We start from the raw sequence: 288358 nt of genomic DNA on the forward strand, positions 1-288358 counted from the left end.
AATTTGGTGCCCCCCCATCACAGCCACTAACACTGTAATGTAGCAATTCTCATGCAGATAGGCTATAGAAGATAGATGAAGGCAGCAGTTGGTGATCTGACATGGAGCTCTCCACTAGTGTATGGTGGCTTCTCAGGTGCTGGGAAGGGGTGCCATGTATTGAGTGGCTGTCACGGTACACTCCGGGTACATAGTTCTAAGTGGGGTGAATATGTTGTGGACAATGGTGGAGATGCCCCTTCAGTGCTAGAGCCCGGCCGCAGGCGCCTCCATTGTCTCCCATAGTTCTGCCCCTGTCCTCTAGGTGTGTGAACCTGTGTGCGCGCGCTGGTCTTCCTTCTCCTTGCTAGCTTAACTGGTCTGCCTTAGGCTGGGGGCGGGGTTTAAGGAAGGAGCTGGGGCTGCTGGGAGAAAAAAAAAGAAAAAAGTTAACTGTGTGCCCGGACTCCTACTCCAGCCTATTCTCACAATCTGTCTCTCTTATGGCAGAAATTCCCAAACGCAGTCCTCAAGGCTCCCCAACAGTTCAGGTTTTAGAGATATCCGTGGTTAAGCACAGGTGACTTAATTAGTACCTCAGTCAATTTGATTTAACCACCTGTGCTCAACCATGGATATTTCTAAAACCTGAACTGTTGGGATCGCGTTTGGGAACTTCTGCCCCAGAGCCATAACTAGGCAGTTTGGTGCCCTGTGCCAGAAAAAGCATTGGCGCTCCCCTATATTTTAAACACGAAAAGAGTGCTGAGAAGGCATGTACCAAAAATTAAAGAAGCGTAGCCTCATGTGGAAGGGACATGGCCACACAAAAGTACCAATTTACATTACACTGCACAGTAGTACCCCATATACACATTACACCACACAGTAAAGACCCTTATACACATTAGTAGTGCTCTAAGGGTTCTTGTTAATTTAATTCATAATCTGAGATTATTAATCCCCATCTCAATTCCCTGCCCAACCCCTCATATGCATGCACTGTGCATAAGCATTAGAACAATACCACTGAAAAGGAGTCACTGATTGCCAGGGATCAAGCATTTTCCCCAATGACATTGTCACATACGTGGTTGCTGTGGTGGTAAATTGGGACTTGCAGGTGTTGGCTGCCGCAGCTTCCATAGCTGTCACTGTCTGTGATGGACCTGCTGCAGATAGTATTCACTGATGATCACCGCACCACCACCCACCTATCATACTGAACGCACAGCTCCTCATCCTAGGAATTGTGGGAGCGGAGGAGAGACGTCATGACGTCTCTCCAGTCACAAGAGACTGCTGCGCAGATTGACCAGGTCGGGAGGAGGCAGAGACTAGGGTGCATGAGTGGCATGCCCCTTCATTGGAAGAGCCGGATGCCGCACCACTAATGTAGCAGTGGGCTCCCGGCAGTTAGAAATTGTGGTGAGTGGCCAGTTCCGCCCTCAGGGCTATTGCATTCTGTGCAGCGGCACCGGACGCACCACCCCAGTTATGGCCCTGCTCTTCCCTATGGATTTCAAAGAAAAGGCTTTAGCCAGGTAAGAACATAAATCTCCTATTCTTTCAAATCCACCAGAGGGCCACATATTGCTGCTGTTATGGCAGCTCTTTATAATCAGGAGATTCAGCTATGGTTGAGCTAATTTCCCCTTCATGCTAGGGACCTGAAAGTGACGTGAGTGAGGGTGGATGTGCAGTTCCATTCTCATTAAGGCCAGCTAAAGAAAGTTGTCGCCTCGCAGGCTCGCTCGCATATTATCTTACATTCCAGTTTTTGTATCATATCAACTATTATGATTTTTGTTATAACTGTGTACAGGAATGTCTCTCACCTAGTGTAGCATCGCTTATACAGCTCTAATGCACAGACTACCTACCGTATAAGACAAAGGAACACTGTTTATGTATTTATACAAAAGTACGGATTTCTAAAGAATAACAGGTTTCATTACAGCAGAATATAGTATAAAGCTGTGTATGGTTCATCATGTATAGCTAGTAAAATGCATTCTACATTTCCTATCCTAGGAGCATTTATGCAAACTGGCTTCTTCCAAAGAAATGGAGTACCTTTATGGTGGCTTCCATCCAGAATTCTAATCCCTGCAGGCAGTAACATGGCGTATTCAGTCATTGCTCAGCCCCCTCAGCACCTCTGTGGTAAGGTCAGGAAAGAAAGACAACCTTGTAATTATTCTCCCTTTTCTGCCTTGCTCCTGCCTTAAGGAGTGTGATGAGAGTTTAGAAAACCAGTGTTTAAATAGTGTGTTCCTGAGGCTGGATTTTGGTTTAGCAACATTTTAACTTCAACTCATACCAGCTTGAGACTAAACTATAACCCTTATACTCTTAACTGTCACATATGCGGAGTGAGCACGACAGCCATGTGAACTAGAGTCCAGGCTGGTGCAATGTGAGTTCCAACAGAGGTAGAGGGTATTAAAACCTAGCACACAATCAGAGCAGGATACTACCTCTCCTGTACATGAGTTAAGTGATGTGAATGTGTGTGCTTGCTTGGAGGGTCATCCAAGAGTTTTTAGACTGCAGCTGTAGCCAGAGCTGGCCGTAGCCCATTTGGTGCCCTAGGCAAAATTTTGACTGATGCCCCCTAACAACTTGCCATACCGAGCTGAACAGCCAGTCAGGAAAAAAAAACGGTGGCCCTCCTCAGTAGGTGCTGTTGAGGTTTTAAGACCCATCTGTCTTTTCATCAGGACATGTCATGATGAAAAAACCAATGGGTCTTGAAACAGCAACATAACCTATGTGATTATCACTTTGTTACAACTACTGAGGAGTGCCGCCTGTTTTTTTCCTGAGGGGCTGTTCAGCTCGGTATAGGAATTTGTTTATTATGGTAGGAGGGCACCCTTGAGATTACCAGTAAATGTATCCAGAGTGTCGGGCTGAATGTATGTATGTGTGTGTGTATACAGTGAGGTGCATAAATATTGGGACATTGACAGAATTTTCATATTTTGGCCTCTATTCACCACCACAATGGCTTTGAAATAAAACAAACAAGATGTGCTTTAACTGCAGACTTTCAGATTTAATTTGAGGGTCATTACATCCAAATCAGGTGAATGGTGTAGGAATTACAACGGTTTCTATATGTGCCTCCCACTCTTTAAGGGGCCAAAAGTAATGGGACAAACTAAACAATCCTAAATCTATCTTTCACTTTTTAATACTTTGTTGTAAATCCTTTGCAGGCAATTACAGCCTGAAGTCTGGAACGCATAGACATCACCAGACGCTGGGTTTCATCCCTGGTGATGCTCTGCCAGGCCTCTACTGCAAATGTCTTCAGTCCCTGCTTGTTCTTGGGGCATTTTCCCTTCAGTTTTGTCTTCATCAAGTGAAATGCATGCTCAATCGGACTCAGGTCAGGGGATTGACTTGGCCATTGCATAACATTCCACTTTTTAGCCTTAAAAAACTCTTTGGTTGCTTTTGCAGTATGCTTCGGGTCATTGTCCATCTGCACTGTGAAGCATCCTCCCGCGCCAGCCCACTCTGCATGATGGGAGAGACATCATGCCCGGCTCCGGCAGTGGGCGCAGCAGCCGATGAGAGTCTGTCTGACTCTCATCGGCTGCTAAAACAAATACAGCTGCCGATGGCTGTGTAGTGCGGACTGCACTTATGTGCGGTCCACACTACCGCCGTGCGCCTCGTGCTATGGAGGCGGAACCTGCTCCGCAAAGGCCCATGGGAGGAATGGACGCAGTTGGGCATGTGCAGCATGCCCTCCCGTGGCCATCTTGTTTCCTCCTGTAGCCAGAATGAGCTTCTGGACAGAAGCTCATTCTGACCTGGGCGGCTCAACTGGCCACTGCGCTGCCCGATCGGAGCTGAGCTCTGATCGCCGCGGCAGCAGCAGGGCAGGGGCATGCAGCGCCGGTGGTGGGGAACCTTGGCAGAGCCCTGGAATGCCCCTAGGCATTTGCTTATTATTCCTATGCCCGGCTGTGGCTGTAGCCATGAGTTGAGTGAAGCAGTATCAGATTGTAACAGTGCAAAGAAGAGCATTACAATTCCATTACTCAAGAGTGTAAGGTCTTTTACCAATCAAATCTACGGTAGGGATGGCAGTCGACGGATCTCCATTCATGGTAAGACATCATCGACGGTCATAAGTGGGGATCACGTTGACTGAGGGGGCGGAGCTAAGCCTCATTCTTCCATCACCAGGGGAGAAAAATTAAGAGAAAACAAACACATGGTTATTGAAGGCCATTCCTAATCTACAGCCTATATAGAGCAGTAAATAAAAGGTCTACCTTCTGTTTCATCAAAAGATGGTGCCCATTCAGTTAACACTGGTAGACCTGCACTTTACACGTACAAAGACAACTATCACTCGCAGGCCCGAGATGAGAGACTGAGCTACTACCAGGTAGCTTTCAATGTTACGCTGCTGTGGAAAAACAATTTTGACTTGCCAGTTTTGCATTGTACATTGAGGGTGGAGAATCCCTTAGTCCAGCAGGCAAAGCTGTAAAAACTTGTTTGTAGTCACTGCAGCAGTATAGTCTCTGGGCCTGAGTCACTATGGAACGCAACTGCGAATTAGCGATTACGCACGCAGTTTATCTGATATAGTATACTCGCAATGCCGCCTCAGCACTACACAAGGACACCCACCTTACACACCTCTGTAATGTTTAGCAAGACTGCGAAAACATCAATATAATAGAGTACCATCGCAGCCTTACACACAATTGCACAAGCCCTGACCTTACTCAGAAATTCCTAACTTCCACGCACACTATCATGCCTCAGGCTACGTTGGGCATCGCAGTGGATAATTTATGTACGCCCCTGCAACAGCGTTCAAACTCACTGGCACTCCTGCGTTTGGCCAACCACCCCCCCATCACCACCCACAAACGGCACTTCCTGTCAATCACTCTGTGATGGGTCTGCGTAGCCACTGCGATGAAAGTCCCGATCGCAATGGTTAGTTCGCGCATGCACACTGCAATGCGTGCACAGTACGCAACAATCAGCTGATTGTGTGCGTATTAGCAACTGCGTTCCTTGCTGAATCAGGCCCTCTGTCCAATCTTCTCTACGGTGATTAAAGAACCGGACCAGCGCTCCAGAGCAGGACACCGGAATCTGCGGAAAGGTAAGTATAGCTAACTATGGGTGCAGGGCATGCGGTGTGGGTCCCGTGTGCACTGCACCCATTATAAATACGCCCCTGTATGATCGGTTCGGTTGTACTAGCTATGTTCGGATCTGAAAACGGCAGGTTATTGGCATTCCGGATCCCACATGTTTTGGATAGTCAATAAGATAAATCCGAAGTTGCGCTAATTTGGCAAAAAGAACAGTAGAACAGAACCACTCATCTCTTCATTAAATTTGTATTACTAATTAATATACATTTATAGTAATGAATGAGTTAGACGTTTAAAAAAAAAAAAAGACAGTTATGGTAAAACTTACCCTTATTGACCTTTTCTCTTCAAAGTCCATAGGGTCCACAGGGGAGACAATGGGGTGTAGGTGGGACTTGGAGGACCGGACACCAACAGCAAAGCTTTTCAATCCCAGGAAGCTCTGGTCCTTCCCCCTATTCCTCACCCACAGCCTGAGGGCAACTCAGTTTTGTTAACAAGCCCAAGGCAGGAGCAGGATAGGAGAGAATGAACACTGATACACTGAAGAATCACACAGAAGGAAACAAGAGAAGAAACCCATAGAAGCCAGGTGCATCAGGACGGGTGCCCTGTGGACTTCGAAAAAAGAGCGTTAACAAGGGTTAGTTTTACCATAACGCTCCTTTTCTTCAAGGTTCAAAGGGCTCCACAGGGGAGACAATGGGGATGTCCCAAAGCAGTTGTTCAAGGGTGGGGACACTCCTGAGCTGAGACAAGAACCCAGCACCCGAAGGAAGCATTCTGAGAGGCAAATGTATCAAAGACATAAAACCTAACAAAGGTGTGGACATTAGATCACGTGGCCGCCTTGCATAGCTGTTCAGCAAAGGCGCCACGCCGGGCTGCCCATGAGAGACCTACAGAGCGAGTAGAATAAGCAGATACTATAGCCAGCACAGGAAGGCCCGCCTGTGAGATAGTCATGCGAAGCCATCTGGCCAGAGTCAGTTAGCTGGCCATCCCTTCTTATGGAATCCATATAAAATGAAGGAGGAGTCAGATTGCCTGATGGCACTAGTATGGTCCACATCCAAAGAAACCTCACCTACTAAGAGGTCTGGTGATTGAAAGACAGGGACCACAATTTCCTCATTAAGGTGGAAACGAGAAGCCACCTTGGGAAAGAAGCCCGGGCGTGTTCTAAGAACATCCCTGTCCTGATGAAAGATTAAAAAGGGAGAGCAACATGAAAGCGCCCCTAAAGCCGATACCCTACGGGCAGATGTTATAGCCAGAAGAAACAGAGGGCCTGATTCAGACCCGGAGGCAGCTTGCAGGTCTGATGGGCGTGTTTTGTTTTGTTATCCAGCCCGCTCGCAAAGCTGTGGGTGACCACCCACAGCTTGTGCGAGTGGCCTGGAGTCCATCGCGATTATCGAGACCATCGGGCTTGCGACGAGACCCTGTGGTAGGGTCTCAGCTCCCGCAAGCACGAGTGGACTTCCTGCCCTAATAGAGCAGGAAGTCCACTACTGACATCACTAGTGATGTAACTAGGGCTGCCCACAAACGCCAGGCGTTCCTAAGGGAACGACTGCATTTGAGCAGCCACCCCCCCCCCCCCTCCCCGCCTACAAAATGGGGCGAGCTGTCACTCACCATCGACAGCCGCCCCGTCTTGTAGCGAGACCCATAGCGACTGAGCTGCTGTCGCTGGACGGGTCTGCCAGAGGCGGCTCATGCGCAGTGGGGGACCATCGACCCGCTTGCGAGTGGGTCTGAATCAGGCCCAGAGTCATTGCAGTGAGCCACTTGACATTCACTGATTCCAAGGGTTCGAAAGGAGGTTCCTGAAGTGCGCGAAGAACCACTGTCAAATCCCACGGAGCCACAGGAGGGACAAAGGGAGACTGAATAAGTAGAACACCTTGTGTGAACGTCCGGTAGAGGAGCAATTCTGCGCTGGAACCAGATGGACAGAGCGGAGTCGTGCACTTTCTGAGATGCCAGACAGAGTCCAAGATCCAATCCAGCCTGAAAAAAAGCAAGTATTCTAGAAACCTTAAAAACTTGAGGGTCATAGTTGTACGAGCACACCACTGGAAAAAGTATGCCATATCCGGTGATAAATTCTGTCCGAGGCCGGTTTACGTGCTCTGAGCATGGTCTGGACCACAGAGCTAGAAAATCCCTTGGCTTGGCCCTTAGGAGGGATGTCTCGAGCCAATCCATTAAAGACAGACGGGCCAGGTCTGGATGTAGACAGTGACACTGAGACAACAGGTCTGATCGAAGAGGAGCGTCTATGGAGAGACTTTAAAGATCGGAGTACCAATGGCGTCTGGGCCAAGCCAAAGCTACCAACAGGACTGTGCCCCTTTCCTGTTTGAACTTCCGTGGAAGAAGGGATATTGGAGGGAAAAGGTACGCCAAATGGAAGGTTCACTTCACAGATAATACGTCCACAAACACTGCGTCGGGGTCCCTTGTCCTGGCTCCATACAATGTGTCTTGAGACCCCATTTGTCCACCAGGAGTTGAAAGAATTTTAGATGTAGAGACTACTCTCCTGCATGGACGTCGTGTCGGCTGAGGAAATCCACTTCCCAATTGAGAATTCCTGGGATGAATACTGCTGAGATCGCGTTCAGTCCATGCTGTCCGACTTCGAGTGGCTCCTTGGTGACTGAGGTAGGCCACTGCCGTGGCGTTGTCAAACTGTACTTGTACTGGCCTACCCTGAAGAATATCCTGAGCCAGAGTGAGAGCTCTGTAGATGGCTCGGAGTTCCAGGACATTGGTAAGACCGCCTTGGCTGGAGACCAGCGGCCTTGGAATGAGTGCTGGCTGGTCACTGCGCCCCACCCACGGAGGCTTGCATCCATGGTGAGGAATTCCCAATCCGGGATCCAAAAGAGGCGTCCCTTTTCTAAGTGGGACGTCTGTAGCCACCATGCTAGGGCCAGGAGAACCTCCGCGGAGAGTCCCATTGTCTGGGATCTGAGCAGATGGGGCAGCCCATTCCACTTGGAGAAAATTAGGTGTTGTAGGGGCCTGGAGTGAAACTGAGCGAACTCCACCATGTCAAAGGTGAACACCATGGATCCCAGGGTCTGCATTGCAGAGTGAATTGACACTCTGTGTAATAGTCTGCGCACCTGGAGTTGTAATATCGAGATTTTGTCTGCTGTTAGAAAGATTCTCTGAAAACTGAGAGTCCAGGAGGGCTCCCAGATGTACCATTCTTTGAGGTGTCAAGGAAGACTTTTTCCAGTTGATCACCCAACCATGCATTTGTAGAAAGGCAATGGTTACTTGTAGATGGCGGGAAGAATTTCTGGGGAGCTGGCCAACAGCAAGAGATCATCTAACTATGGGAGCAGTCTGATCCCTAGACGATGAAGATATGCCGCCATAACTGCCCTGATCTTGGTAAAGACCTGAGGTGCCATTGAAAGGCCAAAAGGCAGAGCCTGAACTTGGTAATGTTGCTGTAGTATAACAAACCAGAGATATTGTTGATGAGAAGGTGCCATAGGTACATGTAGGTAAGCGTCCTGAATGTCCAGAGACACCATAAAGTCCCCAGGCTCCATAGCCAGGATAATAGAGCGGAGGGCTTCCATACAAAACCTGGGCACCTTGATAAACCTGTTCAGAGACTTCAGGTTGAGGATAGGCCGTTGAGACCTTTTGGGCATCTGAACTAAGAAAAGGGTAGAATAATAGCCCTTCCCTCACTGTGAGGAAGGGGCCAGAATTAAAACTCCTGAGAGCAGTAAGGACTGAATGGCCTTCTGGAGCAGCAAGGCCTTGCTTGGGTCCGATGGAGGTCCTATGCAATAGAACTACTGGGGGGGTCGTCTCAGGAAGGAGAGGGCATAAGCGTGGGAGACCACTTCTCTTACCCAGGCATCTGATGTGGTCTGAAGCCAGACCTGGGCGAATTGAATTCGGCCTCCCACACTGGGAGCCCCCAGGGAGGCCTGCCCCGTCAGGCTGAAGGCTTGTCCTCAGATTTCATAGGTGGATGTCTAGTAGCCCAGGTCCATTTGGTCCTAGGCTTGGAGACCTTAGTTGATGCCTTAGAAAGCACTGACCTTTAGCTTTTCCTTGAGGACAAAAGGATAACATCTGAGGCTTCGCATTATAACAGAGGGCAGGAATGCCATCTTGGAAGCTGTCAAAGTAGTCAAAATTTTGTCTAATTCTGGGCCAAACAGGATATTCCCAGAATAAGGCAGAGACTCTGCCTTTTTAGAGTCCGAATCTGCCTTCCATGAGCAGAGCCAAACAATACGGCGGGTTACTACAGTAAGTAGCAGATGCCTTGGAAGCTAGGAGAGCATTTTCAGAGCTGCTTCACCCAAATTGGAGGCTGCATCTCTAATGTGAGATATGTAGGACAGCTGTTCCCTCAACGCATCAGAGAGAAATTTATCTTCTGGGGCCTCTGCCCAACTCTCAATGGCTTTTGCCACCCAGGCCATAGCCCTGGCAGGACGAGTAATCGCTCCTGTAAGAGAGTATATAGATTTTAGACAAGCTTCCATCCTTCTATCCATAGTCTCCTTCAAGGAGGTTGCAGTATGTATAGGTAAGGTTGCATTCTTGACCAGACGTGTCACGTGGGAATCCACTGCTGGGAGAACTTCCCATTTAGTGCAATCCGTAGCAGGCAGAAGGTAAAAGGAACTTAAATGTTTAGATGGATGAAATTTTTATTGGGCATATTCTATGCCTCACTCATGTGATCAGATAGCTGATCAGAGTGAGGAACTGGTAAAACTACCTTTTGTCACTTAAATACTGGCTCCTTTGCCTTAGGAGCGGGTTCTGTCTCTTCTATTTGCAGAATAGATTTTGCAGCTCTCACAAGTGCAGGTATATTCAATTTAGAGGAGGGCTCCTCCTCTTCCGCTGGGGAGTCAGAGTGAGATAGGGCTGCGGCTTCTGCCTCCCCAGATGATAATTCAGAATCTGATAGCTGGGTGGACTGGGAAGATAACATAGCACGCTTAGTAGGTTTACTAGGTAAGGGTCTCTCCTTTTGCAGCATTTGTTGGAAGGCTGTAGAGGTATACGCCAGATTCTCCCCTGAGGTAGAAAGTACGTCTACCCATGGGGGAGGCAAAGGAGTTGCAGGGAGTACCTGCTGTGGCCATCCCATAGGGGGGAGCTACCACAGGGACCGTTAGGTGCTGGCAAAAATTGTGGACCACCCATGAAAAAGTAGCCCAGGGTGGGTCCTGACGAGAGGACACCGGGCTTGATTGGGCCGGGGTAGTATAACAAGATGCACAAAGACCACCATGAATGAGGTCCTCTGAAGCTAAGCCTGCTGAGCAGGACTTACAAGACACCAGCGTGGGAGCAGCAGGTTGCTTGTTATTCTTGCCCCTGCCAGACATACAGTAGCTGCAAGAATAATGTAACACAATCTGACAGTGTAGTGCGCAACCCAGACGTATGTGTAATATGGCACAGTGTAGTGAGCAACAGCGATAGATATCCATCTATCTATGTGATAGCCCTCACAAATAAAGGAAGATATGAGATACAATGAACCCCCTATACCTTAGTATGCCAGGTTATAGTAGAATAAAGGGAACGGTATAAGCTGACAGTAATAGGGAAAAAAAAGAAAAACATACAGCAGCGCTAGCACAAGTCACATACAAATGCAGAATATACAATATAACTGCAGTGGGCACTAAAATCAACTACACAGTGGCTGGTAGGATATAGCACTGTATAAACCTGGCCCTTGGGAGAGGTATACAAGGAGAATGGACCCAGCGTTCCCGGATACGTGAATGCCGACAATGGCTGCCGTGAGTCTTAGAGGGGCGGAGGGTGAGGGAGGAGCAGCAAGATCGGAGTGGAATGGCACCCTGAGCTGTGGGAGGGGCTGCAGGGAGAGCGCCTTCTCCCCTATGCTGACATTAATCACCGCATCCCCTGGCTTTAATTGTGCCCTGCGCCAGTGCTAGTAATGCCCTGGTGGTCTAGTGGAGTCCCAGACGAACCGGTGTCCACATCAGCGCCACCGGTCTGCCTCCTGAGACAGGAGGCAAGACTGCGCAAAGACGCGGGGATCCTTCTTACCTGTCCCCTTTAGTCCCGGCTGGGGTCCGGGGAGCCTTGCTAGCTAGAGCCCCCCTTAATACCCCGCCGGGAGTACCTGACCGAGGGCTGGTGTCACGGTGCCAAAGGACTGTCTCGCGCTGCTGCTCAGTAGTAAAGTAAATAATAAAAATAAGCTTGGGCTGCTTAATAGCAGCCCCACTGTTATAACGGTGATCCAGTTCCTGCAGGACACCAACAAACTGGGTTGCCCTTAGGTTGTGGGTGGGGTATAGGGGGAAAGACCAGAGCATCCTGGGATTGAAAAGCTTTGCTTTTGGTGTTCGGTCCTCCAAGTCCCACCTGAACCCCACTGTCTCCCCTGTGGAGCCCTAGTGACCCTGAAGAAGAAAGTGGAGTTTGAGTCGAAGGTTTAGTGTACAGACTCCACAGCCCTGTCTTAAGCCATTACTAGTAAAGCTATAAGAACTCAGCTAAGCAGGATTACATTTAGGAATAGCAGTCCTGCCACGTTCTGGAGATTATACATATCTCTGTTAAGTGTTTTTGAACAACTGTAGGAAGGATTTCAAAACCACTCCCTGATTAAATACTGTGATATATTGGACCCAAGTATTGTCTACAATTTTCGTCACTGCTTTAATTTTTTTTTTCTATTGATGCGATACAATCGCCAGTGGGATCAATGATCTTAAAAAACGGAAGCACTTTATAAACATCTGCATTATTTCCAAATTGAGCAGCATATAAACAAGGGGGATAAAATAATATTTGTGAATGGTGGTTTTCAGCATAGGGCTTATTCAGACACATTTTGACATTAGAAACCATGATATAACGTTCTTTGGTACGCACATTACGGTAGTGTCACTATATTGGATGATGAGTAATTATGGCAGTGGTTAAGGAATGTTAAGTATTATTATACTAGAGTACTGAAACTAGATTTTCACTTGTCAATCCGTTGGGTCAATCCAATTAGCTGTGAAGGGTGCAAGTTGCCATTGCCTCTGCGTTAATACGCTGGCAACAACACCTCATCTCGCACCCTTTGCAGCCCGCTCTCAGCCTGAATTTGCTCAATTTAGGTTGCAACTTTTGAGCGAGTCTCGGCTGTCATAAAGTGAGGCTGTTCACGCGATGACTCGCACCCGTAAGTACATCACGGCTAATTGGATTGACCCCTGTATGTACACACTTCTTTCTTCCCACCAGGATTCTAGTGCTTATAGCCATTTTCATATTCAATGATCTTAATCTTTGGTTGCCTCAAGTTTGGCGCTTAACCCCCATAGATTCAGAGAGGGGCTCTTTAGTTTCTCAAAACAATTCTCAGCTCTTCTCTTTTGCTCCCACTCCTTTTATAGTCAAGGTGTTTGCGAGTGTGGTACATATGTTACATGATTGTAAATATTGGTGAGAACATACTTCATAAACTTACAAGGAAATGGAGAAACTATTTTTCTTTTACAAAATAAAACCATACCATTTATAATGAAAATAGAAGATACAACAAGCAATGGGATAACATAAAAATATATATAACAAGGACATAACACACATTGTTCCTATATATATATCTTTATCTAAGTATATACACATATACATACACAGAACATTAATTGGAAACACACAGTTTACCCTCTGTGTTGCTGGAGGTCAGTATCATTAGATCAGTGTGCACCATTTCACAGCTGACACATTGCTAGAAACAATCGGATTCTCATCTTATTTTTGGCTCTGCTAATGTATGGGTTAATCCTAAAAACATACAGTATTTCTCAGCGTAGTGTGTGTATATACAGATGTGTTCTTATACATCTAGCCTCAATACGCCATTCAGCGCAACTTCCCTGGCGTGAGGTTCCCGTGCTACTCTGTTAGCGTTGGGTGTCTTTTTCCCTAAAATGCATCTTAAGGCCCCCATACATCTGCGACGGTTTGCCGCAATGTTGCGATCCTGCAACCCAACATGGTGTATTTCCCTGATCTTGCGACGGATCACGGAACATCGATGCCAGTCGGTCGCATTTCATCTTAAGCACACATTTTCGGAAAAAATAGATACCCAATGCTAACAGAATCTTAATGGAGCTGTCACGACGATGGGGGCTTTTTAGTGCGACTACAGCAAAGATGTATAAGGACACGTGTGTGTGTGTGTGTACATATACATATCTATACACACACAACTAGGTTGGCATTGTAGAACAGTTAACAGTAGTTGCATCACCTGAAACCATGTTTAGGTATCTTGTGCCTCCCCCTTTTTGTACATAGCATTTGCAGAACAATTCAAATTATGCATTACTATTCACATTACGCATTTAACATTTATCTCAAGTGTGTTTTGCACTACATACAAAACCATTTTATAATTAGGAAATATAATAAAAAAAAAGTACAAGTACAAGTTGTCCAAAACATTAGTAAAAATGAGACATTTCCTACTATGATGACTTTGATGTGGTCGTGTAGAAGTAAGGCAGTCTTGCACACAATATACAGTTTTTGTTTTCAGGAAAAAAAAAAAGCAAAAAGGTATCTTGACACCTGTTTGATCACAGCACATTCCTCCTGCATGAGATTTTGATAAAGTATTTGCAAATGTAAAACAAGTGCTGAGTTTACCTCGCAGCTCCTGAAGACACAAGGTAAAATCACCTCAGTAGTTTAATGCGTGGGGTTAACCTCGCTGGTTGAATCTCCTGGCGCGGGTTATTAGCCGCGAGGTAAAACCTACGACTAATTGGATTCCCTCCTATGTCTACAATTACATGACATTTCCCTTATAACAGTAAAGCTGGGTACACACTATACGATCTATTGAGCAATCTTGGTACATTCAACCAATCTGCGCGATCATCCGTCATTTACACACGTCGTTCATCGAATTGTCTCTTCTGATGTGTAGTGTGTACGCACAACAGCACAGAGTACAGGAGAAACGATTAATTGGATACAATGCCCCGACATGACATATATTGTGTCATTGTTCAGAAGATTGCATAGTGTGTACGTTCGATATTGTGTGTTCTGTGATTAGTGACATTGAAACGACCGTCAAGTGTGTACCCAGCCAATCAATGTACAAATAGGAAACATTACTGGCAAGTGATAATGAGCATTTCTGTATCGGTAGTATCCACTGATAGTATGCATAACGTATATATGAATCATAGAAATCTAACAGAACAAATATTCTGGTAAATTCCTTCACACTCAAAATCGAGATGGCTAATTACAAAAAATGTGACTGCAACAGACAAGAAATAGCAATCATCATTTGTATACAAGGATTTTTTTTCTTCCTTTATTCAGAATTCCCTTACAAAGGATAAATAGGATTTATTTTGGCAGCAATATAATCAAATACATGTATTGTCATATGTACAGAATAAAGAAAACTGGGGACATGACATTTGTCATGTAGGTCAATGATAGAATGGCTCTGCCATCCCAACTAAAACCACAATAATGCTTTAAAAATTGGTAAATAACATCCTTCAATTTGGAAGTGCTTTCAAAATAGATATGTTTTTTTACCTAGTTTATAATTCCTTTACCCCAAATTATAGTGACTGAAGCCATACAGCATAGTACATACAGTAGCTGCCAATAAGGAAGAAAATGGTAACAAAGGAGGAAAACAAACACTTTTTTTTGTGTGTTTAGGAATGACCACACCAAATCCCTTGAGGCGGCTCCAGAAAACACAAAATTACAATTGTGATATTTTCCCAGGGATTATGCATTTTCTACTTTACTGGCCTATGGTGTATTAACAATCAGCCGTGCTAGAGGCTTTGCCTATGTACCGTACAGACAAATATGTGGAAGACCAGTAGACTTGAGAACACCATACAGTGCTGCAAGAAAGGCAAAGAGGGAAACATTAGAATGTATACAACAGGGGTCTTCTTTCAGAATAAGAGGATTTTGGTGTTTGTTTGGTTAGATACAGACAGTATGACACAGGCCAATCTTTTTGCTTTGCTCATGAGGGCGCCGATACAGAGATGAATGTACACCCATTAGCAAACATGTGTGTGACGGGGCACTGTTATGTAGGCACAGTTCAGTGAGGACATGCTCACGCAAATGAAGGCTATGCAGACTTGTGTGTAAGCAAAATATACCTTTTTGTACTATTGTACCTAGTATAAGACAGGTGCTGTTACTGACCGATATATAGCAAACCAAGTGCACATGCTACAGAGGGAGGTGCATACAACTCTGCATATGGGTGAATACAAAATGTATGCCTACTTCACTTCCAACTCTTCATCATATCCCATATGTACCTTGTGATATCTCCACATAACACAAGAGGGAGAGGGGGGGGGGGCTGATGCAGACTGAGTATAACACCAGCAATTTTTTTTGATTGGTTATTTGCAAAATGGTCCGCTGACCTGATTGGTGCTTTTTCTGTCACTCGCAGGGCCGGATTTGGGTGTCTCTGCACCCAGCGCCATCCCATGCTCTCCCTCCGCTCCCCCTGAGCATAAAATAATAAAGGCAGCAGGTGGGTGGGGGGCGGGGATTTTCTACAGCTGGTTGCTGGCGCCCCAATGCGGGCCTGCCCTGGTCGCTTGGGCACATATTATGCTTTCGTGAGCGTTGTGTTTAATAAAATTTATGTTTAGCCTAATCAAGGTTCAGAGTTGTTTCTGCTGTATTTGAGAGGTCTTTGTAGCTTAAATTATGCCTAATAGTGAATGGATTTGTTGTGAATAAAATAAAATGCTTACAACCCAGAGGTAACAAAGTCATGCTACTGTTGCCGATCAGAAAGCACCTTCAGCACTGCATATGGATGTTTTGCATGTGACCGTTTAAATCATAAAATATTAATTTTGTGGCCAATCTGCATCAGACCCAAGATTTGCTTCTCTAAAACATAAAAAACACCATGTTAGAATTGTTGCCCTATATACCTTCTTCCGCTACATAAAATGCAATATGAATAACCAGGTCAAAATCGATCAATAAGGAAAAGAGGGCCTTATTCAGAGTTGTACGGTATTGCAAGGCCGTAGGAAAGCGGCTGTGCGATACCGTACAACTAATATGCTTATGCTGCAAAAGGAGTCTGGTTAAACAGATGCCTCCTGACCGCATTGCAGATCCGAGTGCTGAGCATCACATTTTCTGCAAGACCATCGGGAATCTAAGTTACCCTGACTCAGATTGACCCTTGTAGCTCCGTAGCCAAGAACAGGATGCGCAGACCCCGTCCTCAGCACTCCCAGTTTTCCGAAACACAGGCCGCATCCTGTGCCCACTCCCTTCCCCAGTCTGTGCCATTCCTGTGCATGTGCCGATCTTCTAACATCAGAGTAGTACACACACCATCAAGTTTACATACAACTCTGAATCAGGCCCAGAATACGAAAAAAATAATCACCACCACTAAAAAGCTTAACACTACTGGTACATGTCTGGAGACACAAGGGTGGTGCGTATTTTGAATGAAACAGTAAATCATCAACTGGTCTTCTCTCTAGGCCAGATGTACAACTGCAATGTGATTGGCGAGTCTGGCAAATACTCACAATAAAAAACAATTCACACTCCAGCTAGTGCTGGGGGGGGGTGATACTTTACTTTAAACAAAGCTGACAAGTGAGTTGTCAGGTTAGCCCTGAACTAAGTGTTTTACGGTTCTGTTTGGTCTATGTACTTAGTAGTGCTCTTGGCTGACATTCTATTTTAATATTGGCTTGTATTAGAAATCATTTTTAGCCATAAAGGTGCACAAGGACAAACAAACAATGCAATTCTCACCTATTATGTAACATGTTCATGGCACATATATTTGCAAAGGATGAGAGTACAATATTTGTTACAGCCAGCCTATGTAATGAGCAGTTTCTGACAGTATCTGCAATTACATAGAGAAGACTTACAATAGTCGGGTTTGTGCCCTCATACCATCCTTTTACAAAACCTCGAAATATATGTATAGTTTTACTCCAGCTGAATGTGGATTTTATATGCTTCTAATGCAAATCACTGATCAAAGAGAAATAACAAATGATACAGCTGTATTTAGAAGAAAAAACAAATCCAAGTAAAAACAAGATGTCTATTTATAATGAGAAGAAACAATAAAAAGCATCTGCAACACAAAATCCAACCACTCTACCACATGATACAGCACAGCGAAGGGGCTGATTCAGAGATGTACGTAAACCTGATGTTTTTGGATTTGCGCACACGCAGAAACCGCACTGTGCATGTGCAGATCTGTGGCTGTGATGTTGCTTGCAGTAAATGCCGCAGCATGATTGCCTTTCGCCTCCCCCAAATGCCAGTGGGATGTCAGTGTTGCAGAAAATGGGGGAGTCGGCCCCGTTTTCTGGGTTGAAAGCAACTTCACTGGCCGCAGTAGCGTAAATTCAGGGTTACTCAGATGTCCAATGTTCACATAGTTGATCCGATGTTGTGTCTTCAATCACAGAAGCCTGCAGTGGGCGACTTTTTACACAAGGCGGCTCCTGCAGAATTAGCATATTTTAGCGCGGCGCATGTGCTTAAGTGTCCATCTCTGAACCGGGCCCTAGGACAGCATATGGTGTAAGGGTGGCATTCTTAAAAATAATAATGCACTTTTTTCATTTTGTTAAAATGCATAGTTTAATAACCATTGAACACTATTTACACCAAAATGTAAAACAAAAATTGTGCTTCCAAAGCCAACTGCCCAAATATCTAAAAACAAAAATGAGGAGCCCCCCCCCCCCCCCCCGCCCAAATAAAACACTATACACTACAAAATAAGATATGTAAATCAGGTCACATCATTTCTTCAGCAAAAATAAATATGCCAAGAATGTTGTATTTTAATACTATATTAGACTTCCGTAAAAAAAAAATTCAGTTGTAAATAATATTTTATTAGACATTGTTTTTAAGAATGCCCCCTGTATGTGTTGCATAACACATTATAAGTTACTCTATTTATGGCCTGTGTGTGTCACAGTATCCAAGGTAAAGGAAGTATATGACAAACACTACACAGAAAGCTGAAGTAACATGGAATAACTACATGGGTCAGAGGTGAAGAACATCCTGCAGATAGCAAAGTCAGCACAAATCCCTGCACTCCTTAGGGCCATGTAATGAGAAAGGGACTTCCCAGCATCTGGTCTCTTACTTCAGGGCAAACAGGAAATGTAGCTTTTATATCTGACTGAGTGACACATCGTCAGAAATCAATATGGTCTTGTGTATAAGCTGCTCTATAGTTTCTTCATTGTGCTGCATTTACCTGTCATTCCCCTTTATAATGTACACTGGATGTTTCTATTCCACACCGTAACATGAGACAGAGAAGTTAAGATACTGCAGGTGCACTAGGGTGAGAGTAGTGCAAGATGTATTACTCTGGGAGAAGGTAATGGCTGACTGCGGAATACCTGGTAAGGTTATTACGGATCTTGCTTAGAATGGACTGAAATCTTACCTGATGAGCACACAGCCTACCAAACAGAGGTCATTATTCATGAAATTAGGTTCTTTTACATACTGAACTAAAATGCTGTCCTTTTTCTTTATCAAAGGTGCTTGAAAAGGATAATTAGGTAAAGTGCATGGACACAACAAGACTGTCACCCGTCTGTACCAGAATATGTACAGTGTTCCTGCCACACCCTGGACCTGCTTGCGGTTTAAAGGACTGCTGGGAAGAGTTCACATCTGCAAGCAGGTAGAAGCATGTAAGAGCATCTGCAACAAAATTTCGAGGATTATTGCTAAAAATTATACGTAGCTTTGAAGAAATTGCAGACAGGAAGTCGCCAGTGTCTATGCTCATTTTCCAGCTGTCCTGTACATCTTTCCGCTGCAGAGAGATAGGTATGATGACAGAAGATTATGGAAGAAGCTGTATAAGCATGAGGCAGTATTCCTTTCAAAGTATTTACTTGGGACTGGTCTTACACATGTCCCCAGTGCTAGATTTCCAAGTTGTCATCTTAGTCAGACTAATCAGGCTGCTGCATCTTCCACTAGTCTTTTCCTGTAAGTACTCTCTTTATTGGCATAAGGTTCCCCAAACAAATTAGAGGTGTCTACGCCTGCAGTAAGGTCCATGGCAGAGAGAGGACTGCCTCACACCAAATGTAGTTTGGAGATGTAGTTGTGTCATGCTGGCCCGTTTAATGTGGTTTCAGTATTTAAGGCAAGCTCCCCATGACTGTAAAACAAAACAATGTTACACAAAAAATAAACTATAGCTGAAAGCACATACTTAGTGATAAACTCGTAAATAGTAATACATAAAACTTGCAGTACATTTATTTGGGAAAGAAATATAAGCACATTATAGAGAGCAACTTGCTGCATATGAGCACAGCATGGAGCTTATATGAGTGCACACTAGAGACCAACTCGCTACAAGAACACTGCAAGATAGATGACTGCACCTATACACAGCAAAACACCAAATATCCCACAATGAAGGCCAGCACTACAGGTGGTGCGGGGCGCTGCTACTGGGCCCATCACTCTGAGGCCCCTGTTTTGCTCTCAAACAAGTAGAAGAGGCCTCTTCTAATCAGAGCACTTAGTGAAACATTGTTTTACGCCCTTTCCAACATTTTGCTATGGACCCAGTGATGCCCACAATAAGAGTAGTAAAACATACAATATAGTGGTCTGCTGCATATTATAAAAGAGGACAGTGCCAAATAACAATAGTGTGTGAAACAGGCAAAACACAGTGGCCCGATGCAGAGTTTGTCTCCAATTCATAACAAATCGCAATTTGCATTCATAAAAAGAAAGCAGCAATGTAAACAGCAGCAACTATACTAAGGTGCATGATGGTAGGCAACAGTGGCATGTGTGCTTGGTTGTCCCATGTGTGCCTATGTCTAACTATTTATTTTACTTGCAACCAACACATTCATTATTAAAATGCAGCAAAACTGCAAAAACCTAGCTAAAAAAAAAATAAGAAACTGCCAGAATCGACAGCGCATGCGTGGGTCTCCGGGAAAATGGTGCCTGCGCCTACTTTCCTGGGGACATCTTTTCTGCGCATACGCAGATCACTGGGAAAATGGCTGCCGCCATTTTCCTAGTGAAAGTTTGCTGCTCTGCACCGCCGGTCCAGTGCTGTGGAGCAACACTTCGGGAATCAGCGGAGAGCTAAGTATAATTACCTATGGGTGCAGGGTGTGCGGTGTGGGCCCCCCTGGACCCAGGGGCCCATGTGCACCGCACACCTTGCACCCATTATAAAGATGCATATGCTGGCACAGCACCAGAGTCTACTCACTTGTGCCGCCAGCTAGAGAGGAGGGGGCCCGAATGGAGACTGCATACGGGCTACCTCCTCTCATAATATGCCCCTAAGACAGTGGTATTCTTCACTAGGAATCTTCAGTAAAGAATGCGATTTACACAAATTAACTTGTCTCTTAGATTGTAAGCCAATGCATATGTTAAGTACATTAAATAAATAATACAATATTGATCAGAGGCATAATATTCTAGCACCAGTTCACACAGCAACATTTTTTGGGTGGGGATAGCGATGCCACTTCATTCTCCTTACTTTGTCCTTCTGAAGGTGCCGGCACATGTGCAATGAAGCCTCATGTAGGCTTTCAGTTCATGGAAGCATCAAAGTGCACGTGTCAATATGCTTAGAACAGAGCAAGGGCATAGGGATCAGATGGGCAGCATTGCCGGGGCCTCCTCAAACATCCTGCGTCCCCCACTCAATCTGGGTGATACAGCCATGGTACCCCTGGTAATTCACACTACTGGGGCCATTTACCTATGGATCCTATACTCACTTTTTATCTCTACAAGAGCCTTGTGTGCTTGTGGTACATGTTGTAACTGAACTCTGGTCTTGTGATGCATCTTCAGTACTGATGTTGCAGGAATGGTTTTCCTTTGTACATTTGTTATCAGCAATGTTCAACTGATCAATTACTAGACCATCAGGATTACTGTGGAAGGAGAATTCACAGATATTAAACTCTTGTGTTGCTTCTATTTAACTATTCCACCTAAATACACATATCTAAATGCATACCAAAACAATTTTGTGTACATATAATAATTATTATATACAAACTTTATTTCTGTGCAAAATACAAATTCCTGCATGTGTGCTTGATAAGTGTAACATCTCATATCCATGCAATAGTAAATATAGTTAATAATACACAAAGGAAAACAGATTTAAAAAAAGTAGACCGAGTCGGAAGGGACTCCTGTGCATTACATATATAGGCCCAGATTCCATCTGTACTTGATTTCCCCACAATGATTATTAAAAGTGGGCACAAAAAGTGTAGGCTACACAAATTAGGATACTAGAGATTAATTTAAAAAAAAAAGGAGATTTATGTTCCTACCTGGTTAAATCCTTTTCTTCGAAATCCATAGGGGACACAGGCTATAGGCTGGAGTAGGAGTCCGGGCACAAACTAGTTAAGCTTTTCCTCCCAGCAGCCCAGGCTTCTCCTCCCCTATACCCCGCCCCCAGCAGGCCAGTTAAGCGACTGCTTCTAAAGATATTGTGAAACTATTTTCTTTTACATGTACCGAATACTATTTACCCTACATTTTCACCTGCAAATATTGGTAAACAAGTGCTCTACATACATATATAGTTATGAAGAGGTATTGACGTAATACCATTTATCATGGAAAATCCATACACAGAGTATTTTATACTTGTATTTATTGTAGTTTATGTTTGTGTGTTTTTTGTGTTTGGTTTCTATTTACCCATGACATATTTTAAAGATAATAAAGGTTATGTATTAACGATTGAAGCATGCCCCTCCCCCCCAAAGACAAAAAAAAGAGAATTTTCCTTCTTTTTTTTCTTGGATCGATTGGATCTACTATGTAATTACTCATAAGGGAGCACACCTCCACTTTCAGAAATTTTATACCCACAGGTAGGGTTGGTACTACAGTGTTACAGTAGATAACAAATTTGTGAACAGATTATTATTATTTCTGTATATACCATATACCTAGTGCTTGAGATACCCTCTTTTTTCCCTTTCCCTAATATTTGAGGCCAGTTAAGTTAGCAAGCCCAGGACTGGAGCGAGCAGAAGGAAGACACACACACACACACACATGATAAATGGGGAACTGGAAAAACCCTGCCAGCCAGGTGAATCAGGGTGGACGCACTGTGTCCCCTATTGATTTAGAAGAAAGCGATTTAACCAAGTAAGAGCATGAATCTCCTTCTCTTCTAAATCCCATAGGGGACACAGGCTATACAATGGGACATCCCAAAGCTATTTCCCTAAGGGAGGGGACGATCCAGAGCTGCAATGAGAACCAACCCTTCGCCCAAAAGCCCCATATGCTGTACCGAAGGTGTCAAAGGACTAGAACCTGAGGAAAATATGGGTGGAGGACCACATGGCTGCCCTACAAAGCTGCTCAAGAAATACCCACCTATCTGGTGGAATGAGCCGTCACAACAGATGGGACTGGAAGGTCCGCCGCAGCATAAGCATGACGGATAGTCAAATAGAGCCATCTGGCCAAAAGTCTGTTTTGTAGCTGGCCAGCCCTGTTTGTCAAAGTCGTAGAGTACAAAAAGGGAATCAGTCTTACGGAGATCCCAGGTCCTGTCCACAGATCCGGAGTGCCTCAACGTCCAAAGAGTTCTCCTGCGGTGAACAATCAGGTGCATGAAAAGCAGGGACCATGAAAAGCAGGGACCATGATTTCCTGGTTGTTTTGAAACTGAGAAACTACCTTAGTAAGGTAACTAAGCAAGTTCGAAGAACGGCCTGGTCCGAGTTAAAGACCAGAAATTGGGAACAGCAGCCAATGGTCAGTCTTCCACATAAGCCAACGAATGTCCACAGAGTCCAAAGGCTCAAATGGTGACTACTGAAGAGCCTGAAGCACCAAAGACAAGTTCCAAGGAACCATTGGAGGAACAAATGGAGGCTGTACATGGAGAACACCTTGAAGGAAAGTCTGTATGTCAGGCATCAAAGCAATCTGTCTCTGGAAGAGGACAGAAAGGGCTGAAACATGCACTTTAAAAGAAAAGAGGCGGAGGCCCAAATCCAGTCTGTAGAAAGGAGAGGAACCGAGAGAGACAAAACACTCTTGAGTTAAAATTCCTATCAGAACATCAAGTCGGCCAAACGCGGTGATAAATTCTTAAAGGGCTTACGGGCATTCAGCATAGTACAAATGACTGACCTGGGTAACCCCTTAGCTCTCAAGATTGATTTCTCAAGAGCCACCCCATCACAGGCTAGATCTGGATGGAAGTAAAGGCCCTGAGATAGAAGAGACGGCCGTGGAATCAGCAAGATCAGGGGGAAGACGTATATGAGATTTAACCACCACTGGACAGACAAGGCATCCACCAGAAAGGCTTTTAGATTGTGCTGAGACGCCATCAAGTCGATGTCTGGCCCTATTACAGAGCCAGGAGCTGAAAGATGTCTGGGTGAAGTTCCCATTCGCTGGCGTGAACATCCTGGCGGCTGAGAAAGTCCGTTTCCCAATTCTGGACAACGGGAATGAAAACTGGAAGAGGACACTTTGCCCAGCTGAAAATGCGACTCACCTCCTTCATGGAGCCTCGACTGAGTGCCACCCTGATGGTTGATGTAGGAGACGGCTGTCGCGTTGTCAGAATGTACCTTGACAGGATGATGCTGAAGAAGCTGCAGAGCTAGGCAAAGAGCCCTGAAGACCGCATAAAGCTCCAGAACGTTGATCGGCAGCTGTCTCTCCTGACCCGTCCCTCGACCCTGAAAGGTCTGTTGACAGGTCACCGCACCCAAGTAGACTTGTGTCAGTGGTGAGGAAGACCCATTCCTGAATCCAAAAGGGGCGTAACTACCATGCGTGCAGGGGGTGCGGTTGCTATAGGGCCCACAGCACCCTAATCCAAGTACAAACTCTGGAACCACCACAAGAGGGAGAACCGAACTTCTCCAGATAGCATGATCGCCCGAGTCTTCAGCTGCTGATGAGACCTGTTCCACTGGGACAGAACTTCTATTTGATGAGGCCGGGAGTAAAACTGAGAATATTACACCATGTTGAAGGTGGCGACCACAGTGCCCAAGATCTGCATGGAAGAGTGTATTGACACCCGGCGATGACGCAAGAACTTGCAAATCCTGGCCTGTAGGTCCCAACGCTTCTCTGCTGGAGGAAGACCCGCTGCACATTGGAATCCAACAAGGCCCCCAGATGGCACATCTTCCGTGCCGGAGTCAAGGAGGATTTATTCCAATTGATAAACCATCCATGAGACTGGAGTATATCGATCATGAGACGGATGTGTTCCTTGAGGTCCTCCGGTGATCGGGCGAGAATCAGTAGGTCATCCAGCTAATGAAGAATCCTGATATCCCTGCACCGCAGTTGAGCCACCATGACTGCCATGATCTTGGTGAAGACATGTGGAGCCGTGGAAAGCCCAAATGGCAATGCCCAAAATTGGAAATGGTCCTCCCGGACTGCAAACCGGAGGAAGCGCTGGTGACTGAGCCAGATAGGAACATGCAAATAGGCATCCTGGATTGTCATGGAGGCCATGAAATCCCAAGGCTCCAGGGCGAGAATGATGGACCGCAAAGTTTCCATGCGAAATTTGGGGATCTGCAAGAACTTGTTGAGGGTTTTCAGGTTGAGAAATGGTCGGAATGAACCGTTCGGCTTCTGAACAAAGAAAAGGTTGGCATAGAACTCCTGGCTTCTCTGAGACCGGGGAACTAGAACAAGAACTGTGGAGGCCAGTAGGGAACAGATGGACTCCAGCAGAGCTTCTGTTTTCCCTGGATTCGCCGGAAAGCCTCTGGAAAAAAACTTGTTTGGAGGATGATCCAGAAAGTTTAGTGCGTAGGCCATGGGGACAACCCCCTTACCCAGGCATCCAACAAGGTTTCCAACCAGGGCTTGGAGAAAGAAGAACATTTGTCTCCCACACTGGGATCCCCCCTGGTAGAGGCTTGCCCCATCAAGTGGCCAGTATACTAGGGCTTTTTAGTACAAGGCTTGGAATCCTTGGATGAATAACCCTGGAACCTTGTGAATGGCTGCCCTTGGCTTTTCCCTGCAGATGAAAGGAGCAAATTAGACGCTCCTGACATAGGGGCTGACTCAGCAAGGATTAAGGCCATCTTGGATGCTGCCAACGTGACCACGATCTTATCCAAATCTGGCCCAAAGAGGGTGACCCCTGAAAAAGGGAGAGCTTCAAGGGCTTTCTTGGAGTCCGAGTCAGTGCAACAGGAATGAAGCCAAAGGATTCATATAGCCAAAACAGAGGACGCCAAAATCTTGGATGTAAGGACACCCATGTCAATCGCTGCCTCGTCAAGATAAGAGGCTGCTTCTCTGATGTGTTCCACAAGAGACAGCAGCTCGCTCCTATGGGTAGCCAAGCTGAGGTAATTTTCAAGAACATCTGCCCAACCTCCAATGGCCTTAGCTACCCAAGCTGACGCAAGGGCTGGACGCACTATGGCACCTGTGTGCTAAAAAATACCCTTCAAGGAAGATTTAAGCTTCCTATTAGTTGGATCCTTAAGAGATGCCATGTAGGGAATAGGAAGGGTAGTGTTCTTTACAAAACGGCAATATGAGCATCCACCAAGGGAGGAGACTCCTATTTAGCCCGATACTCAGCAGGCAGGGGATAAAAAGAGGCAATGTGCTTAGAAACGTGGAAGCTCCTATTAGAGTGAGCCCATGCCTCCGTTAGAAAGGTCCTCCAGCTGCACAGAAGCAGGGTAAACTGCAGAAGCCTTCTTATAACACCTAAACACCAGAGCACTAGTCTTAGGGGCCTGCTCTGAATTCTGGATGTGGAGGACCTCCTTAACCACCTTAATCAGGGCCGCTACATCTACCTGAGGTAGAGAGTCCTCCGGAAGAAAAGAGGTTTCGACATCGGACGTGTTAGACATATCGTCCTCGTGGACTGAGGAAACCTCAGAGAGTCTGAATCATAAGCTCATAAGGGAGTAGAACTATCACGGCTGGAGGGTCAGCACCTAGATGTGCGGTCCCTATCCAACATTCATTAGAAAGACTCTGACACTTGCGCTAAGCCCTGTACTGACTGCGAGAAGGACAGCACCCAAGGCGGTTCTATGGCAGATGGCTGTATAGGGCCCAGAGAAGGCATAACTGGGGGCAGCTGGGCCCCTGCAGGGACACTCGCAAGAGGAGCGAGCCCAGGGGCTGGAAGTTTATTAACCAACTGCAGCATTACCTGTGTGAAGGAAGTAGCCCAAACAGGTTCCTGGCTGGAAGTTGCAGTTGCCGGATCCTCTTGCTGTGCAGCTTGCAAAACAACGGACACAGAGATTATCCAGGTCCTGAGGAAAAAGGACAGTGGTACAAGTCTTGCAGGCATGCAATGCCAGAGCATCCACCTTTGTGGGTGCTTTGTACTTGGAAGACATGTTATAGAATTCCAAGACCGTCCTCACACACCAAATGTTAAGAATCAAGAGTGCAACTAAGAGGTAGTGCAATTAATGTTTTCTTGACCGCACCACAATAAGCTTGCAGAAGGGTGTTACTAAACCCCACAATATAGAAACACTCTAAGCTATCTGAATAGAAAAATACAGACAAAATAGAATGATAAACGCTCTAAAAAAAAAGAAAGGTAGAGCAGAAACAGAGGACAGGAGAAAGGGAGAAAACCTAAGTACTCCTAAACAATAAACGTGCACACAGAAACACTCACAGCAAGGAAAAAATGTGCAATAATTGATCAATAGTCCAGATCCTAGTAGGTAGGAAGGAGCTTAAGTATAACCTGACTGAAAAGGAGAAGATATACAGGGAGACAGGAGCCCTTTGCTGCTCTCCGGAGACCAGCTGAAGCAAGCACAGGCTAAAATGGCCGTTCAGCGTCTCAGTGTGGGAAGGTAGAAAAGAGGAGAATCCATATGGCAGGCTTCTGCGGTGAGGGAGCACACCAAGGGAGTAGGGGAGAGGCTAATGGGGAGAGCCTACCTCCCCCTGCTGAACAAAATCCCGCAGAGCAATGGCACTTACATAGAAACGCCCCATTGCCTGCTGCCCTGGTGGTCTAATGGAGGCGTCAGGTGGCCTCGCTGCTGTCAGCACCGCTGGCGGAACCCCAAACCAGCGGTGACAGCTGCTGCAATGCAGATGGCTCTCTGCAAGCAGGGAGCCGCTTCTACCTGCTCCCTCCGGCGTTTGGCTGCGACTGCGGGTCCCAGGTGTGAGCGGGAGACCGGCCAAAGACACTGATCCATTCGACAGTGCTGCGGCCGCCGAATCAGGGGGCCGGTGGAGCAGCAGTGCGGGCGTGCTATAGGACATAGCGCCGCCCACTCAAAGTAAATAAAATTAAGGTACAAACTCAGACGCCTAAAAGCACACCTAAAAATGGTGCAGCTTCTGCAGGGCACCAAACTGGCCTGTCTAGGGGGGGTATAGGGGAGGAGAAGCCTGGGCTGCTGAGAGGAAAAATATTAACTAGTTGGTGCCCGGACTTCTAATCCAGCCTATACCCAATGGATAGCCTGTGTCCCCTATGGTATGTAGAAGAAAATACAACGTAATCTGCAAGATAACTAATGTCTAGGAAAGTAATGTAAACTTTAACTTTATGAAATTAACTCTACAAATGCTTCTACAAGTCTTTATGGAAAGAAGTAGCGCACATATGAGGCATGCCAAATGCAAAGATTTAGTGATAATGAAAATGCATGACACTGATCAATCTATTTTTACTAAGCCCTCAGTTGAAATCATTCAGGTTCTCTATGGCAGTAAAACAGATAATGTGGGTGTATTTATATTATATATAATTTAGCTGCTGCTCCTGATAAAAACATGGCCTCCATGCAAAGCAGTGCATAGCGTGGGGCATGCAATGCAAGCAGTCTAGCACCCTGAAAACATCCATAACACTTCAGACACCTGCCAGGAGGAGGGAGAATCTCAGGGGCTAGACTCTTCAAATGTGAATAAGGTACAATAAGTTGCATATATAGAATCCCAATATTCTCTTGTAAAAAGACAGCTGTCCACTGCTTAATAGTTTGTACATACAGACTGGTGCCAGTCTAGCAGCCAATAATCACAATATTTAAATATATAGACCGCATGAGTAGAAATAGTTTCACATTACAGCCAATAGATTATAGTAGCTTTTAAAAATTAATTTCAGAATGAAATTTTAAAACTTCTCCAATTTCCAAAGTTGGTAACATTAATTTGTATCCATCCCCATATAAAATTTATAATGCTAGGTACACACTAGACCATTTCTTGGACGATATGCCGAACTGGAACAACATATCGTCTGGATCGTCTTGTGTGCATGCACTATTGCGCACTCCTGCGCGCCAACAACAGGTCAGAGTGACTCAGCTGCCGAAGCCAGGAAGGTGGATGGTGCAGGTGAACGATATATCTGGCGGTTGTTCACCAGATAATGCAGGGTGCACCGACCGCTCGATATATCGCGTCGTCATATCATCGGGCGTCGCTTTGGCGGGGTCACCTAGTGTGTACCCAAACTTTATCTTACTCTATTTTCAGCATTTAACTAAGTCTTCTAATTGTTATTAGATGAACCCACATCTCCACTACATCTCTGACTACAATGCTCTACTTTTCTAGTCACTATTATAGGAAACACAAAACAAAGATAAAACTAATGTTAAATAGCTCATGGTGACATTTCACAAACACATAGGGGGAATTTAATAAGCCGTGTTAACCCGTCTACAGGGGTTAAAGTGGCTACACGCAACATAACGAAAAGTTTGGGATAATCACTATTTTAAGTTAATAATGACAGGACTTGGTGCAGATCCTCCTCACACCCCTAAGATTGATTAGGCACTTGAAAGTTTTTAATTAGCTTAATTTGGCCAATAATTACATGTCATGTTTGGGTGATAGTCTGCAAAATGCAGAATGATGTGTTAATTGATGTGGGCAGCTTCTGCTGATTAAAATGATATGCTGCATATAATTTTAATCAGTAGAAGCTGCTTATGCATCCTATTCGCATCACTTTGCTAATAAGATGCATTTGAAGGTAAACCCTCACACCATAGCATAGAGAACTAGAAGAGCTGTATAACGCATAAGGAAGCAAGATGTATGTGGACACATCTGTACTTCGCTTTTGGCCTCTAGTATAATGCTAAACTGTTATCCAATGTTAGTTTGCACTTTTTTGTGGTACAGGCTGATTTTCCCATTTTTCTCCACATCATAGAAAAGTACCGCTTTCCCACGTTTTACAATTGGTTTGAGCTCTAGGGGGGTATTCAATTAGGCAGCGAAAAGTCGGAATTATAAGATAATTTATCGCCTATTTCAATCATCCCCGTATTCAATTTCATAGACTTTTCGCAGGTTCGAAAAGTCTTTGAAAAAAAACGGGGATAAGTTTTCACCATGTTTTACATGGCGAAAAAAAGTGCAGAATTGGGGTTTAGGGGTGCAGGCTTAAAAAAATAGCTTGCACCCCTGGGAATATCATTTAAAAATAAACGGTGTCAAAAAAAGTAAAAAAAAAAAAAAATAGGGACCCCCCAAAAAAATTAATAAAAAATTTGGGGTGAAAAAAAAAGTGGAATCAGTGTTTAAAAATAGGGAAATGGGTTCAGGGGTGTTCTGCAAATATGCGGCAGGTGTTTTCTAGAATAGACTATTAGCGGCATGTGCATTTTTGCAGAATTTTTTAAAAATTACTTTAGGGACTTAAAAATATGCTAGTACCCATTTCCATGTACCCCAAATTTGATGGGACCACTTAAAAAAACTAAAAAAATAACCTAAATGCTCTTCGACATCACTTCTGTAATGTCGGGAAAAAACACCTGCCGCGGCTATTTAAAAACCTGACTTTCTTTTGCAGGCAAAAACGGGGGTACCCATAGTGATCCCCCATGTCTAGACATCTTTAGGGGGGTCCTACAATTATTTCCCAAAAATTCCCGTTTTTTTTTTCGTAGATCTCAATTTGCCGGGTCCAGTTTTCGATGATTTTAAATTGAATACAGGGATAAAGCGGACACACGCCCAATACTTTATCCCAGGAAAAGCTCCGATGTGGAGCGAAAAGTCTGGCATGGACTTTTCGCTCCCAAATTGAATATGGGTCCTGGACGGGAACACGCATAGCTGCACTAAGTTAAATTACCACTCTGTAGGCTCGATAACAAAAATGTTACCGCTGCTTATTGAATTCCCCACATAGACTGGGACCTTCAGCAGTTCATGGCCAAGCATATGCTTCAAACAAATCCCTACCAAAAGCAGGGTTTGTGGTTTACTGAGGGAAGGCACAGTACAGTCTCTTTAATAACAATTTTTCTTATGATGGAAAAATAATTGTTATTGAAGTAAACTGCAGGTGTCAGAGCTGCATGATATGATGCCTGAGATAAAGGAGGCACTTTTAGAAATAAATAGTGAATTAGTTCATAATATCCCTCAGAAGAGAACTGCATTTATGATGTGGGGTGTTCAGGAAATTTTCATGTTCTGCTCTCTGACTTAGAAATAGAACGGCGAGCGAGCAGAAATGAGAAGAAAAAGGGAGAGACATATAAAAAAACAAAAAAATTATAACCTACACTGCTTTCCCAACATAAATTAACAAGATAGTCTACAAAAACTGGGATAAACGCATCCCATCTCAGCCTAGGATAGCAACCTAGCCATCTCTGCCATAGCTACAACCTCGTATTTCCACGGTGATGACTGATGTACTCCACAGGTGTTGCATACACCAATTTTACATGAGCAACCCATGCTATGCATAGTCCAATAAATAAATGAAGGGCATATACATAATTGCTTCCTTATCTAACTCACTGCAAGGAGAGCCAAATCCATAGACTAAGGACTGGAGAATCCTGCCCCAAACAGATAGGTGTAGGTAAATACCAGGTGCCACCTGTAGATAAGCAAAGACCTGCTCTCAAGTAGGTGCCATGTGAGCTAATTCAGGAACCCACACATAAACAAAGCCAAAAGAAGAGGATGATCAAGGCATGAAGAGAGCAGCTCAGCTGACAAAGGAATAAAACTAAAAAGGTCCATGGCATGAGATATGGTTCACAAAATGCCTAGAAATTGGAAAGTAGGGATGGAAAATATTCCTGTACTATAGTTATAATACATAATGGAAAGGAGAGATAGCTATTTGTTACCCAGTCTCCAGCCAAGAGAAGAGAGAACAACCTATAGGAAAATGGTTTGAGACAAAAAAAAGGAGGGAATAGAGTGAAAGTAGAAGGAGCAGAAGGGAGCATGTAGAGTACAAGAAGAGTGTGTACAGCAAAAGGACAAAAAGTAAGGGGTGTAACAGCGAAAAAATAAACAAGGTGTAGGAGTGGTAGAGAGAAAGAACAACCAGGAGTAAGGGCGGTAGAGCAAAAAGACTATGAGGTGTAGGGATGGTGGAGCAAAAGATCGATGAGGTGTAGGGGTGGTAGAGCAAACTGATGACGAGGTGTAGGGGTGGTAGAGCAAAAGGACAACGAGGTGCAGGGGTGGTAGAGCAAAAGGACGATGAGGTGTAGGGATGGTAGAGCAAAAGGACGACGACGAGGTGTAGGGGTGGTAGAGCAAAAGGACAACGAGGTGTAGGGGTGGTAGAGCAAAAGGACGACGAGGTGTAGGGATGGTAGAGCAAAAGGACGACGACGAGGTGTAGGGGTGGTAGAGCAAAAGGACGACGACGAGGTGTAGGGGTGGTAGAGCAAAAGGACGACGACGAGGTGTAGGGGTGGTAGAGCAAAAGGACGACGACGAGGTGTAGGGGTGGTAGAGCAAAAGGACGACGACGAGGTGTAGGGGTGGTAGAGGGAAAGGACAATGAGCTGTAGGGCCGTAGAGCATAAAAACAACGAGATGTAGGGGAGGTAGAGTCTAAAGACAACGAGAGGTAGTGGCAGATGAGTGAAAAAAACTATCAGTAAGGATGGTAGAGCATAAAAAAAGTAATGAGGTATAGAAGTGTCGCTAAAAAAATAAAAGGAGGGCAGGAGAAGTAGAGCGAAATTATGATAATGAAGATAACTACAGAGCAAGTGAATGATGTGATAGTTGGGCAAAGAAAAAAAAACTGATGAGTAGTGGACAGATAACAGGGTGGGGGAGCAATGCGAGAAAACAGAGAGGGGATGAAAATGGGGGGGACAGAGCAAGATGACAACAGGGGGGAATGGCGCAGAGTGAGAACAATGTGAGGGGCAGAGGGAGTAGAACAATGAGGGTGGAACAGAGTGAACGAAAGGTCGGTTAGAGGGGTAAAATAATGAAGGGTGGAGTATATTTTTGTTATCACCCTGACCTAGTCAAGAGAAAACTGAATCATCACACTTAATGCACTGTAGACGATACAAAAGGCATCCATGGGATGGTCTGATTTTATATTTGGGGAGCTACTCCTTTAAAATGGTATAGAAATTTTGAAACAAATAAGTAGATAAATTACTTTTGTATTTCAGGTTCCTTCAGCCTTCAAGCTGAACCATCTGGTCTTATGTAGAAGCATGAAATGATGACATAATTACTCCATTCCCATCCTTCCCCACTAGTCACCTAATAGTCCAGAGTTGCCTAAACTCTTCCATTACAGTCCAGGTGTTAAGGATATCCAGATGTCTCTTCCATTACAGTCCAGATGGTTAAATCAAATTGGGTGAAGTATTAATTAAGTCACCTGTGTTCAAGCATGGATATCCTTAAAACCTGGACTGTAATGTCAAAGTTTTGGAAACTCTATTAGTACACCTTCCCTAGAATAATGTGTCCAGTCTTACATCTCCACCACACAGTCATAAACCACCAAAGGAAAAAGCACTAGAGGGTCATTGGTTGCTGCCATGTCTACAGTATTCCTCCCATCAATGCAGTAGAGATATTAAGCCAGCCAGAATAATGCAGTTGTGTTTTTCTGCACACTTTGTTAATGGCAATGTAGCAAATGTTTTGCCACTGCCAGACATCACAATTGAGACATTCATTGCACTTATAGTTATAACAAATGCACCATAGAAAACCCGGATAAATGAAAATAATATATGCACAGTTTTCAAAAGTTTTATATTAGGCATACTATAGTATGATACCCATGAATGAAGATGTGAACAACATAATAGAAATTTTCTCTGCATAATAATTATGCATTATAATAATGTTTTAAAACTTCTGCATATAAGAGTAATGAGTTGATGTATGAGATGAATAATAATTCAGTTGCAGAGGATTATTCATGCACTCTGATGAGAGTTGGAAACAGAATGAGACTCTCCCTGCTCCTTTAGGCATTTGGAGTACTTGAATCCTTTCCTGACATGCTGTACATACCCTGCAGGTGTAAAGATTCTGAGCAGTACCCACAGCAGGAGAGAGGACATGGGAAAAGAGACAGGGAATGACACACGAGAAAATATAGTCAAGAGAACATTAAAACAAATAGAAAGGTATGAATATGGAAAGTCCAAGTGTTTGTACAGAATATAATGAATAATATGTATGAAGAATATGTTTACTACAAAAAAAGTAAAGATAAAAAAATCTAATTTTACATTAATAAAACTGTTATAAATCACTTAAATACTATAGTAAGAATTAGTTGTTAGTAAAGTGCAAATAATCCATAATAAATTATCACCTTGTTTATTCTAGTGCAAATTAGAGGAGTAAAGCAAATATTTGATTGGTTGCTATGGGTTACTGCTCATTGACCACTATTATTTGAATTCCAGTATCTTTATAAACACATTGCAGCATTAAGTTAATCTGTATTTTCTGATTAGTTGCTGTTAAAAAGTGCCTTTGAAATATGGAATACCATCTTTATTATCGACATGTCTGCGAGAAGGCAAATAATCAAGCCTTCAGAGGCTGGACGCAACCAACTTCCAGCTGATTTTTGCTATTCAAACACCTGGTGACCTGGATTTAGTCATTCAAAATAAAAATCATGTTCTCATCTTTTAATGCAGGCCAATTACTTTATAAATATTACGATTTCTCCATTTACCTACTAAACGTGGCCTTCTCATTCTTGGTGTCCATGGTGAGTCTTATAGTCTCATGTCCAGCTCCAGTGCTTATGGTTTCAGTGATAATATTTGCTTTTTCCTCCTCCTCACTGTCTGAGCCACCAGAAGAGCTGCTATCTGAACCAATGACTGGGGCCTTCCTGGCTACGCATGCATTCCACACACATGGGGACGTGGCACTGACTGAGTGGAGACAAAACAACCTTAATATAAGAAAAAAGGTCAACTCACTCTCTTTCAGATTAACATCAAATTTGACAAGATGGGTGTGGAATTTAAGTTAAGCTTTAACCTGATAATAAAACACAATGGACCTAATTTTTGAAGCTCATTGGAATTGCAGTGCAAAAAGGAGAGTTATGGTAAAACTTAACCTTGTTAACTCTTTCTTCGAAGTCCAGTTGGGTCCACAGGGAGACACAATGGGGTGTACGTGGTACTTGGAGGACCAGACACCAACAGAAAAACTTTTTTCTATCCCAGGATGCTCCGGTCCTTCCCCCTATACCCCGCCCACAGCCTGAAGGCAACTCAGTTTTGTTAACAAGCCCAAGGAAGACTGCTACACTGAAGAATCTCACTCTCACACAGAGAAGGAAACAAGTGACCAAGAGAAGAAACCCATAAAAGCCAGGTGCGATGGGCGGGTGCCCTGTGAACCCTATGGACTTCGAAGAAAGAGAGTTAACAAGGGTATGTTTTACCATAATTCTCCTTTTCTTCTTCAGGGTCTATAGGGCTCCACAGGGAGACAATGGGAATATCCCAAAGCAGGTGTTCAAGGGTGGGGACGCTCCTGAGCTGAAAGGAGAGCCTGGCACCTGAAGGAAGCATCCTGAGAGGCAAATGTATCAAAGGCATAGAACCTAAGAAAGGTGTGGACAAAAGACCAAGAGGCCGCCTTGCATAGTTGTTCAGCAGACGCGCCACGGCGGGCCGCCCACGAGGGACCCACAGAGCGAATAGAATGAGCAGATACTGTAGCCGGCACAGGAAGGCTAGTCTGCATGTAAGCCTGTGAGATAGTCATGCGAGGCCAGAGTCTGTTTGTTAGCTGGCCAACCTTTCTTGTGAAATTATATAGGACAAAGAGGGAGCCCCGATTTCCTGATGGAACTAGTACGATCCACATAGATCTTCAGAGCACGGACCACATCCAAAGAGGACTCACCTGCCGATTGAAAGGCTGGAACTACAATTTCCTCATTAAGGTGGGAACGAGAGACCACCTTGGGGAGATAACCAGAGCGCGTTCAAAGAACAGCCCTGTCTGGATGAAATATTTGAGATGTGGAGCGACAGGAAAGCGCCCCTAATTCCGATACTCTACGGGCAGATGCTATTACCAGAAGAAACAGTTTTTGCTGTGAGCCACTTGACATCGACTGAATCCAGGGGTTAGAATGGAGGTTCTTGAAGTGCGTGGTGAACCACTGACAAATCCCATGGAGCCACAGGAGGGACAAAGGGAGGTTGTATTTACAGAACACCGTGCAGGAAGGTGTGAACATCCGGTAGAGGAGCAATCCTGCACTGTAACCAGATGGACAGAGCAGAGATGTGCACTTTCAGAGAGGCTAGGCGGAGTCCGAGATCCAATCCAGCTTGAAGAAAGGCAAGGAGTCTAAAAATCTGAGGGTCATAGTTTCTAGTAGCACACCACTGGAAATATGTATGCCACACACAGTGATAAATCCTGGCAGAGGCCGGTTTACTCGCTCTGAGCATGGTCTGGACCACAGAGCTAGAAAACCCTTTAGACCTTAGGAGGGTTGTCTCAGGAGCCAAGCCGTTATAGACAGACGGGCCAGGTCCGGATGTAGACAAGGACCCTGAGACAACAGGTCTGGTCGTAGAGGGAGTTGGAGAGGAACGTCTATGGAGAGACTTTGAAGATCGGAGTACCTTTTGTGTCTGGGCCAAGCCGGAGCTACCAACAGGACCATGTCCCCCTCTCGCATGAACTTCCGAAGAACCAGAGGCTAAAGGGAGACTGGAGGAAAGAGGTACGCCAAATGGTAGGTCCTCCTCACAGAAAATGCGTCCACGAAGGCTGCAACGGGGTCCCTCGTCCTGACCCTGTACACTGGAAGCTTATGGTTGTGTCGTGAGGCCATCAGGTTCACGTCCGGTAGACCCCATTTGTCTACCAGGAGCTGTAAGACTTCTGGATTGAGAGACCACTCTCCTGCATGCACATCGTTACGGCTGAGGAAATCCGCCTCCCAATTGAGAATCCTCAGAATGAACACTGCGAAGATAGCTGGGAGATGTCATTCGGCCCATGTGAGAATGCGAGATGCTTCTGCCATTGCTGACCGATTTAGAGTGCCTCCTTGGTGATTGAAGTAGGCCACTACTGAGGCGTTGTTGGACTCTACTTGTACTGACCTGCCCTAAAGAATATCCTGAGCCAGAATAAGGGCTTTTGTAAATGGCTCAGAGTTCCAGGACGTTGATTGGTAAGATTGCCTCGGCTGGAGACCAGTGTCCTTGGAAGGAGTGCTGGCCAGTCACTGCGCCCCACCCACAGAGGCTTGCGTCTGTGGTGAGGAGTGCCCAGTCTGGGATCCAAAAGGGGGGACCCTTGTTTAGATGGGATGTCTGTAGCCACCAGGATAGGGACAGGCGAACCCCTGGAGCGAGGCCCATTATCTGGGATCTGAGCAGATGGGACAGCCCATTCCACCTGGAGAGGATCAGGTGTTGTAGGGGCCTGGAGTGAAACTGAGCGAACTCCACCATGTCAAAGGTGGACACCATGGATCCCAAGGTCTGCATTGCAGAGTGAATTGACACTCGGCACTGTAATACAGAGATTTTGTCTGCTGTCTGAGCCTGAGAGTTCAGAAAGGCTACCAGATGTAACATTCTTTGAGAAGGGTCAGGGAAGACTTTTTCCAGTTGATCAGCTAACCGTGCGTTTGTAGAAAGGCAATGGTTACTTGTAGATGGCGGTGAAGAATTTCTGGAGAGCTTGCCAAGAGCAAGAGATCGTCCAAGTATGAGAGCAGTCTGATCCCCTGACGATGAAGATAGGCTGCCATAACTGCCATGATCTTGGTAAAGACCCGAGGAGCTGTAGAAAGCCCGAAAGGCAGTATTTGAAATTGACAAGGTTGCTGTAGGACAGCAAACCGGAGATATTGCTGATGAGAAGGCGCTATAGGTACATGTAGGTAAGCGTTCTGAATGTCCAGAGACACCATAAAGTCCCCATGCTCCATAGTCAGGACAATAGAGAGTAGGGTTTCCATACAAAACCTGGGCACCCTGATAAACTTGTTCAGAGACTTTAGGTTGAGGATAAGCCGATGAGACCCGTTGGGCTTCTGAACCAAAAAAAGGGTAGAATAGCCCTTCCCTCACTGTGATGAGGGGACCGGAATTATTGCCTCCGAGACCAGTAAGGACTGAAAGGCCTTCTGGGGGAGCAGGGCTTTGCTTGAGTCTGATGGAGGTCCTGTGCAAAAGAACTGTTGGGGGGGTCTGGCGTCTGAGGTGGTCTGACGCCAGAATTTGGCAAACTGATGAAGTCGGCATCCCACCCTGTGAGCCTCCAGGGAGATGCCCGTCCCATCAGCCTGAAGGCTTGTCCTCAGATTTGGCAAGTGGACGTCTAGTAGCCCAGGTCTGTTTGGTCCTAGGCTTGGAGGCCTTAGTGGATGCCGACTGCCATGGAAAGCACTGACCTTTAGCTTTTCCTTGGGGATGAAAGGACCGGAAGGATGATATCCGAGGATTCGCAGTAGCTGCAGAGAGCAAGAACGCCGTCTTGGAAGCTGCCAAGGTAGTCACAATCTGGGCCAAACAGGAACTCCCCAAAATGAGGCAGAGACTCCAAAGCCTTTTTAGAGTCCGAATTTGCCTTCCGTGAGCGAAGCCAAACAATACGGCGGGCTACCACAGAAGTAGCAGATGCATTGGAAGCTAGGAGACCAGTATCCAAAGCCGCCTCTCCTAAATAGGAGGCTGCATCTCTAATGTGAGATATGTAGGACAACTGTTCCCTTGAAGCATCAGAGGGAAATGTATCTTCTAGGGCCTCTGCCCAACTCTTAATGGCTTTTGCCACCCAGGCCGTAGCCCTGGCAGGACGAGTAATAGCTCCTGTAAGAGAGTATATAGACTTCAGATAAGCTTCAATCCTTCTATCCCCAGGGTGCGAGAAGAAATCCTTTGCCCGCCCAAACAGAGCATTGTATTGAATAGCTGCGGAGCTCTCTCCCGCAGCTATTCTACATCGCACTGACTTGAATTCCCCCCTTAGAATCTGATAGCTGGGTGGACTGGGAAGATAACACAGAACGCTTAGTAGGTTTACTAGGTAAGGGTCTCTCCCTTTGCAGCATTTGTTGAAAGGCTGTAGAGGTAGCCGCCAGACTCTGCACTGAGGTAGAAAGTACGTCTACCCATGGGAGAGGCAAAGGATTAGCAGGGAGTACCTGCTGTGGCCATCCCATAGGAGGAGCTACCACAGGGACCGCTAGGTGGTCCACAATTTTTGCCAACACCTGTGAAAAAGAAGCCATGGGGGGTCCTGAGGTGATGCAGGAGCTGATGGTCCAGGTGCCGTATAACAAGATGCACATAGACCATCTTGAATGAGATCCTCTGAAGCTAAGCCTGCTAAACAGGACTTACAAGACACCAGAGTGGGAGCAGCAGGCTGCTTGTTATTCTTGCCTTTGCTAGACATAGCTGCAAGAATAATGCGGCACACAATCTGGCACAGTGCAGTCAGCAACCCAGATATATGTACAATATGACACAGTGTAGTACGCAACACAGATATACAGTATGTGATAGCCCTCACAAATATAGGTAGATGTGAGGTACAATGAACCCCCTATACCTCAGTATTTTAGGGTTATAATGAAAGAAAAGGAAAGGTATAAGCTGACAGTTGAGAAAAATAAACAGAATGCAGCGCTAGCACAAGTCACATACAATGCAAAGTATACAATATAACTGCAGTGGGCACTAAATTCAACTACACAGACTGCAGTGGCTGGTATGAAATAGCGCTGCATAACCTGACTGCTTTGAGAGGTATACAAGGAGAACGGGCCCGTCGTTCCCAGGGACCTGAGGCTGTTGCAGAAAATGGCTGCCGTGAGTCTCTGAGGGAGGAACAGCTCAGGGGCAGAGAGACCGCAGTGGAATAGCGTCCTGAGCTCGGGGAGGGGCCGCAGGGAGAGGGCCTTCTCCCCTATGCTGACATCAACCACTGGGCCCCTGGTCTTAGCTGTCCCCTGCGCCAGTATAGGTTATACCCTGGTGGTCTAGTGGAGTCCAGGACGAACCGGTGTCCACATCAGCCCCTCCGGTCTGTCTCCTGAGACTGGAGGTAAAACTGCGCATAGACGCGGGCCCCCGCCTTACCTGTCCCCTTGAGTCCCAGCTGCAGTCTGGGGTCCGAGGAACCCTGCTAGTTAGGTCCATCACTGCGGAGGGGTGATGGAGCAGCAGTGCAGACATTCAGAGGACTGTCTAGCGCTGTTTGCTCTATATGAAAAATTAAAATAAAAATAAATCATAAAAATAAAGCTTGGGCTGCTTAACAGCAACCCCACTGTTCTAACGGTGATCCAGCTCCTGCCGGACACCAACGAAACTGAGTTGCCTAAGGCTGTGTGGGGGATATAGGGGGAAGGACTGGAGCATCCTGGGATAGAAAAAAGCTTTGCTGTTGGTGTCCGGTCCTCCAAGTACCACCTACACCCCATTGTCTCCCTGTGGAGCCCTATGGACCCTGAAGACGAAATCACCTTTTTTTTTTTGCACTAGTGCGTATACATGATCTATCCAGAAAAAGAGGTGTACTGTGACAAAATGTGTAAAAAGCATAACAAAAGTACAACCTCATACCGTCATAGAACCAGCCATTTACAGTGTTTCTCCTTAAATACTGTTGTTCATGTCTTTATTATATAGGGTACTTTATGTGTTATGTCTTACATTGTGCAAAGTACACTTACAAATGCATTTGTCTACTGAAATGCAACTGGATTAGGGCTAGACCAATTTTCCTCCAGCTGTTAGCTAGTGCACACAAACAGCAATCCATATATTACACCCTCTCCATACTTTTATTTCATTTTACTAATCTCACTCAGCAAAATGAAATCTTAATTTTAAAAACTAGGCACAAAGGAATTCAGTACTTGTCAGGGAACATGCTCGCTCCTCCCACTTTTGGGCCAGTGGAGCGTATGCTACTCCGTAAGTGCCATCATAGTGCTCAAATGGAAACAAAATCCTCACTATACTTCCTATCAACTCAATAGAATATACTGCACAAGTTGCACAAAACAATTTGCTAAGCTACATACTAGAAAACACCAAATCCGAAAGTTTCATGAGGGACAATGTGGTAAAGCACTGTGGTTTATAAAAGAAAAAAACTTCCAAATATATCTATCCATCCATGGAAATTAGCTTATAAAGGGGGAATTCAATTAGCTGCGGTAATTTACCATGTGCTACTTGATCCCCTGGAGCTACTCAATTAGCCCGGAAAGCAGCCCGCAGACTGCACTTAACAGAATTTTTTTTCCGGGTCTAATCGACCCGAAAATAAATCCCATATAAGTAGCATGTTAACAGGTGAAGAGACCCTGTTAACGCATAGCTCAGTAAACTTAACACGGATTCTATATGTTAACGCTCAATTTCACGTATTTAACAGGCGTTAAAAAGGGTCTCGGGTGAAAAAGGGTCTCGGGTGAAAAAGGGACTGGAATTGAATAGTCCTAATCATTTAAGCCTGAGGCTACCACCCTCTTTCGCCATCGTTAAATTAACAGGGCTAATTGAATTCAGACCAAAGTATCTACTTGTCAACACCAGCAATCTCAATCTTGCTGATGAACACTCAGATAATATATTTTTGTGCGTCTAGGAGCAAGTTTAGGTCATACTCACAGAATTTATCTTGGCTCTGCTTGGTATGTCCTTCAGAGTCACTGCTCTCAGTATCCACAGGGGAACTACAGCGGGGACCAGATTCAGAACTGTGGATAGACCATGCAGTATATATATGACACCAAGAGCTTATCAGCTGAGGTTTTTCTCATGACAAAACAAGCCAAGACTAAACTGTCAGAGTGCTTGCACTAATATATAATCATTTTAATTAAACATATGTCTGAATATACTTATCTGCATCTCATTTAGGGCCTGATTCAGAGCTTGAGCGCTCGCGAGCGGGTCGATGGTGTGCTCTGCGCCTACGCAGCGGCCGCACTGCGCGTGCGCAAGCCCCGGAGCGAGAGAGAAATTCTCTCGCTCCGTGGCTCACTACAAAAGTAGGCGTGGCGGGGGGTGGCTTCACAAACGGAGGCGTTCCCAAGCGAATGCCTGCCGTTTGTGGGCAGAAACAGGAACATCTGGAAACAGGTGAGTGTGTATGTATGTGTATGTATGTATGTATGTATGCATTAAAGCTTTATTATCACAGTGTGTTGTGTATTATTTTAACCATTTCTTTACAGGTGAACTACAGGTACCAGTGGGTCCTTAATGCCCCGCATACTGGTACTTGTGGTTCTCCAAGTATCAGCATGCGGGGGAGGCTTGCTGGGGACCTGTAGTTCCACTGTAAAGACAATGATGATAAATCCATTTTTTACACTACACCAAACACTATCAACTCGCCACCCACCACCCAGGGGTGGCGGGAATTGCCCCGGGCTATCAGCCTAGGCCCATCTCGATTCTTAGTAAATTTACCCCTAGGTATTAACATACAAAGAGGTAACAAGGCCTTGTTGCTATTACACTTGAGAAAACTGGCCAATGTTGGGATTGCACTAATTACATAATAGTTATGGTAAGAACCATAAACCCATTTGTTTCGTAATTCTTGGTGGTTTGTTACGATTAAGCATTTATCACAGTATGCTATAAAAAGCCTCATCTCACCACAACACAAATCTACCTTAAATTCAATTGTGCATAAACAGCAGTTACAACAAGGTTATTATTGGTTTAATAGACATACAGCAAGATTATAAAATTCAGTTTCAAATATAACCTTGGTTATTAAATGTTTATTATCCATGGTGCAATGTGGCAGCACACTAACAAACTCCTAGACTACTTACCAACAGAATGGTTGAAAGTCAGTAAATTTTGCCCATCCCTTTTCTTCAGGCGTGGAAGTCTCAGGAACAGGTACATCCCACACACTGGAACCAACATCTATAGCCGCACAAGGGGCGGGAGGCTTGGAGTTCACAGGCTCAAACACCGCCGTCCAGCCAGTCTCTAACACCACAAATGGAAGAGATAAAGAGTTACAGAATGTAGACAAAAAAATTTTTTTTTAAATGTGCAATTGTTTTCATTTTGTAATTCTTGTTTATTACATAATCCATGTGAAAAAATTTTTTTAAATGTGCAATTGTTTTCATTTTGTAATTCTTGTTTATTACATAATCCATGTGAAAATCCATTAATGCATGCATTTATACATGATTAAACAAGAATATATTAATATATTTATTTTTTATTCTCAACCCCTACCTTCTACAGTTGCATCATCTCTCTGCGTGGGAGAGACGTTACTGATGGGACTGAGTCTGAGAGTCGGAGGCATCTGTATATTACCACTTTCCTCCTCCTCATCAGATGCAGGGCTACCTTCTGGCTCCCCGTTCTCCAAGTCACTGCGGGAGGAATCCTCTGAAGACTGTGATACTCCAAACCTGCAACTTAGTATATGAAACAATGCGGATAAATAGGGACAAAGGTTCCTGTTTAGTACTTCATGCAAGTGCAAGCCTAGTACATTTAGAGTGTGTTGATTTTTTTTTTTCTCGTAATTCTTGCTCACTTTGCAACCAACTCTGCAACAAATCCAACCCCCCACCCCTTTCAACTGCATCGTTTCCCTTTTCTAGAATGACAAAACTAAGGATCAGCCTTTACACCCAGATACTTTTTTATAGTTTTGTACAGGATCTGGTTATTCCTTAATACATACCCAAACAGATTTTACACAGTGCACACAGTTAATTCTTTTGGCAACACATTGAAATGTCCTTTATTTTACACTCATTAGATGATGATGATATAAAAAGGAGTTATCAGTTAAACCCTTTCTTGTGTCGTTTATTTGGGGCAGACAAAATGAGGGTATAAGCCAGGAGGTTGGACACCAAGCCAGAAATTACTAACCCTCCTCCTGCAGGCCATACCCCCAGGCATAAACAAAAAAAAGCTTACAAGGCAGCACACTATAAATATCAGCCAAACCACAATAAGTGAGTGGGCAACCTCCTAACCACATCAGAAAGTATCCAGCAGACACAATTATACAAGATGACAAAAAAACAGTTATTACCTAGCATGACGTCAATTTAATTCCTCCGACTTCTTCACCAACACGTTCTCACTCTTTTCATACAAACAATGAGGCTAATGCAGAGTTGAACACACGTGTGTACTTCGCATTGCACATCTGATGCAAAGTCATGCGCATTTCAGTCAAATCTCCACTTATAACTGATGCGACATGACTGAGCTGTAATGGGGCATTCTCACATAGGCCAAGTTCAGAAACGGCGTTCTGACGTAATTACAAGCAGGATTGTGAGTATGCATAAATATAGATGTTTTCAGACGGATCTTTTGCATCAAAGATAGGATTGGCGGGAGCGGGGGAGATGCAGGGGTTAAAGTAGGCAGAAACGGGGTGGAACTGAGTTCTGTCACCTCTAATGGTAGGTGGAACTAGTTCCACCTCCACCAAGTCCCTGCACAGAAGTCCTACAGAGAGCCACTCACTGTCTGCCTAAGGAGGCTCAATTTCTTCAGAGGTCCCTTATTTCAGAGAAAACAGCATATAGGTAAGAAAAGAATAAAGCGAAGGCAATACATCCAAGTGACAGACTAGTTTGTGGGGACCCCATAAAAAAAACTCAGAGGCACGGCAGAAAACTAACACTTATGATATAGTGCCTAGGCAGTCCCCAGCTATTCACTTTACCGTTTCCTATAAAAGTGTGTGTAAAGAACAGTTTTCACAGTTGTTTTGGCCTTGGGGGCTGGGGAGTAGGCGGCGGGAGGGATGAGTTCCACCACCTCTCCAGGACCACTTTAAGCCCTGGGGAGATGCACCTATGTGCACAACTCAGCCCACTGTAAATATGTGCCATTTAGTTCTGTGCACACAGTACAGGAGCAATTACAGCCACATAGACAACCATCGTAAGGGTTCATAAAAAATAAGAATCCGAATGTTTGGGACCATAAAGAGAAAAGAGCCACTACAATAATGTAAGAGAGTAGGGTGAAACAAGGGAGCTCAATGCACAAAAGTGGAAGCAAGGAAGAGGCTAATAACTACCGACCAGAGAGCCTTACATCAGTAGTAGGGAAAATAATGGAAACACTATTGAAAGAAAGAGTTGTGGAACATCTCAAATCCAGCATCTTACAGGATCCCAAACAGCATGGGCTTACTGGGGGGAGATCATGCCAAACAAATCTTACTGACTTTTGTGACTGGGTAAATAAAGTAATAGATCAAGAAGGGGTGGGGGCATTGATGTAGCTTAGCTAGACTTTATTAAGGCTTTTGATACAGTCCCACATCAGACTGTTAAACTCGAATAATAAAAACTTGGCTGCAGGATAGGAAACAGAGTTGTAGTAAATGGAGAGCAGTCTCAGGAAGGAATTGTGACAAATGGTGTACCCCATACTTGCCTACTTTTGAAAAAGCATTTCAGGGAGATTGTGCAAGCAGCACCTATGAGCGCGGCGGTCAAGTGGGCGTGTCCTGCTACATCTGAAGGGCGTGCCATAAAAATCACTTCTATTCATATGTAAATGAGCCCCAAAGCAGTTAGTAATAGTAGTCAATGTTTACTGTTTGAATAAATGTGCTCAGAGGGGCAAGCTGTATTTTTAGAGCTCCCTTATTTTGATATATCCAGTCAGTCACAGGCATTAACTGCACTCTGAAAGGGCACTCACTGACAGCCATCCATTTATTGGCTGTCAGTGAGTTCTCTTTCAAAGTGCAGTTAACGCCTGTGACACTCAGCACCAAGCCCCCATCATGTACTGTATATATATGGCACAGTTCTGTTTGACTTACATTTTAGAGAGACCACCGTGGGGGGGGGGGGGGGGGGGGAGAAAAGGCCATCACACCACTCTCTGATGCCCGACACCTGCGTTGCTGTCCGAAACAGTGCAGAGCTGCTTATCAGTACAGCGCTGCTGTTACCAGGCTCCGCCCCTCCCAATGCTGCCGTGCACAAGCACACTCTGTGTGCACAGTGCGCCCTGCTGACTAGCGCCGGCCACCGTTACCCACATCCCCGCGGTGGCCGTCATGAGGTCCCTTCCGCAGGCCCCACCCCCGACATTGACTAATCGCGCATGCGCAGTCCCATTGCTTCTGAAAAACGGGAGTTTAAGTAAAGTTTGCGGGGGAGCGGGAGGCTTCATTGAAAACCGGGAGCCTCCCGCTAAAATCGGGAGGGTAGGCATCTCTGGTGTACCCACAAGGTTCTGTACTTGGACCAGTGCTTTTTAACCTCTTTGTTGGTGACATTGCAAATGGTATTAAAGGGAAAGTATGCTGTTTTGCAGATGACACAAAGGTATGCAACAGGGTTAAACGCAACAGGAGGGGTAAGACATGAAGGATCTAGGTAGACTAGAGAAATGGTCAAGAACGTGGCAACTACAGTTTAATGATAAAATAGAAAATCATGCACTTGGGTCTCAAACATCCAAAGGCTAAATATAGTATCAAGGGTACTAATATGGAAACTACAGAGGAGGAAAGTGATCTAGGAGTCACGATTTCATGTAACTTAAAGCCATGTAAGCAATTAATATTATTATTACCAGTTATTTATATAGCGCACACATATTCCGCAGCGCTTTACAGAGAATAGTTGGATAGTTGTCCATTCACATCAGTCCCTGCCCCAGTGGAGCTTACAATCTATGTTCCCTATCACATGCGCACACACATAACTAAACAATGAGAAAGGCAAGTCAGATGCTTGGTTGCATAGGGTGAGGAATTAGTAGCAGAAAGAAAGAAGTAATAATGCCACGGTACAGGTCATTGGCGTGATCTAGAATACTGTGATCAGTTCTGGAGGCCATATCTCCAGAAGGATATATATACATTAGAGACTGTACAAAGAAGGACAAATAAAATGGTGCATGGCCTACATAATAAACCCTACCAGGAACGACTAAAAGATCTTAATATGTATAGTTCGGAGCAGAGAAGGGAAAGGGGGGACATGATAGATACTTTCAAATATATCATGGATTTTAACAAGGTACAGGAGGGAAACATTCTTCGAAGTAAGAGAAGTACTAGAACACAAGGGGAAATGCACTAAGACTCAAGGGACATAATTTTTCTAAGTTTTTTTTTAACCTACTTCAAGGAAAGGGTGGTGGATAAGTGAAAGTGGCCTCCCATCAGAGGTAGTAAAGGCTAAGACAGTAGACCAATTTAACCATTCTTGGGATAGGCATAAGAATATCCTTGCAAAGAATGAATGATCATCTAGGGTTAAGGTTACCAAAAGGGTAAAAAAAAACAGGGCAGACTGATTCAGGTGGAATGAAGACATCACCTAAGAAGAAATCAGAAACCCATAAAGAAGACAACCTGATTGAACAGTTCAAAAATCCCATCCTGCAGCACACCAGGGACTAGATTCAAGTTTTAGCATGGTGCAGAAAATGTGCCAAATATTCTCCCCCCTATAGAAACAATCTAATATGGGTAATTGAGGCACTTTGTTTACAGGAACCAAAATGCTCAAGCAGTTATGTACTATTGTTTGCTGGGACTTATAGCGCTACACACTTAATTTAATTATTTTTCTGACTTTTACACATTGCTCCAACCACCAACTAGGCATTTGGGTAGAGTCTCAGAGCTAGGCTGGTATCTCTTAGAGATCAGGTGGGGTCCTTTGAACAACTGCATGTCTTTTGCCAAGGCATTAGGATAGTGGCATTTCCCTATTAGGCTATGACCAGGCCAGCCTGGTACTGGTTAGGCTCTTGAGGTGGAAAACCTAAACTCTTTGTCCCAAACATTAGTGATAACCAGCTAAGCACTGTTAGAGGGTAAGAAAAGCTATGTTTTATTTATTTATTTTAACTAAAAAAATCTGTATTTTTATGAATTCTTGAGTAACATTTTAGGAGCAAAGACACCAGCATCTAAATTGCAAATAATTAAATGGTGTATAGCATAAAGCTCTCACACAGTGATAAATTCTTAGCTCAAAATTATGTCTCTGGACTCCATGAACACTATAAAAGGCGCTTTAAGCATAGAACAGTCTGATAACATCAAATATAGACTGAAAACAATGAATGCTGCTGAAACCAGTTCATAAAATAGGGCCTGATTCAGAGGTGGAAGCAGCCTCGATGTTGCGCACAAATGGGCGATGGTTTAAGCCTTTGCATGAGTCCGATTCGCACCGCGCATGTGCCCATTGTCTGCGCACAGAGATGCAGCACAGGATCGGACGCACAGCCTGAGAATTTTAGTTGCCATTCCTGGGAGATTACAGATAGGTGGCAAAGCCAACGCGGGTGTGTCGCTGCAGGGCCGTGGCTAGGGAAGTGCGGCCGGTGCCATCACACAGGCCACCACAGGTCAGGGGGTGCTGTTTGGGCCTGTCAAGTTCTGTTTATTATCATTCTTGCTTGTAGCTTAGTCTTATTTCATCCCAAGCATCTCCTATCTCTTCCCTGGCCCTTCCCCATGAAGCCATCGCTCTTTTTTGGGTGCATTATATGTCCCTTTGAAAAATGAGGGAGGCGCCAATGCTCTTTCTGGCACAGGGCACCAAAAAGTCTAGTTACGGCTCTGTGTTGCTGTAAATGGTTGTGTTCAAAGACGCACAGCTGCTCATACAGGAGGCCATACTCGGATGGAGAAACTTCACTTGCCCTTGGGCAGGTGCAAGTTTCGATGGTGTGAATAAAGCAGTTTTTAAATATGCAGTGACAAAAATTCGCTGTCCTAAGATGCTGCAAGTTGGTGCCTCAGTGGTTTAAAAATCAGATGCAGGATTAGCATAAAGATGCAGACACAATTGCAGCAAAAGACAAAGCCATGACGCGTCTGCGACCACCTCAGAATCAGACCCTTAGGGAAGAATATAGCAGTGTATTGTGAAAACCACCACCATTCTGAATACAAGTCACTGCAAATCGCCATTCCAGGTTTTTTATTCTCATTATAAACAAATACAAACAGCGGATGACACATTAACCTGTAGTTACCCTTCAAACTGCTCTAGGTGCAGAAACCATAAATGAAAATCATTTTTCCCGTATGATACAAGATATTCTGCAGTAAATGAAAACACTGAGCACCTGTGATTTGATTAACAACAGGAATTTTATGCAGTGTAAACACTATACATTTGTACAAGTTTAAAACAGTGGTGACATTGTGTAAATTTAAAACATTAACTATAACAAAAGAGGACTACCTGATTCTGCCATTTTCTTCTCAGAGAGTGGAGGGGCAATATGCAATGTGTAAACACAATTGTATATGATTATAAACCTCCATTTCTCCTGAAAGTGATACAATAGGGGACATGTTATAAGCAGGCTGGTCATATATTCCCCTGCTTATAATGCACAGATTATCCTAATGAACACTTAAGTGATGTCAACAAAATGTATTATTGATACATATATTAATATCACTAGTGTATTTTAAGGGCTAAAAATACCATTGGTCAATGAGAAGCACAAGCTCTGTAGAGACATTTAGTTAATATCAGCACAGCTTGGATCACCACAGCACTTTGAGCCGTAGTGTGTACCCCATACAGAGGGTGTTGGGGGAACGAATAGAGCAATGCAGAAGGGCAGGAGTCATTTTATAACACACTATCAGTGTCTATTATTAGGCTGATCTACAATCAGACATGTGCAAAGATATCAAAGAAACAATATTTCTTGAAAATCATCAAAGAAAAGGAAGTGAAGACAAATCAGAGCCTGTGCCCTCAGCCTCCTGTAACCGCTTGTATAGCTGACCCAGCCTGGCAATGGAAGGGCTTATTACCCCAGGTTAACATTTTGTCTAATCAGTTTTTTTTTCAATTTATCTTTTTTCACAATATTTTGTTCCCTCAACAAGAAGGGGGGGCTTGAATAGTCATAGCAGATTTAAATATGTTTACTACCAACTAGACCCAATATACACTGACTCTATTAGTAACTACAATAGCAATTACTACTAGATCCATGTAAAGTGTAACTAATAGCAATGACATGCTTAGTGTAACTTGTTCACCTTTGTTATGCAGGCTACTTGTGCCTGGTAACTTGGAGGAAATACAAAGTGATTACATATGGTTTTCAATGCACTCTGTAAAAGCAGCGCAGGGCCAAGTACTAAAAAACAAAGTGTCCTGGCCCATTGCTGTACTCAATAGCTGCCACTCACAGAAACAGTAGGGCATAAGGGATTTGAGCAGGAGTGTGGTTACCCCATCTCCATCCTGACATTTTAAAATGTCAATCTGCAGTAGGATACCACCAGAGGTGACAAATGTGACCCAGTTAGCAGTACTGATTTCCATCGAAAAACAATAACAATGTATTGCAGCACAATTAGCAAAACTGCTTTATGGCAATAGAAGGACGTAGGGGGTGATTCAGTAGTGGATTGAATCGCAAAGCTGCACGCAAGCAGCTTTGTAATTCCGTCCTTGGAAATATGCAAATGCAGCAAGAGGTATCTGACACCCCCCTGCTGCACATGCGATCCCAGCACTGCAACAGGTCGCAGGCTGGGATAATCAGTGGACAGCACTGGCCAGCTGAGTAAGCCTTAGTGTACGCATGCTGGCCGGCCTGGAGGCCAGGAAACTGCGTCCGTGGATACAGACCTTGGCCTTGCCACTCCCGGAAAACAGGGGCGGCACCCCCATTTCCGTCCCCGTAACGCCCCAAAAATGCCTCTGCCTGTCAATCAAGCAGAGGAATAGCTGGAGCTGCATGCATTCATGCAGGACCCATTCTGCACATGCGCAGAACGGGTCTTGTGCACACGCAGATTTCCAATAATCAGGAATCTACTGAATCCGGCCCATAGTTTAGAACCTGAAATTTTGTTTCAGAAGAAGAAAACAGCAGAGAAGTTTGTAGTTACATATGGAGAAAGTGGAGACAGTAGTATAGGTGGGCAGATTATGAGAAAATGAGAAAGGACATGTAGGCTTCTACTTACCGAGTTCTAGACTTAACCTGTGTGCCATAACCAATCTCCTTTTCCTCCCAAATATCCTCCTCTTCATCATCAAACTGTTGAATACGCTCATTATAGCAAGCTTCAAATAAGGCAGCATTAGGCTGAAATATGAAATAAGTAGCAGAGTGTATAATTATATGAAATATACTATGGATAATAAACAAATGGAAAAATATATATTTGGACTGTGTACAATTCTATATAATAAACTTGTACAATTATGAGCATGTACACGTGTCCTCACTGTGGCTTCAGTCGCGCCAAAAAGACCCTGTCGGTGCACCAGATTCCAGGCCACTCGGCTGCGCCAACTATCTTTCTTGCCTAAAATGTTTTATTTATACGAATAAGATGCACAACTGGAAGCGACAAAACTACTCTGCTAGATTACACTGATTATTTTGATAAGCAACATTTGTATATCTGTGTGATCGAGTCTGCATCCGTATACGAAGGGCCATATTCAATTTGGAGTGAAAAGTCCGTTTCGGCGATACTCTTTCGCCGATGACGTTATTTTCACCTATTTCATTTATCCCCGTATTCAATTTCAGCGTCTATTTGGCGGCGCGATAACACAATGCAATGTAATAGGCAAAAAAGTTTTGCCTATGGATACCCGGCGGAAAAAAGTGCACAATCAGGGTTTTGGGGTGCAAAATTGCGGCAACCCCCCTAGACACATTTTACACCCCCCCCCTGGTGATAATTGCGTCAAAAAATGCAAAAAACCCCACAAAAGATACCCAAAAAAATGCACTTTGAAAAAATGGGCGGAAAAATAAAAAGTTGGGTTACAAATTAAAAAAACTAGCAAAATAGCCTCTGGGGGGGGTGTCTGGAAGTATGGGGGAGGTTTTTTTTTTATTGCAGGTGCTCGCTGAAGGTGTGTTTTTTTGGTGCTCTTTCAAGCTTTATTTTAGTGATTTAGAACTATGCTTGCACCCATTTTCATGTACCACAAATTTGATGGGACTACTTAATTTGCCTCAAAAAAGTTGCAAAATGCTCTTCTTCACCACTTGCTCAAAGACGCAAAATAGCGTCTATTGAGACCATTTAAAAAGTTTTTTTCTTTTGAATTTAATACGCAATTTATTACATCTGGGTGCACTTATGTGGAACTCAAATTCGCTGTTGCTTGCATGTCCTACCTATATACTTGATGACTAGTAGGAGTGGCAGAATAGGGTAGCCACATTATTTCTGAGAGAAACTAAACTCACGTCAGGTGATATTTGCGTATCTGAAGTTTTTTTAACAAAATTTTGCTGTGTATACCCCAAGCATAATTATTTTTTTTTTTCAATCAATTTTTATTGATTTTTAACAAGAAAAAAACACAAATACAGTAGTAAAATACAAATAAAAACACAATACTTACAGTTATAATAGTTGCAAATAAGTAACAGAAAATAAGTAACATACAAATAAAATAAAACAAGGGGAGAAAATAAATATAAAACCGAAATGAAAAGGAGAAGGTACCACAGTTCACAAGAATATACAATACATATAAATTGTATCACATTCAAAATGCCTAACTCAGAGTAGAGTCTAATAATCAAAATATTTTCATACAGAAGGCGTATCCCTAAGCACAAGGTCTACACCTTCACCAACAGTTACAAATTCCTGCCATTTAAACCATAACCTCAATGGCGAAAAAGCAGACTTGGAGTATGCGACATCCACAGTTTCCATTAAAAATGCAAATTGTACCTTATGCATAATTTTATGAATAGAAGGAAGAGTATATGATTTCCATAATTGTCCTATTGCTGTCTTGGTTGCTATAAGAACATGACCCACTAAATAACAGTCAGTTTTGGGCATACCTAAAGGGTAAACGTGTAGTAGCGCCAAAGAGGGGGATGGCTGGATATTCACTTTCAATACCTTGGAAATCAAATCAAATAAATCTTTCCAGAAAGCCTGGATATGAGAGCAACTCCAAAAAATATTAAATATGTCTCCAACACTCATATTGCATCTCCAACAGTATTTTGATTGCGTTGGCCATATTACGTGTAATTTGGCTGGAGTGAAATATAGCCTATGGAGTATTTTATACTGTAATTCTAAATGATTATAACATTTGGACAATTTGTGGGCAGTAGTGAAAATAGATTCCCATTGCTGGGGAGTATAGGCCTCCTGAAGATCAGACTCCCATTGCTCTTGGGACTTAGATTTAACTGGAGGGCTAGCCTTGAGGCACATGGAGTACCAAAAACCAATAGTACCTTTAGAATTACCTCTTTTTAATTTAGCCAAGATATCAGCCGAAGGTAATTCCAAGGAACCACATACTTTTATTATATTAATCACCCAATGCTGAATTCGAAGATAGGAGAAAAGCTCTCCAGGAGGCAACTGAAATTGGGATTGAATTTGAGAAAACAGGATTAGAGAGGAAGAACTCGAAATATCAGCGATGGTTTCAATCCCACATGAACGCCAAATCGCCACCGATAGATCTGGGATTAAGCGTGCTATAGCGGCTAAAGATAAGGTTTTAGCCGGTAGTTTGATACATTTAGATTGAAGTATCATGTCGTCCCACCTTTTAAGAGAGTCGATTATGGCTCTAGGGGTATTACTCGATACAGGGCGCATTTGTTTGGGTGTCCAAATTAAATCCACTAAAGGATACTCTTTCAATAATGCCCTTTCTAAGTCAACCCAAGGTTTAGTGTTAGGGGGAAGAAACCAGTCACTAATTTGTGAAACTAGACACGCTGACTGATATAACTCTAAGTCTGGGATTTGTAACCCCCCCTGGATTTTAGGTTTAGTCAAACGCTGGTAAGCTAGCCGTGGTGTTTTACCTTTCCATATATAAGACACAATTAATTTACGAGCCTTAATTAGGAAATGTTTCGGAACCGAAAAGGGAATGGTGCGAAATAAATACATTAACTTTGGCAAAATCATCATTTTAAATGCCGCAAGACGACCCAGCCAGGAAACCTCAAACCCTAACCAATTATGTAATAGTTCGGCTATATGTTTTATCGTTGGATCAAAATTTAGTCATCTAGTCTGTTCGGTATGTTAATACCAAGATAAAGAAGATAATCCGCTTTCCAATTATACATGTATTTGGCTTGTAGACATGACAAAACAAGATCAGATATGTTAAAAGGTAGGGCCTCAGTCTTGGTAGTGTTAAGTTTGTATAGGGAAGCTGCACTAAATGTGTCTAGTATTCCATGAAGGGTTGGTAATGAAGCAACAGGGTTAGTTACAAACAAAAGAATATCGTCTGCGAACAAACATAATTTATGTGAAGTTGAACCAACTGTCACTCCAGGAAATAAAGGGGAATTTCTAATTGCTGAAGCTAATGGTTCAATGGCTAAAACGTACATAAGTGGGGATAGAGGACACCCCTGTCTTGTACCGTTCCTAATGTTAAATGGGGATGAAAGAAAGCCATTACTGAACACTCTATCTGTGGGATTACTGTAAAGTGCCTTGATAGACTTCAAAATAGCACCCTGAAAACCAAAATGACTTAGTGATTCGTAGAGAAACAGTCAATGAAGGCGATCAAACACCTTCTCGGCATCTAGGGAAAGGAGAATGAACTCCTTACTTCGCCTCAACATCAGCTCTGCTAAATCAAAGACCCTGCGAGTGTTAGCTGATGCTTGTCTGCCGCTGATGAAGCCCACCTGGTCCGGATTAATCAAAAGGGGAATAAAAGGGGCCAACCGATTAGCTACCATCTTGGCATAAATTTTGATGTCTGAATTGAGTAGGGCTATTGGGCGAAAATTCGGACAGGAGGAAGAAGGTTTACCTGGTTTAGGTAAGGTGATCATTTGAGCTTCCAACATCTCTGTTGGAAAGTTGCCCTGACCGGAAACAAAATTAAATAAAGAAGTAAGTATGGGGGAGATCGAATTTGCAAAATGTTTATAGAATGAATTGGTAAACCCATCCGGACCAGGGGACCTCCCCCTAGGCAATGCTTTGACTACACTCAAAGTTTCTTGTTCGGTCCAAGGGGCGTTTAAAACTGCCAAAGCATCCTCTCCTAACTGAGGAAAAGTAACGTCTCGTAGAAAAGCAGAAATAGAAGCGCCAGACGGTTGTGTTATAGTACTGTCAGTATGGAGGTTATACAGTCCTGCGTAATACTCAGCAAAGGCGTTTGCAATCTCAACAGGGTTAATTAGTTTCTTATTATTAGGTGTAATTAAATATTCAATCCTATTTCTGGCCTGACGTTTGCGCAATTTACGAGCTAGGAACTTGCCTGCCTTATTCCCTGAATTGTAGAACTTTTGCTGAAGTTTAATTAGAGATGATTTCATACGAGCCAAAAACAATTTCTGAAGTTGATTTCGGATAGACACTAGTTCTCTCTTAAGAATACGGGAAGGACGTGCCCTATTTAGAGACTCAACCTGAGCTAAACGTAATTCCAATTCAGATTGATTGAGTAAATATTGTCTCTTAAGTCGAGAACTTGTTTGAATGGCTACTCCTCTAAGGACAGCTTTGAGAGCGCACCAGTGTGTTGTGCGAGAAGTGTCTTGTGGGTCGTTAGTTTCCAAATAAGATTCCAGGTCATCTGCTAACGGTTTAACACCTTCCGGAGAAGATAATAAGTGATCTGGTCTAGGGGGAATACTTGTAATATGACCATCCCAAGTCCACGTTACCGCAGCATGGTCCGACCAAACTATGGGTTTGATACTGGATTGGTGAGTATGTTGGAGTGAATGTTTGTCTAAAAGAATCAGATCAATACGTGAATAAGTATTATGTACATGTGAGAAAAACATATAGTCTTTCACATTGGGCGAATGAACCCGCCACATGTCATATAAATCAAATTCCGCCAAGAGCTTCAGCAGCAGAGCTGATGTATCGGTAATGCCACTGCTAATTCCGGAAACATTAGCTGATGATTTATCTATCCGACCATCAGGGACTAAATTAAAATCACCCATTTTAATCGTATGACCACGTCTAATCTGGTGGATTTCCTCAAACACTCGTCTAAGAAACGGGATTTGAAGCGTATTAGGGGCGTAGAGAGAGACTAGTGTAACCTCTCTACCATCTAGCTGACCTACTAATATCAAATACCAGCCGTTCTTATCTTCTACCTTTTTAGATAAAGTGAAAGACACTGAATTATGGAACAGCACAGCTACGCCATTCCTTTTGAGAGGACCGTTGGCATAATATGCAACATTATATCTCGCGTCTCTCAAAATCGGTGGCGCCAAAAATGAAAAATGAGTCTCTTGTAATGCTACAACTTTAGCTCTATGTCTATGGAAGGTGGACAAAGCAAGCCTGCGTTTGTTAGGGGAGTTTAAACAGTGAACATTTAAAGAAAAAAATTGAACCATAATCTATAATCCATAAATAAGAGACGTTGGTTTGACATAAATACCCAAGGTTCTAGCGAATACAGAATAATATGAACTATGGTACCAAAAATACAAATTAAACCAGAAAAAATAAAAAAAAGACACATATAGCATTATAAATAATAAAAAGGGGAACACATAGGGGAAACTGAGATAACCCAAAAAATTAGGGTTAAAATGTTTGCCGTATAGGAAAAAAAACGGCAAAACCAAGAACATGGAGGAACGTGGCCTGAGACAAAAGCCACCCATGCAGTATATTGGTAACAAAGTATAAAGAAAGTGGACAAAATTGATATGGAAGTATAGCAAAAATGATATACTCAACAAAGCAAGGTGCGTAAGAGCTATTCAAGTCTCACTAGAAGTCTGAAACGCACTATAGCTAATTCCAAGAACGAACTAACAAACTCATCCACTTTGTGAACAATATAAACGTGGAGTCGCTAAACACACAAAACAACAAAAATAGCAGTGATAACATGAGAATTTTCGGAATCTGAATTACACAGGATAGCAATCAATATGCTCTAAACGTGTTTATTTAACTACAGATGTACTAGAAAGGAGGCTCAAATTAAGACTTTTTGCAATAGTAATAAGGAGGAAAACTCTTAAGGATTCCCTCCCCTAGTTTCTTAATGGTAAATAAGGCCCTTAACCTGACAAAAATACAAGTAAACAGATTATTGCTATCTAATTTGGTGCAATCAGCCAAAAAAATAAAAAAAAACAAGGAAAAATATACATAAGAAATGACTATCTCATGTAAAATATAAATCTAATATCTCTGGTCCTATCGAGGAAACAGGACTGACAAGAATATAACATAATTAACACAGTAGCTGTATGTATGTAGTATTCTCACGTAGCTTTAGACCAGTCTTAAGATACTTGACCGCTGGGACCAGAAGCTCGAGTAGACACTGGGATGTCCCATTCTGCCAGAAGCTTAATTCCAGCTTCCACAGTAGAGATTACGTATGAGGAAGCTTCGTAGCTGACCAGGAGCTTTATGGGGAACCCCCATCGATAAGTGATGTCATTATCTCTTAGAGCTGTAGTAATGGGCTGGAAAGAGCGCCTTTTGGACAGAGTAGCAGCAGACAGATCAGAAAAGATTTGAAGACCCCCTAGGGTGTCCGTGTCTTCAGCTTGACGTGCAGTGTCTCGCGGGTAATTTCCAGATCCTGATCTCGGTTTGGGAAGACGATGTACCCGATCAATTAACAAGTCTTGTTGAGTAGCAGTAGGCACCAATTTAAGAAACAACTTTGAAACGTAATCTGGTAACTCTGCGTTAGATACAGAATCTGGGATACCGCGGATCTTCAGATTGTTCAGCGGTCTTCCATATCCGCCATTTTATCTCTCATAGGTGAAACCTCCGATTGGAGTTCTGCATGGGCTGAGAGGAGTTCGTTATGAGATGAGACCAATTCCTGCATCTTCATCTCTAGATGGTCTGTGCGATCGCCTAGCCCCAGAATATCAGCTCGGATAGATTGTATAGAAGTATCCACACCCTTTAACAAATCAGACCGAAACGCCACAAAAACCTGAAACATTGCCTGTGTTGTTAGCGGTGCATTAACATCCAGGTCTAGTCCCAGGTCAGCTGGTGAAATCGAATCCCGTGAAGTGGACATAGATGACGCTCCAGATGTTGGGGAAGGCATCTGTCCGACTTTAGATATAGGGGCAGTAGGAAATCGGATTGGTGCTGGAAGTTTTTGTTGTCTTGTTTTCTTTGACGGCATAGTCGGATAAATGAGTAGAAACCCCAATTTGAAATGGACCAGAGGAGTGTTTTGGGGGAAGCGACTCAGAAAATTACTGCATGGGTAGGTAAAGCATTACCCGGAAAGGAACAACATTCTTTAGTTAGGTATCTTCACATCGTCTACACAATTGACTCTGGTAAGTATCTATCAGAATATTGTCCACTTGCAGGGATGGTATAATACACAGGTACTGGGCTCCATCTTCTGCCGAACGACCCCTATAGAGGAGGTGACCAAGCAAGTGAGGAGAGTCCCCTATGTAACTACCAGACTCCAGAAAAACAAGATGGCTGGGTTGTTGTTACAACCACTATCCGGGGCGAGCAATGGGCATGTCAGGATAGGAGACACAGGGGTACTCACCAATCCAGCCGCCCAGGCTCCATAGATGGGATTTTACGACCAGGAAAGCCGCTCTGGACGTCTGGATGACTCCGGCCGTCTAGGAAAGACCGCGGCTTCAGGTGGGCGGGTAGGCCGCGACACCGGGAGTGTTGCTAGAAGGGTGCTATTTGCAGGGGATCTGGCCAAGAGCACGCAGGTGGGAGGAGCAGTCACCGGGGACCCAGACAGGGGTGGCAGACCCCGGTATAGATGAAAGATCCCAGGGGGTTACAGGGGCTCCGGGGAAGCACGTCTGCTTGGATGAGCAGGTCACATCCCTCAGCCACCAACCTTTTAATGGAGCCTCCAGTGCTGGGTATCCGCAGGGTCCAGGATCTCCAGGTAATGGGGGTTTGGGCGAGGTGTGGAGGCTGCAGGTGGCGTGGCTGTGTCCGGCTGTGGCGATCGGCGGTGATCGCGGCCGCCTCGGCCTGGGTGCCAAAATCAAGGCCGGTGCTTCCGGATGTGTGGTAGGCCGCAACGGCCCCGGAGTACAGACAAGGGGTCAGCGGTATCGCAGGCAGACATCGGGTGTGAGTGACCCCCTAAAAGGCAGCAGGGGTCCGTAGAAACAGGCCGTGTTTTGTGGGTGTTTGAGGAGCTATGGAAAAACACGTCCACTGAGCTACATACTTTTTGGACTCATTCATTTTAACTAAATGATATGGTGGCGTGAAGACAATATGGCGGCTGAATGAAACCATTGCTAATTGTTTTCTATATAAATATGCTTTTAATGACTATTTCTAATATGTGCACTCATTTCACTAAATAATGCAACCATAGCAAGAGTTGCAAGGCTATAAGGAAGTATACCCAGCTGCATGTTATGTCTAGGCTTAAAATACCAGGTTGTGGTAGGCTAGTTATTGGAATCACGGGGAAATGTTAAGTATGTATAAAGGTTAAATGTCCGTTTTGATGTCTGGGTCATATACTCGTGATTAGGGCTAGGTGACTATAATAATGAGATAATGATATTCGATTTCTTCCAATTAGGGGATGAAATAATTATGTGATTGGCTTTAGATCTTAGGGGAGTGAAATAATGACTAATGTTTGAAACATTTGATTGGTCATTTTTGGTATATCATTTCTGTATAATCAATGTATGGGCAGCTTGTAATGATGTATTGCCAGCTCTGTACGTGCGTACATAAAAATAAAATCTTCAAGGAGACTTCATCGTATATTTCATCATTTCTATATCACTAATACATTAATAAAGGTTATATTTTAGCTGAATCATACAAATCAATAAGAGTGCCTCATTAAAAAAAAGAGTCTGCTTTCTCTCCTTTTTGTACGAATCTCGTGTATTCTGACTCAGGGGGAGCACCACCAACATTTGTGATTTAAACCAGGTTTTCTGTATATGGAATACATTGAGTTGGTTTTTGTGTAACAAATATTTATGTGCCAATTATAGGCTCATCTGTGTAGACCAATATATTTTTTTTTTAGTGCGGATTCAATTCCTTGTTGTTGTTGTTTGACCATTTAAAAACCCCAAATACCTTCAGCCGGGCTATTCGGCAGTACCCATAGTGATCCCCCATGTCAAAGCATCTTTTGGGGGGTTAAAAAGCATTGGAACTTGGGGCCTGATTCAGAGCTGAACGCTCTGACCAGAGCGCTCGCTCTGAATCAGGGCCCTCCTCCCTGAAAATGGAGCGGCCTCCCGGCCGCTCGCATAGCTGTGGGTAACCACCCACAGCATATGCGAGCGGCCAAAAAGATGGTCTTGCGACGGAGACCCTGCGGTAGGGTCTCCCTGCCGCAAGCCCTGGAGTGATTTTGGCTCTATCAATCAACATCGACAGCACGCCCCCTTTGGTGCAAGACCCAGAGCGATGGTGAGCCCGTCGCTCGCCGGGTCTCGCGCATGCGCACGATGGAGCTCCCTCCGTCGTGCGCATGCGCAGTGGGGAACATCGACCCGCTTGCGAGCGTACTGACGCTCGCGAGCGGGTCTGAAAGACCCCCTTGATCAGGAAAGACCCGATTATAGGGAATGATGTTCCCGATATCCCAATATGCATTTATAGGAAAGCCCCATATTTAAGATCAGAATTAGTCAAAAGTTTATGCCCAACATCCCCCAAAACATCCATAAATAAATCTAAAGGTTTTTATAGATGTGGATGCTGCAAAGGGTGTAAAAACATTAACAATACTTTCGGTCTTAAAGTAACAGAAGTGAATATGAATCAAAAGAAATGCATTCTAAAAGAATTTATCACGTGTCACACGTCTAACATTATTTATGCAGTTGAATGTTATTGTGGAATGTTTTATATTGGGAGGATCAGTATACCTTTAAAAGGTCAGAATTATGGAACATTTGTGCAACATAAAGAAAGGTTTAGAAACCCATGCTCTAGCACTGCACTTTAAAGAGAAATATCTTTGTGATCCAAGGTTTATAAAAAACTTTTATGGGTTGAGGAAAGTTACAGGGGACAGTAGGACAAAAGATACATCTGCTATTTTATATTAGATGAAAATTATTTTTAACTATGAAACCTTACAACCCAAAGGTTTAAACAAAGATTTAGAAATTAAATGGTTTTTATAATGTCATTTGCGATTTTTAATTATTTTATCCTTTTAATTTTTTTTTTATAATTCGTTTCGAACTTGTATATTTTAGTGATATTTATTTATGTGTATTTAAGTTTTCAGATATAAGCTACACAAAAATGGCTCCCGGTATTCTATAAGGGAATAAAGACTCCATTAAAACGGCTGCCGCTAGATGTATTGGAAGCTCATCACGTCTGTGGAGCTTCCTAAGTGTATCGAAACTTTCGCCCGGCAACAAAAATCTATTACATAGAGGAAGGGAAAAGACGACACAGTGAGTGAGGTCACTTCCGGCTGAAAATAAACAGAGCTTCCTCACGAGTGTTTCTGGATGTTAAGTTCTGACCGGAAACGGAACAAAGTGTCAGAGTATAGCGGGGAAGGTTTTTCTAGAGGAACAGCGGACATTCTTCCTACTAAAACTTTTGGAGGGAAATATGTGCGGCACTTTCTAAAAGAAGGAGTGGAAATTAATACTATTTAGAACAATGAATTGTAGGATTAGGATTATTTGTTAGCTGGTCTTTGTCTGGTATTATGTATTACTATGTTATTACTGGTTTGAGGTATAAATATGTGGGATAGGAGGCACTTCTCCATACCTTGAATAAGACACAGAAGGTGTCGAAACGCGTTGGTGGAGAAGTGTTTTTGGTGAAAAGGAGTGTGGACGGACTCAATCTACTCGGCTGGACCAAAGGACTGTTCCGGGGATGCCTGGCTTTCTGCGATTCATGCCTTTATGTCTAACGTTTGATAGTAGACTGATACATCTGGTAGGAGTCAATCTTCACCCTTATTTTAATTTGATGTTATTTGTACAACTTGAATAAAATCAGTATTACACTATTGGAAGTTTTCTTCCCCATTTTTTGTACATCTTGGGGAAGTTTCTTTTATTTCAGTACTGGATGAAGATTTTGTAGCATTGGATCTGAAGTGGGTTCAACCCTCTCCTGGTTTATGCGCTGTCTACCTAATAGTAAACACAACTTGGGGTAGGAGTCCAATTATTACCTGTGGAGACTACTGGGAACTTTTTGTGACAGTACTACACTATTTTTCTACTGTATTTTTTTCTTCCTATGTATTGGAGAGACAACTGACGAAGATTGAATATACTGTGGTTTAACATAAGACACTTCTCTCTGGATACATGAAAGGGAAGTCTATATAATTAGCGCTCCGTTTTCCTATTAGTGTTTCCTTTTTGTTTCTTTCTGAATTTCAAAGCGAGGGTGACATTTTGTTCACATACTGGTGTTTGGAGCAGCTGTTCTTTTGCGCACTGTGTTTTCTGTCTTTACTATTCCATTGTACCATCTTTTGGGGGGTGTCAGGCTGATTTCCCCATTTCCCTCAAAAACGACAGGACTTTTGGCGTGTTCGAGTTTCGCCGCATCCCGTTTTCGCCAATTTGGAATTGAATACGGGGATACGCGGGAACGCACGCAATACTTTTTTGTGCAGAAAAGCGGCGAAGAGTCCGGCAACGGACTTTTCGCTCCAAATTGAATACGGCCCGAAGTGCTACTATACAGCAGCTGCAGCTTTTTCTCACGCCAAGTTCCGTTGTGCTTCCTCTGCGACTTTTTACGTTTTTAAACTAATTCCTGTGCGCTTAAAGTTGCAGCCCAGCATCTCTGAGTGTTGTTTCCCTGCGTCTGCGATGCAAATAATAAAACAGTACGCTACACTCAGTCGCGCCGGGCGTCTTGCGCCATATGGCGTATGGACACCCAGTGAATGAGGACACATCTGTTAGGTTCTTTATCATTTAAATTTGTTTTCTGTTAAATTCTATCTTGTTCATTAGTTCACCTTTTTATTGCTGGTTCCTCACAGATGAGTAATCTGCACATAATAATGTTAAAATGTGCAGAATTAAACTAAACAGCAGGTTCTATAGTAATCTGTTGTGAAATAAAATTGTAATTAACATCAATTAAAAGAAAAGGGAAAAAAATACTGAACTGATTGCAAGTACACTGCACATATCAATAGATATAATTGGATACATTGGAAAGATATAATGTATGGATTGCATTGGAACTTACATTTTCATCTTCTGCTTCTATATTAAAATTTATCTCTGTGATGCGGTCAAAAGGAGCACTAAAATATAGAGACTCAAGGTTACACATTTTAAAAGGTCAGTTACTGCAGATATATTATATATATATATATATATATATATATATATATATATATATATATATATATATATATATATAGTACCACAGCTGATCCGGCACTCCCATTTAGGAATATAAATATACCTGCTCAAGGTGCCTTCCTTACAGGGAACAATGCCCCCGATCTATATGGCACATAGAGGCGGCACTCAGTGACTTGCAAATGAAGTATGCAGAAGTGAAAAGTTTAATCCATCAATGTTTCGGGACCTCCCGTCCCTTCCTCAGGATGTACAGTACAGAGTCTGTACATCCTGAGGAAGGGACGGGAGGTCCCGAAACGTTGATGGATTAAACTTTTCACTTCTGCATACTTCATTTGCAAGTCTCTGAGTGCCGCCTCTATGTGCCATATATTATATATATATATATATATATATATATATATATATAACACACAATCACTAGCTAAACTAGTGCTCAACTATTCCTTCAGCACTTAAATTTAAACTAAGGAAGGGGTTGGAGAAAAACTACAATCACAGAGTTAAAATGTAAGAGAATGAAAATGGTGATTTAGAAAAATAGATGGGTATTTTGTATGTATTCAGGCAAGTACAGGTGAAAAATAATTATCAGTACGGAATAAATACAGTGAGAACATTGAGCAGAAGTCTAATACATACTGTGATTTGGTTGTGTGATGTAATTAGATAAATGAGTAATTTACTTCACAACAACCGAAACACAACCATGGGCCCCTGCATTTCCAGATTGATTGAGGACAAAAACTTATAGCATTAGTAAACCATGTTTCCACCATAACCAATCAAATACTATACAAGCAGACTGGTTTTTGAGCAAGAATTATAAGCACACACAGTGTAATGGTTTGTCAATGTGGTCTAAATCACCAAACTGATCACCCAAAATTGCACAGTGCGTGGCTTAATACAACATAATCACTGAACACAAAACACAGTAATCACTTGCAATAAATTGCACACACAGGTTAATGGTTGGTTCGAAAAGATGATAACACTAGATGGAAAGGTGAATTACTTGATGTTGTCTTCCTGCTCAGCAAATTCTTCATCATTAAATCCAAACTGATCAACAAAATTAGAGGTCATCTGCTGTACCTGGTAGTCAGAAAAGGCCTGAAATTCACACACAAAAAAGAGTTAAATAAACAGCTCTATTATACTAAATAAAAACGCTTATAATAAGCAATCAGCATTACAATTTTCCATTATAAACTGCTTAATTCATGTATATACATTACAGATGAAGTGGAAAATGGAAAACAGATAATTTATAAAAATGATGATACCAAACAATCATATACTGATCTCTCTAATATGCACTGATACTCACATCATGCGCAAAGGAGTCACTTCCATAATGACCACATATTACATCAGCAAATTCAATGTAGTGACCTAAAAAGCTCACCTGCTGCACTGATAATTCATTGGGAAACGCACCATCGTTATCTTCATCTTCACTGGAGGAACGCAGGTGATGGGTGTTTACCTATAGAATGCGAGAGGATACACTGAGCATTGTGATGTGTAAAGTAAAAAGCACTAAGACCCAATGTGTAAGCAAAGCACAGAAGAGAAGCTGTATACATATAAAATCAGACAAACAGATTCTGAGAATTAGACATTTAAATAAACACACAAGGTGTATAGCAAGTCATACATTTAAATAAACACACAAGGTGGATAGCAAGCTAATACTCTTGAAGGTATGATACACTTGAAGGTATGAATATGATGCAATAAATTGGACCAGTAAAAGCAGCAGAAACAAAATAAGCGTCACATACACTATGTGGTGAGAGATATAGTAACCTTACCAAATCCACAGTGTTCCTGCGGTTAGTTTCTGTTAAGGTTTCCTCAACAAAAGTCTCCCACCTTCCTCTGCAGTCCTCGGGCAGCTCTACAGAGAGAGCACACATACTTTATTAGTAAGGAAAAAAACACTTAGGGGACTATAATCATTCCTTTGCATCAAATATGTTCAGCTGACATGTATAAACTCATTTTCAAAATACTACTCACGTAGCCCTTTGTTCGATTGTCACTACAATAGAAGTTGGCAGGCAGCACTGTTTAGGTTTGTGCACGCAAAAGTCTAAATTTACTAAGCGAAAGCTTTTGCAAGCTGTTGATTCTTGGCAGGTTTTACACTGAAATTTAAAATGACAATAATATTAAATGTAAAACCAGGTGTGATTTGCAGTTAATATTATTGCCGTTTTAAAATTCAGGGTGAAAACCACCGAGAACCGGCTGGTTGCAAAACCCACTGCTTAGTAAATCTCGTAAATGATGTGTTTAGCGAATTTATGTGCGGTAGCTCAAGGGATACTTTCTAATGATATACTAAGGGATAAAGTAGGTTTCCTATCAAACTGAACAAATGAACATTGAAAAAAAAAAAAAAAAAACATTTAATTTTTGTGTAATAAATCCTGGCATACTGCACATGGTATGCGCTCATGATGCCGGCGGTCGCTATGCCGACCGCCGGCATCTCCACTACAGAATCCCGGCGAGGGTTAATTAACCTACGCCGAGCACGGACAGCCACGGGGAGGGGGGGGGGGGGCTGGGGGGGTAGAGGGGTTAGGCACCCCCTGGGGGACTAAGGTTTAGATGGCGGGGAAAGGGGGGGTTAAGTTTAGGCACTTAGAGGGGGGGATTAGGGTTAGGCACAGGGGGGGGGGGAGGTTAGGGTTAGGCACCCTAAAGGAGGGTTAGGGGGTAGATTAGGTTAGATAATACTTACCTTTCCCACAATCAGCATTTCCTTCCACGTCGGGCTGGCGCTGGCGGGATTTGTAACACTGAAGCAGATGTATCACAGTACAAAAATTGGCCAAATGCATTACCTTTAATAAAGTCACTGATCTGTACTTGCATTGGACCCTTCTCCACATTCTGTACAACTGCATTGGCAATGCGTGTTAAGTGACCCATGTTTCCTCTCCTCATTCCTCCTTCAGCCCTGCAAGCAGAGTTATGAATCAAGGAAAGTCCCTCCACTCTCAACACAGACAGTTAAACATAGGTACCCAAGGTAAAACACAGAGAACATACAGTATATGAAACTTAATACAAAGGTAAAAGAGTGTTGTTAATAATTAACAACTACTCAGACAGCCCCTTTAATTTCTATATTGAATTAGCAAAATGCTGTGAGTTACTGTGCTGTTTCCAAATGTAGTATAGGAAACAAATGCAGTAAGTATGTACGGTAATGATTACACCATAAACATGCAAATACAAAGTGATAATGACATAATATTGCACTGTGTAACAGGTATGTAAAGGTCATAAGGGGCCAATGCAATTATAACATGTAAAAGGTTGGAAGGCATCTCAATAGTAATAACAGCTATCAATATTACAATGGAACCGTGATTTATATACATGATACACAATTTTACTACTCACTGAATCTTATCATTTGTTTCCCAAGCATCCAAAATTCTTTGCACCAAGCAGCACTCCTGGAAGAGCTGGAACAAAAATCTCATTAGTTATAGCATTTGAAATTTATTTATTTTATTTTTTTGCAGAGAACTTGGATTTAACAGACCAAGGTCCCCAATATCTCTAAAACATCACTCCTGTTACCTCAACCTCCTTCCAAACATACTGAGAGAGTGCTGATGGCCCTCCTTAGTAAACATCCAGGTCATGCGGATGAGAGGTTTATGGGGAAGAGACAGCAACATATGCTCAGTCTGCTTGAATCAGGCAAAGCAGCAAGAGTCACTCAGGACCCAGTAGATCTGACATATTTTGCAATTACAGCAACTCTCTCTTTTCTTTGTATATTAATTCCCATAGACATACCACAGCTCAATCAACATTATTTTTTAATCTTCTACCCACCATTCTTAATATTTAACCACACACTTCCACATTATATAGAACACCATAACTGTATTGGCTGTATAATCATCAGAACAACTTTTGCGCGCTATATATATATATATATATATATATATATATATATATATATATATTACACACACACACAGTACAAGTATATATATATATATATATAATATATACACACACAGTATATATATATATATATATATATATATATATATATATATATACACATACATACACACACACTATGTATACACAAGCAATACGTAGAGTATAGATGTATATGAACACACACACACATATATATATATATATATACACACACACTGTACCTATACACATACATACGAGGGTGGTTCACTGTACAGGATAACGAGACCTCTCAATGCATAAAATTATTCAACTCGTCAGACATATACATATAATCAATAGTATGACCTTGGGCCTTGGTACAGATTATTTTTCCACATAGCCTACATACTTGTCTAAGCATCTGTTCCCACGGTACACCAAAGCATCTATCCTGCCATAGAAGAAATCAGTGTTAAGTCCCTGAAGCCAGAACATGACAGCTTGCTGAACTTCACTTTCGTTCCCAATGTGAACACTTTTCCTGTGCCCCAGTTACTCATGAACTATGTTGTGCACAGTACCCACTGAGATGTTCAGTTCGTCAGCAATATCACTAAGTCGAACGCGTCTGTCCTCCTGGATCAGACCTTCAATGCAACACAAATTGTCATCTGTGGTGGACGTGCTGGGCCGGCCGGATCACTGCTCATCTTGAACATCTGCCGGTGCACCAAACCTGTTTCCGTGACACGACGTTATCACCGTACACCTCGACAAGATGCCAATGTATTTCAGCTGCTGATGTGCCGTTTAGACACAGAAATCTGATTACACTATGCACCTCAATGTGTGACCATGTTTCCGCCAGACCCGCCTTCTTTTAGAAGTGATATTGGGACAGTAGGACTGATATGAGGCGCAGTCTAATGGCAGTGAGGGGAATCTGTGGTCTAGCTGCTCTGGTCTGACGGGAAATTAGAATGAAATAGAGAATATTACACGCGAGAGGTCTTGTTACCTTACTTATTAAACCACCCTAGTATATCATATAATAACACAAATAACACATAAAGATACATATTAAAGACACATACTCATAAGCTATCTATATTGTGAACACCTATACCATATCATTGTGAGGTACCCAAGTCTAAAAATTAGAATAAAGAAAGTACATTCATTGAGGTCTCTATTACAAGGTAATATGGTAACAATTGTATGCATACATATGATTATGAACATGTCAAGTGTATGTACTCATAAATAAGCACACACATTAAAATATAATTTTTTACATATATTATATATATGAAAAGACCAACAGTGGCGTCTTGTTGTTGGACTAGGATGTAATCTAGTTCTAAGAATAGGACTTTAACTTTAGTAATAATGTATTTTCCTATATTACAATATAAGTAGTAGAGTGTATATAAATAGTAACAACATAATAACTTTTAAGAAAACAGTAACAAGTGTCAAGAAAAATAAACAATGAATCGCATAAAATCAGTTGTGAAGTTAGGAAAATACGATGTAAAGGTGCGTACACACGGACCGATATATCGTTACGATCTGGAGTTGATTCTAGGTGTGACATTTGCATTTGGAATCAGTTGCTGTCAACTCTCAATATGAGATCCAAAGAGCTGTCACTATCAGTGAAGCAAGCCATCATTAGGCTGAAAAATGAAAACAAACCCATCAGAGTGATTGCAAAAACATTAGGTGTGGCCAAATCAACTGTTTGGAACATTCTTAAAAAGAAAGAACGCACCGGAGAGCTCAGCAACACCAAAAGACCCGGAAGACCACGGAAAACAACTGTGGTGGATGACAAAAGAATTATTTCCCTGGTGAAGAAAAACCCCTTCACAACAGTTGGCCAAATCAAGAACACTCTCCAGGAGGTAGATCATGTATATGTGTCAAAGTCAACAATCAAGAGAAGACTTCACAAGAGTGAATATAGAGGGTTCACCACAAGATGCAAACCATTGGTGATCCACAAAAACAGGAAGACCAGATTAGAGTTTGCCAAACAACATCTAAAAAAGCCATTACAGTTCTGGAACAAAATCCTATTGACAGATGAGACAAAGATCAACTTGTACCAGAGTGATGGGAAGAGAAGAGATGGAAAGGAACTGCTCATGATCCAAAACATACCACCTCATCAGTGAAGCATGGTGGTGGTAGTGTCATGGTGTGGGCATGTATGGCTGCCAATGGAACTGGTTTCCTTGTATTTATTGATGATGTGACTGCTGACAAAAGCAGCAGAATGAATTCTGAAGTGTTTTGGGCAATATTATATGCTCATATTCAGTCAAATGCTTCAGAACTCATTGGACAGCGCTTCACAGTGCAGATGGACAATGACCCGAAGCATACTGCAAAAGCAACCAAAGAGTTTTTTAAGGCTAAAAGGTGGAATGTTATGCAATGGCCAAGTCAATCCCCTGACCTGAATCCGATTGAGCATGCATTTCACTTGATGAAGACAAAACTGAAGGGAAAATGCCCCAAGAACAAGCAGGAACTGAAGACATTTGCAGTAGAGGCCTGGCACAGCATCACCAGGGATGAAACCTAGTGTCTGGTGATGTCTATCCGTTCCAGACTTCAGGCTGTAATTGCCTGCAAAGGATTTTCAACAAAATATTAAAAAGTGAAAGTTAGATTTAGGATTGTTTAGTTTGTCCCATTACTTTTGGTCCCTTAAAAAGTGGGAGGCACATATAGAAACCGTTATAATTCCTACACGGTTCACCTGATTTGGATGTAATTACCCTCAAATTAAATCTGAAAGTCTGCAGTTAAATCACATCTTGTTTGCTTCATTTCAAAGCCATTGTGGTGGTGAATAGAGGACAAAATATGAAAAATCTGTCAATGTCCCAATATTTATGGACCTGACTGTATATATATGACTGGCAATGTAGGCGAAACTCAATATGGCTTAAGACAATGTTTTGCATCAGGATCAGGTTTTAGGTGCATGATTACAATTGTCCTTGTTAAGGTTGAAAACTATATAAAATAAAGAGACTGCCATATTTTAGAAATGAAACAACATTCAGACTTACATGTGTGATCATGAGATCCTCTTGCTCAGGTATACAAGCCTCTGAATTTTCTGTATTTTCATTAAGTGTCTCCTCCTTTGTTTTCTCTTCCATAGTTAATATGTGCTTTCCATCTTGTAAAGAGTGGGAGAGAATTGCTGCTATGCACAACTCAACCTGGATGTGCAGAAAGTTGTTCCAAGTATACCTAAAAAATAAGTCCTGCAGAAGCAGAAAAACAGAATTCATGTACCTACCCCTGAATGCTGTTCTTATGTGATGACAAGGGAGACAGAGAACGTTAGGTATGGGCCATGGCAACAGAAGGAATAACAGTAGATAAATAAATATAAAAAATCATAAGGTTGCGAGATCACCTAAGCCCTAACAGAGGGCAAGCGAGAACAAAAAAATCTAATAACATGTAGCATCAGCAGAATCAGGTTGTGGGAAGGGTCCCCATGTGATACATAATTTAATTTAACACATTTACCACTGAGGCTCTCCCACCCCTGTGCTAAGCCTATTTTGGCACTTTTTGGGCTGGTCATGTATTTTGTCACTAATTTGTTTATGTAGTACACATACAAGTTATATCGTGTGTGTTTTTTTTTTTTTTTCAGAAAACTTTGAATTTTCATAAAAGAGAGTGCTTATACCTTCTGACACAACAAAGATAATCTACCCTAAATGGCCAGTTAATAAATGCAAATGTATGTCAATTTTCTCTGAGCACCAGCAAGAAATACTTAGTGGTTCTTGCTTTGTACTCAATCCACCTTCCCAAAACAACAACGAGCCAGATCTACACTTATCACTGGGCTTAAAGGTTTACTGTAGTGTATGGTGCTATTATCTGATAATCTCATGTGATCACCAAACATTAATTACATCATTTGAAAGAAGGGGGCTGCCCTCTTTCAAATGAGAACATAAAATAAGTTATTGTCTTCTCATTATATGTGACAATACCAGATAATAATACCCTACACTGCAGAAAGCATTAAGTCGTCAAAGGATGGGGCTTCCATCTGGCTACAATAAGCTCAGGGGGTACCCTCATGGATTAGCATCAGCGCAAAAGAAACAGATTTACCATCAGATCTTGCAATATTGCCACCATCTTCAATCAAAGTAATAGAAAAAATTCAAATGAACAATTGTTTAAAATAAATTAACAATACACAAAAAAAGTAAATGAATCTACAGATGGATCCCCTCTTTTTACCATCCTGTTCTGCACCCAGGGTTTGTTGGAAAAAAGGTCCTACGTGGAGCTGTGCCCTGTGGATGGGTATCTACATATTTAAATGCCTAGTGTTCAAACTCATAAGGACAAGACTTCTATACTATGTTGCCTGTTTACTTCATGCAAAGCAAATAATCCCAAAATGATTCTATGCATATTTAGCAGAAAAACATTTGGGTCCTTTTTCAGACATGCTTACAAGTAAGAGATCCACGGTACGAAGTCTGCAGAGCTCCTGGTTAATACTGGGAGTATTGGCTTGCAGCAAGGCAGCGATGAGGCGTGTAGTGTGGAGACGGGCATTTCCTAATGGCTCTTCCAGAACTCCAATAGTGGTCAGAATTGATTCTTTCTGTATAAAAGAGACATCATGGACATCATTGGCAAGAGTAGTTTCCCAAGATGCAATTTGAGCTTTCAAAGCTATTGGGTTCCCCCCTATGTGTTAACACTTCCAGGCATTGCCTATTCTACCCAGTGTAATCCTATGTACAGCGCCTGAAATGGTTGCCTTACTTGGAACCTTCATGGATAGGATGAATAATGCCTGGAACTGATTACCCAAAATGGCTGCTGCGCCTTTGTGTTATGTGCATGGTTTCTATATTTTTTGAAAATGTAAACCTGTATTATGTTCATGCTATCTAGAAAGTGCCCTGAGTCCTCTTGAAAACACTATATAAATAAAATTATTTTTAGTTTTAAAGCTATAAACTGTATACAGCATTAAACAAAAAGAAAACTGTAAACCCTATATATCCAACAACTATTAACTGTGGATATTAAGCACAAATGTAAATCATTTTAAAATCTGTAATTTTATTTCTAAATCATAATAAGATAGCACTGTCACAAATCAGATCAACTACAGTATGTGCCAGAAAGCCTTGCAGGACCAACATCACAATATCAAATTATAGGACAATCTTAAATGACTGATGACATCTCTATAGCACATTTTGGTCAGGCTGCAAGTACATGTCTTATTGCTGCCAAACAGTAACCATATTATATAAACAAGCAATTTAATATGCACGTCTAATGAAAAATAAAGCATCTTATGTAGTTGTAAAGACTATATTTACTTTAAAACAATAATAGCAAGTAACCACATATTAAATGTATAATTTTGCACCTTTCCAAACCGTGCTGTAAACAGTTGTGGTGAGGACATCCGGTAATGACTGCTAATAGAGCTGGGACTGTAAATTAGCCAGTAAGGCAACATAAGGGGTCACATCCAATAGATACCGCAGAATGCGGCCTTGAAATCATGACAATCAGGTTAACCAGAAAGGCAATGTATTCAGCAAGAGCAAATGCTGAAATACTTAGTAATAGTTAGTGCATAATGATCTTTAGATGTGGTAGTTAATAATTACTAGTAATAGTTATAGGAAAGGGGGCGGAGTGCTCACAAATTATTATAGTGTGTAAAGCTAAGGTGTAGAAGTCTATTGCACAAATTACGGCACTAGTAAGATTTACCTTAGGAGGATGCTGGAGCAGGTGGTGAAAATCCTTCAGCCATGATTCTATGCCCTGAAGAATACTGCTGCTTACAGTAGGACCTGGCCTCTCATATCCCTGAGGAAGTGAATCCAGAAGAGGATCCACACTGTAGATAAGACAGACATTGAGACAGTGCTTTGGAAAACGAGTAAAACACTGAGATCGTGGCACAAAGCAGAGAATATACAAAATAAAAAAGGAGAAAGGAGTAATTTCGGAAGTAACATCTATTAAGGGAAAGAGAGAAGAGGCTGCATAGTTTCAGTTTCACTCAGGCTACCTCAAAGGGCGGGATAGAATATGAGTTGCTAAAGCTAGAGGTGCACAAGTTTTTTATTTTGTTATCAGACCTGAGAAACAATGTAATTTATTTAGGAATACTTCTGAATGCAGTTTGCTTGGGCTTGAAATCAGAATACTTGGAGGTCTGGTTGGTTTTGACAGCATTCACCATAGAACATCGTAGTCATGCAAAATATTAATACTTCATTACGGTACTAATTGGTGAACTGCTCATACCTTGGTCTTCTGGTCTCCAGTAATGTCAGCAAAATCTGAGTCCCACTCACAACACAGCTCTCAGTCTGCTCTCCATCGAACATGTTGTGCAAAAGTTGCTCTACACACTGTTGTCTGCAGGTATAAAATACACCATATTTCTGTAGAAGAAGTTTACCTACAAGGGCCCTCTCCTGAGTGCAGGTGATTGTACTGTCTGAACATACGTAATGTAAATATATCTCCTAGCATCACAATGTAAGTAAATCTGCTTCAACAACAGATGAACTGTAGTCTATTAACTTCAGAATATACAAAGCTTTCTGCTATAGGGCAACAAAATATAACCACTTCGTATATATTCGCACATATTAGAGTGGAATACACAATCATGTAGAGTAAAAACATACAATTACGTAGTGTAATAATACCAGGTGGAGTTCGGTTCAAAATATTATTTCTAAACTTGAAAATAAGTTTTGCTTTATTACAAGTATTGTGAGAATATATTTGCAACAGACATATTTAAAAAATTGGAAGCATTGTAACAAGTGTGAATGAAAGAGAGCAACTTAATGTCAATTCAATAGAATATCCCATCACTGCATTCAACTGGCATGCTTAATGCTGGGTACACACTAGACCAGTGGTTTTTAACTGTTGTGCCACGGCACACTAGTTTGCCGTGAGCGGTCATCAAGTGTGCCGCCAGATAAGTCTGCCAGTGCGCAGCCACTGCCAGTTTAACTTAGACCCCGGGCAGCGCTGGGCTCTTCCAGTTAGCTCAGAGACACTGCCCGGTCCCAGGGCCGTAGAAAGCCCTGCTGGGCCCAGGTGCACAGTGGGCGTGACCTAATCGCGGGAGACGTGGCCATGCCCCCTTGAGAAAATAGCCAAAAAACACTTTTGCAGCGCTGGGGAGGGGGGCGCTATTAGCCCCTCAGCCCGGCGCAAAGCCAGGGAGGCGCGACCAGTGTGATCGCTCCCCCCCACATGCATAGGAGACTGCTCATGGCTGCTGCTCAGCAGCCAGGAGCAGTCTCCCAATGCAGCTCAGCACACGCTGTGTGCTGGGCTGCTGTGAGGGAGAGAGAAGGGAGGGGGGGGCGGCGCCGGGCCACTCAGGTAGCCCGGGTATATAGTACCCGCTCGCCCCCTCTCAGCGCCCCTGCCTGGTCCGTGACCTATAAGACGTGGCGGTGGTGTAACAATTATAGGTCACGCTGTGTCGCCATCCTGCCCGCTCGCACTTACTTTTCTGCACTCTGCAGTAAGTGATTGAGTGTGACTGAGGCTATACACCACTGGCTGCTGGGTGCCGGTGGTATCCGTGGCTGAGGGACAGGGACGACTGGGAGCTCCTATCTCTGCTACCGTCAGGTCAGGTAAGTTTTGTGGGGAACTGGGGAAATAATTTAGTTTTATTAATTTTTTTCTGTGAGGGCCAATGCCTGATTTTTTTTCTGGGGGCCAATGTCTTTTTTTTTCCTGTGGCGGGCAATGTCAGATTTATTTTTCCTTTGGGGGCCTGTGTGTGTGTGTGTGTGTTTTTGCCACGGGGGACAGTGTGTGTATGTTCTTTTTCCAGTAGGGGACTTGGCAATTTTAAAATCGTGTTCGGTGTGCCGCGACTTGAAGCAGGTTGAAAATCACTGCACTAGACGATATGTACCTGGACGATATGGCGGTCGACATATCATATCCACGGTACACATCACAATGATGTAATGAAGGACGAAACAAACCCTTGTTCCGTTCATTGCCTTGCACGGTGCCGCATGATGATATCATCCGGTTGGCCGTGCAGCACGGAAGTGAGATGCCCACTGACAGCTTCTCAGATCCGGTGCCTGTATCTGAAGAAGTAGCATCGGATCAACATCGGGGACATGAAGCGGACAATCAAACATCTGATCAACCCTAAGGTTGTTCAGAATATCCATCACAACTAAACAGCTGAGGCCAGTGCATTTGCATTGAAAGACGCAGTTGCTGGCTTTGGCACTCCCCAAAAATGGCACTGAATTGCCCCCGTTTTCTTGAACACTCCCCCTCCCTACCTCCAAATGGTTACAGTGTGTCAATCACACTGCGAATAAGAGCAAGGTAACCCTTCCTTACAAGAAGAAAAAAGTTTATAAGTATAGGTATGAAGTGCCTAACACTCACGATTCAAGAGTTACCAACAAAGGATCAATCTCCAGTATCTCCTGCATCTGACTACACTGATCCCTGCTTAGCCGGATGAGATCACATAAAGTCTGGGATGCGTTAGAGTGTCTCTGAAAAATACAAGGAACAAAGAAAAAAAGTGAACTTGCCAAAACATAAAAATAACTGCAGCACTGTGCAGACAGCCAGACACCCTCATTCATGGCCAAGCAACCAGTTAGGCTACAGCTGGCTCTAAACTACAACTCTTGTAATGTTCAGGATGGACCAGTGACTGCATGAGGATTGTACTATGCTTTTGGCAACACAGCTTAGGTCTCATTCATCAGCATATAACAGTAAACTGAGCACAATAAAATAGAACTTATGACATGCAATTGCTTTAATGGAGAAAAAAAAATAAAACATGAGATGCTTAGTAACACGTACCTGCATATGCAAAAATGACAAAACCATTCTTGGGTTAATAATAAATTTGGCAAAGTCCAGGTGGACTAAACAATTTGATATAGTGGTTTGATAGGTTAATCTCTAAAGAAGATTTCTGCAGAAACACCAGCTCATTGATTTTCTGTCAGTATGAAGGGAGATACTGTATGAAGAGGCCACTTGTTTCACTAGCAGGATAACCAAAATCTAATTTCCTCATTACTATAGGCCAATATATATTTCTGGCTTTGACAGTGTGCTCTTTCACTTATTTAAGCTTGCAAATTAATACATATGCAGATAAATAAAGGAAATAAGGCTGGGCTTTATAGACAACATGAAATCACAGGCCTACATGGTGATCAGTGCCAAGAACAGTTTTGGTAAATTTCAGGCAAAACTCTGAGTGATCAAGGAATAATGTGTATAGACACAGGAGATGTTTGTGCCCAGATGGCAGCTCTGCTGTCCCAGCATTCTATACTGTTACACCAATAGACATGATGGCAGCTCACAGACAGGATACTTACATCCTCATCCTGACTGCAGTGGATGAGATCTATCAATCTTTGAATGAGCCTCTCTTCATTCAGCCACTGAAATAACAGACAGAAAAGTCTAACACTGTAGTACTATGATACATGACTGGTCCATACAAGTGCTTTATCTTCCACTAGAGAGGGTTGGACACAATGTAAAAAAACTGCAAGGGAGGCAGTGAGGCATACATATACCATGCTACATGAACACCAATGACCTATGCAGCATGTATGATAATAACACAAGACAATTGTGTCTAAATTATAGAGCTCTATTCATACTACTTGCCTGGCAGGTTGCATTCTTTATGGAGCTCAAAGACAGAAAGAATGTGCCACAATACTGCAACAATATTTTACACATTTAACATTTGTTATTACATTAAGTTAAATTGAAAGCTCAAAAACAGTGCTTCATTTATATGTGCAGACAGCTTTAATGTGTTCTTGTGCTATTCCCACAGGAATAGGGAGGAAATTCCAGAATGAAACGTGCAGACATAAAAGAGAACGCAAAAAAGTAACCATTTCTGAAACAAAAACATTACAAATAGATAATATTTTTTTTTTAAAATGATACATTATGACTTGGACATCCTGTGGATATCTGGGGCATCAAACTCCTGACAAGACACTAGGACAGCACCATCCGTGTAGTAATAGGGAAGTTCGTTTACTAGATATGGATATAATTTGATAAACTAAGTATACCAAAATACAATAAGGGACAGCTTCTAGTAGTGAGTATAGCTAATCCTAACCCTCCCCATAGTGCCTAACCCTAACCTCCCCTTCCATAGCCTAACTCAAACCCTCCCCTAGTGCCTTATCCTAATGATGTAAAGCATACAGGCATTGGACTCTGGTGCAGTGGAAATCTGTTCTCTTAAGCTATGAGTCACGTTTCACCATCTGGTAGTGTGAAGGATGAATGTGGGTTTGGTGATGCCAGGAGAACACTTTCTGACCAAAAGCCTACTGCCAACTGTAAAGGAGGAATAATAGTCTGGAGCTGTTTTTTAAGTTTTGCCCGTGGCTCTTTAGCTCCAGTGAAAGGAAACTTTAATGCTACAGCATACCTTGATATTAGAAAACTGTGTGCTTCCAACTATGTGGTAAGTTTTGAGGGCGTTCTTTCCTGTTTCAGCATAACCATGCTGCGTAGAAGGGGAGGGCCATCAAAAATGGTTTGCCCATCATGACTGGACTAACCTCAACCCCATAGAACATCTTTGGAAGAATTGTAATGCCGAATGTGAGCCAGAGATTACCATCGCCCCAACATTAGTTCCTGATCTCCTGTCCCAATACTCCCTTAACACTGTCTGGGAAAAATGAATTATCTGTGCTACCCAACATAACTTTATGTCTTGGTCAGTAGCTGGATAAAACATGCATTTGATAGTGCTCACGTTTAGCACTTCTTGTCTCAGCGGAGCTGGCTCTACACAACTGATGAGACGAAGCAGTAAGTCCATCATAGCCGAAGTACCAATGTGTTTCAGCACCAGCATTAGGAACTTTTCCTTCTTCCTCAGAAACCCAATGACCTACAACAAGCAAAGGTAATTGATAACATAGAAATTACATTCCGTGGCTAAAGGAATCAATATAGTACATACGATAGATAAGGTTATACTAAAAGCCCAGATTGTGAGGTACATTGAGCCGGTATATTTATTATATGTTATGTATAAAATTGTAATGTATATTTAAAAGATCAATGTTTTTATGGAAAGCAAAATATCTTATAAATAGGGCCAATTGTATCTATAGGCTTGGGGATCTCAAGTGAAACACCCAAAATACATCTTCAGTTGAGCATTGCTCTATTTAATTGAATGAATATACAGATGTGTACTTACACATCTTTACTGCAGTCGCGCTATAAAGCACCTCTCGGATCGCCAGGTCCTGTGAGACACTGCTGGCGCCGGACGTCTTTTTTGCCGAAAATGTGTCAAAGTTGCGAAGCGACTAGGAAGCACCAGCAGACTGTGCCGACACTTGTATATTTGTGTGCGACTGAGTCCCTGAATCTGTATATGAAGTGCTACGATGTAGCGGCAGCGACTCTTTTAATACCAAGTTCAGTTGCGGTTCATATACAAACTTAGGTGAACACAGAAATACAAGAGTTGCATATCAAATTAATGAGCAGAGTCTTCTGGTGCGTCCTAGTAGCATCGCATGGTGACTTAGAAGCATTTTCAGCAAAACCACCCCCCAACACTAACAGAATAGCACGGGACCTGACGGCTCACTCACGACTGACAAGTCACACTGCATGGCGTATTGAGGCTAGATGTATGAGAACACATCTGTAGAACAGTGCATGTTAATGGGTAAAACACACAGCATACTGCACTGGGCATATGCTCTAGGGAATATCTATACACGGAACACAAATATAAAAACTCGATCATGAAGTACGTGATCACAGAATAGAAAGAACCATGTCGTCATTCTGAACGTCGACATAAATGACTTTATACACTGATCTGAACTGTTTTAATACAGATCTGATAATTTATTAGACTTATTATGCAAGCCATTTACAGATTTCTAAATTCATTTACAAGCATTTATATGCCTAAAATACATAGAAGTATTAATGTATGTTTTATTTGCGAACACAAATGTATCCTATATCTAATTTGCTCTAATAGCTACCAGGGTCTTAGTTATTTTTGTTTATAAAAATAAGAATCACTGTTAATAAACAGTAAACATACTGTGGTATAATGCTGGCCATGCACGCTACAATTATCGGGGCGATCCGCCTGATATCGGCGGATCACCCCGATAATTGTAGCGTGTGTGCGGGCCACCGAGGGTTAAATATTGCTCGGTCGGGCATGCAGGATTGTCCAGCATGCCCGTCCGATGCGATATTTACCCGGTAACTGTCGGCCGCATTGGGCAGTGTATGCCCAGCGCGGCCGACAGACAGACATTTCCTGTGTTCCTTCCTTCGGAAGGAGCAGGGAAATGTCTCCTCCCCGGGGGCGGAGCGCGGATGTCGAGCTATACACTGTGAGATTTCTCTCACAGTGTATGCCGGCGACATCTGTGGCTGGCAGCCGGCCAGATAAAATGTCTGTCGGTCTGACAGACATTTTATCTGGCTGTGTATGCCCAGCATTAGAATCGTAAAAATGGAGCTAGGATAAAAGCGGATTGAATGAATAGTTTAATACAGAGGTGCGTTTGTCACAACAGTCTTTCCTCATTAGTTCTACAGAATCCTCTTCTCACTGCTGAGAACCCCACTGATCACTATGTAACTCTCACACTGTGGCTTCCCCTTGCCTCCATTCCCTTCCTGATAATCAGCCCTGTCCTCGCTTACACAATCACACAAACTAAAAGGTCATTGCCTCCCACTACATCAACATATTCATCTCCTAAAATAAGAGTCTATAATGCTGTTATCGGTAGTATTCTCTGATTGTAAGTGCATGAGTATTGAAGAATGTTAACAAATTCACTTTAAAATTAATTAAAAAAACAACAATGCAAGTAAATATCGTACTCAAGGGCCCTGATTCAGAGCCGGACGCTCTGACAGAGCGCTCGCTCTGAATCAGGGCCGGCCTTCTTGTTTTTTAGAGCGGCCTCCTGGCCGCTCGCATAGCTGTGGGTGACCACCCACAGCTATAGCGAGTGGCCAGGAAGATGGTCGCGATGGTCAAGACCATCGGGCTTGCGACGAGACTCTTGTGGTAGGGTCTCATTGCCGCAAGCCCCAGAGAGATTTTGGCTCTCACAGAGGCAGCCCTCCGTTTGGGCAGCCACTCCCCCGGCCCGCCCACCAAAGGGACAGCACGCCCCCTTTGATACGAGACCCGGAGCGACGGTTTGCCTGTCGCTATCAAGGTCTCGCGCATGCGCATGACGGAGCTGGCTCCGTCGTGCGCATGCGCCACGCATAGCGCTCGCGAGCGGGTCTGAATCAGGCCCTCAGTTTAGTGTGCACTCTAATATTTACATATCTGGAACATAATTATATTTTAGCAGTGGTAGACATAAACAGAGCCAGTCTTACTTGTTCAGTTTTCCTCGCGATCAGGTAGCCGATAGTTTTGCTGAAAAAGCTGGCCAGCAGCGGGTTTAGGGGCGGCTCTTGTCGTAGGAAGTCATACAGGATGTTCAAGAGATGCTCGTCCTCACCTAACTTGTCATTGATCTGTGGCACGTCACATGTGAGAAGTTCACAGGCTATGTTAGGGTACCTGGTGTAAAATTTATACAATTAGTTAATAATAATTAAGAAAACATTCACTTAACATACTCAGCCCAATCTAGAAATAAACATTTTTTTTGGTTTGATTTTTTTTCTGGACAGAATTATTATTTTTTTTTAAGCACCGTCTAGTAAGAGGTAGTAGATTTATTTAGCACGGAGATAAACCTACCCCATCTTCCTTAGAAGTTCTATAGGCATTATGGGTTATGAAAAAAATCATATAAGCTTCTCCACAAATGGTATGAAGTTCCCTCCAAGATGTATATAAAAAAAAAAGAATACCAGTACATCATATAGATTTAGGAGAGGCTGCCCATCTCCAGGTTCTTTCCCTCATATCTAGTGGGAATGTCCCAAGTTATTAATCAGAGCTTTCATAATCTCAATACTCCAAGTAGATGTCTCGCTCTATCCAAAATATAATACCCTCAGCATTCTATCATCAAAACAAACTAATATGGTATATTATCTCCAGCACCCTCTGTCAGTTAGAGGCTGACTGGAAATGCCCTTTGGCCCCTACTCGCCAGTAGTCAACATAATCTGGAACATGTATAAAATGGAGTGCATGACCAGTATCATCAATAACTCATCCATATCTTTCTGTAAAATATGGGATCTCTAAGCCACTCACTTTAACGTGAGGCTACCCTCTACATATAGTTGTGACAAATTCACATACAATGTTATCTGTTTTCCTAGAGAGTCTTCTTGGACCACCCCTCCCCAATTACCAGCACAAGTTACCCGGCATGTATCCCTCTTCTCAACTGGTACTGAGACTGTGCATCCACAATTACTGTATTACAAACATATGGTCATCATGAAGTGCAATGGAATGCTGATGTATGGTTACCAAAAGTTGATTAACAGTTAGACATATGGGGGGGCGATTCAATTCAACGCGAATTGAATAGCGCCAGGAGCGAGCTCCCAGAGCTATTCAATTCAGTGCGCTGTGTGGTCGGAGAATGCCGGTTATTGCGGTCATCGCGCCTTAACAAGGGTGTTAAGGCACGGTAACCGGCATTCTCTGACCAAAGTGCCGGGCGCACGGCTGTTAGCGCCGCGCTATGCAGAAAAACACCCGGCACTTTGGTCGGATTTCTCTTCGCATCCCCACGGGGTGCGAGAAGAAATCCTTAGCTCGCCCAAACAGCGCGATGTACTGAATAGCTGCGGGAGTCCCTCCCGTCACTATTCAATAGCGCTTTGAATTGAATTCCCCCCCTGGATTGCCACAAATCTGACCTGTGCTCAAACACAGTGGAAATTTTTTTATTTTGAATAAAGTCAAAATCCATATAATGTCAAGACTGATTCATAAGTGATCAGGAGGGAGATATGAGGAATATAAAATGTTAATGCCATAAGGCATATAACGCAACTAAGATGCACCAAGTGGCATTTGAGTGTTTAAAGACGCTGAAAGTGGACATTTTCGTCCTTGCACATTCAGACGCATGGCTGTACACCAGGGACAGGCTTGTAGCAGTACTTGCATAAAAGTTGCACATGTGCAACTGCCAAAAATACCGCAGATTTTATATATGTAATTTCATGGAAGACATATATTGGCCTTGTTGATCAATGAGAAGGTCATTGATTACAGCAAAGATCTTGATTCCCTTCCTTTTGGAGAGCGTATGATGCAACTTGATATCTTCTACAGAGCAAACTCCCCTCCTAGAATGTAATACTTTTCTTGCTGATTTGTCAAATTTCACAAGTCTTATGGACATTACCATCGACTGTGTTCTAAAACCAAACATAACTTTATGAAACACTAGTTTATACGCTTAAGTCCATCGCTTGAAAGTGCCTCAGTCCTACAGTTGAATTGTGGTGGAACAAGTGGATGGCAGAAAAAAAAAAAAAAAGCAAAACCTCAGTCATAAAAGGTGAATCTGTCTCTGCATACATAGAGGGTGACAAAAAAAAAAGTTCACAGTGTATCAGGCTTGGTTAGAATCTCTCCCTTATTTGGTATCACAGACCTCATATCAATATTTCTCCCCTTACATATCCGACTCTTTCTTAGTACATTAAGTGCTCCTTCTGTCATCTATTTGCTTCATTGAAAACGTTGCTTCTCTTATAACTGTATTGGTCACAACATTGCACCTCTGTGAAACACCCTCATCTGCTGTGAGTCTCAAGAAGCACTATCACTGGGCTTTCATCCAATTGGCTTATTAGTCTTCCATTTGTTTTTTTGAACTAAAGACAATGAATACTCTCATGTCATTTAATCCACAGAAAGCACATAATGTGGTAGTATGTGCAAAATGTACATTTTCTATTTAAACAAATATAGTAATTAAGGCACAATACATCATGTATCAGATCTTTTTTTTTTTAAGTTTGAAATACTGTAACGTAAAGTTAGATTAGAAATAGCTGGTAACGAAAACCAAAAAATGTTATACAATATAACAACAGTATCTAAAATCACAGCTAACAAAAAGAAAAAGAAAGAGGTTTAAATAACAAGGCTCTAATGGAAAACAAACTATGGACAGAAACAAATCTAATGAACATGAAAGTCCATAGTAAATGGAGGAGAAGAAAGCAACACATTAACAGATATCTGGTCATTAGAAATTATTTCAGAAAGGAATGAAGGATTTAATAAATCATATGAATTGCGCAGATCCTACTTAGCCCTAATCACAGTTTATACAGCATAATGTGAGTTGTAATAGAACTGCTTTTGAAAAATGTTTCAGGAAGTTCACGATCAGTCAATCTATGGACAGAAATTAAGTTTTATTACTGGACTTTACTCACTTGAAGCGGACTTTCTCCTCCATGTCTGCAGGAGGTTTCTGTGTGATCAGCTGTACAAGCTGCTCCATGCACTGCGGCTGACACAGGAAGTCCAGCAGCCGCTGGTTCTGAGCCTTACACTCCTGGAGCAGGTCATCTTCATCCATTAGTTCCAGCAGGGTGACATCCTCCTTTTCCAGGAGCTTGTCCACATGTGACGTTGTGTTCAGGTCAAACTTCCAGAACATGGTGACAACGTGCTCCTGACTGTTAGAAAAGAGTTAAGAAAATGTGAGAACTGAGAAAAACTAATTTTGTTGACGAGACAAATATCAGTGAATATTGTTCTCAAACATTCCAGGAACATCACGGATGTGTGCTTAAATAATCTATCAACCCCCAGGCATCTTAGATTACTCATAATTCACGCAATATGAGGCATACATGTATTTGTAAAATTCTGATAATGATGTCTGCATTACTTAAAACAATGTTGGGCCGCATGCAGCTGGCCAAACTTGACCTAAGTTCTTTCCGCCTTTATGTTCCAATGGCCCTAGCTCTTATTCTCTGCTTTATGTCCTGCTAAGAAGAACTGTCCCCAGCTTTTGTAGAATAAGAGGTGAAGCAGTGGGCCATACAGCAGAGAATAAGATTGAAGTTGATCTTCTTTGGATGGAAAAGGACATTTCCACATCACCTGACCTCGCCTCGTCCGCACAACACAGAGTACCGTCATGCAGTACCAGCAGCACACCTGAGATCACAGGGAACCCGCAGTCTGCACCATGTGGTCTCCCTCCTCCCTCCATGTGTAATAGCTGCATGAATCCTTACTTTACCATTTACTACAGCAAAGTAAGGGATTTTTAGGCAGGCTATTTACGCCCCAGAGCGCTGCAAAGTTTTTGTCTATTTTTGTTCCACTTACACAGGTGAACAGACATTATCTTTCATGTGGTACCTTAAAAACAACAGGATTACAAATGGAAATCTCCACGCAGTGCCTGTTCTAGCTGTGTACCTAAGTTTTAAAGGCGGACGGAAAGTCTGATCACCCAGTAGTCAGTTTTGTTTGCTATAGCTTGATTTATTCTTTTTTAAAATGTCTACTTATTACTATTTTTTACTGGCGTTATGTTTTCTTAATTGATTGCATTGTTTAAAAATTATTACTGTGATAGAGGGTAATGTGACCATTTTGAAGTTTAGGGGCCTCATATGTGACCATGGAAGCATATTAGACTGCCCACAACTCATTGCTTATAAACCTTTTCTTACAAAAACAAGTGAGATGCTGAATAAGGAGTTATTTAAGTATAAGCTGAACTTAATTTAACACAGAAATGATTGCTGTTTCTAATGCAGGAAAGTCTAAACGTAGGTACAGTACACACTATGGAAAAAAAGAGTGGCTGGGCTGCACATCCTAATATTAAACATGATAATAGGTGCTACCATGCTGAGACCTGTAGTTCCACAGCAGAAAAAAAAGGGGGGAGGAGCAGGTGCACACTATAAGCACTAAAGGTGCATACACATGTAACGATTTTGTAACCAACGATTTTCTGTCAGATTTTCCCTTGAAAAAGTGAACGATTTTTGAAGTGTAATGAACAAAAATGTTCCTTCCCTTAATGAAAATCGTTATGTTGGACAGTCTGAAATGGACGATGAACAATAACTACAAATGGGAGCACGCTTGAACGATTATCGTTCATCGTTATAACTCAGAAACTGAAGTCTTTTTTACACGATTGAACGATAACGACGTCGTTCACAACAAATCGTTCAAAAAATCATAACGTGTATATTCACCATTGGAATTCTAGTGATCAAAAAGTCTATAATAAACTATATTAACTATATTAAACTATATAATAAAAAGTCTATAATAAACCTTACTTTTAAAACATGGTTTTAAAAGTAAGGTTTCTTAGTACATGTTTGGCCAAAGATGTTTGCCCACCTACCACATCACAATGAACCTTATTACATGTGGGTCCCTAACATTCCTAATACTGACACACTAATTAATTTATCTAGGACTTACCTATCATAGGGCCAATTAGATGTGTGTACTGCAATGCAAGGACCCATACCAATTAAAATCATCTGGGGCACATCTGGACCTTAAATACACACATAAGAAAAAGGAGGGGCTGGGCTATACATCCTAATATTAAACATGAGAATAGGTGCTACCATGCTGAGACCTGTAGTTGTACAGCAGAAAAGAAAGGGGGAGAGGAGCAGGTGCACACTATAAGCACTAAGAATTCTAGTGATCAAAAAGTCTATAATAAACTGCAACAATTAACATGGTTTTAAAGTGCTTATAGTGTGCACCTGCTCCTCCCCCCTTTCTTTTGTACAGTACACACTATGTACTAAGCGGGCCAATAAGTCACTTTTCAGCTCTTGGTCCAATAATATCAGAGTAGACAGCACCCATAATCAGTCCAAAACCAGTTGAATCAGATGATTGGATCTGACCTGCTGCTAAACATTTCTCCAAAACAAAGAGCCAATATCACATTTTGTAATGTGTATGTATTTCTAATCACCTATCTGACATTTCTGTGATAGTTCATTTAAAAATATCTCCTTTGCGGGTGCAAGTAAAAGATAAACGTTTGGATCAGAATTATAAATCGCATGAAAATAGGATGTTCAAGATTTTTTCATCATTCAAAAAATCTTCCAATGAATAAAATTGATATGGTGTGTACCTATCTTAACCTTAGTGTTAGGAAACATGCATCTCTCTGATTGTTTAATTGTCTGACTGCCCCATGAAATAGAACATCTGCATTTATCATCAATTTCAAGCACTACTTTCACATTCTAAACCCCAGTATATGAATGGCAAGCCCATTTCTTCATTGTTCAGGACTAGCTATTAGAGATTATTATTATTAAACTTTATAGGTCGCCACAAGTGGTCCACAGCTCCATACCTAGGGCAAAACAATAAGACCTCTTTTACTCCACAGCTAAAACCCATGTTACTGCTAGGTGTAAAAGGGGCCAGGGTTGGACTTCAGAGTCCAGTGACCCAGTAATCCAACCCAGGTAGTTTGTAGGGTTTAACACGGGAACGACCCGTGTAACCCTGCAGTGTCCCGTTTACAGGATGGTGATTTCTGGATTTTCCGGCACTTGGAGTTAATGTCATCTCCAAGCGTTGGCACACCAGTTCCACTACACCCCTGTGCAGTGTGATTGGTGCCGACCCGGGAATAACCCAGGTTGGTACCGTCGTCAGAAAGGGAGCTGCCCCGGTCTGACCCAGTTTGGAACCATGTTCCAAATACCGGGTCAGATGGATGAATTTAGTGTAAAAGTAGTATAAGACAGTACAGGATAAAACAGTACAATACAGTAAACAAGTAAGAAATAGCACAACAAAATCTCAATGCAGCCACTGATACAAGGGATGAAATGGAAATATTCAGCGTAAGCTGATACCTGTAGCCATTAGCATGGGTACAAATAACAGGTCTAGGTCATCTGAAGAAACAAAAACAGAGGAGTCGATTCCAGGGACAGAGAACCCCAGGAGGAGGTGTAGAGTGTATAGCAGGTGTGCAAGTAGGTAATAAGAACGGGAGGGAGGAGGGCCCTGCTCATGGAGCTTACAGCCTAAAGAAAAGGAGGAGGCAAACTAAAGACATAAGGAGTGAGCCAGTGTAAGGGGAGCTAAGGGAATACCGCTTCAGTGCTTCTTACATCTCCCCCCATGGCTATTAAATATTTTTGTTTTCATCTGTTCCTTGGTATGTATTCACTTTAAGGGGCATATTTATCAAAGCTTGATGAGAGATAAAATTGTGAGATATAAATCACCAACCAATCAGCTTCTAACTTACATTGTATAGGCTGTGTTTGAAAAATTACAGTTAGGAGCTGATTGGTTAATACTTTTTCTCTCACAATTTTATCTCTCGTGAAGCTTTGATACATAGGCCCCTAAAAGGTAGTTCAAACATGTAATGTAAAGATGTATTCAGTGTGTGCTCTCTATTTCTCAATAAATAATATTCTGTTGAGAAGACTTGGAAAAAGGAATTGAGAAAATAAAATGTATTCACTTATGGTAAATCTTTTTATCCTAACTCAATGGGGTACAAAGCAATTTCTGTACAATGAACTAAAAGGTATTATTGCTCCCATTTGGCACCCATGTGAAGTGTGATTTCCATAACTCTGGCATGCTTACTTGTCCCCTTGGGAAAAACTGTTCTCTGCTTCCTTTAGTTCAAAAGGATTTCAGGAAGCAGCTGGTTGATGACAACTGCTGCTAGACATTCATGTCTACTCCCTTCAACTACCATGTCCATTCTGTCCCATTTGCTCCTACCCTCTCATCACTCAAGAATGCAAGATCTTATGTTCCTAGTTACCTTAAAGCAGGCCATACACTGTGCGATAAAGCAGCCGATCCGACGGATTGATATGATTTGGCTGCTATATCGCACCATGTATGGGCATGATGGAGAGAGAGCGCACCCGTGGGGTCGTACATCGCACCAGGGCCAGCTCTAGGGGTGTTCAAACTGAGCGGTCGCACAGGGGCGCCACCCATAGAGGACGCACCCCTCCCCAACATCCCGATTGGGCCCGTGGGTGGTTAAATCGGGAGGTTGGGGACCCCCCACTGCCGCAGCTGTGCGGCGGTGCCGGACCCTGGAGACTCTGAATGGATGCTGCGCGCAAGCGCACGGCATCCATTCAGTGACGGGAGAGGGCTGGGGGAAGCCCAGCTAGTGAGGCTCCCCCCAGCCTGACGTTATTTGGAGGTGGACACGCCTACTAATAATGTCACATAGGGGTGTGGCCTATGGTAATTAGGCCACACCCCCATTTTCGGTCCCTGCATTGCACCCCCTGATCTTGCTGCAGGATCAGTCGATCAGGGGATGCGATGTGCGATCCTACGCAGCGCTATGTATGCTATGTCGCACTATGGAATTTTTGATGTTGAATGAACAAATAATAACAATGATGATGCTTTGGGGCTAAGCTACTCAAGTACAAGGCAGAGCAAGATGAGAACAGAAGTCCTCATTCTTCAATGCTACATTTACCCATGCCCTGTCAAGCAGGGTCACTTTGCATACTGTATATAGCAAATAAAAGAAAAAGAAGGAATCTAAAACTGAACAGGTAAACCTTGTTAGGCCAAGCCCCAAAAGGTCCATTACAGGTGTGTTTCACCTATTGGATTTGGAGAAACTGATTTAACTAATTTACTAAATCCATTTTTCTCTGAGGGTATAGTACATCACTCTGTAGATGTCACAGTGTCTTTACATAGGGAGGGACAGTAAGACCACTCTCTGAAGCACTGTCCTATTAGAGGGTGTCATTACTAATGCAACAATATTTCCTTGGAATCTTAAGAATGTATACTTAGTCCCCCTGTTTATTTTTTAAATTAGTGCTGGCCAGTAGCAGATTAACCATCAATAGTCGATGGTTTTAAATCATCCAGAGAAACAATCGACAGCTGAACAAGACATGCCCCCCTCCATCACACAAGCGCAGACTGCGACTGCTGTCCGACATCTGACCTCCACGGCCGATGATCACGATTGTTAAGCATCATGAATTGCAGACCTGGAAACAAAGGGTGGAGAGGGTCCTGCTCATAAGAGAGTTTACAGTATATTCTGATTAGAAGAGGGCACAGCAGAAACACACAATGGAGATTGGGACAGTTGTGAGGGAGCATAAGTGTGGTTAGTATACTGTAGGTTTGAAGTAGGAAATTCTATAATAAATAGATACTTATAGGTATATATACTAAAGATACTATAGGTCAGTATAATATGAGATATGGTAAGAACTTACCCTTGTTACCTCTATTTCTACGAAGTCCATAGGGTTCCACAGGATACCTTGGGGTATAGGTGTGACGTCAGTCATAGGGCACCAAAGAGTTAAGCTTTCAGCCTCCCAGGATGCACTAGGTCCCCCTCCTATACCCCGCCCCCGAGCCAAGGCATCTCAGTTAGTTACCAAGCCATAGGCCGGAGGAGGAGAAGGAAGAGAGAGAACAGAGATCTGGACACATACAAGAATCACATTCTCACCAGAGGGAGACGGAAAACCGGTGACCAGAGCAAAGCCCATCTGCAGCACAGGTGCGACAGGGCGGGAGTCCTGTGGAACCCTATGGACTTCGTAGAAATAGAGATAACAAGGGTAAGTTCTTACCATATCTCATATTTTCTACTTCAGGGTCCATAGGGTATCCACAGGATACCTTGGGGATGTCCCAAAGCAGTATCCTTTAAGGGTGGGGACACTCCTGTGCAGAAAGGAGAATCCGCCACCCGAAGGAAGCATCCTGAGAGGCGAAGGTGTCAAACCTGTAATACCTCACGAAGGTATGGACAGAGGACCACGTAGCAGCCTTGCAGATCTGGACTGCAGAGGCACCATGTCGAGCTGCCCACGAAGGACCCACAGACCTAGTGGAATGAGCCTTCACAGAAAGAGGAACCGGCAGGCCTTCATGAAGATAAGTTTCAGAAATAGCCATACGGATCCAGGCTGCCAAAGTTTGCTTTGAAGCAGGCCAACCCTTTTTACGGAAGCCATAGAGGACAAACAAAGCGTCCGACTTCCTAAACGAAGAAGTGCGGTCAACATAAGTCCTTAAGGCCCGCACAACATCCAAAGAGGCCTCACCCACGGAAAGACCCGGTGAGTTAAAGGCCGGAACAACGATTTCCTCGTTAACATGAAACTGGGAAACAACTTTGGGAAGAAACTCGGGCCGAGTGCGGAGCACTGCCCTGTTCCCATGAAAAATCAAGAAAGGGGGTCTACAAGAAAGAGCCCCTAACTCAGAAACACGTCTGGCCGAAGCAATAGCCAGAAGGAAAACAGTCTTAGCTGTTAGCCATTTAAGATCCACTGAGCCCAGTGGTTCAAACGGCGGTCCTTGGAGAGCCCTCAGGACCACAGCCAAATCCCAAGGCGCCACAGGTGGAACAAAGGGCGGCTGAATGCGGACAACACCTTGCATAAAGGTGCGCACATCCGGGATTGTAGCAATCCTACGGTGAAACCAAACAGACAGGGCCGAAACCTGTACCTTCAAAGAAGCAAGGCGAAGCCCATGATCTAGTCCCGCTTGTAGGAAGGCGAGAATCCGAGACAGACGAAACTCCCGCGGTGCATAACCTCTCGGTCGACACCACTGGAAGAACGTATGCCACACGCGATGGTATATCCTCGCGGAAGACGGTTTCCGAGCTCGCAACATGGTACGCACCACAGAGCTGGAAAACCCCCGGGACCTCAGCATGGCCGTCTCAACAGCCACGCCGTCAAAGACAGCCGAGTCAGGTCCGGGTGAAGACAAGGACCCTGAGACAGAAGGTCCGGTCGTAGCGGCAACCGCAGAGGACTGTCCACGGACAGACCCTGAAGGTCTGAGAACCAGTGCCGTCTGGGCCACGCGGGAGCTATCAACAGGAGCGTCCCTCCTTCCTGTTTGAATTTCCGGATTACCCGTGGAAGAAGGGAGACCGGAGGGAACAGGTATGCGAACCGGAACGTCCACCGGACGGACAGAGCATCCACCAGAGACGCCCCTTCGTCTCTTGTGCGAGACCCGTACACCGGCAACTTGTTGTTGTGCCGGGACGCCATGAGGTTGATCTCTGGAAGACCGCACCTGTCCACCAGCAGTTGAAAAACGTCCGGGTGCAGGGACCATTCCCCCGGATGAACGTCCTGGCGACTTAGAAAGTCCGCCTCCCAATTTAGCACTCCCGGGATGAAGACCGCTGATATGGCCGGAAGATTGCGCTCCGCCCAAACCAGGATCCGAGAGACCTCTACGAGAGCCGCCCGACTGCGGGTTCCTCCTTGCCTGTTTATGTAGGCCACGGTGGTAGCGTTGTCCGACTGGACCTGTACCGGGTGACCCTGGAGAAACCGATGTGCCTGCTGGAGAGCATTGAAGACCGCACGGATTTCCAAGATATTTATGGGAAGCTCCGCTTCTGTCGGCGTCCACCTGCCCTGGAACAAGTGTGGACCCAAAACCGCTCCCCAGTCCCGAAGACTGGCGTCAGTTGTCAACAGGACCCAATTTGGAACCCAGAACGGACGTCCCTTGTTGAGGTGGGTCGTCTGTAACCACCAAGCAAGGGACAGGCGAACCTCCGGGGTGAGCACAATCGTCTGGGACTTCAAAGACTGAGTCAACCCGTTCCACTTGGACAGGATCAGGTGCTGCAGAGGTCTGGAGTGAAACTGGGCGTATTCCACCATGTCGAACACAGACACCATGGAGCCCAGTAACCTCATCGCCGAGTGTAGGGACACCCGGCGGCTGTGCAGACAACTGCGCACCCTTGACTGTAAAGCAGAGATCTTGTCCTCCGTCACGAAGATCCTTTGCTGTCCCGAGTCCAATAAGGCTCCAAGATGCAGAATCCTCCGAGACGGGATTAGAGTGGACTTCTGCCAGTTGATTAGTCAGCCGTGCCGTTGCAGCAGTGCAATGGTCAGGTCCAAGTGGCGTAACAGGAGCTCTGGAGATCCTGCCACCAATAACAGGTCGTCCAAGTACGGCAACATGCGGACTCCCTGCAGCCGCAGAGAAGCCGCCATGACCGCCATCACCTTGGTGAAAACCCGTGGTGCTGTCGCCAGGCCAAAAGGTAACGCCCGAAACTGGAAGTGGTCGCTGCGGATTGCAAACCTGAGGAACTGTTGATGGCGCAAAAGAATAGGGACATGCAGGTAAGCGTCCTGTATGTCCAATGACACCATGTAGTCCCCAGGTTCCAGCGCCAGAATGATGGACCGTAGGGTCTCCATCCGAAACTTCGGTACCCGCAAAGACGTGGTGAGTGCTTTGAGGTTGAGAATCGGACGATACGACCCATTGGGTTTCTGTACCAAAAAAAGATTTGAATAGAAACCCTGGCCCCTCTGGGAGAATGGAACAGGCACTATAACTCCAGCCTGGAGCATAGTGTGCAATACCTTCCGCAGCTCCGTAGCCTTGTTCCGGTCTGATGGTAGACCCGTGGTGAAGAATCGAGCCGGGGGTCTGTGCCGGAAGGAGAGGGCGTACCCGTGGGAGACCATCTCCAGAACCCAAGTGTCTGTCGTAGTGGTCGACCAACACTGGGCGAACTGCAGCAGGCGGCCTCCCACCCTGGGATCCCCCAAAGGGAGGCCCGGACCGTCAGGCCGCAGGCTTGTCATCTGGCTAGGGGGCCGGACGTCTGCTACTCCATGCCTGCTTCCGGGGCTTGACCGATTTCTTAGGGCCAGCCTGTCGAGGAAACGACTGTGGTTTGGGCCTGCCCTGGGCCCTAGATGACCGAAAGGACGATGGTCCAGAACCAGAAGGAGCAGCGGCCGACGGGAGACAAGCCGATTTGGCTGCCGCCAGCATGGCCACAATCTTATCCAGATCCGGACCGAAGAGAACTTCTCCGGTAAACGGCAACGCCTCCAGACCCTTTTTGGAATCTGCGTCCGCCTTCCAGGATCGCAGTCACAAGGTGCGACGAGCAGCTACCGCTGCTGAAGAAATCCTAGACACCAGAGTACTAATGTCTAGGGCCGCCTCGTTGATATAGGTGGCCGAATCACGGAGATTGCCAATCAACTCCGCCTGTTCGGCCGGACAGTCGGAATCAAAAGAAGCCTCTAATGAATCCGCCCAGCGCTCCATCGCTCTGGCAACCCAGCAAATGGCCATAGCCGGCCGTGCTGCCCCCCCCGCAAGGGAATAAGCGGACTTCAGGCAGATCTCCACCTTGCGGTCCGTAGCATCCTTAAGGGAGGACATGGATGGCATCGGCAATGTGGCACTACGGACAAGACGGGTCACGTGAGAATCCACCTGTGGAGGGGATTCCCACTTTGCAAAATAATTATCCGCGAACGGATAAGCCACCGCCAGGCGTCTCTGCGGCTGGTATCTTTTGCCAGGCTGTTTCCACGCCTCCTCTAAATGGTCCACCAACTGACCCGAAAGAGGAAAGACTGTGGCATCGCCCTTCACATCTTTGAAAAAGGCGTACTTAGATTTAGCCGCTGGGGGAACTTCGTCCTCAATTACCAAGGCTGTGCGGACCGCCCGAATAAGTCCAGGAATATATACTTTGGACTTCGCATCAGCGTCCTTAGCATGGAGAGGTTCCTGATCGTAAGGATCCAGAATCTCCCCATCATCAGACGTCCCCTCGTCATCCTCATAAGGAGCCGACAGAGACGCCACCGGCCGTTTATGCGGCCGCATCACAGACTCCCCTTACAACACATCCGACAAGTGCTGTACAGAACTCGTCAGGGAGTTAACCCACGCTGGCTCCTGAGAAACCGGGAGCGGGGAAATAGGGAGACTGGGGGGTACCACCAATTGTCGTGGGAAACCCTGCATGGGTGACGACACCACTGACTGCTGGGACAAACCCATCGGTGTAAACGCTGGCTGCGGAGCTAACTGGCCCACTAAGGCTGTAAGCGCTTGAGCGAAACAAGCCCAGGGCGGCTCCTGTACCGGTGCAGTAACCGTAAGAGGCCGCGCCATAGACAAACACTGCCGGCAGAGGCCCTCCGCTAACGGTACTTTACACGTAGTACACTGTAGCCGGAGGGGAAAATCACTTTCAGACATGATGGCACCACGTATGTGACCCCTCTCACCAATTATATATTTAAGAGGCGAGAGACCACCCTGCAGCACCACACCGCAAGGGCTTAGCAGAAAAAACAGGGACAGTATAAAGCTGACAGTTTAGAAAAAAAGTTACAGGCAGCAGCGCTAGCACAGTCACATACAATGCAGAGAAATAACAATTCCTGCACTAACAGCGCTGATCACTCAACTACACAGACACAGGGCCTGGTAGGACACAGCGCTGCATACACAGACCTGACCACAGCGGAGGAGAGGTATGCGGGGGGACCCAGACCACGATGCTTCCAATGCAGGCTTCCAGCAGCGTTCACCATGCTTCAGAAAAGATGGCCACCGAGGAGCAGAGAGAAGGCTGGCCTGGGGGAGGAGCGCTGACACAGGGCCAGTCAGCACAGTGCAGAGAGGGCTGTGTGCAGCGGGGGAGGCGCCGGCTGTGAGACAGGGAAGGCGCACTCCCCTGGCATGCATTTAACCCCTGGGACGCCGCAGCGCTACCGCTCTGCTGCGGTCCGCTGTCCCAGGGGGTAGTGGAAGCGCAGGTTGGTCGCCTGGCTCCACGCTGCAGCCAGTCCCCAGGGAGCCCCCTGCCTGGGGACTTAGGACCATGTGATCAGCGGGGACCCCCCGCGGGACCCCGCTGCTTACCTCTGTCCCCCTTGAATCCGGCCATGGTCCGGAACATCTGGGGTCACCGCTAGCTGTGACCCCAGATGTCCACCAGCATCCCCGGATCAGTACCGGCGTTCTGGTACCGGCGGGGTGTAGGGAAGACAGCATGGACTTCAGGACTGACTGTCCATGCTGTTCATCCAGATGTGCAGCCACAGCTGCATGAATAAAAAGCTTCAGGGGCTCTTCTAAGCCCCCCTCTAGCAGGTGCCTCCGACTCCGGCCGGGCACCAAACGAAACTGAGATGCCTTGGCTCGGGGGCGGGGTATAGGAGGGGGACCCAGTGCATCCTGGGAGGCTGAAAGCTTAACTCTTTGGTGCCCGATGACTGACGTCACACCTATACCCCAAGGTATCCTGTGGATACCCTATGGACCCTGAAGTAGAAAATGTAAGTTTTCAGAGAGCTTGTAAATATGTGCAGGCTGTGGGAAGGTCTGATCAGGTATGGTAGGAAATTCCATAAGGGGGTAGTGGCAAGGGAGAAATCTTGTAGGAAAAAATGAGAGTTAGATAAAAGTCAGAGAGAAAGATTATTTTGATATGTTTGAAGGGGCTGTGTTTTTGTTTATGGCTTTGTAAGTAAATGCGAGATCTTTGAATTGGAGTCTGGAGAAAACTGTGAGTTAGTGCTGGCTGCCAGGTCGGCACTGCAAACAAGGGACGTGGTGCGGCAGAAGTAAGCTATGCTGGGAGTGTGGAGACACAAACGTCACAGTGGCTCCGCCTCCACTAGACAATGCCACAATTGCCGGCAACATAGGTGGGGAGGAGGCATGATAACGTGATTCAATGCGAATTACATCATCCGCCACCTATGTAGCCCACTTCACTTGGGAAGTTTGTAGTCGCGGCTGGAGATGGGAGCGGCACCGGGAGACTTGCCCACTCTACCAAGCAGCCAGGAGAGCCACCAGATTTTTGGAAGCCTCCCACCAATGCCGGAAGAGTAGGCTAGTCTGTTGCAAGGTAATGAGGAAGATGTGAGGTAACAGGAAAGGAAGATCAGTTTTGCTGTGATGCTTAATAAAGAGATCTGTCTTTAACTAAGTTTTGCTAAAATCTTGCAAAAGACCCCCTATGTCTAGTGCCACAGTATGGGAAACAAGTATCTGCGTAGAAGAAGCATAATATTAGTGAAAAAAATAGCAAAGTGTGTCTATCCATAATATTAACAATGCAGCTAAATGTGAACAAAATCATGTCACATAAAATAGAGTGATCTATCTACTGTATGACACACATGACATACAACAATGTACAGTATGATGTGATTTCCTACTTTTAGCCAAATTGTCAGTCTTCTGTATAGCCAGCAATGTTGGTTAGTCTTCGAACTCTTTATTAATTTTCCCCTAATATGATGCTACTTTGACGCAAATATTTGTAAGAATTTTGTGTAATTGAAAGTGCTATGTTAAGTATACAACAGTAGTGATAGAAGTGCAAACACACTTGTGAAACCTTAGCGCAAGATCTGGCGCAAGATCTGGCGCCACTCTAGTGAATTTGTGTCGTACTGAGAACAAAATTGAGTAGGGACACATCTGTACATTGATGGGGGAGCCAAGACAGGAGAGGATGCAAGACAACATGTAACAAGGTTTGGTAGAAACTTCGGTAAGAAAAAGGCATAGTCTACCAATATTTCCAAGGCGACTGGACTGGGAGACTGGTTATGGGTAATAAAGCAGAGGACAACTGATGTTAACTGTGAAACCAAGGCAAAACAAAGCAATGTCTTTAAGACATCATAAGTAATGGAAAGTATTCTAAACATACAACAGAAATAGTGACAACTTGAAGTCAATTTAGGAAGGAGACTAAGCAGATTTCAAGCCAGCACAAGATGCTCAGTTCCTCTCATTAAACTTATGGGCCTGTGGTAAATTACATATTTGTAGCAGTGTCAAGCTGAACATCATCATCTACCTGTACACTATGAATCGTTATGTTGTCGGGTCCATTGCAAATTTGAACCTCAGGAACCCGTAACAGTTTAGTTTTTTATTTAGTTCAATCTTTATTGAGGAGGTAAGCATGTAATAACAAACCAAACAGGTACTGGAAATCAAACCTATATCCTTGTAATTTCTTAAAACCCATTTATCCATATATGCAGTCCAGATACCTGCAGTATGTCATAGAAAAAAGTGAGAAGGGGGAGGAGAGGCTGCTATAGGAAAATTAACAATGGAGGAGCAGCAGGTGGGCAAGTCAAGGTCTTCTGTGACATTAGTCCGGAATTACATAATTAGAATAAGGTTAGTGGTGATTTAAGCATACCTACATGATACAATCTCCTTACGAGTTCCTATTACCAATTGGCCTCCTGAACGGAGTAAGGGCCATGTGTATCTCACTGTGAGCTCTAGAAATGAACTAGTAATAAAATGCAAGTTTAAGTAAGGATGTTCTCTGCAAAGAATTAGAGTTATGGTAGACTTACTTTTGATAACTCTTTTCTTCAAGGTTCATAGGGTCCACAGGAACTACCTTGGGTAATATGTGGTTTGGAGGAAACCAGGCAGTCAACTCTTTCCGGTCCCAGGATGCACTGGGTCCTCCCCCATATATACCCCACCTCCGGCCACAGGTCCTCACTTTGTAAACAAGCCAATTGGCAGGAGAATGACAGTAGAGAAGGAAGTACACTTTAGACTAGAAACACTAAAAAAAGAGGGAATCAGTGACAAGAAGCAGCAGTTCCCACTGAAGCCAGGTGCATTAGGGAGGGTGCCCTGTGGACCTCGAAGAAAAAGAGTTATCAAAGGTAAGTCTACCATAACTCTTATTTTCTTATTCAGGATCCATAGGGTCCACAGGAACTACCTTGGGGATGTCCTAAAGCAGTTCCCTTAAGGGTGGGGACGCTCCTGAGTCGACATGAGGATCTGCCGCGCAAAGGAAGCATCCTGGGAGGCAAAAGTATCAATTGCATAGACTTGATAAAGGTATGGTCGGAAGACCAAGTGGCTGCCTTGCACAGCTGATCAGCCGAGACGCCATGTCTAACCACCCAAGAAGGTCCCACAGACCGAGTTGAATGTGCTGTCACCCTGCTGGGAACAGGGAGATCAGCCTGCGTATAAACTTGAGAAATAAATAGTCATGAGCATCCCCCGAGCCAGAGTCTGCTTGTCAGCTGGCCAACCACATTTGTGAAAGCCATACAAAACAAAAAGTGCATCTGATTTCCTGATGGAGTTGGTACGATCCACGTAGATCCAAAGAGTTCAAACCACATCCAATGAAGCTTCACCAGCAGAAAGGCCTGAAGACTTGAAAGCCGGTACAACAATTTCTTCAGTTACATGAAAACGGGATACCACTTTTGGAAGGTAGCCTGCCCACATACGAAGGACAGCTCTATCCTGGTGAAAGATCAAATATGGTGGGGGCGACACAAAAGTGCTGCCAACTCAGAGACTCTGCGAGCTGAGGAGATAGCGAGGAGAAAAAAACAGTGTCTGTATTCTTACGTTCAAAAGGGGGGAGTCCTGAGAACCAAAGACAAATCCCACGGTGCCACCGGAGGAACAAAAGGTGGTTGCAGATGGCGAAAACCTTGCAAAAAACATTCTAACATCTGTCAAGGGAGCGATTCTACGATGAAACCAAACTGACAGCGCAGAAACCTGTACTCTCAATGTGGCCATGTGGAGACCAAGGTCTAATCCAGCCTGGAGAAAAGCCAGAACTCGAGAGACCCTAAAAACCTTAGCATCAACTTTTCTATGGGAACACCATAAAAAAAAAAAGGAATGCCAAATTCTGTAACAGATGTGGGCAGAGGAAGGCTTTCTTGCTGCCAGCATCGTATGAATCACAGAGTTGGTAAACCCTTTGGCTCTTAAGATGGAAGACTCAAGAGCCAAGCCGTCAAAGACAGACGAGGTAGGTCCAGATGTAGGCAGGGACTCTGAACTAGCAGATCCGCCAATAGAGGAAGTGTGAGTGGAGTATCTATGGAGAGACTCATCAGGTCGGTGAACCAATGGTACCAGGGCCAAGCCAAAGCTATTAGAATCACCATTCCGCCCTCTTCCTTGAATTTTCTCAGTATTCTTGGTAGAAGAGAGAATGGAGGAAACAGGTAAGCCAACCTGAAATCCCACCCCACTGCCAGTGCAGAGGGGTTTCTTGTCCTGGACACGTACCTAGGTACCTTGTAATTGTGCCGCTACTTGTCCACTACGAGCCGGAAGACCTCCGGGTGGAGAGACCATTTTGACGACTCAGGAAGTCTGCTTTCCAGTTGTGAACTCCTGGGATGAATATTGCAGAAATTGCCCAAAGACGAAATGTCAAAAATGTTTGCCACTTCCAGCATGGCTGCCCGACTTCGTGTTCCTCCCCGATGATTGATGTAGGCTACCGCGGTTGCATTGTTGGACTGGATCTGGACAGGCCTGCAGTGAAGAAGGCCTCGTGCTAGAACCAGTGCCCTGTATACTGCTCGGAGTTCCAAGATATTTATGGGCAGGTGACTTTCCTGAGACATCCACCTTCCATGGAAAGTGCTATAACTTGTCACCGCGCCCCATCCTTGAAGACTGGCATCCGTGGTGAGGAGTACCCACCTTGGGATCCACACAGGGCGACCTTTGTTTAGATGAGCCATCTGAAGCCACCAGGCCAGGAAGAGCCGAACCTCTGGGGAGAGAAGGATTGTCTGAGACTTTATCCACTGATACTGATCGCTCCAACAAGACAGAATCAATAGCTGCAAGGGCCTGGAGTGGAACTGGGCATATTCCACCATGTGGACCTACATTGCTGAGTGGACTGATACTCTTTGATTGTGGAGCAATTTGCGCACCTGCAAATGTAGAACTGCAATCTTTTCTATTGGCAAAAAGATCCTCTGCGCCTGAGAATCCAGGACCGATCTCAGGTGCATCATTCACTGAGTTGGAAAAAGTGACGACTTTTTCCAATTGACAATCCAGCCATGCTCCTTTAGGCAGGCCACTGTCAGCTGGAGATGATGATGTAAAACATCCTGAGATTGTGCCAATATCAGGTTGTCGTCCAAGTATGGCAGTATTCTGACTCCTTGATGTAGGAGATGAGCTGTCATGACTGCCATTATCATGGTAAACACCCAAGGAGCTGTGGACAAACCAAAGGGCAGGGCCTGAAATTGGTAATGTTGCTGACGAACAGCAAATCATAGAAACCTTTGATGGGATAGCGGTATAGACACATGTAAGTATGCGTCCTGTATATCTAGGGAAACCATAAAATCCCCAGGTTCCATTGCCAGTACAATTGACCATAGGGTTTCCATACGGAATTTGGGTACATGAATAAATTTGTTGAGATGGTTTAGATTCAAGATAGGGCGATGAGACCCATTCGGTTTCTGAATCAAGAACAGATTTGAATTATATCCGCTTCCCTGTTGAGCCAAGGGAACCGGAATGATAACCCCTGAATCCAGCCAAGTCCGAATGGCTCCCTGAAGGGCCAGGGCCTTGACAGAGTTAGATGAGGGATTTGTGCAAAATAATTTCTGGGGAGGATGTCACCGGAAGGTGATTGCATATCCCTGAGAGACCACTTCTCTGACCCAGGCATCTGTTGTGGACTAATGCCTGGTGTCGCAAACTGAAGAAGTCGGCCCCCCACCCTGAGGTGCCCCAGGGGGAAGCCCGTCCCATCGGGCTGAAGGTTTGTCGTCCAGCTTGGCAGCTGGACTTCTGACTGATCATTACTTTTTCCCTAGTTGTGGCTTGGTAGTCCTAAGGGAATTTGACTGCCTGGAAAAGGACTGTACCTTTGCCCTTCCCTGAGGGGGAAAGGACTGAAAGGAAAACTGCCTCTTCTAAGTGGTTGTTGATGGCAACCCAGCAGATTTTGAAGTGTCCACCGTAGCCACTATCTTATCCAATTCTGGACCAAACAATCTCTTACCCGAAAAAGGCAGGGATTCCAGAGCTTTATTGGAACCCACATGCGCTTCCAGAACCTTTACCAGAGGGCTCTACGTGGCACAATCGAGGCTGCTGATGCCCTAGATGCGATAATTCCTGCGTCCATTGCCACATCCCCTACGTAAGATGTTGCCTCCCGTATAAGTGAAATGATAGTTGTTCTCTCATAGCATCTGGCATAGTCTCTTCTAATGCCGCCGTCCACTCTTCCATGGCCTTGGCTACCCAGGCTGTCACCATAGCCGGCTGCATGATTGCATCAAATAAAGAGAAAACGGATTTAAAACAGGTTTCCAATCTTTTATCAGTAGCATCCTTAAGAAAGGATACAGACTGAATGGGCAACGTGGAACTCTTAATTAAATGAGTCACGTGAGCATCCACTGTAGGAGAGCCCTCCCACTTATCACATTCACTTACCAGAAATGGATATAAAGAGGATAACTGTTCAGGCTGAGGGAACTCATCCTTAATCACCTTCTGTTGTCTAAAGAGCAGAGTGTTAGACTTAGGAGGTGCCTTTTCATCATCTAAATTTAATATGGATTTACCCGCTCTTACCAGAGAGGGAACATCCACAGAGGCATGAAAATCCTCCTCCTCAGATGCAGATTCCGAGAAGGAACCATGTGCAACATTTGATTCATCTGATGATGCATCGGAGTCTAAAGACTGGGCGGAATGACGGGATGACCTCTTCAGTCCCTGAACCTTAGTGGTTGCCAATCTATCCGCTTCTCTAAGTTGTAGAGCGGCAGACTGTTAACCATACTCTGAAGAATGAGCATAAGCATCCACCCATAGGGGGTACACACATAGCAGGTTGCAACTGCTGTGGAAATCCCATAGTAGGAGGCAGTATAGGTGCCACCAAAGAGTACACTAAATGAGTTAGAACCTGCAAAAAAGAGGTCAGCCAATGTGGCTCTTGCGCAGGAGCTGGTTGGGTTGGTGTGATGGAATCTTATAACAAGAAACACACAAAGCATCTTGTATGAAATACTGAGGTGACAGGCCTGCCTGACAGGATTTACATAACACCAGCAACGGTGCCTCAGCCTCATGTTTGCCTTTGTCCTTAGACATATATAAGGTGCAAAGGTACAAAGTAAAGCAAATGCGACTTTTTCCTTATTGAATTCACTAATATTAGTGAAAAGAGAAACTTTACAAAAAACCATCCCCACCACATGTACAGAGGGATGAGGAAAAACAACAGTGATAGAAATGGCTGACAGTAAAACACAGCAGTGCTAGCTCAAAGTCACATACAATGCAGATACAACCTTTAGTTGCAATGGGCTCTGAATCAACTACTCAAAACCCTAACAGAGTTGATTGATAGAATATAGAGCATTATATAGCTGGCCCCTGGGGGAGAGGTATACAGGGAGATCCCAACACCTCCTGAAACCAAGAAGCTTTCACAGAGCACAGAAACGTGGTCAGTGAGCGTCTCATAGACAGAGGTGGGCAGAGCGACCCAGGCAAGCAAAACTTCCATAACCTGGCTTCTGAGTCAGGGGAGCGGCTGCCGGGGTGAGAGCTTACGTCCCCTATGCTGCACAACCAATCAGGAATCTGGCCTCCCAGAAACAGAATGTGTCTGAAGATCATCCCCGGCAACAAGCGATATGGCCCCGGTGGTCTAGTTTAGGGGCAGACTGAACCGGGCCCTCACTGCATCAGCTTCTAATGTATCTCCCACGCTGGAAGCAAGAACTGCCTCGCTCTTACCTGACTTCCCTGTGTCCTCTGGTTGCAGTCCAGGGCGCGGCATCGCAGCTAGCAAGCTCCGCCGCGACCCTGCGAAATCACCAGACCACACAGATTACTGGTGTTGCAGCGGCGATGGTGGTAGATGGAGTCGCAGCACCAGGTGTCTTATTAGATGCCCTGCTGCTAAACTCTTGGAGAAAAAACAAAAAACAAAACTTGGGACTGCCTCAGTTCAGTCCATTATAATGGTGCGTCTCCTGCCGCACCAAATGGCAAAACTGAGGACCTGTGGCCGGAGGCGGGGTATATATGGGGGAGGACCCAGTGCATCCTGAGACCGGAAAGAGTTGACTGTTTGGTGCCTGGTTTCCTCCAAACCACATATTCCCCAAGGCAGTTCCTGTGGATCCTAAAGAAGAAAAAGTGAAAGAGGCTACGTAACAATTTTCTAAAAAAAAAAACTTCTTCATCCATTAAAGAAAAAGTTATGACCTAGGGATCATATTAACAATGTTATTTTAAATGTTGGTAGTCTATTTACGGATATATTTTACTGATAAAAGTGCTATGTGCAATTCATGTCAATTTATCTTTAACTGTAAATATCTCAGTGTCTTGTAAACATAACACCTTCATCCACTCGGAATCGGTATGATTTACCGCCGGACCCATGCCCGGCGGTTGAAATCCCGGCAGCGTCAGCCCGACAAGGATGAAAATCCCGATCGTCCCCAGGTAAGTATTCACTAACCTATTCTACCCCCTAAAGCTAACCCTTAGGGGTGCCTAACCCTAACCTTCCCCCCCAGTGCCTAAACCTAACCCCCCCTTCCCCACCGCCTAAACCTAAGTCCCTCGGGGGGGTGCCTAACCCTAAGTCCTCCCCGGGGGTGCCTAACCCTGGCCCTCCATCCCCCTAGCCTAACCCCAAGTCCCCCCTGGGAACCCTAAACCTAACCCCCCCACGGCTATCCGCGCTCGGCATCCCTTCGATCGGGATGCCGGGCGCCAGTCTCCCGGCGTCGGTAGATTTAGACGCCTGTCATTTAACCCTCGCCGGGATTAAGCAGTCGGGAAGCCAGCTGTCAAGATTAGGTCCACCGGCTTCGCGACAACATACTCATCCACTCGCCTCTTCATTTATATGCGCGTGTTTCCTTAATTCTAGCCACTGTAGCCAGGTCTTTGTAAGCTTTACTACTGTCATTGACATATCATCCATAGTCATGTAGAATTCTCTTCTAGCCAACCACTCTTTCATGCTTGTTGGTGAGGAGGACCTCCAGTATATGTGAATTTCTGCTTTCACAGCATTATTTCTAATTTTTCAGCAAAGATATCTTGTACTGAGATATTAAAGCACTTGATGATTAGGTAGCATCTTTTCGGGGCAGTGAGACAAGTGTGAATGCGTGACCTACAAGTCACGCATGCGCACAAGAGCCCCGACGTCCAGCGGAAGGAGCCAGACAGGGGCTGAGGGATCCACAAAGGATCACTCTTCGTGACTTCTTCTCATAGGTAAGGAGCGGGAGCACTCGCCATCTGAAGATGGCGAATGCTCCTGCAATCAAGCTTGATGATTTCTGTCCCTATACTAGAGTATGGGGACAGCGGGCTATTCCGCGAGAGGAAGGTAAGCAGGAGATATCTGTGAGGTCTCCTGCTTTACCCTCTTGATGAATGGCCCGATAACTTAATTTCAACATTTGCAGGTGAAAATGTTAAATTTCACCTGTTTTCGAGAAATTAAGTGATGATGAATAGACCCTATAGTGAAAGTGCTTTCTCATTTTGTATTACTCTCTGTTTCTATTCTGTCTGCTTTTGCTCACAGGATTTTTCTTCTGATTAGACTGTCTGATTCACACCTCACCAACATCTTGTGTGTTCTGCCTCTACCTCACTGTTTCTCCTGTTGTCTCTACCTCTCACCAATAGTGATTGTTCTTTTTACTTTACCATCACTCTTTTCTATTCTCTCTCTTTAGTCTATCTTCCTTGCGAGTATTTTTCGACTACTCAGGCTGTTGTTTACATTTTTGTATTTGAATATGTTTAGTAATGATGGTGGGCACATGCAGTACACATAAGCACGTACGTGTACAAGTGCTCTTCAGCTGCTGTCGTAAACTGGAAAAATATAATTGGTGGGCAAATGTTTGAATATGTGAGGAATGTGGGTAATACGCTGGCACACACATATACCATAACACAGACATCCAGCTGTATGTTAAACCAGATAATCTCTCTCATTCAGGAAATGTCATTATCAGTGTTTCCTGTTGTCAGCTGGGGACGCAATTATGATGCATTGGGAATTGAATTGTCTAGGAGACAGCTTTCCCCATGTGTCTAATTAGTAATTGTGTGCAGTATTAAGTCATTATCACAGTTACGAGTAAACCAGGCTCTTCACAGCCTGTTATCCATATAGCTAACACTGAATATATTGCACACAACCCAGTTAGCAAATTACTGATATGCACTTGTTCCAGAAATTATTCAATCTAAAACTGCAAGTATGAAAAATAAAATTAGAAGGAGGTGTTTCTCCATTTTCACCTCATACGTTTGGAACACTGTATTAATAAAGACAAGCACCTTCCAGGATGAGTTATACTCGCAAAAGGTTCAGTTATAACACTTTGGATACACATACTTATTTTATAATTGTATTCTGAACAGCATGCAATCCAGTGACAGCAAAATAAGGTAACAAATGCAAAAAATATGGAGTGTGCAATACAAACACAAAATAGACCCAGTTGCCAATAGGGGGGTAGGGCGGGTACCGTTTACCTGGGCGCAAGTTTCTCTGGGGAGAACGGAAGGCCGGGTCAGTCAGGGAGGTGTAGCAATGCCCCCCTTTCTGCATGCATATTCTTAACAATAAACAATATGCTGACCGAGGCATGGCAACACCCCCATGAATGGCCACACTCCCTCTCTAGCACTGGGGCCCGTCGGATGTTTCGGTGGCTCTGTAGACACCACTACCTAACATATAAAGTGGCTATAACTTGCTATATGTTCTATAAGTCTATGTACACATTACTGTGTGTAATGCATTTTTAATATGTTCAAAAACTTCAAACACAAGTAAAAATGCATATACATTTGTGGTTATGTGCGCATTTAAACTCACCATTCTCCTCTTTCACTGTCTCTCTCTCCCCCATCTTCCTCTCGTTCTCTCACCCGCTTTTCTCTCTCGCTACCTTTTTTCCATCTCTCATAGTGAAAGTGCTTTCTCATTTTGTATTACTCTCTGTTTCTATTCAGTCTGCTTTTTCTACACAGGCTCTTTCTCCAGTTTAGACCAGAGGTTCTCAAACTCAGTCCTCAGGGCCCTACACAGTTCATGTTTTCCAGGTCACCCAGCAGGTGCACAGGTATATTCATTACTCACTGACACATTTTAAAAGATCCACAGGTGGAGCTAATAATTTCACTTGTGAATCTGTGAGGAGACCTGGAAAACATGCACTGTTTGTGGTCCTGAGGACCGAGTTTGAGAACCTGTGGTTTAGACTATCCGATTCTGTTTTGTTTTTTTTTTAATTTTGTCTACATCACGGTTTCTACTGTTGTCTCTACCTCTCACCAATAGTGATTGTTCTTTTTACTTTACCATCACTCTTTTATTCTCTCTTTTTAGTCTATCTTCCTTGTGAGTATTTTTCATCTACTCAGGCTGTTTTTCATTTTTGTATTTGAATATGTTTAGTAATGATGCTGGGCACATGTAGTATGCATAAGCACAGACGTGCACAAGTGCTCTTCAGCTGCTGTCGTAAACTGGAAAAATATAATTGGTGGGCAAATGTTTGAGTATGTGAGTAATGTGTGTAATGTGCTGGCACATACATAACATAACAACACAGACATCGTTTATGTGCACATTTTAAAAATCTTAAACCTGTTTTTGAGATGAATTTGGAAATTATCCTATTTAAGGAAAATGTATATGACAAAATCTAAATGTTTTTTAACCAAATCTCATCGAGTTTACAATCCACTCCTGTTGAGATAGATGTACTCTATGAGAACGCTTCACACGCACATCAGAATAATTGAAAGAAGAAGAAGAAAAAGAAAATCAAACGTTCACAGTACAACACAAGTTAAATGTGCACATATATACAAATACTCTCTCATTTTGCATTTTTTTCATATCTATTTACATGTGCTTGATTTGCACTTTAAAGCTGCATTTCATTGGCTGGAGCCTCTGGCGATACTGGGAAAAAATTAACACAGAGGAACAAATGTGCATTAGTGACAGGGATAATGCGAGAAAGAGAGACCAAAGGAAGAAGGTCCTTCCTGTGATGGCTTACAGTCTACGAGGGTCAGCACAGGTGGTGTAATGGTTAGAATTACTGCCTCACAGCACTGAGGTCATGGGTTCAATTCCCAAAACGGCCCTAACTGTGTGGAGTTTGTATATTCTCCCTGTGCTTGCGTGGGTTTCCTCCGGGTACTGCAGTTTCCTCCCACACTCCAAAAATATACTGGTAGGTTAATAGGCTCCCAACAAAAATGAACCCTAGTGTGTATGTGTGTGAGCATATGGTAGGGAATATAGATTGTAAGCTCCACTGAGGCAGGGACTTATGTGAATGGCCAAATATTCTCTGTAAAGCGCTGCGGAATATGTGTGCGCTATATAAATAACTGGTAGTAATAATAATAATAGGGTTTGGGTATTACAAGGAGGGTTATCTAAAACAGAGGTTAGGTGTGTTGTCAGAGGTGCTGAAGGGGAGGATTCACATAGAGTGGTGACAGATGTAAGTGATAAAGATGATTGCATTCATAATAGATTGCAGTGGGATACACACTGCAACCCAGGATCGCAGAAATCCAACATGTTGGATTTCAGCGATTTGACGATCGCAATCAAAAAATTATCGCAATTGTCAAATCAGGGACATTTAACATGTCAAATGTCCGCGACCCAGCGACGTATTGCAGAACATCGATGTTGGTCGATCGGAAATATCCGATGGCGATCGGAAATTTCCGATCCCATCCCTGCATCACGGCGATCCGTTGCAGATGTATGGGCACCTTAAGAGGAAGGTCAGAGAGGATCATAATGCAGCAGTCTAGATGAATTATGAGTCCATGAATGAGAGTTTTGATGGCATCCATGGGGAGGTCTGATTCTAGAGGTACTATAAAGGTGGAGGCAGCAAGGTTGTGAGACAGACTGAAGGGGAGGAGTTAAGAATGATGCTCAGCAGCGGACTTGGGGGACAGTGGAAAGTGTGGTATTGCCAACATACCGAATGATTAGGGGAGGTGATGGGTCCTTGATAGAAGGAATACAATTAGTTTGTTTTTAAACATATTAAGTTTGTGAAAGCTCAGGGACATCCGGGAGGAGATAGCAGAAAGACAGTTATGCTGGCCATACACTAGCGTGATTTAGCGCCGATTGCTCGATTTTCGACACGTCGTACGATGAATCGTGTGGAAATCGTGTAGCATTTAGGTAGGGATACGATCCAGTGCGCGCTCCTGCAGCTCTGAAAACGTATTGTATGATCAGATGTGTCATGATCGTATGTAGATCGTGCCGTGTATTTGCGCATGCAGTGCATCATGCGTCCGACCGCCCGAGCGGCATCATTTGTTAAAAAGAAACAAACAAAAAAAACCTGATGCACGCACGAGTGAGGGAGATCCGAGACGCATGCGTCTGTCTTTAATAAAATAAACACAGATGCAGGGATGGTTCAGTGAGAACCATCCGTGCATCTGTGGGAAAAAAAAAAAAAACAGCGTGCCCCCCCGCCCCAAAGAGCAACCAGCCCCGGGCTATTAGTGACCCAGTGCTGGTTGTGCAACATACGGGGAACAAAACGTAGGGGTCCCCCGTATGTAGGCACAACCAGCACCGGGCTAGTCAATACCAGCCCTGGTTGCCAAAATACGGGGGATAAACGACGTAGGGGTCCCCCGCATTCTGCGCAACCAGCACTGGGCTCTGATCCGGTCCTGGTTCTGGAAATACAGGGGGAAAAAATGCATAGGGTCCCCCTGAATTTTCCAGAACCAGCACCGGACTTTTTCTAGCAGGGGGCTGATGCCACAACCCAGGGAGCCCTTTCACCGGGTCCCCAAACCAAAGCATCAACCCCGACCACTAGTCAGTCCAGGCCGGGGATCCCTGGGGAGCTGGGGACCCCCCCAATAAAAGGAGTCCCCTCCCTCTCCAGGCCACCCCAGGCCTAGACTGATAGCCCGGGGTACCCCTGGGGCGGTGGGTGCCGGGTTGATGATGTATAAGTGTAGTGTAAAAAAATAAGTGAAAACATAGGCCCTGATTCAGACCCACTCGCAAGCGGCTGTCCGCTCGCAAGTGGGTCGATGGTGTGCACTGCGCATGCGCACGACGGCGGGAGCTCCGTCGTGCGCATGCGCCAGACGCGACGAGCGAAGGACTTTCCTTCGCTCGTTGTGTCTGATCAAAGGGGGCGTGCTGTCGATGTTGATTGACAGCACGCCCCCTTTGGTGGGCATGCCGGGGGCGTGCCTCCCAGACGGGGGCGTTCCCAAGGGAACGCTTACCGTCAGAAGCCGGCCCACTGACATCACTAGTGATGTCAGTGGGAGTGATTTTGGCTCTGATAGAGCCAAAATCACTCCGGGCCTTGCGGATGAGAAACTCAACCGCAGGCTCCGGCTCGCAGTGGCGATGGTCGCGATGGTCAAGACCATCGCGGCCATCAACCTGCACGCTCGTATAGGCTGTGGGTGGTGACCCACAGCTATACGAGCGTCCAGGAGGACGCTCCATAATTATGGAGGACGGCCCTCATTCAGAGCGTGCGCTCTGCTCAGAGCGTCCGGCTCTGAATGAGGGCCATTGTCTTTACGAGTAGAACTGTAGGTCCCAGCAAGCCTTCCCTGCATGCTGGTACTTGGAGAACCACAAGTACCAGCATGTGGGGGCCCGCTGGTACCTGTAGTTCACCTGTATAGAAATGTTTAAATAAACACAATACACACACCGTGACAGTATAGTTTTAATATACATACATACATACACACCTACATTACCTGGACTGGTCCTCTTGTCCCTGTAGGTATCATTGGTCTTGGTAAAACAAAAAAACAAAAAAATCAGACCCACGAACAAGGTAACATCCTTGAAGGATGTTACCTCCCGAATTAATGGCTCAGACGCGGCATTACACTTTGTAGTACCGTGTCTGAGCGTTCATTAGCTGAGAGGTCGGCCCCCGCCTCTCTCAGCCAATGAACGGCTCCACCATTGAAGTCAATGGTGAGAGCCGCAGAGTTACTAAAGGTTATCATGCGGAAGCCATTCATTGGCTGAGAGAGGCGGGGGCTGACCTCTCTCAGCCAATGAACGCTCAGACACGGCACTACGAAGGGTAATGCCACATCTGAGCCATTCATTCAGGAGGTAACATTCTTCAAGGATGTTACCTTGTTCGTGGGTCGAATTTTTTCGTTTGTTTTACCAAGACCAAGGATGCCTACAGGGACAACAGGACCAGTCCAGGTAATGCAGGTGAGTGTGTGAGCGTGTGTGTGTGTATGCATGTATTAAAACTATACTGTCACGGTGTGTGTGTATTGTGTTTAGTTTATTTAAACATCTCTATACAGGTGAACTACAGGTACCAGCGGACCCTTAATGCCCCACATGCTGGTACTTGTGGTTCTCTAAGTACCAGCATGTGGGGGAGGCTTGCTGGGACGTGCAGTTCTACTCGTAAAGACAATGTTTTCACTTCCTTTTTTACACTACACTTATACATCATCAACCCAGCACCCACCACCCCAGGGGTGCCGGGGATAGCCCCGGGCTATCAGCCTAAGCCTGGGGTGCCCGGGAGGGGGGGACCCCTTTATTGGGGGCTGTGGCATCAGCAACAAGCTAGAAAAAGTCAGAAGCTGGTTCTGGAAAATACAGGGGAACTTACTCAATTTTCCCCATGCATTTCCAGAACCAGGACTAAATCAGAGCCCAGTGCTGGTTGAGCAGAATAAGGGGGACCCCTACGTCGTTTGTCCCCCATATTTTGGCAACCAGGGCCTGTACTGACTAGCCCGGTGCAGGTTGTGCTTACATACGGGGGACCCTTAAGTTGTTTGGGGAGGGGGGGGCCTGGTTGCTGTTTGGGGAGGGGGGGGGGGCGCACACAATTTAAAAAAAATTATATATATATTTTGACAGATGCACGGATAGTTTTCACTGAACCAGCCATGCATCTGTGTTTATTTTATTAAAGACAGCTGCATGCATCACGGATCTCCCTCACCCAGGTGTAAATGAGTCTTTTTTTTAACAAATGACGCCGTTCGGATGGTCGGACACATGATCCATCGGGGCGAATGATCGTACGTGAGATCGTATGAACATAAGCACCAAATCGTGCAGACGGGACTGCCAGGGAGTTCAAGGGAAATCGTGAGATGAATCTTATCTTATGCTGGTCATACTAGTGTATGGCCAGCATATGATACACGGCAGACCAGATATCCAGGCATCATTGACATAATTTGGTTGTAACATTACTGGACATTGTGCTTGTTGTGAGCACCACGCATGTAGAGACATTTTTCAGGTCCAAAATCATCAGTAATATTGCAGAATGTGTGGCAACAATTGTAAAGATAGTCCAATAACAGAATAGTGAATGGGTATGATGAGTTACTGCAGCATTGCCCTTCTGCTCCATGGGAGGTTTCTGTCCTCCGTGAGTTTGCCTTAGAACACCAGCATTACGGTTTGACCGGTGTACCACCCCAGTGATACTCAGACATACTCGGACAGTGGCAGGTCACACACTGGGAAACATTCGATAAATCAATCATACTGACCAACACTAGAGCTCTCTACAACAGGACCAGAAATAGCACTGTACCACATAACACCCATCCGTATGAAAAATCAGTTCTTACCTTGCAAATAAATAGATTCAGTCTCAAAGCAAGTGACGTAGACGACCAAACACATACATTTGGGCTGTGTCTAAAGATGGTATACCAGGACAGTACTGTATACTGAGACCTAAATATAAAGTAATAAGATATTGTTTATTCAAGTATAATTTGCTGAAGATAAATGATCTAAACAAATAAAGAAGAAAAATAAATACAAAAGGTGTGAAATGTAGTAAATGTAGTATAAGATACCAACTACAGCATTCTAAAAGAAAAACCTAACATTAGATATTCTCTTATAACATTATAATTTTTAATCGCTTCATATCTTCCTGTCTTTGCACATTTTGTTCTGTATGAAATTGAATGGAAATCATTTTTTAATCATTTAGTCTACCCAAGCTAAGCTTATTTTATTACTTAGAGACACATATGGCTTTATTTTTGTAGCAAATTGTAATACATGTGTTTTACTAATGTTAGGGGCATTATAATGAGAAACAATATGGAAAAATAAATATATACTTGTGTGAATAGTAATTCATTTAACGGTGTAGAGTATCTAAAAAGGTCTACGTTACTTATACTAGAGTTTAATACAGCAATTACTTATGCTAGCCATACAGCGTGCTATTATCGGACCGATCAGCCATTAATTGCCTGATAGGGCTGTTAACTGCACAGTATAACAATTATTGGTCTGTCGGACATGAAAAAACTTCTCAGCAAGCCCGACAGATGTAATAATTGATGCAATCGAATATACTCACCATAGACAGATAGACCAACTATCTGACAGTGTATGGTAATGTCAGACAGTTGGTCTGCCTGGCTAATGATGATTTTTAACTGACAGTATATGGCCACCTTTAGATAGATGGCATGATTCAGATGGTCCCTAAAGGACTGATTCAGAGTTGGAAGCAAAGCTTTTGCATGTAGCTTCCATATATTGGGCAGATTTATTTTTACACTGCAATTTAGAGTTAAGCTGGGTACACACTATACGATGTGTGTACCCAGCGACGACACAGCACGATGGAACGTTATATCGCGCCAGCCATACACACAACACAGTATACGAATGTGTAATACAGCATTCCTAGGGCCTGATTCCATAGGGCCTGATTCAGAGGTGGACGCAGCTGCGTCTTCTGGCAGTCGGTCCTCTGCAACTTTATGCAAATGCAACTACAAAGTCCTTCCCAGGTGTACATCAGTGTGTACGAATGTGCACGGATCGAAACGCCCATTTTCAGCGTCCGCAGACACCGTTATACCACATGGTGCATCTTTAGACGACACCATTGGTTGCATCATCAAAACTTTATTTACCGTCTGAGTATGGCCTCCACAGTGAACGAATGAGCGCCTGAGTACGCAAACACCTCAGTGATGCTCCCATAACAAGCCCTTGCGTCTATTTACCCACCACCCTATCACTACCCAGCATTTTCCAAGCCACCTCCGATATTGCGCATCTCAATTTCAACAGTGCCTTTGTGGGTACACTCTGTGTAATGCATGCACCATAAGAGTTTCAAAAAATTGCTCAACTCGGTGAACATCGGCAGTGCATGGGGCTCTGGATCAGGCCCATAATGTGCTGATATTATGAGATTGCCTTGGGAAAAGCTAAAGCATCAAGTGCTTCTCCATTGAAGACGCAATCTTCACAAGTGGCATTCTATAACTGGGGACACATTCTGAAAGGCATGGATCCAGGCCATGCACCTGGAACCTCATGGCCCAGGCATCTCAAACATATTGGAGCAGCAAAACATGCTAAATATATAAACATCAATCTAAGAAAATATTAAATAAATGTAAGTTGTAGAATAGAATAATCTGAAAGAGAGAAATATTGGGTATAGGTGATGTGTCAATATTTTGTATTTTCCTCAAGGTATTGAAACTTTAGTATTACATTTGGCATCTCCTGCTACTGTAGTTCTACCTATTCCTGAGTGCCGCCTATATCCAGTATCTATATGCGATTCTGGGACGACTTCTCAGTTTACCAGGTGAGCAACGGGGAGCAGTATTTCTATGAGACAAGGTGAGTGCCCAAAAGAGGGCGGACTGGACATAGACCTCACCAAGAGCTAGCACATTTAACAACCCATATGGACTGCAAGGGTACTCTGACCTCTTTATCATTCTGGTATTCCAGTTTCATTTTATTATTGTTTAGTTTATAAATGTAAAGTGCAATGGAATATTCCTGTTCTATATAAATAATAATATTAATAATGATGAATGGGCCTGTCTCACCCCTTCCCACTTCTCGTGTGCAAGTGTATGGCTTCCTCCTCATTTTCCCATCACATCTTCCCTAGCATGTTTGGAAAGCCTCCCTCCCTACCTTCCACTGTGACAGCATGCCACCCCATCTCCCCCCCTCCATTACAAATAGCAAGCACACAATGACATGAGCTAAAATAACTCATACAGCTAGTCTCCAAGACTGAAATAAAGAAGAGAGCCAAAGCCATTTTCATTGAGTTCAAGTTGTGGTGCGGAGGGGCCAATAATTGGCAGTGACTGTATAAGCTCTCACATCATCTTCTTAATAATATAAACTATTTAACCATTTGCAGAGACAGTGAGAAATTAATAATGCAAAGGAAAGGTTTGTTTTGAAGATCTAATGGAATCAAATCTTGGTTCAGCTGTTGGACATTCTGAATTCAACTGTCAATAGTGACATCATCTCCCTTTCTCCACTGGAGATCATTGCGGTCTTCTGTGAACATGGTGAAAAAGTGTTCTGGCTAGATGTGTCAAGCATTGACCACGATCCAGAATAAAAATGCTGGACATCTTACTACTCAAAACTGGCAGGTAACCACAAGAATACATCAGTAAAAAAACAAAAGCATTTTCTAGAATCAGAAGAGGAAGTAGGTTTGGTTAATGGAAATGGTGAAGGGCAGTCATGATTGCCTGCAGCTGACTGTCTTAATGTCTCTTCTTCCACTGCCATGTTCCAACCATACCGCACCACTGGTAACTGCACAGAAATACCAGGCGGCCAAAGGCTGCTTTAAGATTTGTTACCAAGAAGGATTCTGCCTTTAAGCCACACACTTTCCCTACCAACAGCTACAAATGTTACCCAGCTTTAGAGTGCAAGCTCAATTGGACAGGGCTATCTTTAACTTCAGTTTAATTTCACTGTACATCATTTGTTTGAATGTACACTGCATAATAGGTCAGTGTTTTAGTGACAAACTATAGTTTTCATCTACTTGAGATATTAGGCTACTTTAGCTACTGAATTGACATTATAAGAACTAAAAACAATAACGACTACAACTGCGTGTCATTAGCTGAGACTGGAGTACAGGTGTGTGTGACAAGATTATATATCTATTTTATGCTGTAACTACATCGTGTCTGGCTGCTTCAACATCATATGATCTTATCATGTTACGGGAAGAGAGATGGAATAACCATGTGGCCATGAATAAAAATACTGCGGAGAACAGAATGGAGGGTGTTTCTAGACTGCACAATTATTTTTAGCAATGTGAATGGTATAGTACAGATGTGCCATTTTCAGTGGTTTTAAACTTCATAGGAGAACTTTCAGCCTCAATCAAGGATTCACTGACTTGCTTAAAACTATTACAGTAAACTATTGAGACTAAGTATGTAAAAGTAACCTGTTAAACTAACTGTCCACTATTTGCCTAAAAGGGAACTATACCATATCCCGATGCTGTATTATTTTGACATTATTTTTAATACTCAATAACATATACAGGTATGAGCAATTCTGAATGTTAAACCTGATTTTTCAGTATGCGGGAGCAATGTGAACATGGGATTACACCTCTATAAAGCAATTTGCACTTTAATTCAAACGCAGTTTTTTTCTATTGAGTAAGCATTCAGTCAGAGAAAGAAATTTTCAAATAATGTGTATGAGTATGGTAATACTGGTTTGAGAAGTTAAGTGATTTTTTTTTTATTATTACGCATTTATTTTATAATGTGGTTGTAAATATAGGGTGGGCAGATGATATTTATCTACATACAAATTCTATAGATGTTTTTTGCAGCAACTTTATTAGTACAATTGTGGAATATTAAACTCAGTGAGCGGAGAAGCTTCCAACTTCCAGGCTCCTCCCATATCTGAATGGAATCTTACATTAGCATAAGGTAGTAAATCAGTCTTCCATGGCTGCTTACAAATACAGCCATTTGGCGTCTGACTCAGAATCAGCCCCAGTAAGTGGTGTGTCACTATATATTAAAAAATCCAGCGCACAAAGTTAAATATGGTGCCCTTTTAAGCAGATTATAATGGAATACAAGGAATCTATCCAAAATGGCCACCATTATGCTACAGAATTTCTATGTGATGAAGAGAATGAGATCTGGAGATGTTATTGTCTGCTGTGAAGCAGGGCTCACTGCCATCCTGTGCAGCCTCTGCCCCAGGAACAAGTGACGCCACGCAATGGGACCCATGCCGTCGGCAGTAGAAGCGGTGAGCTGCACGGACACTTAAGGCGGCTCTACATACTGAAATGTGCATGCAGGCAGCACTGAAGCAGCGCTACTGGTCGTGCTAGCCAGATACAGGTGCCGTGGCGCCGAGACAGTGCCGCCCCCAGGGTGACTGCACCACTTGCACAACCCTCCCTACGTTATACATAACCCTTTGGTTAATGTTAACTGTATCCTCTGTGATTTAAGAAAATTGCTAAATCTTTATAGAAACTTGTGCTGCGTTTATATTGATAAAATTAGGAGGACTATTGCGCTAGTCCTTCGGAAAGGGCAAAGACCAGTGTCAGAAACATAAAATAAATCCTCTCACATATTTAGGACAGAGTTCTGGTAAAATATCATGCACACATAAAACCTTATTCTGCAGCAATTCAGCTACTGTGACATCACTGGCCTTGCCCCTGTTTATGAATCAACCAATCTGTTTCTGCACAATAAGGGCATTATGCTGGATCAGTCGCATGCGTAATTGCAAAATGCGATTGCAAATTAATTTGAATCTCTGCAACATGTTCAGAGCCAGTCAGCTGTAACTTGTGGCTGCGATTCTCTCCCCTTGCCGTACCTGGTTGAGAAAAGTCTGGATGGCGACGGAAGGTGTGGGTCAGCAAGTATTCACAAAATGTTAAAAATGGCAATACACAAAAGAAACAGTTAATGGACCCGTGTGGAGTGGTAGAGATGTAATGCAGATAGATCATGATAATATGAAAATGCAACATTTTATTTTTTGTTATGACACTTTAGAATATATGTGCAGGCTTTCTCATCCTAAATTGAATCTGAAGCAGTCATTATTTGTATAAATCAAGTATATAGTGCAAAATAAAATCACTTGTGAAACACTGTTGGGTAAATTTAAGGGGTTTTGCATAAATTGGTGTGTTTTCAGCATTTACGACCAATCACACGCAGTCATTATAATCAGCTGTAAGGTGCCTACACACTTGGCGATGTGCTCACGATCTGACATTGTGTCCGTTTTCCCCTTGAACTCTCCCCAGCAGCTCCCCGGAAGTCGTGGGCACGATTTGGTGTTAAAAACTGTCCAATGTGACAAACGATATATCGTGCCTCCTAACTATTCCAGTGCATCGTGACTGAGATTGTCAGATCTGCCCTACAGCACAGCAAATCTGAAGATGCGATGTACGACCTGCGGGGACGTGTATCGGCATCGTGAGTGGACACTTGCGATTTGGCCATATTTTACACGATTTGTCGTCACGATGCATCGGAATCGGGCAAATCGTGTAAAATATCGCTAAGTGTGTAAGCACCTTTACACTTTCACCAGGGTCCAGCACCAGCAATTCAAACCACTCCAGGAGACTGTGTTTGAGACTTTTCAGCAGTCATTTTAGTCGCACTCAGCAAATACACATCCACACCATGCCATTACTGCACTGTGGCTACGACTGCGCGCCCACTTCGATTGTACGCACGCTCACTTCCTGCGACTGCATGCTCAAACCAACTCCAGTAACGGCTACCTAGCCACACAGTCAAGTCACGTTTGAGACTGAAAAAAAAGAGGAAGATTGCGAACATTTGCACACACATAATAAGAAAAATGCAACTTGAGAAAAAAAATCCAAACGGATTCTGAATAAGGCCCTGTCTGCAAAGCGGTCCATTAAAAACTGGAGCAACCGGCAATCGGTCCGATGTTCAGCGTGATTTGCCTTCACCCTGGGACATCGCATGATTGCCGATACACACTACCCGATTTAATGAATGATGGATCGATCACTCGTTCCGTCCTTCATCAATATGCACGGCGCCGCATCAATCATACGATATCACATGAAACCAGGGGAACATGCAAAACGGGCATACACACTGCACGATATGTCTGATTTGTCGCTCCGATTTGGCCATATCGAGCAGATATTGCTCCAGTGTATACTCCGCTTTAGATTTCATAGTGTGTTCAACTCGGCTCTGCAGCAGCAGTCTCCCTTTGCAGCCCAGCACACAGCAGCGTGTGCTGGGCTGCTCAGATGACAGGGAGGATGGGGTGGCGGCATCGGACCCCTGCCGGGCCCCTTCAGCTGCGTCTTTCAATGCAAATGCACTGGCCTCAGCATGCCCGGGCAATTAGTACCCATTCCCCCTGCCTAAGAGAATACAATACATGATGAGCCACCAGCACATCATGTTATAATTTGCCCCATTCATGGTTTTTCATCGGTTCTCTAGTGATTCCCTTCTGTACATGAGAATTGATGTTACTCGCAAATGAGAGAAATCAACAGATGCATTGTTTTTAAAAAAAAAAGTAGAATGTCTCTTGATATTATAAATATTTATAATAAATGGTGTATAACCTTAGCAAGGATAAAAAAGATGTGACTATTCTTCAACATATTTGATATGTTGTATCATAAAATATATGAAAACTTATATTAAAGTGCACCAGTCACTTAAGCATACTGCTTGTTACAAAAGGTTTATAGATTATTCTATACTCAATTTTTAAAATGTTTGAAGGTACATTAATAAATGCCATGTGTCCCTTCCAAATGCTTATTTATTATTTATTAACAGTTTCTTATATACAAACTCATTCACCATCAGTGGGTAGAAGCCAATGCAAAGTATGATGTAAGCTCTTACGAGCAGGGCCCTCTACCCTCTTGTGCTTCTCCTTAATTTACTTTCATCTACTTCTTACTCCCAACTAGGGCAACTAACACTTGGTTGCTTATGCTCTGTTGCTTATTTGGATGTTATGGTCGCTAATGTAGCAATGTATATTATCCATGTCCTTGTCCTGCAATCTATTGTACTGTACTGTTAGTCGCTGGTCTCCTATTTATGTGTACTTTGTAAGGCGCTGCGGAACACTTGTGGCACCATATAAATAAATAATAATAATAATGTATAATGGCATGGCTTAGAATGCCCGTGTGGACAAAACCCTCACTCTTTCTCTATGTTGACTAAATTGTTAAATATACCAACAGATTTCAGCTACCAAACAAATACTTTTTTTTTTGCTTCCACTTCCTCATTCTGGTTGGGTATGAAATGCCAACGGCCGGCAAGCCGTCTGACTAAATACAGATGCTGAAGATCCCGACTGGAGCTGGTAAGTACCCTAACCCTCCCCTCCCCCCCAACCCTCCCTTAGTGGTGCCTAACCCTAAACTCCCCCTGGTGGTGCCTAGCCCTAACTCCCCCCAGAGGTGCCTAAACCTTTCCCCCACGGCTAACAGCTAAGGGCAAGATCTGGATGCTGTCTGTCGGGATTCTGGCGGCGGTCTGTGGGCTGGAGTCAGGATCTAGCCGGCTATGTTAAATCCCGGGTCGGGATTCCAATGCCGAGATTTCAACAGACGGCGCCCCTGCCGTCAGTGTTTTAACTATATCCCGTCAAATTGGGACAAAGCTGTTCCAATTGGGGTGGATGTTTTACACTGTGGTCCTGCTGATTAAGCACCATACTGTGTTCCGGAAAGTTTACAACTTTTTTCATGGCAAAACAAGGTAAACAAAATAAAATTTCTTTAAACACCCTCCTTTAGAGTAGCATCACTTCCATACTTACAAACCAAGTCATTTGAAAAAACATATAGAAAAGCTCTGAATTGTGATTTTACTGGCTCATTTATTTCTTGTTGACTTCGTGGATTCAATTTGTTCTCAAAACTCTCTGTGTGTGGCGCTTTATTGTCTCACTCTTTATTCCCACAATCAAAGAACAAACAGGTAAGTCAACTGCATTCTGACTAAGCTGGCCCAGTTGGGTGTGGTGGGGAATTTTTTTATTTTTTATTTAAGTTGACTTGTCAAGTGTAGGCACCCATTTTATGGGCTTAACTAATAATCATGAGGAAGAAGCTATGAAATTCACTTTCAATGTAAGTCAGGCCCAATGAATATTGTTCAGGTAAATCCTCAGTCACTGTTTGCTACCAAATTAAAAGGCTATATATTGGCTCCACTAGGTCAGGTGCCTAAAAAGTTATTAAATTGTTCCATGCAAACCTTAAAGTGATTGCTATACCAATTAAAACCCATTGTAACTGAGTCATTTTACACACAAAGCTTTTACGCATAAAGGACAAGATTTTTTTTCAGATAGGTGCCAAATCCATGTTTTAGGATTCAGCCGATTCAAGGATTCAGATTTTTTTTTTAAATATTACTTTTATTAATCCTCTAGAAGAAATAAGAATTATCTGCATTTTAATAGTGTGCTGTCTTTTTCCACAACATTAAAAATATACTGTGAATTTTGCTTTAAAAATAATATTTGATTACATTACATTAACATTTTTTTTAATCTAATTTGAAGATAATTTAGGTTGTAAACATAATAAGGTATGAAAAGCATTGTTGAACCTAAAAATAAGTTTGTAATATGTTTGGATTCTCCCAGTATATAAAAAGGTACCCACACACACACTAATATTTTTATAGCCAAATCGGTAGTTCAAACCAAACTGACCCAAAACACAACTTTTATGGACCAAAAACTAATGCTCAGTCAAATCTATATCTAGTAGCTGACTGCAATAACTGGGCTCCAACAAACACTGGGGCTTTATTTACAGATTCCCAACAGGTTGCATGTGAACATTTAAACCGGCACCTGCAGCCAGTGTAAAGCCTGGAAGTTGTAAGCCCTTGCTTCATAAATAAAGCCCTGAGTGTCTTCAGAAATTGTGTCCACCTACCAAATGAGCAATCAATCAAATTTTGTTAACATGCTTAATGACCAGATGGCAATTTACATGGCTAAACTTTAGTGTATTAGAGAGTTTCAGAGCTATTAGTAAATCAGATGGGTATTACATTTGGGTGCTTGCAAGGGAAGAATTTAATTCAATACAGTGCGAAGAAGCAATGTGGGAAGCACACAACACTGAATATTAAAGTAAAGAAACATTGCTAATTTTCCTGCAATTCTCTAAGGGGTGCAATTAAACTTGCCACAATGTAGCACTAGCAGCCATCATGCGGAGTTGAATAAGCTCTAAACAAAATATTGTGTATACAATAGACTCTTGACTGTATGCAGCGTATATTAAAAAGAAAATATTAGCATCTACTTTTAGAATTGGAAATAAACAAAGCAGACACAAGACCTAGAGAAGTGCCTAAAAACAGTTTTAAGCTGATAGAAGACACATAGGGCTTAATTTTTGCATAATTTGTTTTGAATAATTATATGTATCAGCATTATGTACTAACAGCCTTAAGCTGGGTACACACTCTGCGATGGTGCAACCCGGGGATGTGATTTAACGATACATTGCATCACCGTACACACATGATGAATGGTTACATGTTAACCACATTGGCCGTGGAATCGTCCCATCTGATGTACAGCACAGCAGATAGGATTTAATGAACGACGGATTGGGTATACGCACTAAATGATGTGTACGATATATTGTTTAGATCCGCCGAAGTGATATATATCGGACGATAGATCGTATAGTGTGTACCCAGCTTGATGCAAGAGATTTTACAGAAATCTTCTGCAGAAGGCTAATTAGCACTACAGATGGCTGTCCCCATTATTATCAATGGGGACTATGATCTGACCACTATGTACCAAACTAGTTTGACCCTCTGGTTTATGCCATCCTCAGACAGCACAAACTGCTTTATGCCTATGGAAGCATCCTCGCAGCACAGGGATCTTATAATGCCTCTCCAGCAGCCTCCGGAAACTCACACTGTGAGCATGCGCAGTGTCAGATTCCCCCTCCCCCTAGTAGTCGTTCACAATGTTTTTACTACCACTGTCAGAGCGAGTTACACTTTGTACATTGCGTGGTTATTTCCATTCAATATTAAAATATCTGTCGCAATGCTGACCGTTAATAACTGCAGTGCTATCATTATTAATACATAGGCTGCTTAGATTTAATTTTCTCAATTTCTAATTTTATTTCTTTCATATATCTATTCTAGCACATTTATGGACTTGGACAATACAGTAAAAATAAACCACACTTTATACATGTTTCATTGATGCGTTTTGTAACTTATTTTCGTGTGCTTTCGTAATGCAATATATTGTACTAATACATTACAATTATAATTTATGACATATATTGTCAGTATTCTAAAATTTGATATGCTTCATTAAAATTCCAAAACATAATGGTGGGAAGGCACAAATCATTCTTGTCTGTCACATTTGTAAAGCACTATTCACATGTTTGTTTATACATACTGTATGTGAAAAACACAACAAAGATGAGAATGAGTCTTCATACAAAACACACATATATATATATATATATATATATATATATATATATATAAAAAAAATTGGCTTCAGGCTGCTTGGATACTGAGATATAAGTTACTTACCAAACATAGTGCATTGGGCGAAATAAAGTAACTCTATGGTCATTAGGTGAATCATTTAAAGAGCAGATACACATAAACAACAGCATGTAAAGTGGAAGGTGAAGTACTTGGAAACATATGTAATCACTTTAATTAGTGATAATAAAGACACTGCAAAGAGCTATAATAATACCGAGTTCGTAATATCGCCTGTAAAAGAAGACTGCAAGTTACAGATAACTTGTATAACACGGGGGAATGACGTTTCCTGCCAGCATACAGCAGGCACATTATAGGGATAAAGAGATGAATTGTATAATAAGGTCGGAGGGTAATATACAGCCGGCCGCGCACTGATAATACATATATACACACTGTACATCTGCCGCCGCTGTATGTGGGGAGACACGTACCGGGAACGGAGACAGCTCTACTCGGCCTCGCCGGAACTTTATCCCCAGGTGCGGAGTTGCCGTGTTCCTCCGCCGGCTGGCTGTGTGTGTCGAGTGTCCAAATACGGTCCCCGGACCCGGGCGAAATATCCCAGTTACGCGAAGAGAAGCGCACGGGGAAATATCCGGGGCTTCTGTGTGCGCTCGGTATTACTCTCACGGGCCGAGATTCTCTCAGTCACCGGCCGCAAGATGGCGGACACGGGGGAGGCGCCACATCACGGGGGAGGGAGAGCGGCCGAGAAGGACAAGCCGCCGCTGAGTACTGAGAGGTGTCAGTCATGGTTCGGGCCCCCTGGCCTGAAGAGAGAGGGCAATGTGAGGAGCGGATGGGTTTCTGTGCTTTGGCAGTGTGTAGTTGTGGACTCAGTCGGTAATTACTGGAAGCAGCAGTGACCCGACTGTGAGCTATAATGATGTATTGTCACTTTGCCCCTGGGGCAATGGGGGAGAGTGTTAGGGCTCTAGGGTTCATTCAAACTATTCCTGGACTAAAACAGAGTACAGGTTGGGGTATGTGAGTCAGTGTGTATGGCCTCTGTCATTCTATTCAATTAGACTCGCCCCAGGAGTTCGTGCAGTTACAGACCCTCCAACATGACCCTTTCCACCAGGTTCAAAATGCTCTGTTCCTGGACTTATCTCTAAAGCTGCCTACACACACAACGATTTTTTGAACGATTATCGTTTTTCGTTCAATCGTTCACTTTCTCAGTTAAAACGATGGAACGATTATCGTGCATGCGCGTTCACGTTTGTAGTTCAGTCAGACTGACCAACTCAACGATTTTCATTAAGGGAATATGCAAAAATCATTTGTAGTTCAAAAAAATCGTTCATTACACTTTAAAAAAATCTGACAAAATCGTTCATAAAATCGTTGGTAACAAAATCGTATGTGTATGCAGCTTTAATGGTTGTCGTCATCCGTGTTGAAGAAACACCTTTCTTATCAAATAACTAGTTCAACACAGATTAAGGCAATTATAAATTAAGAGGGAAGTCCAGAAGCAGAGCATTTTGTTCCTGATAGAAGGGGTCATCATGTTGGAGGGTCTGCTTGAGCTATATGCATGGCAGCCCGCCTGGAGTTTGCCAAAATGCACCTGAAGGACTCTCAGACCGTGATAAAACAAAGATTGAACTCTTTGGCGTGAATGCCAGGCGTTTGGAGGAAACCAGGCCAATACCATCCCTACAGTGAAGCGTGGTGGTGGCAGCATCCTGCTGTGGGGATGTTTTTCAGCAGCAGGAACTGGGACACTAGTCAGGATAGAGGGAAGGATGAATGCAGCAATGTACGGAGACATCCTGGATGAAAACCTGCTCCAGAGCGCTCTGACTGGGGCGACTGTTCATCTTTCAGCAGGACAACGACCCTAAGCACACAGCCAAGATATCCAAGGAGTGACTTCAGGACAACTCTGTGAATGTCCTCAAGTGGCCCAGCCAGAGCCCAGACTTGAATCCAATTGAACATCTCTGGAGAGATCTGAAAATGGCTGTGTACTGACGCTTCCCATCCAACCTGATGGAGCTTGAGAGGTGCTGCAAAGAGGAATGGGTGAAACTGACCAAAGATAGGTGTGCGAAGCTTGTCACATCATATTCCAAAAAGACTTGAGGCTGTAATTGCTGCCAAAGGTGCACCAACAAAGTATTGAGTAAAGGCTGTGAATACTTATGTACATGTGATTTCTTAGTTGTTGTTTTTTTTTATTAAATTTGCAAAAAATCTCAAAAAACTTTTTACACGTTGTCATTATGGGGTATAGTGTGTAAAATTTTGAGGACAAAAATGAATTTATTACATTTTGGAATAAGGCTGTAACATAACAAAATGTGGAAAGAGTGAAGCGTTGTGAATACTTTCCGGATGCACTGTACATCTGCGGTAATGTGCATTTCTACTGTAGGTGGACTTTGAAAAATTTATTAAAAGCATTCAAATATACAAAAGCAAGACATTCTAAAGACGGTAGAGATGTCCTCTTCCACTTATGAAAAAGACATAAATGAGGATAAAATATGGACAGCCATCTATGGGCAATGGATAAAAGATATAAATTTTTTTTTTTTTTGCTTTTAGAAATAAGAATTATATTTGATGGCGGCATTGCGATGTCCATCTCCATTGACTACTGAAGATCCGTTGATGACCAGATGTTTAGTTGTTTTTTTCCCCCCACTGTTGAGAGCAGTTATCCAGTTCGTAGCAGTCTGTCAGGAATGGGTATGTAATGCTGGCTGTTGGGATGCCTCCTGTCAGAATACTGTTAGCTGCATCCCGATGGTTGGTATCCCGACGGGTTGGGTAAGTATACTTACCCTGCCCCTTCCCCCCTAACCCTTCCTTCTTGTAGCCTAACCCTGCCCGCTAGTGCCCAAACCTAACCCCCCCCTTCATGCCTAAACCTAACCCTCCCCTTTTAGTGCCTAACTACCCCCAGTGATTTATATAATGTCAAAGTGGTGGGTATCACCTCAGCAAGCTTTATATTTAATCTGTAGTTACAGATGAACTGAGTATAAGCTAATTGGAGAGAGGACAAACAAAACTGTAAACTATAAATTACATAATAGAAGGCTGGTGCGGGATTGGTGCTCTATTTGTAAGTACATTCATCCATCTCTACAACATTCAGCATTTGTAACAGCACAGAGAAACATTTAATTGTTGGAGGACTCAGTTTTCTTCAGGCAACGCAGTATATTTATATATTATGCTTAATAGTGTTTGCATTTGATAAATAGACCGCAGCCTCAACATTATATGAATTGTATGGCAATTTAATAATTACATTAATATAATTCTAATTAAATAATAGGCCTATTTACCCTAACATCAAGTTCATAGCATTCAAAGAAAGTATAAGTGAACACTAGGGGTATATTTACTAAAGTGAGAGTTTTTAGAAGTGGAAATGTTGCCAGGGCTGGTGCTATCATTAGGCAGCCTCCTAAGGGTGCCAGCCACTGGGGGGCGCCTGTGACAGAGTGGGTCTCTCCCACATTCTGAGAAAAGAGTTAACCTCCCTATAGCCAGGGAGGAACCACACCCTTACTTCAATTAAGACCAGCTAAGGCAGTGGTTCCCAAACTGCGCCACGGCACCCTGGGGTGCCTGGGGACACTTGCAGGGGTACCTCAGGTTGGTGGTCCAGCACCAAATCAAATACTTCATGGTCAATGTAATGTAAATATGTGGACAAACAGAAGTGCAAACCTGTCCACTACCACATAACTGACCCTAAGGATGACAGGTAAGCACAGATCACTTTACTACACTAAAAAATTTTCTGAATTTCTCAATAACAAATGTCTGGCTTATGGGTGCCTTAAAAATAATTCTGATACTCCAGGGTGCCGTGGTTCAAAAAATTTAGTGAACCTCTAAGCTAAGGTATAAAAACCTGGTAAGTTTAGTTAGTCAGTGGTAATGTGAGGGAGAGGTTGTACCTTTAGCAATTCTCTCTATGTTGGACAATCTGAACCATGACTTGAAAACTCTGCTCGTTTGAACTGCTGGCTCATGTAAGCTGATTTATTGTTCCCGAACTGTGACTGCCTTATATAAGAAGCCATTACACTGGCTTTAGTGGGTAAGTTCAGACGACCAATGGGAGACTGATATGATGTAATCAAACAGGTAAGCTTTTTATTCCAGGCTTGAAAAGGCAGAGTCAGTGTAATGACTTTTACATAAGGCAAACACAATTCAGGAACAATAATGCAGCTTACGTGAGACAGCAGTTCAAACAAGCAGAGCAATCCCAGCAGAGTCCTAGTTCAGATTCTCCAGCATAGGGAGAGCTGCTAAAGGTGCAATCTCTCCCTCACATTTCCACTGGCTAACTAAACTTACCAGGTTTTTATACCTTAATTGAGGTAAGGGTGTGGTTCCTCCCTAGCTACATAAATATTAACCTTTTCGTAAGAATGTGGGAGCGACCCACTCTGTCACATACCTCCCTCATTATAGGTCGAACCTAAATCACCCGCGGTGGAAGCCGGACTCTCCAGCCCAGTTCGGGACAAAAAATCCGCATTCATATGTAGACATCCCAGTCTGTGCCAGACTTCAAAAGAAAAAGGCTGGTGAGACAGGTACCACCTTGTCAGTCTTGTGTTAAAATGGTTACAGTCTATGAAAAATTCTAACAGTGCTTGATCAGTAACCATAGTAAACCTGGCTCCAACAAAGATAATATTGACGAAGCTGAATAATTGGCTGAGACAAGTTCAGTTTAAAATTTAATCGCGACGACGCCATCTTGCGACTGGCCGCATGACGCCATCTTGAAAATTAGATCGCAAGACACCATTTTGCGAATGACCGCCTAAGTGCCATTTTAGATAAACTCACATTTTAGTACATGTGGCGATGATACTATTAGCACCATGCGATTGCATTTTTCACCATTTCTCATACACACATTAATACGCACAATTGCGCTGTTAACTAGTCGCATATTAGCGAATGCATAGGACTTTGTATGAAACCGCTGATTTATTAGTTTTATGCGCACGCATCTGCCCCAAGTTAACTAGCATCCTTATATCAACCCCTGAATACTCACACATTACATATTCACACATAAGGTTCAATAAGCTTTAAAGTGTATGATTTAAGTTGGTTCAGTTAGTTTAAATGCTGAGAAATAAAGGTATTTGATAACTAAGGTATTATACATGCTAAACAAGTCGTGTTTGGTCTTGTACTGATGCGGACTCTTTTTACAGTATTCCGGTGTTATCGGTGGGGAGGTTGCATCATGCAAATTCAAGTTATGTATCGCAGAGCCTACAAGCAACAAAATGTATATTTCATGAACAACTGTTAGAATGTTGCAGGGGGCGTGAAGAGGAAGATCCCCAGCTGTTAGAGGCAGGGAGAGTCTATTTGAACCAGCCTGTTAAATGTGCTGTAACAGATGCTTCTCCCCTGGGAACCAATGACATCAGCAACAAACTTCCCTATTGTCCTGTTTATTCTGGGGGGGTATAAATATGTGTGCACGAATGCTGGTTCTCAGGCTTCATGCTGAACGCTGTATGAACTAAGGGTCTCTTACTGATGCCTATCTCCGGGTCCGGAAGCGCCTGCGTATATATACTGTACTTGGGTCTGTATAATTTTCCTTTTGCGCCTAAATTGTGTCTAGATCAATTGCGTGTAACTGTCTGAACTTTTACCTGAATAACACTTGTGCTTTGGAACCACAGATTCCACGTCTAAGTCTTTATTTATGTTATGACTGCATATGCAAATTAACGTCATCCTTAGAAGGTATAGGCAGGATATTAGAAGGTATAGGAAGGTGTGTATAGAGGATCTGATCCAGTATCATTAGTTGGGGGCTCGTAGTGAAGTCACTTACCTGCACACACGGTACATACATCTATCAATATTTCAGCAAAGGGTGGAGTGGCCACATGCAGGGTTTGCCTGCAGCCACTTTGTGCTGAAAGATCGCTATCCGTCTCCGTGTGAATCAAGGAAGCTGACTAGAATCCAGGGACAAGAGAGGAAAAAGTTTGTTTTCCTCTGTTGATAGAACCTTGCGTTTAAAAGGGTGTCGCAGTATTGAGTACGCGGCTAAGTCACAGGTTTGCGCATAGCAAAGACACACTTTTGCGTACGCAGTTAAAAAGCCATTATACGGTTGTGTGGTAGTCGCATTATTGTGTATGCGACTGGTCGCACAATAGCGTATACGTACTTCCGGTTGTGGTGCCACGTGTTTGAACAAAGCCATTGAGATTTTCATTTTTTTCTATTACCAATATCTGGGTTAACGTGTATTTTTCTGCGCAGGAAAAAAGTGTGTAACAGTGAATATTTGTTGAACAAAGTTAAGGGTATCGTATGATCCTTAAGGGCTAGGTGCAAGGGTTAGTCTAGCCGCTCGGTAAGCAGCTTTACTGTTCTATACACAGTAGCAGGTGTACATGTTGTCTTTGTTGTAGAGAGGTGCGTGAGAGTAGCCGACATATAAACTCTCATAGGTGTGGAAGTTGCCTTACTAAATCTTATCCGGGTGTGGAAGTTGCCTTTTTCAAATCTTATCCAGGTGTGGAAGTTGCCTTACTAAATCTTATCCAGGTGTGTGGGCGCCACCGGCTTAAATCGTCCACAGGTAAGTGAAAGTGTCTTGATTGTCTTTCACCGGTTTAAATCTATATTGAAAAGTGTAGGATTTTGTCTCAGAATGGGAGCCACGCAAACAGTAGAGAAGTTAGGCAATGATGTGCTGCTAATGGAGGCACCGATCGGATCGGCCCGACGTATCATGCATACCAACTACGGTACTTATGCAATAAGGTATTGTGATTTATGGTTTAATATGACGAGGACGAGTGTTAGACTGTTTCCCAGAATTGGTAGTTTTGATAACAATGTGTTAGATAATGTCCAGGATCACATCAGTTTGATGCGCTCCCGAGAGAAAAAGGTTAAATATTTTGAATGTTTAAAACTGTGGCAGCATGAAGGGGATGCGTGAGCACATTGCCAGAAAATACATCCGTGACGCTGAATTGCAATACGGGCGAGCCGCAAAATGGCGCGCACGTGCAGCAAGGTAGCGTCGTGGAGAGTATTGCCGCAGTTCACGCTCTCCTCCCCCACCTTATGTGGATGTAGGTGCAAGTACAGTTACCAAAAATACCCATAAAAATGTAACAAGCAACTTGTACCCTCTCTTAAGCAACTATAAAGAAAATGTTCATGATACGGATGATGAGCCTATTGTAATGTCTGCCATTTCCCATGCTGTGCAGATGATAGATGCTGCATCACCACAATCACGAGTGGTGCCTCCACCTCCATCGGTAACAGCAAGGGAAGTGTTAATGCACTCTGCACCCGTAGAGGAAGTTGTTCATACCATACGTAGCAGCAGCAGACTAAACCCCCAGCCAGGTAATCAGGTCAAAGGTAGCAGCGCTACCGGTCTGCATCCCATTCGGACAATAACTGTTCCAAATGGAAATGCAGACGCAAATGGTATAGTGCCCACGAGGGAAGTAGTAATGCATTGTCCTTGGACAAGAGCAGAACTAAATTCCATCATAAATGATTTCCCCGATCCCAAAAAGGAATTAGCCAAATGTCAAAGATTTTTGAGAAATTTGGGTAGTTCACATGAACCCACTAATAAAGATTGGCGTGTGATGTTAAGGGCTTGTCTGCCACGCAATACTGACATGACAAAATTCATCACGTATTGTGTATTGGATGGTGACGTTCCCTTAACAGACCAAGTAAACCAAGGTAACATTTCCCGCATGTAACTCAATTGGGTATATATTTTCCAGTAGTAGTTAACTGGAACAAAATTTTCGCCATTAAGCAGAAAGAGAGTGAGACTGCAGAAGATTATTGCGATCGGGCTCTGCAAGCTATCACCCAGTACACTGGGATAGAGAGGATATTAAAGATAGCACTCACCACCGGGGGATGATAGTCACAGTACTTGTGGACGGTCTGAAAGAGAGTTTAAAAACTTGGGTTCAGACCTCACAGCCCGGCTGGCGGGGACTCACGATAGATACCCTCATAGAAATTGCCATTGAACATGATAAAAACATCTCCAAAAAGAGAGAAGCCCACAGCGAAAAACTAATGGCTGTCAGTATACAAGCTCTGGAGGGAATGATGGTAACATCACAGCCAACAGACACACTTGCACACACACTCACGCCTGAACAAGTATGTGCTCTCACTAACCCCACTCAACAACAAACACCACTCTATCCCACTAACCCGATGCAACCACAGATCCCTGGCTATCCACCAACTTCTTATCCCCCACAATACCCTTACCCTCCCTATCCTTACCCATATCCACCACCTTTACCCTCTGCGCAAACCTCACAACAACACGTCTTCACCCGAAACACGAACATGTTTTAACTGTAAACAAACAGGACACTTAAGTAGAAACTGTACAGTAAAAGGAGTAGGGATCCCACATCAGGGAAGACCTAGATATCCCCATAAGGGATATGCACAGAGGCCAGCAAATGTTCAGCAGGCACCAGCTCCAATTGTAGCCGTAAATGCTTTATTGGAGAATGGTAGCCAACGCTAGGGGTCAGGTCATACCTTTAGTCTACAGATGGTCAGGTTAACGGGAAGTACTAGGGAAGAACCGGTCATGATGGTTGATGTAGCTGGTATTGAATATCCTTTTCTTGTAGACACAGGGGCGACCAGGTCGGTGATAAAATCTCCCCTTAATTTGCAGGTGATCAACGAGACAGTACCAACAATGGGTGTAACAGGTAAAGTGGAACATTATCCTTTAACAAAGTCCACAGAGGTTACTATTGGGCCATTGCATACCAGGCATTCTTTTCTCCTGGCTGCTGCGGCTCCTACTAACCTACTGGGCAGAGACTTGTTAGGTAAGATGGGATGTGTTATATATTGCACCCCTGATGGTGTATTTTTAGATATCCCAGAGAGAATGGTATACGAGGTGCGGGATATGCTAGACACTCCTCAAAAGATAATGTATCACTCTACAGTTTTAAAAGAAACTCCATCACAGGTAGATGAAATGTTGTCCCTAATTCCAAATTCCCTTTGGACTAAAGATGGACAGGACACTGGATTAATGGCAAATGTAAGCCCAGTAATGGTAAATTTAAAAAACGGAAGACAAACTCCAAAAAATTCCCCAGTACCCACTAAAACAGGAGGTAGAATTAGGGGTTTTTCCAATAATTGAGATTATTACAACAGGGAATTTTAGTCCGTACAGCTAGTGTAGCCAACAGTCCCATCTTCCCGGTAAAGAAGAGTGGTGGGAGGGGTTATAGGCTGGTACAAGACCTTAGAGGTGTTAATAAGGTAGTAGAGAGCCAATTCCCTGTAGTGCCAAATCCAGCTGTCATTTTGATGCAGATCCCACCAAATGCAACCCATTTCACTGTCATTGACCTCTGTTCAACTTTCTTCTCTGTGCCTCTCCATCCTGACTGTCAGCATCTATTCGCATTTACATACAGAGGTGTACAATACACATGGACACGATTACCCCAAGGTTTCATAGACAGCCCCAGTATCTTCTCCCAGGCATTGCACGACTGTTTACAATCTTTTCAACCTGCCAATGGATCTGTTCTAATACAATATGTGGACGATTTATTGCTATGTTCTGACTCGTTTATGTCATGTTTGAATGATACTAAACTTTTGTTACTTCATCTCTCACAAACAGGACACAAGGTGGCTAAGGACAAACTACAGCCGTGCCAATCCAGAGTAAAATATTTGGGACACTGCCTAACCCAGGGGTTACGACACCTCACAACAGATAGAATCCAGGCCATACAAAACATGACACTGCCGCAGAATCAACAGCAAATTCGTACCTTCTTGGGAATGTGTGGATATTGTAGAATGTGGATACCAGGTTTTTCTATTTTGGCCTTACCTTTACAGGAATTAGTCTCTTCCTCAAAGCCCGATCGTGTCATACACACAGAGGAATCAGAACAGGCTTTCCTTAATCTTAAGGATAGTCTGACAAGAGCTCCTGCATTGGGAATACCTGATTATGAAAAGCCTTTTGATTTGTATTGTACGGAAGCTGATGGTTGTGCTGCAGATGTCCTTACACAAAAACATGGTGATGCCAGTAGGCCCGTAGCATACTACAGTGCCCAATTGGACACGGTAGCAAGATCACTCCCCACCTGTTTGAGAAGTGTAGCAGCTACCGCTCTATTGCTGAGTAAAAGTGAGGACGTAGTATTGGGCCATGATATGATTGTCTACACTCCCCATGCTGTATCTGCTCTGTTGAACTCAGCTCAAACCAGACACGTCTCCTCGGCTAGGTTCACCAAATGGGAACTAGCTCTAATCGCTCCTGCAAATATTACTGTTAAATGTTGCAGTACGCTGAATCCAGCAACATACCTACCATATGTACAACATGATATACAAAGGGTGGAAGGAGAGGAGTTGCTGGCGGGAGGTGAGTTCGGCAGACATAATGATACGCACGATTGTATGACATATCTGAATCAGACCTTTACTGCTAGACCTGACATACATGACACACCTTTAGAGAATGTGGATGTAACCTTTTTATATGGATGGGAGTTGCCATAGACAAACAGACAGGTGAATTATGTACAGGTTATGCTGTTGTAAATGACACAGACATCATAGAAGCTAAACCTCTCGGTCCTCACTCAGCCCAGGTGGCAGAGTTAGTAACACTGACTAGAGCATGAGAACTGGCAGCAGGCAAATCTGCTAACATTTACACTGACTCGAGGTATGCGTTCGGGGTGGTGCACGATTTTGGGGCTCTATGGCGTCTGAGAAATTTTATGACAGCAGCAGGCACACCAGTTGCACATTCCCGACACATAAAACATCTTTTAGAAGCAATCCAACTGCCCAAAGCAGTGGCAGTAAATTAAATGCAAAGCCCACACATGTGAGGATGACCCAGTGTCACTGGGCAACAACAGAGCTGATGAAGCTGCAAAATGGGCAGCAGGGTTAAAAATGTTTTCTCCAATTGAAACAATTATGTCATTTCAAACTATTGATATGCTGAAATTAAGTGAGATGCAAAATTTGTGTTTAATTCAGGAAAAATCCATTTGGAAGTCCAATGGATGTGGGCAAGAGTCCTCTGGGCTCTGGAGGGACGGACATGGTAAGCCAGTAGCCCCCAAGGCATATTACCCCAGCCTGGCTGAGGCAGCACACGGTCTGACTCATCTGGGTAAACAGGGTATGTGCAGGTTGGTGAGGGCATACTGGTGCGCACCAGGTTTTTCTTCACAAGCAGAAAAGATAGCAATGTCCTGTTTGACCTGCTTGAGAAAGAACATAGGGAAAGCGAACCCTACCGAACCGTCCCACATTCCACCGACTGATGGACCTTTCCAGGTGATACAAATTGATTTCATCCAATTACCACCCTGCAGGAACCTTAAGTATGTATTAGTGTGTACAGACGTATTTTCTAACTGGGTTGAGCCCTACCCAGTGACCACTAATACTGCTGCGTTTACTGCCAAGAAAATAGTTCAGGAATTTGTATGCAGGTACGGTATCCCTAAAATCATCAAGAGTGATAGGGGTACCCATTTCACAGGTGATGGGTATTAATAGCCGACTTCACACCCCCTACCGACCGCAAGCCAGTGCAAAGGTAGAGAGGATGAATGGGACTATTAAAAATAAGCTAAGTAAAATCATGACTGAGACTGGACTAGGATGGCCAGAAGCGTTACCTTTGGTCCTACATAGCATAAGGACCACTCCTAGACTTCCTCCGAATCAGTCCCCATTTGAAATATTGTTCGGTAGACAACCTCATTTGATTATAAGTCCACAGGAAGATCTAAAGGGTAACAACGAGGTAACTGTGAAGTATCTTATATCAATGAGTAAGCAGTTAAAGCAACAGCAGCAGAAACTGAAATTGTTGTCTAATGATATGCCTGAAACAAACTGTCATGATGTTGAACCAGGAGAATATGTAATGATCAGAAATTTCTTGCATTCAGGTTGTTTGACTGATCGGTGGGAAGGTCTGTACCAGGTGCTGCTGACGAGTACTACATCTTTGAAGGTGGCCGAGAGAGATACCTGGGTCCATTCCACTCACTGCAAACAGGTCAATCAACCGGTGGAGAAACAAGTCGGAGACAAAGCTGATAGCGTGGACCTGTCGCTCGTGAGCTTGTTCGGGAGGATTGAAAAGGTCGTAGTAAGATACCTGAACTGAGAGAAATTTGCAGGTCTGGTGTGACAATGGACGGGCCTGCTGTGTTCATTTTCATATTCTCTTTTAGAGTGTTCACCATCCTGGTCAGTCCGGGGATATCCAGTGTCTGTGATGGGGGACCGATTGAGGAAACGGGAGCTGATGGCAGTGCTGATGGAGTGGAATCAGGAGGAGTGCAATGCCAATCAGGGGAGTGTCTGACCAATCTTAGTACTGTTATTGTTAAGAGAGCTGTCATTCCGGATACTCGGGGAAGGTGTGGAGGTTTATCGTCTGAAGATTCCTATATTTGTGAGCTTTGTGGGTCCCTAGTTGATGAGAACTGTATCCAACGGTGCCAACCTAAATATAATCCGTACTGGGGTGGGTATCCTCTAGAGGATTATCATAGCATGGTAGGCAAAGTGTTAAATCAAACTGATTGCTGGGTGTGTTCACATGTGCCACAGGGACAGCATAACGTAGGGTTGGTGCCATTTCCGCTGAATATCACGGAAATTTTAGAATTGCAAAAAGGGAAAACATTGGATGGAAAATTCCTCTCATCCAAACCACCTCATTTCAAACTCCATCAATTCCAAGTAGATAGATCACTTTTGTGTCTAAACATAACCAACCCCAATAAACCTGGGAGTTGGGAAGTGACAGGGAATAATCAGACGATGACCTTCTCACAAAGAGCTGATAATGAGTCCATAGACCATGACCTGCTGCGCTCCATTAAGTCTGGTGGGAAACATTTTAGGTATCGGTATACATTGAGTTCCACCAAAGAAACTATTGGTAAGGTGCCAAATGGTTATTGTGCTAAAATAATACAGCCAGAAACTTGCATATACCAGATGGAAGAACCAGAAATAGGATTGTTTGCAAGGGAAATGTGCTTAATGATAATGATGCATACCATTCCTTATGTTCTCCCTGATAATGTATATTTCATCTGTGGAAGAAAAGCGTATAAATGGCTCTCCCCGAGTTCCGAAGGTTTGTGTTACCTGGGAAGAGTAGTCCCAGAAGTTATGACCCTCACACATGTTGAAATGCTGGGTATACATAAAAACACACCGTCACCATATCTTCACACACAATATGAACACAGAGGCAAAATAAATATGGTACCTGGTGATATACATAAAGCCACTCAGTTAATCAGTGAGACAACTGGCTTTCAAGTTCTGGTCGCATTTGACCCCACCAGGATCGCTCGGGGTACATTAAATTTTAGATATATCCAGGAACTTGCTAAATGAATAGATAATATCACCGAGATGTACGATGACACATTCAGGTATACAGGGAGAGAATTGCAAGCGTACAAGAAAGAACTGGTGCAACATAGGCTAGTGTTGAATTATTTAACTGCTGTTACTGGAGGGTATTGCGTAACATTGGCCACCCAATTTGGAGTAAAGTGTTGCACCTATGTCACCAATGATACCAGCGACCCTAAGGAGGTGATAGACCGGAAGATAGATGAAAGTCTGCAGCTAAAGTGGGAATTTCGCAAAAACCATAACGCTTCAGTGGCTGAAATAGGGGAGAAGATAGAAGGATGGGTTTCATGGCTGAACCCAGTGAAATGGTTCTCAGGTCTAGGGGAATGGGTCCAGGAAGTGATCGCCAGCGTATGCAAATTCTTAATCCTTATACTGATTGTCATCATAATAATTGGCATATGCATCCGGTGTGTTCCTATTGTGTTGAAGTGTGGAAAATGTGAAAACAGAGTGAAACGACAGAATGAAACTATGATGGTGGTCAGTAATGACAATATGTATACCGAGGTAAATATAGAACTGCATTACAACCCTGAACTAGGAAATACAATCATTTGATGTATTATATTTAGACATGCATAGAATGTATTATTGAAATGTTATTTATAGAACACCTCAGATAATGTAAAGTCTCAACTCCCCTTCAAGACTGCTATTATAAGACTGGTGCATTCCCACACCTTTCACATGATCTTCCAAGATCTGCGGTGTGCGTATAATAGTAGTTTTATGTCCCCACCCAGAGACACATTATTGATGGATTAAGAACCATCTTGTGCCATCCCATAATAACACCAAATAATATGTAAATGTAAGCCTAAATTAAATTCTAATAGCAGATTGTGATAGCATGTTTGCTATCAAAGGGTGGACTGTCGAAGCTGAATAATTGGCTGAGACAAGTTCAGTTTAAAATGTAATCGCGACGACGCCATCTTGCGACTGGCCGCAAGACGCCATCTTGAAAATGAGATTGCAAGACGCCATTTTGCGAATGGCCGCCTAAGCGCCATTTTAGATAAACTCACATTTTAGTACATGTGGCGATGATACTATTAGCACCATGCGATTGCATTTTTCACCATTTCTCATACACACATTAATACGCACAATTGCGCTGTTAACTAGTCGCATATTAGCGAATGCATAGGACTTTGTATGAAACCGCTGTTTTATTAGTTTTATGCGCACGCATCTGCCCCAAGTTAACTAGCGTCCTTATATCAAACCCTGAATACCCACACATTACATATTCACACATAAGGTTCAATAAGCTTTAAAGTGTATGATTTAAGTTGGTTCAGTTAGTTTAAATGCTGAGAAATAAAGGTATTTGATAACTAAGGTATTATACATGCTAAACAAGTCGTGTTTGGTCTTGTACTGATGCGTACTTTTTTTACAGTATTCCGGTGTTATCGGTGGGGAGGTTGCATCATGCAAACTCAAGTTATGTATCGCAGAGCCTACAAGCAACAAAATGTATATTTCATGAACAACTGTTAGAATGTTGCAGAGGGCGTGAAGAGGAAGATCCCCAGCTGTTAGAGGCAGGGAGAGTCTATTTGAACCAGCCTGTTGAATGTGCTGTAACAGATGCTTCTCCCCTGGGAACCAATGACATCAGCAACAAACTTTCCTATTGTCCTGTTTATTCTGGGGGGGTATAAATATGTGTGCACGAATGCTGGTTCTCAGGCTTCGTGCTGAACGCTGTATGACTAGGGGTCTCTTGCTGATGCCTATCTCCGGGTCCGGAAGCGCCTGCGTATGTATACTGTACTTGGGTCTGTATAATTTTCCTTTTGTGCCTAAATTGTGTCTAGATCAATTGCGTGTAACTGTCTGAACTTTTACCTGAATAACACTTGTGCTTTGGAACCACAGATTCCACGTCTAAGTCTTTATTTATGGTATGACTGCGTACGCAAATTAGCATCATCCTTAGAAGGTATAGGCAGGATATTAGAAGGTATAGGCAGGACATTAGAAGGTATAGGAAGGTGTGTATAGAGGTTCTGATCCAGTATTGTTAATATCTTAATGACTCAAGAGCCCATTTTATAGTGAGGAATTATTTTTCTATTACAGAATATCTAGTTCCTAGTGGGAACAACTTTCTACTAAGATATAGAATCGGATGTTCAATGCCATAAAACTCCTGACACAAAACTGCCCCTAAGCCCACATCTGAGGCATCTATTTGTACGACAAAAGGCTTGGTAAAATCTGGAGACTTTAAAACCGGGCCTTTACACAAAAGATGTCTAATTTTGGTGAACGCAGATCGACAGTCCCTAGACCACTCAAGTTTATTTGGAGCAGAATTTTTCAAACGATCTGTTAAGGAGGCCACTAAGATAGAAAATTGATGCAAAAACCTTCTGTAATAGCCTGCTAAACCCAAGAAGGACCTTAACTCTTTCTTGGTAGGTGGAACTGGGGCATCAGCTAGTGCCTATACCATAATCACAAGGGGCTTCAGACACCCACTGCCCACCACATACCCTAAGTACTTGGTTTAATTTTTACCTAGAACACATTTCTTTAAATTAGCAGTTAAACCTGCCTCTCTCAAATACTGAAGAACAGCCCTAAGCCTCTTAACATGGGCATTCCAATGCTGACTATATATATGACAATATCGTTCAAATATGCTGCAGCATAATTCTGATGAGGACGAAGCACCCGGTCCATTACCCTCTGAATAGAAGCCGGTGCACCATGCATGCCAAAAGGCATTGTTTTCCACTGAAAGAGGCCCAACGGAGTAGAAAAAGCAGTTTGCTTTCTAGCTTCCTCTGTCAGCTCAATATGCCAATATCCCTTCGAAAGATCAAGGGTAGAAATATATCTGGCCGAACCTATCCTATCAAGCAGGTCATCAACCCTTGGCATTGGGTAGGCATCAAATTTGCACACTGCATTAACTTTGTGGAAGTCTATGTTAAGTAGAATCTGATTTGTTGCTATGGGCAACATCTCCATTTCTAAAAACTCTCGCTTTAGTAAATATACCCCTAGGCCTCTCTCTCTCTCTCCAGCCAGTCTTGCATTAAATCAAAAGCACCCAAATTTAGGCCTCATTCACTTCCAACCTTCCCAAAAGAGTTTGTGTAATTAATAGGTCTTCTTCCCCCTACCAGCTGCAAAAAAAATATTATTTCCACTTAATATGTAGACTCCCCCCACCAGCTCTGACATTAAATTAATAGCATACACATTTAGTCAACAGACCTATAGCTCCCCTTCACAAACCATTCTCGACATTTAAGTAATAGCATTAACAATTAAATAGACATATTTCCTCCCAACCAGTCCCAACATTAAATTCATAGCACTCCTATTAGTACATTTACCTATTTTCCCAGACATTAAATTAATAGCATTCACTTAATTAAAAGCACTACCACCCTGACCACACACCCCATCTCCTGGCACCAAGATTAAATTAATAGTATTAATACAGTAGAAATAAATGTCTTCCTCCACTCTGCCACAAAACTATATGAATAGCATTCCAAATTAATAAACATACGTATTCCCATCACTCCAGCCCTAACATTAACTTAATAACATGCCTATAAAATAAATACATATTTTCCTACCGGAACCATAACATTAAATTACTAACATTCCATTCCCTTATAAAAAAATGATTAATAGCATTCACATTTTCAGTAATATGCCTATACCAATAAAAATCCCCAATAAAAATAAGCATTAATGTTTAAAAAGATCGCAATTGCAACTGTGTACGCAGATCGGTCGATGGTGCATACTGGGTCTCATTCAGACCCGCTCGCGAGCGCAGGACGCTCGCAAGCGGATCGATGGTACCCAAATGCGCATGCGCACGACGGAGGGAGCTCCGTCGTGCGCATGCACGAGACCCGGATAGCGACAGCCAAGCTGTCGCTCCGGGTCTCGCACCAAAGGGGGCGTGCTGTCGATGGTGAGTGACAGCACGCCCCTTTGGGGGGCGTGGCTGCCAGACAGGCGTTCCCATGGGAACGCCTACCGTCTGGGGCCGGCCCCACTGACATCACTAGTGATGTCAGTGGGAGTGATTTTGGCTCTGATAGAGCCAAAATTACTCCAGGGCTTGCGGCAGCGAGACCCTACCGCAGGGTCTCGTCGCAAGCCCGATGGTCGTGATGGTCTTGACCGTCGCGACCATCATCATGGACGCTCGCATAAGCTGTGGGTGGTAACCCACAGCTATGCGAGCGTCCAAGAGGCCGCTCCAAGTTTAGGTAGGAGAGCTCTAATTCAGAGCGAGCGCTCTGGTCAGAGCGTCCGGCTCTGAATCAGGCCCTCTGTGCATACTGTAGTGCATGATTGTGCATACTGTGCATGAACTGCAGTGCGCGAGTTAGCATTGTGATCACTCTGCAATCACCTACACAGATACAAAGCCATCGCACAGTGAGTGACGTCAGGTTAGCGTTTTGGGGTGGTGACAGGGGAGTGGTCGGAGAAACGCAGGTGTGCCTGTCTGTTTGAATGCTGTTACTTGGATGTGCATAAATTAGCCACTACAACAGTATACGCAGCTTGTGTACTCACTGCATGCGACGAGGTTAGCAATTTCTGAGTAAGGTCCAACCTGTTGTAATTGTGCGTGAGGGGCCGACGTTACTCGATGTTCCCGATGTATATAAGCAGGATTGCAAGGTATTATGGATGTGCGAAATCGGTAGCGGGCGTCTCTATGTTGGCTTTGGGCGTCTCTATACTAGCTTTGCAATTGCAGTCATTAGCATATTTTCGCAGCATACCTGCGTGCGTATTCCCTGCTGCGATGGCAATAGCGATCCGTAGTAAATCAGGCCCTAATGCCTCCTTTTCCCCAGCCTGCCCTAAACTTAAAGTAACATTTACATTACATTGTGTAATCTTTAATGTATTACATACAGAATATTAACATTCTACTCCAAAACATTGATAGCATGACTTTGGGCTCATCCAGCTTCTCATCTCACTAGAACCCCAGCGCTCTCTCTCTCTCTCTCTCTCTCTCTCTCGAGAGAGAGAGAGAGAGAGAGAGAGAGAGTGTGAGTGTGTGTGTGTGTGTTGGGCTATTATGGCTTATTTTTTTGGTACATATACAGGATCACTTCACGAATTTGTCTCAGCTCTACTACCGGGTATGACATTGTAACACATACAACTATCTACAAATGTACTCAATTTCAACATCAACCAACAGGGACATTTGTTACTTATTAGCTACGGTAACACCCGAGCTCTGTCATCATAGCTGGAGAATAATTATTTTTTTTTCTATATCTTTTGATTTTAAGTTTGCATTTGTTGTAAAGGGGAGTATTCCATCAAGAGTTCCTTAATACAGCAGTGATCTAACATAGGCATTGTTTTAGATATATGCTATTACTACTATTGGGATTTATTTTTAAATATTGTCTTCAGTGTATAGTGTAAACGAGGTGTGTGCAATACAACACAATTTTATTAATTTATTCACAGATTTTAATTAGCTTTAAAGTGGAAATTTGGAATATATTAATTATAGTGTTGTGTTCTTGTTACTGTAGCTAACTGTAACTTCATATGTACGTGATCTTCCCAGTACTAATAAATATAGCTAGAGCTTTATAAATATATGAGAACAAAAATGAGTCTGTTGTTTTGTTTAATTATTTGACATAAAAGGTATACAATGTGAATTTGTTACTACTCCTGTAATGGTGTCTGCCAGTGAGTGATACATGACTCCACAAGCGCCCACTAGCGGTATATGGCAGCAGTACACTCAGGCCTGAGATCGCTGGTCCAGGGTGGGTCCGGTCCCCATGGAAACACGGCTGGATGTTGCTGAGCGCAGAGGGAAAAGGGCGCAGAGAGAGAGATGATGGAGGGAGCCGGGAGCCCGAGAGGCAGCCGCCTACCCTGGGAGTGCTTCTCGGCGTGGCTGGACGGTGTCTGCGTAGTTACCTTCGACCTGGAGCTGGGGCAAGCTATGGAGGTAATGCGGGTAATTGCGCCTGTGAGCTATGGAGGAGAGGCCGGGGAAGGAGTGGGAAAGAAGACGGCAGCGATTTGAGCACAGAAAGCTGTTGGGGGCCTGGGTTGGCGGGCGGGTAAGATGGAGGAATGGACAGGAGATGGATGTTTTACGTGGGGGCTGTAGTAATTACGGTACACCTGTCGTCATTAGGCAGTTAGTGGCCTGTCGTGGGACCACATGTCCCAGCAGCACCATGCCTATCTCTCTCTCTCTCTCTCTCTCTCTCTCTCTCTCTCTCTCTTCTCAGCTGGTTTACCCCCACAGCAGCCAGATCACAGAAAAGGAGGTAATGTGCACAAGTATGGATGTGGATGTTCTTTTTGTCTGTCTCTAAGCAAACAACTTTCCTACCCTGCAATGTGTCCCTGTAAGATTTAGTACTGCCCCAGCTTCTAAATATTAAATATGTATCTACTTCTATATGCTGGGTGCCCTGTAGTCATCAAGTATCCAGTAACATTCATTTTAAAAAAAGAAAGTTCGTATAATTAATTATGAATGGAGACACAATTTCCCTCTAAGGGCTCAAATCGGAATGGGTATGAAGTTCATATCCCGACATCGGCAGCCCAAAGGAAGAAGATCCTGACAAGGCAGGTAAGTACCCTATTCGTACCCCTCTCCCCCCTAATCCTATCCCTCACTTAGTGGTGCCTAACCTTAACCTCCCCTTACCTCATTCGGGCTGGCATCCTTCAGCGTTCTGGCATCGGGATTAAGATAGGCATCGGTATTTCGACACCTATCTTAAGTCCCTTGTCGGGATTCGGATGTCGGTATTGAGACTGGCGTCCTTGCGGCTGCCGGTCTCATAACTACATCCCCTGAAATCTATTAGGTGTGAGTTGGGTTCTGCAAGCTGTTTTCACAGCGAACTTGCACAGTGCGAATTACATTTGCAAAACAATTCCAAACTTGCATTGGTTTTTTTCAGGGGATATTTTGTCTGTACCCCCCTGAGCAGGTGAAAAGGTAGGGAACAATGTTTATTTTAAGGTACAAATGTCAGGACACAGTGCAGAACCTCTGGTACACCCCTCACAATTTATTATCATGCACTGGGAGGGGTTTAAATAGCATAATTTAGCCAATATAGACGTCACTTTTCAGGTGAATTTGTATAAAAAGCTCAATAATGGGTTAAATGATGTGGGACAGTATGATGAGGTGTTGTGTTAATGGGAAAGGGTTTTTTATTTTTAGAGAATATAACTGTTTTACAAACTTATAAACACTGAAAAAACTACTATACAGTAATTTGTCTGTACCTCAAAATGCTGGAAAGACTTTTATTAGCTGAAAAACACTTGTTTGCTATTATTTTTCAACCATTTATTAAAAGTGCAAACATCAACCATTTGACACCTTTAAACAACCTCCAGTACTTTCCTTATGACCACTAACAGCCTTCTATATGGTCTTGCTACAGTTACACTAATAAGAGGCACTGCTGGAGAAATATCAGATTTCTCCACTGTAACCATTTCTCTGAATAACTGAATTAAATGAAGCCGTGAAAAGCAATGTTATCATAGGGGTCGTGTGATAAATGACTTTTTACTGCTTTATGAAGAGCACTTAATGTAAATATGAACACTACTATTGAAACTTCATTAGTTACTATAGGGTATATCTATAAAGAAAATGGTATTGTAGTGTTAACTAACGTATACAGCTTTTCAAAATCAGTTAATAATACAAAAGGGTCCTATTACTACGGTATTCCGCAGTATAAGTAATCCTTCATGAAAGTCCCCTCTGGGAGCGTAATGCACTAGTCCAAGTGCCATAATTGTGCCCTAACACATGCATCATGGGTAAAAATACCCATGGTGTATGCGTCAGGGCAAAAATATAAAAATAGATTTCACTTTACTTTTCCGTGCCAGGTAAGCACATCATTGACACCACTCTGAGTAACCCCTTATCTTCCAGATATATCACATAAATATGATGTGATTCATTATGATATTTAATGGCACCCACTACATATTCTTTATGAATCAAGCCCTATACCCCTAAGTGACAGTGTAGAAGCAATGTAACAGATTACTACCCAATAATTGGTGCTAAACTTATCCAAAACAGAAATAACACTTCTATTTTTACATTTTTCTCAGACCCAATTGTTAAAACAGCAATCAGATGGAAATATCCTTATATGGTCAAAGCCTCATGTAAAATATTTAACATATATTTTTCATAAGTTCTTACACATTTTTAAACTCTCATTTTGGAATTAGTAGGCAGGGACTGTATGAACGAGAGCCATCTGTCCCTGCAGTTTTTGGATGAAATAAAGATTTTCCTCATATAACACCATTCTTAGATGGCCATTCTCAGATGGCGTTATATAAGGTGAACATTTAAGACATTTCTTAACGTTTCCCTGCTACCTGGATGGCAGAAAACATTAAGCGCTGTAGAGAGCAATGACTTGTTCTCTACAATGTGATGTTATAGGAGTCGAGCATTAACAGAAAAGATAATTGCATTATCTTCTCCGTTTACCCTTTCCTACATAGCTGGGATACTAAAATCATGCACAAACATTAGTCTTTTGCATGGTGTAAAGGTGGGTACACACCTAGCAGATATATCTGCAGATGAGTAATCTGCAGATATATCTGTAGATGATGGTCATTCATATACACTGAACAACCATCATGTGTACGGCCCTAGTAGACCGCCCATACACAGTTGCCGATGGACAGATATGTCTGCAGCAGGGGCGTCTTTAGATAGGAGGGGGCCCGTGTGCATTCCCCCTCCGGGGCCCCCTCCTCTCAACCCGGTGGCCGGCAGCTGACTGACGCGGCTGGCCAGCCACCGGAGCATTAGTAGCCTCTGGGCACTAGAGTGTACCCAGAGTCTACTGCGCATGCTCAAAACGACGGAAAAAGTTGCCGCGGCGGTCATTTTTCCGGATTTTTGTACAGTGCTGACACCCAGCGCGGGACCTCGGAGAGGTAAGTTTTAGGTAATATGGGTGCAGGGTGTTCGGGGCGGGCCCCCCTGGACCCGGGGGCCTGTGTGCACCGCACACTCTGCACCCATTATAGATACGCCCCTTGTCTGCAGATATATCTGCCCATCGGCTGTGCAGCACAGCCAATGCAATATGTCTGTGAACGACGACGTTCACAGACATATCACTGGTACACACTGCCCAACAGGCACTGGTCAATCAATTCATCGGCCAATATATCTGTCAGTGTGTACTCAGCTTAAGTGAAAATTTGCTTGCTAAATAGACCCCGATGAGCTTTACAGAAACTAACCTGGCATTTGGACTGGTCTGTTATGAGAGCTTAGCTTTAACTTGCTGGAGGCTGTTGTAAAAAAAAAAACTGCATAACTCTTGTACTTATATTGATATATTGTTCCTGCTTTGGTTGTTTGGCTCACAAGCAAAATAATGCTGAGATCACACCATACATTGAACATTGTGTGGCTATAACTTTAGGACAATTGATTTGTTGTCTAACTCTTTATTTTTCAGTGTTTACTCTTTTATTCTTTGTGTTTCAGAAAACCAGCATCTGCTACTTGTCCTTCCCAGACTCATATTCAGGTAGGTGGGTTCCTTTGTAGAGGGACAATCACCAATACACGTTACCTTTGTCACAGGATATAGTAAAACAACTAAACATAAAATGCTAATTATTGGATTAATAAAATATATTTTCAGCCCAGAGTACATGACCCTAACAATGTATAAACACATATGGCCACAATTTGGCCATTTTGTGTGTTTCTCTTTATTATTTATAACAGTCTAGTTAAATATGAAGCATAACAATTCCAGAGTCGAACATTCTCCATTAATAATGACTATATGCCCACATACTGGTGAGCATGTAGGCATAGGTTGCTATGCAACAGATTAGTACATAGTTTGAATGGGTGGATGGTATTTATAATATTGCTGAACATTGCAAGTAGATTGTGCCGCCTGCATCATTGACAATTAATAAAGCTAGAAACTATTACTAGTATTCAGTGATGACTCCAGAGGCGCGGCTGCAGCGCAGTTCAAAATTCAAATAGGGGAGTCACTCCAACTGCCATTTCACACGCCTCCAAACATCACCGGCTGGGACACACTGGCAGTTGGTGTGACTCCCCTATTTGAATTTTGATCAAAGCAGTATCCTGGACTTGCAAGCTGGCCAGGCTGAGTAAGCTGAGGCTGTCCGGCCGTCCGCCATCGCGATCATCGACCACCGATGTTCGCAATGGTGATCCCAGCACAGCAACCTCTGTCGCAGTGCTGGGATCGCAAATGCAGCAGGGGGTGTCATACACCTCCTGCTGCATTTGCATTATTGCAAGGAAGCAATTGCAAAGCTATCTGCTTGCAGCTTTGCAATTGCGTTTCTTGCTGAGTCAGGGCTACAGTACGGTGACACCACCTACCATTACCTTTACATACTGCTATCCTGTGAATTTTGGCACTTAAGACCTGATTCAGACCCAGTTGCTAAGTCTCGCTCTGGGTGATTTTTGCCCGTCTGCGCATGCGTATAATTCGCAGTGCGCGTGCGCAAGCCGGTCTTTGTGATCGGATTTTGGTTGCTCATAAGCTTTTATCATGTCGCTACTTTGAGTGACAGATAGTGCCGTTTGTGAGCGGGAACATTGGAAGGTGCTTGTAAACGGGGGAGTGTTGTTGCGGATACAGGCGTGTCAGGCCAACAAAACGCTGTTTAATGGGCGTGCATAATTAGCATGTATTTCAGCCAGCACTGATCGCAGTGCTTGCGGCGGGGAAAGGCATCCTCAAGGGCTGCGAGCAGCTCCGATGGCTCTCGGACAGATAAGAAACATTTATATATGAATAGTGAACATATTTTACTGATATACAGATTTACAGAAATAGCTGCAAAGTGCATTTATTCTGCACACATTTAAGAACTTTTAACATGTCTCAGGATGGAATACTCAGATCAACAGAGGGCACATTAGAGGCGTAGGAGCTTTAGTAAAGGGGAAACTGCACTCATCCCTTATACTGTATAAGTTATACCGCTCAAGCTAAGACTCAACCACAATAAACATCAGGAAATATTCTCCACTGCTTTTACCTGGGATGTAGTCGGTTCCCGGCGGTCAGAATCCTGGCTCCAGAATCCTGACTGCTGACATCCCGACGGTAAGGATTAGATTTAGGGTTAGTTGCAGTGGCACCCGCACACCCTGCACCCATATTTTCTAATACTTACTTCTCCGAGGTCCCGCCTTGGGTGTCTCAGCCCTGCACAAAATGCCAGTAAATGGCCGCCACTGGCGTTTTGTGCATGCGCAGTAAGGAAATAGTTGCAGGGGCGTAATTATACTAGGTACAGGGTGTGCGGTGCACACGGGCCCCTGGGGGCCCCACCGCACACCCTGCACCCATATTTTCAAATACCTACCTCTCCGAGGTCCCGCGTCGGATGTCTCAGCCCTGCACATATCGCCAGAAAATAAGCGCCATGGTAATTTTCCCGGTAACCTGCACATGCAGAGTAGACTCGGCACAGACTAGAGCCCAGATTCTACTGCTGCTGTGGTCAGCCGTCAGTCTGCTGCCGGCCGCCGGGGAGAGAAGAGGGGGCCCCGGACAGAGAATGAACACAGGCCCCCTCCTCTCTTAATATGCCCCTGGTTAGTTGTTAGGGTCAGGCACTAAGGAAAGGGGAAGGGTTAGGCTGTGTGGGGGGGGGGTAAGGGTTAGGCTCTCGGGGGGGGGGGGGTTAGGGTTAGGCTGCGAAAAGGTGGGTTAGGGAGAGGGTTAGGGGTTAGGATACTTACGAAATTCTGTTGGGATTCTGACCGCACCCAACTCCTATTACCCAGCACGTGTAAAGAACATGAGCTGATATTTACAAAGCTTACATTCTTTTTCCTCTTTGTCTCTTTCACTACATTAATAATTTATCTGTTCAACATTTTGCTGATATAGGAGAATATAATTTAATAATTAGCTCTAAATCTAAAGGACATGCATTCTACTTACGAGTTGATAATGGTTTCAAGATAGCGACAATCTGCATTTCCAATCAATTTCTTTCTGCCTATCACCGGGATGATATTTTGATGCAAACCATGAATGGAGAGTACCTTATTTATGTGTAATACTATTGTTTGTAATAAGAATGATACTATGGCCCTTATTCAGAGGCGCTCGCAAGAAGCGAGCGCTCGTTCTGAATTAGGGCCGCCGCTTCTATTTTTAAGTGCGGCCTCCTGGTCGCTAGCTAAGCTGTGGGTTACCACCCACAGCTTTAGCGACCGACCAGGTTGATGGTCGCGATGGTCAAGACCATTGCGACCATCGGGGCTTGCAACAAGACCATAAGGTTGGGTCTCGGCAGCCGCAAGCCCCAGGTAGCTTCCTGCTCTGATCGAGCAGGAAGCTCCCCACTGACATCACTGCTGATGTCAGTGCGGCCGCCCACAAAACGGCAGGCGTTCCTTAAGGAATGCCTCCGTTTGTGAAACCACCCCCCGCCACGCCTACAAAACGGGTCGAGCCATCGATCAACATTGAGAGCCGGCCCTTTTGTAGTGAGCACCTGAGCGAGAGAGTTTCTCTCTCGCTCCGGGGCTTGCGCACGCGCAGTGCGGCCGCTGCGCGTGCGCAGGGCCTAAACTTCGACCCGGTTGCGAGCGCTCAGCGCTTGCGACCATTTCTGAATGAGAACCTATATCCTGTTGTGGAAGTCTAGTGGCAAATGCTGTTTCTATCCATTATTGTAAAATATTGAAACTGTTATTTGTGCTGGCTAATTGTTTATTACTGTTCTATACTAGCTACAGTATACATCAATATTAGGAGAATTAATATGCCTTGATCTTTCTCAAATGCATTAGATATTAATGTTATTTTAATTATTTTTTTCATATAGCCTAATAAAATAACACACATTTAATTACATTAAATAATATTTTTTATCCCAATTTTTCAATCCTGGCTATCTTGTGCTTTTCCTGTTTTATGAGACACCTTATTGAAGGGAGGAGCTGATGCCTAATATAAACTGAATCTCTGAGCTATAAATTTGCAAGATTTGTGTTCAGTTAAAAAAAATGTAAAAAAAAATTCCGTTTTGTATAAATTTCCATGATCCATATTCCTGTGTTGCAGGCTGCTTGGGTGACACTCAGTTTACCTTTCGTATGCGACGCTCAGCAGGACATAGAAGCTTATTTCAAGAGGATGAAAAATATAATCGAGAAGCTCCTGTTACATTGCAGGTAATTTTAGGACTATACAAAATATGAGAGGATCCCAATTTAAATACATTATTAGGGGTCTACTTTTATAAAAGTAGTTGTTGGATGTCATATGGAATGTTGTGCTCTAGGAAGAATTGAATAATGTTGATATTAATTACGTATTGTACTATTGTACAGATTATTGAGAGGACCTTTAAGTGACAAAATACTATTATTCCATGTCTGGTGTTAGTGATTTTGTTCAGGAACAAGAATAGGGCTGTATCAAGGAAGAAATATGCCCGATGCAAGACTAAAATGTACCCTCAATCCACCTCCCTTTCCAGCCTTAGGGCATGCAAATAAGGGCATGCAGTCATATAATCGACATTTACTATGCTGACATCCATAATGTCAGCACCAGGATGTTGACAGATATGATGTCGACATAGATGAAATGTCACCATCTGGAAAATATTAACAAATGAAATGCCGGCATAGTGTAAATGGCAACATTAGTGTTAGGGTTAGGTTTAGGGATTAGAGTTAGTGGTTCAGTTTAGGGGCTAGGGTTGGATCAACATTACAAATGAATTGCTGACATTGTGACCATTGACATTTCATGAGGGTCAACATGCTGGGCATATTAACATGTTTCTATTTAACATGTTCTCTGTCGACTCAATGAAAATGTCGACCTTATGGATGTAAATATAGTCAGTGTTGACTTAATATACTGAACGCTAAAATAATATGTTTGCAGCAAACGAGTATAGCAACAATTGTAGCCACTGGGCTCGATCCAATTATCTGCGATGATCTCACGGGTGCGAGTCATCGCAACAACAGCCGCACTTGACTGCAGCTCGAACTTGCACAAAAGTACTCGCAGCCCCATAGGGCTTTCAGCAAAATTGTGCAAATTTGGGCTCGGATCCAGCTGAGAGGGGTGCGAGATGAGGTGCCGTTGCCGGCATTTTATCCTAGTGGCAACAACAACTCGCACCCTTCGTGGTTAATTGGATTGACCCCATAGTCTGTCATCTTGATTAACTTCAGTGCTTGCAAAGGGAATATGTGTTCCACAAGTGCCTGTGTGTTAATAACCGACCTGAAAATGCTACCTTTAATATTGATCAGGTATCGTGTAATTCTTTTAATTTACAAAACCTACATGTATGATCTTCATTTTAAATATTCTAATATAGTGTATTTTGTCTTTCACCGCTACAGAGGGATGCTGCCCATTACTATGGGTATGTATATTTCCGGCAGGTGAGAGACAGTTCTGTGAAGAGAGGATACTTCCAGAAGGTTAGTTTCTATTAAAATCGAAAAGAAGTCAAAAAAGATTTAACATAACTAGCGCTCACAAAATTGCAACTGAGACAAGTAGGGACTCAGGCCCTCATTCAGAGGCGGTTGTTAGATGCAAGCGGTCTCACTGAATCAGGGCGGCCGCTTGCATCCTGAACGGCCGCCTCCTTGTTGATCGTTAAGCTGTGGGTTACCACCCACAGCTTAACGACCGACCAGGTTGATGGTCGCGATGGTGATCACCATCGCGACCATCGGGGCTTACGACCAGACCCTAAGGTTGGGTCTGGGCACTCGTAAGCCCCAGGGAGCTTTCTGCTCTGATGGAGCAGGAAGCTCCCCACTGACATCACTGATAATGTCAGTGCGACCGCCCACAAAACGGTAGGTGTTCATAAAGGAACGCCTCCGTTTTGGAAACCACCCCCCCCTGGCCCGCCTACCAAACGGGGGCAGCTGTCGATCAACATCGACAGCTGCCCCTTTGGTAGCGAGCTCCGGAGCAACAGAGAAACTCTGTCGCTCCGGAGCTCGCTACCAAAGGGGCGGCTGTGTGCGCAGGCCTAACCATCGAGTCGGTTACGAGCGCATCGGCGCTCGTGACCGACTCTGAATAAGGTCCTCAATGTAAAAGCCCATCCATGAAGTGCACTACACCTAGCTGCATAGATTACTGCAGAGAAGACTGGAGACACAGAGGGAGCTGATGCAACTTTGGTAACAAATGGAGATAAGTTACTAAAAAAATAAAATGCAGTTAAAAATTTTATATTTCCATGGAGCAGTATATACAGCAAGATATGTAGGCCTCAACATTGGCAACATACATATTACATATGTAGTCATACATATCACAATATATGTAAGCCTCCATATCGGCAGCAAATACGCCTAATGTATGACAAATCATCATCAGCAGTGTGTAATGTAGCAGGTGCAGAAGATACGACGTATAGCCACATCATTGCTGGACTGCATAAACTGCATTTTTGCTGACCTCTGCCTATGTGAGAATGCCCCTTCCCATCCCCAATCTGTCTCTTCTGTTTGATACATGTAAAATGCATGTGGGTCTGCATATGTATATGTTTACTCTCTGAGCTTGTGCAGAGTGAAATGAGGGTAGATACACTACACAAACTAGTGTGGTACTCTCTCTGCATCAGCACCTCACCATTTACTAAAGTGAGAGGTTTGAGAAGTTGCCCATAGCAACCAATCACCTTCTAGGAGATAATAGCTATAATCTGATTGGTTGCTATGGGCAACAGCTCCACTTCCCAAAACTCTCACTGTAGTAAATATGCCCCTGACTGTCTAGATTTCACTGCTACTACATAGTAATGTAACTTATGCCAGAGCATGGACATAAAATGGATAAGAGGTATAGCTGTTTTTTTTTGTTTTAAAGTTCATTGAAACAGGAATGTGTAAGTCATAAATGTCTTCTGTGAGAACCTCTAGGTAGTTAGTAAATAAAAGCATTTTTATTATTAGCAATGTTGTTGATATGCAGGTTGTCGGATAATGTGGAAAACAGGACATACAGACCAGAGCCGGCCCTAACCAGTTTGATGCCCTAGGCAAGATTTTGGGTGGTGCCCCCTAGCACCATCGCTAGTTCCGCCTGTGACCCAGCACCCCTCTCCCAGCACAGCACCAATCAACCAGCAGCACAGATCACAGCAGCAGCCAGCAACATCCATCACCCCTCACCCATAGCAATACTCATCCACAGAGCTGTAACTGGACATTGTGGTGCCCTGTGCCAGCAAGAGCATTGGTGCCCCCACCCCGTGTGTCTTCCTGCAGACAGGCCCAGCCTGCTGTACTCCACAAAGGTCCATGGGAGGAGGAGCTGCTGTGGCTGGGCATGCCCAGCAACCCTCCTCCAGCTGCGATTTTTGTTACTGCCTGCTGCCCCCACTGTCTCCTGCTGCTGCCGGCTGTATGATGAGCTGCCGCCCAATCAGAGCTGAGCTGAGAGCTCTGATCGTGGTAGGACAGCAAGAGCAGAGGTGCCCTCCGCCTGTCCCGGTCCCACCATTGCCCGCTGTCAAGCTGAGCTGGCCCTAGGCTTGGAATTCATGCCCCTAGGCATATGCCTAGTTTGTCTATGCCTAGGGCCGGCTCTGAAACAGACACAGAGACATACAAGCTGGCCAAAATAAAGGCAGATATGCCCACATACATATATCCTCAAATCGCTCCAAATAGCCCCCTTTAGTGCAAATTAGCAGAACCAAAACACTAATCATAAGTACCTAGTACACTATAAGTGAACTAAAGCACAAGACTGAGGAAAAGTAGCACAATGGATGAAAAAGTATCTAAATTGAGGAAAAAGTACACAATCTGCGGTAAAAAGGCAAAAGACAGGTCCGTTATGAGTGACCTGTGCCATGCATTGTTATGCTTTATCTGTTACTATATACTAATTCCTTCCAGATAGAAAGACTAATCCTATGTACGTAGTACACTATATGTAAACTTAGGGCCTGATTCGTAGTTGTACGCTATACCAATGTTTTCACAGTTGAGCGATTAACGGCCATCTGAGTTGTACCGCGCATGCGTCTGAGTTGTATTTCGCATGCGCCTGAGATGCACCGCGCATGCGCCTGAGTTGTACTGCGCATGCATCTGAGTTGTATTTCGCATGCGCCTGAGATGCACTGCACATGCGTCTGAGTTGTATTTCGCATGCGCCTGAGTTGCACTGCGCATGCGTCAAGGTACATTACTGTAGTTGCTCGTAGCAAGTATTTTTTCAGTGTGATTGACAGGGGGTGTTTGGGGAGGTAATGGTGAATGGCGGCTAGGAATGTTGCGACCAGTTTGGGGGGGGGTGTTTCATCCTGCAAATGCGAGCTCGTACGCAAAGAACATGGCTCTGGCATCTTCCCACGCCCATTCTGTGGGACCATAGACTCACTCAAGACTGCAACAATTAAATGACCTGCGACTATATTTTCACAGACGCAGCAGCGGCGGTATTGGCATACAACTCTGAATCCACCTTCAGATGCATAATTGAGGGAAAAAGTACATAGCACGGGAATTGCAAATATGGTGCACAAAGGATAGGTGTACGAGGACACATCTGTAGGGAGGGTGATGCTTGTCAGTGAGCTTACTATCTTGGTGCTTATATATTATATTCAGGATTTTTCAGTCTAATATATATTGATGTGGGTATTACTATCTTGCATATAGAACTGCCCACTTCTATTCATTTTATGCCACCCTAATTATCTGCATAAATGTTTGTCTGTTTCCTATGCAGTCTCTGGTTCTTCTCTCCAGCTTACCTTACACCAATCTGTTTCACACCCTCTTGCAACTCATAGCACCCGAATATTTTAACAAACTGGAGCCCTGTCTGGAAGCTGGTAAGAATAGGAATAAGGGATGGTACATGACTAAACCTCCATCTAATTAATTACTGTACATTTTTTTTCTGCATAAACTAATTTATAATTCTAATGGTTCAAATTATTTTTATTTAAAAACTGTTATGAATGAATAATCTTTCTCTTCAGGTTTTATATATAGAGCACACAAATGTGGATGGTACTAGTAGTTACCAGTGGCGGGCTGGGCCGGGGGGCAGGGTGCCATGTGCCCCCCGGACTGCAGCGTCATACGGGCCGCGGGCAGTCTGTGTCACTGTGACACAGACTGCACCGCGTGTGTAGCGCTGACCGGACGGAGTCCGGTCAGCGCTACACAGTACAAACACACAGCCGCCGGAGCCGGCAGCTGTGTGTTTGCTGTAATCAGCAGCCACTGAGAGTCTGTCAGACTCTCATCGGCTGCTGCTGCTGTAATGGGACAGACGTCATGAGTAATGACGTCTCTCCCATGCAAAGCGGCTGGAGGAGCTGTTAGCGGCGGGACCAGGAGCAGGAGTTTCAGGTAAGTGATTTTTTTAATTTTTTTTATTAAGTCTTTCTCTACTGGAGGGGGGGGGGACTACTGGGGGCACTACCAGGTGGGAGATTACTATGGGGGCACTACCAGGGGGGGATTACTACTGGGGGCACTACAAGGGGGTGGATTACTACTGGGGGCACTGTAAGGGGGGACTACTACTACTGGGGGAACTACAAGGGGGGCCTATTACTACTGGGGGCACTACAAGGGGGGGGGCTACTACTGGGGGCACTACAAAGGGGGGGACTACTACTACTGGGGGCACTACAAGGGGGGGACTACTACTACTGGGGGCACTACAAGGGGGGGACTACTACTGGGGGCACTACAAGGGGGTACTACTACTAGGGGCACTACAAGGGGAGGGGACTACTACTAGGGGCACTGCATAGGGGGGAGGGGACTACTACTAGGGGCACTACATCGAGGGACCACTGCTGGGGGCTTTATATAAAGGGCAATACTGGGGGTACTGCATAGGGGAGAGACTACAACTGGGGCCACTATTTAAGGGGCATTGCATAAGGGTTACCACTATTGGGGGCACTGCATGGGGGGTGGACTGCTACTGGGGGCACTATATAAGGGGCACTGCATAGGGGGGACCACTATTGGAGGCACTATATAAGGGGCTTACTACTGGGGGCACAAGGGGCACTGCACAGGGGGGACCACTACTGGGGGCACTATATAAGGGGCTTACTACTGGGGGCACAAGGGGCACTGAATAGGGGGGATCACTACTGGGGGCACTACTGGAGGCTGCATAAGGGTGTTCTCTCCTGTGGCACACGGGGGCACTGCATATGGGCACTACGACAGGGGGCTGCCCCTAATCTTTATTTTTACCTTACATTAATCCCATATGGACCCGCCTCCTCCCTGAAATACTTGAGGGGGGGGGCGCCGTAGCACGCATGTTCTTCGGGCACCCTGGCTACACGCTACTCCTCTGCCAGGGCCGCCTGCATGCATTTGCCCCCCAGGCTAAAAGTTACCAGCCAGCCCCTGGTAGTTACCACTGGAGGCCAGATCTGTATTCCCCAGGCAGCTGAAGAATACAGTTATTCAAGGAAATATGTACAAGTGAAGCTCCATATAGGCTTTCAGAGAAATCAATATTCATTTCAGAGAGTATTCTAGTAACCTTTGTGAGTGCATGTTAGTTACTGATATACATTAGAGAGACTTTGATTAGCCACTGTAATGTTCAGAACACATACAGAAAGCATTGTACAGTAGTAACTTCTTTACAATGCAAAAAGCATTATAATGGCCACTGTAGAATGCACACCCTTGTCTGGAAAGAGGAAACCACTATACAATGCAGAGCATGTTTTAGCAACCTCTTGACAACGTAGACCCCAGTCTCTAATATCTATACACTGAGTAGCCAATTTTGTATAACCTCTGGGTTAGTACTTTGTTGGGCCACCTTTTACCCTTAATATGTCTTGAATTCTTCAAGACATGGATTCTGCTAACTGTCAGTATGTAAAGTGGGGAATATTAGCCCGAACTACATCTCCATAACGTTACCTCCACCAGCCTGAAGATTTGTGACGATGCAAAAAGGATCCATGCTTTCCTGCTATCTCCAAATCCTTACCCTAACATCTGCATGGTGTAATTGAAAACTTGATTCCTCAGTCCGCATGATCCGCTGTCCAGGACAGTGGTTTCAAGCCCGTGTAGTGCGGACCGCACTACACAGTAACAAACACATTGCCACTCGTACTACCCGGCAGCGGTGTGTTTGTTTAGCAGCCAATGAGAGTCAGACAAACTCTCATTGGCTGCTGCACACATGGCCGGAGCCAGGCTGGAGTTCACACATGAGCTCCGCCTTCCGGCTCCCGTAGTTGATGATGGGAGAGACGCCATGACAAGTACCAAGCTGGAGGATGGAGGAGTGGACGGCTGCGGGCGCAGGAGCTGGTATTCAGGTAAGTGGTGTTTTGTTTTTTTTTTTTGTTTTTTTTTGTGTTTTATATATGTAAGGGGAACTGCATAGGGGGGGACCACTACTGGGGGAACTGTATAGAGGGGACCACTACTGGGGGCACTGTATAAGGGGCACTGCATCAGGGGGAACCACTACTCGGGGCACTATATAAGGGGCACTACTGGGGACACTGCATAGGGGGACCACTACTGGGGGCACTGCATAGGGGGACCACTACTGGGGGCACGGTATAAGAGGCACTACTGGGGACACTGCATAGAAGGACCAATACTAGGGGCACTGTATAAGGGGCGCTACTGGAAGCACTGTATAAGGGAGTACTACTGGGGGCAGTCTATAAGGGGCACTGCATAGGGGGGACCACTACTGGGGGCACTGTATAAGGGGCGCTACTGGGAGCACTGCATAGGGGGGACCACTTCTGGGGGCACTGTATAAGGAGCACTATTGGGGGCACTGCATAGGGAGCCACTACTGGGGGCACTGTATAAGGGGCACTACTGGGGGCACTGTATAAGGGGCACTACTGGGGGGTATTGCATAAGTCGCACTGCTACTGGGGACATTGCATAAGGGGCACAACTACTACAACTGGGGGCATTAGGGTGCATATGGAATGGAAAGGAATGTTCCCAGAGTGACGAGAAACTGGTGGTTCATGCTGACACGCCCTGATTTTAGTGGCCACACCCATGGTCACTTTTTCGGCGCGCTTCGAAGGGGAAGGGGCTACGTTTTTGAACTTGCCCTGGTCTCCAAATACCCTAGTTACGCCACTGCTGGGCACTACAATTACTGCTTGTATTTTATTGGGCATTACAGCTACTCCTGGTGGCATATTAAATGGGCTAGGCATTCATACTAATGCGCTACATATTGCTAGGCATTGCTGCTACTGGTGGCATATTCAGTGTCACTACTGCTTCTTGATGAAGAATTATTGTTACCGACAGTATTTCTGTCTTATTTTATAGCACCAATATTTTATTTATACAGTTTTAACTGTTGCTTTGCATCCAGTAATGACAACTACTGTTATCCTTTCCCACTTGCACTATTAAGCCTAAAATGGCAAACAATGAATGAAAGATCCTTTTTTCATATTATAATCATATAGGGCCTAATTATGAGTAGGACGCAGTTGTGTCAGTGTCTTTATGCAAATCCTGCTACAAAACCATTCCCTGGTGTACCTCTTTCAAAGTGGGTGTCTCAGGGCTTGCACATTCGGACGCAGAGTCTGTAGATGCTGTAACACTGTTGATGCATCTTTAGATGCAACATCAGTGTCACCATAAAACTTGCCAACTTGCCAAATCCAACCAAGAGCCAGTGTTAGGGTGTTCGGCGGCCCCCCCACAGCTGTGGCTGCTCTTAACTATCTCTTTTCACTGCACTTTTCTTACTATGGTGGTGCCCTGGGGCGGCTTAGCTGGGCCGGTTTGGGGGGGTCCTGTGCTCTGGATTTGAACAATAGTATGTTAGGGACCTACCCTAAAGAGGTTACCTAGATATGGTGAGTAGGCCCATAATCTTGGCCATGATTATGCTAAAAACCTCTATTGATTGCAAAATGTTATTGCATTTATATATTATCAATAATTTGGAGTTGTGCACCTGAGATTTGTCTGTTTCTGTGCCTACAATTAGTCTCATCAGGTAGCACCTCCCATCATATATATATATTCAGGTTGTGCAGTCCAGGAATCTTTCCCATATACACTATCAGCGGCACACCCATGATACTTCCATATAACACAATATCTCCAAGTGATTTTTTAGCCACAACCCATTACCTCCCAGTATCCACCCGGAAATACCTCATACATTGCTGCTACATTTTGTATAACTTCGTACTGCGACAAAAAAAGGACGCATGCGCAGTGCGGCTCCAATGCATGTGCAGTTTAAAAACATCGCTCCACTGCATCCAATCACCCCACTGTGTCTGATTCAGAATCAGGCCTGAAGTGCTAAAATAAAAAAACATTTTTTACTGGGGAAATTGTCTTTTCATAGCTTTACTGAGGACTGATTGCCCTTATTGGACCCATCACCTCCACAACGTAGAGACAGCAGTTTTGTGTGCTGTACCAGTATTCATGGGAATTAAGCTAATTAATATAGTAAGTACTTGCAGCATGCCTCAGTGATCTAATTTGTTCCTAATTACGTTCTAATCTGCTTTTTCGCATGAATATTGGTTTAGCTACACACCAGATAACTCCACTGTGTATAGATGACGGGTACACATTAGAATACATATTATTTTATTGTTTTCTTCACATTGTGTCCAGAAGCATGGATAATGAGACAGTCCTTACATGCCTTGTTGCTAGTATGTGGCATAGCCTAAAAACAAAACAATATCCAGAGGCATTATGAGAGTTTTTTAATTAGTGAACGTGTTTTGGAATATATACAGTATATATAATTTTCCAAGTATTTTTATCACAATATGTGGTGTATATATACAACATATTGTGATAGAAACACTGGGGACATTGTCAAAGGGAAATATATATGCCCCAGGTTTTTAGATTCTGTCTGGTAGACAGAAACTGATTAGCAACCTTGATTGCCAAACCACCTATGGGAGGCTAATAAAGGGTGTGACGGTCTCCCTAGTCAGTCTCTCACTACCTGGGGATCAGACTGACAGACCTGTTGTGAGAAACTGTTGTGGCTTTATGTGAGTGCTGTTTTTAAATTATGTTTTGTGTGAGTTGAACATTAGGTCCCCCCAACGTTAGAGAGGAAGACCTGTTTAATTAGAACCGAACAGGCTGGTATTTATTTTTAGGACTTTTGTTTATTTTGCTACACAAATAAAACTAGCTGCTGTATTTTTACCAAGGCCCTGGACCGATGAGATACTGATTGACTACTACATGAAGAGTGCATATATACACACAATACTAATCAAGTGCTCCCTGGTTGGGATAAGAAATAGTCAGATCCAAAATCCACAATATGATGTGAATATTCAACTGTATTTATTGCTTATGTTCTAGCTTGCATCAAAGAAATGTTTAGATCGTTAAAATGACACAATAAAATCATTATCTTCTAGACCACTCATATATTTAAACTAACTTACAACAGAGAGAGAGTGCTTACAGAGTAGTAATTATGTACAAAGATGACATCATTCTAACAATATTCTCCGCACACAAAATATAATCTTTTAGGATTATTTTAAAGGCAAAGGCTTCTCTCTGAGTTGTCAAGTATTTGAAGTCACACTTGTTTCTGCTTGAAGAACCCAACACACCCAAAATTCAAAGTGTAGTATTTTATGATTTAATAATAGACATTATAAATTAAAAACTCATACGGTACATAAAATGTCATGGTTATCATAGCAGGTAAACGTGACTTGGAGATAATAGCAAACATATTTCACCTCTGTAATAGTTTTCCCCCGTGATTGTAATGTCTCCAGGTGATTTTCACACAATGGGCCTGATTCAGAAGAAGGACACAGATGCGTCGGCATGTTTTTCTTCAGATGCGTCTGTGTCATTATGCTGGTGCCGCCTACGATTTGTAAAGAATTGAGACGCCCACTTGCATCATCTTTAGATAGATAGACCATTTGCATCATCAAAATTTGCACTAGCCCTATGGTGGGTGCAGTTTCTCAGTCTGAGGCCTTCTGTATGAATGGCTGTACGTCTTTGAATGCAGCTGCTTCACAACTCCCCTGTTCCTTCCACGAGCACCGACTAAACTGTCCAGACTGTGCGTGTGATTCTCTGTTTCATCTCTGTGTGCAGACTATTGGGACGCAACTGCTGTGTGATTTAGATGCATGCACAGACTTAAAACATTGCCCGTTTGTGTGTGCCGTCAACACTGCGTCCACCTCTGAATCATGCCTAATGACAGGAACCATCCAACATGTTTCGTGGAAGCTCAACTTCATCTGGGATGTATATATATATATATATATATATATATATAGCAGCAATGTCCAGTATCCCAGACGACCAGCACGCTGACACATTTAATGAAAAAAGTTTTTTATCGTTTTTTGTCAATACATCCAGTGCTAAATAAGCAACATCCGCTTCACAATATAAAGTGCATTCAGTGCCAACAAAACATGATAGTGGTACTCATCGTGTAGACCATCATAGCGGCACCAGTGCTTGTGACCCGGCCCGACACTTGTTTCGGTACCCGCCGGTACCTTCTTCCAAGGGCATGCCCTTGGAAGAAGGTATTGACAAAAAAGATAAAAAACTTTTTTTCATTATATGTGTCAGTGTGCTTGTTGTCTGGGATACTGGACATTGCTGCTAAATACTGATGTATGACCAAGCACCTAAAGCAAAGGACTGTGCTAGTGAGAGTGTGCGGGATTTGTGCCAAATTTATATATATATATATATATATGTGTGTGTGTGTGTATATATATATATATATATATATATATATATACAGAAATAAACACATATGAATATATATCCAACAACTTGTGTTTTAGAATTACAGCACAATATTGGATGCTTTACAGTTAATACCTTTTATAGCACTTGTCTTGATTTGTTTTAATGTAGCATGACACGAGTTGAATAATGTTTCTCTTCTCCAGTTTGTAATCAAATTGATCGCTGGCCATTCCCTGAGCCGGGACTTTCTCTTTCGTTACCTATCATGGGACTTGTCTTGCAGGTACAATCACTGCTTACTTATGTTTAGCAATAACCAATGTGAATTAAGCAATGTGTGCATGAAGGCTCCACTATGAAATGGTTTTCTACCAGTTACAGGATATAGGCATATTTTAGCTACTGGTCAGGAATTTTTTGTCAGATTACTTACTTAGTTACTATACAACTGTCCACTGCTAGAATATCCATAGTGCTCTTATTCTTAATTATGAGACAAAAAAGGAAATGATTGTTTAATTCACCTGAAAGAAGTTTATTATTTATTCTGATTTTAGGACGACAGATTCAAAAATATTCACCTTTGTTTTAAATAACAATTTTACTATATATAAAATAATTTGGAACATTAATAACCACCTCCTGTACATAAATAGTCCCCTTTCTCTGTTCCAGTAGACTCTTACTAGAGTCCTACTGTTATTCTTATTGATGTGATAATCCTTTTACAATACCATAGCTTGGTATCATGACCTAGTGGTAAGGGATATGCATGACATCATTTTGAATATGGCCAGGTGCAAAAAGGACAGAAAAAGGGCAAGGAGATGGCAAACAGCTCATTTCCAGCACATAGAGGTTACATTTATATGTATAATTATATACGAGTACATGTTTACATGTAATATTGTAGCATTAAATCAATTTATAATAAATAATCTATATAATAAGCGAGAGTGTGTGTGTCTGTTTGTCCATTACGCATGGCCAGAGTTTTGTACCTAGCTCCACCAAATTTGGCATGATGGTGTAGTTTGACCGGGATTAGGTTTTGCCTAGGTTTGAACTTCGTCAGGACCAATTCTAAAAAACCGGGACACTCTTAAATTACACAGGTTCTGGGGCTGAGGGGCTGGCTTCATACATGCAATGTCACACTCTCTTCCAAAGTGCTGTGGTTTGTCACTTTTCCAACAGCCACATCCATGAAATACGGAGTTGGACAGCTCTCTGTGTTTGCATGATAAACTTTGACATTAAACATTGTGCAGTACTAGCATTTCACTCACTGTCTCATCTTACAGCAGCCACCCCTGGGGTGTTGAGGTGCCCACACACTGGATGATTCTAGGCACGATTTGCACGAAAACGATGCATCTGAACGATACACTGTTTAAAAACATGCAAATAGTGCAGCTTCGAGGAACGATAACGAATCGATGCGCAGTACACCTTACCTACAGCAAGTAAGATCTCACAATCTCGTTAACGAGATTAAAGTCAGTGTTCAGACCGTTTGTCAGATTGCACAGTTTATGCAAAATATCATTTGTCCTGGACTGCCAGGGAGCTGCCGGGGAGATCAAGGGAAATCGTTAACGACATTGCATAGTTTGCGAGTCGTCCAGTGTGTGGGTGCATTTAGAGTGCCTGGCAGGCTCATGAGCAGTTCAGTACTCTAGCCATTCAGACTGTGGCAGACATCATAATCAATCCACAATCTTTGATTCTGGCAAAGCTTAACATACGGAGATTACAAACAGCAGTGGAGATTGACCGCAGGCACACAGTGCCACTGCGGGTGGGCCCCCTTCTGTCCAGGAACAGGATTGCTGTCCCAGCATTCCTCCCCTGATAGCAGCCCTGCTAGACATGGTCTTCAATATTGGTCTGCAGAGTGATTTCAGGGGTGATACAGCTGCGGATGCAGTGGCAGAGATCACGCAGATTCCCAATTATGAGGAATGTGTGTATGCCCTGACCTACACAGCGCATGTGCAGTATGGGTCTGCGATCCCACATGCAGTCCGGCAGCAGACTGTCAGCAGCCGCAGGACTGGGGCAGCTGCTAACATGTTAGCAGCTGCGATTGCATATCTGTCCGCAGCTGAATCGTCCCCTCTGTTCTGTAGTGATTTCTGAAACTCAAGTGAGTTTGGAAGCTATAATGATTTCTGTTCTGTAAGTCAGTCTGCTCCTGATATAGCCCATTCCAAACGGTATGAGAATACCCCTGCCTGCACTGTCATTTACTTCTGATTCGCATAGTTATCCAGGTTATAGGCGAGGACAATGTAAAAAAATTAAGGCTGCAGGGGTACTTCAGGGTCCAGTCTTCAACCTGGGCAAAGCTAGTAAACTGCATACAAAATTCCCGTCGCCTTGCACTATTTTTTAGTTCTTGAACACTGGAGAGCTAGCTGAAAAAGCACTAAACAAAGTTTGATTTCCCATAAAATGAATTGAAATCAAATTAATTTGTTCGCAATGTCCGGGAAACTCAAGGTAAATGCAATAAAAAGTGTGGTCTGTCCATGATTTCTAAAATAACCTACATCCTCTTCATCTCACTTCTCAAAACTGTCAGCATTCACTTTGCTGCTCTCTTGCCATGTACTGTCTTCTCTGGTTGCTTCATATAAGATTTCTCACGTCTCCAACCATGTTACCAGCTGTCTTCAAATCTAACATGAAATCCTGCTCCAGTAGTACAACAGTACATGTCCAGGCCAAGCTTAATAATGATTTTTTTTATGTGCAAAACAGGTATATGGCATAAAATATATCGAGCATTTTATTGAAAAAGCGCTAATCGATCAGTTTCAATTGTTGAGGTTACAGACCCTTTAACCTGTTCCCTATATCTTTGTGTTCTGTCCATTTTCTACTAGGTCAAAATTCCAAGCCAAACTGATCTTATGGAAACCAATGCTATTAATGATCATCAGAAGGTGAGTGATACATTTCTATATATATATATATTTCAATAAAATATATAGACAAACGTAGCTTGCTCAGTGCACTTTATGGAGTGGACCAAGGGGGCGATTCAGACCCGGACGCTGAGCTGCGCTCTCTCGTAGCCGTCAGGGGGCGGTTATGCAAATGCTGCGATCGCACAGCCAGGCTGAAGGACGCCCTCTAGGACTTAGAGAGAAACGGCAGAGTGAACGCTCGCTGGTGTATGTCATCTCCAGGAAGTGTATGATTATTCAGCAACATCGACAGCCATCGGAGCTGCTCGCAGCCCTTAAGGTAGACCCTACCCCGCCGCAAGCACAGCGATCACTGCAGGCTGAAATCCAACCAGGTGACCTGTACAATGACGCTACCATGCTAATTATGGACACCCATTAAACGCCGTTTTGGCCCCCAGACACGCCTGCGTTCGCAGCACCACTCCCCCGTTCACAAGCACCTTCCGCTGTTACCACCCACAAAAGGCACTATCTGTCACTCAAAGTAGTGTCCAGTCTGTGTACTACGAGCGCACGATTCCCGATCGCAGTCAGTGGCTCGCGCATGCGCATATTGCCGCATGCGCAGATAGGCGACAATCGCCCATAGCATGCGAACGCGGCTTAACGAGCAGGTCTGAATCAGGCCCCAAGTCCGCTAGAATTTGGACATTACTCGATGCGGAAAGCCTCAGAATGGTCTCACTCTCTCCTCCCTCCTGTAGCTCCCACAACACCTTTGCCCTAAAGCAGCTTCATACCTCCACATATTTTTGGGACAGAACTTTACTAATTAGCGTCCTACATTAGCCCCATCATTTCACTTCATGATATTTCAGCAGTTATACCTGATCAATCCCTTTGTGCATATGCACTGTAGCTGGCATCGCATCAGATATGTGAATGATATAACACATGGACCCTCGTCTGCATCTTTTCAATTCAGCATCCCTAATAGAAATTTCATTTTAAGGTTTGTTAGCCATTGCCATCCTTTCAAGTCATTATTGGAACAATTCACCCTTCAGCGGTGTGATACTGTCTGCACTACCGCTTCCCTGATTCCTCTCTTCGCAATAAATGTGAATAAAGTAAATTATTGTCACAGCCCTCCGGAGAGACCCCAGGATCAGACCCCGTCACTTACCTCTGCGGGCGCTGACCCGCGGTGTTTTCCGGATCCCACGCTGTGCTGCGCTGGCTCTGACAGGTCCTGCTGGTCTTCTCTCCTCACGCCGGTGCCTGCGCTCTCCCTGCTGTAGCAGGGCCGGCGTTCCACAAAGCTCCGGCACCCGCTCTCCGGGGAGGATGGGCGCGGCCATCTTGGATTTGCCCGTGTGATGCTGCCTCCTCCAATGAGACAGCTCCTACACGGTTTCAGCCAATCAGCTTCCTGCAGCCTCTATAAAGGAATTCCTACTGCAGTAACAGGTTGCCAGTGCAACAGAACTCTTAGCCTTGTCTAAGTGGACTTCCATACTGTGCTTCATTTGCATTCCTGCTGATTCTTCAGTGCTACACTGCTGTGTGCGTCCAGCCATCCTCCATTATACTTGGAGTCCAGTTACCCTCCGGTCCTGTCTGGATATCCAGCCGTCCTCCATTATACTTGGAGTCCAGTTACCCTCTGGTCCTGTCCAGATATCCAGCCGTCCTCCATTATACTTGGAGTCCAGTTACCCTCTGGTCCTGTCCGGATATCCAGCCGTCCTCCATTATACTTGGAGTTCAGTTACCCCCCAGTCCTGTCCGGATATCCAGCCGTCCTTCATTATACTTGGAGTCCAGCTACCTCCCGGTCCTAACCGGAATACAGCCGTTTCTCAGTAACCACTCATAGGTCCCTGCTGTCTACTAGTTCCTTCATGCGCTGGAACTTCATCAAACCCAGTCTTCTCCAGAGAGCATCCGAGTCTAACAAGACAGATTCAAGACCCAGCCTGGGAACACAGCCTCAAATTTATTCGCCTGTGACAATTATAGTTCCACCAAAAATTATCACACTCAACTTAAGCACATGACATTCCTCTAATGAGTAATATATATATCACCAGTACGTTAATTGAGTCCATTCTTTGCATTGTTTATGTGCTGAACTGACAACGTTTTTTTCTAAATTTAGCAATAAAATTAAATTAGGAATCATCTAGAGAACATGGCGGTTAAAACCTACTGTGGTCCAAAGTACTTCTGAATTAGGTTCAGGAAAACAAAAACAGGTCAATTCAAGCAGTCATGTTTCCAGTAGCTCAGTGGTTCTCAAACTCAGTCCTCAGGACCCCACACAGTTCACGTTTTCCAGGTCACCCAGCAAGTGCACAGCTGTATTCTTTAGTCACTGACATATTTTAAAAGATCCAAAGGTGGAGCTAATTATTTAACTTGTGATTCTGTGAGGAGACCTGGAAAACATGCACTGGTTGGGGTCCTGAGGACTGACTTTGAGAACCTGTGCAGTAGCTATTATAGATGATCTGCACACCAAAAAGAAGACTCAAAGGTAAACTAAATAAACAAATCCTCTTAACATGGATAAAATCAAATGTAGAAGTAACGACAAAAGATGAGTTATATTCTTATATATACAATTTGCTTAGTCCCTTTGTCTGGAACGCTCTTTGAATTTGAATGTCTCAAAGATTAATTAAGGTATTAATGTGTTTCTTTTGCAATGCATTTCAATCACAATAAATTACAGAATTTGGAATAAAACTGTATAAATTTTGATTAAAAAAAACTACCAGAACACAGAGCTGGCACACCCAGGAGAAGCGGGATAGGGGTGTCCGCTGCCAGCTTTTGTTCTCACGCACTACTGGTGGACTGTGCTCTCACATGGATTCGGCGCCCTAGCCATATGCGGACACTGTTCAAGTTCTGCCCAGTTCAGCTCCTGATTGGCCGCCTGGCTGCGTGAAGTAGCTAGTACACGTGAGGCTGCTGCTGTAGGGGGCGCTCTTCCCTCACCTACTTTCTCCAACACGTCAATTCCAGGCTTACAACTCTCCCAGCCAGTCAGCACCAGGTTTGCGCTTCAAAGCAACACCTCTTTTCTCTGCTTTCCACGAGGGCTGCCGTCAGCCACTGATTGGCGGGGGGCTGGGAGACAGTGAGGCAGAGTATAAGGGCTCAGCTTGAAATACCCCCTGGAAATGATCCATTTTGCTTCAGAATCCATGGACAAATATATTATCGCACTTAAAAAATTGGTGAAATGTTACAATAAAAAAATCCCATCTACATATGTTCTGGGTTCAAATTCGAAAGGGAAGCTGAATACCGGAGGGAGGCTACAGCTGGCGTTATTATTATTTTCTGGAGACAGGTCAACACTGTCTTTTTTCGGCTATTTGAATATTGCTTTAATAATAAATAAGGACACAGGACCTGATTCAGAGGCGCCCGCAAAAAGCGAGCACTCGCTGTGAATCAGGGCGGGCGCTGGTTTTTTCTAGGAGCGGCCTCTTGTCCGCTTAGCTGTGGGGTACCACCCACAACTATTGCGAGCGGCCATGATGATGGTCGAGATGGTCAAGACCATCGCGACCATCGGGCTTGCGACAAGACCCTTGTGGTAGGGTCTCGTGGCCCAGAGAGCTTCTGGCTCAAATAGAGCCGGAAGCTCTCTCACTGACATCACTGGTGATGCAAGTGGGGCCGCCCACAAACGTCAGGCATTCGCATGGGAATGCCTCCGTTTGTGAAGCCACCCCCCCGCCACGCCTACAAAATGGGGCAAGCTGTCGATCAACATCGACAGCCGCCCCTTTTGTAGTGAGTCCCGGAGTGAGAAGCGCTCGCTCCGGAGCTCGCGCGTGTGCACTGGGCCACCATCGACCCACTTGCGAGCGCAATGCGCTTGCAAGCGGGTCTGAATCAGGCCCACAAATCGGCTGCTCCTAATTGGGTTTCTGCAAGGCGGACTCTTATGTATATCAACATTCTTTATACATAAAGGAAGATCGGAGATTGAAACATGTATTAGACTATAGAGTTATTATATATAACTGTGCAAAGTAATTAGTTTGTGCTTTCAGATAGTAATGGTACATCTGTATTATACAGGATCGACTGGATCCCCCGTGTCATATCGCCAATATCCAAGAGCTGGATCTTTACAGGTAAGACAGACTTATTTAAAAACTAGTATTGGTTGAGGTTCATCTAGGTAAGAAGTAAGTCTGAAATCTATACTTAACGTAAATGTTGAACATTTTTCATACCGCAAACAGGGCCTGATTCAGAGATGTACGCAATGCCTATATTTACGCAGATTGAGCGATTGTTTGCCATAATGCATGCATGTATGCCGCACTGCACAAGCGCAGTGATTGTTTTGCGATTACACTTGCCCAGAGGATCACTTCACAAAGTGAGTGACAAGTAGTCAGTGTTTGGGGAGGTAACTGGGGGTGGTTAGGCAAACACATACGTGTCTGACCGTGTCCCCCTCAGCAGGTGGCCTGGGCTCCCCACATCTATGCCCACCCCGGTCCCCCTTATATCACTACATCTATACTAACCACTGTACCCAGACTCTTATACCCCCACATGTATACCCACCCTTATTTACCCCCATTTATGCCCCTGTACCCGCACGTAAAATATGCTGCTATAGGATGAGCCCTCAGAGGACACTGGAAGTTGCCGCACATGTATTGGGGGACAGGACCCCTACTAACAGCTCGGAGGAGTGTGCACCTCTAGCAGTGACAGTGATGTGTACAGTACACATCGGATAGGGGTGGGCGTTTTCTACACAGGTACACAAAGAACTGTTTTCTATTGTTCAATGTTTCTGCACAAACAACAGTGCCATCTGTTTCTCCAGGTCATCAAATCTCTTTATATTATTTATCTGCCCAGGTCCTTGCAGTCCATTCTGATGAACCTTCAGTTGCTGTGGGAGTTGGTATTGCTGGGAGAGCCGCTGGTTGTCATGGCACCTTCACCCACCATCTCCTCTGAAATTGTACTGGCACTGACTGGGTAACAGCATGCTTGTCCTATGGCACCATTTTTTGTGGTTAACTTGAAAATTGGCAGCTAATTATAGTGAATTTGCAAAAGAAGAAAAGAGTTATCTGCACAAGAACCTAAATCATAATCTATTTCTTTCAATTTTTTCTTAAGGTCCAAGGACCAAATCATATGGGGAGATACACCTAACAATAAATTACATATGACAGAACAAAAGGACACAAGTATTCTTATATTGGGCACTCACAGATTATGTATTCAATTCAATTAATTATACAGGGTTACAAAACGTAACTTTTATTTCACAATTTAATATATTTTAGGCAAAATATCAAATCATAGATAATAATAAAGACATACAAAAATGTATATTTATCGTCAATTTGACAGTAACAAAAATGTGAATTAAAATCATTACTGTACTGTATTGTCCTTATATATTCCCCAATATTACAATGAGTGTAGTATTTCTTACGCTACAATGAGTGTAGTATCTCTTACGCTACAACAACTCATAGCTTACTGTATTCTGTGCCTATTTCAGCTTATTTCTTATAAATAACGTCTTCCCACCTCTTCTCTTTCCCTAGCCTGTCATCTCTTCTAATTCAGTTTACTTTATTAGTCCATTTCTCCTCTTTTCCTCTGCTCAATAATAGTTTGGAAATTGTGCAGGCACATTTTCCTCCATTGTACCATTACTTGCTTCTCTGCAAATCTTTTATACTGTTTTTAACTCTCATACTTTTTCCTCCATCTAGTTTTCCACCCCCTATTCAACTCATCCACACAATTATCATGTGTACTTCCCCCTCCACTCATTGTCTACCTAATCCTCTGCTCTACCACCTTTTTCCACCATTATCATTTCCCCCCTGTATTCTCCACCTCCTCCTTCCTTTTTCTCCCCTCCTCTGTCTGCCTTCCTCTCTCTCCTCTCCTATTGCTACACTTTCATTCTCTTCTACCCCTCCTATGACCTACTACCACACTGATAATCCCTCCTCCAAACCTCCTCTCCATGTCATCCCACCCCACCCCCATCATATTAAACTCCCTCCTTGCCAACCACCTACAGGTTCCCTTCCCAGCACTGGTCCCCGCATAATCTCTCCACTACATTCATCTCGGCCACCCATATTAAACTCACCTTCTCGCTATAGCAACCCAAACAATCTAATTCAGATCTCTCCCACAATCACTGTCCCTCTATCTTGTGCCCTCTGGAATGCCAGATCAGTATGTAACAAACTCGTACCCACCCACAACCTTTTCATCTCTAAAAACTTGCATCTCCTAGCCATTACTGAAACCTGGATTTCACCCTCTGACACCACTTCCCCTGCTGCTCTCTCCTCTGGGGGCCTCATCTTCTCTCATACCCCTCGGCCTGGGGGTCGCCATGGTGGTGGGGTAGGTGTCCTTTTATCCCCAGGATACTCCTACCAACTCCTAGCCTCTGAACCATCTCTTACATTTGAGGTTCATGCTATACGCCTCTTTCAACCAGTTCACCTTAGAGTAGCTGTCATTTACCGTCCCCCTGGCCCTCCTTCCAAATTCATTGACAACTTTGCTTCCTGGCTCCCTCACTTTCTCTCCTCTGACCTTTCCTCTATTATCTTAGGTGACTTCAATATTCCTATTGATATCCCCACAGAAGCCTCTGCCTCCAAACTCCTTACCCTCACGTCTTCATTTGGTCTCTCCCAATGGACCTCCTCACCCTCACATGTGAGTGGGCATTCGCTTGACCTGGTCTTCACTCACCGTTGTGATATTTCTGATTACTCCAATTCCCCATTCCCCCTCTCTGACCATCACCTTCTCTCTTTTAACCTTTCCCTCTCTCCTTCCCTTCCTCTACCTCGTAAGGCCACCATCACTAGGCGTAACATTGAGGCTATTGACACCATTTCTTTTTCTTCCCAGCTTGACTCACTTCTCTCCCCTATCCTGTCTCTCTCCTGCCCTGAACAAGCCATTTCCCTATACAATACCTCCCTTACTTCTGCTCTGGACTCTGTTGCTCCGGCAATCACTATTCACCCTCGCAGAATTACACCTCAACCCTGGCATTCCAAATGCACCAGATACCTGCAAAAGTGTTCGCGAACTGCTGAGCGACAGTGGAGAAGATCACGCTCTAAGGCTGATTTCCACCATTTCAAATTTATGCTCTCCTCATACAGTGCTGCCCTTTCCCTCTCTAAACAGTCATATTTCAAGAACCTCATCTCCTCTCGGTCCTCAGATCCCCAACGTCTCTTCACCACCTTCAACTCCATCCTCCGCCCACCCCCTCCTCGCCCCCCCCCCCCTGGCTCTCTGCCCTTGACTTCTACCTACATTACATCTAAAATTGACTCCATACGTCAGGACATCATATCCCACCAGTCCTTTTGCCATCCACCTCCTCTTTTCCCAGATCACCCCTCTCCTTCCATTTTACCAACTCTTACTTTCTTCTCCCCTGTATCTGGAGAGGAAGTAATGTCCCTCATCCAGTCCTCCCCCCCTTCCACCTCCCCCCTTGACCCTATCCATTCACGTCTCCTCCACTACCTCTCTCCTTCTGCCTGCTCCCATCCTGCCCACCTCCTCAATCTCTCCCTATCATCAGGCACTGTCCCGTCTGCATTCAAACATGCCCTTGTCTCCCCCATACTAAAAAAACCTACCCTTGATTCTAACACTCTCTCCAACTACCGTCCCATCTCTCTCCTCCCTTTTGCCTCCAAGCTCCTTGAGCGTGTTGTTTACAACCGCCTTACCACCTTTCTTTCCTCCCACTCCCTCCTTGACCCTTTTCAGTCTGGCTTCCGTTCTCTTCACTCCACTGAAACTGCCCTCACAAAAGTCAGCAATGACCTCCTTGCTGCTAAATCCAAGGGCCACTACTCTCTTCTCATTCTCCTTGACCTCTCTGCTGCTTTCGACACTGTGGACCACCCTCTCCTTCGGCAAATCCTTCACTCCCTTGGTCTACGTGACACTGCTCTCTCCTGGCTATCCTCCTACCTCTCTGACCGATCCTTCTCTGTCTCCTCTCATGACTCCTCCTCACAACCACAGCCTCTTGCAGTAGGTGTTCCCCAAGGTTCTGTTCTTGGACCTCTCCTTTTCTCAATCTATACATCCTTACTAAGGGAACTCATCAGCTCTTTTAACCTCCAATATAATCTCTATGCCGATGATACCCAGATCTACCTTTCCTCCCCTGACCTCTCTCCATCTCTCCTCACTCGTGTCTCCAACTGTCTCTCTGCCATCTCTTCTCCTGGATGTCCCAGAGATTTCTTAAACTTAAAATGTCTAAGACTGAGCTAATCATCTTCCCACCCCCCTACACTTCCCACCATTTCTTTATCAATTGATGGCACAACTATCTCCTCTAGCCCCAAAGTGCGCTGTCTTGGAGTTATCCTGGACTCCTCCCTCTCCTTCAAACCACATATCCAGTATCTCTCACAGTCCTGTCGTTTTCATCTTAAAAATATTTCCAAGATTAGACCCTTTCTCACCCAGGATGCCACTAAAACCCTCATACACTCACTGGTCATCTCCAGACTGGACTACTGTAACCTCCTCCTATCTGGCCTCCCCAACTCCCTTCTCTCCCCTCTCCAGTCTGTCCTCAATGCTGCTGCTAGGCTCATTTTCCTCTCAAAACGCTCTGCATCTGCCTCCCCTCTACTACAAGCTCTCCACCGGCTCCCCTTCCCTTTTAGACCCCAATTTAAGGTTCTCACACTCACTTACAAAGCCCTCAGCCATTCCTCTCCCATTAACATCTCTGATCTCCTCTCCCTTCACTCTCCTGTCCGCCCTCTTCATTCAACAAATGCACGCCGCCTCTCATGCCAATTGATCACTTCTTCCCACTCCCGCCTCCAAGATTTTGGCCGCGCTGCTCCCCACCTTTGGAACTCTCTCCCGCTTCTCATCAGACTCTCCACCTCTCTTCAGTCTTTCAAACGGGCTCTCAAGACCCACTTTTTCATCAAAGCCTTCCAGCTCTCTTCTTAACTTGCTGCTACATACTCAGTCCTCCCTGCCTACCCCATCTGTGTCAACCCCTGTTTGTCTGTCCCTCCCCTTTAGAATGTAAGCTCCTATGAGCAGGGCCCTCTACCCTCTTGTGCTTCTCCTTACTCTACCGTCATCTACTTCTTACTCTCTACCAGGGCACGTAACACTTGGTTGCTTTGCATTGTTGCTTATCTGGGTGTTATGGTCGCGAATGTAGCAATGTACATTATCCTTGTACTGTATTGTATTGTATTGTACTGTTCTGTAAGTCACTGTAAATTAACCTATTTGTTTATGTACTTTGTAAGGCGCTGCGGAACACTTGTGGCGCCATATAAATAAGCGATAATAATAATAATAATAATACAATGAGTGTAGTATTTCTTACGTTACAATGAGTAGTATTTCTTACTTTGGGGTGTATTTAGAACTGTGGGCCTGATTCAGAGCCGCTCGCTCTGACAGAGCGCTCATTCTGAATCAGGGCCGGGCTGTTTTTTTTTTTTGGAGCGGCCAGGATGATGGTCGCGATTGTCTTGACCATCGTGACCATCGGGCTTGCGACGAGACCCTTGTGGTAGGGTCTCGCCCATCGCAAGCCCCAGAGAGCTTTCGGCTCTAACAGAGCCGGAAGCTCTCCACTGACATCACTTGTGATGTCAGTGGGGCCGCCCCCAAACGGCAGGCGTTCTCATGGGAACGCCTCAGTTTGGCCAGCCACCCCCCCAGCCCGCCCACCAAATGGGCCGAGCTGTCATCCAACATCGACAGCTCGCCCCCTTTGGTGCGAGACCCGGATCGGCGGAGTGCCCATCGCTAGCCGGGTCTCGCGCATGCGCACCACGGAGCCGGCTCCGTCGTGCGCATGCACTGTGGGCCACCATTGACCCAGTTGCGACCGCTCAGCGCTTGTGACTAAGTCTGAATCAGGCCCTGTGTCTGAGCAGTTGTTTAATATATTGTTCAATATCTCCTATTTTATTATGTGTTCTCAAAATACCAATAAATGGAGTATAAACAATTGTTATTTTATTTATTTTATTTTCGTTTACATGTAAGTCATACCTTTAGAGCCCCACCTACAGTACTTGATATATTAACATCACTCTGAAATGATGGTTCAAACTGACATAATTTATTTAGCCAGAATTTATCTGGTTATATAAACCAATAGATTGCCAATTTATTGGTTTATATAACCAGATAAATACTATCTAAATAACCAGATAAATACTGCCTAAATACATGGATTCAAAATTCTGGCTAAAAATAGGAGATGGAAAATGTCAATAATTTCACTCAGTTTAATCATACACTTAATGTAAGGATGATAAGCCCTGAGCAATGGACAGATAGAGGCTAGCTGCTACATTCTGTACAGTCCTAATGAACTAGAACCTGAACGCATCCTTTGCCCTATCCTGTATTAGTTTGCAGAGCTCATGTTTTTATTGTTGTGTTTACAGGTGCATTTCTCCTTTAAAGTTCTGCTCAGATTTCCGTCCATATTTTACTATCCATGACAGTGAATTCAAGGAATATACAACAAGGACACAAGCTGCGTGAGTAAACCATGAGGACCAATGTACAATGGTGCATACCCGTTTAGTTATATGTCCATGACCTTAGTCCTGCATAAAAATGGTATGATACAGACATAATTCTTCTACCATTTCTGCCCCAGTGAACAATAAACATATATGCTAATAACTGTTTATTTTAGCCCCAGCCTACTACTTGGAGTTACCAATCCTTTCTTTATCAAGACATTGCAGCACTGGCCGCACATCCTGCGTGTTGGGGAACCACGAGTGTCTGGTAAGAAAGCTGCAGGAGGGAGTGTGACTGGAGAAAAATGCTGGCTGTGAATACCCACAGCTAAGACACAGCGTAGCATGATAGATAAACTACTACTGGAATACTTAGGACAGAACTTTAGGGACACTTTAAGAGTGACAGTGGGATAAGAATTGTCACAAAAATGGGGGTATAAGAAAATAAATCTTGCTGCAAGTACACAATATAGTTTCATTAGTAAACAGGGAGATAATTATACATAAAACATTATGTTGTGTGATAGAAATGTGATTCAAAATGTGAGTGAAATCACGGACACGCATATGGACCGAATTCAATTAGACACAGGAGGACCCAGTTTTAACTCTGAGCTTTTCAGTTAGCAATATGTTTTCTCTAGTGGTAACCCATGGATTCCAGGATAAGTGCCTGGAGCTATGTGTTAACCGTTCACAGGCAGCCATGGTAAGTCCCGTACCTACCACAGGTTTCTGTGCGCACCTCAGATGGGTGCGAACAAAATTTGCAGTAAGTGCCGCGGGTAATTGAATTCGGCTGTACTTGTTTGAAAATTTTGTAACATATAAGGACTTGTGATGTCAATTTGCATTAGTTTATAGCTATATGTTATTCTTCACCTGCAGGCGATTTACCCAAACAAGTGAAGTTGAAGAAGATAACAAAGCTGAAGACACTGGACACTAAAACAGGTGAGTTATTGAGATATTGGTGTACTTAGAGCATGAAGGAGTGTTAAGATAAGATAAGTACATACCTAGGACTACACTTCTGTTGGCAGGTATCTAAGTGCATCTTGGATAGAAGATATGTGTGCATACTAGCTGGAATACCAGGCGTTAATTTTTTTTACATTTCCTCTCCTGGATAACTATGCAGATTAGGAGTAAATAATAGTGCCACTCCCCCGTAAGGGTGGCAACACGCTTCCTTTTTGGGAAACGGAGACCATTGCCGTCCCCTCTCTGGCCGAAAACTGCAGCAGACTGTCAATCACTTACAGCAGTGGTTCCCAAACTTTTTTTGAATCGCGGCACCCTAGTGCATCAGAATTGTTTTTACGGCACCCCTAAGCCAAAAGTTTGTTATTGAGAAATTCAGAAAAAAATGTAGAAAAGTGAAGTAAATTGTGCTGACCTGTTATTCTTAGGTTCATTTGTGTAGTGGGTGACAGGTTTGCGCTTCTGTTTGTCCACATATTTATATTACATTGACCATAAATAATTTGATTTGGTGCTGGACCACCAACCTGAGGCACCCCTGCAAGTGTCCCGAGGCAACCCAGGGTGCCACGGCGCACAGTTTGGGAACCACTGACTTACAGTATGCTGCTGGACTGCGTGCGGGATCACAGCTGAATCACTCCCTGAAATCTCTCTGTATACCAACATTGAAGACCATGTCTAGCAGGGCTGCCATTACGGGGATATTGCCAGAACTGGAGTCCCATTCCCGGATAGAAGGGGGCCCGCCAGCAGTGGCACTGTGAGGCTGAAATCAATCTTCCCTGCTGTTTGTAATGTCTGTATGCTAAGCTTTGCCAGGATCAAAGATTGTTGATTGATTATGCTGTCTGCCACAGACTGAATGTATTGAGTGCTGAGCTGCTCATGAGCATGCCAGGCACTGTGACAGTGTATGTATGAAGCTAGCCCCTCAACCCCAGAACCTGTGTAATTTAAGATTGTCCTAGTTTTATGGGATTGTATGACAGTGTATGGCCCTGACAAAGTGCAAATTTCTCCTTCGGGGTCCATGGGGTCCACAGCCATTACGTTGGGGTATGTGGTTGGAGTGATCCAGGCACCAAACAGTTAAAACAAGCTCTCAGCTCCCCCAGGAAGCACTGGGTTCTCCCCCACATATACCCCACCCTGGCTACAGGTAGTCAGTTGTTCTGTTTGGTTTGAGAAGGCATCTTAGTGACAGGGTCTGCAGGTGCAGTCCCAAGACAAGTGATTCATCTAAGCAAGCGGAGCGTGCTGTGGATGGGAGACCGGAAGCAGCTAAGCGTCTGACAGACGCCCGCGTCGCTGCTTCATCTACCCCTGCCGGCGCCGCAACAACGGTGACAGAACCAGTGATTTCAGCAGGGGCATAAGGCCCTGGACTGCAACCGGGTAGCATGGGGATGCAGGTAAGGTGGTTCTGTGCCGCCGCTGACGCTGGAACCACGTGGCCTAATACTGGTCAAACTACACCACTGTGATTAGTTTGGTGGAGCTAGGTCCAAAACTCTGGCTGTGCATAAAGGACAAACAGACAACACACACCCACTTTCTCACTTATTATATAGATATACAGAAAGAGAAAGTGATACTGTAGGTATATATTCTACATCCTAGGGTAGTATATAAGAATGGTGTCGTTCTCAATTCTAGCAGAAACACATATAAACTCTTTGAGAGGGATAGTAGCCTACACTATTAAAGGCCAATACTATTTAATTGAAAATTAGAAAAATCTTTGGAGAAAAAGAAAATCTGTAGTTTTACATTAATTGTCTACACTTTTCTGTCCTACGAGTTCTCTTTGCCTAATTCTAGGTAGAACACTTTAAGTAGCTGGTTGATGATAATAGACATTCAAAGAATACTGTATTTTGATCCCAAAAATGATTTCTCCTCAATCTCTCATATCAGCACAGATTCTTGCCCACAACTGGGTGCCAGAATATTGGCTAAAGATATCATTCCCTTATGACTATTAGACTCTCTCCTCTCATATCATAGACATTTATCTTAGTCATTCCAAAAGGGCAGAGCACATCAAACTTATCGCTCACAGTTTAGTACTATTTTAGTTGGTTTTATAGTATTTACTGTATTTCAGGGAGGTGTAAATTAGAAATGAGCGGTTTGGTTTTGCTGAAAACCGAACACACTCAAACTTTGGGGTTGCGAGTAGAACCGAGTCCTGGCTTGGGTCTCCTTGCCAATTTCGTAACTCAGATCTAAATACTGGATCTAGCATGTTTTGGATGGCATTTAAGTCCCTCCCTCATGATTTCAGGTGCTGTGAGATGGTCAACGTTGACTAGAAATGACTGGAAATTAATAATTGATGTTAATAATACTATAGGAACAAAACCGAACTAAAACACTTGAGGGTGGTTTTACCAAAACCAAAACATGACGATGATTTAGAACAAAAATCAAAACATGGGGGACTGCGCACATCTCTATTGTAAATACTGCATAAGAGAAGGCTCTACTAGGAAGAGAACCCAGAACTTTATCTTTTGTTCTGCCCTTTATTGGTGACTGCTACCAACATTGCTGTGTCAGCCCTGACAATTTGATGTACAACAATAGGAATGGGTATGAAATACCGCCGGCCCCTCCTTAGGGGTGCCTAACCCTAACTTCCCCCCCAAGTGCCTAACCCTAACCACCCCCTTCCCTGCTATCTAAACCTAAGTCCCCCGGGGGGGTGCCTAACCCTAAGTCCCCCCTGGGGGTGCCTAGCCCTCCCTCCCCCTAGCCTAACCCTCCCGGGGGGGTGCCTAACCCTAAGTCCCCCCCGGGAGCCCTAAACCTAACCCTCCCCCCGCGGCTGTCCGCTCGCGGCGCCCGGCATCACTACGATCGTGATGCCGGGCGCCGGTCTCCCGGCGTCGGGGAAATGCGGGCGTCTACATCTAGACGCCCGGCATTTCACCCTTGCCGGGATATGACAGTCGGGAAGCCGGCTGCCGGTATATAGGCAGTCGGCTTCCCGATTGCTTCCCCAACAATATAGTGGATAAAAAGAAAACATTGTTTTAATACAGCCATAGTGTATGTCTCTATGTCTCACTAATGTTCTGAGTTTTGTCATTCACTTTAGGATTGTACACATCCTACAAGCCATTTCTTCACAAAGACAAGACACTGATCAAACAGTTGCTAAAGGTAATTGTGCACACATTTGGGTACTATCCGTTTATGTTAAAATTGTCTTTAGTAAATTGGCACATTTTTCTGATGGGTGAACAATGTTAATCACAGGACATAATCGGGGGATAACGCCACTCTGCAAACTGTTTAATTAATTTATTCATAACTCACATAACACTATATTAACTCGATTACAAAGCTCCATACCCCCAGTTTGCTTAACCTCGTGTCAAGGGTATAATTGCACCACAGATTTTGAATGAAAGAGGTTGGTACTGGGTTTCCACTCTTAACGCTTATATTATAATTTGCCACTGTATAGAATAAATTCTCAGTCTTACTTGCTGTGCTCAATATCAAGCTTGTAATTAATTTTTGTACATAGATAATGAACTTTACTTAGAACTGACTGGGCCAACAATAAAACCATAAACACAGATCAAAAGATAAATTAGATGACTTAGACTTATGAATGCTAAGTGGTGTAACACCCTGAGCATAATAAGCACATTTGTACTGATTATTTCCTAATAACTACTCTTCTACAGGGTCTTCAGAAGAAACTCCCCTCTTCCATACTTAGTTTATTGCTCCGGAAACACCTGTTTGAGCTCACACAGAGCTTCATCCTTCCCCTGGTGAGCCACAGTTTTGCTATCCTGCCTACACTAGAGTGTTCACCATAATTCTAAATACCTCTTTCTGTTTCAGGAGCGTTACATGGGCAGTCTGATGCCACATCATAGTTCCATCACTGCCTGGAAGGTAGGACACTCTACAGTTCTGTATTACTGCTCTATTGTGTAAAGAACGTCAGTACAGTGCAGTCTTAATCTTCAAACACACTGCAAAATACTTTCAGGTAAAGAGAAACACTACTACAAAAATCAGTGCAAGGTGCAACAATTCTTTTTGCCTTTCCTCTTAAAATAATAGATTAGGTCTGCATATTCTGGTGAGAAATTAGAAAAAAAGCTTTAACTTATACTTCATATGTTATACTGTTATAGAGGATTTATTCGTCGACATTCCACTTCAAATGCAAGGCCACTTAGAATAGTTCATGCCTGGCGAAGAAACAGTCTATCCTTCTCTTTTATGTGCATATAATTATTTTATTGGCTCCTTATGTATCAGTGTTATATATAGGTGTGGATTTAGGTTGTCGCTAGGTCCTCAAGAAGGTGTTCTCATGAACCTTAACATTTAAATGACTTTTTTACCCATTAGGATATATTACACATCATGAGTGCTGGTGTTCCCATAAACCTTTAGAACACAAAATGACCTTATTACCTGTTGTGAACATGATTGGATACAGATCATAGGTACAATAGGTGATCAGTTTAAAATGTATTAACATTAAAGACAAATATTAAAGACACACAATGATATCATAAATGTCATGAAAAAAACAATGTCATATATAACATAAAATGAAAAAAGGACAGGGTATTATCCTTATTACCTCTCACCCTTTGTTTGTATTGTGGTGGGCTGTGCTAGGAAAGCATGATAGTCCCGGGCGGATAGCTCAGCACCAACGCAGGTAGCTTTCAAATTGTGAGTTTGGGCATCTGATGCAGGGTCCCCTTAAGTCCACAGATTAGGTTCCATGCAACACGTTTCAGATAACCTGTATCCTTTCTCAGGTACGGATCCGTACCTCAGGAAGTTATCTGAAGCCCGCAGTTTTGATGACACACCTCACTAAAGTTTACCTACCTGTGAATGCCCCGTTACCATCCAGTAATGCCACTTCAGCTGAGTTGTTCATGACTCTGCATCACCCGCAAATACATATGCTGGGCTACAGAGCATGCACAGTGCGAAGAGACGCAAGATCCGTCCACAACACTGAGTTTTGTACAACTCCATGAAGGTCAAGGAATACTGTATTTATTTCTCATGTGCCATTAAAGAATTATGATAACCTATTGCAAGATTTAAAAAAAAATGTTTATTAGTCTACAGGGCTTATAAAAATACAAAGTTTTTGTTTTATTAAACTGTAAAAACTTATGAAGGTATACACATGTCCACTTGAGAGGACAACATGAAGCCACAACATAAAAAATGGTATCCCCACTCCTTTAATGTGCCTATAAACTCCACCAATTATTTTTCTATATTTGTACCCTTATATTGTTTTCATAATAATTAAAAAAAATGTATTATTGCAACTAAAAATAAAAATTCCTTATTATCATAGAACAGTATTTAACCGTGGAACTTTTAAAAAAACAAACAAGCAAACAAACACACAAATGTGTGGTATGGTTCCAATTTGTTCTTATCCTGTTGTTGTTTTTATGTTTATTTATGGATTTTTTTCATCCAGACACAAAAAGGAACTCAATATTTATATCACAAATATTGTCATTTACTTCTGAGTTTGCTTCATAATTAGAAAATTAACTTTTTTCATGAACTGAATTGAACTGATTTTAATGCTTGGTGTGAAAGTTGGAGAAGCACACTGCCACACAGGGTCAAGACACTGCATGCAGATGTACATAGTTTTACGTGTACAGGCTGCATCGTGGCACCTGTTAGCATGTTTTGCATCATTAATCGTTAGACAGTGATTTCCCTCACTGAACCTGATTTTAGGGGGTGGCTTTGATACTGCCCTCATGGGGTGTTACCACACAATATATATATATATATATATATATATATACACACACACACACACACACAATTATACATGCCCAACATACATACACACCCATAAGTATACTGTCTGTTGGGAATTATGTTAGTTGCACAGCAATAGATTGGATATGTCCTGGGCAGGCACTGGTTACCTAGTGTGCCAGAGTTTTTAAAACCCCTAGAGCTGCCCCCGTACCCATAACCCCCCCTCCCCCGACACGCGGACAAACACACACACCTCTGCTTATAAACATCCAACATACTTCAATCAAAGACGCTTCCACCATGCTACTCCCCCACACATGCGTTACACACACACTGACAGTGTACACACCTAGATTCCAGAGAGCCAGTGAGTGGCTTGCGTCACCCGTCTAGCTCCAAGCCCCATGGGAACTGTCTGGAGGAGTTGCGCTTCCCATAGACTAAGCGATAGCCAGCCTCTCAGTGTGGATATGAGGAGGCAGATGCCGCATTACTGACACAGTTGCCTCTTCATATCGATTAGCTGCAGCGTTGGATCGGGAGGCAGGGGGGGTTTAGGTGGCCCTGCGTTTTAACAGAGGTGGTGTCTCACCAGCTCTTCCTCTTTGACGTTGCTATATAGAGTCAGGTTGACCAATGCTCGCGCATTTGATGCTTTGAAATCCAACTGCTTCTTGTAATTGTATCCAGATATTGGAAACAGCAGCCATGCGTTTACACAAGTCACATCAAGAAAGTGAAAGAACACCCAAATGTACCATCTCCTGTTTTTGCGTGGGTACATCGCCACGTACTGATCCATGAGAACTACTCCCCCATGTGCAGGTTATACATTTTGATGGCAAATGGTCAAGTGATGTGGATCACTTCATATACGGCTATTACATGAGGAAAATATTTAGGTTAGGCCTATATGCATACTTGCCAACTCTCCCTGATTGTCAGAGATACTCCCTGAAATAGTAGCAGTCTCCCTGACTCCCTGAAGAGTCCAGCAATCTCCCTGACTCCCTGAAATAGTAGCAGTCTCCCTGACTCCCTGAAGAGTCCAGCAATCTCCCTGACTCCCTGAAATAGTAGCAGTCTCCCTGACTCCCTGAAGAGTCCAGCAATCTCCCTGACTCCCTGAAGAGTCCAGCAATCTCCCTGATTGCACTTTACCTCCATTATATAAAGAAACAAAAAAAAAGATATATACATTAAAATGAGATTATTAGTATAATTTCCCTGTGTTGGCTATAAGGCACAATGGGGGAGATGTATGAAGTGGTATCAGCGCACGTTATGTGCGCTGATACCGCTTCTCCCCGATGTATGATCTGGGGGTTTGGCGGTAAATGACTGGGCACTATGCACCCCTGTAATTATCTACAAGATGGCTGCGCCGATAGCCTGGGCAATGTATGAACGGTCAGTTCGCCTGACCGCTCCGCCCGCTGCAGCTGTCGCTATCAACAGCTACAGCCTGGCGATGCCCTACCCCCACAGCAGGCACAGCGCTGTCCCTGCTGGTGGCTGCCGGCTCCAGGGCTGCACGTGGGATCTCGCAACACTTGCAAGTTCCCGGGCATGCACAGTGGAGCCGGCTGGGAAGAAGACACAGTGCATCAGCACTAGGCTGATGCGCTGTGTACTCAGGCAGGGATCACCAGAGGAGGGGGGGGGAGTTAGCATCGTTAGTGCTCCCTGCTTCGCCTCGGTAAAGAGGTGAAGCAGGAACATACTTGCCGACTTTTACTGAACCTTTTTCCGGGACCAGCCTGGTCATATCGGCTTCGGGGGGCGGGGCCAGGCTACAGCTGTCATTAGGACCGCCCCCTTTGCTGGAAAGCCCGTGATTCACAGGTCCTCGATGAGGGAGCAGGGCTAAATTATGCAATTTGCATTGTTTAGCTCCGCCCCCTCCTTGCGGACCCGTAAACCTGTCCTAAAATCTCCCCATCCTGCCCACTTCACTAGGAAGTGGGCGGGATGCAGGAGATATCACTACTCTTTCGGGGTTGTGGGGGGTTACCCGAAAAATCGGGAGCCTCCCATGATTCCCAGGAGAGTAGGCATGTATGATTAGGAAGCGTTATAGCGGCATGTTAAGTGCCGCTATAATCAGAGTTGCCTACCTTTAAAGATCTCTTCCCGGGAGAAGCCCGGGTAAGAGAAGCAGGAGGGAGGCAATGGGGGGGCGGGGCCTGACGATTTGCGTCATTAAGCCCAGCCCCCTCGCGGTAAAATTGCCGCGATTGGCTAGAATTTGCATAGGGGGCGGGGCCAAATGACATTGTTCATGTAGAAGCACGTTTTAAGCACCGCCCCCTACACGGAGACCAGCGATCCCCGCGGGTATTCTCATTCTGCTCACTTCACTAGGAAGTGGGCAGAATGCGGGAGAAATGCCTACCCTTCCGGGGGTGCGGGGGGTTACCCGAAAAATCGGGAGCCTCCCGTGAAAACCGGGAGGGTAGGCATGTATGGCTATAATACATCTCCCCCAATGATCCCTAGGGCTACATGTATTTTCTGAAAAGTATCGGTATGTTTTCATCAACAAAGAGATCCTACTAACTGCTTTGGGGCTCATTTACATTTAGATGTAAGTGTATTTTATGGCACGTCGCTCAGTTGTAGCAGTACACATCCACTTTACCACCACGCTCATAGGTGTTGCCTTCACAATCTCCCTGAAATTCTTTTTCAAAAGTAGGCACGTATGCATATATGTCAGAATAAGCCTTGCATGCAGTATGGATCTTTGTATTACATAACATCCACTGAAGTGATTTTACATCAACTGTGAAAAAAATAAATTGAGTATTTTATCAAAACATCTACCATATTATGCCCTAAACATTACTTTCCTTGAATTTATTTATTTTACGTGCTCTGCTATCTTTGAGTAAAACTATTTTACAGATATCCTCAGTGCTGGTGAGCTTTCCTCAGCTATTTTATATTGATCTTATTGTTTTTGTAAGAATTAAAATCTGCCACTAGGTGGCATACCTTCTAAGATTGGTAGAGGACCAAAGAAGAGGACACCATGCACTAGTGATATCAAAAGAGTTTCTGTAGGACAGGGGTTCTCAAACTCGGTCCTTAGGACCCCACACAGGTCATGTTTTCCAGGTCACCCAGCAGGTGCACAGGTATATTCATTACTCACTGACACATTTTAAAAGATCCACAGGTGGAGCTAATTATTTCACTTGTGATTCTGTGAGGAGACCTGGAAAACATGCACTGTTTGGGGTCCTGAGGACCGAGTTTGAGAACCTGTGTTGTAGGAGATATCTTGAAAACAGCTGTCCACTGTAGTGGCCTCTATGCATGAAAGGTTTAATGAGTATATCACTTGCATTTAGCTGGAAATTATCTCAATTTGGCCCCCGTCGCCTATCATAATATTAACAATGCTGCATGGAATGGGATTGAAATACCGGCTGCTGTTTATCCCGACAGTGGATGCCCGACAGGATGAAGATCCCGACTGGGGCAGGCAAGTACCCTAACCCTCCCTTAGTGGTGCCTAACCCTAAACTCCCCACGGGGGTGCTTAAGCCTAGCACCCTCTTACCACTCCCTAAACCTAACTCTCCGGGGGAGTGCCTAACCCTAATCTCTCCCTGGGGGTGCCTAACCCTCCCCCCTAGGGGTGCCTAACCCTAATCTCCCCCCCCAAACCTAACCCTAACCCTGCTAGACTCCCTAATCCTAACCCTCCCCCCTCCGCAGCTAACGCTAAGGCCGCCCCGGATTTACCTTTGTTCGGGCTGGCATCCTCTGCGTTCTGGCGTCGGGATTAGCATAGGCGTCGGTATTTCTACGCCTATGTTAAATCCATTGCTGGGAGTCCACTGTCGGGATTGAGACCGTCTCATAACTACATCCCTGCTGCACTCATGCAGATCCAGCCATATAGAAATCCTAATCCCTTATTATTAAATAAAGCATATTTGCACAAAAATAGATGCGACATCACAAAACATAATTATTCTTATTGTGTATAGATTTCCACAATGTAACATATAATATTTCCCTGCTCTGACAGTTATGTTAAAAATTGTATTTCTTTATGCATAGAATCCACCACAGGTTCGGCCATTCCAGCAAGATGAGCTGATGAAGATGCTGGAACTCACAGGTCCACAATTCAGCTCTGCGATAAAGGGGGACTGGATAGGATTGTACAGGTGAGCATGGCATAGAGCTGAAGTCAGTGTTTAGTTTAGGATACTGGCACACTGCCAGCAGTGTTGGTATACTTTAGCTTATCAATGACAATATGACTAGAACAGTATGTTTCCGCTTCCTACTATGCGCAGGCAGAAAGGACAAATAAAGACCATGGAGTAAAACTCACTTTGCTTCACCAAAACACGGGAGAGTTTTCCCTTTTAAAGCTCGCAGCCTGGAGCCGCCAGCCAATCAGCGACCGCTAATTGTAGAGCGGCGGCTGATTGGCTCCTGCAACTGACAGTTCCCACGTGGGCTGTTCAGTGAGTCAGGAGCCGCCAGCCAATCAGCGGCCGCTCTACAATTAGCGGTCGCTGATTGGCTGGTGGCTCCGGACTCACTGTCAGTCGGGAGCAGGTTAGTGCTGTATGTGGACACACATGCAGCGCTAACCTTAGTATATGGTTCGGGTATTCTTTTTTTTTTTTTTGCAAAGACACCCCTGGATGCTACGGAGACCAGCGCGATGGAGGAGGTGAGTACAGGAACTTTATTGTAGGTACTCCAAATGGGATTCTACTCGGACAAGTGGACAGATCACCTGGCAACAGGTAAGTATGTGTGAGTGGGTAGGTGTATGTAATAAACTTTTACTTGTCACGGTGTGTGTCCTGTCATTATTTAACTATTTATTTTACAGTGGGGGTACAGGGGCCGCCCGTCTGCTGGCACTTGTAGTTCCACAAGTGCCAAAGGGCAGGCATGCTGGCACCTGTAGTGCCACTATAAAATACAATAGTTTCAAACAAATTAACCCTTTATTACCCCCGTCCCCAATGCTCCAGGGGTGCAGGGAAGAGCCCCGAGCTTCAGGCCAAGCCTGGCGTTTTTGGAGAGGGGGTGCCCCTTCTTGGGGGGGCCCCCACCTCACCTGAGATCCCCGACTTGGCCTGACCGTCTTGGGGTTGTAATGCGTTGGCCACGGAGCCCCGGTGAAAGGGTCTCTGGGCTGTGGCATTACACCCCGGTCGGTTTGGTCCGGTGCTAGTTTTAAATATAGAGGAACCAATGTCACCTGAGGTCAATCCATAAAAAGACGACCCCAGTCGACACCCGGCGCTAAAGAGAGCCAATTCGTACATAAAATATTATATCTGGATAGTGCTGTTTGTGTATCTCAGTTCACAGTGCTGCAAAGTCTAAATGTCAGTTGCTTTTCTGACATAAAGAAAACACAGCCATAGGAAAAAAAAGGGGAGAAGTAGACTGCACTGCTGTGACTGGATATTGACATGTGCTTGATTAATATAAATAAATACCACTTTAGCCTCTCTGAATCAAGAAATAATCAACAACATTTATTAGACATACAATGAAATAATAAAAATAGATAAAATGTAACTCTTAAATAAGAGTATAAATCACAATAATACAGTTGTTACAACAACTCATATGGCCATTTAAAAGTATCCGATTGTAGATCTTTACCCAATATGGGATAATACTTTGTTGTAAGTTCAATTAATGAAAAATAACGGGTCAAATGCTCACCATTTATCACATACACATAATAGGAGTATTCGGCAAAAGCTTGATGTAAACGGAATTCCAGTTGGTCTTGTAGTGCACCGGACTGTGCTTAGGAAAAAATGTCGTTGGAAATAAAATACTTGCAAGGCTGGGTAGCCTTCAGTAGTAACAAAGCCGTGAAATGCCACCTGGTGATATAAGGTAAAGTGGCGGCTGAGCTGGCACTGGTGTCCGCTCTGTACCGCAGTCCCGGGTCAATCCCCCGTTGCCGACAGGCAATATGCTGGACGTAGCCCTCAGTGGTAATATAGGGGGTACCCTACGCAATTTTGTTCCCCCTATATTTAAAACCAGGACTGGCCCTGCAGCCTGGTGCTGGTTCTTAAATTACGGTGGACCCCTACTCATTTTGTTCCCCGTAATTTTAGGAACCAGGTCTGGCTGGCAAGTCCGGGGCTGGTTATGCTTTAGGGGGGGACCCTACGTAATTTTTTATACAATAAAAACACTTTATATTAGGTATACAGGCAGAAACATACACATATCACACTGATCTGTGTATGTTTCTGCCAAACTCGCAGCTCAGGAGGTGAGTGTTTAAAACTTCTATTTCACAGTGAGTTTGCTAAATGTACCATCTGTAATGACTAACGACAGCTATTTTTTCACTGTTCGTTCTAAAGATTTTTTCAGCTCTTAAAAAAATAAAATGAAAAAAAAAAATCACAAAAGTGGCTACAGAATGTGGGATTTCAATAGAATGTTTTGTTGCAATGTTTTCAACTTCAATTATGGGTTCTATCATAAATTATGCTGCTATTTTATAGTGACAATATGTTATTGACTTGAGTAACTTATTTTAATTTTAGTCATTTGCTGTCATTGGCCTGATGGTATATCAATAACTAGATTTTCTGTCATTTTAGCCAACTAATTCAGGTGAGTCATTGTGTTCAAATCTTTATTGTGGTATTTGGACACATTCACCTATTAGGAAACAAAGAGAGTAAGTTGGACACTGACAATTGGCGCAATATTGCTGTGTAAAAGCAAACCTGATGCGCAATAATATTCTCAGCAAAGTCAGTTGCCTCATATGGTTTGGTCTGGTACCAGGATTAGCAGACAATAGATAGAGATAGCATAAGGTGAATAATACAGGTCACTTATTGTAGAAGCGTCTTCTTTCACTCTCTCCTGTAACTTAATTCCTCCTTTTGCAGGCGATTCCTGAAGTCTCCCCATTTTGATGGCTGGTATCGGCAGAAGCAAAGAGAGATGAGAGAGAGGCTGGAAACAGCACACCTCAAAGTCATCTGTGAAGCAGTGAGTTCTACAGAACATAACATAATTTTCATAAACATACAGTATAGTTGGAGGAAGTGAGAGTGTGTGTGTGCAGGGGCGCCGAGAGGGGGATGGGAAGCGTTTACTAATTACCCAGGCCCGGGTTTGCTGGAGGGGCCCGGGTCCGACGCCGCCCCCCTTCCTCCCTCTTACCCGTTAGCAGCCCAGCTGTGTGCTGGGCTTCAGTGGCACACTGCTGTAGCAGTCTCCTCTGCCTGTGGGGGGGAGCTGAGGGGCTCACAGCACCCTCCTCCGCAGCATGTTTGTGTGTGCGTGCGTGTTTTGATGTTTGTCGCTGGTCCATTGGATCTCGCCTAAATAAGTGTTATGAATTCCAGTGACCACTCCTAGTAAGCCATCTAGAACTCAGGCTACGAGTTTTTCCACCACTAACAGCCGCCCGTTGTTCCCTTAGAGATAAATTGCTTACCGGTATTTAGGCGGCCACCTGGACTTACTGTTCGGAGTAGAAGCAGCTTACAGGGATGTCGGCTGGAATCCTGTAATGAGGGAAAGAGTTTAGAATAGGATGAATTAATGGTATAGTTTTATAGTTTTTAGGTGCGGCTTGTTTGCCAATGATGCGGCAAATGTGCTGATGATGCGACAAATGTGCCAATGGTAGAAAGCTGATGAGTATTTCGGCTTTGAGAGGAAGGTGCAGCAAATCTGGCGATGATGCGGCAAATGTGGCGATTGGGCGGCTATAGCCGATGATAGACAGTTAATAGATGCTGCGGCTTTGGGAGCCGATGGTGCGGTAAATGTGTCGATGGTGCGGCAATAGCCGATGGTGGATAGTAAATAATGATGCTGCGGTTTTGGGAGCCGATGGTGCGGCTTGTATGCCGATGGTGTGGCAATAGCCGATGGTGCAACTATATTTGATGGTAGACAGTTAATAGTAGATGCTGCAGCTTTGAGAGCCGATGGTGAGTCAAATGTGGCGATGGTGCGGCAATAACCGATGGTAGACAGTTGGTAGTTGGTGCTGCGGCTTGGAGAGCCGATGGCAGCACGGTGGAATAGGTGCGGCTAGGAAGCCATAGGGTAGCTGGAGAGCCAGGGGCAGCTCAGAAGCTGCTGGGGTGGCTAAGGTGTCAAAGGTGCTGCAAAAGCCGATGGTAGAGAGTAGGTAGTTGGTGCTGCGGCTTGGAGAGCCGGTGGCAGCATGGTTGTATAGGTGCGGCTAGGAAGCCGTAGGGAAGCTGGAGACAGCACGGAAGCCACCACGAGGACCAGAACGCTGACCATGCAGCCAAGCCGTGGGAAGCCACAGATACGCTATAGTCGGCGAGGCGGCAAAAGTCCAGTGTGTACAAATAGGAGGAACCACCAATCTTGCTGCACTGTAGATGACACGTCACTTCCTGAGGCGTGCCGATCGCCTAGCAATAGGGGAAACTGGAGTAACCCCGTCCTGACTGGGTAAACTGCTCGAGGGAGACAAGTCGTGACTGCGACTTATAACAATAAGAAATAGCTTGTGATAGAAAATGTATCCACTAAAATTCAACCAAATGTAAAGCCATGGCCAAAAGTTTTGAGAATGACACAAGTATTGGTTTTCACAAAGTTGGCTGCTTCAGTATTTTTAGAACTTTTTGTCAGATGTTCTATGGTATGCGGAAGTAAAATAACAAGCATTTCATAAGTGTCAAAGGCTTTTATTGTCAATTACATTAAGTTTATGCAAAGAGTCAATATATGCAGTGTTGACCCTTTTTTTTCAAGACCTCTGCAGTTCGCCCTGGTACGCCGTCAATTATTTTCTGGGCCACATACTGACTGATGGCCACCCATTCTTGCCAAATCAATGCTTGGAGTTTGTCACAATTTGTGGGTTTTTGTTTGTCCATCCACCTCTTGAGGATTGACCACAAGTTCTCAATGGGATTAAGGTGTGGGGAGTTTCCTGGCCATGGACCCAAAATTTAAATGTTTTGTTCCCTGAGCCACTTAGTTATCACTTTTGCCTTATGGCAAGGTGCTCCATCATGCTGGAAAAGGCATTGTTCATCATCAAACTGTTCTTGGATGGTTGGGAGAAGTTGCTCTTGGAGGATGTTTTGGTACCATTCTATATTCATGGCTGTGTTCTTAGGGAAAATTGTGAGTGATCCCGCTCCCTTGGCTGAGAAGCAACCCCACAAATGAATTGTCTCGGGATGCTTCTCTGAAATTGAGAATTGCACTATATTGCAGCTCTAAATCTCGGTGGAAAAGTTGATGCATTATACATAGGTCTATATCCTAAAGGGCTGGTGGGCAGCCATCCTAAACGTGACCTGTGGTATGGGGCATGAGTGCTGGGGAGCAGCAGGGAAATTGTTTTTGTACCTCCTTAGAGTGGTGAGGTTCAGTGTCCTTCTCACTCTGCATGATGTGAGCATTACAAAGCAGGATTCTTATTGGCCACTATTATTGGTAACTATTGATGTGACATATTATTGGATAAAACTACTACTTGTAGTTTATTGGTGGGTATGCTGACCGATTATTAGGCACTAGTATTATTCATAGATTAATGCAATTACACATATCCAAATAAATCTTATACTGTGTGATTAGTTGTTTTTTTTAGACAGATAGGACTTAATCATATAGTTAAGTATAAATATTTTTAGTTTGAACATCGTAATGAAAAATGTATGTTCATGATTCTTTCCTTAGTTACTTTCACTAAATAAATTTAATCCAAGAGGTATTCAATCGTTTTCTTCTTCTAATTCTAATATTAAGGCCGTCACACATTAGACGATGTCTAGTGTGTACCGACATCCTGCACAATGGGACCCGGCGGGGTGCTGGCGTCGGCAAGTGCGTACGCCCGATGATGATATAGCGGGAGCGCACATCGTCAGTGACATTGAGGGTAAACACTAGACGATGTGCCCGATATCTCATCCGATCCGGCCGGATCAGACGAGATATCTAGTGTGTACCGAGCATTACAGATATACCATGTGTGCACTTTGTTGGATGCTTATTGTATACTTTGGAACATAAAATGTATGTGTAAAATGTTTTTCTTTTGGATTTCACTTTATTTGTTATCTATAATATAGCTGACAGCAGCCTGGTAAATGTTCTATTATTTAACAGTGAGGTACAGGTTGAGTAATACCTCTTTTCCATTTGACAAAAAGTAAATGACCTTTTTTGGTTGGTAAATACAAGGAATGTGACAACAATAAAAAGGTTGATGTATTTTTTTTCTCTGCATTTTATACAGAATATTGCAGCATGGATAAAAAACAAATCCGAGGTGGAGATTGTGGATCTGGTACTGAAACTGAGAGACAAACTGGTATTATATATAAATAAATTTATCGCTATTAATAATGTCTCACTTTTTCTGACCCTGTATTTGTCAATAACACAGATTTTACCAATAATGTATCAATCGCTTTTGCAGCAGCATCCCTGCTGGTGACACCAGATAAACTGTCCGTGAAATGCAGCAATAGATTATATACAAATGAATGTAGTACATATACAGTGGCGTCCCTTTAGTTCATCTGCTGAACAATTGGCCAACCAAATAGTTCAAATAACAGAACAAAATGTAAATGTAACGTGACTGCAGAGCAGTCCGTAGGGATGGCTCTGCATAGATATACTGTAGCTCAGGTAATGGAATAAACATTCATACAAATAAGATATAGGCGAGAAGTTGTTAATTCCAAAGTAGTTGCAATGGGGAAAGTTCTCTTTTAAAAGTGGAATCTGCATGCGGCACTTATCTCCTGGAGGTCTTTGATGATCTTCAGATTTCATCTCCATGTAGGAGATAGGTTGTGTCATAGTCCTGGAGGGTGGTCGAGAGAAATGGGTGTCGTTAGATAGTCTTGTGGCATCACGCCCTCAATCTGTTGCTAGCACGTGGGACTTAGAGTAGCTGATACTTAAACCTGTGCATTCATATTTGTGATGGTCAATAGAAACTATTGTATATGTAGCAGCTTGTATATATTCATAGGCGTGCGTAGACGCCTGCACAGGAGGTGCCACTTCAGCACTTCCCTCTCTGCCAAGTCATGGACAACCCCGTCCACACCTCCCAACGGGACATAGACTACTCACCTGGACGGGCAGCTGAGTCCAGGTGAGAAGGGTATGTCCCGGAGGGAGGGGGGACGTGGTAGCCCATGACCACGCAGAGGGGGTAGTGTCGAAGGGGCACCCCATGTGCCGGCACCTGCGCACGCCTATACATATATTGTTTGTTTAACTCCATTGCTGCTGAGGGTTTTCTCAGTCCTGTGCTGAGCCCATTTTTTTTTACGTTTGTGCTCTTCACATCCAACCTCAGTATCACAAAATACTTACAGTACCACAGAAATGAAACCTATTCTGTTTTCAGCAGATATTGCAATTTCAGTAAATACAATTAGTCTTTTTGTTTTATGTAAAATAAAATGTAACCAGTTGAACAAAAGTGTTTTCTAATTACATTTTAACAGTTGAAAAACGTGCCCAGCACCTTGTGACACTAAGTAAAAGCAGGCTGATCTGGGCAGGGGGCGGGGTATAGGGTATAAGGAACCAGAGCTGTCTGAAAGTTAACTACTCCTCCAGCATCAGCTATGCACATTGTCCTCACAGTGCCCCCCATGGCATCAGAGAAAATGAATAAGCAGGCAAAAATCAACCTTTTTAAAATTGCAGGATTCTATACTGAGGTTTTCATAACAAAATCTGCACTTATAATAATTAGACTATTTATTTGTTGGCTAATTTTTCACTCTCTCGATTTAAACACTTACGCTGTGTGGGCATAATATGATAGCCGACCATGGACTACCATTTTTTATTATAACTGATTAAGGGTCTGATTCAGCAAGGATCGCAACTGCTAATACGAATGCAATTGGGCGATTGTTGCGTATTGCACATGTGTATGCATCGCAGTACGCGTGCGTGAACCAGTCACTGCGATCGGGACTGCGGTTGCAGTGACTACGCAGACCCATTGCAGAGTGATTGAAAGGAAGTGCCATTTGTAGGTGGTGGCGTGGGGGGTGGTCGGCGATAGGCATGCGCGCCGCTGCAGGGGCATGCATAAATTATTCACTGCGATACCTTACGAGTACTCATAGTGTGCAATGAGGTTAGCAATTTCTGAGTAAGGTCAGAGCTTGTGCAGGTGTGCGTGAGGCTGCGATTGTACTCGATGTTACAGATGGTTTTGCAGTCTTGCTAAGGTTTACCGATGAAAAAAGTGGGCGTGATTATGTTGTGCTGTGGCGGCATATCGATTGCAATGGAGTAGCATACTATCACAGTGAGACTGCGTCCATAATTGCTATTGCAATCACAAGCCTTACTGAATCAGGCCCCAAATTAGGTGACACCATTTTATTGGACATGGAGGGATATCTGGGCTTTACATTTCCTCCTTTTGAGGAACTTGTTATTTTTTGTGTACTCTTTTAGTTGGTCTCTGGTGATCACCAGAAAATGACTACTGAGGGGGCACATAGTTTAAGGAAAAAAGGTGATTCCCTCTCTCAGCTTGGGGTGATATCTCACAGATGTATAGGTACAATTATGGGCGTGATAAGTGTAGTGTACTCCCATCCATATACGGTAGACTTAAGTCTTCCATAGTGCAAAGTAATTTTGTATTGCGATCACAGGAAATAACTACTAGGGGCCACATTATTCATAAGAACTTTTATCAAATGTGGTGCCCCTGAGCTTATGGAAGCCATGTTGGGTTAGATTTTTCATTGTTTCTGTAATAAAAGTGATGCCTTTGTCTGTCATCCTGGCAGGGTATACAGATTCACCTTTATCTGATGGCTCTACTAATGTGAATTAAATCATGTACCCAAAGCGTAATGATGCTATTTACTGTGGCCGGAGTGTGATGACACAAATGCATCGCCACGCGCTCTGTAGTCGTCCCTTGGGTCCAGGGGCATCGGAACAATTTTATGTTGGGGGAAGGGGGGGGGAACAATTTATTAATTATATTGTGGATGGTCTAAAGCACTTCTTTATTGCAGCTTAGGGCGCACAGACAACACCTTCCTGTCAGCTCTTCCTCCCTGACCAGGCTGAAACTACACATTGATGAAGTAATATGCTCACTTCCAGAAGACCTGCAGAGTATCTTGCATCCACATTGAAATGATTGAATTGCTATCCCATATGTTCATAGAGACCTGTTGCGTATCCTGTATCATCAGTGTGACGTATTTGTAGAGCACGCTGCATCATCACTGTGACCTGTACAGCAACTTGTGTCATGTATCACCATTTATCATGTGAAACCTGCAGCACAGATCTTCAGGCCAGAACAATGCTGAGATCCACATTCTTCATTTCCATTGAACAAACCTGCGCAGCACACACTGTGCGAGGTAGGACATTCTCACTGAACGGACAAGCACAACATGGATGAACCTTTAAAATACCTCCAAGATACAGATCTGTAGAACATTCTCTATTGAACAGCATCAACAAAGTAGCCTATATCCCTTCACAGGAACAAAGCGGAATAACCTGATCACCATATTAGTGGCTTCCGAATTATCCAAAACATCACCCTCATCACATATGTAATCAGTTTATGGAGGAGAAGGTGGACCGCACATAATACTACAGTAGATTATACATATAACCTTGTTTATATCTGCCATTCATATCATACATTAACTCTGTGTTCACATCTATTTGTTTACAACCACATAAAATAAAAGAAACATGATGCATTCCAAAATTGTGAACATGACATTGAACTATACAAATGACAGTAATGTGCTCTGTTTGTAATACACAGCAATTTGTATACAAATACAAGCAGTTTTATCGGTCTATGATCAGAATATGGACTTCTGCGTTTGTGCTTCAGTGCTGTACAGATCTGTATATTTCCTGCTGTGTGCGCGCATGAAAAGTGAGAACTTGTGCACTTTGTTTAAAATAAATCAGACATAAAATGTTCCAATGTACTAATAAGATTATGGAATCTGATGTGTTATTGTATTTATCTAAACTTTTGCAATAGAATTAACTGCAGTTAATAGGTAATAAAGTGACCAGACCTCTTAATACAGATCCATATAAACATGCCAGTGTACAGAGTGCCCCCTTATTTAGCTCCTCGTTGTAGTAATCAAAATGGCACCTTCGCATGTATTACATAAACACAACCATTTTTTTATTTTTTTTTAAAACATTTGTGCAATTGCTAGGCTTTTAATAATTGAGGAAAGAACAGAAGCACACACACAACGATTTTAACGATAATCGTTTGAAAAAATCGTTCACTTTCTGAGTCAAACAATGAACGATTATCGTTCATGCGCGTTCACGTTTGTAGTTCAGTCAGACTTGTCAACTCAACGATTTTCAGTAAGGGAATATGCAAAAATTGTTTGTAGTTAAAAAAAATCGTTCATTACACTTTAGAAAATCTGACAAATTGACAGAAAATCATTCATAAAATAGTTGGTAACAAAATCGTTGTGTGTGTATGCAGCTTTAGGGGTATATTTACTAAGTAACAGGATTTCAAAATCTTTAATTTTCAGCGGTATTATCCGCTAGATTTAAAACTATAATAATAAATGCAAAACCAGGCATTAATATCATATCATTGCTGTGTTTAATCCTGCGGACAAAACTGCAGAATAATATGAGATATGGTAAGAACTTACCTTTGTTGTTTCTATTTCTACGAAGTCCATAGGGTTCCACAGGATACCTTGGGGTATAGGTGATGACGTCAGCCATCGGGCACCATAGAGTTCAGTTTCAGCCTCCTAGGATAAACTAGGGTCCCCCTCCTATACCCCGCCCCCGAGCCAAGGCATCTCAGTTACATACCAAGCCATAGGCCGAAGGAGGAGAATGAAGAGAGCGAAAAAAGATCTGGACACACACAAGAATCACATTCTCACCAGAGGGAGATGGAAAAAAAAAAAAACGGTGACCAGAGCAAAGCCCATCTGCAGCACAGGTGCGACAGGGCGGGAGTCCTGTGGAACCCTATGGACTTCGGAAAAATAGAGATAACAAAGGTAAGTTCTTACCATATCTCATTTTCTACATCAGGGTCCATAGGGTATCCACAGGATACCTTGGGGATGTCCCAAAGCAGTATCCTTCAAGGGTGGGGACGTTCCTGTGCTGAAAGGAGAATCCGCCGCCCGAAGGAAGCATCCTGCGAGGCAAAGGTGTGAAACGTGTAATACCTCACAAAGGTATGGACAGAGGACCACGTGGCAGCCTTGCAGATCTGGACTGCCGAGGCACCACGTCGAGCTGCCCACGAAGGACCCACAGACCTAGTGGAATGAGCCCTCACAGAGGAAGGAACCGGAAGGCCTTCATGAAGATATGCTTCTGAAATGGCCATACGAATCCAGCCTGCCAAAGTCTGCTTTGAAGCAAGCCAACCATTTTTACGGAAGCCATAGAGGACAAACAAGGCGTCCGACTTCCTAAACGAAGAAGTGCGGTCAACATAAATCCTTAAGGCCCGCACAACATCCAAAGTGGCCTCACCCACGGAAAGGTCAGGTGAGTTAAAAGCCGGCACAACGATTTCCTCGTTGATGTGGAAACTCGAAACAACTTTGGGAAGGAAACTAGGACAAGTGCGCAGCACCGCCCTGTTCCTATGAAAAATCAGAAAAGGGGGTCTACAAGAGAGAGCCCCTAAGTCAGAAACACGTCTGGCCGAAGCAATGGCCAGAAGGAAAATTGTTTTAGCTGTCAGCTATTTAAGGTCCACTGAGCCAGTGGTTCAAACGGCGGTCCCTGGAGAGCCCTCAGGACCACAGCTAAATCCCAAGGCGCCACCGGTGGAACAAAAGGTGGCTGAATTCGGAGAACACCTTGCATAAAGGTGCGCACATCAGGGATTGCAGCAATCCTACGATGGAACCAGACTGACAGGGCAGACACCTGTACCTTCAGAGAAGCAAGGCGAAGCCCATGGTCTAGTCCCGCCTGTAGAAAAGCCAACACTCTAGACAGACGGAACTCCCGAGGTGCATAACCTCTCGGCCGACACCACTGGAAGAACGTATGCCACACACGATGGTATATTCTTGCAGAAGAAGGCTTCCGAGCTCTTAGCATAGTCCGTACTACATAGCTGGAAAACCCCCTGGACCTTAACATGGCCGTCTCAACAGCCACGCCGTCAAAGACAGCCGAGTCAGGTCCGGTCGTAGCGGCAACCGCAGAGGACTGTCCACGGACAGACCCTGAAGGTCTGAGAACCAGTGCTGCCTGGGCCACGCGGGAGCTATCAACAGGAGCGTCCCTCCTTCCTGTTTGAATTTCCGGATTACCCATGGAAGAAGGGAAAACAGAGGAAAGAGATAAGCAAACCGGACCGTCCACTGGACGGACAGAGCATCCACTAGAGACGCCTTTTCGTTGAGACGGCCATGCGAGACCCGTACACCGGCAACTTCTTGTTGTGCCGTGACGCAAAGACCATTCCCCCGGATGAACGTCCTGGCGACTGAAAGTCCGCCTCCCAGTTGAGAACTCCCGGGATGAATACTGCTGATATGGCCGGGAGATTGCGCTCCGCCCAGACCAGGATGCGGGACACCTCTACGAGTGCCGCCCGACTTCGGGTTCCTCCTTGCCGATTTATGTAGGCCACGGTGGTGGCGTTGTCCGACTGGACCTGCACGGGGTGACCTTTGAGAACCCGCTGTGCCTGCTGGAGAGCATTGAAAACGGCGTGGAGTTCCAAGATGGTTATCAGAAGCTCCTTTTGTCCATCTGCCCTGGAACAAGTGTGGACCTGTGACAGCTCCCCAGCCCCGAAGGCTGGCGTCTGTTGTCAACAGGACCCAATTCGCCACCCAGAACGGACGACCCCTGTTGAGATGGGTCGTCTGCAACCACCAGGCTAAGGACAGGCGAACCTCCGGAGTGAGCACCATCGTCTGGGATTTTAGACTCTGAGGCAGTCCATTCCATTTGGACAGGATCAATTGCTGCAGAGGTCTGGAGTGAAACTGGGCATATTCCACCATGTCGAAGACCGACACCATGGAGCCCAGTAACCTCATCGCCGAGTGCAGAGACACACGGCGATTCTGCAGACAACTGCGCACCCTCAACTGCAAGGCAGAGATCTTTTCCCCCGTCACAAAGATCCTTTGCTGTCCGGAGTCCAATAAGGCTCCGAGGTGCAGAATCCTCTGAGACGGGATCAGGGTGGACTTCTGCCAGTTTATCAACCAGCCGTGCCGTTGTAGTACCGCAATGGTCAGGTCCAAGTGGCGTAGAATGAGCTCTGGAGATCCTGCCACCAACAGAAGGTCGTCCAAGTATGGCAACATGCGGACTCCCTGCAGCCGCAGGGAAGCCGCCATGACCTTGGTGAATACACATGGTGCTGCTGCCATCCCAAAAGGTAACGCCCGGAACTGAAAGTGGTCGTTGCGGATTGCAAACCGGAGGAACTGTTGATGGCGCAAAAGAATAGGGACATGCCGGACGTCTGGTACTCCAGGCCTGTTTCCGGGGCTTGGACGATTTTTTGGGGCCAGCCTGTCTGGGATAAGACTGCGTCTTAGGCCTACCCTGGGCCCTGCAAGGCCGACGTACCTGAACCGGAAGGAACCTCAGCAGACGGAAGACATGCCGATTTGGCTGCCGCCAGCGTGGCTACGATTTTGTCCAGATCTGGACCAAAGAGGACTTCTCCATTGAAAGGCAAAGCTTCCAAGCCCTTCTTGGAATCAGCGTCCGCCTTCCAAGATCGCAACCATAAGGTGCGACGAGCAGCTACAGCCGCCGAAGAAATCCGAGACGCCAGGGTACTGATATCCAAGGCTGCCTCATTGATATAAGTGGCCGAGTCCCGGAGATTGCCTATCAACTCGGTCTGTTCAGCCGAACAGTCGGAATCGAGAGACGCCTCCGAACTATCAGCCCAGCTCCATAGCCCTGGCTACCCAACAAATGGCCATAGTCGGCCTAGTTGCCCCCCCCCACAAGGGAATAAACGGACTTTAGGCCGATCTCTACCTTATGGTCCGCAGCATCCTTCAAGGAAGACATGGAGGTCATGGGCAATGTGGCACTTCGGACTAGGCGTGTCACATGAGAATCCACCTGTGGAGGGGATTCCCACTTAGAAAAATAATTATCCGCAAACTGATAAGCCACCGCCAAACGCCTCTGAGGCCGATACCGTTTGCCCAGATGTTCCTCTGAGGCTGATACCGTTTGCCAGGATGTTTCCACGCCTCCTCTAAATGGTCCACTAACTGACCCGAAAGAGGAAACACTGTGGCGTCACCCTTAATATCCTTAAAAAAGGTATATTTAGATTTTGACACCGGAGGATTTTCATCCTCAATCACTAAAGCTGTGCGGACTGCCCGAATAAGTCCAGGAATATAAACCTTGGACCTAGCGTCCGACTCTTTAGTACGGAGAGGTTCCAAGTCCGAAAGATCCAGAATCTCCCCATCATCGGTCGTCCCGTCATCCTCATAAGGAGCGGTTAGAGACGCCATCGGCCGCTTGTGAGGCCGCAACACAGACTCCCCTTGTAACACGTCCGACAAGTGCTGTACAGAACTTGTCAGAGCATTAACCCACTCAGGCTCCTGAGAAACCTGGGGAGGGGAAATAGGGAGACTGTGTGGTACCATCAATTGTCTCGGGAAACCTTGCATGGGTGACGACACCACTGACTGCTGGGACAAATCCATCTGTGAGAACGCAGGCTGCGGAGCTAACTGGCCCACGAGGGTCATAAGCGCTTTGGCGAAACAAGCCCAGGGCGGCTCCTGTACCGGGGCCGTGACAGTACTTGGCCGCGCCAATAAACAACACTGCCGACATAGCCCCTCCGCGCTACCCTCCCCTATTGGTACCTTACACGTAGTACACATAGGCTGGAGAGGAAAGTCACTCTCAGACATGATGGTAAGTATGTGACCCCTCTCACTGATACTTGTAGTATAGTGTGAGACCACCCTGCAATCACCGCACCGCAAGGGCTTTAGCAGGAAAAGATCAGGGACAGTGAAAAGGCTGACAGTAGAAAATGAAACTACAGGCAGCAGCGCTAGCAGAAGTCACATACAATGCAAAGAAAATCAATTCCTGCACTAACAGCGCTGATAATCAACTACACAGACACGGAGCCTGGTAGGACACAGCGCTGCATACACAGACCTGAACCAAACGGAGGAGAGGTATGCCGGGGGACCCAGACCACGATGCCACCGCTCCCAAGCTTCCAGCAGTGTTCACCATGCGTCTTGTAAAGATGGCCGAGGAGGCCGGCCGGTGGGAGGGGCGCTGCCACAGGGCCAGTCAGCACAGTGCAGAGGGGGCTGTGGGCAGCGGGGGAGGCACCGGCTGTGTACAGGGAAGGCGCGCTCCCCTGGCATGCAATTAACCCCTGGGACGCCGCAGCGCTACCGCTCAGCCGTGGTCTGCTGTCCCAGGGGGGCAGTGGAAGCGCAGGTTAGGTACCTGGCTCCACGCTGCAGCCAGTCCCCAGGGAGCCCCATGCCTGGGGACTCTGGACCATGTTTCAGCAGGGTCCCACCGCGGGACTCCGCTGCTTACCTGCTGCCCCCTTGGATCCGGCCATGGTCCCAAACATCTGGGATCACCGCTAGCTGTGACCCCAGATGCTTACCAGCATCCCCGGATTGGTACCGGCGGGGGTGTAGGGAAGACAGCATGGACGTCAGCACTGACTGTCCATGCTGTACTTCCAGATGTGCAGCCACAGCTGCATTGAAGAAACTTCAGGGGCTATTCTTAGCCCCCCTCTAACAGGTGCATCTGACTCCGGCCGGGGACCAAACGAAACTGAGATGCCTTGGCTTGGGGGCGGGGTATAGGAGGGGGACCCTAGTGCATCCTGGGAGGCCGAAACTTAACTCTATGGTGCCAATGCCTGACGTCATCACCTATACCCCAAGGTATCCTGTGGATACCCTATGGACCCCGATGTATAAATTGGCAGTTCTGAAAAATCTGTTGCAAAGTAAAAATATCCCTAGTGGCTGTATTACAGTTGACTGCAAGTTCTGCTGCATAATTTGCACTTGGAAAATCCGTTTGATTCTGTAGGGAGGGGGAGGATGTAAACTGCACAATCCGGTTTTAAATTGTGGGGGTACCTTGGCATAACCTCTCTCTAAAATGCAATGATAAAAATAGAGCTGTCAAATTAGTACAAGTATTTCTCAGGGCAAAATCTGCTCCTAATGCTAAATCAGCCCCAGGCTCATCCTATACAGTAGTGATTTTCAACCTTTTTAAACTCGTGGCACACCAAACAAGATTTGAAAATTTCTAAGGCACACCATCAGTCCCTCACGGGACAAAAACACACACATTGGGCCCCACAAGAAAAAAAACACTCACAAATTGGCCCCCCACAGAAAAACAAACACACACATTGCCCCCCACAGAAAAAAAATAAACACACAATGGCCCCCCACAGAAAAAAAATAAACACACAATGGCCCCCCACGGAAAAAAATATAAAATTAAATTCTCCCCACAGAAAAAAACAAAATCACATTGTTTTTTTCTGTGAGAACCAGCCAATGTGATTGGCCCCCACAGAAAAAATAAAATAACCAGCTGAGAAGACTCACTGTGGTCCCTGTCCTGTCCCTCATCGGTTGGGGTTGCTCAGTCACACTCAGTGACTGAGAACACTGCAGACCTTGGAGCAGTGTGCAGGCAGGCGTGCAATGAGGCGTGCGTGACCTAGGTCAAGCCGCCACATCTCCATAGGTCACAGCCTTGGCACACCTGAGCCTCCCTGAAGAGCCCAACACTGCCCGGGCTAGCAGTACAAGTAAAGTCAGCTCTGACTGCAATGACCTCACGGCACACTTGACAACCGCTCACGGCACCCTAGTTGCCACGGCACAGTGGTTGCTGAAGCTGTATAGCAGCGTTTTTTAAAATTTTCTTGTTTTTACCTAGGTTAACACTAAAGGTGCGTACACACTTAACGATTTGTGTAGTTAACGATTTTCGTTAACGATTTCCCTTCAGATTTTCCCTTGAAAAATAGAACGAGTTTATGTAATGAAATGAATGATTTTCACAACGATTTAATCAACGATGATGGCTGTGCTTACCTGAAATCGTCATGTAGTACAGTCAGAATGGGCGATGAACGATAACTACCAACTACAAACGGTAGCATGCATTGGTAGTTATCGTTCATCGTTTTGCCCCTAAAATCATCCAATAAATCGTTACGTGTGTACGCACCTTAAGCAGATTCAAAATTCCCTTACTTGATCTTATTGCAGAAAAAAACGTTTCATTTTGTTACTAAATATGTGACTGGCACACAATTTAGTCTACACTTAAGGTGCGTACACACTACACGATATGCTCCCTGAGCGATATCGTGTAGTGTGTCCCTGGCAGGCTGTGCTCAATGTCATTCATGACATTGAGCACAGCCGCTGAACAATATCATTAACGATATCGTTCAGCGCCGGGCTCACTCCCCCATTCCCCAACATGCAGCAACCTGACGAGGTCGTCAGATTGTGCTGCATGTTCAGGCGATGGACAATGCCGGAAACGACCAGCAGTAGTGTGCATCGCTGGTCGTTTCCGACATAAAAGTGCACGATTACTGAGCGATTGCACGATTACGATGTCGTAATTGCTAGCATGTGGGTTTGCAGATGAACAGCTATGGCCTTGAAACATGCAGGGTGAAGAGTACGCTTCTATGTATGTAGCTGTGTTAAAACAGGTGTACAGATATACAATAAATAAGTGGTTCTATATTTAGGTTATACGGATTATGCTTTTGATAATTGAGCTTGTCTATCAAAAGGCTGCATATAAAATATACATAAACTTACACAGGTCTTCAACCCTTCTACAAGCCTTGATCGGGTTGGATACAGGATGCCGGTGCTCCAAATCCTGGCAGTCAGAATCCCGATGCCGGTATCCCAACAGGGTTAGGATACAGACACCTGTCGGTAAGTATCCTAACCCTACCCCTCCCTCCCTGTAGCCTAAACCTCCCCCCTAGTGCCTAAAACTAACTCCTAGCCTTCTGAGCAGCATAAACCTAACCCTCTCCTTAGTGCCTGTCCCTAACCCTCCCCCTAACCTCTCTACTTACCGGCGCCATTTTTAACACACGGGATTGAAATGACACCCCCCTGATCTATAGAAGAACTCAAACAAAATGGCTTTGTAAAAATCAGATAATCTTTTATTATATTTACAAATAATGGCAGACATGTTGGGCTCTTATGTAATACTGTTACAGTAGTTGTGAATGTTTGTGGTGCAAACCAGCTCTCCTTACTAATGTTTTAAAAAGAGTGGTATCAAATATTCATTTTATTCTCTTTCCAGACATATTTTATTTTCTTTGATAACAGAACAAAATCTGTTTTTATATGAAAGGATCACAGAAATCATCCTCCTAACAAACACAGAGCAAATCTTACGTCACACTGCCTTTTGCCATCAGTAACTTAATTGTATTATAGCAAATGTTTGTTATAACTGCCCAACATCTCACCATGTCGTAGTGTGCTGGAGAATTGCACATAATCTAATATTAATATTTTGCTATTCACAAACAATACAGTATTGTTGTCAGACCTAGATGTAGCAGGCTGAGTCTTGTAATGTGGGTACAACAATCACAAGGTGTGTAAATCAATAACACACTAATCCACATAGCCTGGTGGTAGCCTCTGTGTCTTGTAACTGCAGAAGGCATGGCACAGTGGGGCAAAATGTTTATTTATATACAGGTAAACTAGAAGTTCATGTCATCTGTTCCCAAAGAATTTCACCAGCAACTGTTTGTGCCATCTGGGGATCTTTGCTACTTATCCCCAGATTAAATAAAACACTGCATAGCTCTTTAAAATCTTTGGGGTCTATTTATCAAGCAGTGAAAAGCGTGGAGAAGTTGCCCATAGCAACCAATCAGCTTTCAAGTAGCATTTATCAAGTACAATCTAAAAAATAACAGGTAGGAGCTGATTAGTTGCTATGGGCAACTTCTCCACTGGTTTACTTCTCCACACTTTTCACTGCTTGATAAATAGACCCATTATTACGGCACAATGCTTCCAGGATTCTGTTGATTTAATACATCAGCCTATGTTAAAATCTGAAATATTCATCACCTCTTACCTCCTACCCACCACCTATTCCCATCCTGTGCCCTCAAAGCTGCATTTCTTTCCTCAGGTGAAAAGTGCAAGACTGCCAGCAGTGCACTTAATGTGTGTTGCCTTCCACAGGGATCTGGCATGGTCAAGAAACCCAGCAAAACATTTTTCAGATATTCCATGTTAGCCCCCTCCCTGCTTCTGTCTCGCAGTGCTTTCTGTACTTGCTCATGCAAACTATGCATTTCCTCACTTTTCTCTGTTAATCGTTCCTGCATACTTTGCAGTTCTGCCTCCAGTTCATGCTTTCTGCGCCGCAGGTTGCCAATCTCTGCTTCTTTGCGGGACAACTGCTCTGCATACACAAGGAAAGCAGAAGAGTTGTTCTGTGGGAGCTCTAAACCATTGTCTAATGGATCTGGTAATGGGGGTGGAATGCTAGCTGGAATCTTGATTTCTCTCAGCCTCTCTAGCTCTTGCTCCTTCTCCGTCAGCACAGCTAACACACGCTCCCTGTGATTTCTCAATTCTTCCTCCATCCGTGCCATGTACTCTCTGCCTTCTTTCCGCACTTGTTCAAGCTCCTGCCTGTGAGCCTGCGCCACCAGTGCAAGCTCCTTGCGGGCAGTCTCCATCTCTGCTCTGTGTTTGTTTTCTGTCTCCTCGACTGACAATCTCAGAGAGATGTACTTCTCTTTCAGCTCTGCTATCTGCTGCTTTCCTGCTTCGAGTTCTCCTTCCCGAGCCCCCTTGACCCGTAAAACTCCCTGTGCTCGTGCTTTGTAACGCTCAAACTCCTCTTTTATCTGCTGGATCTCCTGCTGATAAAAGAGAACTGATCCACGCTGCTCTGGTCCATCTTCAATGTCCTCACCCATAGGAGACTTACTGAGAAGGGTTTCAGGAGCAGGGTTCATAGAGGTTGCCATAGCAATTGTTTTGTTCTCAGTTTCCAGCTGCATCAGGCGCTCTCTCATTTTCCGAATAGTAATCTGGTCCCTCTGTTTGGATGTTTCAGCTGCTCCCAAAAGTTCAGACAGCTCAGACACCTGGGATTCCAGAGAGCGGATTCTTTCCTCTTCTTGCAAGAACCTTTGTATGTTAAGCTGTTCTTCCTCCAGCCTCTGAAACAGGCAAAAAACAAAATATAAAACTGAAAATGTAAATAATAGAAAAAAGAAAAAAAATAGAAAAAGTGTTTTTGAAAAAAATAAAATAACAAAACAAATACAAAAGAAAGTAACATACTTGCACACAACAAAGAAAGAATGTGTTTGGACAATAATATCTTACCTTTTAATAAAATAACACTAGGCATAATCCTACTAGTGATGTAGTTAGTCATGAAAAGTATTACATAACAACCACTCTGCTAGACTCCCATCTATGTTTTTATGGATTATTTGTTAGTATGTATAATTATTGTAAGTAATTAAATGTTATACTGCTGTCTTGAATGCAGTCTCAGCCACTTCAGAATCTACTTAAACTACTGATACACAAGTAGTGGTAACAATGAAAAGTAATTGAATAGGGTGTTGGGCCATCCCATGCAGCAATACAGGCTGCATGCACTTTGGCTTTGAGTCTACCAATCTGGAATGTGCAGGTAAGATGTAGGAGCATCTCCCACCATATATCACTCAATCGATGCCTGTTTGAGGGTAATAAAAACACTGTTCTCACACACAGTTCTGGAATGTCCAATAAATACTTGATTGGATTCAGATCTGATGATTGAGAAGGCCATGGATAACATAAGAGTTCATCAAACCACATGCACTCTGTATATTGTATTAAGGCTCATACACACTAGACGATGTGCTGTATGAACGATATTGGTGACAGATTTCCCTTGAACTTTCTGTAGTACAGGACAAACGGGTGTACACACTGAAATATATCTCTAAAAATATATTTCAGTGAAGTCATCCTGCCACAGCTCTGAACAGGCAATTCTTGACAATATGTATGTACGGACGACAAAAGACATCGTTAACGACTCGCGGGAGCACACATCGTTGGACGTTCACTGCATATACACTTAACGATAAATCGTTGAATTATATTGTTATCGTCCATAAAATTTGTCTAGTGTGTGTGCGGCTTTACAGTCATTCAGAAAGACATCCCTCCTGTTAGGAAAGAAATACTGCAACACTGGGTGATGATGATCTCATCGTGTACGATTAAGTAGCAGTAAATACTGACCTTCCATTCTATGACTTTACCCAAACCATGGCAAGAAATACAACCCATAACATTTCCCAGCCACCACCAGGGCTGTAAAGTTCTTTAGGTTAATCCCACATGTGCACTTGCCCATTTGATTTATCTGACAATAAAATGTTCCTCCACTACTCTGAAGCCCATTGCTTATGACCATTGCACTTGAGTGATGCGCTGTTTGTACACAAAAGTTCATCTGTGGTACACTGCTCTGTAAAACTGGCTGCTTGCAACAGTCAATTTGTAGTTTTGTCTTGCACTGTAAGCAGGCATTATGATCCTTTAGTATGCGCTTCCATCTACTTCTAGGGATATTATTTTTTTCTACTAAGTTCCATGCTGACATCACCTTAGACACTGTTGCTTGGGAAACAATGGCAAAAGCCAATCTGGTCACTGAAGCTCCTGCCAAACATGGCCCAACAATTACCACTCTTTCAGAGTCATTTGGGTCACCTCTTGCAGTCATTCTTGTAGGCATTATGGGCATAACAGCATTTTTATACATTACCCTGGTACAACTGGGTTGTTATTTGCTTAATTTAAGCTCTGGGCACACCTGTATGAAAGTCCTTGCTTTTAATATGCTTGGTGCCCCTTTTTTACTTAGGGGTTTCTAGTTTTTGTGCACTACCTGTAATTACATTTATTAGTGCAATATGGCCGCAGTCCAACTGAAATGAATGGGGTGTATGTTGTTGATAAGCAAATATTTGCAATGACTATAAATGACCCCATAATTAAGCAGATCCAATGGCCCATCTCAAGCATCAAATGTCTGGATTTTATCTCTGAATGCACAAGGCTGATTACCTTATAGCACCAAATCAACAAACGATAGTATTTTTTCAGACTGTTTATTTGGGATCAGCTGCCTTTCTGGGCACACAATGCTGAGATTTGTGGCCAATTACGTCAAATATGCCCTATCTTGCTGTAAAAGTCGCAGTATACAAGGACACCATTAGTCATACTTGTAAGTGACCAGCTAGGGTACATTATATTTATTCCCTAAAACATTACCTTTCTCCTCTCCTCCTGGAGCAGGTTTTCCAGTTCTCTCTTTACACCACAAAGCTCTTCTTGCAGCTCCAGAACTGCAGGGTCTGGCTCTGATCTTTGTCGCTTTGACTCCTCAAGCTCCTTTCTCAACTCCTGTATTTCCTTGCGTAACCTTTTGCTTTGTTCTTCTGCTGCTTCTGCCCTCACTGTAAGCTCAGATCTCCCCGCAAACTCTTGCCTGACCTCTTCCAAGCAAAGCTCTGCCTCTTGCCTTTGGTCTCGCTCTCCTTGTACAAGACGCTGCAGCTCCCTCAGCATTACTGCATGGTCTGTCTGCTCTTGTGCCCGGTCATGCTGCTGGCTAACCAGTTTGGCCTTGGTCTCAGCCAGCTGAGCTTGTAGTCCCCGTGTATCCTCCTGTAATCTACTACGTTCCTCCTCCATTCCCTGCACCATTTCCTCCATCTCCTGCTTGGCTTTTCTCTTGTCCGCTTGGTAGGAGGCTTCCATACGTGACTTCTCTTGTGTAACTGTGGCTAAAGCACTGGCGAAAGAAGACAAAAGATATAATTCACATAATAAGAAAAATTCCCACCTACATCACACACTTTACTTTTTTTGTGACTGTCCAATATGCTATTGTGATCGTACAAATAAAAATTGAGGTACCAGTGTAAACATAAATTATATCTGTTGTTGTGTAGTGTTTTATTTTTATTTTAAACTTTGATAAACAGTGAATAGAAAGTAAATTACATCTTATTTGATTCTAAGTGCTCTATATCATTGGTGGCCAGTGGATATTATGTATCACTGCATATAGCAGCAACACATAATGATGTACAAAATGTGGCTGTCCTGGGAGCCTCAGAGTAAACCACCCACGACAATGATTTTTTTTTCTCCCTGTCACTGGCAGGCTAATACATGTAGCACTGTGCCCTGGCAAGGGATCCAGCGAAACCTTTTCAGAGGCGTTGCAGCTCATGTTTAAGGCAAGTGATGCAATCCTGACATATTGCTTTTGAAGTCATTGAGGATATGTGTAAAGTTTGCGCTCCTGAAAATGTGGTGCAGCAGATAACCTGAAGCGGAGATACACCAACCGCTTTATAATCTAGACATAAATACAACAATAAGATCTGCGCTCCCTCCTGTTAGGGTAATTCCAGTAAACAGATGATATCAACCTTAATACTTATGTCGGTCAAACAAACAAATGATAAAACAATCGTGTCAGTCCAACAGTTCAATTTTATGTTGGACTGACACGATTGTTTTATTATTTGTTTGACCGACATAAGTATTAAGGTTGATATCATCTGTTTACAGGAATCACCCTAACAGGAGGGAGCGCAGATCTTATTGTTGCATTTATATCCTCTATGAATTGCCTAGTTCGACTGTCCACATAGACGTCTATAAGAACAACAGAACGTGCCAGTTAAATAACTTAAGGCTGCAGAAATATCTGATAATCCTTTAATACATTGCAATAAGTCCTGTGATAGCCGGTTTCCGAAGAAAACTGCACTAGAGTTTTGCCTGGTCGCAGGGCAATAAATAGGCCCCTTAATGTTCTAGATGTGCTTAAGAATAAGTAACATTATTGGAAGGAGGACACCAAAATATACAATAACGAAAACTTCTGATCACAGCAAATAGATTCACTAAACATTCATTAAAAATTCTATTCTAAAATTTTCTTTTGAAGTAGGAGCGAATTTCAGTATAGCTATCCATTAAAATACATTACTGCATATATGGATATCTGAATTTTACTCCTCTTTTTCTGCTAAGTCCATTCAGAACAAAGTGGGGAGAAATTCTAAATTTAAATCATTTACATTCTGTACAGTATGGCAAAATGAACATATATTTGTCTTTTCAAAAATGTTTGTGCTTTTGTGTTCCTTAAGAAACAATGAAAGCTAATAGTGGGAAATCAGGAGGTCACCTGGTTAGAGTTGCAAGCTGGTTTTTTAGCTGCATCATTCTTCTGTCAGTATCAGCTGGTGTAGACGGGCCACCATCCCCGCTGGCTGTGCTGACCCCACTTTCTGAACCACTGGCCTCTTCCACTCCTGTTCCACCAACATGCAGCAGAGGTTCCGGCCTTTCATCCTCACTGGTTTCCCCTCCCCTAGCGCTGGGCAGACTTCCCACAGTATCTACACTGTCTTCACTGTGCGTGGAATGCTGATCATCATGCGGTTCCTCAACATCAGAGGAAAGTGTTCTGGGCTCCTGAGTAGAGGACAGGACACAAAGACTAGCCTCCAAAGCCTCCTTTTCTTTCTGCAGACTTTTGTATGCCCGCACAACATCCTTAAGCCGAGACTGATATTGCAGCAGCTGCTTCCGCTGAGTCTCCACTAAATCTTGCAATTCTTTTTTACTAGGACCACCACCAAAATTCATCCCCAGTTTCTCCATGGCAGTATGTCAGCTCATCACCCTATATGTACACAGAACAAACAAACTGAATATACTGACAGATACACAACACAGGAAATATAACAGTAAAGGTAAATAGAAGATGGACCACTGTGAATAAAAGTGCAAGAACACAAGGTAAAAAAAGGGAAAGACACCAATGTAAACAAAAGTGACAAACAGAACAGTAAAATAAGAGCAGTTTAGAAATGGAGAAATAATATGAGATATGGTAAGAACTTACCCTTGTTATCTCTATTTCTACGAAGTCCATAGGGTTCCACAGGATACCTTGGGGTATAGGTGTGACGTCAGTCGCAGGGCACCAAAGAGTTAAGCTTTCAGCCTCCCAGGATGCACTAGGTCCCCCTCCTATACCCCGCCCCCGGGCCAAGGCACCTCAGTTAGTTACCAAGCCATAGGCCGGAGGAGGAGAAGGAAGAGAGAGAACAAAGATCTGGACACATACAAGAATCACATTCTCACCAGAGGGAGACGGAAAACCGGTGACCAGAGCAAAGCCCATCTGCAGCACAGGTGCGACAGGGCGGGAGTCCTGTGGAACCCTATGGACTTCGTAGAAATAGAGATAACAAGGGTAAGTTCTTACCATATCTCATATTTTCTACTTCAGGGTCCATAGGGTATCCACAGGATACCTTGGGGATGTCCCAAAGCAGTATCCTTTAAGGGTGGGGACGCTCCTGTGCAGAAAGGAGAATCCGCCGCCCGAAGGAAGCATCCTGAGAGGCGAAGGTGTCAAACCTGTAATACCTCACGAAGGTATGGACAGAAGACCACGTAAGCAGCCTTGCAGATCTGAACTGCCGAGGCACCACGTCGAGCTGCCCACGAAGGACCCACAGACCTAGTGGAATGAGCCTTCAGAGAAGGAGGGACCGGTAGGCCTTCATGAAGATAAGCTTCAGAAATAGCCATACGGATCCAGGCTGCCAAAGTTTGCTTTGAAGCAGGCCAACCCTTTTTACAGAAGCCATAGAGGACAACAAAGCGTCCGACTTCCTAAACAAAGAAGTGCGGTCAACATAAGTCCTTAAGGCCCGCACAACATCCAAAGAGGCCTCACCCACGGAAAGACCCGGTGAGTTAAAGGCCGGAACAACTATTTCCTCGTTAATATGAAACTGGGAAACAACTTTGGGAAGAAACTCGGGCCGAGTGCGGAGCACTGCCCTGTTCCCATGAAAAACCAAGAAAGGGGGTCTACAAGAAAGAGCCCCTAACTCAGAAACACGTCTGGCCGAAGCAACGGCCAGAAGGAAAACAGTCTTAGCTGTTAGCCATTTAATATCCACTGAGCCCAGTGGTTCAAACGGCGGTCCTTGGAGAGCCCTCAGGACCACAGCCAAATCCCAAGGCGCCACAGGTGGAACAAAGGGCGGCTGAATACGGAGAACACCTTGCATAAAGGTGCGCACATCCGGGATTGTAGCAATCCTACGGTGAAACCAGACAGATAGGGCCGAAACCTGTACCTTCAAAGAAGCAAGGCGAAGCCCATGATCTAGTCCCGCTTGCAGGAAGGCGAGAATCCGAGACAGACGAAACTCCCGCGGTGCATAACCTCTCGGTCGACACCACTGGAAGAACGTATGCCACACGCGATGGTATATCCTCGCGGAAGACGGTTTCCGAGCTCGTAACATGGTACGCACCACAGAGCTGGAAAACCCCCAGGACCTCAGCATGGCCGTCTCAACAGCCACGCCGCCAAAGACAGCCGAGTCAGGTCCGGGTGAAGACAAGGACCCTGAGACAGAAGGTCCGGTCGTAGCGGCAACCGCAGAGGACTGTCCACGGACAGACCCTGAAGGTCTGAGAACCAGTGCCGTCTGGGCCACGCGGGAGCCATCAACAGGAGCGTCCCTCCTTCCTGTTTGAATTTCCGGATTACCCGTGGAAGAAGGGAGACCGGAGGGAACAGGTATGCGAACCTGAACGTCCACCGGACGGACAGAGCATCCACCAGAGACGCCCCTTCGTCTCTTGTGCGAGACCCGTACACCGGCAACTTGTTGTTGTGCCGGGACGCCATGTCGATTTCTGGAAGACCCCACCTGTCCACCAGTAGTTGAAAAACGTCCGGGTGCAGGGACCATTCCCCTGGATGAACGTCCTGGCGACTTAGAAAGTCCGCCTCCCAATTTAGCACTCCCGGGATGAAGACCGCTGATATAGCCGGAAGATTGCGCTCCGCCCAAACCAGGATCTGAGAGACCTCTACGAGAGCCGCCCGACTGCGAGTTCCTCCTTGCCTGTTTATGTAGGCCACGGTGGTAGCATTGTCCGACTGGACCTGCACCGGGTGACCCTGGAGAAACCGCTGTGCCTGCAGGAGAGCATTGAAGACCGCACGGAGTTCCAAGATATTTATTGGAAGCTCCGCTTCTGTCGGTGTCCACCTGCCCTGGAACAAGTGTGGCCCAGAAACTGCTCCCCAGCCCCGAAGACTGGCGTCCGTTGTCAACAGGACCCAAATTGGAACCCAGAACGGACGTCCCTTGTTGAGGTGGGTCGTCTTTAACCACCACGCAAGGGACAGGCGAACCTCCGGGGTGAGCACAATCGTCTGGAACTTCAGAGACTGAGGCAGCCCGTTCCACTTGGACAGGATCAGGTGCTGCAGAGGTCTGGAGTGAAACTGGGCGTATTCCACCATGTCGAACACCGACACCATGGAGCCCAGTAACCTCATCGCCGAGTGTAAGGACACCCGGCGGCTGTGCAGACAACTGCGCACCCTTGACTGTAAAGCAGAGATCTTGTCCTCCGTCACGAAGATCCTTTGCTGTCCCGAGTCCAATAAGGCTCCAAGATGCAGAATCCTCCGAGATGGGATTAGAGTGGACTTCTGCCAGTTGATTAGCCAGCCGTGCCGTTGCAGCAGAGCAATGGTCAGGTCCAAGTGGTGTAACAGGAGCTCTGGAGATCCTGCCACCAATAACAGGTCGTCCAAGTACGGCAACATGCGGACTCCTTGCAGCCGCAGAGAAGCCGCCATGACCGCCATAGCGTCCTGTATGTCCAATGACACCATGTAGTCCCCAGGTTCCAGCGCCAGAATGATGGACCGTAGGGTCTCCATCCGAAACTTCGGGACCCGCAAAGACTTGTTGAGTGCTTTGAGGTTGAGAATCGGACGATATGACCCATTGGGTTTCTGTACCAAAAATAGATTTGAATAGAAACCCTGGCCCCTCTGGGAGAATGGAACAGGCACTATAACTCCAGCCTGGAGCATAGTGTGCAATACCTTCCGCAGCTCCGTAGCCTTGTTCCGGTCTGATGGTAGACCCGTGGTGAAGAATCGAGCCGGGGGTCTGTGCCGGAAGGAGAGGGCGTACCCGTGAGAGACCACCTCCAGAACCCAAGTGTCTGTCGTAGTGAACGACCAACACCGGGAGAACTGTAGCAGGCGGCCTCCCACTCTGGGATCCCCCAAGGGGAGACCCGGACCGTCAGGCCGCAGGCTTGTCATCTGGCTTGGGGGCCGGACGTCTGGTACTCCATGCCTGTTTCCGGGGCTTGACCGATTTCTTAGGGCCAGCCTGTCGAGGAAACGACTGTGGTTTGGGCCTGCCCTGGGCCCTAGATGACCGAAAGGACGATGGTCCAGAACCAGAAGGAGCAGCGGCCGACGGGAGACAAGCAGATTTGGCTGCCGCCAGCGTGGCCACAATCTTATCCAGATCCGGACCGAAGAGAACTTCTCCGGTAAACGGCAACGCTTCCAGACCTTTCTTGGATCTGCGTCCGCCTTCCAGGATCGCAGCCACAAGGTGCGACGAGCAGCTACCGCTGCTGAAGAAATTCTAGACACCAGAGTACTAATGTCTAGAGCCGCCTCGTTGATGTAGGTGGCCGAATCACGGAGATTGCCAATCAACTCCGCCTGTTCGGCCGGACAGTCGGATTCAAAAGAAGCCTCTAATGAATCCGCCCAGCGCTCCATCGCTCTGGCAACCCAGCAAATGGCCATAGCCGGCCGTGCTGCCCCCCCTGCAAGGGAATAAGCGGACTTCAGGCAGATTTCTACCTTGCGGTCCGTAGCATCCTTAAGGGAGGACATGGATGGCATCGGCAATGTGGCACTACGGACAAGACGGGTCACGTGAGAATCCACCTGTGGAGGGGATTCACACTTAGCAAAATAATTATCCGCGAACGGATAAGCCACCGCCAGGCGTCTCTGCGGCTGGTATCTTTTGCCAGGTTGTTTCCACGCTTCCTCTAAATGGTCCACCAACTGACCCGAAAGAGGAAAGACTGTGGCATCGCCCTTCACATCTTTGAAAAAGGCATACTTAGATTTAGCCGCTGGGGGAACTTCGTCCTCAATCACCAAGGCTGTGCGGACCGCCCGAATAAGTCCAGGAATATATACTTTGGACTTAGCATCAGCGTCCTTAGTATGGAAAGGTTCCTGATCGTAAGGATCCAGAATCTCCCCATCATCAGACGTCCCTTCGTCATCCTCATAAGGAGCGGACAGAGACGCCACCGGCCTTTTATGAGGCCGCATCACAGACTCCCCTTGCAACACATCCGACAAGTGCTGTACAGAACTCGTCAGGGAGTTAACCCACGCTGGCTCCTGAGAACCCGGGAGCGGGGAAATAGGGAGACTGTGGGGTACCACCAATTGTCGTGGGAACCCCTGCATGGGTGACGACACCACAGACTGCTGGGACAAACCCATCGGAGTAAACGCGGGCTGCGGAGCTAACTGGCCCACTAAAGCTGTTAACGCCTGAGCGAAACAAGCCCAGGGCGGCTCCTGTACCGGTGCTGTAACCGTAATAGGCCGCGCCATGGACAAACACTGCCGGCAAAGGCCCTCCGCGCTACCCTCCCCCTCCGCTAACGGTACTTTGCACGTGGTACACTGTAGCCGGAGGGGAAAATCACTTTCAGACATTATGGCACCACGTATGTGACCTCTCTCACCAATTAAGTATTAAATAGGCGAGAGACCACCCTGCAGCACCGCACCGCAAGGGCTTTAGCAGAAAGAACAGGGACAGTAATAACGCTGACAGTTTAGAGAAGAAAAGTTACAGGCAGCGCTAGCACAGTCACATACAATGCAGAGAAATAACAATTCCTGCACTAACAGCGCTGATCACTCAACTACACAGACACAGGGCCTGGTAGGACACAGCGCTGCATACACAGACCTGAGCCACAGCGGAGGAGAGGTATGCGGGGGGACCCAGACCACGATGCTTCCTTCCAGACTTCCAGCAGCGTTCACCATGCGTTGCAGAGAAGATGGCCGCCGAGGAGCAGAGAGAAGCTGGCCTGGGGGAGGAGCGCTGACACAGGACCAGTCAGCACAGTGCAGAGAGGGCTGTGTGCAGCGGGGGAGGCGCCGGCTGTGAGACAGGGAAGGCGCGCTCCCCTGGCATGCATTTAACCCCTGGGACGCCGCAGCGCTACCGCTCTGCTGCGGTCCGCTGTCCCAGGGGGTAGTGGAAGCGCAGGTTGGTCGCCTGGCTCCACGCTGCAGCCAGTCCCCAGGGAGCCCCCTGCCTGGGGACTTAGGACCATGTGATCAGCGGGGACCCACCGCGGGACCCCGCTGCTTACCTCTGTCCCCCTTGAATCCGGCCATGGTCCGGAGCATCTGGGGTCACCGCTAGCTGTGACCCCAGACGCCCACCAGCATCCCCGGATCAGTACCGGCGTTCTGGTACCGGCGGGGTGTAGGGAAGACAGCATGGACGTCAGGACTGACTGTCCATGCTGTTCATCCAGATGTGCAGCCACAGCTGCATGAAGAAAAAGCTTCAGGGGCTCTTCTAGCCCCCACTCCAACAGGTGCACCCGACTCCGGCCGGGCACCAAACTAAACTGAGGTGCCTTGGCCCGGGGTATAGGAGGGGGACCTAGTGCATCCTGGGAGGCTGAAAGCTTAACTCTTTGGTGCCCTGCGACTGACGTCACACCTATACCCCAAGGTATCCTGTGGATACCCTATGGACCCTGAAGTAGAAACTATTTTATTATCTATACAGAATTCTAATTTAAGAAGAGAAGGATGGGGCAACTAAAAGTACAAAATAACAATGTGAAACAAAAACAAACATTACAAAGTATTACTTACTAATAAAAAACTTGTGTAAGAAGATGCATGCGGGACACTGAGCTAACATTTCAGTAGCAGAGACATCAGTATAGGAGTGACAGGTTAGGTATAGGAAAACTATTGCTGACAGCGAGGGAGGGTTCCCTATTCCCCCAGCCAGGCCAGGGTACATATACTGAAGGGTATCTATCCGCGTCCGCCAGGTAACCCGTCCATGGGTCTGGTCTGTGCACCGTGTCAGTATGTGACTGTCTCTGCAGCCCTCCTCACACTCCTGTGTATACAGATTAGGGTGAGGGACTGGCAGAGCACCCGGCAGCCACAGCCACGGTGACATGAGGCACAGCAGACAGACACACACACAGGAATCAGGCGTGATTCCTGCAATATAACATACAAGGCTGTCTTGTCCCGCCTGAGCCATCCGTGACTTACCTCCCAGGACTCCCATAGAGCGGTAAGCACCCGGGAGGTTCGGCTGACGTGTCCACTCTCTGCTCGGTCAACTGTTTCTGTCTCTATCCGGGTCTATCTCCGGCTCTGAGCATTTTCGCAGACCGCTCACTAGGGTGTACAAACATGGCTGAATGATGACTTCCGGTTCTGTGCAACTGTACCACAGAATGAAGTGTGTGCGTTGTGGGTAACTCCGCCCACTCATTCATTGTGGTACTGGTTGTACGGTTGGCTGTATTTAGACATTACCCTGGTGGTTATGCTATTACTCTGAAAGTCATGTAAAGCCTTATCATAATTAAAGGGCGTTGTGTAGCTGACTAATGTACAAAACACTCCCATATACTCCACACCTTCTTTCTTCACGTGCACGCCACCCCTGTCCAGGCATTGGGCCTGATTCAGAGCCGTTCGCTATTTGTGGTCGTTCGTTCAAAAACAAGGGGTGGCTATTCAAATGATCCGTTCGCAAATTGCAGTCTGTTCCCACCTCTAAGTCTGAACGAGCGAGCAAAACATACGCTCGTTTTTTTTATAAAAACGCCCCCTGGCCGCACGCACCATACGTCATGTCCGCTATTTATTAGATTAATCGAGTACATCGTACAGCGTATGAACTGCTCGCTATTCTTGTGGTTGGTGTTTTCAACCGCTATTTTGCGAGCAGTTCTGAGTTAAAAAAACCAAGTGACGTGATCAATGACGCTGCTGTATTAATTATGCACTCCCTTAAAACGCCCGTTTTGACCTTTAAGCACGCCTGCGTTCGGATCTCCACTCCCCGTTTTCAAACACCTTCCCCTGTTACCACCCACATACGCCTCATTCTGTCACTCAAAATAGCAGGCATTCGCTATATTGCGTACCAACGATTTTCGGCCGCACTGACTGGTTCGCGCATGCGTACTAAAAACCGTACGCATGCGCAGATGTGCGAACATCGCTCGGAACGAGCGTACTGCCGCTAGCGAGTGGCTCTGAATGAGGGCCATTATCCCGTAGAGATGGCCATCGCCCAGATACCATCGATGTTTTCAAATATCGATGATGACCAACCGATGTTAACTAGTTTTGCCAGCTATAGAGGAAAACCAAAGGGATGAGAGAGAGACGATTGTTTTTTCATTCTCAGGACAGATCTTAACCCTGCCTCCCCGCGCCCTCTAAGGCCCGCCCCCGTTTTTCATTGGCTGACGGCCCATCGCACCACCAGCAGCGGTGGCCACCGGGGGAGTGCAAACCATGACTGGTTCAGCATAGATGGTTTTTGGTCCATCGATTGTAATCACCGATGGCATCCTTATTAACCCCTCAAATGCCACCTCCTGTCTATCAGTGTACCCCACATTGGCCATTACACCTACCTTAATAATAGCTGCTCTTGAAACGCCTGCCCTGGTTATTCTGTGACTGCAAGAGGCAGTAAGTTCCTAGGTCTGGTCTGGAGGCCCTCAGGGAGAGGAGAGCCTGGGACACATACCCCATGCTTCCCCCTTAATCCAGCTCTGGCATCGGTGTGTGACAGCTTCCAAAAAATCAATCACACTCAACCGGTCAATTGTGATAGATTTTTTGGCCACCCCTGCCTTAGTTGAAATTATGAGAGCACCCAGCTGGTGAGTGGAAGAAGAAATACAATTTAATGTAATGATGTCTGTATGTAAATTATGTCAGTGTTGACTATATCACAAATCAATATATTAATAATAAAATTACAATTACCTTTTATTTATATGGTGCCACAAGGCTTTCTTAACCACCTTTCTTGTATTATGAAATCCAATATATCTCAAATTTTTTATGGGTGTATTTATCAAAGGGCAAACATCCTTATTTCAGCAGATGATAGCTTGAATGCTAGGGGAAATCTTCTGTAGAATTACAGGGATGCAGTTAATTTACCGCCGCCCGGAATGCCGGCCGTCGAAATGCCGACGTCTATCTTTAGCCCCACAACAAAATCCCGAACGAGGTAAGTCCGGGACAGTGAGATTGTAGCCGTGGGGGGGGGGAGGGTTAGATGTAGGCAACCCAGGGGGGGACTATGGGTTAGGCACCCCCCAGGAGGGTTAGGCTAGGGGAAGGGGCAGTTAGGCACCCCCAGGGGGAGGTTAGGATTAGGCACCCCCTGGGGAGGGTTAGGCAACCCCCCAGTGAGGTTAGGGTGGAGAGGGGAGGGTTAGGGTACTTACATGCCCTTGTCGGGATGTCCTCCTGTCGGGCTTCCGGCGTTGGTATGAGAACAACCGACAGCATGAAGATAGGGGAAAGTATGCATAACGCCATTAAGAGATGGCATTATGTTTGATTGAAAAAAAGAGATAAACATCTCTACTTTATATACAGTATATATCAGCTGGTGGTATCCCTCATTACATCCTATGGAGGCTGCAGGTTGTTCACTGACTTGTGAAAAGTCTGAGAAATTAGTGATGTTTCCTGGCTTTTCACTCCACTTAAACATGGTGATAAGTTCAGTGTCGCATTCTCCAGCTAATAAGCTGGAGAAATGCAATTATTGAGGTTACTAAATAGACCCCTTAGACCAGGGGTGGGGAACCTTTTTCTGCCGAGGGCCATTTTGATATATGTAACACATTTCGCGGGCCCGGTGCAGGCCACGCCCCCTCCGTGTGACGTCACACGGGGTGAGGCCACCATCGCCGGTGTCATGATTACAGTAATGCTGTAAGGGCAGTGGTGTGACTGTCTGAAGCGTCCTAAGGATGCTGCAGATGGCACTGCTGCATAGATTCTTGCTGCAGGGTGCCATTCTAGGCACCCTGCTAGCCAGATGAGGCTAGCAGAAAAAAAGCTCAGAGGGCCAGACCAAATGATTCCGCGGGCCTTATATGGCCCCTGGCCTGAGGTTCTCCATCCCTGCCTTATGCTGGCCATACACGGGACGATTGATCACACGATTTGGGATGTTTTTACAGGTTGGACAGACCAATCTTATGAAAATAGCTGTATTTTGAGTCTTCTGCGAACCCGATGCGCGTCCCCGCCGTCGTCTAGTTGGATCGCAGATCAGATGGTTTTGCAGAGAGACCTCAACCTATCGTGGATGATTTTAAGTCTTATGTGAAGTCTTATAGTGCCCACACACATACCGACTTGCTCCCAATCAGCCGATGTACATGATTTCCCCTGAACTCTCCCCAGGCAGTCGTGGTCACGATTTGGAGTTAAAAATGTCCAATCTGATTTAAGATCTATCGCAGCCAGTGCATTGTATCCCAGATTGGCTAATCTGCCGTACAGTAAGGCAGATCTGAAGATGCGAGGTACGACGAGCGGGGCCGCGCATCGGCATCGTGATCAAGAATAGAAACTCACGATTTGGCCATTTTTTACATGATCTGTCGTCACGATTCGTCGAAATCGGACAAATTGGATGAAAAGTCGGTATGTGTGTGGGCACCTTTATGTGATCGTTGCATTTTCAAAACAAATCGTTCAGGATCTTAAGGGAATAATTTCAAGGGAAATCGTACAACTGATCTTACCAACTTTTGAATCTCACCGTGTATGGCCACCATTAGACTGATATTACAAGAAAGTCCTGACGTATGATGGGGGTGAGGAGGGGCTATTGCTACTATAGTGTGAGCAGTAATAACTGCCATATGTGTAGAGGGTAGTCTCATGTGGGATGCCGACGGTCTAAATACCAGCTCCGAAAGGAAAGTATCGCAAGTTAGGGGAGGGTTAGGGTTAGGTACTAGGGCAAGGGTTTGGCACCGGGGATGTAGGATTAGGGTGCAGGGAGGGAGAGGTTAGGTTTAGGCACTAAGGGGAGAGGTTAGGTTTAGGCGCTGGGGAGGGAGGTGTTAGGTTTAGAGTGCGGGGAGGGGGAGGCTAGACTTAGGCATTAGGGGGGAAGGTTAGGTTAAGGCAATGGGGAGGGAGGGTAGGGGTTAGGGTTAGACTTACCTTGTTTTCTTATGGGTGTCGGTATTCTGACCAGCAACATCCCGATCACCGGCATTCCATACCCAACCCATCTCAGGCTACAGCAGGGAAACATGCTACAGTCTGTTGGCCTGATAAGGCTGGTGTAATAAATCATTGCAAACGCTGGCATGATTGTAGACAACCTAAGAGCAAAAAAAGAAACCAAATACATCTGAAATATTACAGGTACCTAACCTTTGAGTAATTTTATCAATGTCAGTGTAGGCATTTTTTTATTTCTATTCCACCCCTGAATGCTGCTGTTGCCCAGTGTGAAAGTTGCTAATTAAGCCTGACTGTGAATAACACTTCCTTCCTGACTCCAATATGGCAGATACCTCCTTAATATCTGCTATTAGTTATAGCTACAGTTACCATTTCCTGTAAAATAGACATTTAATCTATTTAAATTCTGACAGTGAATTTGCCATCACCGCCTTATGTGTTGAGGAATTCCACGGTTTTACCACCATTACAGGAAAGATCCCTTCCTATGCTCATGGTGAAAGAAACACTTCTACCATTTCTGAAAAAAAGGGGTGAAATGGAAAGTAAAAAAACCTTATAGTAATTAGTGCGCACACTAATGTTGAAACCAGGTACCACAATGGTCTGTCTAAACAATAAAAAGGTTTTAACAATAAAAGACAACATATGTCAATAAATAAAATATGATAAGGACAATCGGTAATATACTGAGACCAGTGAAGGACCAATAATACAAACACCAATGTTGCAATTTTATAACTATGTGTCTCTCTCAATATTAAAACTGTGAATTTGCTCACCTCCTATTATCCTCAGAAATCAGAGGGAGTTCAACTAGTTAAAAGAGTGAGTCCAACATTACATATAATGGCATGCAGATTTTAAGGGAACACTATGCCAGTTAATCCAGATAATATTTGGTAAGTAGGAGCCGGAGTATTTCCCAGAGGTCCTCGGATGTAAGAAGAGGATAATCCACCAGTCTGGATCCGATTTAGCATGTATAAAACATATGGAGGGGTTTTCAATATGAAACGTTAACTTCACTTTCGAAGTTAACGTTTCATATCGGAGTTTTTTTCTGCGTTAAGGTATGGTGCGTGCTCCCGCTTATCCCCGTATTCAATATAAAATTAACGAAAACGGGAAACTCCGAAGTTGGATTTGCGTAAAGTTACAAATTTTTCCTTAAAATAATTGTAAGACCCCCTAAAGTTGTAAAAACATGGGGAAACACTATGGGTACCCCCGTTTTAGCCTTTAATTGAAAGTCGGGTATTTAAATAGCCGCAGCAGGTGTTTTTTTCCCGACATTGAATAAGTGATGCAGAAGAGCACTTTTTTTCGTTTTTTTAAGTGGTCCCATCAAATTTGGGGTACATGAAAATGGGTACTAGCATATTTTTAAGTCCCTAAAGTAATTTTTTTTAAATTCTGTATTTGTGCACCTGCCACTATAATTCTATTCTAGAAAACATCTGCCGCATAGTTGCAGAATAGCCCTGAACCTATTTCCCTATTGTTAAACAATTTTTTCCCATTTTTTTTTTTTCACCCCAATTTTTACATTAATTTTTTGGGGTGTCCCTATTTTTTTTTTTTTACTTTTTTTGACACAGTTCTTTTTTAAATGTCATTCTGAGGGGTGCAGGCTATTTTTTTTAAGCCTGCACCCCAAAACCCCAATTCTGCACTTTTTTTCGACACCTATTCAATGGTGAAAAGTTATCCCTGTTTTTTATCAAAGACTTTTCAAAACTGCGATAAGTCTTTGAAATTGAATACGGTGTAAAAGTCAAACCTGCGATAATGACGTCAAAAGTGCGATATTAACGCAAAAACGATGTTATCGCTCCCATATTGAATACCCCTGATGGTGACAAGAATCAGCTATAATAGATGCCGCCCTTCAATGTACTCAATCCAGCAGCATTTCTACTATTTCACATCTTGTTCTGTATGGTTCATTAATATGAAATGTTTGGTAGACAATTCTTTCTGTTGACTTTGCAGCAGGTGTATGAGCGGTGGGCGGGTTGCTCGTACACACATGCAGTTGCACCAATATATTTTTCAGATATATCGACTGCAGTGGCGTAAGTAGGGTATTTGGAGTCCAGGGCAAGTAAAAAAATGGAGCCCTCCCCCCCACAAGTAGGTGCGCGCACCAAAAAAGTGGGTCTGGTCACATTCCACAAGGGACATGGCCACTGGAAAATGGGTTGTGGCAATATGACAAACCACCGTTTCTCTTCACTCTGGGAACATTCCTGTCCATTCCATATGCACCTTAATGCCCCAAGTCAGCGGCGGGCTGGGCAGGGTGCCATGTGCCCCCCGGGCCGCAGCGCCATGCAGGCCGCGGCCAGTCTGTGTCTCTATGACACAGGCTGCACCGCTTGTGTAGCGCTGACCGGACGGAGTTCGGTCAGCACTACACAGTGACAAACACACAGCCGCTGGCTCCAGCAGCTGTGTGTTTGTTTTGATCAGCAGCCAATAAGAGTCTGACAGACTCTCATTAGCTGCTGCTGCGCCCACTGCAGGAGCCGCTCCATCTTCCGGCGTCGGCAGTCATGACATCTCTCCCATAATGCAGAGCGGCCCGGCCCGGGAGGACAGACGGAGGAGCGGATGGCAGCAGCGGGAGCGTGGACTCAGGTAAGTGGTTTATTTTTTTTATTACGTGTGTCAACTGGGGGGGGGCACTACTGGTGGCACTACAAGGGGGAGATCACTACTGGGGGCACTACAAGGGGGGGGACTACTACTGGGGGCACTACAAGGGGGGAACCACTACTGGCGGCACTGCAAGGTGGAGACCACTACTGGGGACTACTACTGGGGGCACTTCAAGGGAGGGACTACTACTGGGGGCACTACAAGGGGGGGACTATTACTACAAGGGGAGACTACTACTGGGGGCACTACAAGGAGGGGATTACTACTACTAAGGGCACTACAAGGAGGGGACTACTATTAGGGGCACTGCAAGGGGAGGGAACTACTACTAGGGGCACTGCATAGGGGGGTGGGGACTACTACTAGAGGCTTTACATAGGGGGGAGGGGACTACCACTGGGGGCACTGCATCGAGGGACCACTGCTGGGGGCTCTATATAAAGGGCAATACTGGGGTTACTGCATAGGGGGGAGACTACAATCGGGGCCACTATTTAAGGGGCACTGCATAAGGGTTACCACTATTGGGGGCACTGCATGGGGGGTGGACTGCTACTGGGGCCACTATATAAGGTGCACTGCATAGGGGGTACCACTACTGGGGGCACTATATAAGGGGCTTACTATTGGGGGCACAAGGGGCACTGCACAGGAGAGACCACTACTGGGGGCACTGCTGGAGGCCTGCATAAGGGAGTCCTCTCCTGGGGCACAGGGGGGAACTGCATATGGGCACCACGACGGACTGCCCCTAATATTTATTTTTACTTTACATTAATCCCATATGGACCCACCTCCTCCCTGGAACACTTGAGGGGGGGGCCATAGCATGCTCGTTCTTCAGGCACCCTGGCTACACGCTACTCCTCTGCCAGGGCCGCCTGCATGCATTTGCCCCCCAGGCTAAAAGTTGCCAGCCAGCCCCTGCCCCAAGTAGTAGTGCCCCTCATGTAATGTGCCCAGTAGCAGTGCCCCCAGTAGTACCCCCTTACACAGTGCCCCCAGTGATGCACCCTTATACAGTGCCCCCAGTAGTGCCATATACAGAGCCCCCAGTAATGCCCCTTATACAGTGCTGCTAGCAGTGGTCCCCATATGCAGTGCCCCCAGTAGTGGTCCCCACTCTGCAGTGCTCCCAGTAGTGCCCATTATACAGAGCCCCCAGTAGTGGTCCTCCCTATACAGTGCCCCTTATACACTGCCCCAGTAGTAGTCCCCGCTATGCAGTGTCCCCAGTAGTGGTCCCCCTATGCAGTGCTCCCAGTAGTGCCCCTTATACAGTGCCCCCAGTAGTGGTCCCCCCTATGCAGTGCCCCAGTATTATACCCCCTATGCAGTGCCACCAGTAGTGGTCCCCCCTATGCAGTGCCCCCAGTGGTGCCCCTCATATAGTAAACCAAGTAGTAGTCCCCCCCTATGCAGTGCCCCCAGTAGTAGTCCACCCTATGCTGTGCCTCTTATATAGTGCCCCCAGTACTAGTCCCCCCCATGCAGTGCCTCAGTAATGCCCCTTATATAGTGCCCCCAGTAATGCACCTTTATACAGTAACCCTTATGCAGTGCCCCCAGTAGTGCCACTTATACAGCGCTCCCAGTAGCACCACTTATACAGTGGCCCCAGTAATGCCCCTTATACAGTGCTGCTAGTAGTGGTCCCCCTATTCAGTGCCCCCAGTAGTGGTCCCCCCAATGAAGTGCTCCCAGTAGTGCCCATTATACAGTGCCCCCAGTAGTGGACTCCCTATGCAGTGCCCCCAGTGGTGCCCCTTATATAGTGCCCCCAGTAGTAGTCCCCCCTATACAGTGCCTCTTATATAGTTCCCCCAGTAGTAGTCCCCCCTATGCAGTGCCCCTAGTAGTACCTCTTATATAGTGCCCCAGTAGTAGCCACAGTAGTAGCAGTGCCAAAGACAAACACGTAAAAAAAAGAAAACAAACAAAAACAGTTATCCGCACTCCTGCTCCTGCGCCCGCCACTGCCGTCTGCTCCTCCATCCCCCTGGGCTGGCCCGCTTTGCATTATGGGAGAGATGTCATGACATCTCTCCCATCACCCTCTGCAAGAACCGGAAGATAAAGTGAGCTCCAGCCTGGCTCCGGCAGTGGGCGCAGCAGCCAATGAGAGTCTATCTAACTCTCATTGGCTGGCTGCCAAAACAAACACACTGCCGCCAGGTAGTAAGAGTGTACTAGCCGGCGGCTGTATTTCTTACTGGGTAGTGCAGACTGCACTCCGTGCAGTCCGCACTACACTGACCACCTGTTTCCTGGACCGCTGTCGGCGGTGCCTGCCGCGCAGCCGGTCCAATGGCGCCCAGGGCACGAGCCCTGCTCGACCCCCCTAGTTACGCCACTGATTGGCTGTGCAGCAGGGCCGACCTGATATGTCTGTGAACGACGTAGTTCACTGGCATATCGGCTATACACACCCACCGATGAACTTGCAATATATATCGTTCATCGATTAAACAAATTATATATTGACAGGTGTGTACTCAGAATAAGTCTGTGTTTTATACATACCAGTGCAGAGCAACATAATTTTAGATAGGGTCAAAACTGCGTCCTAAATGTTTACATTAATTTTCCTTGCTTACTGAAGTTATAACCAAACTGAATCCTCTTACCTCTTTGTCCATCTGTTATTACCCAGTCTTGTATTACTGTTTTGTTCCCAATTGTAACCCACAGTGGATATGCTGGTACAATATGAATAATTTGTATAAATCAATAATTACAGTGCAATTGATAAAACATTTTAGCCAAACACTGCTATCCACTATTATTATAGGTAATTGGGAAACTACAAATGTAGGTCTACTACAGTATGCAAAAAGAAGGCTGTAAAAAATAAAATGATAACTAAAGACCTGTGAGTCTCACATCAGGTTCCAGACAGGATGTTGACATTCAGAATGTTGACAATTAAAATGACAACATTCAGGATGTCAACGTGTTCAGATTGTCAACATTCACAATGTTGACACTGGTCCTGATTCAGATTTGGGAATAGAGTAATGCTGGGCATACACTCTACAATTGTCTGTCAGATATCTGTCCAATCTGTCTGGTGGGAAGGAAAAGCTTGTCCGTTTTCTAGTGTTTGGGAGCTAATTTCTATTGTCATTTGCTCCCATACAATACCAGGTTTTCATTCCAACCAGCCAGATTGGAAAGAAATCTGACAGATAACTGCATAGTGTATGCTCTGCATAAGATATAGCAAGTAACTATGCACCTGGGTAAAACAATATTGCACTGCAGGTGGGACAGATGTAAAATGTGCAGAGAGAGTTAAAGGTGCATACACACATAGAGATTTTCTGTCCAACCATCCAACTAATTGATTGGTTGGAATGAAAATCTGGTAAGGTATGAAAGCAAATGACAATCAGCAATTTGCTCCCAAATGCCGGAAAATGGACAAAAACTGTTGTTTGAACAAATTTAGATCAAACATTTAACAAACTTGTCTGACGACCATTTTCATCTGTTTTCTGGCATTTAGGAGAAAATTGCTGATCATCAGTTACTCCCATACGTAACCAGATTTTCATTCCAACCAGTCAACTAGTTGGACAGAAAATCTTTACGTGTGTACCCAGCTTTGGGAGGGGTCTGTCCAAACTGACATCTAAATTGTAGTGTAAAAATAAAACTATCCAGCATTTGTGGGCTACATGTAAAAACAGCCAGTAATTACCCTGCATGCAAAAATTTGATATTTGCACCCCTTGCATTGCAGCATGGTTTGTTCAGTACACAGTTACTAATACCTCTTTTCCACCAAAAACCCAGGTCCGACCAGGGTTTTTGGACATGGTTCCAACCCTGGTCAGACCCAGGTCAGACCCATTTACACTGCACCTTTGATCTGGGTTACTCCCAGGTCAGCCCTGTTCACACTGAACTCAGGTCTGCCCTGCTAAACCTGTGAGGTCATAAAAAGTGGGAGGTGAATGCTCCACAACCACCAATCCGCTCATTTTAGGCATGATCCAGATCAGATAACCTGGGTTGCACCGTTTACACTGCACCATTACCTGGGTCCATCCTGGGTCCAACCCTGGTAGCTACCTGGGTTGGATTGCAGGGTCACTTGACCCAGGTTATTTTTCAGGGACCCTTTTACACTGAGCTGCGACCCGGGTAGACCCAGCAAAAACCCAGGTTTTTGCTCTGGTGTAAAAGGGGTATTACTCTATCTTACTCTATTCCCAAAATTAAATCAGGTCCACTTCTATAATGTGACATTTAAAAATGCTCTTCATTCACAATGTCGTAATATGCAATTAGGGTTAGGCTGAAATTAGGGTTAGCCCAAAATAAAATTGTCGACATTTTGAAAATGTTGGCATTTTGACAGTCTTGTCTTTGTGGATGTCGACATGTCTTCTATCGACATCCTGAATGTTGATATTCAGGGGCATATTTAATTGGGAGCACGATTGTTGCAGTAAAAATTACCACGGCTATCACAACTATTTTTTGATTACCTCGGGTATACACACTCCTGATACCCGCAGTATCCAACTGATAACCATGGTCGCCGTAATTTTTACAGCAAAAACCCAAAGGTAGCTCCTGGGCAACAGCATTCTGTGCCTCCTATTCCTTAGTCCACAGGCAGCCTACATCCTGCAGTTCTGGGAAGCATGTGCTTTGTTCTCACTGTGAAAGGATCACATCCACACGACTCAGACATGGGAGGAGAGAGCCAGGAGAAGCCATGTACTTACAGGAGCAGTGCGGTTGAGGGGAGCATTGCTGTATGGGGCAATTCTTATGCTGCATGAGGGATGCCCTCACCTTACTCTCCCAACTCAGACTCTGGGCCAGCCATTGATCCAGTAATTGGGCGCAGTGAAGCCAGACCAGGTGGAGGAGGACGTTGTGGAAGATGAGGAGGAGAAGAGACTGACTTCAGCATGTTAGGGGCGGCGGAGGAGGACAGGGCTGCCTTACCCATAAAATTCTGAAAACATAGGGGGAAAAGAGGTTGCAAAAACAAACAGGAAGAAAAAAGCCTGGAAATAAAAAAAGAATATGACAAAAGAGGTAGAATCTACCATGCCAACAGAATTTTAGAGTCAAAATTTTAAATTTGAGTCAACACCATTTTAAGAAGCCCCAAGGTATCCCTTTTAGAAAAGAGGTTAAAGTTTGCACCTGTGGCCAAGTTAAATAAATGTAATGTATAAATAAACCTACAAAAGGGTATGCAGTTGGCATGCCGGTAGTCAGGATGTTAGCGGTCAGAATACCGGTGCCGGAATCCCGACAGCAGTTGGAATCCCTGGCTAATACGTAACATTCTCAAGCTGTAGACACCTGCTGCCTGATCTTGTCTCCGGTTCCCTCTGCCTGCGGTCACTCAGTGCGACCCGGTGGGGCTGTGCACCTCCACTGTGTGCCTGCGTTTCATCCTCAAATCTGGCCACTTCTCGGGGAGTCTCTCCTTTGCTGCAGAATTGTGGGACACCTCGATCAGCACTAACCCACATGATACTGGCGCCGGGACTTTACATCTTGGCACTGACTGCTACTGATTCTGTTACCACCTGGTGAAACCAACTCCTTGCTGTCTGTGCTGCAGGGCAGTGTGTTCTTCACCCATGGACTCCCTGATGGCTCTTCTCCCACCTATTGGTCTGCATGCCTCCTCCATCAGGTGCTTGAAGTCTGGAAACGGTGACCATGTCTCTCCCCTGTCTTCTTTCTTCCACTCTGTTCCCCATTCCTTCCTTCTTGTGTTTCTTCTCCAACCTCAGTCTTAGTCCTGCTGTTTCCTGAACTGTCACTATTCTTTTCTACCTCTCCAGTCTGAAGAGCTCTCTCCTTGGGCACATAGGGAACTTTGTCTGGCTTGGACTGTTCTATTGAGCCTCGTCCAGCCCCTACCTACCATGTTTTATTACTATGATAATATATCACCTTTGTTTCAAGCCCCCCTGGGTGCTGTTAATTAAATGACATGTTTAATACTGTGATATACTAGGGTAATTTCAGCTCAGTAGAGGGGTCAGTTGCGCAGTGTCTAGGTGCATAATAAAGATCCATACACAGCTTCCATGGTAAAAAAATAAATAAATTAAGCTTTACTGTCTGCTTACAGCATGAAATGGAAAACAAAAAACAACCTAGCCCTCACTCAGGACACTAACTCAAAGCTTGACCCCCTATCTTAAATAGGCAGCTAGTTTGCATGCAAACAATCTCTCCAAAAGTCTCAGTCCTGTCTCTCACAGGTCTGACCACGGGCCTGGCCTGGCTATCACAACTTCACATAGACACAGTCTTAGAGACTTATAGTCCTTACTGTCACCTGCAGGTCTAGACACGGCCTCCTGGTCTTCACAGATCCAAGGCCCACTGGCCTGACTGGTCTGCCTCAGTCCTCCTTGGACTGATTCCACTTGGCAGTCATTAGGTGTGGTCACACCTCCTTTTTCTTCCCTGTGTGAGCTGATCCCTTCTGCCCCACATAGAATCCATTTCTCACTATCGCCACCTAGCTTCATCTTGCCACAATACTGCCACAAAAACATCCTATCATCCTCCTTATATTGGATTGCTCCCCTATACTCACTAGTCTCACTGGTATTGGAATGTTTCTTGTTTGTTTGTCTCCCTCACCTGTTCCTTGTCTTTTCACAACCCTATTTTATTTGTCCTTGTGAACTATTAACCCCATTCTCAAATTACCCTTCAGCTTTTCTGATTATAGAACTACAGCAAATTTTGATGGCTAAAAATTAGCAATAGGGGGTTCTGCCTATATTACTTTATTCTAATGTTGGTCTAAGTGTTGTATTAGTGTTGCCATCAGCCTTTTTTTGGGGTAAAGTAATAGCAAATCTGAATGGGTAAAACTTAGCAATAATGAAGTACCAGTGTACTGTCAGATACCTTTATTAGATGATGCACCAAGTAATTGTGGTGATCTTAGTTGATTGGTTTGAATGCTCATTCCCTGGACAAGGGCTGTGGTAAAGTCACAGCTCACATCCTTACCATTTATGGTTTAGAGAATTTGGAAATTGAGGTATGGGAAGCATTGCATCACAAACTATATGTACAGTCAGGTGCATAAATATTGGGACATTGACAGAATTCTCATATTTTGGCCTCTATTCACCACCACAATGGCTTTGAAATTAAACAAACAAGATGTGCTTTAACTGCAGACTTTCAGATTTAATTTGAGGGTCATTACATCCAAATCAAAACCTATTTCATGGACAGGTGTGGGCTATTCCCTCGTTATTTCATTATCAATTAAGCAGGTAAAAGGTCTGGAGTTGATTCTAGGTGTGACATTTGCATTTGGAATAAGTTGCTGTCGACTCTCAATATGAACTCCAAATAGCTGTCACTATCAGTGAAGCAAGCCATCATTAGGCTGAAAAATCAAAACAAACCCATCAGAGAAATAGCAAAAACATTAGGTGTGGCCAAATCAACAGTTTGGAACATTCTTAAAAAAAGGAATGCACTGGAGAGCTCAGCAACACCAAAAGACCCGGAAAGACCACGGAAAACAACTGTGGTGGATGACATAAGAATTATTTCCCTGGTGAAGAAAAACCCCTTCACAACAGTTGGCCAAATCAAGAACACTCTCCAGGAGGTAGGTGTATATGTGTCAAAGTCAACAATCAAGAGAAGACTTCACAAGAGTGAATATAGAGGGTCCACCACAAGATGTAAACCATTGGTGAGCCACAAAAACAGGAAGACCAGATTAGAGTTTGCCAAACAACATCTAAAAAAGTCATTACAGTTGTGGAACCGCATCCTATGGACAGATGAGACAAAGATCAACTTGTACCAGAGTGATGGGAAGAAAAGAGTATGGAGAAGGAAAGGAACTGCTCATGATCCAAAACATACCACCTGATCAGTGAAGCATGGTGGTGGTAGTGTCATGGTGTGGGCATGTATGGCTGCCAATGGAACTGGTTCCCTTGTATTTATTGATGATGTGACTGCTGACAAAAGCAGCAGAATGAATTCTGAAGTGTTTCGGGCAATATTATATGCTCATATTCAGTCAAATGCTTCAGAACTCATTGGACGGTGCTTCACAGTACAGATGGACAATTACCCGAAGCATACTGCAAAAGCAACCAAAGAGTTTTTTAAGGCAAAAAAGTGGAATGTTATGCAATGGCCAAGTCAATCCCCTGACCTGAATCCGATTGAGCATGCATTTCACTTGATGAAGACAAAACTGAAGGGAAAATACCCCAAGAACAAGCAGGAGGGTTCTTGGGGCCTGGCAGAGCATCACCAGGGATGAAACCCAGCGTCTGGTGATGTCTATGCATTCCAGACTTCAGGCTGTAATTGCCTGCAAAGGATTTGCAACAAAGTATTAAAAAGTGAAAGTTAGATTTAGGATTGTTTAGTTTGTCCCATTACTTTTGGCCCCTTAAAAAGTGGGAGGCACATATAGAAACCGTTGTAATTCCTACACCGTTCACCTGATTTGGATGTAATTACCCTCAAATTAAATCTGAAAGTCTGCAGTTAAAGCACATCTTGTTTGTTTAATTTCAAAGCCATTGTGGTGGTGAATAGAGGCCAAAATATGAAAATTCTGTCAATGTCCCAATATTTATGCACCTGACTGTATGCTGCACATTTATTTTTTTCATTACTTATATGACTCAGGTAACTGTTGTTTATAAAGAATATTTTCTTTGATAATATTGTTAATTATATCATATTAGGTCATGTTTCTCATGAGGACTATTACTGTGTGTCACATGTTATGTGTTCTCCATTGTTTGTCTAACTGCTTGAGATATTGCTGTGTCATCATGACTGCTTTACATGCCATATACTTACCAACTGTGATGCTTGATATGATGTATATGCTTCAATAAAAAATATAAAAAAGGGAGAATGAGGCTTTGATGGAATTAAAAGCAAATAAAGAAATGATTATAAAACTGTCCGATGGGAAGGAGGAAGTGATCATAGATCGAGATAAGTACGAGAAGGAAGTACTAAGACAAATAGGTGATACAATCACTTATAAAAAATTAAGGGGCTACCCTACGCAAAAAAAACTCAGAAAAATCTTATCCATTTTGTAGATGAACATCTAAAAAAGGCAATAACTATCCTAATTCACTATAACTACTGAACAAGCTATTCCGATATTGTACATTTTACCTAAAGTTCACAAAGATCTCCACACCCCCTCCCACCTCAGCAGGCCCACAGTGTAAGGTATAAATGTAATAACGCCCAACCTGTTGGAATATAGATTATTTTTTGCAATCTTTAGTAATAAAAAATTAATCTCACCTCAAAGATACATAAGATTTTTTACAATATTAAAAGAGATTAAGTGGGAAGAAAACCAATTGTTAGTACCGGCAGATGTGTGTTCACCATACACTATAATGACATGACTTGGGTTCAGAAGCCGATAAATTAACTCTAGGGGGTAAATTTACTAAAGTGAGAGTTTTTAGAAGTGAGTTTTAAAAGTGATGTTGCCCATAGCAGCCAATTAGATTCTAGCTATTATCTTCCAGAAAGTGCTAGTTACATGTTAAGTAGAATCTGATTGGTTGCTATGAGCAACATCTCTTTTAAAACTCACTTCTAAAAACTCTCACTTTAGTAAATTTACCCCTAGGAGAAAGTTAATATAAAAAAGAGTTACAGGATTTTTTAATAAAGTATTATGGCCATGAGCACCAGGTACGCCTGTATTTCTGCATTTTTATGGGCATGTGGTAAAACCAACATGTATGGTGTAACAATTGGTTTTGAGCGAACCTGTTCTATTGGTCGAGATATATCGATGATATATTTTTATATTATGTGAATATTTTAATAAAAATGATTTATAATGTTAAATTAATGCTTAAGATAAGTAATATATCAGTGATTTTTGTAGACCTAGAGATTTCTATTGAGGATAATAAAGTAATGACCCATAATTATGTTAAACCAACCAATTCCGAGAAAGACATATTGGTTAAAAGTGCTGTTTTCCCTTTAAAAACAAAGGGAATATTCTATCAAAAGGATTTTATAGGTGCAGCACTTGTAGCATGTGTATAACAGTAAAGGGCACAAGTAAATGCACCGAGCTAGAAATAAATGAGTTCAGAACAAGATAGAGGACTTCCTCACATGTAATTCAAGCAATGTGATCTATTACATTGGGTGTAGTTGTAGTAAGTATTGCATTGGAAGGACTTTCAGACAGCTAAAAGTAAGACTCTCAGAGCATATTTGAAATATTAAGAAGGGCTTGGATATACCTGCCCTTTCATCACATTTTAAAGAAGAACATAATAGTAATCCTAAAGATATTCTCAAGTTTGAGACCCTTAAGAAAATGAAAGCAAATTGGAGGAGAAACAATGTGGCCAGAGAATTTCAACTTATCTATTCCCTTTAAACTTTAAAACCTAGCGGCCTATATAAGAATTTTTAAATTAAATGGTTTTTAAATTAAATTATTAAATGTATTGTATTGCATTGTATGGTATATGTATTTTATTTCTTTATATATATCCATCATTATATTTGTTATGATATTTTCTGTTTGGATGCTGTTTATAACAGATTTTGTCTATGGGCAGATTCAAGTGATAAATTAGTGTCCACCTTGCTATAGAAACATTTCAGACCCATGTCTGATTGGCATAAAAAGATGAATATCCTATATTCTGGACAAAGGGATAAGAACTTCACTATAATGTACAACCTTAGGTAATTTCCGAGAAAGTGATTAGCACCAGGAAGTGTGGGAATCTAATTTCTAAGGATACGGCACACACTAAGGCCAGGCGCTACTTCTGCTGACGTATGCGGTACCCAGAAGCCTTGGGGACTATGTATTTGAATTGCTGGAACTTTATTAACACTTGTATGAGCAGCCGTATAAAAAAAAGCAGACTCAACGACAGGAAGTCCATTGGCGAAACTGGAAGTGTATTTAACTTCCAGTTTCTGGCGTGGATAATAAATCTAATGCATTACTTTTTTTAAGTATTTTTATTGACTGTTATTAACAATTATCATAGGATGGGGCGTGGCCATGGAGAGCGTGTAACACGCATCTTAGTGTGCTCTCTGAATCTGACACCCTGCCTGCACATCCTGCGCATTTCTCCGGGGCCAGATTTCAGCCTACCCCTGCGAATACAAATGGTGAGCAGCTGGGGACTGTGATTAGCCGGCTCTGTGACCGGGAGCTGTGGCTGAGGGAAGATCGTGGTGGGTCCTGTGTCAGGGCCTGACCACGTGAGACCAGTGTGCTGTGGATTAGCGGTGGGGTGCCTTTCTCTCCTAGCAGCTGGACTCCGGAGGCTTGGGATAAGCTGTTGTGCTCTCAGGGTCCCCTTTTCGTTTGCCTGCAGCCTGGTGAGTGCATTCTGCATCATATAAGTGCTGGGAGTAGAAACCATCTTGAGCACCTCCCCCTCCTGCTTGTTTTACTGATGATCTCCTACATAACTGCCTGAGGTGTCTGCAGCTTTCACCATTCTTTATTTCTGGATATTAAACTATTTGCTTTATATTGGTGGTGACATTGGTTACTCCCAGAGTGTTGTGCTCACTCTAACAGTGCCTGTACTGAAGATATAGGGGACATTGGGCCTGATTCAGAGCCGCTCGTAAGCGGCCGCTCGTTCGTTCCGAGCGATGTTAGCCCAACTGCGCATGCGTACGGATCGTTATACGCATGCGCTAACCAGTCAGTGCGGCCGAAATTCATGTGCTCGCAAAATAGCGAATGCCTGCTTTTTTGAGTGACAGAAAGAGGCGTATGTGGGTGGTAACAGGGGAAGGTGCTTGAAAATGGGGAGTGGAAATCAGAACGCAGGCGTGCTTAAAGGTCAAAACGGGCGTTTTATGGGTGTGCATATTTAAATCAGCAGCGTCATTGACCATGTCACTGGGTTATTTTATAGTCAGAACTGCTCGCAAAATTGTGGTAGCAAACACCAACCCCAAGAATAGCGAGCAGTTCATACCCTTGTCGATGTACTCGATTAATCTAATAAATAGCGGACATGACGTAGGATGCGAGCGGCCAGGGGGCGTATTTTTCCAAAAAACGAACGCAAGTTTTGTTCGCTCGTTCTGACATAGAGGCGTGAACAGACCGCAAACAGCGAACGGTACATTTGAATAGCCACCCCTAGTTTTAGAACGAACGACCGCAAATAGCGAGTGGCTCTGAATGAGGGCCATTGTCTTTTCTATTCTACTGTTGCAAATTATTCTATATACCACTGGGGACAGTCATATATAATTAACAATGGTGAAACCACCATCTTGCTGCTGCAACTAAGCTAGATAAATTTTCTGGAACACCAAATACTCAACCCACATCTGCGTCCGCTGGACAGGGTGACAATTCTCCTCCTGCATCTCCTTCAGAATCCTCAGCCTCCACTGAATCCTCTGAGGCTGCACTTCAGCGTGTTCTTGAAGCAGTGACAGCTTGTGAAAGTAGGCTCTCGGAAAATATTGGCAAAGTGCAATCCATTATACACTATGATCTACAGTGTGTTCGAGAGAGAGGGGGAGAAGTAGAAACGCGTCCACCCTGGAGGACAAAATAACGCCATTAGGTGTTCGTGTTGATTCCATCGACTCACAGCTGCTCTCTATACAGAGGAAAATGGCCAACATGGAAGGGCATCTTAGGTGCAATAATGGCAGATTTGTTGGGTTACCAGAGAAGAAAGAAGGTATCAACCCTGAGAAATTCCTAGAAAAGTGTCTGTTGGACGCATTTGGGGCTGATTCATTTTCATCATTTTTCACTGTGGAAAGAGCTCACTGTGTGCTCTAAAGAACCTTACCTCCTGGTGTCCCGCCACGCACTTTCATAGCGAAATTCCTTCACTACCGTGACCATGATTCTGTCCTTAAACTGGCTCGCCCTAAGGGTCCTTTACAGTGGAACGGGCCTCAGATATTAGTGCTTCCCGACTTTGCTGTGAAAATCCAGAAGGACAGGGCCCAATTTCTCCCAATTAAAACGCGCCTCCATGAGTTGAACATTTCCTACGCAATGCTATAACCCTCTAAGCTCCGATTAGTCGCTGATGGAGAAACCAAATTCTTCACGACTCCTAGAGAGGTGGCACTTTGGTTGGATAGTCGCAGGCCGGCCAGGCTTGCTTTGGCCAATGATTGATGCTCTGATTCTCACCTCTGCTTCCAGAATTTGCTAAATAAGTGATGTGTTCTGTGTATTGTTGTTCCCGCTGCATTACTGGCTTAGGTACCCATATATGCGAGTCATTATATGCTGATATGTTACATCTGCCAAATTTTAATGGAACAGTATGTACGCATAGGGCTGCTATTTTTTTTTATATATGATCTCAGGTATACACTGTATGTGTCTATTATTTTGTTCTATTGGCTGATATGCTAAACGTTTATATACCGAAGGAGTACTGTATGACACATTTTTTATTGTTTATTATATAATTTATAAAGTGCTTCAGATTTGTGGTTTTTGGTTCCGTGGAGTGACTCCCTATCCGGAGGGCTCCCTGCGTCATGCTCTGTAGTCACAGTATCTATTGCTCCGACGTTTTGTTTAAGGTAAGGTAATTTGTATTTATCTTGCCTAATTTATTTTATTTGTAAGGGTTAGGGGTAGTTAGGTGAAAGGGATGCCAAGGTTGGAGTTGGTGTACAGGGTGGAGGGCGTTTTAAGGGGTGGGAACACACGGTTCCTTTCTGGGGAATGTTATTTTGTTCTGATTTTACTGTTTCTGAAATGGTATGGTTCTATTTACAATTTGTTATGGTGTGGGCTCTCTTGACTGCTACGATGTCCGCAACATGCTATTAAGTGATGGCGTCAAGTAAAATGAATGTCCTCACTTGGAACGTGAGGGGATTGAATGACAAAATCAAATGATCTTTGGTGCTTAGACAAGTTAAGCAATATGCATCTGATATAGTTTGTCTTACGGAAACTCATCTTGTTGGTGGGAAATTACTCTCCTTGAAAAAGCCCTGGGTTGGTTGGGCCTATCACTCGACGCATACTTCGGCGTCTAGGGGTGTGTCCATACTATCACGTAAGACTGTTCCATTTGCCTTAGACTAGGTGCAATGCGATGCTTGGGGTAGATATGTGTTTTTAAAATGTAGGATCATTCAATATCTTTATTGTTATTGGCAGTGTATATTCCTTCCCCCTATTCTCATGATGTTCTCAAAGAGGTGGCTGAATTCCTGGCTTTATCACCAGGGACGCCCACTATATGTGTTGGAGATTTCAATAATGTCCTGGACCCAGTATTAGACAGGCATAGCGTGTCCACTGATGGTGTGCGTGTAAGGGGTTCAGGCTTTCCAGGCCTGATCGATGGGCTGGGCCTGGTTGATGCTTGGAGGGCGAGATATCCTTCTGTGAAACAGTTTTCCTGTTTTTCATATACTCACCTGTCGTTCTCTAGGATTGACCTGCTTCCGAGAGTTCATAGTGTTCAGTATGAAACTAGGTGTATTTCCGATCACTCTCCACTGACGGTTAGCTTGAATTTAGAGGGACAATGGGGCCAACCTTTCTGGAAGCTCAATCAGTTCTGGCTGACGCGTATGAGCACAGGTGCAAAGGTTGCCGTGAGTAACACATTCGACCATACAGCGGTGGATGCTCCCAATTTAAAAGCAGAGAGAGAGAGAGGACACATTTTTTTCTGCTGTGCTTCTATTTTAATATGCATGCATGCTGCAAGGACATTATTATTTCTCTGCATGGCTTAACTAACCACTATTGCTAAAATCAACTGTCTTTTCCTCTTCTTTCTTGCTGAAAGGACTGCAAGCTTGCTTCAAATATCTGCAAACAATAACCATAGCTGACTGCTTTTTCTCATATATGTGCCTGATTGACTCTAGGCTGCTAAACAATGACTAAATTTTTCATAAGTCAATGAAATGTGTCTGATTCTGCTCAGGTTCTACGCTGATCAAAGTTTCTGATATACTTCATATCCAAGGTTGATGTATAATATTTATTTTATTGTATTACTATATTTTTTTTTTTATATATCTAGAGCATTTGATGATGTATTTATGAATTAATAGGTTTGTGGTCACACCGGCCGGTTAGTGGATCATATTTTTTTAATATTAAGATTGTATTAAATTTCCTATATACTAGCGCTATCTTTTGTGTTTTTTTTTAGCATTGTTTGGTCTTTGTAGGTTTGAGCATATACCTATGTCTTGATAGCTGCTGACTATAGAGAAATTACTTACCTGTGTATTTATATAAATCCTAATACAGTATAATTTATTTACCGATTTGAGTAGGAAAGTGCCTTTTCATCTACTTTCTGCCTTTCATTTTTTAGAGCTGGAAGCAGCTTGGAAATAATTTTTTTAGCTAAATAGCGGCACTACCTCTATTTCAATCCTGTGGGATACCTTTAAATCATTCCTTAGAGGGGCTTTAATTCAGAGAGTAGCTGACCTGAAATCTTTTTATAAGAAACATGAATTGGAGCTGGAAGCTTCTTGCAGATCCTTAGAAATAGCTTATATCTCTGACAATTCAGATTCAAATAGAGAGGCTTGGTTGGCTGCCCAGAAAGCATGGAAAGACTGTTTAATGGATAAGACACAATATAAATTGTTATTTAATTCACGTTTGCATTATGCATCTGGTGACAGACCTGGATCTTATTTGGCCCATCTGGTTCGAGCTGAGTGTTCGTCGAATACGGTGCTAGAAATAGTTGGCTCTGACAATGTCACTCATGTGCAGACTCTGGATACAGCAGCTGAGTTTGTATACAGTTCTAGATTAGTTTGTATTCAACAGGAACTGCGTACCTTTTTGCAAAATATATCTGTCCTGACACTTTCCCCAGAGGCAAGAGAGTTTCTTGACTCCCCTATAACTCTTGACGAAATTGAATTGGCCATAAATTCTTTCCCCAATGAAAAAGCTTTGGGGGTTGATGGGTTTCCTCTGAAGTTATATAAAAAGCATAAAAACTTTTATTGGCCCCGGCTGCTTGAGCTTTTTAACAAAATTTATGAAAGTAACACCCTTCCGAGGTCCATGTCAGAGGCACTAATAGTTATTTTACCGAAACCAGGCAAAGATCCTACACGGACTGAATCTTATCGCCCCATATTTCTTCTCCCCACGGACATTAAAATACTTGCAAAAGTCCTGGCCTCTAGGATTAATCAGGTTATAACTCAGTTGATTCACTCTGATCAAACGGGCTTCATGCCGGGTAAATCCACCTTGGTTAATCTCCGTCGTTTGTTTACTCGGTTGCAGGTCTCCCACGAGAATGCTCAGACCTCTATTATTTTGTTGCTAGATGCCACCAAGGCGTTTGATTCTGTGGAATGGGCATTTTTGTGGGAGACTATGGACTGCTTTGGCATTGGTCCAGGCTATGTCAGGTGGGTCAAATTATTATATTCAACTCCGGTGGCGAGGGTATCTGTGAATGGCTTTATCTCCTCGTCTTTCCCACTATTTTGAGGAATGCAGCCGGGTTGCTCCCTCTTGCCCATTCTATTTGCTATAGCCATAGAGCCTCTAGCGTGTCTTATAAGATCTGGTCCTGACATTTTTGGATTCCGGCTGGGTTCTTGGATTGATAAAATCGCACTATATGCTGACGACATATTACTTTTTATTACAAAATATGACATCTCTATGCCTAAGGTCCTGGATATTATTGACTCATTTGGCCATTATTCAGGACTACTGATTAATTGGGATAAATCGTGTATTCGTCCCATCAGAGGAGCCTGACCTATTAATCCCCTTGTAGCTCTTCCATTGAAATGGGTGGATTTGTTTGAATATTGGGGGTTTGGATACCCAATGATCCCCAACGTTATGTAGCGCAGAATATTATTCCGCAGGTAGACTATCTCAGATCTCATATTGCCATATGGGGAAAGTTACCCTTGACCTTAACGGGCAGAGTTAATCTTGTGAAAATGGTTTTACAGCCCAAGCTCTTGTATGTGCTTCAGCACTCCCTGGTATATATTTCTCAGAAGGTATTTAAACAGATAGATGGATTACTGTCTTCATTGTTTTTGGTTAATAAAAGGGTTAGAATCAAGTTGGACACTCACTTGGTCCCGTGATTTAGGAGGTATGGCTATTCCCCTCTTCAAATTCTATTACTATGCTGCACAACTAGCGCATCAATGGGAATGGATCAATGATAATACACCTGATTCATTACCTGCTCTCTTGTTGGTGCAATCCTCATCAGGGTTCTCGCCTTATCAATTACTAAGTGATAATTTACAGGTAGTTAATATCCTGCTGATCAGACAGGCTATTCTTATTTGGAGGTTAGTCTCGCATATAATGCAAGCAGAGTGCCTAGACCCAAATACTCCCCTTTCTCATGCTCGCGGATTTAAGGAACTTTCTTCATTGCAAGTTAGAGAGGTCTGGGGAAAGTGGGGTGTGGTGTCGCTCAGACAATTGTACCATACAGAGATTTTGAAGTCCTTCCAATAACTCCAACAAGAGTTCCATATACCCAAAACATTTTTTTATCGCTGTCTCCAACTCAGACATACTATTAGTGCCCAATTTGCAGATATCTCTCTGGTTATACTAGAGTCCCCTGTTAAAAGTTTACTACAATCTGCTGATTCTAGACATTTGATATCAGTGATTTATTCTAATTTGTTGAATATGCACCATACTACTGATTTGCTAACCATTAAGTTGAAATGGGAAGCTGATATAGGGGTAATTGCAGAAGATGTATGGAAAGAAGCCTTAGCTAGTCCCAGATTAGCCACCAAAGCTGTCAGATACCAGCAGATTCAATTATTTTTAGTCCACAGGGTATATATGACACCTGAGCAGTTGCTAAGAATAGGTGGAAGGATGGATTCAAACTGCCCTAAATGCAATTTGTCTGAAGGAACCTTCTGGCATTTATTATAGTCTTGCCCTTTAGTTAAATCCTTTTGGGAAGATGTATTCCATATCATTGTTTCTACGGGCATACCTCAGGACATATTTATCCCTCTAAAATATATACTAGCTGCAATAGATGATGTAGTAGACAAATATACCAAATGCTTGCCAAAGTGTGTATAGCATGACTGTGGATGGCGACAAATGGCCCAGACCTAGGGACGTGGCTTTCACTGGATACGCAGTTGCTGCTCATAAGAAATATGTGTATATGGCTAGAAAATCAGAGAAAAAATATCTCGACATCTGGGCACGGTGGCTAGACTCTCCTTACTGTCGTCAAGGGAGAGGGGTCTCTGATCCTGATCTATATACTATTGGTGGAGTAGGATAGATTTGTCTATGCTTCTGTACTGTAAATACTATATATTGTTCTTCCAGATATATGTTCCTTTATGGTATTATACTTGTATGCCACACCTTTTTTGTTTTCTCTGTTTTCTTAATACTTAATTATGATATGACTATGATATATATTGATTTATGGTATTGTAAGATCGATATGTTGGATGTTTGTGTAGCCAAGAACGAGTCCACACATTTATTGGTACTTATTTAACTTCCTTTATTACATATCACTATGTTTATTAACAAATTTATTATGTTTTTGTATTGTTCTATTGGTCTATGATAAAAAATTCAATAAAGATTTATCGGATTTAAAAAAAAAATAATAATTATCACAGGACAAATGTTACCTTACCTTCTTACAAAAAAAAACATTCAACTGCTGAATAGAGAGATGCAAAAGTTTATTTGGGTCAATAAGCAACCCCACATTTCCCTTTTCAGATTACAGCAATCTACTGATTTAGGTGGGATTAATTTACCTTGCACTAAAAGATACGCATAAGCTGCTAATTACCGGTTTGCCATGGACTGGATAGGGGAAGCTGGTAATTATACTAATTACAAGATTGAACAAGCATTTAGCCTGGAGATACATTTAGCAGCACTATTGCACATGCACCCAGCTTCATTCCCGTCAGATATTAAAAATTCTGTTCTTCTGGATCCTACATGCAGTGCTTGGAGACAGCTTAGATCAGTTAAAAGTAAACTATCCAAATCTCACTCCCTATTTCTTCCCTTATTTAATAACTCTTTCTTCACTGGTGGTCATACTTCTCCTCATGCTAGAACCTGGGGCCTGATTCAGAGGCGCACGCTATTTATGTGCGCTCGCTCTGAATCAGGGCGTCCCTATTTTTTTTTAATTCCGGCCTCCAGGCCGCTCGCACAGCTGTGGGAAAGCGGCCTGGCGACCATTAGCATTGCGAGGAGATCCTTGTGGTAGGGTCTCAGCACTCGCAATGCCAAGTGGACTTCCAGTTCTAATAGTGCCGGAAGTCCACTACTGACATTGCGAGTGATGTCAGTAGGGCCACCCACAAACGGCAGGTGTTCCTTCGGGAACGCCTCCGTTTGTTCAGCCACCCCCCCCACCCGCCTACAAAATGGGGTGAGCTGTCGATCAATATCGACAGCCGCCCCGTTTTGCTGCGAGCTCCGGTGCAAGTGAAGGTCTCACTCGCTCCGGGGCTCGCACACGCCACGCGTGCGCACTGGTCCACCATCGACCCGCTTGTGAGCGCTATGCGCTCGCGAGCAGGTCTGAATCAGGCCCCTGGTCCCTACATGGCTTGAAATATTTATACCAATTTGTGGATACAAGTTCTTTACAACCCTATACACATGGTCAAATGCAGCAGCAATTCCCTAATTTGATTACTCCCTATTTCCATACTTACAAGTCTTGAGTTACTTACAGAGGACTGTGCAATCGCTGCCTGACATAAACAATGTGGACTGGATGGTGTGCTTCACCTTAGGCCCACTGACTCTTTCTCTTCATCATATATATATATATATATATATATATATATATAATGATATATATATATATATATATATATATATATATATATATATACATACACACACACACATATATATATATATATATACTGTCATATGCCCCACTATTGATTTACTAAATATACCGGAGGGTTAGCCAAATGGAAGGATACTTTTCCTGATTTAGGTTTGTCATACTTAGTAAACACTACTAAACGAGTGAATAAGGATTTGGTCACCACATCTTATGCTGAGATGAATTTTAAAATTCTGCACACGGCCTATTACATCCCTGAATTGATGTTTCTTACTGGACAATCGATAACTTCTAATTGCTTTAAATGTGGTTCTCCTGATGCTGACATTTAGCACTGTCTGTGGTCATGTCCCTATGACAAGCGATTTTGGGATCAGGTGTATTTATTTATCAAAAATACTCTTGGTATAGATTTTGTGTTGCCTCCTGAGTGGGCACTTTGGAGTATACCTCATCCCCCTACAAACACCTTAATCAAACCAGAAAAGCTACGTCTGACAAAATTTGCTGCTGCTGTAAAAAAAGACGATCCTTTCTCAGTGGATTGAACCTAGCACCCCAGCACTTTCTTTTTTATTGCCCAGGCTTCTTTATTTATTAACCATGGATTGGACTGCTACATACATTAATAATGAAAAATTGGCAGATCCATTTTTTTCTGTTTGTCTTCCCTATGTTTACACATTGTCCCCTGACATGAAAGCAGTACTCAAACATAGTATTCAGTTGACAACCTGGTACAATTTAGCCGTATTAGAAGGACAGGCACCATTTTGATCTATTCTGGTTTATGAGTTCAAATTTCTAAAAGCTATTCCAAGGTGTTTACTCCTGTACTACTTTAGGAGTTTTGATTTTATGTACTTTCTGTGCTCAGTATTATACCTAACAATGTTTTTGTACGATTTTACATCATTGTTTGTATATTTGCCTATGTGTCTATGTCAATAAAGATATTTGAAAAAAAAAACATAGGCAGATATATGTATTACACAGAATGACTTTTTAAGACTTCGTATGGATTTTATGATTTTTTTTATGTAATGGAAATAGCTTCTCCCAGTATACCACGGATACAAACAAAACATCAACTTAGTGATTACAGGCTCCAATAACTCCAAATCTGGTAGGAAGCCATCTTCACCTGTTTTGGATGTTTTGAGAAATGTATGAAGTTTGATAAATAGCTCTGTGTATATATGAGCCATTTTCTGATCTAATAAAAGAATCACTAATAAATGAATCAACTTAATTATGCACAGTTACTTCAAATCATTTTTTCCTCATATATGATAAAACTGTGAGGACTCCACCTTGGATATGAACTATACTTGTCTTTTGAATATGTGATTTCTATATGAATTATTCTTTACATGACACATCATGGGGAAAATTATTACTAATTTTATACAAGAAGATATAAAGAACGAGGACTACACTACTATTTGACATAAGATAAGTTCCTTTTCTTTTTTTCTATATTTTAAGATACCCAGGAGGTGAACCCACAGTATTGTGTGTTTGTAAAAGACGGGAAAACCGTGTTCCGACCCGTGCTCACTCCATGCTCAGTGTCCCAGGTTGAAGCCAGGTTTTTGGTGGAATAGGGGTATAAGAGATAGAAGAGTCTTCTGAATGGCGTAAGCTTAGAGGAAAAACTTGCAATCAGTCCAGTACATTGGATATCAGTATACTATCTCCTGTTTTGTTCAGTATATGTATTAGTAATATCACTAATGATATCACATGTAGTCTACAAGTCAACAGCTTAATTTATATACAGAATTCTATATATCACGGTACAAATGAGCACATCTCCCTTAGTTCAGATTGTGGAGCAATGTACTGTAACTATCCGATCGTTCTATTTTTAGTAAGTGAATTCACAAATATCTTAGACAACCTCCTCCTTCTGCCGCCGGTCCGATGTCTGTCACAGCCTCCAGTCGCTGTCTGTAACCACCACCTCCTGCTGCTGCCAGTCTGGTCACTGTCACAGCCCCCTGTAACCACCTCTTCTCCGCCGCCGCTAATACCAGCCCCCCTCAGTCGCCTATACCAGACCTCCTCCGCCAACTCCCCTGCTGCTGTCTATACCAGCCTCCACCAGCCACGCGGTCTGTAGCTCAAGCTCCCCCCGGCGTGCCTGCATGAGAAGCTGCAGGTGAGTATGGGAGGACCTACTTGAGGAGCTTGGAGGGACGCCACTGACAGCCCAGAGACACCAGAGGTAAGCACTCAGCTGGAGGGATATGAACAGATCCCTCAGCTGCACAAGCAGCCATCATAACGGCAGCTTCAGAACACATTCAGGTGCTGTACGCCATCTCAGTGTGGCGTACAGTATCACTGACAAGTTACAAAAATAATGCACATAATGAATTACATCATTTCTACATCCCCATACTAAAGTATGGGGACTGTGAAAATTATAGGGACAGAATTGTAACTAGGAGATATCAGTGATATCTCCAATGTTACACTGTTAATGAATGGACCTGAACAACTCCTGAGGGTTGGAGTTGGTTGGAACAGGCAAGGAGGCTGAGGTGGAGACTAGGGAGGCATGATTGTATCTGGGTGGCTTGAGCCAGGACTTCCTCATGCAATAAGGAAAGATAGAAGGCAGTGGAACTGCTGGAGGTGATGAGCCCGAAGGCGAGGACAGTAGGGAACATCTTTATTAGACTGGAAATTTAATTGGAACTGTAGTGGTAGAATCAGATAGGAAGCGATGTAATAGAATTGATATTGTGGAATTGATGAAGCAGGGTCGGATTGGATCCGATGCTCTAGAATAGATGGAGTAGAATCAATGATATGGAATTGATGAAGCAGGATTGGATTGGAACCAATGTTGTAGAATCGATTAAATAGAATAGATGATATGGAATTGATAAAGCAGGATCGGATTGGAACCGATGTTTGGAGACAATCAGATTGGAACCGATGTTTGAAGGCAGTCAGGTTGGAACTGATGTTTGGAGACAATCGGATGCAGAGCAATGTTAATGAATCGAAGAACTGGATCGGTTTGAGACCTATGTTGATGATTCAAAGAACTTGATCGGTTTGAGACCGATGTTGATTAACTGATGTACTGGATCATTTTGAGACCGATGTTTGAATATATGGGATGGGACAGATGCTATATACCTAGCAGGAAAATGAGAGCAAAGTTGGTAATGGAAAGTAATGCAGCGGTGGGGAGGATAATCATCAGGCATAAGAAAAGGTGTGAGATCTGTAGGCTAAACACTGGGATTACAATACAAATGATGGGGTTTATAGAGAAATAATGAGAATGGATGGATGCCTCTGCGGAAAATGTGGTCAAGAACTGGTAGAAAAACATTAAATTTGAAGACTTCTGCTTCCGGCACTGATGCAGACAGCAGGGTGAGCCTTGAGCTTCGTTGCCCGTCTGTCTCTCATACCTTTCACAGTCCATACCGGACCTCTTTAACCCGCCGAAGTTCCTGTCTGGCTGTCCGGCGTCTCTCCTTACTGCATGGAGAGGTATTTCCCCTCCTCCATGCCATCCAAATAGCAAAAACAGAAGGCTGAACGCCAGCACAGGGTTTCCAATATGGCCACGGCTGCAGACAGTGCTGATCTCACTCATGCTGCAGAGCTGCCTTCGTCTGCTGGTCCCAGCACGTCATCTCCTGAGCCAAATCCCTCTGAGGGAGCTCCACAAGGTACTTCTCTCCCACTTACCTATGAAGCAGTTGTCAGAGCTATTAAAGAAACTATTGAGCCCATGTTTGCAACTCAAGCAGCCTCCTTCACTCAAGCTATTACAGATTTAAACATGCATCAAATCACTTCTAGAATGCAGTGTACAGAAGGTGGGAGATATGTTTCAAGATGTTGCCTCTCTAAAGTCTCATAAAGCCAAGCTCCAAAGTCCCATCATCAAATTTGGTCCAAATTGGATGATTTAGAGAACCGGTCCCGCAGGCACGACCTACGGCTTATAGGGTTACCAGAATCTGTAAGAGGGACTCAGCTGCATGATTTTATTAATACCACACTGCCGGAGCTATTAAACATCTCTGAAGCTTGCGCAGATATGGTGATAGACCGGGCACACAGATTTGGGCCCCCAGTGGTCTGGTGACTCTAAATGCTCGCCCTCGAGTTGTAATCTTTCGATGCCTGAATTTCCTACATAAGGAAGCTATGTGGACAGCTTCTAGAAAGATTTGTGACCCCCGCATGGCATGATTCCTGACTTTTCCTGTTTCAGGATGATTCTCCTGAAGTCACAAGAGCACATAAAGAATTTATGCTATGCTCTCGTCTTGTCAAGGATAAACAAAAATTTGCCCTTTTGTTTCCGCCAAGGCTATGTCTCTTTGATGGGGACTCCTTCAAGGATTTCACGAATGCTCCGGACACTGTTGCCTTTTTGGATGAGAAGGCCTTGGAGGAGGGGATATCGGCAGAGGATTGCTCCTCACCTGACGCAAGATTTCTCATAATTATTCTATACCAGGGCTTGACAAATCTTTCTAAAATCTAGGAGCCAGGGTGAAAGTGTAGGAGCCAGACCACTGCCCCCCACCCCCCAAATAAAAATAAACTACAGATTAAGGAGCACAGTTCTGTGTGTTATGCAGCTGTTACACACGCTACACTAGTCGGCCACAGTTGAATGGAAGTAGTAAAATGGAGGCCCCCCTTGTCTGCACAGCTCCCCTGCTCCACGCCCCTTACCCCCCCAGAAATAATAGACCACATTTGTACATAATCAATGGTGCCAAAAAGTACTACCCACGGCAAATCCCCCCCCCCTCCTCCCCGGAGCCATATTACTGAGCACCTACCCATCGAACAACCGACACCCACAGCCACACCACTAAAGGGGTATGCCCGGCAAAGCACACCTCTGCAGCCACATTGTTGTGCAGCTACCAACCGCCCACAGCCACACAACTAAGGTGGTACACTCAGGCAAAATACCTCTTTGCAACCATCCCCCTTGGGTCACACCATTACCCCTCCGAAGCCGCAATCCCCAGCCACGCATAGACCCTCTTACTGGATAGCTCTATACAGCCGGAGTTAGGTGCCAACAGACAGCCGGGGCAGATGGCAGAAGTAAACGCCGGCCGGGACGGATAGGAGGAGGATGGCAGAAATCAGCAGCGGCCAGGACGGACAGGAGAAGAAGGACGGCAGAAGTCAGTGCCGGTTGGGACAGACAGGAGGAGGACAGCATAAGTCAGCGCCGGCCGGGACGGACAGGAGGAGGACGGCAGAAGTCAGCACTGGCTGGGACGTACAGGAGGACGACGGCAGAAGTCAGCGCCGGCCGGGGCGGACAGAAGGAGGATGGCAGAAGTCAGCGCCGGCCGGGACAGACAGGAGGAGTCAGATCAGGCCGGGACATACAGACACAGCAGGAAACACGCAGCACATGCACTCCTGCATGAAATGCCCGCCACAATACTACAGGCATGCTCACGAATCTCCACTGGGGCTGACAAAGATCTGCTTCCTCCCTCCCTGTAAAATCTGATCACCAGGCAGCAATATCTGGTCACCATGGCTACCTGGCCTAGCGTTCCCGCTAGGCTGTTTTAGCGGGGCGCTGCACCCTGCCCTCCTTCTGGAGGGCAAAAAATGCCCTGCCCTCACTCACCGCTAAGACAGCCTGTGGGTGCCGTCTTCACCCGCAAGTGGGGAAATGTTCGGTGACCTAGTCACTGCCGGTGAATAGAAGCTGGGCGCATGCGCCCAGCATCTATTCTACCTGTCAGCAGCACTTGGGGGCTGCCCGGTGTGTCCAGAAGTGCCAGGCATGCCCCCAAGAGTGACGAAAAGGTTACGCGTCTTATAGATACAGCCCCTTTTCTATGGCCATGCCCCCTTTTTTGGGTGCGCGGAAGTGCCCTCTCTAGCTCAGGCCCCTGCCTGCCGCCAGAGCTAGAGTGAACACTACTGGCCCCCGGGATTTATCGAGCCATTTTCTATACATATACCTATGTCTCTCTTATTTTATTTGTAGAATGCTGTTGATGTTCAGAATTCTTTGTGTAATTCTGTGTTTATTCATTTATTTGCCCCTATGACAATTTCATGCTGGGTTTGAGTTGGTGTTACAAGCTCCTGTTTGGAGAGACGCCTTATATGAATATTTAATATTGTGGTCACAATACTATTAACAGTGAGCCTAGTAGGCCAGGAATTTATCAGAGCTCTAATTAATGTTCAAGTTTTACGGTTTATGTACTATACTTCTAAGCGAATCAAATATGCTTTGTATTGATGGGTTACTTTTCAGCAACCATCCGAACTCCCATTTCATTAGGAATGTTATTTTTATTTTTTTCTTAACTTTTTTCCTTCTTTACCCGATACTCTTTATGAGGTGCTAAAGACATACAGTATATTACAATTTATATTTTGTATGCTAACTATGGCAGTGTAGCTCCTTGTTATCTGATTCCTTGGATGTATTTTCTATGTCTCATTTGAAGATAGGCTCATGGAATGTGGACGGGATAAACTCCCCGGCTAAACATAGGAAAATAATGGTATACCTTAACAAGTTACACTTAGATATAACTTTTCTCCAAGAGACACATTCAACAGCATTAGAGACGTTAAAATTTAATATGCTTAACAAAACAGTAGTTGCTGCTTCTCCATTCAATTCAACAGTTCGTGGGGTGGTTTTTCTAGCAAGGAAACAATTGCAAATCATATTAAATTCTGTAATAACTGATCTCGCTGGATGTTATGTAATAGCAGATGTTTCAATTGATAATAATCATTATATATTATGCAATATACTGTATACGCACCTAATGTTTATTCTAAACATTTTTTCAACCAGCTACTCACTAAATTGAGGCCTTTTGCTTCTTGTCAGTTAATTATAGGAGGTGATTTTTTTTTTTAGAAATTCTTTATTTAAATTTTCACTGAAAGAAATATTTGCATTTCCAACATATATACTGATATAGAGAAATAATTGCTCTCACATTTTAGATTATAACAATAATATACAAAAACCAAAATATTTAAAAACAAGAATCAATGTAGAGTCAATACAGAAGGGGGAAGGAAAGATAAGGGAAGAAGGGGAAGGAAGAGCTGAAGTGAGAAGATGTGCAAACGGGACAAGCCTGAGACACATACAAATTACTTCCTGTTAATAGAGCAAATGCGTAATAGGAGGTGATTTTAACCTCATTTCTTCCTGCTATCTTGACAGTAATACCCCAAGAGAGGAATGTCTTGGTTTTCTAAGCAACTACATGCTATTGATATATGGAGAGCTACGCATCCTGTTGATAAGGAATTCATGTCTCTCAAATGCATGTGGGACTTTGTCCAGAATAGACTATATTCTCACTTCTAATACTTTATTCTCTAGAGTCACTGACTCAAATATTGAGCCCATTTGTTTATCAGACCACGCGTTGGTTTGGATTACAATAACTGCCACGATGGATAGGGGCTCTTATAAACAATGGCAGCATTTTCCTTCTCATCTTTCTAATTTCCTTAAATTTCGTAGTAAAGTAGAGTCCTTTTTGGGAGGAATTTAAACATAATAACTCTCAGCATGAAGTTGAGAACTCCTTACTTTTTTGGCAATCTTCCAAATTGGTTACTCGAGGTAACATTATGGCTTACACTTTTCACACTAAAAAGACGTTTTTAGAGATGTACCACTCTTCCCAGCAAACTCTCACTGACTCCTTTAAATTATTCAAGCTCTCACCTACCCCTACCAATAAATTATCTTATTCATTTGCTAAGCAATATTTTAATAAGGTGTTGACAGGATTTGGTGACAGATATTCTTGGCAAAGGGAGTATCATTTTCATAAGCTTGGTAACCGCTCCGGGAAATTACTTTCCAATTTGTTAAGTAGTTCCCAGCCCTCTGGTTTAATTCCTTTTCTGAAAAACTTAGATGGATTAGGCACTAATTCTAACGCGCAGACTACTGCAGTTCTTCGTGATTTTTATGAGTCTATTTATTCCCTACCATCCATTGATACCACAGCCAAATCTACTTTTTGGCAGCATATTTCTATGCCTTACTTAGACATTTCATTGGTAGATTCTCTTCATGCCTCTATAACGGTTGAAGAGCTCAAAGTTGCTATTAAAAGTTTAAAGCCGTCAAAGGCTCCTGGCCCCGATGGCTTTACAGGTAATTTTTATGATATCCTTTCACCTAGAATCAAAACATCCTTATTAGGAGTGTTCAATTATATTTTGGAAAAACGGACTATTCCTCAATACTTTAATTCGGCTTCCAAAACCGGGCAGAGATCCGGAATTCCCCGGGTCCTACTAAATGTCCTTACTAAATGTCCTCGGGTCCTACTAAATGTCGATTATAAGTTATTGATTAGAAGTTATTGACATTATAAGTCATATCCTTACTAAATGTTATAAGTTATTGACAAATGCTTGCTAATCGTCTTAAAGGTGTTATCCCTCACCTGATACACAGTGACCAAACAGGATTTATTCTAGGCCATCACTCTACTTGCAATATTAGGAAAGTTCTAGCTGTGGCTCAATCTCTGAACGTCTGTGAATCTGTAGACTCTAACATATTGTACTACTTGCCCTACATGCCAAAAAGGCTTTCAACTGTGTGACATGGGATCACTTATTTCAGATACTTTCCCGGTTCGGTTTTTCATCAGATTTTATAAAAATTCTTCAAACACTATATAATAATCCTTATACTCAAGTTTTATGTAAAGGTTACTTATCAAATCCTTTTAAAATCCATAGAGGAACTCGACAGGGATGCTCCTTGTCTCCCCTTCTGTTCGCTTTAGCGATCGAACCTTTAGCTATTGCACTTCGAGCACATCCTAGTTTTACTGGTATTCAGATTGGCTCCGTTACAACAAAAATCGCACTCTTCGCTGATGACATGCTCCATTTTGTTTCAAACCCAGAGGTTTCCTTACCAGTTATTTTGGATAGAATTTCCCATTTTCAATCTTTCTCTGGTTATAAGATAAATTATGACAAATCGGAAATTCTTCGTTTATCTAGGTCTATTGTTTTCCTTCTCTCACCAAAATTTCTTCAATTTAAGGTTTTAGACTCTTCGTTGAAATATCTAGGGATCCATATCCTTCTTAATTTAGATGACTTATACAAGGTTAATTTTTCACCATTATTATTAAATATTACTAGGAAGTTAGATGATTGGAGGACCCTTCCTTTGTCTTTGCTGTGCCGGGTGGCCGCTCTGAAGAGTATTATTTTTACAAAATTTCTTATATTATTCAAATGTTGCCTATTTGCGTGTCTAATAAAGATGTGGCACAATGTACTTGATTATTTTCAAGATTTTTTTGAATGTTCAAAAGGGCTCACATCTTTATGGTTAAACTCCGTCTTCAACAAGCAAAAGGTGGCCTTGCTATTCCTGATATATACGGTACATGTCTTCACTCATGCTGTGCATTTTAGATATATTTCTGATTGGCTGTTATTCTGCTCTTGTTATACTAATATATCACTGGAGGAAGCTTTAGTTCAGCCTTACTCTGTAGGAGCTCTCCTACATACGCCTCAAAAGCGCCTCCCATTCTCAGTTAAAGATAATATTTTATTCGGAGATACCCATCTATCGAGGCTCCAGATTAATAAAAAATTCTCTAGAAACCCCACATCTTCCAAATGTATTCCATTCTGTGGAAATCCTTGTTTTATTCCGGCTTTGTCAAATATATTCTTCTCAGTGTGGAAGGAGAAAGGCATTGTAGCCGTGAGGGATGTTTTTGACCCCGGAGGAGTACTTTTCTCATTCCAACAACTAATTTCAACTACCCAATAGTCACTTTTTATGTATCTAGAAATGCAACATTTCATTCAATCATTTACTATTTCCTTTTCCTCAGAAGATGATCCATTACATGCCTTATTGATTTTGAATTATTCTATTCCATTTAAAACCAAATATTTATATTGGGATCTAGATAAGCTTTGGCTACCTACCTATTCTTGTTGGAACTTAGATTTCCCAGGTATGTTTACTACAACAAAGAATTTCTATAATATAGATACTCCTTTACGGTACCTTCTCTCAGCTTCGCTACAGGAAGTACACTAATGTACTGTGCATACGGCATACATCTCTCAGGGGCAACACATGCATATGGTGTCTGAAGAATCTGGTCATTGCCCAAAATGTAACTTGCATAAAGCTTTATTTAAGCACAATTTCTGGGATTGTTACAAGATAAGGCGGTTTTGGAACAAATTACTTTCCTTTCTTAATGTGACTTTTCCCCTCAATCTTCATTTTGACCCCCTTGCCATTCTCTGTGCAAATTTTAGTAATTGGCCTTCTCTCATAAGAATTTAATACATTTCATTACTATTGTTGTCACCATAGCGAAAAAAGTAATTTTAACAAATTGGATTTCAAAATCTGCTCCTCTTTTGTAGATGGTAAAATCTATGCTGACGTAGACGTTATTTGAAAGACAATCAACACTAGCTTATGTGGAAAAAGGCGCTCCCCGTTTTTACAAGAATCTTTGAATCTTTAGATCAGCCCACACAAACATACTAAAACTTTTTGAACATACTGAATGTTTTTTATTACGTAATCTCCATAACTCTAAGGGCCGTATTCAATTTGAGGCGTTAAGTCCGGATCCGCGGTAATTTACAGCCGATGACGTAATTATCGCCTGTTTTAGTTTTACCCCGTATTCAATTTGAAAGACTTTCCACCTAAGCGGAAATTCAATGCAATGTAATAGGTGGGTAAGTATAGCCTCTGAATGGCAGGCGGAAAAAAGTTCAGCAGAATTGGGGTTTTGGGGTGCAACGTTTTGGGAACCCCCGTGCAGCCTTCAGACAGTTCCCCAAAGGTGTCAAAAAAAACTTAAGGGCACCCCAAAAATTGACTTTGAAAAAGGGGGCGAAAAAAAAAAAAGTTGGGGTACAAACTTAAAACTAGTGAACTTGACTCTGGGGGGTCCCCAAGTATGCCCCAAGAGTTTTTTTGATTGAAGGTGTTTGCGGCAGGTGGGTTTTTCACGATTTTTAAGTCACTTTCCCAAGTTTAAAATATGCTGAACCCCATTTTCAAAGTACTACAAATTTGATGGGCATAGTTGTTTTGCCCTAAAAAAAAATTCTAAATGCTCTTCTGCATCACCTTATTCAAAGCCGCATTTATGCACCTGCCGCGGCTATTAGAAACCCTGACTTCCTTCAGGAGTTAAAAATGGGGGTACCCTTTGTCATCCCCTATGTCTACACATCTTTAGGGAGGTCCCTAGAATATTTCCCGAAAATTCCCGTTTTGTTTAATCTGTAAAAAAAGGGGTAAAAATTTACAAAAAAAATTACATAAGGTCCCCCACCAAAAGCCAAACCAGCCCCAGGCTTGCCTGCCAGTGGTGGTTTCTAAAAATATGGGGAACAAAATGTGTAGGGTTCCACCATATTTTAGAAACCAACCCAATGCTGCAGGGACCAGTTCTGGTTTTAAATATAGGTGGACAAAAAAAACGTGGGGATCCCCCTATATTTAAGACCAGCACCAGACCCAACAGACTGGGGTCTAATGCCACAGCCCGAAGACCCAATCACCAGGGCTCCAGGTCCAAAGCATTAGCACCCCAAATCGGTCAGCGCAAGCCGGTGATCTCGGGGGAGTCAGGGACCCACCAAAGAAGGGTCTCCCCCTCCCGAGCACCACAGGCTTACGCTGAAGCCTGGGGCTCTTCCCCATACCCTGGGTTCGGTGGGTATGGGGGTAATGGGGGGCCAAATAATGTAAAACTATTGTGTTTTACAGTGGAACTACAAGTGCCAGCATGCCTGCCATTTTGCACTTGTGGAACAACAAGTGCCAGCAGACATGAGGCACCTGTAACTTCACTGTAAAATAAATAGTTAAAAAAATACAAGACATACACACCGTGACAGTATAACTTTATTACACACACCTACCCATTCACACATACTTACCTATACCAGCTGTGTCTGTCCCCTTGTCCAGTAGAATATCCTTAATGAATGGCTCTGCAAACAAAATAACATACTCACCTATATCCTTGTGCTGGTCTCCGCAGTAATCCAGGAACTTGGCAAAACAAAAAATCAAAATCACGATCCATGGACCCAGGATCTGTATGTGTGTTGCCACAGATACAGATCCCTCCCGAATGCCAGCTGATGGCTTTGCAGTCCCATCAGTCAATCAGCAGCCGCGCAAACTGTAGAGAGGCCGCTGATTGGCTCCGGCTACTGACAGTTCCCACGTGGTGTGACTCGCCCACGTGGGAACTCTCAGTAGCCGGAGCCAATCAGCGGCCGCTCTACAGTCAGCGCGGCCGCTGATTGGCTCACGGGACGTGCCAGCTCCATGCATGTCCCATCAGCTGGCATTCGGGAGCTATCAGTATGTGTGGCATCCAGGGAACCCCCTAAACATGTGTAGACATGGGGGATCACTATGGGTACCCCCATTTTTAACTCCAGAAGGAAGTCAGGGTTTCAAATAGCCGTGCCAGGTGTATTTTTGCAGAATTTATAAAAAATACGTTTTGGGACTTAAAAATATGCTAGTACCCATTTCATGTACCCAAAATTTGATAGCTTATTTTTTTCGTTTTTAAAAATGGTCCCAAGAGCTCTTCTGCATCACTTCTTCAATGTCGGAAAAAAAACACCAGCCGCGGCTATTTAAAAAACCCGACTTTCTTTTTCAGCCAAAAACGGGGGTACCCATAGTGATCCCCCATGTCTGGAAATCTTTAGGAGGGATCCTAGGATTATTTCCCAAAAATTCCTGTTTTTTTACGCCGATCAAAGATCAATTTCGCCTAATTTCAAATTGAATACGGGGAGACGCGGGCACGCGTGCGATACTTTAACGCCTACAAAACAGGCTAAGTCAGCATTAAGTCCGGGCCGCTTTAAATTATCGCAGCTCGGCTCAAATTGAATACGGGCCTAAATGTTTTTAGAATTTTAATTCATTGCAAGGACTGTAACACTACGTGTCTTTGCCTGTACCTCTCTTTCTTTCCCCTCCCTTCTCCCACTTGTTTTTATTTGATTCATTTTATACTATTTTATTTTTTTGTAATACTATTCACTATATATTCATTTTTGCATTGTTTTACATGTATGGATATTTCGGCCATGTGCTGTTATTTCAAGAGGAATTACTTGAATTGCTGAATTGCCCTGCAGATTTAATCTATATGCAGATATTCATTATGTCAATGTAAACAATGTATTTTGCTGGTGTTTGTTATTTAAAAATTCCAATAAACAGATGTTTAAAAAAAAACATTATATTTGAATGTAATTACGATATTAATATAAGACAATGTACCTTTGTACTGCATTTGATATCATACGGTTTGTATGTATTATTGTTTTTCTCTGTAGGATGCTACAAACAATGTTGACATCATATAAATAAAAGATAATAATAACAACAACAACATCATCATCATATACAGGTGACAAACTCCTAATAAGTCCATCTGCTGGTTACACATGGAAGCATATGCTCTTATATTAGATGCACACTTTTACAAACATATTTGAGATCCACCCCTGATGATGATGGCGGTTAGGATATCAAGCATACAGATAGGGGCGGTCCTGCTGCAAAAATGCATCCAACTCTGCATACAAATATATGCACCTAATTCTCTGCATACAATGCAGGAGCAATAAACGGGCCAACTTGCATTCAACTCTGCATTGGTTCCAAAGAGCAGACTAGTTGGACCTCATTTTTTTCAGTGCACTATATTTTTGATCTTTAATATAATTATACTTATAATAAAGTTTTAATGGTTGTGTCTGTACATAGAAATTGTTTTGGAGAAATGTACTCCTTGGGACTGTGCATGAACTATGGAGACAATTGACAATTTTTTTTCTGATTTTTTGTTTGTTCGTTGCGGCATCACGCAAAAACTACGGGATGAATTTGGATTGCGTTTTCAATATTGCATAGCTTAGTCACCTAGACAGAAACTGAGGTATGTACTATCTCAATGTGACATCAGGGAGACGAACAATAAAGGAAACACCAGATGCTTGACATTTGGCGAATGCAGTGTGCAGGCTCGTTAAGCCAAAAATTGTTTTTGGCGACAGCTGTCCCCTCCTCACATCCGACGGAGATATTTAATTGTTGCTCCTGTCGGGCGCGAACAGCTGCCAGCAACGGCATTTCAGCTCGCACCACCCGGGGGTTGCGAGCTGAAATGCACAAAGTGACCAGTTTGGGCAGACAAATTGCACTTTTCGTGATCGCGCGCAGCACTTTGATCGGGTTTAGCCGTTTTACGTGGCTAAACCCAACCTATTAGGGCGTGATTATCTGTATCAATTGAATATCGCCCAGCGATCTCCTGTCACTTTAGACGGGAGCTCGGGAGCAATAAAACAATTTCATTACGCCCTATATGAATATAAATATATACATATATTTAACACCCCAAATGCAGCTATATATGTATGCATATAGAATTACATAGATATATATCTCAAGATCTATTTCACAGGAAAATCCAATTATATATAAAGCACTAATCAGGCAGCTTATCTTGACTCATGTAGTATACATGTCAATCTAGTTGATGGCGCACCAAGACAAATACCACATATCATAGAGTTGCTGCTCATTTTACTTGCAACCTTTTAGTGTTACTGTAGGTTAAGTAGCAACGGATTTGGGATCTACAAGATGAGATTTGTTTGACTAAAGCGAACTGAGATGTTGTTTACGTAAAAAAATAGAAAACTGTGGATTCTTGGTTATCGGTGAACTGTTTATTATAGTGCTACAATAATGCCGTCTCGACAAACATTGAACCTGTCCAAAATTTCTACCAGAGCAGACATCCACGCGAGTGAAGCTGCGGGCAAACGATATTATATAATAAGATTAACCATTTTATCAAATTACTTTGGCCTTACACTACTTATATACTTGCTAATTGAATTCTAATATAATTGGGTAATTTTATACAGTAATTGAGCAACTTATTTTACCCCCCAAAAAACTGCTAAATGCTATTCTTCACCACTTGTGCAAAGACGCTAAATAGCAGCAATTGAGAGCATTTAAGCACCCCAAATACCTTCATAAGGGCTATTCGGGGGTATCCATAGTAATCCCCTATGTCAGTGCATCTTTTGGGGGGTGTCAGGCTGACTTCCGCAAATCTGACAGCACTTTTCGCTTGTTTGAGTTTTGCCGGGAGGCGTTTTCGCGTCCTTTGCAATTGAATAGGGCAAAAAGCGGGGAAGAGCGCGATACTTTTCCGGAGGCAAAACCAGCGATGATGGCGGAAAGTCCGGAACTTTCCGCCGGCAATTGAATACGGCCCTTAGGGTCTGATTCAGAGGTGGACACAAATCCGGTCAAGGCTTCATCTTTGTACGCGGCAAAATTATGCCAATGTTGAAGCAGCTATCATTTTTACAGAGAGCCCACTGTCTGCAGCTCTAATCCGTCACTTGCGTGCACAGCATCGGTTGCACCATTGAACCCTATAGTTGCTCAAAATGTCTGTCTGAACTAAGACACCAGGGCCAGTATAAGTGCATAAAAGGATGCAGTCACTGGCTGCGTCACACCTCCAAAACTGTTGCAACACACCTGCTATTTACTCACCACTCCCACCCCCTTACTTCCCACAAACGCTCACCGATACTCCTTTCACACTGCCAGCAATAATCCGGGTTACTGCACGTGAACATGCAGCAACCCAGGTTACTGCGCAGTGTGAAAGAGCAGGGTTGAAATAGCCCAGGTCGAGTGAGCCAGGCTAAACCCGGATAATGAGCAGGGTTGAACATGGGTTCAACCATGCTCGCCATCAGTGTGAACGAGTAACCCGGGACGATGCGACCTGGGTGCTGTTCAAAGCATAGGAGCAGCCTGCACTTGGAGATGATCTCATCTCCAAGCGCCGACTCAGCACGTGATGGTGGTGACATCATCAACCCAGCAATAAGCCAGGTCGGGACACCAGTCAGAAATGGGTCTCAGCTGGGTCGCACCCGGCATTGCGATGTGAAAGGGGTATGACTGTCCATCGTTCTGCGTCCAAATCCTCACTACAACCGCTACACTTAATCCATTGCAGCACCCGCGCAGCGGGACTCAGAAAAAACATTGGCCAACTATGAATACATCGCCATTGCGTCCACCTCTGAATCAGTTGTGATGCAGCATTTAAACAAGTTGTGATGCAGCATTTAACTTGACATACAAATCACAACCTCTCTAATGGGGTAAAAGATCCCCAATAATCATGCTGATTGTCCAGAAACGGGTAACCCCCAGCTAAGAAGCAGAGGATATGCCGCGAATGTGCGCAACAGAAGTGCTCAGCTCCCTTCAGCTCCCAGCACCACCACTACTACATACAGTGCCTTGCAAACGTATTCACCCCCCTTTGCATTTTTCATGATTTGTTGCCTCACAACCTGGAATTAAAATGGCTTGTTTGAAGGTGTGCATCATTTCATTCACAGAACATGCCTACAACTGTGAAGTTGTGTTTTCTTTTTTATATTGTGAATCAAACAACATTTAGGACAACATAACAGAAAACTTCAGTGTGCATAAATATTCACCCCCCTAAAGTCAGTACTTTGTTGAGCCACATTTTTGCAGCAATAACAGCTGCAAGTCGCTTTGGATAAGTCTCTATGAGCTTGCCACATCTTGCCCCTGGGATTTTTGCCCATTCCGCAAGGCAAAACTGCTCCAGCTCCTTCATGTTGCATGGTTTACACTTGTGAACAGCAATCTTCAAGTCCAACAACAGATTCTCAATTGGATTGAAATCTAGGCTTTGACTAGGCCATTCCAATACATTTAAATGTTTCCCCTTAAACCACTCGAGTGTTGCTTTAGCAGTATGCCTCGGGCAGTGGCGTAACTAGGGCAGGGCGGGCGGGGTTCATGCCCTGGGCGCCGTTGGACCGGCGGCGCGGAGGGGCGCCGCCGGCCACGGTGCCGGCCCGCCCTAGTTAGCCAGTGTAGCGCCGACCGCAATGAGTGCGGTCAGCGCTACACATTTACACAGGACCGGCGCTAGGCTTCCAGCGCCGGTCCTGTGCTGCACGCCTGAGCCCGTTCCCTCCCCCAGGAGGCGGGCTCAGGCTGTGCATAACACACGCATCGCCGCCAGCGCTGGCGGCGATGCGTGTGTTAAACAGCAGCCAATGAGAGTCAGATAGACTCTCATTGACTGCTGCAGCACCCACTGCAAGAGCCGGACTTCCGTCTGGCTCCTGCAGTGGGTAATGGGACTGATGTCATGACGTCTGTCCCATAATGCTGAGCGCGCCCGCCCGTGCGGGAGCGGCGTCGCGATCAGGACCAGGAATTCAGGTAAGTATATTTTTATCGATATATATATATATATTTTTTGTAACCTATCTGCACAACGGGGGAGGGGGGTGGCTACTACCGGGGGGACCTCTACTGGGGGAGGGGTGACCTCTACTAGGGGAGGGGTGGCTACTACTGGGGGGACCTCTACTGTGGGAGGGGTGGCTACTACTGGGGGGACCATTGGGAGCACCTACTCTACTGGGGACTACTACTTGGGGGGGGGGAACTACCACTGGGGGCATTATGAAAGGGACCTACTAGAGGCACTGCACTCGGGGGACCACTACTGGGGGCAATAATAGGAAGGGCCACTACAGGGGGCACTGGATAGGGGGGATCACTACTGGGTGCCTGCATAAGGGGACCACTACTGGGAAAACTGCATGGGGGGGGGACTACTGCTGGGGGCACTATATAAAGGGCACTGCATAGGGGGGACTACTACTGGGGGCACCATATAAAGGGCACTGCATAAGGGGATACTGCTACTGGGCGCACTGCATTGTGGGGACTGCTACTGGGGGCACTGCATAAGGGGAACACTACGTGGGGCACTGCATTTGGGGGGCCACTACTGGGGGTACTGTATAAGGGGCACTACTATGGGCCTGCATAAGAGGGACCACAACTGCATACTGGGGGTACTGTATAAGGGGTACTACTGGGGTTAAGGTGCATATGGATAGGAATGTTCAGCGTGAAAATAAAGGGGTGTGTCATGTTGACACGCCCCATTTTTAAGTGACCACGCCCATTTTCCCCCGCATATCGGTGTGTTAGGGGGGGGGCTCCGTTTGCAAATTTGCCCTGGGCTCCAAATACCCTAGTTACGCCACTGGCCTCGGGTCATTGTCCCGCTGGAAGGTGAACCTCCGTCCCAGTCTCAAATCACAGGCAGACTGAAACAGGTTTTGCTCAAGAATATCCCTGTATTTAGCACCATCCATCTTTCCCTCGACTCGAATCAGTTTCCCAGTCCCTGCTGCTGAAAAACATCCCCACAGCATGATGCTGCCACCACCATTTTCACTGTGGGGATGGTGTTCTTGGGGTGATGGGATGTGTTGGGTTTGCGCCAGACATAGCGTTTTCCTTGGTGGCCAAAAAGTAAAATTTTAGTCTCATCTGACCAGAGCACCTTCCCCCATACATTTGGGGAGTCGCCCACATGCCTTTTGGCAAACTCAAATCGTGTCTTCTTAGTGATAAAAATAAGTAATGGCTTTTTTCTGGCCACTCTCCCATAAAGCCCAGCTCTATGGAGTGTACGGCTTATTGTGGTCACATGCACAGATACACCAGTCTCTGCTGTGAAACTCTGCAGCTCCTTCAGGGTTACCTTTGGTCTCTGTGCTGCCTCTCTGATGAATGCCCTCATTGCCCGGTCTGTGAGTTTTGGTGGGCGGCCCTCTCTTGGCAGGTTTGTTGTGGTACCATGTTCTTTCCATTTGATGATGATGGATTTGATGGTGCTCCGGGGGATCATCAAAGATTTGGATATTTTTTTATAACCCAACCCAGAATTGTACTTCTCAACAACTTTGTCCCTGACTTGTTTGGAGAGCTCCTTGGTCTTCATGGTGTGATGCCTCTTGCTTAGTGGTGTTGCAGCCTCTGGGGCCTTTCAGAAAAGGTGTGTTTATCCTGACAGATCATGTGACACTTAGATTTCACACAGGTGGACTTCATTTCACTAATTATGTGACTTCTGAAGGTAATTGGTTGCACCAGAACTTTTGAGGGGCTTCATAGCAAAGAGGATGATTACATATGCACATGCCCATTTCCAGAATTTTATTTATAAAGACTCTTTTTTATATATATTTTTCTCATTTCACTTCACCAAATTAGACTATATCGTGCAGATGCATCACATAAAATTCAGATTTAAAAAATATATAAATTACAGGTTGTAATGTAACAAAAAGGTAAAAAGCCAAGGGGGTGAATACTTTTGCAAGGCACTGTACGTACACTCACCGTCACTCAGCAGACTGCACAGGCACAGGCAGTGGCTCTACATCACACTGCGCGTTCCCGTGCGGACGTGGCGCTCTCCAACCAACCGCACGCCACTGCCCGCCCCCTCCTGCCTTCCACCAATTAGCGGGACGGATAGCGGTAACGTTGGCGCAGGAAGCCACGCCTCCCGTGGAAAGCTGCTGCTTCCGGTGTCGGCGTGTGAGTGAAGGCGGCTGCAGCAGGAGTTGGCAGCAGGGCGGGCGGAGCCGTGGCACAGACAGAGCAGCCTACAGCTAAGCAGGTAACGGGAATAGGACCGGCGCTGGGAGAGGGCGCAGTGTGCCAGGGAGTTGTATCTTGTATACGTGTGTGGCTCTTCCTCTGGCTCTTGTATCAGTTGCCCATATAACTGTTGTCTCTCTGTGGCTGAGCTGGTATTACACCCCTGACGGTAACGCATGTAAATGCTATGTTGGTTAGTATTAATTTATTGTTATCTCAATGTGTGACACTTACTTGGAAGTGAGTTTAGGATGTGCCCCTGTGTAAATGTAATCTGGTTGATAATACATGTAGCTGGGATTTGCTAACCTAATTCTAGTGTATTTCACATTATTTTGAATGAATTTAGTATGTACTGCTGTTTGCCTATGTGCTTTTTTTTCTAGTTCTTGTTGGTGCTATGTTGGCAATGGCCAATCACAATGATTCTGCTGTACATTTTAAAAATTGTTGAAAGTTTTATTTCTTTGTATTTTGATGCTGTGACTGTGTAGCAGTAAGGTCACAAAAATCATGGTCAGCAATAAGAGGACAACATAGTGCACATATAGCATTGAGCAAAAAAAAAAAAAAAGGTGGGTTCTTTTGTCCCTGATTGCCCTGGAAACATTACACCCAGCCCACACAGCGCTCTACCCCTACACAGCCCAGCGGGAGAGCTTTAACATATACAGAAGATGCAGTGAGCTCTCTACACTGACAGCCCAGATATTCACCTAGCACAGCTATCCGACATGGATACCACCCAGCTCCAGTGTGTCATTAGTACCCTAAAGGCATTTGTTTAAATTTGGAAATTACCACTGTGGGGATGTTGTTACATGTTTAGCTTCTTCACTCCTTACCTAATTGTTGCTACTTTAGGTATACCTAAAAGATAAGGGGAATGTGATTTCCCGTATACACACTACACAGTTATTGTTCCTGTATGATCACTACATTTCTTGAGGTGGTGTTTTTACATGCACTTTGTCAGACAATGTCTGTATGCACTGCATTTGTTGCACAATTACTGACAAACTCCATGCAGCACAACTGATATCTGGAGCCGATCTGTCGGACTTGTGAACGATTGTTGGCTCTGAATGCTGTGCCCAATTATTGTGCAGTGTGTACCTGGCATTTTAAGAACCATCCATGAGAAATTATCCTGTTTAAAGATTAATTGCAATTATAACTTTATTGATTACTAAGGGTTATAACTGGCTTGCCTTTTGATGTATGTAGTACATTAATTTCTTTTAGTGTAAATTTATGAAGTATTTGAGAATGCGGTCAGGATATTACGAGCTGAAACATCTGATGTACATATTTCTGTAACCTTTTGTTGCTCAGGTCACTTCATTAAGCAATGGAAAAGCATTATCTCCTGTTGTGCCTTGGCCTCTGTGTGGCCTGTGTGCTTGGTAAACCTACTGAGAAGAAAGAACGTGTTCACCATGACCCTCAGCTCAGTAACAAGATGCATGATGATGCCCAGAACTTTGACTATGACCATGATGCCTTTCTGGGAGCAGAGGAAGCGAAAACATTTGACCAGTTAACGCCGGAAGAGAGCAAGGAAAGGCTGGGGTATGTCCATTGAGTTCACTTTAGTTCCACTGCTGCAAGGGTTTATTTGTTTACTGTGTGGTAATAGTCATCCTGCCAGGGTGGGGCAGGGATTTGGGGCGCGCTCCTGAAAATGGGGTTGTGCCCATAAGGGAGGAGGTGTGGCCTATTGCCACACCCCCAAATTGTCACACTTGGCAGCCAGCCCAGGCTACCCCCAAGCTCTCCCCTCACTGTGAATAGATGCCATGCACACGGCATATACTAACCTAGTGGCTCTCAGAAACTGCAAATTTTCCCACCCGCGGAACACTGCGGCTCGCAGGTGGGGACGGCGTGGGGTGCATTTTGCCCCTTTAAATTCGGACAGGATGTGGCACCACGCTAAAACAGTCCAGCGGAAACATTACCTCTAATTGTCAAGTTTCCTTTTCATCATTTGTATTTACTTTCTGTAGAAATACATTTTCTTGACTTGGGGATGAATTATCTTTCACTGCTACCTATATTTACAACACTGCAACCTATATTTACAACACTGCTACCTATAGTTACAAATAAAGCAGATCAACTCCAAGGGAACTCTGAGTTCAATTCAGTTCTCAGCGATGTAGAGCTCGCTGAGAATTTACGGTACCCAAACTTTGTATAGTTTCATGCGTACCTGCACAGGTTGCGAGGGGAAAATGTGTGATGTGTATAACTTCAAAATGTCAGTGTTCAATCTGTTTCTCAGGCAAGTGGCCATTGCACTTATTGTATTGTCTCCTATATGTCTTAAATATTGTTATAACACTTGGTGTGTCACAACATATTTTCTTTTTAAATAAGGTACAAATGCTGCAGTTATGTATATAACACAGGAAGTTTATATTCTGTACAAAGTAACAAACATCCAAAATACAGAGGTGGTGGGAAAAGTAATTTCCTATAACAAAATGTATGTGTTTCTTGTTTTATATTTGTGGTATTTTCTTACATTGATATTGAATATTTAGTTAGTCGCCATATAATTTTTCAACATGGGACCTGGTAAGCAAAATGAAGAATTCCTTGAGGTCTATCTTATCTTAAATTCATCACAATCTTTATACTTCTTTTTCTGCCTTCTTCCAAACGTAACATCTATGCAGGGGTGACAATTACATTCTTCATCTTGCCTTAAGCTAGTTATTTGCACCAATATCTCTATTTACTAAAGAAGTCTTATGGACAAATGCTAGCTGATAAGTACAGTGTCACCATTACATAGAAATCTTATCAGTATATGATATTTGTGCTTTTCCAGGCACATTTTTCTTCCCAAATTCTTTCATAATTATTGTACTGGGGGGAATTCAATTGTTTTTTTGGGGGGGCGTCTTAAGTAATGGGCGTCTATCGGATCATTTCAATTGTTGCTCTGATCAGATGCCCCTTAGCTTTTTTCTTGCAGCCTCTGGTGTTGTGAAAAAAAAGCGTGAAAAGTCCTTAGTTTAGACGCCCAAACCAGGGTTTTAGACTGGGCTAGACACTTTTTTCATCTAAACCCCGTCCTTTTGGGCGTGTAAGATACTAATAGGCGTCTAATCAGAGCAACAGTTGAATTGCTCCAATAGACACCCATTAGTAACACGCCCAGTGCTAACAATTGAATTCCCCCTTAGTGTTAGATTTGTCTAACTAGCATCTAATATACTAACGACGTAGAAAAAAACACTCCGTTACATTAAGGTCTAGCTAGCATCACATTAGCATTCTTATATTAGTCTGGTCATATTCGTCCACTCTTAGATACAATGTTCTTCCTTGCTATGCTGTCCTCTGTCCCATTCTGATTCCTTCTAACATTTTACCTTTTTATTTTCCTGTTGGGTGCCATCATGGCTCCACAGAAAGATTGTGGGTAAGATAGACGCAGACAAGGATGGTCTTGTAACAGTCGAAGAGCTCAGGGATTGGATAAAATTTGCTCAGAAGAGGTGGATTTATGAGGACGTTGAGCGACAGTGGAAGGGTCACGATCTCAATGGGGACAACCTGGTGTCGTGGGAGGAATATAAAAATGCCACCTTTGGTTACATCCTCGGTAGGTGCTTTTTGTTTGCAATACCTTTTATTCGTACCATTTTTTCTTTGTAGAATCATTGTAAGTAAAATAGACTTGGATAAGGATGGGTTTGTGACGGAGGGGGAGCTGACTGCATGGATCAAGAAAGCCCAAAGGAGATATGTGTACGACAACGTGGAACGTCAGTGGCAGGAGTTTGACGTGAACCAGGATGGACTCATATCATGGGAAGAGTACAGAAATGTCACCTATGGCACTTACCTGGGTAAGGGAGTGGGAAGTGAAACTGGTACAGTGCCTAGGCTGACAGTAAAAGAGAAATTTTGAAGAAAACACTTGTATTTTGTAAAAGATAAAGTAAGCTTTCATTAATACTGGTCCTCAGCACTCACTGCTTCTCCCTAAAGCCTGAGCCAACTATTCTCATTATTGATTAAAATTAATTTCAATTACAAAGACTTTTCGCAGGGGCGAAAAGTCTTTGTAAAAAAACGGGGATAAGTTTTCACCACTGTTTAGGTGGCGAAAAAAAGTGCAGAATTGTGGTCTTGGGGTGCAGACCTTAAAAAAAGTAGCCTGCACCCCTTGTAATGTCCCCCAAAGGTTTTGTATGTCAAAAAAATAAACAAAAATGTCCTCTGGTCACCTCAAAAAATTGACTTATTTTGGGGGTGATAAAAAAAAAATGGGGGACAAACTTCTAAAGTAGCAAAATTGATTCCTGAGGGGTTCCCAAGTATGCGGCTGGTGTTTTCTAAAATGCGAGTGGTAGTGGCAGGTTCATTTTTACATTTAAAAAAATTACTTTAGGGATTTAAAAATATGCTTACTCACATTTTCATGTGCCCCAAATTTGATAGGCATAGTTATTTTTACCAAAAAAAAAAGCTAAGCTATTATTCACTAGTTCTTCAAAGGCACCTTTATGCACCTGCCGCGGCTATTTAAAAACCCAGACTACCTTCAGCAGGCCAAATCGGGGGTACCCATAGTGATCCCCCATATCAGAATTTCTTTAGGGGGGTGCCAGGATGATTTCCCGAAAATTGGCAGGACTTTTCGATACTTACCTTTCCGCCGGGTCCTGTTTTCGCCGGATCCTAATTGAATATGGGGATAAGTGGGCATGCGCCCGATACTTTATCTCCTCCTAAAACAGCGATTATGGCAAAGTCCGACCTCGGCCTTTTCGCCTCAAATTGAATATGGCCCTATAGATACTTTTCTCTCAACAAAGTGACCAGTCAATCTTAATTTGAACAGCAGTAACATATACTTGTAGGGATCCATGTATTATGTTAATAGTTTTGTTTTGTTTCCTTCAATTAAGTTGGGATTTATATTTTTAGGTAAAATTTTGGAGGGTGAAAATATACCTGCAGATTTTGCTGTATTATATCTATTGGAGCTCTTAGGGAGCAAAACGAAGTAAAAACATTTTCCCCTTCCCAGCATACCATAAAAATTGGTGCTATTAACATACAAAACTGCATCCAATAGAGTTCTGCCTCGCTGCTGAATACCTGCCTGTTCTCTCTTGAAAGTACTTTATTCTTTTAAGGCATACTGTGGATGACCTCTCTCTTCAGGGTGGTGTGGTTGTATACATGAGGCAGCATCAAATTGGGTGCCACCATCTGTATTGATTATAATACAGTAGTTTTTAGACTGTTATTCCTCAGTAAGGTGGCATCTTTGGTAACAGTGGTGGAAGTTTCTGAGTCTATTTGGAAAATATAACAAGTCAGATTTTGGGGGCTAAAGTATGTTTTATTGTTTAAAAGTACAATTATCATAATAGTTTACACGGTCATTAGAAGTGGATATATGCACTTCACTCGAATTTTAAGTTTCATACTTTGTCTAGAAATGTAGCAAAATACATGTATATTACATAGACAAGTAGTTGTTTTCCCATTACATTTTTGTTCCTGAACTATTCTTGCCTCGCCTTTTATTGCAATTGCAGTATATTTCTCAGTGCATTTGCCATATTACAATGAGCAGTAGTAAGCTAGCATTAAACCTAAAGAACAAGTGGAAGTTCTGTGACCTATCGCCAAGCATTTTAGATATTCACACTAAAAAAGTAACAATATGTAATACATTTTACCTGTTGATTTGTATTTTGTGACTTCTAATGAATTATAATCTATAAAAATATACAGGAACAAATAATTTATAACTGTGCGCTCTTGGCAGTACTATTTATGTGCCGTTACATAACTGAATGAATCTACCAGAGAGTATGTGGGCTGGAGGAGGCGTAAGTGGTCCGGTCTCCAAATGGAAGCGACGGAACGCAGTCCTGCCCCGTTCTGGCCCACTTTAACCCCTGATAACAAGTCTTAATTTGCATGAGATATACTGTTCTAAGAGCTTGTGCTATGATAAGAATGATAATTCAGGTGACCTTCCCCATACACTGTAAAATTCTATTCCTTTTACAGAATAATAAATGGCAATTGTAGAATATCTTCCCTATTATGTTCAGTACTTATGAAACAAACATCTCCTCCTCGATCTATTTATCCTGTAATTTGTCTTTTCTTTACCTGTTCCAGATGATCCAGATCCTGATAACAGTTTTAATTACAAACAGATGATGGTTCGAGATGAGCGGCGATTTAAAATGGCTGATAATGATAGCGATCTCATTGCCACAAAAGAGGAGTTCACAGCATTCCTACACCCTGAGGAGTATGATTACATGAAGGACATTGTTGTGCTGGTGAGTAGAATGTTGCTATGGTAGGTTACTTATCAATTTATTCAGAAAATTGTCACTTAAACAAGGCAGAACAAATTGTTATGTAGTTTGTATTGCCCCTGAGGCCTTTAGAAGCTCAAACACTTGTAGCAGTACCCATACGTGTGTGGTGTGTGTATATATATGTATATATATGTATGTATATATTTATATATATATAATAATATTATTTTTTCTTTTACTTGCAAGGAAATCCATAGATCCCACCACTTTGATCAGAATCTATGGGTTAGCACACAATAATTCATGGCTTGCAGCGTGGGGAAAATGAAGATCAATTGAATAGCTCAGTGCATAAAACCCTGGAGCTTTTCCCTGCACTGTAAATCCCCATGCCTAAATGAGTTGTGCCCCCTTCCTTTTATCTATGTATGCATCTTTATTTTTTGTTTTCATATCTTTACTATTGGTCTTTGTTTTTAATTAACCCAATGCACAGGAAACAATGGAAGATATTGATAAAAATGGAGATGGCGTGATTGACCTGGAAGAGTACATAGGTGAGCAGTCCTAGATCATATATAATACACAAATCACATTAATCATTTAGTGTCAGTTATTTGGGAACTTTATTATTTTTACAAGCATTGCCAGGCCCATTTTCCTGACCTTCACATAATGTTACACAGCTCATTCCTGTTATACTAACTCCCTAAATAATCACTTACATTTTGTCTTTAATTTATTGCTTTACAGTTTTTGTGATGGTACCATATTAATATGTAAATCTCCATGATTTAATCCCATTGTTCTGTGTGATCGTACCAAACACTATATGATATATTGTCAGATTTAGAACTATGGGAAGGACAAGGCTACAATATGGACTAACAGTATTCATGCAGCCTTGTGGTGTTCTTTGAGAGCTTTTGTTGATTATCAAAGTGCCGCCCACAGGCGATATGTACAGTCACGATGGTGATGCTGATGAACCAGAGTGGGTGAAGACAGAGAGAGAACAGTTTGTTGAGTTTAGAGACAAGAACCATGATGGTAAAATGGACAAAGAGGAGACAAAAGATTGGATTCTACCCTCTGACTATGACCATGCTGAAGCTGAAGCTCGCCATCTTGTTTATGAATCAGACCAAAACAAGGTAAACACTGGTTAATAAAAATAACCAGTAGGAGAACTGACAAACTAACTTCAATATTCTTATCAGATTCTTATAGTGGTATATGTAATAAAAGTGAGTTTGTGTGGACACTGCCTGGCTCTGAGTTGTACGCTATTCCGATGTTTACGCAATTGAGCAATAATTGGAATCTGTGCATGTGTCTGAGTTGCACGGCGCATGCTTTAAGGTACATTGCTGTAGTCGCTCACAGCGACTATTTACTTGCAGTGTGATTGACAGAGTGTTTATGGGAGTGGCGGCATAGAACGCAGGCGTGTCGTAACCATTTTGGGGGCATCACATCCTGTGTTTGTGATTGTGCACAACCTAAGGGTTACTCAGAACACCAAATCGAAGGATCTTAGACCGATGTTTGTGTACGGGATCAGAAACACAGGATGTGACCCACACACAAAATGATTACGACAATAATCAAAGGCGTTTTTCTTGTGTATGGGATCACAAACACCGGATAGGGGCGTGTCACAGGATGAGGTAGTGTCGCATCCTGTGTTTGTGATCACGTACACAAGAAAAACGTCTCCGACATCTCAGTGCCTGAGGTCATTCTGCACAACCTTAGGGTTACTCAGAATACCAATAATCGAAGGCTGCACGAACGATGCTGTGACTCTTTATGCAGATGCTTAGATTTTTCAAAGCCGCAGGTGATCTTCTCAATACATTCTTTGGTGTCTGCAACATTTGCATATTTTCACACTGCAGCAGTGTATGGGATTGCAGCTGCAGTACATGTAATCAAGACTGGCGATTAAAATCATTTCCTGTCCCAAAATGTTGCATTTGGGAGACCTATACCTCACCACTGTCATAGCTATTTCTTTTCTTTCTCTCAGGATGGTAAATTGACCCGAGAAGAGATAGTGGATAAATACGACTTATTTGTGGGTAGCCAGGCTACAGACTTCGGGGAGGCACTGGTCAGACATGATGAATTTTGAAGAGAGCGAAAGTGACTCAGCCTTCACTTCAGTGACCAGGAGATTCCCTGCCCTTTGGCAGGACTTCAGCGGGTGGAGCAAGAATATAACTCTGAACAAAAGTAATTTATTGTAAATGGACTTTTTGAAACACAAGAGAGGACGACACATGCAGACATTGCTCCGATTACACTTCGGAGGTCATGTAGACATTACTCTCTAATTCTGTAATGACAACAACACTATTTCCAGTTGTGTTTTTTTTTTTTTTTTTTTTTTTTTTAAAATCCAGGGATAAATATGCAGTGTTTAAAACCTATAATTGTTCTGCTGGTCATAGTTACCCCATGTTACAATGAACGCCTCGATTCATGGAAATCAGCGTTGTGAATCCCATGCTGCCCAGTTGGCATACCACTTTTATGTTTGTAAAAATGACACAAATTACTTTTAAATGAACAAATGGATGTTGGTTTGTCTAGGTCGTAGAGAGCATTATTGTTCTGCAAAGTTTGTCTAAGAAATCTGCTACCACCTTAGCCCAAAGTAGCCGCGGGGCCTTATTAATGAATTAGTATTCATTGTACAGTGCTTGTGCTGTACTGGCCACGGATTTCTGTGAATTTTTAAGAGCCTTTTAGAGGTTTTTGCTGCCTTTTTTTTTTTCTTTTTATAACATTTTGTATGTTACTTAATGGCCTATAGACTTATCTAGTTTACAATCCCGGAAAGGTGCAGTATTAGTCCCCTGGTTCATTTCATAAACTGCTCTCTCTTTAACTTCTGCAGAGCTCTGGTTCAGCCATAGCTCCTGCAGTGAGACAGTTAATGGTGATTAACTCCACCATTCAATAATGCAGGGAATATTAGTTTTTTGTTTGTTGTTCTTCCTTTATGTAGGATTTTTGTAAGTTTTTAAACTAGATCTAGTTAACCCCCTTATGCCAGTGTTATACTTGAGAGAGAGTAAATCTCTCATGTCAGCATCTTTGTTTTAATAACCATTTATGTATTGAATAAATACACTAGAAAGGATGTACAGGAGATACAAATGTTTTTTTAAATGAAATGTCCCTAATATAAAGCATTTTTTTTTTCTAGTCACTATCAATGCTTTTTACTACACAATACGGATATTGTGGGTTTTAGGACTCATTTGCTTATACACATTTCTCCATGATGCATTTCTTATTAGGAAAACACTTGTAAACTGTAAAGTTGTAAACTGAACTTAATGCAGCATTTCTATAGATCATCAATGCTTTTGGTTGTCTCCTACTCCTCTTGTGAAAGAACGGTACAGTTCATTGTGCTGGTAATGCTGCTTACTTATTATGATTACTTATAATCATCCAGTTTGAATGCTCATCCCAACTGCTCTAGTCCCAATACCTATTATAATAGCTCATTGGGTGCTAAACACCTATGATTAACACAGCTCTTCACATGATTTGCTATTAAAATAATTTCATGTAATCTTTCTCTTTGCGACTTTATTTTTTGGTACTGTAAATGTTAACCAGATTTTGTTTCCAGTTTTACTTTCATTTAAATTTTTTGTTTCTCTAATGTGATCTCATACTATCCTGTGTATTCAGGAATGTGAGCTAGACTGTGCTATAGCCTTCAAGGTGCAGATCTCTAGCTGTGCTTTGTATTCTGTACATGATGTCTTTCAGAAGCTGTACTCTTGTTGTTGTGCATAAGCATATTTTACTTCATTCAATATATGACAGGAAGAGAGATGAAAGCTTATATAAAGATTATTGTTCATGGAAGAAGTAAATGATACTCTAGTACTGCAGTACATCTGTTAACCACATTTGACATTTTACAAGACATGCAATAAAATGCAATGACCTTAGCTAATGAAACTGAAGCTCCCATTTTAGGGAAATGATGCAGAAATTAACAACGGTCAATGACTGGTAATTTTTGGAGGTGTATAAATTGTAATTCCCTTTCCCTCCCTGGTAGTCTATATGAATGGGTCTTTTCATTCATCCAATGGGGGACACTGGCACTGTGGGTGTAGGGTGAGATGCAGGAGCCTCGGCACCAGGGAGTTAACTTCTTTTGCAGCAGCAGCACAGGCTCCTCCCTTACACCGTGCCTGAAGCCAGTTTTTCTTGGTGCCTTCAGGAAGAGGGCACGGTTTCTAAGGGCTTGTTAACTTCATTTTTTTTTTTTTACTCTATTCGGGCTGTCAGTTAGCGTTCACACGCTGCCGCTGATGGCTCCATCACCTCCTTCGGTGTGCTGACAGCTGAGTCAGTGACACCGGCCACCTCCTCCAGCACAAAGGAGCAGCTGCTGCTGTGCTCCAGGGCAGGTAAGCGGCTCCTCACTTTGTGGGGAGCCGGGTTAGCGGCGCTTGCCACCGGCGGGGGGGGACAACCGACAGCGGTACTGGTCAGCAGGTGCACAGTTTCTGTGCTACTGCTAGATCACCAGGGACTTGACTGCAATGGGGACCATATTATGTGGCAGGTTCCTGCGGTTGGCCAACAGAGGGTGGAGCCTTCCGCTATTCTCTCCACCCCCATCCTTTGGCACGATCCTGCTTCTCGGCTCATTGCCAAAGGCTCCTTTCTCCTCCCACTCCACGCTGAGAAGCACAGTGCAGCCTGCCTGCACGGAGAGATTTCCTCCTGCCCCCCTATACCTCACTCTTTTGTGGTGCCAGGTTTTGTACTAATCCTCTTGCTCACCTATTGATGGTAGCTGGGATTATTGTGCCTATTTTACTATCACTGTGCACTTGACTGTATGTTTGTGTGTCTGTTAGATACCTAATACCAGCACTGTTAATGTTAGGTTACATTTACCATTAATAGCTTTGGTCAAACTTTTATTGTTAATTTAGAGTACACATTGCTGTCTGGATAGTCAGTATAGCCATTAGTTGTTTTTCTCACTGTGCCTACTTATTTATTTGTAGTCACTATACTGTATTTGGGGCCCACATTTTTTTCCACTGGACTACTTATTCCTTTATTTGTGGTCTGTCTATTCAGTGCTCTTGCCCCCACACACACACATACATCATTTAGTAGTGTATATACTGTGTGTTTTCATTTACAGAGACTTCCTTCAAAGGAAACCTCCGCAAATGCTTCACGGGAGAGGACTGCTCCTGTGCTACGTGCTGTGATAGAAGCACTGGAGAAGTTAGGGATGGCATGTATTTGTGTCCCAGATTCCTGTAATGTGTAACCTCCAGGAAGAGTCTGTTTTACAAACAGATCTGAGTGTCGGCTTTTGGTAAAAGCCGGAGAAAGGGTCCTGGGGTGTGTGGATATGAGCGAGAAGGGAGGGCTCCATCCACAGGGCTGTTTCAGGTGTTAGGCCTTACAGCCTTTGAGCAGGCTAATTAGGGCTTACACCTGGAAGTGGCTCAATATAGCTGTGTAAGAGTTTTGATGCAGTGTCTCATACCTGGGAGAGCAGGCCCGCAGGTTAGCTTGCTCTGAGACACTGTTTGCTACAATCCAGAAGGTACTGTAGACATGAGCTTATATAGTGTTCGGTTAGTAAGGGAATTTAATGTCTAGTTAGAGCCCAGACAGGTTAGGATTTATTTTATGTTTTGTTTATTTGATTATTGGTGTTGCACAATAAAAACTGGCGCCTACCAGCTTGCACGAAAACCCACGACTGGAGTGCTGTTTCCTAGCTGCTGTGTGTAAGGAGGTGTCCATCTACCCCAGGAGAGGGACCCTACCCCGATCATATCACAGTAATACCTGCAAATCCTGCAAAGAAAATTATTCATGCTTGGCTCAGGATCACACTGGTGTTTGTGACCGCTGTTCTGTAGAGGCACTGGACTGGTCTGTCTCGGAGGTGGTGATCCCGCAAGAGCCTGCGTGGGCAGCCTCTTTGTCACTTACCATGAGGAAGTTGGTGACTCACGTCGCAGCTTCCTGAACAGCTATGCCTTCAACTGTATCTTCCGGTGGATCCCTGCTACCATCGTCTCACCCAGTCCTTGGGGACCAGCAGCCAATCCTCTTGGAACCAGCGTGGGTTCAGGGTCTGTCCCAATCGGTCCAGGGTTTTGTGCAGGTCTCCATCTCCCTGCAACACATGTTGGAGCCTCCGGCTAAACGCAGGGCACCCCAAAGAGACAGTTCTGTGCCTTCCCAGTCTGACAACTTCTCGGAAGAGGGTGAGTTATCGCAGACGACATCGGACATGGATCTATTTCAGCTCATGACGAGCAAATCGTTCAGGTTGCCGTTGATGCTTTAGTCAGAGCAGTTAAGTCTGCCTTACTCATTAAGGGTTCGGATGCTTCTCCAACTTCGGAAGTGCCAATGATTTTCCCCTTCTCTGCTCAGCTGGGAGGGTATTTTGGCAGAGGCCTGAGTCGCATCTCCTCTTTTTATCCCTTCCAGCCTGAAGAGTGGAAGAAGTGGGAATCCCATCCCCCGGTGGATGCCCATATTACTAGGTTGGTGAAGCTGACCATACTTCCCATCCCCAGTGTGGCCTCTCTCAAGTACCCCACAAACAGGAAATTAGAAAATTTCCTTAAGTCCAGTTTTATGAATTCTGGGGTAGCTTTACACCCAGCTCTTGCCTCAGCATGGGTTGCCCTTGGTCGCTGGGCAGATTCCCTGAGGAAGGTCTCCAATCTGGATCTCGTCGATCAGACCTCTCCTTAGTGGCTAACATTAGGGAGGCTGGATCTTATTTGGGTGAGGCCACCATTGATTTAGGAATCTTCTCTTCAAAGGTGTCTGCTTCCTCCGTGGCAGCTAGACGCACACTATGTCTTCGTTCTTGGAGAGCACACAGCAAGTCCAAAAAGGCTTTAAAGGCTCTCCCGTTCGCCGGTGAGGTTTTCTTTAACCCCGAATTGGATAAAATTGTTGCCACGGTAGCGACGTCCAAGACTGCTTATCTTCCTTCCGCAGCTTCAAGGTCCAAAGGATTCTCCTTTCGATCCTTTCGCCCACAGGGAAAGGCGAGAGGTCAACCAACAAAAGTTCCAAATCCTAAGGCATTCAGACCTGGTCAGGTCGCTGTCAAGCCTCTAAACCAGCTGATAAGCCTGCGCATGACAGGCCTGGTCCCCACCTGGAAATTTCCAGTGTGGATAGCTGTCTCCTACAGTTCACCGACGCCTGGCTGGAAACAACCTCAGACATTTGGGTAAGGAACATCGTGTCTCAGGGTTATTCTTTGACTTTTCAGGAACGCCCTCCAGTTCAATTTTGGCCGCCAATGTGATAGTTCCAGTCCCTCTTCACCAGAGGGGGACGGGTTTTCTATTCAAATCTGTCCCTTGTTCAGAATGAAGTCACTTCGCTTAATCATGCAGGCCATGGAGCTAGGCATTTACATAGCCTCCTTGGACATTCAGGACACATACTTACATGTACCCATCCGGGAGGATCGTCAGTTTTCTCTGGCTCGCCATTCTGAGGGACCATTTCCAATTTCAGGCTTTGCCTTTTGGCCTATCAACCACGCCTCGAGTGTTCATGAAAGTCATGGTGGCCGCCGAGGAGTCCGCATCCTACCATACCTAGATGACCCTCTCCTGCTAGCCAGGTCTCTGAACATTCTTCAGGAACACCTCCAACTCACCCTGGACTTATTGCAGTCACACGACTGGCTGATCAATTGGCGGAAGTCCAGCTTGACTCCGTCTCAGCAAATGGTCCATCTGGGTGCTCCCCTGGACTCCAGAGTTCAGAGAGTTTTCCTACCCAGGGACCAACTGACGTCCCTTCAGTCCCTAATCTCTTTAACAGCGAAGAGTCTCGATACATTTCTGTATGTGGGTTCTGGGCAAACTGGTCTCCACCTTCGATATGGTGTAGTATCCACAGTTCCATTCCCATCCAATTCAATGGGAAAATCTGCAGCTGTGGAACTAAACCCACTGGCATCTCAAATCCCAGACTCTAGTTCTGCCCAGAGAAGTCAGTCATTCTCTCCTGTGGTGGCTCCAGTCATCACATCTCGACAGGGGTCATCCATTCCTGTTCCAGGATTGAGTCCTTCTAAGAGACGCTTGCCTTTTGCGGCTGGGGAGCTGTCACGGGCAGTCATTCTTTTCAGGGCAGGTGGACAGTTCAGGAGACCAACCTACCAATCAATATCTTGGAGCTTCGAGTGGTATACTGCGCACTTTGTCAAGCAAAACCCTTCCTTCAACACAGAGCTGTGAAGGTGCAGTCAGGCAACGCAATGGCGGTCGCCTACATAAACCATCAAGGCGGTACCAAAAGTCGAGGAGCAATGAAAAAAGTCACTCAGCCTTCGTTGAGGTGTAGGTGGGACTTGGGGGACCGGACACCAACAGCAAAGCTTTAATATCCCAGGATGGACCGGTCCTTCCCCCTATACCCCATCCACAGCCTGAGGGCATCTCCGTTTCGGTGTCAGGCAGGGGAGCTGGATCACCATTTTAACAGTGGTGCTGCTACTAAGCAGCCCAAGCTTATTTTTTTTTACATTTCATTTATTTTAATTTATTCTAACTGAGCGGAAGACAGTCCTTTGGACTTCTGCACTGCTGCGCCACCCCTCTGCGGCACCATGACACCAACCTTGGCTAGGTACTCCAAGTGGGACCTAGCTAGCAGGGCTCCCCGGACCATAGACTGCAGCCGGGGTTCAAGGGTACAGGTAAGGCGGGTCCCCGCTGTCGGGGATCAGCGTCTATGCGCAGTCTTGCCTCTCGTCTCAGGAGACAAACCGGAGGCGCTGATGTGGACACCGGTGCGCCCGTGACTCCACTAGACCACCAGGGCACTACAAGCACTGGCGCAGGGCAACGATAAAAGCCAGGGGACCTGGTGGTTAATGTCAGCATAGGGGAGAAGGCGTTCTCCCTGCTGCCCCTTCGCCAGCTCAGGGCGCCATTCCTCTGTGGTCTTTGCTGCTCCTCCGTCCCCTCTGGGACTCTCGGCAGCCATTTTCTGCAGTCAGGTCTCTGGGAACGCTCGGTCCAGTCTCCTTGTATACATCTCCCAAGGGCCAGGTTTATGCAGCGCTATATTCTACCAGCCACTGCAGTCTGTGTAGTTGATTTTAGTGCCCAGTGCAGTTATATTGTATAATTCTGCATTTGTGTGTGACTTTCTGCTAGCGCTGCTTCTGTTTTCCTATTACTGTCAGCTTATAACTTTCCCTTTGATTCTACTATAACCCTGGCATACTAAGGTGTAGGGAGTACATTTTAACCTCACTTCTCCCTATATTTGTGAGGGCTATCATATACTATTTATCGCTATTGTGCACTACACTGTGCCATATTACACATACATCTGGGTTGCTCACTGTACTGTCATTGTTCTTGCAGCTAATTCTGGCAGAGGCAAGAATAACAAGCAGCCTGCTGCTCCCACTCTGGTGTGTTGGAAGTCCTGCTCAGCAGGCTTCGGTTCAGAGGACCTCATTCAAGATGGTCTTTGTGCATCTTGTTATACTGTCCCGGGCCCATCAGCCCCAGTGTCCTCTCCTCGGGACCCACCCTGGGCTACTTTTTCACAGGTGCTGGCAAACTTTGCAGCCCACCTTGCAGTCCCTGTGGTAGCTCCCCCTATGGGATGGCCACAGCAGATACTCCCTGCATATCCTTTGCCTCCCCCATGGGTAGATGTACTTTCTACCTCAGTGCGGAATTTGGCGGATATTTCTCCAGCCTTTCAACAAATTATGCAAATGGAGATCCCTGTTCTAGTAAACCTACTAAGCGTGCTGTGTTATCTTCCCAGTCCACCCAGCTATCAGATTCTGAATCATCATCTGGTAGAAGACTCAGACCTCTCATTCACTCCCCCTCGGGAGATTAGGAACCCCCCTCTAAATTGAATATATCTGCACTTGTTAGAGCTCTAAAATCTATTCTCCAAATAGAAGAGACAGAACCTGCTCCTAAGACAAAGGAGCCCCTCTTTAAACGACAAAAGGTAGTTTTACCAGAGTTTCTTCTATCTGATCATATGAATGAGGCATGGAATATGCCCAGTACAAGATTTCCACTGCCTAAACATTTAGGTTCCTTTTAACACTCTTCCCGCTACTAATACTAATTGTACTAAATGGGAAAGTCCCCCAGCAGTGGATACCCAAGTGACATGTCTGGTTAAGAATGCTAGCCTACCTATCTATACTGCAACCTCGTTAAGGGAGACTAGTAGAAGGATTGCAGTTTGCCTGAAATCTATATACTCACAGGAGCTTATACTCTTCCTGCCTGGGTGGCAAAAGCCATTGAGAGTTGGGCAGAGGCCCTAAATGGTAATTTCCCTCTGATGCTGCCTCCTATTGGGTGAAACAGCTCTGGATGCGGCTCTCCTAGCTTCCAAGGCATCTGCCACTTCTGTGGTAGCCCGCTGTATTGTGTGGCTCTGCTCATGGAAGACAGATTTGAACTCTAAAAAGGCATTGGAGTCTCTGCCTTATTCTGGGGATATCCTGTTTGGCCCAGAAGTAGACATTCATGACTACCTTTGGCAGCTTCAAAGACGGCGTTCCTACCCTCTGCATATAATGCAAAGCCTCGGATGTCATTCTTTTGTTCTCAAGGAAAAGCTAAACGTCAGTCCTTTCCAAGGCATCAGGCATCAAATAAGGCCATCTAGGACCAAACAGACCTGGGCGTCTAGACGTCCACCTACCAAATCTGAGGACAAGCCTTCAGCCTGACTGGTCGGGCCTCCTGGGGGCTCTCCGGATGGGAGGCCGACTTCTCCAATTCGCCTAGTTCTGGTGTCAGACCACAGACGCCTGGGTAAGAGAAGTGATCTCATACAAATATGCCCTCTTCCCCCCCCCCCCCCAGCAGTTCTTTTGCACAGGACCTCCATCGGACTCAAGCAAGGCCTTGCTGCTCTAAAAGGCCATTGAGTCCTTACTGCTCTCCGGAGTACTAATTCTGGTCCCCTCCTCACAGTGAGGGAAGGGCTATTATTCTACCCTTTTCTTAGTTCAGAAACCCAACTGGTCTCGTTGGCCTATCCTCAACCTCAAGTCTCTGAATAAGTTTATCAGGGTGCCCAAGTTTCATATGGAAACCCTCCACTCTATTATACTGGCTATGGAACCTGGGAACTTTATGGTGTCTCTGGACATTCAGGACACTTACCTACATGTACCTATAGCGCCTTCTCATCAACAATATCGCCAGTTTGCTATACTACAGCAACATCACCAATTTCAGGCTCTGCCTTTTGGCCTTTCAATGGCTCCTCGTGTCTTTACCAAGATCATGGTAGTTATGGTGGCCTACCTTCGTCGTCAAGGGATCAGACTGCTCCCATCCTTAGATGATCTCTTGCTGTTGGCCAGCTCCCCAGAGATTCTTCACCACCATCTACAGGTAACCATTGCCTTTCTACAGACGCACAGTTGGCTGATCAACTGGAAAAAGTCTTCCTTGACACCTTCTCAAAGAATGGTACATCTGGGAGCCCTCCTGGACTCTCAGGTTCAGAGAATCTTCCTAACGGCAGAGAAAATCTTGGTGTTACAGCACAGACTACTACACAGTCACCTAGTGTCAATTCACTCTGCAATGCAGACCCTGGGATTCATGGTGTTCACCTTCGACATGGTGGAGTTCGTTCAGTTTCACTCCAGGCCCCTACAACACCTGATCCTCTCGAGGTGGAATGGGCTGCCCCATCTGCTCAGATCCTAGATGATGGGCCTCTCCCCGGAGGTTTGCCTGTCCCTAGCATCATGGCTACAGACGCCCCACTTAGACAAGGGACGCCCCTTTTGGATCTCTGACTGGGTGCTCCTCACCACAGATATAAGCATCCACCGGTGGGGCGCAGTGACCGGCCAGCACTCCTTCCAAGGCTGCTGTACTGCAGCTGAGGCGTTCTTACCAATCAACGTCCTGGAACTCCGAGTCATCTACAGAGCTCTGTCTCAGGATATTCTTCAGGGCAGGCCAGTACAAGTACAGTCCGACAACGGCAGTGGCCTACGTCAATCACCAAGGAGGCACTTGAAGTCGGACAGCAATGGCAGAAGTGTCCCGCATTCTCACATGGGCCGATCGCCATATCCGCAGTGTTCATCCCAGGAATTATCAGTTGGGAAGCTGATTTCCTCAGCCGTCACGACGTGAATGCAGGTGAGTGGTCTCTACATCCAGAAGTCTTTCAACTCCTGCTGGACAAATGTGGACCTCATGGCCTCAAGATATAACCACAAACGTCCAGTGTATAGAGCCAGGAGAAGGTATCCCAACGCGGCATTCGTGGACACATTATCTGTAAAGTGGACCTTCCATTTACCCGTACCTCTTCCCTCCAATATTCCTTCATCCTCGGGTTCTTTGGAAGTTCAAACAAGAAGGGTACACAGTACTGTTGGTAGCTCCAGCTTCGCCCAGACACCATTGGTACTCTGACCTTCAAAGTCTCTCCATAGACGTTCCTCTTCAACTTCCTTTACGACTCAGGGTCCCTGTCTACATCCGGACCTGGCCTGCCTGTATTTAAAGGCTTGGCTCATGAGGCATCCCTCCTAAAGGCTAAGGGATTTTCTAGTTCTGTGTTCCAGACCATGCTCCAAGCACTTAAACCGGTCTTGGACAGAATTTATCACCGGATATGGCATACACGTGCTCCTAGAAACTATGACCCTCAAGTTTTTAAGGTTTCTAGAATACTTGCCTTTCCTCAGGCTGGACTGGATCTTGGACTCTTAGCATCTCTGAAAGTGGACGTCTCTGCTCTCTCCATCTGGTTTTGGTGCAGAATTGCTCCTCTACCGGATGTTCACACCTTCCTGCAAGGTGTTCTACGTATACAACCACCCCTTTGTCCCTCCTGTGGCTCCGTGGGATTTGTCAGTGGTTTTTCACGCACTTCAGGAACCTCCATTTGAACACCTGGAATCGCTAGATGTCAAGTGGCTCACTGCAAAGACTCTGTTTCTTCTGGCTATAGCTCTACCCTACCACTCTTGAGTAGTGTCCAGGCTTCCCGAGCATAGCATCCACTGACACTGCAGCTCCAACACGCACTGGAGGCCCACGTTAGCGGCAACTAGGATTTGTCTTAAGATGGGTCAGCAACTATACAAGCCACGGGTAGCCACCATTCTTGCATCTTGTAGGAGTCTCTGGTGGTCATATAAGCCATCGCTGTGGATTGGCTGCTTCAAAAGAGGTTTTCTTTTCTATTGGCGACAGCATGAAGTCCTGTCCCAGGCGATGGAGTTACCTGGAGTTGTAGCACTACCCTCCATTCTTGGTGCCCATCTGCATGTGAACCTCCCGCCTCAGACATGGCTGCTCTGCCTCGACAGGATTCAGCAGTGCAGTCACACTGCTCCGCTACCTCAACAGTGTGCGGTATTCATCTGGCAGCCAAACAACTCTCGACAGTGCAGCAGCCATCTCCAGGGAGCCGCTTCCTCAGGGATGCTGGAACAGGCTTGTTCTCCCCTTCTACACCTTGTAGGTGCTATGAGATACTATGGTACAAAGATTGCCAACCAGCATATCTGCTGCTAGTGCATTCCTTTCTTTATTGCATGTCATTTTCTGCATTTATTCTTGTATCTTCTATATTAATAACTTCAGACTGCTTTGTGCTGGATCTGTTTTGAATATTGCTCCTGTCAGTGTTCCTTGCCCTTTCAACATTACTGTATGTCTGGGAAGGGCAATGTTGCGGGCTCGCTCCCTGAAAAGGGTGGCACTGTACAAAAAGTACAGTCTCTGCCTAGGTCAATAAGGTGGATGAAAAATGGGAAAACCTACTTATGTGGGGTACTCTTTGGGTTGATCTGCTACCAATGGTTGAGCACATAAATCAGTCAGCTGCTTATTTGAATGAGGCTGCTATTGACACAGGCCTTGTCTGCTCTGAGGTTTCCACTTCAGCTATTGCTCCTTGCTGAGCACTCCTGTTATGGGACTGGCAGGTGGACGCTGAAACTAAGCATTCTTTAGAGGGTCTTCCTTTTTCAGTAGAGATTTTGTTTGGGCCTGAGCTGGACAAAATCATTACTTTGGCTTCTGGAGATTAGAGTTCCTTTTTTTATTACTGTTCAAAAACATAGGGATCTTGCTGGAACTTCCTTTGAACCATTTGATAGCGACCTTTTCGCTGGTCCTGGGGTCAGTCATCCTCTGCCAGGGGTGGCAAATCAAAAGGCCGTCAGTCCTGGCCATCCTGTTGTCTGGATGCCAGACCCTCATATAAGGAATTCTATGTTGGGAATGTGTCTTCAGTTTCTACACTTATGGTTTCGAACTTGTTCAGATGCTTGGGTATGGAGAATCTTCTCTGTAGAGTACAAAATAGAATTTGAAACCCTCCTCCTCAGAGGTTCTTATACACAGATCTCCGTCTCTTGCAAAAAAAAAACTGTTGGCCTTGAAAGGAGCGGTGAGTAATCTGATTGCATTCAGGGTATGATCACACATTTTTTATTCAAACCTGTTTGTAGTACCAATGCCAGGTGGCTTGGTGCGATCCATACTCTGAACGTTTTTTTTTTTTGTTATGTTTCCAGAAATTCAAAATGCAATCTCTGCGTTCGATAATCTTGATCATGGCGCAAGGGGAAAATTTGTTATATATGGACGTTTGTTATGCTTATCTGCACATTTGCATCTGGAAGCCGCCTCAATCTGTTCTTCATTCTGCAATAAGGGATGACCACTACCAATTCGGTGCCCTTCCCTTCAGTCTCTGCTCAACCACAGGGTTTCTTTTTATTGCTCCAGAACGAGAGACCTGGGAGCTCTGGTAGTGGATGCTCTAACCATGCTGTGGACTATTCGCCTGATCTACCTGTTCCCACCATATCAGTTTCTTCCTCGGTTTCTGAAATGTATCAAGCAGGAATGCCTGACTGTGGTCCAGGTGGCATCAGCTTGCCCTCATTGGATGTGGTACTCAGTCCTTCTGGGTCTTCCGATAAACGCCCCTTGGCTTCTTTCATATCATCTAGAACTGCTTGAACAAGGGCTGTTCGTCCATCTTGCCTTACTTCGACTGCATGTAACTGTGGCTTTTGATGCTGCCATTCTAAGGGTGAACAGTATTGTGGAGGTGATTATTCTGACCATGCTGAAGCCTTGCAAGAGTGGTTCGGCTACACATTACCACTGCATATGGCAGGCTTATGTGTCTTGGTGCGAGGGGCATGAGTTCCTTCCTTCCTTTTTTCTTTCCCATTATTCTTGAATGTTTCTTCAGGTGAGTCTGGATTCGGGTCTGAACCTATGATTCTTGAAGGTGCAGGTGTCTGCACTGTCTGTCCTTTTTGTCCAGCATTGACTGGCCTTGCTTTCTGAATTGCGGACAATCCCTGTTTCTATTGCCGTGGGACCTGAATATAGCCTTGGATTTTTTGCAATATGATCTGTTTGAACCACTTGACTTGGTGGATCTGAAATATCTTGCTTAGAAGACTGTCTTCATTCTAAGGATTGCCTCTGCAGGGAGGGTGTCCAAGCTAAGTTAGTGCCTATTCCTGCCCCTCTCCATATTTTTTTTTTTTTTTTTTTTATGACAACAAAGCAGAGCTCTGTACAAAACCCTCCTTTGTACTGAAGGTTGTCTCCAAGTTTCACATCAACCATCTTATTATCGTTTCAGTTATCCCTAGCAGTATCTGTATTTTCTTCCGGTCATCCCTTGGCTGGATGTGGCACGGCTCTTCTGTTTTACATTCACTGGACTTTGACCTTACAAAAAACTGAGGACTTGTTTGGGTTCATAGATGACACAAGAGCCAGGGTTATGGCTCATTCCACTTGGTTGGTGGGCGCCACTTGGGCTGTATGTCATGGGACCTCTGCTGTGTAGGACTGCTGCCTGGTCTTCCATGCACACTTTTGTAAAATTCTGCCATTTTGACACCTTTGCATCCAAGGAGGCTAGTTTTGGCAGCTTGCTATTTCATGGAGCTAGAGCATGCTCCCTCCTGTGAGGTCTTTGAGTGGAACCTGTCAGAATATAATATCAATGGATACCAATGTAACATTGTCCCCATTGACTAAACCATGATAACAGGCTTTATCAAAACGGAACTGTCCATTTAGATACAGGAGTGTCTTGTTAACAAAAGTGTGATAAAAATCTCCAAGGATGGCAACAGCTGAGAAAGTGAGAAGTGCAATAGAAAATTATCTTCAAAACACATTTAGTTACAAAGTTATTAACAGAACTATCAAGTGATCAATCAAACAGTAGTAAATATTTAAGTTCTGATTGTCCATTAAATGATGAGAACAAATGGAATACATAGGTAATGCTTGATACAATGGGTTTCTTTAAAGATCTATGTCCTGTAGAGGTATCTCTTTAAACAAAAGCTGGGCCTTAAAAGCACTCTTGAAATAGCAATTATATTATAGAAAAAAATGTTTTTTGTTCACTTATTCAGCAGTTATAATTTTTACTAATGTACATATTGACCACAGGAAGGCAAAATGAAGTATAAAAAATAAATAAATGTGTGGTTTAAATTTCAAAGCAAGACAAAGAAGCTGTACGTGTTGTAATTGCATATATCAATTTTAAACTGTTAAAATCTTGTCCTAGCAGTTAGGCTCAATTGATATTTTTGAGGTGGACATGGATAAAACCAGTTTAATGTAGTAAATAACTAAAGAATTAGTAAGATCCAGAATTTGTTTGCCTATATAACTAAAAAAAAAATACATAAAAATACCAGCACCAAAGTTTCGGCTCCTCTATATTTAAAAACAGCACTTGCAGCCAGCGTAAAGCCTGCCGTGCTGTATACTGACTGCGAGTGCTGTTTAAAATTTTCACCTGCAACCTGCCGGGAAGCTTACAAAAGCCACAACTTCATAAATAAATCCCTTCGACTCAATTGAATGGGCATCTTTAGTGAATAGGTCACCTCTTTCCTCTCCCTCCTTGATCTGTCTGCTGCCTTAGACACTGTTGATTACTCTCTCTTCCTTTGCACCCTCTATTCCATCGGTCTTCGCAACTCTGTGCTCTCTTCGTTATCCTACCTTTCCAGCCGGGATGTAATCAGCATCCCGCGTGCACGATGCCGGCGGTCGAAATGCAGGTGACGGAATTCCGCATCACGTGATCCCGGCGGTAAGTAGCGGGGGTTAGGGTTAGGCAACGGGGAGGGAGGGGTAAGAGTTAGTCTTGCCTTACTGTCGGGATGCTGTTGTCAGTATTCTGACCAGTGGCTTCCTTACCACCGGGATCGCATATCCAACCCCTCCAAACTGGTCTTTCTCAGTATCTGGGGTCAATTTAGTTACATGCGGGTTACATACGGCTGTAAGTGCAGCTGTGTACTAAAATCCACGAGTTTGGGGTGAGTTCAGCTCCTCAAGTTTAAATGAATTGCCCCTTCCTCCTGCTCTCTCTATACATCCACCCTTGGAAATACCATCAGCTCCTTCAGCCTCCCAATACAATCTTTTTATTGATGACACTCAAATCTACCTCTCCTCCCCAGACCTTTTACCCCTCTGTCTTCGCTCGTGTCTCTAACTGGTTTTACCATTTCATCCTGTATGTTCTAGTGCTTCCTGAAGCCTAACATGACAAAGACTGAACTGATTGTTTTGTCACATTCCAGGATCCCTCAATGTCCCCACTCTCTTTCCATCGACAACATCACCTTCTATTTGTCCCCAGTGTCTGTTGTCTCGGGGTCATCCTAGATTCTGCTCTCCCCTTCACTCCTGACATTTAAGCCATCTCTCAGGACTGCAGTTTCTAACTCCATAACATCTCTAGGAATCTGTCTTACCTCACCCCAGATGCAACCAAAACCTTATCCATGTACTTATTTATTTCCTGTCATATGACACCCAAATTTGCCTCTTCTACCCTGACCTCTTACCCTATCACATGTGTCCAACAGTGTCTGCAGCTGAATGACCAAACCTTTCCAATGTTAACATGTCCAAATCTGAGTTTACTTCCTTTTATAAACCAGATAGTAAATGCGTTATCTTATCAGCCGGATTGAGAAAAAAAAAAACATTCCAGATATTTCTGCTACCATCACAAAGGGAAGAGATTTTTACTTATTTTATTTGTGCATGATTGTATTTAGTCAGATTGCAGTCAGTTATTTAATTTTTATGCTGGATAATAAAATATGTATTTTTATTATCACGTTTTCTGTTTCTATATCCAGTTTCTTAGCACTTTTTTTCTTTTCCGCTGACGATGTTACTACTCACATTTCCCTCATCGTTTTTGACTTTGCTCTTCGCTTTTTCCCGCATCCAAACTATCTTGCAGTCTTCTCTCATCCTCTGTATCATATATGCCTTTTCCTCACAAAAGAAGTAACTAAAACCTCCTGGTCCACTCGCTCATATTTCCTGCCTTGGCTACTGTAAACTCCACCTCGCTTGCCTCCCCCACACCCATCTTTTCCTTACAATTCATCCTGAATGCTGCAGTTAACCTAATCTTCCTCTTGCCATTCCTCAATAGCTGCCCCACTCTAAGGCCCTCATTCTGAATGAGGGCGGCCGCTTGTATGTTTTAGTGCGGCCTCCTGGTCGCTAACTAAGCTGTGGGTTACCACCCACAGCTTTAGCGACTGACCAGGTTGATGGTCGCGATGGTCAAGACCATCGGGGCTTGCGACGAGACCCTAAGGTTGGGTCTCGGCAACCGCAAGCCCCTGGGAGCTTCCTGCTCTGATCGAGCAGGAAGCTCCCCACTGACATCACTGCTAATGTCAGTGCGGCTGCCCACAAAACGTCACGGAACGCCTCCGTTTGTGACAGCCATCCAGTACACAGATCATTCCAGTGACCATGCTTGCAACACTTTCCCTTCTGAGTAAGTGCAATGATGTTTATTGGAACTTGAGAGACAGGAGAAATATATATTTGTAGAACAAAACTGTATAAAACAGCATACAGCAATATGGGGCACAGCCAAGGCAAAGAAAATGGATGAACGGTCCTTGTATAAAACTGTCCAATCTCATTCTGAAAATAGTAAAAATATTAATAAATAAAAACTAGTTATTTTTTATGTAAGTCTACAAGTGAGACATAGGATACAGCAAAACAAACTGGAATTTCCAATAATAAATAATAGGCATTTTGGACAAATTTAATGCAATAGGTTTTGGGAAAGTGGGAGGTTACTTTAATGTTAAAAACATGAATTTGCCAGAATAACATCAGTCACAGCATTGAGCCAACCATAATTTTAATACTGAGGCATGTTACCTGTCACAGCATTGGAGACTATACTTAAGTAAGAAAATAAGATATGTTGCATGTTGGCTTATTATTAAATCATGGTACAGTACGATCTATGAGAGGGTTGGGTACGGGATGCTGGCACTCAGGATCTCGTACCCAACCCGGCCCCTACTGGTAAGTAGGCTTCCCTTAACCCTACCCCTAAACTTACCCCTTCCTCCCCACAGCCTAAACCTAACCTTGTCCACCCACAGCCTAAACCTTCTACTAGTGCCTAACCCTCCCCCCTAAGCCCAATACTTTCATTGGGTTGCTGGCGCTGGGATTCTGACTGGTCGAGATTCTGGTGCTGGCATTCTGAGTTCCAGCATCCCACCGTTGGCTTCATAACTTTATCCTCTATGAGAACTTTATTCTCTTTGTAGCTACAC

At 44.1% G+C, this 288358-nt stretch overlaps 4 protein-coding genes across 14 annotated transcripts; 2 read left to right on the forward strand and 2 right to left on the reverse strand.

The window, feature by feature from the left end:
- Positions 1-356: 356 nt before the first annotated feature.
- PPP6R2 (protein phosphatase 6 regulatory subunit 2) lies at positions 357-122905 on the reverse strand. 8 transcript variants are annotated; one of them, XR_015869820.1, is made up of 27 exons: positions 122501-122905; positions 111267-111375; positions 83324-83569; positions 80333-80519; positions 77697-77834; positions 76276-76341; positions 75314-75426; positions 73166-73279; positions 72623-72752; positions 71334-71486; positions 69907-70107; positions 66299-66363; positions 65734-65849; positions 64693-64778; positions 64284-64364; positions 63891-63988; positions 62751-62808; positions 50523-50644; positions 42785-42966; positions 42364-42526; positions 41183-41271; positions 34234-34438; positions 33555-33572; positions 21002-21160; positions 4060-4172; positions 2056-2140; positions 357-404 (listed from the first exon to the last, which is right to left on the reverse strand). XR_015869820.1 is itself a non-coding variant. In XM_088447364.1 (25 exons), exons 3-25 carry the CDS (start codon positions 83548-83550, stop codon positions 19341-19343), a joined length of 2823 nt encoding a protein of 940 aa, XP_088303490.1. In that variant the 5' UTR covers positions 83551-83569; positions 111267-111375; positions 122501-122903; the 3' UTR covers positions 18071-19340. The 8 variants fall into 8 exon arrangements, 4 of the variants coding, with proteins under 4 accessions (XP_088303490.1, XP_088303478.1, XP_088303508.1 ...); XR_015869818.1 differs by having other exon boundaries at positions 42785-42972; positions 122501-122904; XR_015869819.1 differs by lacking the exon at positions 111267-111375 and having other exon boundaries at positions 42785-42972; positions 122501-122904.
- An 18471-nt stretch (positions 122906-141376) lies between these two features.
- On the forward strand, positions 141377-194840 carry DENND6B (DENN domain containing 6B). 2 transcript variants are annotated; one of them, XM_088447399.1, is made up of 20 exons: positions 141377-141573; positions 141863-141901; positions 145147-145189; positions 148748-148857; positions 150052-150132; positions 153422-153527; positions 160638-160717; positions 163326-163385; positions 167457-167512; positions 168258-168380; positions 173870-173965; positions 174127-174221; positions 174845-174910; positions 178047-178111; positions 178645-178734; positions 178808-178861; positions 184814-184923; positions 187660-187762; positions 191019-191093; positions 193798-194840. In XM_088447399.1, the coding sequence occupies exons 1-20, from the start codon at positions 141457-141459 to the stop codon at positions 193918-193920; spliced, it is 1692 nt and encodes a 563-aa protein (XP_088303525.1). In that variant the 5' UTR covers positions 141377-141456; the 3' UTR covers positions 193921-194840. The 2 variants fall into 2 exon arrangements, with proteins under 2 accessions (XP_088303525.1, XP_088303516.1); XM_088447390.1 differs by having other exon boundaries at positions 141433-141573; positions 193803-194840.
- Positions 194841-202986: 8146 nt separating this feature from the next.
- GCC1 (GRIP and coiled-coil domain containing 1) lies at positions 202987-216310 on the reverse strand. Of its 2 annotated transcripts, none has more exons than XM_088444459.1 (4): positions 216140-216310; positions 209117-209617; positions 207181-207703; positions 202987-205052 (listed from the first exon to the last, which is right to left on the reverse strand). In XM_088444459.1, the coding sequence occupies exons 2-4, from the start codon at positions 209593-209595 to the stop codon at positions 203940-203942; spliced, it is 2115 nt and encodes a 704-aa protein (XP_088300585.1). In that variant the 5' UTR covers positions 209596-209617; positions 216140-216310; the 3' UTR covers positions 202987-203939. The 2 variants fall into 2 exon arrangements, with proteins under 2 accessions (XP_088300585.1, XP_088300593.1); XM_088444467.1 differs by lacking the exon at positions 216140-216310 and adding an exon at positions 215723-216095.
- Positions 216311-262239: 45929 nt separating this feature from the next.
- CALU (calumenin) lies at positions 262240-272235 on the forward strand. 2 transcript variants are annotated; one of them, XM_088447415.1, is made up of 7 exons: positions 262240-262343; positions 263660-263896; positions 265750-265943; positions 268490-268656; positions 269135-269195; positions 269593-269792; positions 270671-272235. In XM_088447415.1, the coding sequence occupies exons 2-7, from the start codon at positions 263676-263678 to the stop codon at positions 270773-270775; spliced, it is 948 nt and encodes a 315-aa protein (XP_088303541.1). In that variant the 5' UTR covers positions 262240-262343; positions 263660-263675; the 3' UTR covers positions 270776-272235. The 2 variants fall into 2 exon arrangements, with proteins under 2 accessions (XP_088303541.1, XP_088303552.1); XM_088447426.1 differs by lacking the exon at positions 265750-265943 and adding an exon at positions 265997-266190.
- Positions 272236-288358: the final 16123 nt, after the last annotated feature.

Source organism: Taudactylus pleione, unplaced genomic scaffold, assembly GCF_031769625.1.
Source record: "Taudactylus pleione unplaced genomic scaffold, aTauple2 ptg000019l, whole genome shotgun sequence".
NCBI lineage: Eukaryota > Metazoa > Chordata > Amphibia > Anura > Myobatrachidae > Taudactylus > Taudactylus pleione.

Excerpts from the sequence above, each read along its gene's own strand:
- DENND6B (XM_088447399.1), top strand. The coding sequence starts at position 141,457 with ATGATGGAGGGAGCCGGGAGCCCGAGAGGCAGCCGCCTACCCTGGGAG. Across the intron at positions 148,858-150,051 it reads AAGCTCCTGTTACATTGCAG|AGGGATGCTGCCCATTACTA; the intron begins GTAATTTTAGGA and ends TCACCGCTACAG. Across the intron at positions 167,513-168,257 it reads CAAGAGCTGGATCTTTACAG|GTCCTTGCAGTCCATTCTGA; the intron begins GTAAGACAGACT and ends TTATCTGCCCAG.
- PPP6R2 (XM_088447352.1), bottom strand. The coding sequence starts at position 83,550 with ATGTTCTGGAAGTTTGACCTGAACACAACGTCACATGTGGACAAGCTC. Across the intron at positions 34,439-41,182 it reads GCAGAGCCAAGATAAATTCT|TCAGTGCCACGTCCCCATGT; the intron begins GTGAGTATGACC and ends GTCTCCACTCAG. Across the intron at positions 19,393-21,001 it reads GGCTCTTGTAGAGATAAAAA|TCATGGGGAGCTTGCCTTAA; the intron begins GTGAGTATAGGA and ends TTTGTTTTACAG.
- GCC1 (XM_088444459.1), bottom strand. The coding sequence starts at position 209,595 with ATGGAGAAACTGGGGATGAATTTTGGTGGTGGTCCTAGTAAAAAAGAA. Across the intron at positions 207,704-209,116 it reads CAGCTTGCAACTCTAACCAG|TGCTTTAGCCACAGTTACAC; the intron begins GTGACCTCCTGA and ends TTCTTTCGCCAG. Across the intron at positions 205,053-207,180 it reads TCCAGGAGGAGAGGAGAAAG|AGGCTGGAGGAAGAACAGCT; the intron begins GTAATGTTTTAG and ends TGCCTGTTTCAG.
- CALU (XM_088447415.1), top strand. The coding sequence starts at position 263,676 with ATGGAAAAGCATTATCTCCTGTTGTGCCTTGGCCTCTGTGTGGCCTGT. Across the intron at positions 265,944-268,489 it reads CACCTTTGGTTACATCCTCG|ATGATCCAGATCCTGATAAC; the intron begins GTAGGTGCTTTT and ends TACCTGTTCCAG. Across the intron at positions 269,196-269,592 it reads TGACCTGGAAGAGTACATAG|GCGATATGTACAGTCACGAT; the intron begins GTGAGCAGTCCT and ends TGCCGCCCACAG.